The 288,358-nt window shown below is 36.1% G+C and overlaps 4 protein-coding genes and 1 non-coding gene across 11 annotated transcripts; 3 read left to right on the top strand and 2 right to left on the bottom strand.

Annotated features, from left to right (window-relative positions):
* Positions 1 to 64,896: 64,896 nt before the first annotated feature.
* Positions 64,897 to 93,605, bottom strand: C3H12orf50 (chromosome 3 C12orf50 homolog). Of its 2 annotated transcripts, XM_045191847.2 has the most exons (13): positions 91,212 to 91,238; positions 90,755 to 90,875; positions 79,392 to 79,550; positions 78,347 to 78,424; positions 78,152 to 78,265; positions 75,956 to 76,066; positions 73,455 to 73,562; positions 71,936 to 72,051; position 71,130; positions 70,412 to 70,516; positions 69,959 to 70,162; positions 68,024 to 68,116; positions 65,050 to 65,075 (listed from the first exon to the last, which is right to left on the bottom strand). In XM_045191847.2, the coding sequence occupies exons 1-13, from the start codon at positions 91,221 to 91,223 to the stop codon at positions 65,050 to 65,052; spliced, it is 1,248 nt and encodes a 415-aa protein (XP_045047782.2). In that variant the 5' UTR covers positions 91,224 to 91,238. The 2 variants fall into 2 exon arrangements, with proteins under 2 accessions (XP_045047821.2, XP_045047782.2); XM_045191886.2 differs by lacking the exons at position 71,130; positions 71,936 to 72,051 and adding an exon at positions 93,545 to 93,605 and having other exon boundaries at positions 64,897 to 65,075; positions 91,212 to 91,331.
* A 3,359-nt stretch (positions 93,606 to 96,964) lies between these two features.
* RLIG1 (RNA 5'-phosphate and 3'-OH ligase 1) lies at positions 96,965 to 109,666 on the top strand. The gene is made up of 7 exons (XM_024572525.4): positions 96,965 to 97,173; positions 100,221 to 100,338; positions 102,554 to 102,649; positions 103,370 to 103,486; positions 105,067 to 105,264; positions 106,260 to 106,429; positions 107,732 to 109,666. The coding sequence occupies exons 1-7, from the start codon at positions 97,084 to 97,086 to the stop codon at positions 107,918 to 107,920; spliced, it is 978 nt and encodes a 325-aa protein (XP_024428293.1). The 5' UTR covers positions 96,965 to 97,083; the 3' UTR covers positions 107,921 to 109,666.
* On the bottom strand, positions 108,695 to 203,232 carry CEP290 (centrosomal protein 290). 6 transcript variants are annotated; one of them, XM_045204460.3, is made up of 54 exons: positions 202,989 to 203,232; positions 202,328 to 202,457; positions 202,111 to 202,188; positions 201,032 to 201,101; positions 200,701 to 200,747; positions 199,449 to 199,592; positions 193,187 to 193,240; positions 192,304 to 192,456; positions 191,597 to 191,779; positions 190,857 to 190,946; positions 187,667 to 187,789; positions 186,619 to 186,742; positions 182,641 to 182,813; positions 181,762 to 181,924; positions 180,057 to 180,157; positions 179,897 to 179,984; positions 178,747 to 178,859; positions 176,876 to 176,960; positions 176,212 to 176,354; positions 173,497 to 173,661; positions 172,507 to 172,656; positions 170,742 to 170,857; positions 169,471 to 169,573; positions 169,151 to 169,381; positions 165,289 to 165,462; positions 161,041 to 161,152; positions 156,596 to 156,801; positions 155,245 to 155,396; positions 151,189 to 151,300; positions 150,126 to 150,581; positions 149,148 to 149,312; positions 148,467 to 148,574; positions 148,118 to 148,252; positions 146,936 to 147,202; positions 146,210 to 146,317; positions 145,366 to 145,565; positions 142,875 to 143,088; positions 141,781 to 141,918; positions 140,586 to 140,807; positions 140,125 to 140,247; positions 133,542 to 133,687; positions 133,014 to 133,169; positions 127,935 to 128,058; positions 126,859 to 127,470; positions 124,892 to 125,026; positions 122,759 to 122,845; positions 121,062 to 121,226; positions 120,396 to 120,518; positions 118,962 to 119,134; positions 115,927 to 116,068; positions 114,751 to 114,824; positions 114,083 to 114,177; positions 109,882 to 109,961; positions 108,695 to 108,925 (listed from the first exon to the last, which is right to left on the bottom strand). In XM_045204460.3, the coding sequence occupies exons 2-54, from the start codon at positions 202,427 to 202,429 to the stop codon at positions 108,695 to 108,697; spliced, it is 8,034 nt and encodes a 2,677-aa protein (XP_045060395.2). In that variant the 5' UTR covers positions 202,430 to 202,457; positions 202,989 to 203,232. The 6 variants fall into 6 exon arrangements, with proteins under 6 accessions (XP_045060395.2, XP_045060340.2, XP_045060353.2 ...); XM_045204405.3 differs by having other exon boundaries at positions 203,022 to 203,232; XM_045204418.3 differs by having other exon boundaries at positions 203,036 to 203,232.
* Positions 188,192 to 188,314, top strand: LOC112317122 (U6atac minor spliceosomal RNA). The gene has a single exon (XR_002976084.1). It is a non-coding gene; the product is annotated as a U6atac minor spliceosomal RNA (small nuclear RNA).
* Positions 203,233 to 203,368: 136 nt separating the features above from the next.
* Positions 203,369 to 271,631, top strand: TMTC3 (transmembrane O-mannosyltransferase targeting cadherins 3). Its single transcript, XM_024572434.3, has 14 exons — positions 203,369 to 203,621; positions 229,934 to 230,149; positions 234,231 to 234,449; positions 235,427 to 235,526; positions 237,353 to 237,468; positions 237,905 to 238,077; positions 242,027 to 242,279; positions 246,836 to 246,984; positions 248,868 to 248,988; positions 251,174 to 251,285; positions 262,517 to 262,620; positions 263,891 to 264,060; positions 267,848 to 268,074; positions 270,492 to 271,631. Exons 2-14 carry the CDS (start codon positions 229,961 to 229,963, stop codon positions 271,304 to 271,306), a joined length of 2,748 nt encoding a protein of 915 aa, XP_024428202.1. The 5' UTR covers positions 203,369 to 203,621; positions 229,934 to 229,960; the 3' UTR covers positions 271,307 to 271,631.
* Positions 271,632 to 288,358: the final 16,727 nt, after the last annotated feature.

The raw sequence follows: 288,358 nt of genomic DNA, 5'->3' as shown, positions 1-288,358 counted from the left end.
GTGTTTTATAAGTCCTTTATAAATTATGGATATTATCCCCTTATCAGACGTATCAGCGAATACGTTCTCCCATTCTGTGGGTTGTCTTTTCATTTTGTTGATGGCCCCCTTTGCTGTGCAAAAACTTGAACTTTCTTTTTTGCATCTCCTTGCATCTAGTTGTATCTTGGACTTAAGGATTCGCTATTGAAGTTCTCTTTATTAGACTTAGACAACAATATGTTTTCATATATTTATTAATGTTTACAAAACAACACTATCACTGATTGGACTGATCTCAAAAAGCTGAGTTTTAGGTTCACTTACAGATAATTTAAGGATTACAAAAAGGGGAAAAAATCAGTTGCCTTTTGGAAAAGATGACTGAGAAGTCAGAAAGGTGTGTAATGATTCGGGAGGGAGAGAGGCACCACATAATTGAACAGCTTAAGTGGACGTTATGTGTCCTTATTAAGTTTGGATTTAGTAACCAAAACTTTATTAATTAAATCACCCTATAGTGTCTTTAAAAAAATTAGTGTTCCTATATTTTTAATTTTTATTTTCTTATCTTTTACTACTTTAATTTTGACAAAAACGAGAAATTAATTGAAACATTTTTATTGATATTTAACTCAAATATTAACATTTGTGAGGTTAGAAATAAATGAATTGAAGAAATTTAATGTGTATTTATTAATGTAAAGCTATATATTATACCTTTAACTTAATATTATTATAGCTAACATAAAAATATGCATCTATGCTTACATGGTGACTTTGATAATTAGTTGACCAGTGTCTGTTGTTTGAGGAAATTTTCTTTACTCTTTTTTTTTAAACAATCAGATACTGGGTGTGGAATAATATTGGAAATCCCTAGCTGATGAGGTTCTGGGGAAGAAGAAAGGCAGATTTCATTTTACCCTCCAAAAAGAATGGCAGTTCCAAAACTTACTAACACTCGCTGTGAAGGAACTAGAGACAGCTATTTGTTGGTGGTTGGTAGGACTATTTAATAAGTTGAAGCCCAGGTACACAAGGTCTGTCTGGAAAAAGTCCAGCCATTATTAATATAACAAGAATGGTTTGCACAACATCGGCGTAACCTGGCAGCCAAGGAGAGTGGACTGGAATGTGCATGTGTGAACAATGATGACTTCACTGTGCTAGTCAGTGGGGGCAGTAGACGCCATTGAGTGAGCCTGTGTACTGTGTGGCCATCACATTCAAAATGCCTGAGTGAACAGAGCAATGAATCTGCATCAAATTCTGTGTTAAGCTTGAACATTCCTCCATGGAAACTATTTGGATGATTCAGAAGGCTTTCAGGGATGAGGCAATGAGTGCAGTGCAAATAAAAGTGTGGCACAAACACTTCAAAGATGGTCAAGAATCTGTTGAAAGTGATCCACGTTCTGGAAGGCCTGCAAAAGTCAGAACACCTGAGCATGCTGAACATGTACAGGCTGCAATCAATAAAGATCAGCCACCAGCAGTGTGAGAACTAGAAGCTGATCTGGGGATTCCAAAAACTACTATGTCTGAGATTTTGACACAGGATCTTGGCATGAAATGTGTTGTGGCAAAATTCATTCCACAGCTTTAGCTATCAGAGCAGAAGGAACATGGTGCAGCAGTTGCTAAGGACTTGACTCAAACTGCTACCAAAGAACCAGATTTCTTTAAGAAGGTTATAATGGAAGATGAATTGTGTGTCCATGGCTATGATCTTGGAAAGGAAGGCCCAGTCATCCCAATGGAAGTTGCCTGGTTCTCCATGCCCAAAGAGGGTGTGGCAAAATGACAGCAAAATCAAGACCATGTTAATGGTGGTTTTTGATTGGGAAGGTGTTGTGCATCATGAGTGTGCTCCTTCTGACCAAACAATTGTTAAGGTGTACTACTTCAGTGTTCTTCACTGGTTGAGACATGCAATACAATGAAATGACCATAGCTACGGGCAGCTGATGACTTGCAGTTTCATCACAACTGCACCCGCTCGTGCATCACATCTCATTCAGAGATTTTTGGCAGAGCATCAACTCACCCACATGACTCAGTCCCCCTACAGCCCATATTTGGTGCCCTGCAATTTCTGGCTTTTCTCAAAACTAAACTCACCTTTAAAAGGGAAGAAATTTCAGACTGTTGATGAGATTCAAAAATATAATCCTAGCAGTGGAATTGCTGGGTCAAAAGACAGTTCCATTTTTAGTTTTCTGAGGAAATTCCATACTGTTTGCCATAGTGGCTGCACCAGTCTGCATTCCCACAAACCTAATCAACAAAACAAGCAAGCAAGAAAAATATATAACCAGAGACACTGAAATTAAGAACAAATGGACAGTAACCATGGGGGAGGTGGGAGAGGATAATGGGGGGGAGGGTGAAAGGATTTCAGGAACAACTATAAAGGACACATGGACAAAACCAAGGGTGGGGGGTAGAATCAGGGGATGGAGGTGGGGATGGCTGGGGTGGAGGGGAGAGGTAGGGGGGAAAGGCAGAAAACTACTTGAACAACAGTAAAATTTAAAAAATAAAAGAAAGAAAAATAAATATATGACAGGGTAGCTGATGTTGATTGGGAGAACCGTATGAGGTCCCCAGATGCCTAATTTGAAGGGGACTGAGGTGTCATTGTACATATGTACAATATTTCCTGTATCTTGTATCTTCTTCAATATATGTCGCTATTTTTCATTGTACATGTATGGATACTTTCTGGAAAGATAAAAGTCATAAAAAATTTTTCAAGATCTCCTTGAAATATGATTTATTCAACAGAAAAGGATATAGGTAATTTGAAAAGAACCAGAAATTTCAGTGAAACTGGAAGTTCTCCAAAGAGATATTTTTCTATCTTCCAAGAAATAAATTAGCTATTTTCTAAGATCTCAATACATTTTCCTTTTTCTAAAGCCTTAAACAGAGGATGAATGGGGCAATATCACTGAAAGCCTCTTTGGGGATTTGGCTAATGATAATTCAGTCTGAGCTGGCGCTCTTCATTCTTATTATGTTACGTTTCTTTTCATGGCACCGCTTTGCACTATTGCAATGTACTATAGCTCCCTGTCTCCAGATAACCAATGGGAGCCTGGTTTCTCTTCATGATATGAGTGCCTTAGTGTCTTAGTATATATGGCATTTCCCTGGGGGAAAATTTAGGGCTACATCTAGCAGCAGTGAATGCTTAGTATATATAATACTAAAATAAGATAAATATTTGTCTCTGCATTTTTCCAAATAATACACATTTATTCAGGAGAAAACAGCTACCAGTCATGAGCATTAATAAAATAATACACACACACATGAACACAAATGCTGCTCCTCCTCTTACATGCAGGCACACACATAAACAAAATATATCTTCAGGCTTTAACAGGTGCCAAACCTGATATTCAGACCTGACATACATCAGAGGGTCATAAGGTTGGGCAAGTGACAAAGTTTTAGTGGTTTGAGAAGAGAAGGCATTGTCCATACAGAATAACAATTGTCAGTTAGATGTAGCTCCTGACCTACCTCTCATTTCATGGAGAGAAATTGCAACCATAAATAAACAATAAAAAAACTGTTCTCAGAAAAATGTGCATGACATTAGAGCCCAAAACTCACAGCTTTAGTACACTGAAGGAAACATAATTTTAAGGCCTTAGAGCAAGATCTTCCCTTCTCTCCAGCCCAGATTATAGAAGGATGTTCATGCTTCAGGAGTTCCAGAGAATGCCCTGTGGAGGAGGGATGAGGATTTGTTGTGAGAATACAGTGCAATACGCAATAACGATTTATGAGGAGTAATAGTAACAGACAACCCAAAAAAGCTTCTAGAGCTCAGAAAGGAGTCAAGCTGTATCACTTAGTAGACTATAGAACTTGGCATCTGAATACTCATGAGAACCTCCACAGAGTGTACTGGGGAAAAACATAATGACATATGGCTTGGAATATATATATATATATATATTCCATGTATATATAAAACACATATATATGGTGTGATGCTGTGTTAAAAAGTAAAATTGTGTGTATCTATAATGCAACATAAATAAAGAAGAGCATATAGAACCCATATGTAGACAAATATGGTAAATGGTAAGAGTGGTTAACACTGGATGACTTGATGTGTACACTTTTAATATTCCTTTTTTCTGCAATATTTTATCTGATATATCTCCCCAGGCAAGGGAAACAAAAAAAATAAATAAACTAATGGGATTACATCAAACTAAAATGTTTTGCGCAGCAAAGGAGGCCATCAACAAAATAAAAGACAACCCACAGAATGGGAGAATGTAATCACTGATACATCTTATAAAGGGTTAATATCCAAAATTTATGAAGAACTTAATGCAACTCAACACCAAAAAAAGCAAACAGTCCACTTTAAAAACTGGACAAAGGACCTGAAAAGACACTTCTCCAAAGAGGACATACAGATGGCCAATAGACATATGAAAAGATGCTCATCATCACTAATCATCAGAGAAATGCAAATTAAAATCTCAGTGAGAAATCATCTCACATGGGTCAGAATGGCTATCATCAATAAATCAACAAACAACAAGTGCTGGCGAGGATGTGAACAGGGAACCATTTTGTACTGTTGGTGGGAATGTAGACTGGTGCAGCCACTGCGGAAAGCAGTATGGTTTTACATCAAAAAATAATTCTTTCTATAATTTCTGTTTTCCAATTTTCCTGTGATTAAGAAGTATGCTTTATAATATGTAATGCTTTATATATGAAAAGTTAACAGTGTTAAGATGGTTTTTGTCTATAATTTAGTGATAAAAATAATGAAAAGAAATTGGTGCATCATCAAAATCCTTGGACAGACATCCAGGAACAATAGCTTTAGAAAATTTAAAGGTACCAAATTTTCTATTTAAATTAATGCTTTAATGCATAAGGTTCACTGTTATGTCCAATGTTGGCTCAAATTTATAAAATAACAGTACACAGTCTCTTATATTGTTAGAGTACCTATTTACCTACTAATTGAACTTATTTTTTAAAAGATAAAGCTGCTTATTCTTTCAAAAATAAAATTGTAAAAATTTCACTTTAATCATATTATTGCATAAGATTCTATAAACACTTCTCTAGCTGAATTTTGTAATTTATTTACTATCCAGATGCAATGAAGGAGAAAGTACAAGGTAAAAATGCTAGGCTTTATAAAAATATCGCTAACATAATATTCATTTCCCACTTAAGCAGCAGTGAAGAGGTACTGCTGAAGACATGTTTCCATACGGCATGCATAAACATCCTGGTTATGGATCCCTTACGTGCTTTCATGCTATAATAAGTTTGACGACTGGGGGAATGTTTCTATAGCATTTCTCACATTATTACATTTTTCCCTAGTATTTTAATTTTTCATTTTTACTTTAAAACATAGGAGGTAATTATTACATTGTTTTTTATTGTGTTCATCGGGGTGACATTTATCCCTCCTTTGCTCTCTTCCATCTCCCCCCACCCTTTTTCCCTCTGGCTGTCCCCGTATTGTTGTCTGTATATGTGTATATGTAGTATTCTTTTTGCTTAACCTGTTCACCTTTTTTTCATCCAGTCCCCCAACTCCCCTCTCCTTCTAATAGCTCCCAGTCTGTTCTATGTATCTATGCTTCTGTTTCTATTATGTTTATTGAATTATTTTGTTCATTAGATTCTACATATATGTGCAATTATATGGTATTTGTATTCCTCTGCTTGACTTTTTTCACTTAGCATAATATTTTCCAGGTCTATCCATGCTGCTGTGAAAGATAACATTTCCTTCTTTTTTATAGTTGAAGAGTATCCCACCGTGTAAATGTGCCACAGCTTTTTTATCCACTCATCTACTTACTGATGGACACTTGGGCTGCTTACAAATCTTGGCTATTGTAAAAAATGATGCAATGAGCATAGGGGTGCTTATGTTCTTTCAAATTAGTGTTTTGGGTTTGTTCAGATCTGTTCCCAGAAGTTGAATTGCTGAGTCAAAAGGTATTTTTAATTTTTTGAGGAAAAAAATACTGTTTCCACAGTGGCTGCACCAGTCTGCCTTATTACATTTTATGTCGCATACCACTCTTAACTGCTATCAAATGGTTGAATATCTTTGTACTATTCACCTTTTAACCTAGAAAACTAATATTTAAGCAGAACCAAAGATATATATTGCATATATGTTTGCATATATACATGCTATATGTATGCATATACACCTATGTACATATAGGATATTATGGGATTCATGCTAAAAAAATTAAATAAATTATGGCAGACTCACTACTAGACAGGAAGAGATGACTGAGAAAGGAAGCTGCTTGCCCAAGGAGAATCAATGTCAAATTCAGAAAAACAAGTAAGGGTTTTTTTTTATTCCTCACCTCACCTCCACTTTTTGATACAACCCTATTAACACAGTATTTCCCATTGTGTTTCTCAGAAGCTTAATTTCTGGAAATACTAGTATGAAAAAACCCATTTTGGTCAAAAAATACAGAAAATGTAAAGGGATTAAGAAGGAAAAATAAAACCTCATAGACACAGACAACAGTACGGTGATTCCCAGAGGAAAGGTGGGTGGGGGAAGGCAGAAGAGGCTAGAGTGGGGATAAATGGTGATGGAAGGAGACTTGACTTTGGGTAGTGCACACCCAATTCAATATATATATGAGGTATTATAGAATTGTACACTTGAAACCTATAGAATTTTATTAACCAATATTACCCCAATATATTTAGTTTAAAAATGGGGAAAACTACATAATAGCCTTCAGCAAGAATCTGCAAGGTACATTAGAATATTAAAGGCTCTGTCGAAGGCCATACCACCCTAAACACACCCAATCTCATCTGATCTCAGAAGCGAAGCAGCATCAGGCCTGGTTAGTACTTGGATGGGAGAATATTAAAGGCTCTGAGACATCCTGTGGTAAATAAATCTGTCCAATTTTTTCCAAGCCTATATTGCAATGAAAATGTTTTTAAAATAATATTCAATAGAGCCCACAGAAACACATTATCCAATCCCTATCTTTCACTGACCCACTTAGTTTTTAAACATTAAACTTATAAATGTTCTAATTTTCAGTGTTATACAGTATTTTTTTGAGTTTTTCTCACAGGCTTTTTAAAAATTCTTTTCATCTTTCCCATATTTCTTATTCCTCTGCTTGCTCTCACATCTTTATTTTACTAGTTTATTGTTTAATGCTTATTCAAAACACACTATCATATTTCTTGTATAATGTATACATTATACATTTGCATTATGTATATATATTATGTATGTATTATATTATACATTTAACATATTTTTAATTCCTCTTCCTTCTTTTCTTTGTTTCTAATTACCTCTTTAAACACTCTGATTATCTTCATGGACACTTCCATTTGTTTTAATTATTTTCCCTCCAACTTCTTTATTCTGCAAATCCCTACTCTGCATCCTGCCCCCACACGTACACGAGCACAGAGGACTGGGTATGCTCACTGCGTGCTACCTTAGCATGGCCATGTAGCCGCCCTTGCATCTATCTCTCAAACTACAAGCTCTGAGAGGCAGAGTCTACCATGGTGCTCAGAGTGTCTATACAATATTTAATTGTTGAATGAGTACGTGAATGAATGGATAATGCTGTTTACATGACTATTCTTCAAAGACTCTTGAACATATTTCTGCAAGTATATCATGAATATTTCATTGTTTGAATGCAGTTGCTGCTGTTGAGTAGGTCTGTGTTTTCCCTGATTGAATAGAAATTTGTTTTATGGAGACCATTGAATCCAGAGACAGGTAACAGCACTTAGTAGTTGGGTTTAACAAATTCTTTTCAAGTATTAACCTGAACCAATCAATTTTGAGAAGTAACTTTGTACTGATTAACATACTTAATCAGAACAGTGAAAACATCAAAACCTGTTTTCATGTAAAAAAAAATCTTTTGATTGTCAATAAAGAATACAAGACCCCCAAAATCCCAAACAAAAATAAATTTAAAATCATCTACATTTGAATGTGAATCAGGTGGTTATTAACTATATTTTATGCTTGGTTTATTTTAAACAACATATTAAACATGATATAAGGACCAAAATCTATTTACTGAAAGTAAGTTATACCTAATTGCAATACAGAACACTAGAATTTTAAACATGCAGAAGAATAATATAATGTAAAAAATCATGAAATGCATCACTTCACTCCAAAAAAATATTAAATATTTATTATGCTCTGGTAGGTTGATTCACTTGTGGAGTCAATAATTAATCACTCTGAAAGCTTCCAATCTTTTACAAATATCAAAAACTTAATAATTGCTTCACAAATCCTAAATAGACTAGAATCTACAGACTTAATATATCAAGGGAAATGGATATACATTTAAAAGATGGGAGCTTTAAAATAAATAAACTAAATCTCAAATGTTCATATTTTGAAATGTTTGCTTTTATAAAAGAGACCAGTGTGATGACAGGAAGATAAAAATAACACCATTTCTAGGCATAGATGGAGCATATGTATCAGCAAAAATGCCAACATAGCAAACTCACTGCCAATTTTTCTTTTGAAAATGTTAAATATGTGTTCAACTCACAATTAGTATGGATTGAGGAAGAAGAAGAAAATACATAAATTAAATTCACAAATTATCACTTCAGCCATTTGTATTAACCCTATTCTCCAACTAGATAAGAAATGTTAGAATTAACTACATTGAGTTTCAACTCCTTTATATGCTCATCCACCTATTGTAATAGCCATAACTTTTAGGATTATAATGATAATAATGATTAATATTGGTTTTATATTTATTGGGTATACCTGCTCTATACCGTGAACTGCATATATATTCAGTCTTATTTAAATTTTTAATGACTTATTAATAGATTTTATGATGACAAAACTTCACCATAGTGTAATAAGTGATGTATAAAACTTTAAACTGCATAATGTATGAAATAATGTTGTTATAAGTGTAATGAAATGATTGGGTTGAGCATGCACAATATTTGAGGGGACAGGGATTTTTGAGATGCAAAGATACAACCTCCTAGTCCCAACTGTAGCTTGGTATCACCCAATTGTTGGTCTTTAATTTTTGTGGATTTAATAGATTGTTTCCAGTATTTATTTTGCATTATATAAAAGTTATGTGTATATGCCCTGGCCAGTGTGGCTCAGTTGGTTGTAGCTTGTACTGTAAACTAAAATATCATGAGTTCACTTCTCTGTCAGGGCACATGCTCGGTTGCAGATTTGGTCCCCAGTTGGGGTGTGTACAAGAGACAACCAATCTGTTTCTCTCTCTCATCAATATTTCTCTCCCTCTCTATCCTTTCCTTCTCCTGTCTCTAAAATTAATAGGCATGTCCTTGGGTAAGGATTAAAAAAGGTTATATGTATATATTATGATATAAATGTACATTCTTCTTGCAGGAAATTCAGAAAGTACAAACAGGCAAAAAGAGGATAAAAAGTCACTCATAGTTCTGCCACACAAAGATGGCCACTTTTAAGACTTGGATGCTGTGTTAACTAACCTCCAAGATGGCCCCTATAATAGTTGCCCATTCTGGCCTAGGTATCTCCATGTGCCTTGAAAATGATGGTGAAGACTTCCAGGTCATAGGCAGCAGTTCCAGGAATTTTCCAGTACCCATTTTGTCAACCAGATATAGGGTGACTGTGCTGAGAAAATGCTAGCCACTTGGGAATTCATCCACTTTTCCTCTTCCCAAAATGGACTGACCTGTCATTCGCACACCTGGCTTTTGCTCCTATCCGGATATCATTATGGCTTCCTACACATGTAGTATGATTAATAGAAGTTTGATGGAGAAAAACCCAATACTAATTACATTATCGGAATTTTTATTATCACCAGGTGTTACAATTTTATCAAACCCATTTTAAGGAAATATCAAACTAAAATTTAAAGAAGTTAAGTAACTTGCCCAAAATGTTCAGCAACTAAGTAGAAATTGAGAATTAGTCCTAGGACTATTTTCTTTGAAAGTAGCAGAAATCAACACCATTTAATAAATCACAAAAAAATAAAAACTAGTTTATTATAAGGATCCAGGTATTGTCTCTTGACACTCAAAATCGGAATACAAAGAGGATTAACCTGGAACAAGGTGATGGGCTATTATACAGGACAAAGAAATGCCTAGTTATTTGCTTCTTTCTATATGTCTGTTTCATTCCGCTGTTGTTGCAAACCAGCTTTCTTTGCTTCCCTTCCTTGTCACAGAAATAATCAATAGCACCCAGATATTATTTCTTCCAGTTGAGAGGTCAGACAGAAAAAAATTAGAATCTTCAAAAAATTTACTGAGTATCTCTTACATTCCAGGTTCTTTCTGGGTGCTGCACACACAAAAATAAACAGGACACAATTCTTGCCTTGAGGAAGCTAGACTTTAGAGGAAAATAAATACCATGAATTAGCAGATAATGTCAACAAAATATGGAAAGTGCTAAAATAAAGGGTTTCCTTTTTTTGCATACTACCCACTACCTCATAGTTTACAAACTGATTATGGAATTTCCCAGTTTAAATTTCCAAAAACTTATCATACACTTTGAATAAAATTTAAACTCATTACAGTCTAAACTTTCTACAAGAAGTAGCCTTGCTTATGTTTCTAACTTAAGCTCCTACAATTTTATCCCTTGCTACTGTCACAAGTCACGCTCATTCCTACAACAGAAGACCTTTGCCATGGTCTGTATGGCTCAGTTGGCTGGAGTGTCCTCCCAAAACTGAAAGGTCACAGGCTCAATCCCAGTAAGGGCACATACCTAGCTTGCAGGTTCCATCCTCAGTCCTGGTGAAGGTGCGTGCAATACTGGTCCAATGCATCTGATCCCAGGTCCAAGCATGTATGGGAGGCGACCAATTGATGCTTCTCTCTCTCCCTTCCTTTCTCCCTTCCTCTCTAAAAGCAATGAAAAAAAATGTCCTCAGGTGAAGATTAAAAAAAAATAACTTTGCCTTCACTAATCCCTCTGAATAATGCCAACACTAGATCTTGGCTGATTTCTCCCTCTAATTCATTTCATATCAAACGTCACCTCCTCAGAGAGGCCTTCCATAAACAAGATATAAAAAAGCACCCCTTCTCTAGTTACTCTTTCTTACTGGGCCCTCTTTTGCTTTCTCATGGCACTTATCACTAACACGTGTGCCTGTTTTAATGTCTGGGACTCCAAAGGAGTCAGTTCTGTAAGAGTTCCTTCACCACTTGTTGCCTCAGAGTGTAGAACTGCTCCTGGCAAGTAGCCGTCTTTCCATACAATTCTTAATGGAATGGGTGATTTAATGCACCATATGTGGAACAGGCACAGAAGAGAAGCAGTTGGATAAACACAAAAATTCATGGAAGACTTCCTAGAAGAGACCTTTTTATTCAGTATTTTATTCTTTGCACTCAAAAATGTAGGTGCTTCCATTACTTTTCATAACATAGTTTCTAGACCTCAATAGTTTCACAAACCAAATGGCTACTTGACAAACTCCAGTTGTCTGTCTCTTAATTTACAACAAAATTGAATGTGGTAATCCCAAAAGAGTCTGTCTAGCACAGAGAACACTCAGATACATGCTTCTTAGAAAATGTCCCTTGCATTTCTAATAGTTCAAACTAGATCTTGGCTATTTCTTAAATTGCATAAACCAACAAAATACCTTAGGCTGAAATTCAGGTTATGGTGAATTAAAACAAACTGCTGCTAAGCCTCCTTCTGAATAGTGACAATTCACATCCATACCCAAATCCGGATGCTTGCCTTCATCCCATTACATTTCATCTTACCTGTCTCAGCTCTATTCCGACCTATTGAGATCATTTTTCCTCTTTCATTGTGGTATAATTGACATATAAATTACATTTGTTTTCAGTATACAACATAAGGATTTTCTATATGTATATATGACAAAACAGTTACTGCAATAACTTTGTTAACATCCATCATCACATATACTTTCATATTTTTTTGTACAATAAGAACTTTTAAGATCTCCTCTTCAGCAGCTTTCAAATTTATAATATAGTGTTGCTAACTATAGTCACAGGCTGCACCTTAGATCTTTAGGATTTATTTCTGTAGTTAGAAGTCTGTACCTTTTGACCACCTTCATCCATTTCCATTGCGATCATGTTCATTTTATCGCCCATCACATTTGTTACCTCACCTGGCTTCTTATCAGCAACAGATGCTAGTAGCATGGTTTCTCTGTCCAAATTATTGATTAAAATGTGGATGCTTAATCAATATTTTCTACTGCTAAACCTGCTAAACCAGCTCCAAATTGATCTTTGATCTGACCACAATATCTACTTTTCTACAATAATAATGAAATAGATTTTGTCATATTCTTTTCACATCACCAGCCTCAATTCTTTACTGAAGTTTCTATACTTTTCAAGGTAAAGTTTTTATAATTGATAAAAAAATATATAGAAACCCAACAAATGGCATATGTCTTAACAACATAAATGAGAACATATTTTAATACTAAAAAATATACTTTTATACTACTAACAATAAGAAATAATTTGAACTTTATTTTGACCCAAAATATGCTGATTTTTATTTCTAAATGTTAACATTTAAACTTTAGATGCTAATTATAAAGCATTCACACATTGTGCTGTACAAATAAATATAAAGTTTTTTTTAAGTTGAAAACACAATACAGAGGAAATTATTTCAATTAAAAAATACTAAAGGACACAAGGACAAAATCAAGGGGGAGGGTAGAGGTGGGGGAGAGAGGTGGGACTGGCTGGGGTGGGGTGGAGGGATGGGGAGAAAATACAGACAATTGTAACTGAATAAAAATAAATAAATAAAATTTTAAAAAAGACTAATTTGAACTACTTTTTATTAGTAAATGTTCAAATCTGAAATAAATCAATAATTATTGTAGAAAATATAGCTTACCAAAACTAACATAAAAGAAGTTAAAGGTATTAGCCAAAAGACATACATGTATAACCCATAGACACAGCCAACATTGTGGACATGATCAGAAGGAAAAGGGAGGCAAGAGCTGGGTGGAGGCAGGAAAAGGGGGGATGGGGAGATGGGGACATCTATAGTAGTGTCAACAATAAAAATAAAAAATTTTCCCCCAAAAAAGTAATTTAAAACTATCAGAGATACTCAACCTTCCAAAATAAGTGTTAATCCTAGATGACGCTGTAAGGAAAAATTACCATGTAATTTAATCTATCCAGGATAAGAAAAGAAGGAAAATTTTCTAAGTTTTTTCTCAGCTATATCAGAAATCAATTTCCTTTATGTAAACAAAGAACAACTATTTGAAATAAATAATGGAGGGACTTGCAGCCAAGATAGAAGCCTAGGTAGATATGCTTTGATTCCTCGCACACCCAAAAGAAGGACAACAACAAATTTAAAAACTAAAAACAATCAGAAGTTCCAGAAAATCAAACTATATGGAAGTCCAATAACCAAGGAGTTAAAAAGAAACATTCATTCAGACTGGTAGGAGGGGCAGAGATGGGCCACCAGGAGGAAAGGATGTATGGCAAGGCAGTAGTTGGAGGATGAGGTGAGCAAGGTGGTGGCTGGCAGTCCCACATTTGTATGCAGATAAACCAGGAGGACCAATGGGGGAGTGAGACAGACCACTCAACCCAGGTTTCCAGTACAGGAAACTAAAGCCTCAAAATTTCTGGTGGTATAAATCTGTGGGGGTTATGGCAGCGGGAAAAACTCCCAGCCTTACAGGAGAGTCCATTGGAGAGATCCACGGGGTCCTAGAATGTACACAAGCCCACCCACCTAAGAATTAGCACTAGAAGGGCCCAATTTGTGTGAGGGTAGCAAGGGAAGTCACTGCAAACAGGGCAAGAGACCAGCAAGAGGCATTTTTCCCTCTTGGACCCCTCCGCAAACACAGTGCCACAATGCAGTGAAGTGGGATGCCCCTCCCTGGTGAATACCTAAGGCTCCACCCCTTACAATGTAACAGGTGTGCTGAGACAAAGAAATATGGCCCAAATAAAAGAATAGATCAAAACTCCATAAAAAGAACAAAGTGATGAAGAGATAGCCAACCTATCAGATGCACAGTTCAAAACACTGGTAATCAGGATGCTCAGAGAAATAATTGAGTATGATCACAAAATAGAGGAAGAAGTGCAGGCTGTGCAAAGTAAAATAAAGAAAAATATATAAGGAACCAAACAGTGAAGAGAAGGAAACCAGGACTCAAATCAATGATTTGGAGCAGAAGGAAGAAATAAACATTGAACTGGAACAGAATGAAGAAACAAGAATTCAAAAAAAATGAGGAGAGCCTTAGGTACCTCTGGGACAACTTTAAACATTTCAACATCCAAATAATAAAGGTTCCAGAAGGAGAAGAGTAAGAGCAAGAAATTGAAAACTTATTTGAAAAAATAAGTGAAGGAGAACTTCCCTAATCAGGCAAAGGAAATAGACTTCCAGGAACTCCAGGAAGCTCAGAGAGTCCCAAACAAGTTGGACCCAAGGAGGAACACACAAAAACACATCAAAATTAGATTACCCAAGATTAAAGATCAGGAGAGAATCTTAAAAGCAGCCAAGAGAAAAGGAGAGAGTTACCTACAAAGGAGTTCCCATAAGACTATAAACTGATTTCTCAAAAGAAGCCTTGAAGGCAAGAATGGGCTGTAAAGAAGTATTCAAAGTCATAAAAGGAAAGGACCTACATCCAAGATTACTCTACCCAGCAAAGCGAACTTTTAGAATGGAAGGGCAGATAAAGTACTCCCCAGATAAGGTCAAGTTAAAAGAGTTCACCATGCCCTGTTTGGTGTAGCTCAGTGGATTGAGCATGGGCTGCGAATCAAATGATTGCTGGTTTGATTCCTGGTCAGGGCACATGCTGGGGCTGTGGGCTAGGTCCCCCAGTGGGGGACATGTGAGAGGCAACCACACTTTGATGTTTCTCTCCCTCTCTTTCTCCCTCCTTTCCCCTCTCTCTAAACAAATAAATTAATTCAAAAAAAAAAAAGAGTTAATCATCACCAAGCCAACAAAATCACAACTATCAACAACTGAACCTGAAAAAAAAAAAAAAACAACAACTTGAGCAAATAACTAGAACAGGATCACAGAAATTGAGATCACACAGAGGGTTATCAGCCTGGCAGGGACAGGAAAATGGAGGAAAAGGTACATGGAATAAGAAGCATAACTGGTAGGTACAAAACAGACAGAATAGTATAAGAAATGGAGAACCCAAAGAACTTATATATACAACCCATGGACATGAACTAATGGGGGGGAATGCTGGTGGGAGAGGGTTGCAGGGCAGAGCGGGAGAAAGGGGAGAAAAAATGGGATGGCTGTAATAGCATAATCAATAAAATATACTTTAAAAAAATAAAAATAGTGAAAGAAACAACTGCAATTAAAATACCAACAAACAATTATATACGTAGAAATAATCTTATCACAAAGGTTATGCTTACAGTAATAAATGCCCAAATGTCATTTGTTTACAAGAACAGATGGTTTTTCTTTCTATGTTCTCAGAGCATTGCTTGCTTATATTTTCCACGTTTTCTTTATTTTGGCACTCAAGTTGAAGGAGCATCAGCTATGAAGAACATGTTGGCCTATGGTAAAAGGAAAGACTGATGGTTCTTAAACATTCTATCAATGGGTAGCATATGTCAGAGCTGTCCATATGGTCAAAGCAAGTAATGAGGCCAAAACTGCTATCAATGGAATGAGAAATTGCAATCCTTCACAAGAATGAGTAGTGAATAAGTGGTACAACAACAACAAAATCTACTACATGAATTTGTTCATTGAAACCCTCATAACAAACCTAATTGAAAAAGAAATAAAAATATTCTTTTTTCTCAGTTATGAATATTGTTGCAATACAACTAGAAAAATTATTGAAAGTTTATTACTTTATAAACAAGTGGGATTTGTGCTATTTAAAGATAATTTAACAGTAGAAAAATATTAAAATTAATCTTATGAATGCATCTAGAAGAAAATATGATCAAGTCCATAGATAATAAAAACATATTTGAAAAAATTAACACATTTTTATTTAGAAAAAAACTTCATTAAAATAAAAACTGATGGATACTTCCTTACAACAATTTGCCGGCATTATACTGCATAGATACTGACTGCAGGCTTTTGAATTAAGAAATTAATATGGCAAACAGCATTATATGAGGTCTGTCCAGAGGAATCCAGCCATGTAATATGAAAAATAGAGATATTTATTGAAGACAATACAAGAAAGATTGTACATAGGACAATGACGCCTCAGTCCCCTTCAAAGTGCGCCTCTTGGGACCTCACACAGTTTTCCCAATTGCTATCAGCTGCCCAATCATATTTTCCTGAATCTCATCGATGATCTGAAATTTCTTCCTTTTCAAAAGCGATTTGGGTTTTGGGAAAAGCCAGAAGTCACAGGGCACCAAATCTTGGCTGTAGTGGGGCTGAGTTACTTGGGTGATCTGATGTTTCACCAAAAAACTCTGCACAAGACGTGATGCACATGCGAGCTCATTGTTGTGATGAAGCTGCCAATCACCAGCTGCCCATAGCTGCAGCCTTCTGAATCATCCAAATAGTTTCCATGGAGGAATGTTCAAGCTTAATGCATAATTTGATGCAGATTCATTGCTCTGTTCACTCAGGCATTTTGAATGTGATGGCCACACAGTACACATGCTCACTTAAATGGTGTCTACTGTCCCCACTGACTAGTACAGTAAAGTTGTCATTGTTCACATATGCACATTCCAACACACTCTCTTTGGCTCCAAGTTATATTAATGTCATGCAAACCATTCTTGTTATATTAACAATGGCTGGACATTTTCCGGACAGACCTTATATATCATTCTACTAAAAGTATTAGCCAATGCATTGAGATAAAAAAAGAAAATTAAAGATATTAAAAATTAAAAATAGAAAAGATTAAACTATAACTACTTGCAGCTATAATTATTGTATACCTGGAAACAGAAAAGAATCCACTATAAAAATTCTACAAAAACAAGAGAATTTAGTTTAGTACTTGGGTATTTAGAAAGCAATTGCCTCTATTATACACAAGGAATAGCTGTGAGGAAGCAAAACCAGAAAGGAAGCAAAGATTACAATTATAATAGCAGGAAATGGATAAAATACCTAGGAATAAACTTAATAAATATATATAAAACCTATGTGAGAAAAACTAAAGGGCCACAAAAGTAGACTTAAATAAATGGTAAGATTTTCCATACTTAAAATTAGGAAAACTCTACTTCATGGTGACATCTTAAAGGGTATATATTTAATATGATCCCAATAAAAAACACCCATACATTTTAATGATACTGTATAACTTAAAGTTTATATAGGAAAAACTAAAAAAACAAAATTAGCAAGTCTAAAAATAGGAGATCAACTAGGTATAAACAGTCCTATTGGATATTAATATATTATAAAGCCTCAAAATTTAAGACAGTGTGATAAAAGAATTCCAAAAATATACCCAAATGTGTACAGGAATTTAAGATATTAATGAATGTTGTTGGGTAATTGAGTAGTAACCTTGAGAAAGATAAAGTTGGATCTTTATCTCACACTGTATGCCTGAATAAACTCTAAATCAAAGATCAAAGACTTGAGAATAAAAATAAAACCAAGCAATATCTTTGTATATTTGGGATATGAAGAAATAGGGACTTTAAAATTTGGGGGCTGGGGGGTGGGTGGAGGTTGAAATAGCCAAGGTACATTAGGGAAATGAACCTAGATAGCTAAGCACACATATATACTTACATACACGCATAGACTTATTGGAAGGAATTGTTTACACGGTTGTGGGGTATGGGGGACTGGCTAGGTAAAACCAAAGTGAAAGGGAAGGCTGGAAGCTCTCGGGAAGGAGCCGAAGCAACAGTCCAAAGGTCCAAAGGAATTTCTCCTGCAAGACTCGTTTCCACTCTTAAGGCCTTTTGACTGATGGTGTCAGGCCCATACAGACTATTGAGGATAATCTCTGTTACTCAAAGTCAGTTGGTGACAGGCTGTGATTGCATCTACAAAATGCCTTCATAGCAACATCTAGATTAGTGTTTGACTGATAAACAGGAGACTGTAGCCTAAGCAAGCTGACAAAAACTGCCCATTACAAGGGGAAGAAATAATGTCCTGCTAGGAGGGCTGCTATGAGAAATATCATGAGGCACCTGATTAAAGTTCTTTTAAAAAATATTTTAATTTTGTTCCTTTCAATATGTCACAACTTATTCTTGGAAAAGTATGTCGGATAAAAACTCAAACAACTGAGCAAAATGTGGATAAAGAAACATACGTAAATGATTTCCACTTCAAGAAACAGACTAAGTGCATCCATTTGCCTTCCTTTCCTCTTCACTGGGTTAGCGTTACAAAAAAGGACCACTTAAAGAAACAAGTCCAAGAATGCATCGGGAAAACAAACAACTCTCTCAGCATGTTTTGTCCACAAACTCAGCACTCCTTGTGCCTCCTTTATCACTTCTCAAATATCCTCTAGATAAGGAGGTCTTTTTTAACTACCCTATTTTACATGCTGAACACCACCACCACCACTCTCTTACACTCCCTCTCTACTTCAGAGCAGATTTCTATTTACTATACTGACTACTGTTTCCACGCCTTGCGTGCTACATAGTGGCCACTCAAAACATACATGTTAAGTAAATCAATGAATGAATCGATGGTGTATAAGTAGTAAAATATCAACCCTAAGAACATTTGCCTTGGCGAGAAACAGGGATCACTGCTTTGGATCAATGAAGGTGGAATTGTGATCCTTGCACCCACTACAGGGATCAACAGACAGTAAGATTTACTTTATAAATATAATGTGAATGTTACATCCTTGTTTTCATATTTTAATTATTCTATAGACAAACTATATAAGACAATTATGAAATAAAATATAAATGTTATTAATATCAGCAATATAACAATAGAAGCCTTACTAATAGATATCAGAAAAAGAAATGGGGAAGAATTAATAATAACCTTATTGTGCGTAGTGGTAAAAAAAAACCCAAAGCATTGTGTGAAGCCAGTGCAATAAGAAGTGAAATATTGTATTAAATTATAAAGGTGACTTGTGGGAAAAGTGAAAATAATAACAATCTATACCTTGGAGAATAGCAAAGGCCAGGTTGGACTAAAAGAGGCAGATGCCTGAATACTGAGTAAATTTCCATATTTTGCAGAAAGAAGTTGAAAAGTTACTAATATGTATGTATATGTGCTATTTTATATATAAATTATATATACATATATATATAATTTAGATTTTCAAATGTTGCCATCGGAACCAAAAAAGAAATGGTTAAAAGAGTTCCCCTCTAGGGAAAGGGCCTGAAAAGAAGGAAGGGTACTTCTTATCCTTATAAACTCCATTTTAAAATTTAATTTTTAGCATAATTTCATTATTTTTAAAAACAGTAATAGCAAAGTGAATGAAGGAAAATTCTTTTAAGTGTAAAATAAAGCAATATGAAGTGTTCATCCTAGGGATAGTGAAATTAATTTGAACTACTCATTTTACTAGATGTTCTTTAGAGTTCGCAAATAAATTTTCATCATCAAAATAAATAAAAATAAACTTGTCTATGAGCTACTGAGATCATGTAATGCAGAAGGAAGTTCGGGAACATAAAACATAGAGCACCTCTCAGCATCTCACTAGTTTTTGTGGTGCTCACAGGCGTCAGAACCCTGAAGTAATACAAAGACTCCTGTGAAAATTTCCAGTGCTCTTGCTGACATTTTTTACTGTGACCTCTCTCTAACTCTGATCTTACAGTTGTTAAGTTATTTCAGTTTGATTTTGTACAAACAGGAATTCAGTCCGTGAAAACTGTGAATTTGTGGGTCAGGAAGCGACCGATCAATTGACTTCTAACATTTTGAAGTACAAAACACATTTTCTGGAATTTTAGAGAAAAATAATTTATTTTACTGGGTCTTATGATGTTCAATTTTCTTATGAACTTTAGAAGAGTTGATGGTATTCTCCCTTCCTAAAAGTTTTCTTTCTGACTTTGCATTTAAGCCTACCTCCTAAAACTCAGTATAACTGTAAATTTAGTGAATGATTCAACAGACATCAAAAATATTTTTAAAGCAGAGTAATTGAAATGAATAGGAAGCAGGAAATGAGTAGGAGGAGAGAAAAGTAGCAAAACTGTCTTATCTCTAGTCAAAACATATGATTAAGAATTAAGGAAATCACAAAATTGATACACCACTAAATGCAATGTGGTATCATAGAACAAATCCTGGAGCAGAAAAAAACACAAGAATTGACAAACAGGTGGAATCCTCATAGAGTCAGACATTTAGTTAATAGTAATGTAGCAACATCCACTTAGTTTTGACAAATGTACGATGGCCACGTGAATGGTAACATCAGGGAAACCAGGTAAAAGGTATGCAGAAACTGTCTGTACTACTGTCAATTCCTGGACTGCGGGTAGTGAGGCCTTGAAAAATTATTAGTGTGGCTTTGTGAAGAAAATACTTGATACAAGGGCAAAGTAATGAACCTGTCAAATCCAGTAGAAGCAAGGAACACAAGATGCCTTGACTTGGCCTGGCAATTACATCCGCTCCACTGTCTTAGTCCATTCAGTTTGCTGTAACAGAACATCATAGACCAGGTGGCTATAAACAACCAATTTATTTCTCACAGTTCTGAAGGCTGGGAAGTCCAAGATCAAGGCACCTACAAATTTGGTGTCTGGTAAGTTCCCAACACCTGGTTTATAGATAGATGGCTGTCTTCTGTTATGTCCTCCCATGGCAGAGACTAGGGGACTCTCTGGGGACCCTTTCCCAAAGGCCTTAATCTCATTCATGAGTGCTCCACCTTTATGACCCAATCACCCCCCAAAGGTTTCACTTCCAAATGCCATCACTTGGGAGCTTAGGTTTCAACATATGAATTTGTGAGGGGACACGGTTGGTCTATACCACCCACTTAATGGATACAGTAATAGCATAGAAAAACAAAAGCTCATCTATAGAAGCAGTCACTTATTTTTGTGTAGATGGTAAGCTTCATAAAGCTCTAGGTCTTGTTCATAGTTATATCCTTGGTATTAGGAACATAGTAGACATCTGGTTAACATTTGATAAATAAAGATAGATAACTTCTCATTAAATAATTGCCTTTGTGTTCATGGCATATTAAAATTCTAATATATCATAATGGAATTGACTAAATAGACCAGTCTGGTTCTGAGTCATACAGTCAGACCATGGAGTTAGTTATTATGTATTCTAATTATCTGTGAGTTCATATCTAAGTAGGGTGGTATTATTAGAGTTGTTAATAATAGCAATAAGACTACATGAAGGAAAACATTTTTCTACAATTCTTCAGTTGCTGCTTCCTCCATAGAAAGTCAGTAGCAAATACAGTCTATTTATCTTTAAAAAACTCTCCCTATTATAATAAAGAAATATTAATAGTTTCTAAATATAGAAGGACTTAGCTTTGTACTATACTAAAAGTTTATTACTTTAGGCTGAATATTAACACATTTCTGAAAAGTAGCTGTATGGATTATTACCCAAGATGATGTATCTATGACTTGACAAACTTTGCTAAGAAAGTTGACTCTGGGTTCTGAAAAACCATTTCTCTATTACAGTTCGACATTCCTACACTTAAAACTGTAGCATTTAATGTAAGAAATTTCTTGTATATTTAAGAAAATCATAGAAAATATCCAACTTTATAACGCTTAAAACAATTTAATTATTCATAAGATTTTGAACAGTGGAAACTATTTCAATGAGGTACAGACTATTTAAATGTTATAATGAAGTCATTCATTTGGAAGACTTTCATCTTACAATTAATTTTTCAGTTACCAAAATGTTAAATTAGTAATATGTTCCTTTATTTTTGTATAATTAATAATGTAGCTGAAATTTACAAAGCTCATTATCTCATGTGTATGTTCTTGCATGGTGTACTTTCTGACGGGACCAATAGTGCATATACATAGTTATGTGAGGAAAACCCAAGGAATATACTGCTCACTGAAGAGAAAAACTCTCTCTATGGTTTTTATTCTCTTGACTTAGAGCAAGTCATCTGTTACAATATTATCGTATTGTTGTCTGTGTACCTTATACTATAAACTATTTGAAAAAAAAGTGTTGCTATTATATTTACTTCCAAAGTTTGGATTAAAAAATGATTGGCACAAAAAAATTTCAATAAACATTTTATAAACATCTTTTCACATTTTTCCTCTAAGTAGAACAGTATCCTTTATCTAAAATAAATTCTATACCTGGTGAAATGCAATATTTTCAGTGTTGACTTGTATCAGATAACTAATTTTGATGTTCTTTGTCTTTATTCACTAAAAAATAATACTTAATCAGTTCATCCCTAGTTTTTCCTAAACGTACTAGAAGAAGTAGCTCTACTCAATCACTGAATAGCATAATTGCATCACATACATTTTACGGACCACAAGTTAAAGAACACAGTACCTCATTTTTTAAAAATCTGCAAGTGTATAATGTGGGATGTAAAGATATGTATAGATTTTGATGGAGAAAAGTGAGTATGGATTGCTTACCAGGTTTAAGAGATTTCAGCACTGACAAAAGGCAATAAGCATAATTCAAAAGCAGGATCCTTCTTTAATCCCGAAAATCAAAGCTCTTTCGAAATTAAGTATAAATACTGAATGGCAAAGAGTTTCCAGAGTTTTATGGGAAAAGTAGTAGAGAAAATTTTAGAATTATAGGCCTTTTATTGGTTTTGTAGGGATGCTGTAACAATTTGTCACAAATTGGGCTTAAAAAAACTAGAATTTACTCTCTCACACTTCAGGAGGCTAGAAGTTGAAAATCAATTGTCATTAGGCCCTGCTCCCACCTAGAGCTAAAGGAAAGAATACTTCCTTCCCTCTTCTTTATTGCTGGCAGTTGCCAGCAATCCTTGGCTGTATTTCTCCAATCGTTGCCCCTGTCACAGCCACCTTCTCCCTGAGTGCATCTGTGTCTGAGTGCATCTGTGTCTGATTGCCTCTTTCTCCGTGTCTCTTATATGGACATGAATGACTGGATTTAAGGGCCACCCTAATCCAATCTAGCATGATTTCATTTTAATTTACATTATACTTACACCTGCAAAGACCACATTTCCAAATGAGACAAGTTCACAGGTACTGAGGATTAGGACTTGAACATACACACCTTTTGGGAGGATGCAATTCAACTCATTATAGGCCCTGAAGGAAAGTAACATTGCAGACGTATTTCTTAAGAAAAAATGTAGTAACATATAGAAATAGACTAAGGTGTGAGAATCAGTCTGTCAGGGCTGCTCTTCAGCTATAAAACTCAGTGTGGGCATCAAGAGAGGAACTGCAAATAGTTGTTAGGTTAGGGGTCCCCACAGGGCGCAACTCCAGGGGTGTCGTTCACAGACACTGAATCATGAATGGTGCCCCCCGGAGTTGCACTTTGAAGCCTGTTCCTCAATTCCAAACCTTTTACAGGGTCAGAGAGGTAAACTAAAGGAGTAAATCAAGGCAACTGTAAGGTAATAATGGAGAGTGTTGGAGACTAGAGAAAATTCGAGTGTCCATGCAGGAAATACAGGCCCAGTGGTACTAAGCAATCCATTTTATTTCAATAAATGTGAAATTGGGTTTTAATATAAAATCCTCTGATATTTAAATAAAGAAAACAATTTTAAGTGTTTATACTGTGAGAACTAAAAGATTCATCTAGGAATACTTTAGGTGATTATTACCAATTTGCAATCTTTCTGATTTGGGCCAACTTGATTCAAATGTATCTCCCTCACATTACTGTACACCTGAAACTAATAAAGCTAATTGTGTGCCAACTGTACTTAAATTTAACAAAGATTTCCAGACCCATTGACCCAACACCTCTACTTCTAGGAATTAGTCTAAAAAGGTGAAAAGACTTATGTGTAAGGATATGTATAAAAATATTAATCATGATGTTATTTACAGTAACAAAAAAGGTAAGAATCTTAATGTCCAAACATAGAAGAATGTTTAAATAAATCCTGGTAGAGTTCTCCTCCCCTCAAAACGGTGGTCTTTTATACTAAAAATTCTGAAGGAATATTTCCCTTAAAAGGGAAACATTTTGAAGATTTTAACTCAAATGATGTTGGAAAACTATATACCTTCAACCTTAACATAAGCATATGCTAGTGGCTTCCTTTTTATTTCACTGTGAAATGGAAGTAATCAGTAGAGATTCCCTTTAGTGCTTACCAACAACTGCCAGCATCTGTTCCTTTTTCTCTGTTCTCTTTGTTTTCCCTCCTGTTACAATGGGTAAATGATCCATGCGCCTCTCTAAGGCCAACTCCTTTGCCTGTGTCATCAGCCTCATCCATCACGATCCCTTTCTACAACTCAAAGCCGTGGCCTCGCAGTGCACACTGGTACCTCTCTCTGTCCCCCCTCTCTCCTCACACAGCACACATTCTTAGGTCTTAGAGGTATTGATACCTAATATTCTCCACTCTCTCTCTTCTTATCCTCGCTTGAACACTTTCCATAAGGATTCATCTTCAAAACTCACTGAAAATGCTAATATCCAAGTTTAGCGATGACGTCTACTTTGACAAACTTTCTCTCAATTGTCAGACCTCATTTTATTCAATCTATCACTACATGTGACATATTTCATAGTTCATAGTTTAAACACATTCTCACTTGATTTCTGCAATACCACCTCCTTGATTATTTTCCCATCTCTCAGTCTATTTTGACAGTTTCTCCTTTCATGCCACAAAATGTTCAAGGGTATAAAAATAAATTTTTCAGTCACATCCATTACCTGCTTGAGGCTCATAAGTCCTACAGGTACAAAAGTTAAATACATATCTTAAATAAAGTATAGGTAGATAAATACCTACCTAATGGACTGAAAACTTCAATGGAAGCTGATTTGGAAAGAAAGGAAAAAGAACAGCTCATTACAGAAAAAGTGTGCAAGAGTGAAAAAGTCTGGCAAAATGGGTGAGATGCAGTAGCAAGGAATGGAATACAAAAGTGATTCCACATCAAATGTGAGGTGCTACCTAACTGTGATCTGAACCACCCCCTTCGGTACCATTCCCTTTACCCCACAGCCCCAGTGAGGAAGGAGAGCTCACGTGTAAGGGGGAATAAAAGTGCACCTAGAGGCTCAACAGTTCTGTCAATAAATAAACTGAGCAAGTCTCTAAATAAACTGAGCAAGTATCAAGCAGCAGAAGGAGTTTTCTTGCCAAAAAGCCACAGAGGTCAGGGAATTGGAGGAAACTGGTAACACCAAGGTAGCAATACAGGCAGCCACCATAGGAGAGGGGACAGCAGCTGTCCACAGAGCACAAGAAGACCTAGAGAGGTAGACACTAGAAAGAGGAGCAGCAGGGCAGAAAGCACCAGCTCTGACTCTCACGTGCGCCTTTACCAAAGGGCTCCTGGAGGGAAGAGTTAGGGAGAATGATGTGAGATAAAGCCTGGGCTTCTTGGTAGTCAGCAATCTGGAAGTCGGAACTAAAGTTTTTAAATGTTAAAAATGTTTTTTAAAACCTAAACAACTTCCCCATAATACATTTGGTTTTTAACCTCTTAAATATTCTTAATTTGTTTGAAAAAATTGAATCGATGAAAACAGAATTTCATTTAGACCAATAAAGGTTCTCCCTCCATTTCTGATGTTTGAACACTGAAATCTTTCCAGCCCCCCGTCTACCCCTCCCTTTCTTTCCCTCTACCTGGGCAAGAAGGTTCCCCTTCTCTTGGTGTCATGGGGGAAGTTCAAACCACACAAACTCAGAGCCACGCACAGAACTGTCACCACAGCCCTATCCCCTAAACACAGTAAAAACCAGAGCTGTCATCTACCCTCTTTCTCAAGCCACCCCAGACGAGTGTGAGTGCTTGCCCTGTTCTCCGCAGAAAGCCTCGCTATGTGAGTAATACACTGTTTCATACTCTCTCGGTGCATGTGTGGCATCTTCGGTCTCCACGTTAAAAAACAAAAACAAATTTGGGTGGGGGGACTGATCCCATGCTCATGTTTTGCGGGCAACCGCAAGCAGCGGTATTATGAGAGGGGATAAGAAAAAGGTATGTAAGACATGATATCTAGGAAGAACAGGGAAGTTACACAGAAAGTAAAAGGAAAAAAAGTGTTTTGCAGAAAGTGGAGTGTAACACTCAGTCTCATTATTTATCAAAGATATCTTCTTAAGTTGCACTTCACTGAATAGTATCATTAGTATTGTTATAAGTAAACCCTTAAAAATGTTTCTACTGAGCCATTATAGAAGCAGAAGACACCCCTCGGAATTCATAGGCTATTTTCACTCAGATGCCATCAAAGTTCATGATACATGTATTGAGTAAATATAATACATAACAAAATGGATGCATTGCAAAGACATTGTATTGTCTTAAGAACCACTTCCCTCTCATCTCCAGAACGTAATTATTTTCAACTGAGAACACTCTGGTATCTGGGAATGTTCACAGACTTTTGCATCATCGCAGTCTGTCCGTGCTGGCTGACAGTGTCAGGAATCTAGCTGTCTGCAGGGAAGATAGAGTGAGCAGGGGAAAAGCAAATCTGATTAAAGGCTCCTGCCTCAGGGAAGAGAGAAATCCATTGACAAATTCTTGGGGATCATCGATTTTTAGGTGAAAAAAAAAAGAAAAAGAAAAAACAAAGAGAACAAGAAGGCAAAAGAAAACTAAAGCCTGAAAACAGATGTTGAACATTGTTTGCATGTAGAAAGTGTTTTTTTATACTCAGAAAATCAACCTCTTGAGTCTAAAATGTCATTTGTTTTTCAATAAGTTCTTAGTTTCTCACAGACAAAGACCCAGCATTTTGCTTGCCACGAGCTACATTCTGAAATGTATTGACTATTTTAAAGTTATGACATGTCTTTGAGTATTATTTAAATGTTAAAATAGATGTCTGGATAAATAGCAGATTAAAAGCCACTCCTCAACCTTTGTAACTAAATTCAGCTTTGGTAAAACATCAGCTCCAGGGAAAAACAACTTTAAAAGTCCATTAACAACAATTTATTAGTTAAAAGCATATGTAAGTCTATGGCAGGGTGTTATACCATGTCTGCCACATAAAAAGAAAGTAAATTTTCATTCTTCACACCTGCAGAATCTGGAAACTAGTGGGCTTGTGTAAAGTGGCGTTTCACTAAATGTATTTATAAGACCTTACTTTAGTCGTGACTTGGGCTCTCAAGTATTTTATATTTAATTAGGGTAATACTAATATTGTATTAAATATAGCTCTCACCCACAATGCCATATTGATAAGAAATTACTTTCTAGATGTTTTCAGAGAGTAGGAAGAAGCAGGCACTTTACCAATGATGGACCAGGGCCTAACTTACTGTTTTACAAATAAACAGATGCTGAATAATAACACATAATAGTTAATAGATAAGATGCTAACAAGTCAAGATGAAGATGGTGAATTGGTTAAATGCTGTACTCCATTAACTCCCTTGAATGACCAATACATTATATTGTATTTTTGATAAATGTAGCTATTGGAACATCTCTAGAAAACTTCCCTCTGGATTTTTTCTTACTTAAAGAGAGACACATAAAGGCTTTGGGGGATTAGGCAAAAAGCTATTTTAGCTGTCTTTTTGTTTTCCCTGGCTTAGTACATCACTGTCCATAATTGTATCAGCAAAGCCAAATTGTAGTTGTGGGAACTAAGGACTAAGATTACAGGATTTTACAAAGGACTAAGACTACAAGTCTTTTCTGTCTCTGGACAACCTTAGAGAGGAATAGATGTTTGCTTGCCATTTCCATCGGCCTGACATGAGCAAGAAGAAAGAATGAAAGGAGAAGAGAGCAAACTTACAGAAAAGATCTGTTGTTCCAGAGGAAGGGTCTTCTTGATGATACGGAAGCATTTTGTCAGTAAGCTGTCCTGGGACCCTGAAAGAGAGGGACAGCAGATGGGACAGAATGACAGCGCAGTCTATGGGATGGGGTCATACCCCAGAGATTTCAGTGCATGGCCGTAAAACTTGACTGGTGATAGGGACATTTGTTGGTAGTCTCACCGGAAACCTTCCCTTCCTACCAAATTGTATAAAGACGTGAAATAGACCCAGTGAAATGGGCTTCCACCCTTGCGCCACTCTAAAAAATAAATGGCATTGCCTCCTCCTGGGGAAAGGGTTTAGTCCAGGCATGATCAACCCAGTGTATAAAGGAATATTCCCTTCAGCCCTGTTCCAGGAATTCTGGATCCAAACCTTTCTCTTTTGTCATATGGACATTAAAAAAAAAAAAAGGCATTCATAGTTTCGGTAGCTCTTGGCAATCATTTCAAGAGTGTGGGAAAACAATTACCGAGGAAATGTGAACCAGGTATAAGGCTGAGCCGAGAGAATGAAACTGGTCCGTGGTGATGCCTGAAACCTGCTCTTTCAACTTATATGACTTAATAAATTTCCATTGTTGATTAAGTGTATTTGAGGTTGGTTTTCTGGTTTTGCCACAGATGTATAGTGAGAGACTGGTAATATAATGATTTTAATCAAATTTATCAAAAAAAATCTTATTACTGTATTTTTCAGACTATAAGACACACCTAGGTTTTAGAGGAGGAAAATAGGGGGAAAAAGTTTGAAGCAAAAATGTGGTAAAATATTTAATAACATCCATTAAAGCAGAAATCCTTTTCTGCTTTGACCTCTTTCCACAATTACGGTAGATTCAGCAGGAGACTACGGTATGCTATCGTATCTTTCTACAACAAAGTACAGTAATGACAGAACTATCAGCACTGTGTCCTTCACAGTTATGGGGGCGCTGTAGCTGAGAACGTCAGTGGATGACGCACTGTTATGGGGGGATCTGCTGCTGGAGGGCCACAGGTTGTGCAACACTCTTGTATGGGGACAGCAGTTTTGCACAACCTGTGTGGCTCTGCAGCTGTTGCCAAACTACAGCTCCCATCATCCCAACCTGTCCAAGCATGATGGGATTTGTAGTTTTGCAACAGTTGTAGGGCCACACTGATCGGTGGCCCTGCAGTGGAATTTGCCTATGTTAATGTTAATGGGGGGAGACACACCAGTCACGTGATGGAGGCATGTATGGGCGCCACAGGCTTTCTTCTCCTAACGTGCCTGCACCGCCTGAACCCTCCTCCCTGGCACTATAGTATGCCCCAGCAGGGACTCCACTCCTGCCTCCCTTGCTTTGCACCACGGGGACACCCCCTCCTCCCAGCCCAGAGCCTGCAGCATCACCCCACTCCTGCCGCTGCTGGCTTCCTGCAGCAGTGACCCTTCTCCTGCCTCCTGTGACCCCGCTCCACCACCTCCCCCTGCCACCTCCCCTCAAGCGAGCCAGGTAAGCTACATTTGGACTATAAGATGCACTCCCATTTTCCTCCCAAATTGAGGGAGTGCATCTTATAGTCTGAAAAATGCGGTATTTATTTAACATTTATTTATTATATACACCAAATGCTGGGTTAAGTCCAGAAGATACATGATATCATAAACAAAATAAATGTAATCTTTGTCCTCCCAGAATTTAGGACCCAGTGAAATATGTACAGAATAGGCAAGATAACATGGTAAGTGCCATGAGGAGGGAAGCATAGAATGCCATGGGAACAATTAGAAGCCAAAACATAGTGGACATTTGTGTTTTCGAAGACTCTCACTTTAGTCTCCCTCACTAAAGCTCCTGGACTTTCTTTTGGGGAATTGCCTTTCTGGTAAGTATTGATGGTATGCTAAATTCAGATGCCTGACTCATAGTATAGAAATGAAAACATTCAAGTTCTTTCTTTTCACAGCCCAATTAATTCAGGGCATGAGTGTGTTAGCTTAGCTCAACTAATCAGCTGCTCTTTTCCAGAACATACATCTTGAGTCAGTATCACAAATATGGGAGAAACATTTGATTCATTTTTCACCCCCAATGAAGCAAAGCAAATGGTTCCTGCTACAAGATATTTGCCGTGCATCCTGCTTCCACAGCCTTCAGCGCTGTTTCCCTAATGGTCATTCTCGAGAACCCCGTAAATTCTATTGTGCTTATATTAGCCAAAATTAGTTGCTATTGCTGGTGATTGAAGAATCCCAACCTGTGCTTTAGTTGCCAGAGAAGACTCCTGGTGGAAATGAAAACTAGGTTGATGTTTTTTTTGTTGTATGTTCATAAATGCAGTTTATTTAAGAACTGGTATGCCTAAGATTAGTTCAGAGGGAGATAGGTAGTAAAATGTGAAATTGCAACTTTGAGAGCTTAAGCAAAAAAAGAAAGGAACAAAGGGCAACAGGACTCTACACAAAGTAAATTAGGAGATATATACAGAGTGCATGAAGAGCAAGGGCTACAAGAATAGTGAAATTGTAATGGTGTGATCTTAAGCTAACAGACTGTGAAAAAATTCAATTTAAAGAGCTCCCGAATCCAACCAAGGAGAAACAGTATATTACATAACAAGCAAAGTAAATGTTGCAGAAAGAAAGGAAAGAACAAAACCTAAGTCATTGGCTCTCATAATCCATGGTAAGAACAGTTTCTCAGCCTCGGCCAGGTAGCTCAGTTGATTAGAGCTTGATTAGAGCTTTGGCCGGAATCCCAGGTTGAGGGTTTGATCTCTGGTCAGAGCATATACATGAATTAACCAATAAATACATAAATAAGTGGAACAATAAATTGATGTTTTTCTCTCTGTGTCTCTCCCTTCCTCTCTCTCTAAACTCAATAATTTTTTAATTAAAAAAAAAAAGTTTTTCAGCCCTGGCCAGTGTGGCTCAGTTGGTGGGAGCATCTTCCCATAGAAAGGGTGAGGGTTCAATTCCCAATAAGGGCAAATACCCAGGTTGCAGGTTTGATCCCCAGTCTGGGTGCGTGTGGGAGCCACCTATTGATGCTTCTCTCTCTCTCTCTCTCTCTCTCTCTCTCTCTCTCTCTCTCTCTCTCTCTCTTTCTCTCTCTCTCCCCCTTCACTCCCCTTCCTCTCTCTCTAAAAGCAATGAAAAAAAAATATCCTCAGGTGAAGATAAAAAAAGTTTTTCAATCCATCTGTGAAGGACTTGTGATTAATTACAGTACTCTTTTTAGTCAACTAGCAAAAGCAGTACAGAACTACGGGAAACCGTTCCAAGTGTGGGAAATGTGGCCCATCCCTGACTTGGAAAAGCCAGTAGGGAGCGAGGTTCGGTAGGCAGTACCCACACGCACAGATAGGTTCTCCCGTGGGGAATCAGGCCTGCATTGTACCTAGACCGCTATGAGACTTGCTCTCGCTAAAACTCCCTCACCCTGAGTTGAGGCAGCAAACATTTACTGCGTAACTTTAAAGTAACTTCCTAAAATCTACGCTAAATCTTCTGAGGATGAGTGTAACCAGCTTAACCACTTTTCCCTTTACATTTGCAAATATTCTTCTTTTTTATGTAATTAGCAACATCCTCTTCTTTGTCTTCTGTAACCGCCTAAAGCAAACCTGTGCATACTAAATGAGGATCATCCTCAATGTAATGTGCCCAGAAAAGCAATAGAAGCCTGTCAAGGCAAGGGTCGTGGATCTCTCCTCTTGAGAGTCCCTTTTCCCCCACAGGACTCAGTAGTCCGTGTGTATTTGTCTATCGCCACCACAACACAGGATCCCGCGGCCCAGGATCCACGTCACAGAACCATGGCCATATCTTAGCTAAAGTGAATTTGTAATATATAGACACAGATTAATACTTACATAAAACTCCTCACAGAAAACGCCTAGCTTCTTTGGTGATCTTCACAACAAGTGTATTCTCCTATGGTATTGGGGCTGAATAGACTTGAAGTTTGGATCCAAAAGAGCAGATAGTAATGGTTTGATCCCAAACTTAAAATAATTATAATTGATTGGTTCTTCCAGGCCAGCCATCACAGTGACATTTTTAATGCCACTGGTATAATGTACAAAATAGTAGCTCCACCTATTGTCTCTCACCACCTCCGGTCAATTCTACTCAGTCAAGTCAAAACTATCTTGTTTTTGTATTGTATTAATTGAGTCACAGTTGTTCATCTGAGGAGTTAAAATTTTTCTGCCTCTGAATTCTAAAAGCAATTTATATTAAGAAGTCTTATAAAAGAGCCATGGGAAATGTCTTCAAATATAATCTTATTAAAAGTAACATGAATAAAACCGTTTTTGTTTGGAACTTTGAGGAAGAAGGTTTGTTTGTTTGTTTATTTGGTAGTGTTTCTAAATGTAAACTGCTTTGATATGTCCTAGTTTCTCTCATTCAAATCCCTAACCATTTACCGAGGATGTAATTTGCGCAAGGCATTTTGCCAGGTACTAAATGATGATAGTTCCCTAATGTGAATCATTGACTAGGTGAGAACAAACCGCATCAAAACAATTATAGGCCCTGGCTGGTATAGCTCAGTGGATTGAGCATGGGCCTGCGAAGCAAAGGGTCGTGGGTTTGATTCCCAATCAGGGCATATGCCTGGGTTGTGGGCAGGGTTCCCCAGTGAAGGGCGCGCAAGAGGCAACCACACATTGATGTTTCTCTCCCTCTCTTTCTCCCTCCCTTCCTGTCTGTCTAAAAGTAAATAAATAAAATCTTTTTGAAAAATAAATAAATAATTTTGGAAGCCTTTAGCAATGCAGATTCCCGGGTACCCATGCAGACAGACCATTCCGATTCAGCAGGCCCAGGGTAAGTGGGGAACATCTGTGTTTTTTAAAGTCTCCCAAAGTCATTTTACTACAGAGTCATTTTTAACAAAGTGCTATAAGTACATCAAAGATATAGATGATATAGTTCTCTCCTTCAAGAAGCTCACAAAAAGTACACCACATACTCTCAGAATCAGATTATGGAAAAACTGTGATAAATGTTATAAGAGAATTACAACTGAACCTCCAAGATTGTGATACTTTATATTATGGATTTTTATTGATTTCCTAAAACAGAGCTCTATGAAAGGAGTTCTTAATCTGTGGTTAAGGAAGTTCCAAAAGGTCCATGAATAGAAGAAGGAAGTTCATGGACTAAGGTCAGGAAAATAATTATATTTTTATTATTATTAAATTCTAACTGAAATATGTAATTTCCCACAATTGTCAATGTAAGCAAAAATCTACAGTAGTATTAACCACATCTGAAATCACAATAGAGATCCTAAACTATTATTTACTCTTATCACTACTTTAAAGTTACAGTAATCATTATTATAGAATGTACTACTAAAATCATAAATATTACTATACATAATATTTTGGCGTTTCACTAACTGCATGCCCATATAGACTTTTTCCTTTGCAATTATTCTGAGGTGTCAAAAAATGGTTAAGCCCTGGGTTGCAGACCAGGCCCCAGTTGAGGGGCATGTGAGAAGCAACCAACTGATCTTTTGCACATCGGTGTTTCTCTTCCTCCCTTCCCCTCTCTCTAAAAATAAATAAATAAAATCTTTAAAAAGGGCTAGGAATCTCTAACCTCTCTGATAGAAAACCATGGACTATTAAGGATAGAAAAGATGTTACAAGTTATTTAATCCATCTTCGTTTTATAATTGAAAAATGAAGTGAAACAAACACTGCAATTGACTTACTAATAGTCTCTGCCCTGATGAGAAGCAGCTGTGCAGTTTTTACAACAGACCTCAAATCAATGGTAACATCTGACTCCTTAAACAAACACTATCCCTTTCAGTGATGCTTCTGTTTAGAATGGGCATGGGCCCATTTCAGTAGAAAGGACTGCTAAAGTTTTCTAAGAAAATTCTGTTATTTATTAAGTAAGAGAAATGGGTACATTTCTCTCTTTTTAATCAAGGAGGTATGAAGAAAAGTCCCCTTATTTTTCTTGGCAACAATCTTTCAACTCTGATGGGAGCCTTCCTAAAGACAAACTCACACACATAAGGGGTAGGGCCCATAGAGAAGAGTAAAAAGGAATCTGATCCCCGAGCAAACCGAGACTGGTGCTGACCTGATTCCACCTTTGAATTCCCAGTTATGATCAAGTAGATTCTATATGGCTTTTCACTAATTATAAGGTGGTTTGAAATTGCTAACAAAATTGATTTTGCACGATTGCCCTTGCATTTCTACACTCAGCATAAACTGTGCACAAACCTTGTGCCAGATACTTCCTTAAGCAATTTATATTGAAGCCTATCTTTTTCACAATAGAAATCCTATTATTATTCCATTTCTACAGATGAGAAAATCAAGGTGCCGCGCAGTTAAGTCCCTTGCCCAGAATGGTCCAGTTAGTAATGAATGTAATTGAGATCTGAAAATGCCTGAAAACATGGGATCCACATTGGATATGTAGCTCCCTGCTGCCACCCAACACCACGCTATGTGAGAAGAAGGAAGTATTGTAATTGTCAGAAATGGCAACAATGATATAAGCTTTGTATTTCTCAAGGAACTTATTGTTATGTTCTGTGGAACCATGTGGAATAGTTACCATGCCTCTATTTTACTTATGTATTTAAATACCTGAGATGAGACAATAATTGAAAGTAAAAAAATGAAATAAAATCTTTCATCTACTTAAAATGTGATAACTGTTTTTTTTAAACATAGTTACAACATTTATATTCCCACAGAAATTGCTGTTTTGTGACTCATGACCACCTGAGTGTAAAACAATTAGAAAAATTTATTCTGGGAATTGAGGGGCTTCATTGACTTAAGGTTCATTTTGGTGTGAATTAGTAGCAAGGGAGAAAAAAACGAGTCAACACCAGGCAATGGCCAGCTCCAAATGTTGAAGTGGGGGGCCCTCGAGGTAGTGAACACAAGTGAATACATGAAGGGGTCTGGAAACTGAGCTGTGGGGAAACAGAAAATTGACTTGTGAGCCAAGGACAAGTCATCAGAGCTCAGTTCTGGACAATTTTAGCAACAATTGGTAATTAATGTGGCTTGATTTAAGTGGCTGTACAGGCAGACTAAAGTCAGCAGATAAGGCTCAGTGGTGCAATAATAATGTTTAATCATTTAATACCACTGTTTCAACCTTATTAAGTTACAAGAGTTGCATGTTATTGGTTAAAATAATATATTCCTAGATTCTGCACACAATGGGTATCAGATAGGAACAAATATTTGCATTTTAAATCTCCATAATGACAGGTCTTGAACTGTGGCAAAATTAAGACTACTGATATTAGACTAAGCAAACCAAATAAATGAGACAATGGTCATAACTATGGAAGGAGGAGATGCGATATAAATCAGCTTCATGGAGACTTGTGCATCACTCCTTTTAGCTTAGAAACATATACAGCCTTCATTCGTGAGACATTTATTCACTGTATAATACATGGTAGCCATTATACTACGTGTAGAAATTTGTGGTGAACAAGTTGTGACTTCTCTCCCAGAAGTGTTTAGTTGTTAGGAGAGATGCATAAGTCAATAGTCAATTATAATGCACTTTGATAAATTCAATGCTAGAGTTCAGTGTACAGTTTTAGGAGAGATACATAAGTCAATAGTCAATTATAATACACTGATAAATTCAATGCTAGACTTCAGTGTACAGTTTTACAATAGTAAATAAAAGAAGCTTACGACTTAAATTTAGGAAGCCATACCTTTGTTGAGAATTGACATGTAAATGTGGAATAAATGGATCATGTGCAAAGACTGGAAAAGCTCTTCCGTTGTAGGCAGAAGTAGGTAGGAGAAGGATGTGGAAAACTGATAATGAGGGGTCTCAGAGGATATGTAGAGTCACTGGAGAGATTCAGGGAAGGCAGTGACATAATCATACCTGTGTTTCAGAAAGAACAGTAACTGCAGATTAGAGAATAAATTAGAGTACAACCAATTTATAGTCAAGGAGATGAGTTAAGAGGGTAGAACAATAATTCATTCTTTGATGATAGTCACCTATTGTATTCACTTTCTTTAGCTCCATGATAGCATCACAAACTTAGTGGCTTAAAACAGCACACATCTGTTTCTGTGGATTGGGAATTTACACGTGGCTTTCCTGGTTAAGATCTGATATGGAGCATGTTAGCAATGACTAGTTCTCATTCGGAGACTAAGAAAGGGTCTACTTCCCTACTTTCGTGGGCTGGGTGACCTTCACTTCCTCATGGTTGTAGAACTAAGAGCATCAGCTTTGGCTGACACTTAGCCAGAGACCAGCCACCCTCAATTCCCAGAAGCTACCAGCAGTTTCTTGCCCTGTGGAGTTGCCCAACATGGCTTGGGTGGTAGAGGAATCTTAAGATCTGTCCACCACACCTGAATTAAAAAGTTATTAAAGACAGAAAGAAATAGGTAAGGTCCAGCTATATTAGATCATCTTGAAAAGATTACATTGTTTACATAATTACCATTACAATTTGTTAAACATAAAAACAAAGAACATTTGAATCTATCTTTTTGGAGGGGCCATTTGATCTTAGATGCAGTATAAAATAACTGTCTTCACTAACATGCATTTATTATGAATTAGGTCTTTGCTTCAAGTAGAGAAATAGACTTGAAAGGAAAATTACCCTCTATGGACAGTGAGTTTGAAGATGTTCTTTAATTACCAAGAAAAATGCCCAAAGAATGACATTCTTTCCCAGCAACATGAACAGCAGGCATTAGTCACAGTCTGGGCACGTGAGCAGATGTGTCCTGGAACTTTACTTGCAAGTGGTTAAAATGAAGCATGTCATTTCAACATGTCACAGTTATTTGACATTTCAGGAAAGAGATTAATTCTATTTCACCAAAACCTTAGGAAATTTTTCTAAATGATTTCCACCTTGTAACCTTGCTGTATGGATCTTTAAATTTGTTTTTCCTATACCATCCCAAGTGTGTTATTATTCAGAGAGATCAAAAGCCTGTTTAAATCATCCACAGAAATCCCATTAACTGTAGCAGTATCCTGGGCAGTTAATAGGACTCAATTAGCTATCTTTCATTTATCTTCAGTGCTGAAAGTTCAAGTTCTTGAGGGTCGATCTAACAATAGAGTACAGTGTTCCTCAACAGCCATACCAATCAAGTATTAATTTTATATGATTTCCCATATTATCATTGGAATATAGGAATGCAAAGTTGTTTCCTTAGTACTGGCACTGCTAGATGATGTCAGGTTGAATTTTAAATGCCTTCTTGATCACCAAGGTGCTTCATCAGACATGCAGCCTGAATTTGCTCACAGTGAACACCACCCCAGCAGGTAAGTTCAAAGTGGAGGCATCGTGCTGTCCACTGATGTGTTGGCACTTTGCAGAGCAGCTGTGGGATAGCCTCGTGCTCAGTTCCCTTAATAGAGTTTTGTTTTGTCCAGCTTGCTGATCCTTCAGGCAAGACGCATGGGTAAGGAAAGCAAGTCATGCTTTTAGTCTACAAGTGTGAATTAGATTCTAGGAAATAATACATGTAGCTAATAAAACCATAAAATGCTTTATATTATTAATCACAATACTAATAGTAATAAATGGAATAATATTATTGTATAATCCCAGCTAATACTAATGATAGCCAATATCTTGGTGTTACATATGGGCAAGTCAGGATGTTAAAATACTTAACTACCCTAAGCTTATTTTTATCCTCATCGTAGAAAGAAAACTGAACTTTGGACCTATTCATATATTTTAAGCAAAGTATCTCACTTGTAAGTGACTGAGACAAGATTCACACTCGGTTGTATTTTCCTTAAGTACTCAAAGATATACAGTATGACTAATTTCATTCCAAGGGTGTGATAAAAATAAATAAAACAGCAATATCAATCCACTTACAGGTTGAAATGAAAAAGAAAATTTTTTGTAGAAAACTATATTTAAGGATCAGTTCTTATCATCCATATCTCAAAGTATATTATGCTATTATAAAAATATGGCATTGATTTTTCTAGAAATTATTATTAACAGAAAAGTGCAATTACCCATTTCTTACTGCTGAGGAATGGGTCTGCTATTCTGTCACTTTAATTTGGTTATTTTCCTAAGGTGTATTATTTCCTTCCAATGCTTGAGATGAAATATCTCACAGGGTTTTTTTTTTTTAAAGTTTGGTTTATTGATTTAATTACACATCCTCCTCTTTATTTTCACCCCTAGAATAGCACACAAGGCTCTCTTTATTATTATCCATAGCAAATAATAGTTGTCAGTGAAACCATTATCTCCTAATCTCAAAGTGTAAGGCAACTCAGCTCATGAGTTTTTTCTCTTTTTCTCAGCTTGAATTCTGGACACATAATCATGCCATTACAAATGCTGCCTGTAGGAAATGAGGAAGCAGAGCCATTTGCATGCTCCTCCAACTGACATACCAGATGACAGCCAACTGCATAGCATTTAGCCAGTAAAATAAACAGAAACCACATTGAAGCTTTCATGCATGGAGGAGAATTGCAAGCATATGCTCACCATGCCTTTCTTAATCAAAAATACTCAGCTTCTTCTAGGTATTTTATGTATCACATCCCACCCAGAGCATAGCAGAGGGTTTGAGCCACAGGATAAATAGTGTAGAGAAACTACACGATGTTTGGGAGGTGGGGACAAACTCTTTGCAATAATGTCTCAGATTGAAAGTAAAGTCAATGCCTACCACATTATCCACAGCTTCTCCCCTAAAGCTTTCTTCTTCTCTCCCCTTTCTCTCCTTCACTCCTGGATCATCAAATGGTCCACAGCACATTGGAGAAATACTGTATACTTCTTAGAACCCATCATTCCTTCAATACAACCAATGAAAGTAGAACAGAGCTTTGTGGCGAAAGTAATTACACCATTTATTAAGTTACTATTTCTCACTATGCAAATCACATTTCTTGTACACAGGCATCTTCCTTTTAAGCTTTTGGCAATGATGGGAGCTTGAAGGAGATTGCTAGGTTAGAGGAAGAGGCAGGGGATTGCTTTTCCCTGCTCTCTGGGGGCTTCTGGTGGACTTCCCAACTGCTGTGGTTTCTCTGAGCATCACACCAGGAAGCCTTCTTCCCCCTGGAGTTTCTTTCCCCAGGGAGATAGAGGAAGGCTGGGAAGCTAGAGACCAAAAGAGAGGCATGCTCCTTTCCATGCCTTCCTGTGTGGTTACTCTGAGATTCCTGTCTGTCTCAGTCTCCTGGGAGCATCAACCCCAGAACACATCTTCACCCTAGCAGAGGACGATCCTTCCCACAGCAGCAACTGAATCCAGTTTTCAATTTTCCCAGCATTGCAGACCCAGCTTCACTGATACTAGCTCTTTCCTACTGGCACCCCCACTAAGTGTGGGTGACAGCCTCATGGGACCCCTCCTCTGAGCTCAGAGATGGCAGCACTCCTGAGCAGCAGCCCCCATTCTGAGAGGTGTGGCACACTAATCCTGCCTAGCCAAGGGCCAGGAGAAACATGACTGAATGACAAAGCATAAAACTCCCTCTGTAGAAAATGTAAAGAACGCAAGTCTGTGTGCAGGGTTCTAGTAGAGCAAATGGGAGTAACAGATCATGGCTCTAGAGTGGGAGGATTACTTCTCACATGCTCTCACTTGTGCATTAGTGGATTGTATTTTTTGAGCTTCTTAATATCACCGCTTTCACTAACTTTAACTTCTTTGTTTTTCCTAAGAGCTTATATGTTTTCAAAGGCCAAGACCGTAAACCTGCACAGATTAGGAAATCTGTATAGGCTTTTGTGTGCTCAGTACACTGACAGTGCTCACTGCGTCTGAAATGCCAATGACAAAGGAGTCCTACGGCCTCTGCCGTAGTTGCTGATTCCTGCGCTGTGAACCCCAAGTTGCCAGAAAGGCTCTACCTGCACGGTCTGTAGAGATAAACTTGTCCCTCAAAATAGAACGGTAACTTCATAACAACCTTAATCCTAAGTGCCAGCAGGGAGAAAATGTAAGTAGCAGCACAAAATGGCAAATTGCAGTTTCTACAGAGCAAAGGGGGGAAAGAGCCAAACAAAATTAAAAAGCAAAACAAACAAACAAAACCTCAAGAAACTCAGGAGAGTTACAGTATGATCGCTCCAGTAATGCTTTCTTGAAACAGCAGCCTCAGGGGCCTGCCTATTGGCGACACCAGAGAGTGGAGAGGAACTGAAGGGGTGAATAATACAACAAAAGCGCAGAAGTACTAGCCTTTTGAGGCTGTTTATTCTGCAGCAGTTTCATCCAGAGCAAACTGACCGCTTTTATAATGCCTCAAATTAAACAGCAGGTACCTACAGCCTCCAAGTAAGCAATAGCCAATGTTCAGACTTGGAACTTTGCAGAGGCAGGGCTGAAAGAGTTCTCAGGGTGGTTTCTCTCCCCTTTTTTTTTTCCATTTTTGTCTGCACATTCTAAAAAGTGATAGGAATAAAATTCCAGTTTCATGTCCTTCTGTTGTCGTAGATTCCATTGTCTTCCTTCCTGCACAAAGAAGGGCACTTTTCGTTTAAGTCATGGCCTAAGTTTTGGTTCAAACCACCCATGTATCTTGGAAATGTTTTACTCAAAACACTTTGCTTATCGCCCTCTTATTATTATTGATTCTTTAGAAATAATAAATCTTAAGAGATATTAGCATTAGTTCTGGAGAAGTTTCCAGAAGAAAATGTCCTGGACTCAATCACAGTCAAAATCTTAGTATTAGAAGGGAGCCAAAGGTCATCTAGCCCAAGACTCAGCCAACTTCCTGTAAATGGCCAAATACTGGGAATTTTAGGCTTCATGGGCCGCACGGCCTCTTTCATACTGCTCAACTCTGCCTTTGTAGCATGAAAGCAGTATCTGCAATGCATAAATGCATGTGTCTGGCTGTGCGCCAATAAAATTTTATTTACACATACAGGCAGTGGGCCACATTTGGCCCACGGGTCAAAGTTTATGACTCTTGGCTTGATTTAGACCGTTGAACCACGATATGGAAAAGAATGACAGAAAGAAGAAAATCCTTCAAGCTAGGGGGGAAAAAGAGGTTCTGAGCATCTGACCTCTATTTGATTGTTTACCTTTTTTTAGGTATTAGATTCCAATAGGTAGGAGAATAAATCCTAAGTATACAGCTTGATAAATTTTAAAATAGGAATGTACCCCCACAGACACCACCCAGATAACTATATAGAACATGTCAACATCCCTAGAAAGCTCTCTCCTCTCCCTCCAAATCAATTACCCAGAGAATAACCGCTATTTTAGTTTATTGATATAAATAAATGCTTCCTATTCTTAAATGTTATATAAATGAGTTGCCTGTTTATAATCTGTTGTGTGATGTTTCTGTTTCTCTACATTATGATCGAGGGATTACTTATCATTTTATACAATTCTTGCTCTAAAATGTGAAATTTCAAACATGTTTATTACAGCATTATTTACATCAATACTGAATACTTATGGCAGCACAATGGTTAGAGAAGCGCGGTGCACTTTGAGGGAAGGCCACTCTGCCAGTTACTCCACTCTCCAACTTGAGCTAGGTCACAGGTGACCCTCATTTAAAGGACCTAAGCTTTGTAGCGCTAAGGTTTTTAGTCGTTCACACAGCTATTCACTTTCTCAGAACATTATCCTTGAGGAGAATGTCAAGACTCTGAGAGGCAGTTGGGTTTATTAATTAAGAACGTGAACTTTGGATTTAGACGGCTCAGATTCAACTTCCAGCTCTTTTACATACTCGCTATTTGAACTTTGGTAAGGTGCTTAACCAATCTGTGCCTGTTTTTAATAACAGTACCTACCTGATAGGGCTGATGTAAGGATTAAATTAATTCATGCATGTAAAGCACTTAGAATAAAGCCTGACACATAGTAAGCTGCACTGCATAGAGATAGCAATTAACTCTGAAACACAAAGCCTTCCAGCGCATCTCTTTGGGGTAGTAATCAAGATTTTATTCTAGTCCCCATAGTAATAAAAAATTGCCTATAAAGGTTTAGTCAAAGGTTCCAAACTGGACTGATATAGACATAAAGAGAATAAAACACGAAGTAGAATATATCGTGTGATTTATAACTTTAACACGATATGCATGCACATAGCAAACATACTGGAAGGAATGAGTCAAGCTCTTAGCGGTTATCTCCCAGCTGAGAGATTATGAAAATCTTTAATTATCTCCTTTACATAGTTTCTTACAATTTCCAATAAAATAAGCAAATGTAACTTTTAATTTTAACCATAAGACTGTCCTCATATATAGCTTACTTAAAATAATGTATAAATCCTGTATTCAAGTGCTAGAACTTCGTATAGCAGAGGCATAGTATTAGGCAAGTCAAATGGCATATCTAAATTTAGGTTTGCTGGTATTTAAAAGAGGAGTAATAGCCTTACTTCAGCTGGTTATAGATATTAAAGGAGAAATCACATGAGGAAACCATTTTATAATGTAATGCACTATACAAATGTAAGAAATTTCATTGATTTATTAGGTTTAAAAAAGCATATAAGGTAATATTTCTAGAAACTCGAGGTGTTCATTTATACTTAGGACATTAGGGGAAAAGTGAACAAAACTTCCAGCTAGGAAGGTGATTTAAAAGCTTATTAAACCACTGTACTTTCACTTCCTTTGTGAATAATCACAGGAGACCAGTGGCTGGCTTGTACCTGCTCATATGAAAGAAAACCTGTATGAATACACCATGTTTGCTAAAAAGATTCCAGTACTACAAAAATTGATTGAAAGTCTGCCATGAGCCAGGCATTATGCTAGTTATTAAGGATATAAAAATGAGTAAGACAGATCATTATTCTAAAAAATTTCACAGTGCAGAAAATTTGGAGACAATTCCACGCATTTTTATTCTACCTTAATCTAGGATGGTATATCTTTTTTTTTTAAAGATTTATTTTTATTGACTTTCAGAGGGGAGAAAGAGAGGGAGAGAAACATCAATGTGTGGTTGCCTCTTGTGCACCCCCTACTGGGGACCTGGCCTGCAACCCAGGCATGTGCCCTGACTGGGAATTGAACCAGCAACCCTTTGGTTCACAGGCCAGCACTCAATCCACTGAGCCACATCAGCCAGGGCTAGGATGATATATCTTTTTAATCTTTGTGGAATATGTCTTAGTTGTTGTGGTTCCTATTGCTTTTCACAAATTAAAGATTGACTTTGATGTTGTTCATACATACACACACCCCTATTGATTTTGATTGTTAAACTTGGCAGACAGATCAAGAAGCAGGGTCTGTTCCTTTCATTATTGAGCACTTTTCAGCTCACATGGATACCAGTTTGTTTAATAAGATGGTGAGTCTGGGAAGTAATTCATAAGAGTGAATTGAATAAAGTTAATTTCTCAATTTCTTCTACTGTAACTTTATGAACTCTTAGAAGAATTGTCCTTTCTTTGCTCTTCAACTCATTTCCCCCAAAGCCAATGGTTGAGATTGCCACAGTGAAATTTAAGACTAGGAATTGGAGGAGAGATTAAAAATCAACTTTTCTGTGTCCGTTTTACTAGTCATCACATCGACTTTTGTCACAAACACACAGTAAACAGAAGAAGATGGGTCTCAGAAAAGTTTAGTCGAAGTGTGGCCAAAGAACTGCACTTCACTGACTGGGGAGGTAGCTTGAGTTAGACAAGAGAAAAAAACCTGTAGGTACAGAAACACGAGACTTAGGTCTTTGTCCAGTGCTCTCACCTTGACCCTCACTAGCTGTGTAAATTCATTAGTCTCAATTTTCTCCAGGACTCAATTTCCTCAGCAAAGAAGAAAGCTTAATAAACACAGGAGTGCTATAAAGCACAAAGGATCTTATACTCTTTCTTTGAGACTTATCCAAATCATTCTTTGGTAATGAACATAAAATACCTTGATCTACCTGTTTCCCTTACAATGCAGTTATAAAATTGTGAGGGAATTAAAAGAGTAAACTTGGATCCTTCCACCCCTCTCATTGGGGATACCATTGAGAAAAAGAAAAGAAGCAGGCAAAGCAGTAAATTTAAATTCCCTGTCATTTGGATATCTGGGTAAATATTGAATATGTACTAGAAAGAAAAGACTTTATCTCTGAAATGCCCTTACATCTCATAGATGTCCCTGATATCCCTGGCTAAGGATTAACTGCAGTGACTGAGACTTAGGATCTAGGAGGCATAGGTCCTTGAAGGATGTCATATGAACTACTCAATCCTACGGGCTATAAAATGAAAATGTTTCATAATCAGGCTACTCCCTACAGTATGACGAGCCTAGCAAAGCACACTTAGGGACTTCATCTGATCTCGCCCGGGGGGAGGAGGGGGAGCGGGGCATATCCGACATGGGATGGGAAGGAAGAACCTTGTGAACTTTGCTTGATGTCCCAGACCCCTCTCTGCTTCATCTAAGCTTTTTGATGGCCTTCATCCTCATTGTTGTGTAGCAAACATTGATACCACATAAGATCTCTGATTCCTGTGAATCTGACTTGGCAATCCAGAAATAGTTAAGAACTCTATCAATAGCAACCACAACAATCCTGCTAATGAGTTTCTACTCTGGTAAGTTGTGATTCTCTGTATCTGCTTGTCTGTCTTTCCAATTTGGGGGGACGTAGTTTGCTTTGTAACTTCACTTCTCTGAAGGATTCAAGGACAGTTGTTCAACTCTATTAGTTGTTAGGATGAAGCAGCAATTTCTAAGCTCTTTACATACCAGACTAGAAACCTGAAGCCAGTTTATATTAATTTTGACAATGATGGAACAAGGAAGCAGAATGTTAATGGTGGGATAGGTAACAATAAGAAGATACTTTATACCAGATTCACATTCTTGGTTATAATGGTCCATATTTCCCAGCAGAAAATAAGTAAATTACAGGATATTTCATTTAATATGTTTATGTAATTTAGTTGTCTTCTCAAATATTTTACCTTTATAAATTCTAATTGCAAGGAATTTTAAATATTGCTGTTTTAATTTAAATATTTAAATGCATTCAAAAGTATTAAAAATATATTTCCAAAGTAAACAGAGGTCCAGAAACTTATTACATTGGGAAAATGGTGCTTAAATTATTTTAGAAAATTCCACATATCATAACTTCCTTTCTAGCTAATTTGTACCACTGAAAGCACCCTATATTCTGTTGACTGGTTGGAAAATAGGGGGAGAACTATCACTCAATTCAATTCTTCACTGAAAAACAACAACAACAAAAACACCACGTTAGCTACAGAAATATTTGAGAAAGACATCTAGCAATGAAGGCAACACAAAGCAACTAGAATGAAAATGGAGTCACAAGAAAAAATTTAATGTAAATGTCACAGAGAAACATGAAAAAAATAATGAAGAGTAAGAATGAAGTGGCAGCATGGTAATTTTGGAAACAGCAACATTAATACTTTATGCAACCTATTCACTATTTGTTTGAAAATGATTAATGATTATGTGTATCATTTGACTTCTCTAATCCTTTTATCATACATGCAATATGAAAATAGTATTAGATATTCTACCCCTGTGAGTTATGAGCTTTTACATTGAGAAAATGCAAATTCCTCTGATACAACATTTATTGAACAGCACTTTATTTGTCCTCACATTTATCCCACTGAACCTGAGTTTGTTGGGGGTAGGTTCTGTGTGTCTTCTTCAGATTTCTAACCTTACCCTGTAGCGTAGTGCCTGCCATATAGTGAGTTTAATATGTACTCATTGGAAACAATAGGAAGAGAGGGAGAGAAGGAAGGAGAGGATAAGGAAAGTAAAAAAGGAAGAAGGGAGGGAGGGAATGAGGAAGGAAAAGAGAGAAGGAGGGAAGGAAAAATTAAAAAAGGATGGAAGAAAAGACAGAAAGATGGCTTTAGTGACCCAAGAAAGAGTAAGTAGAACAAAATTTATCAATACTTTAAGTCCTAGCCACAGCCCTTTGTCTAGAAGAGATAGGAGACTGTGGCTAAAAGGAGTAAAGTTTGATCTCACAGATGAATGAAGTAACGGTAAAAGGGGAACTTCAAGTGATGGCCAATAATGAGTTGTATTTATGGTACGTTGTGAGCATGTGTGCCTAATTGACCTTAAGGTCAATAGTTTTTTTTTAGTCCATTTACCCCATTGTCCTTCAGGGTGTCAGGGAAATAAATTCTAATGCATGCAGGGTAAACAGAGGCAGTCTGGCTTCCTCACCCAGGTGTCTGGGCAAATAAGGGAAGCAGTTTCCTATAACCTTGAGAATGGGCCTGATAAGTAATGTTCTCATAGCCTTGAGGCTGAGTCCGAGAAATGGTTCCCATAACATTAAGTGGACTCGCATACGCAGAATCATGCTATGTTATACACTATCTTGACTTTCTGCAGGCTTTATTTGTCTCTCGTGTTTAAGGGGATAGGGGCTTTCCACTGGACACATGCAGCTTGTAGCGAGTGTGGCTCGCCCGCCCACCCTTGAATAAAGGCATGTCAAGTATCCCCACAGCCCCACACATTTTCTTCCATCTGCCCAACTCTGCAGTGGGCCTGCCAGGCCATGACAGGCTGCAAGACAATGCATTAGTCCAGTGTCCCTATAAAAAGATATCAACATTTACATCATTCTCTATTCCACAGAGAAAATGAGGCAGCAATTTTGACACATAATAACGTTATTCTATGAGCATCATATTTTTAAATACCATTGTCAAGAAACATATCCTTATTGAATATAGTTCTATATCTGTAAACGGCAGTTCAAGAGAGGATAAAGTAGTACCTGAAACAGATATTCTGTTTCTTTCTCTCTCTATCTCTCTCTCATATACACACCCTTTTTACCTTATTTATCAAAATAACTAAATTTCTCCAATAGCTAATCACTCTCCCTCCAAATCTGAATCTAGCATGTTAGCTCCTGAGAGATCATTTATCCATATTACTACTATTAAAATAAATAAATGGTTCTTTTTTCCTTACCCTTTTTGGCAGATTCTAAACTTTTGCTAGTTTTACTTCACCCCTGCACTTTCTTCCTTTGTGCACTATTTATTTCTTGTTTTATTTCTTCCATCCTCCTCTGTTCCCTGAAGAAAAGAAGATTACCATCCCAGACTCAAGCACTCATGACTTTATAGGGCCCAAATGCTACAGCGGATTTAAGTAGGGCCTCAAGCAGCAATGTCACCTTTCTGAGGAGACATATACCAAAGCTGCAGCCTGGCCCTGGGGAGGAATATTGGATTTGAACTGGGGCAACCTGGGCTTCTCTCTTCTCTGTCCTAATGCAATTCATTGCTGCCAGTGTGACTTCATCAAAGGCATCCAGAGGAAAATACGCTCCAGAATGTCCCCTGCTCCATCTGTTTTTGTGCTTTTATTTCCAAATACTATGGAAGCCACCACACCACATAACATCTTCTCTGGATCTTCACAGACTAAAATAAATTATTTTTTCTTTACATAAAGTACCTTCAGTGAAAAGGTTGTGCTTTGTTTATTTTCATTTCTGAAGTCTCCTGCTGCTAGCGTCAGTGAGTCGGAGATAATGTGCTCAAATAAAACATCTTACTGTGAATGCTTCCTACATCCGTTTTGTATTTCTGTGATACTGCTGACCTCTAGCGTTCCAACACCAGTACTTTCTTTCACTTCATGTGTACTCGTTATTTTCAAAGTTCATGAGTTTGTCTCTTCTATCAGTGGAATCTGATTATAAATTCTAAGTTCAATAATAAACAATTACCTTTAAATATAAGAACTGAAACTGAGAATTAAGGTTTAGGAACTTTTTAAAATATTAAGTTTTAGAAGAGATATGAACAGTTGTATTAATTTTTTAAATTTGTATTGAATTTATTGGGGTGAATTTAGTTAATAAAATTATGTAGGTTTCAGGTGTGCAATTCTACAACACATCATCTGTATATTGTATTGTGTGTTCACTACCCCAAGTCAAGTCTCCCTTCATAACCATTTATCCCGGCTTTACCTTCTGAGGAATCTAATGAACAAAATAAACTCCCAAACAAAACAGAAATGGACTTGTGGTACAGAGAACCGACTGACAGCTGTCAGAGGGGAAAGGGTTTGTGGAGCTGGGTGATGAGGAGGAAGGGATTAGCAAAGAAAAAAACCTCATAGATGCCGACAACAGTATGGTGATAACCACAGGGAAAGGGCAGAGGGAGGTAGGAGCAGATAAAGGGAGGATAAACGGTGATAGAGACCTAAACATTTTTCATTGTTATCATAGGCATTCCCTTTGAGGCGTCTCAGACTGAACGTAGTCCAATACCAAATTCCACAGTCCTCTTAGAGTGTTCAGCCTTCCATTTGTTCATACTAAAAGCCTTGGAGTTAACATTGACTTCTTTACTTCTTTCACCCTACAAATCCATGGAAAATCCTGTGGGGTCTACTATTGAACACATCAGAATCCAGCCACTTCTCACACTCTAGCCACCATTACTGTGTCCCAAGTCACATGATAACCTTCTAACCAGTCTCCCTAAGGCTATGGAGTCCATTAGCTTTAGCAGCCGCCATGGTGGCTTCCAAGGCTCTCAAAGAAAGGACTGAAGTCTGGAGAAGCCAACAAATCCTTAGCTGACCTGCCTCCACACCCCACACCCCTAACCTCATCTTTCATAGCACTCCTCTCTTTGTGTCTCCCTCTGATCCAGCCACACTACACTCTTACCTGTTTCTTTTTTAGTTTAGTAATATATTTTATTGAGCCAAATATATCCAAAATATTTTTTACTTGAACATGTAACCATATAAAAATACTAATGAGTTTCTTAAACGGTTTTTAGTTTTCAATTACTGTTGACATATAGTTTTGTGTATAAACCATAGTGATTAGACATTTATATAACTTACAAAGTAATCACCCCAGTAAGTCTAGAACCCATCTGACACTATACATAGTTACTACAATATTACTGACGATATTCCTTACGTTGTACTTTATATCCCCATGACTATTTTTATAACTGACAGTTCATATGTCTTAATTTTTCACCCCTCCTCATGACACCATTTGGCAACCATCACTTTTTTCTCTGTATCTATGAGTTTGTTTTTGTTTTGTTTTGCTTGTTTGTCTATTTAGATTCCACAAATAAGCAAAATTATCTGGTATCTGTCATTTTCTGTCTGACTTATTTCACTTAGCACAATACCCTCTAGGTCCATCCATGTTGTTGCAAATGGCAATATTTCAGTCATTGAGTAACACTCAATTGCATATATATACCACTTCTTCTTTATTCATTTGTAAGTCGATGGATGCTTAGATTACTTTCATATCATGGCCAATGTAAACAATGCTTCATTGAACACAGGGGGTGCACACATCTTTTCAAATTAGTGCTTTGGATTTCTTCAGCTAAATACCCAGCAGTGGAAGTGCTGGGTCATATGGTGTTCTTTATTATTACTTTCCACAGTGGCTGCAACAATCTGCATCCCCACCAACTGTGCACAAGGGTTCCCTTTCCTCCGCATCCTCACTAACACTTGTTTATTGATTTCTTAATGATGGCCATTCTACAGATGTGAGGTGGTATCTCACTGTGGTTTTAATTTGCATTTCACTGATAATTACTTGTGTTGAGCATCTTTTCATATGTCTGTTGTCCACGAATATGTCTTCTTTGGAGAAATGTCTGTTCAGGCCCTCTGCCTATTTTTTTAGTCAAATTGTGTGTGGTTTTGTTGTTAAGCTCTAAGTTCCTTGTATATTTTGGATATTAACCCCTTATCAGATGTGTCATTGGCCAATACCTTCTCCCATTCAGTAAGCTGTCTTTTGGTTTTGGTTTTGGTTTTTTGATGATTTCTTTTACTGTGCAACAATTCTTCAGTTTGATGTAGTACCATTTGTTTATTTTTTTTCTTATGTTTTCCTTGCTCCAGGAGACGACATATCTAAAAAAAACAATTACTAAGAGTGATGTCAAAGAGTTTACTCCCTGTTTTCCTCTAGGATTTTTGTGGTTTGGGGTCTTATGCTTAAGTTTTTAATCCATTTTGAGATTATTTTTAAATAGTTGTAAAAAAGTTTCTCTCTTTTGTATGTGTCTGCCCAGTTTTCCCAACACCATTTATTGCAGAAACTATCTTTACCCCATTGTACATTCTTGCCTCCTTTGTCATAGATTAATTGACCACATATGCATGAGTTTATTTCTGGGTTCTATTCTCTTCTATTGGTGTATGTGTCTGTTTTTATTCCAGTACCAGGCTATTTGATTACTAAAGCTTTTTAGTACGGTTTGATATCACGTAGCATGATGCGTCCAACTTTGTTGTTCTTTCACAGTATTGCTTTTGCTATTTTGCGTCTTTTGTGACTCCATATAAATTTTAGGATTATTTGTTTTAGTCCTTAGAGAAATGTCATTGGTATTTATATAAGGATTGCATGGAGGTAGGTTGCCTTGGGTAATATAGACATTTTAGTGATATTAATTTTCCTATCACTGAGCATGGCCTATCCTATTTATTTATATTTTCAATTCCTTTATTCAATAAATTAGAGTTTTCTAAGTAAAAGGATTATTTTTTACCTTTTTGGTTAAATGTATCTCTAGGTATGCTATTGTTTTTGATACAATCAAATAACATTCTTATTTTCCTAATTTCACTATCTGATACTTTGTTATTGGTGTATAAAAATGTAAACAATTTCTGAATATTAATTTTGTATCCTGTTACTTTAGTAAATTCGTTTATCACTTTTATAGGTTTATAGTGGATTCTTTAGGGTTCTGTTAGGTAGCAAATAAGAATGAACAGCCTGAGGGGAAACAAAGGCAGGGTGCTCACCATTGCCGTCTAACAAAGAACTTAATACAGGAGGCTGGAAGCAAAGGAACACATGTCTCACCAATTAATTCAGCAGTCAGCTCAGTTTGATAAGATTGCCTGGTGTCCTGAGCATTACATTCAAAATAGCACAGGAGAAAGGGGAGTCCTTGAGACTGTACTGAGAAAGGGAGCTTCTCTAAGCTTCTGTAACAATCTCACTAAGATTGCCAGGTGTCCTGAACATCACAAACAGGAATAGCACAGGAGGAGGGTATGGGGAGTCCCTGAGATTCTATGCTGAGAAGGGGAGCCTCTGTAACAATGTCACTAAGACAAAGAGCCTTTACTAAACTGAGGGGGGAAACAAAAGCTTTGTAGCTGTACATTATTCCTAATATTTAGAATGGGGAGAAGAAGGGGTACCTCTAGAAGCCAGCTGAGGTGTATAATCCCCGAACCCCAATAGTCAGACAGTCGGATTAGCCAAGTACCCTCTTGTAGCTTTTTGCTCAAGTGAGTAAATAAACTTGCCGTCTTGTTACCACTATACACGTTTGTCTCTCTCTTGAATTGGTTCCTTGCAAGTGAGACAAGAACTGAGGTGAGGGCAGGGGGCCTCCTGACTCAGGTCTTTCTCTTCCCTCCATAACAGTTGTCTCTCTATATATAGTATCATGTCATCTGAAAATAATGAAAGTTTTACTTTTTCCTTTTCCATTAGAAGGCCTTTTATTTCTTTTTCTTGTCCAATTGCTGTGGCTAGGACTTTCAATACTATGCTGAATGCAGTTGGTAACAGTGGTTATACTTGCCTTATTCCTGATCTTAAAGGATGGGCTTTCAGGCTCTGGCTGGGTACCTCAATTGGTTAGAGTGTCATCCCGATATGTTGAGGCTCTGGGTTCAATCCCGGGTCAAGGCACATACGAGAATCCATCAATGAATGCATAAATAAGTAGAACAGCAAATCAATGTTCTTTCTCTCTCTCTCTCCCTCCTTCCCTCCTTTCTCTCTCTCTCTCTCTCTCTCAAATCAGTAAGTTAAGAAAAGGGAGAAAATAAATGTTTTCAGCTCTTCATCATTGAGTATGATGTTAGCTGTGGGTTTGTCATATATGCCTTTTGTTATGCTGAGGTATGTCTCCTCTATTCCCATTTTGCTGAGTGTTTTTGTCATAAAAGGGTGCTGATTTTTGTGAAATGCTTTTTCTGCCTCCATTGATATTACAACATGATTTTTATCCTTCATTTTGTTTATGTGGTATATCATATTAATTGATTTGCAGATACTGAAACAGCCTTGCATACTTGGGAATAAATCCCACTTGATCATGTGTATGATCTTTTTAATGTATCGTTGAATTTGGTTTGCTAGTATTTTGTTGAGGATTTTTGCATCTATTTTCACCAAGGATGTTGGCCTATGATTTTCTTTTTATGCGGTGTCTTTGTCTGGTTTAGGTAACAGGGTAATGCTGACCTCATAAAATGAATTTGAGAAACTTCCTTCCCTTAAAATGTTTTGTAACAGTTCAATAAAGATAGGTATTAATTCATTGAACAAAGGCTTCATCCTGCCCTTAGGCCCCTGACTTCCCTTTGTTAGAGTTTTTACTTTAGAAAACTTATAACTGTGATTTTTCCTCTACCCTTTTTAGATCAAACACTTTTAAAACTTTCTTGTCAGTTTCAGATTTAGGGATGTCTTTCCCATAGGCCTGAGAGCCAACGCTTTAAAATATAAACATCAAGAAACATAGTGCCTCTATCTCCCAGTCTTTGTGCGTTAATGAGAGTCTAACTTCCCTGTTTTACTTTGTAACGCCATTATCTCCTGTCTGTGTAGCTTTGAAATAATTTACCTTTCCTTTGAGTAACACCAATTAACAGGCACAGGTGGCCTTTGATTCCTCCACCAAAACTGCTCTTTAAAGTGTCCAACCCTTTGTTTGTAGACTTGATGAATTGTCTGGCTTGCCTATTACAGTAGTCTTAAGTAAGTTATTATTTGTTTAACTTTTTTTAATCCTTTTTAAAAAAATTTTTATTGTTATTCAATTACAGTTGTATGCCTTTTCTCCCCATCCCTCCTCCCCACCCCAGCTGAAACACCTCCCTCCCCCACCACAACCCTCCCCCTTGATTTTGTCCATGTGTCCTTTATAGTAGTTCCTCTAATCCCATCTCCCCACTATCCCCTCCCCACTCCCCCCTGGCTACTGTTAGATTGTTCTTAACTTCAATGTCTCTAGTTATATTTTGTTTGCTTTTTTCTTCTACTTATTATGTTCCAGTTAAAGGTGAGATCACATGGTATTTGTCCCTCACCATCTGGCTTATTTCACTTAGCATAATGCTCTCCAGTTCCATCCATGCTGTTGCAAAGGGTATAAGCTCCTTCTTTCTCTCTGCTGCATAGAATTCCATTGACCCAGCAATTCCACTGCTGGGATTATACCCTAAGAACCCTGAAACACCAATCCAAAAGAACCTATGCACCCCAATGTTCATAGCAGCACAATTTACAATAGCCAAGTACTGGAAGCAACCTAAGTGCCCATCAGCAAATGAGTGGATCCAAAAACTATGGTACATTTACACAATGGAATTCTTTGTTTAACTTTTGACAGCACCAAGTGGACTAATTCCAGGGTCTGAGTATCAACTGTTCCCTCACTCTGGAATGTGTCGACCCCTATGCATGACTTGCCCCTAACTTCCTTTAGACATTTGTTCAAAAAGCCACCTGACTCATGAGCTTTCCTACCCTACATAAAATATCAAATTCTACACTTTCCCTCATCTTCTATCTACTTTGACTTGCTTCATTCTTCTCCAAGAAGTTTAAACTTCACTTAGCTGTTGGGAATCTCCCTGCCTGGTTTCAGAAATTATAACCCCTTGTGGTGGCTGAGACTGAGTAAAAAGACCTTGGGACCAGAAGCCACTTAGGAGACAAAGCTTATCTCCCTGGCAGGGGTGCCCCCTCTGCCCCCTTTCACTTCACCCTGCTTGGCCCTGAGCAGATGACTGGTTAGCCAATGATGGGTAAGATTCCTCAAAGGAGGGATGACCTAAGACAGGCATGGTCATGAAGAGGCCCTCAGGGGAGGCCTTGGGGGGCATAGAAAAGGGGGTGATGGACCCTTGCCCCTCGATTTTGACAGAGCCTGAGTCCTCATTCTGTCTGCAAGAAGTCTCTTAATCTCTTGGCTGCCTTACTTTTCCTGCCTAATTTAAGCCTGAAACTGCTGGAGGTGGGTGTGGCCCTGTGCTGGAAAGGGTGGGTTCCCTAGGGCAATCAGACCTAAGAAAGATTACATAAAATCCTATGAAACCTACTTTGCTAATACCCGCAATTTAAATGATAAGGGTCCAAGCATGAAATGAGTTTGTTCCCCAAAGTTTTATGGCCCTTTAACTATCTGACCCTGACTCAGAATAAGCCCTCAGAGTTCTTTGAATGTGATCTATTATTTGATCATTTCTGCCTGACAATGATTGATGAGCTTTATGTATATACCCTGTATTCCCATGCAAATTAAACCCAATAAAAGCCCTTTGAGGAACAGGTTCTTGGCGCTTCTTTGAGAAATGGGCCACCTTTCCTCCCTCAAGCAGATCATGTCTTGGTAGACTTATTCTCATAAGAATAAGTCCTGCAGGCGGAGCCCCCCACACTTAGCATAATTCTTTCCATCCACGCTGTCGCAAAGGGTAGGAGCTGTGTCTTTCTCTCTGCTGCATGGTATTCCATTGTGTAAATGTACCATAGTTTTTGGATCCACTCATTTACTGGTGAGCACTTAGGTTGCTTCCAGCACTTGACTATTGTAAATTGTACCGCTATGAACATTGGGGTGCATAGGTTCTTTTGGATTGGTGTTTCAGGGTTCTTGGGGGTATAATCTCAGCAGTGGAATTGCTGGGTCAAAAGGCAGTTTCATGTTTAGTTTTCTGAGGAAATTCCATACTGTTTTCCACAGTGGCCGCAGCAGTCTGCATTCCCACCAACAGTGTACTAGGTTCCCTTTTCTCCACAACCTCGCCAGCTCTTATTGGTGGTGATTTGGTTACAATGGCCATTCTGACCTTTACTGAAGGTAAAAACTAGCAATATACAAACAAACAAACATACAGTATATATACTATATAGTTAGAGGGATATCTTCAATATCCTGAATGGAATTAGTTCATAATAAACACTCAATTAATATAAATTGAATTTAATTTCATTATTTTAAATTATGTCAATGTAACATGAAGAATATGTAGAGGCGTGCTGGAGTGAGCTATTTCCAGCTCAGGAAAGCCAATTGTGTGCATTTCTTCCTAATTCGGTGTTCATTTCTGCATATTCACTTTGGTAATTTTAAATCAGCAATGTTAGGAGTTTATACACAACAGAAATCACCAGTGCTATTTTTCCTCAGTTTTTCCAATTGTTAAACATTTATCAGCACTCCAGCAGATAAAGGTTGACAAAGTATGGAATCTGAATTTTGTGCACTTCTGAAAATGAAAAAGCCCTTAGTGTATGTAATAGCACATTAATAATTATATTGATATATTTTAGAGGGTCAAACCTACAAATTAGGTAACATAATTTTAGTCTGAACATTATATATATTCATGTATTATTCTTTCAATAATGAGTTACTATCACTTGATTATGCAGGCTCATAGAAGAAGCATAACATGAATAACCCACAAAATCAATTTAACTTTAAATGTACCATTTTGATGAAACAATTTATATTTTGAATACAAGTTTACTTAGTATAATATTATACAACTTTATATGCTTTAAACAAAACTTACTAGCTATGGAGAGAAAAGAGAAGCTTCTGAGTATCAGGAAAAAGCAAATTTGAAATTATTCCCCTGTGGAAAATCTCATGAAAATCATTTAGTTGACTTTATGCAGAGCTACTATGCCCTGGGCTAAAAATTACCTAGGGCTGCATGCCTGGGGATTATAAATTATTAAATCATAATTTAAAAAAGAAAAACCAAAAGCATTTCAAATTCTGCTACAACATGTGATTTATTGTTTAATCTTTAGTGGCATAAAGTATTAAATTTATTTTGTTTTTATTATGTTTTAAATATATTCCTCTTAAAATATTAGATACAGATTTGTTTCTGAATCAAGAATGTAACAAAGGGAAACATTTGTGCCTCCTCTGTCACCAGGAGATCTCATAAACAAGGAGCAAGTGAGCCTGAGAACTATCAATCTGTTCTCAAAAACAATTTCAACATAGACATATCCTAAGAGTACAGTTAAAAACAAGCTTTTTGGCTCCCACACGTAAGTCAAAGAAAAGAATATTTAGATCAAAATGTATAATAGTTGAACTGTGAGATAAGAAGTTATGTGCATCCAAGAATAATGAATCAAATAAGAGAAATGCACGAATCAAACAGCTCCCTAAGTGATGTGCTTAATTTCTTAGAAATATGCTCTTGTTTATTTGGAAGTACATTTGAGCGGTTCTATGTGACTTCAGAAGCGGAAGATGCGTACCTGCCTCTCTTCCTGAGTCCTTTCCTGCACCCAGATATTGACAAGCAGGGAAGTCATTTGCAGCTTATCAAACTTTTCATTTAGTGGTACGTTTCTAAACATGCTATGAATTCTATATACACTCAACAAATAGTTTTTGTAAATTTTAAAGTTTTGACTATGACATTCGAATGTTTGATTGATCTGAAATTTATTTTGTGTCTGAGATTAGAGATCCATTATCTTTTCTGGACACTCAATTTCCTAAAACATTTATTTAAGTGTCTCTTTTCTCCACTGATCTGCCATATATCAGATTTACAGTATTTAGGTTGGTTTTCTGATCTCTCTGTTCTCTTCCATTTCTGCCTCAAATAAAACAATGTCAATACTATGCTGTAACAAATATAAAATATAACTTTATAATATTAAATATCTTTATAAAAAGCCTTGAAGTCTGACAGGGCAACTCTCTACTTTGCTCTGTTAGTCGTGTCTCGGCTATTCTTGAGGCTTTGAAATTTCATACTAATTTTAGGATAAGTTTGCAAGTTTCATGAAAAGAACATGAACTCTGTTAGGATTTTGATTGGCATAATATTGAATAGATCTGTTTGCAGACAATTGATTTTTTTAATCTAATGTGTCTATGAGCATGGTATGGCATTTCATTTATTCAGGTGGTGTTAATATCTTTCATGAAAGTTTTATAGATTTCTGCATAAAAGTCTTGCCCATTTGCTTGTTTTATTGCTATACATCTTATAGTTTTGTTGTTTTTATAAATATATCTTTTTAGCCTACATATCTTATTCTAAGTATGTGTTAGTATATAAAAATACAACTGACTTTTGTATGTGTCCTATATCCCAAATTAACTAATCTCACTTGATAATTCTAATAATTTGTCTGCAAGTATTTGGTAATTTCTGTATAGACAATTATATCACTTAGGAATAGTGACTTCTTCCTTTAATTCCAATTGTTATAGGATTTATTGCTTTTTCTCATCTTATTATTCTAAGACCTCTAGGAAAGTGGTGAATTGAAGCAGTGGTAGTGGGTGTGCTTGTTTTGATCTTCAATTTAAAGGAAATGATTTAGCATTCATAGTTAAATACATTCATTGTAGACTTTTATAGACCTTCATCAGTTTAAAGAGATTTCTGTTATACCTTTGAATATGTTAGATTATTTAGCAAAAAGGATTAAGTTTGCTAACTGCTCACTTTAAAACAGTAAGACTATCCTTGATTATCCAGGTAGATTAATTTTGTCTGTCACCTTGCCTGAGCCATATATCCCAAATATTTAGTCAAATGTTATTCTGGATGTTTCTGTGAGGGTGTTTTTGAATGAGATTTGCATTTAAATCAGTGGAACTTTGAGTAAAGCCAATTGCCCTTCATAATGTGGGTGGGTTTCTCCAGTCGAAGGCCTGAATAAAATCAAAGGCTGACCTTCTCTCCAAGCAAGAGTGAATTCTCCAGACTACCTTCAAACTCCATCTTAAATATTAGCTCTTCCTGGTTTTCCAAATAACTGTCTTTGAAATCAAGCTGTAATTCTTTGAGTCTCTAGCCTGCTGGCCTCCTTCATCAGAATTTGGATTTGCCAAGCCTCAACAATCATGAATCAATCCTATCAAATCTTTCTCCTCTCTCTCTCTCTCTCTCTCTATTTCTCTCTCTAGATGAGAGAGAGAGATAAATATAGATACAGATGATATAGATATCTATATATTCATTTCATTTTTTTAACTCTAATGCAGAATTTGGTACTGAGAGTAGCCCTGTAGGACCATAACATTTTTTATTTGATTTAGTTTTTATTGTACTTTTTTTCCCATTATCATTTAGTCCCCTTACACCCCCCTCTCCCCAGTAATCACTACACCATTGCCCATGTCCATGAGTCCTTTTTCCTTTTTGCTCAATCCCTCCATACTCCTCTCTGCTTCTAGCTGTCATCCTGCTCTCCATCTATGACTCTCTCCCCATTTTCCTTGTTAGTTCAGTTTGTTCATTGGATTCCACATATGAGTGAAATCATACAGTTCTTGTCTTTATCTGACTGGCTTATTTCACTTAGCATGATGTTCTCCAGGTCCATCCATACTTGTTGCAAAGGGTAAATTTTCTCCTTTTTTTACAGTTGAGTAGAATTCCATTGTGTAAATGTCCCATAATTGTTCTATCTACTCATCTGTGATGGACACTTGGGCTGCTTCTATATCTTGGTGACTGTAATGCTGCAATGTACATAGCGGTGCTTATGTTCTTTCAAATCAGTATTTTGGGTTCCTTCAGATGTATTCCCAGAAGTGGGATCACTGGGTCAAAATGTAGTAGTGAGGAGAAATGCAGACAACTGTACTCAAACAACAATAAAAAAAAAATGCAGATCTGACTTACGGCCAAGATGGAGACACACTGTGCCTCCTCACACAACCAAATGAAGGACAACAACAAATTTAAAAACAAAAAATAACCAGAACTGACAGAAAAACTGAACTGTATGGTAGTCCAACAATAAAGGAGTTGAAGAAGAAACATTTATCCAGACCAGTAGGAGGGGTGGAGATGGGCATCTGGGCAGAGAGGACTCAGGGAAAGGCAGCAGCTGGTGGACCAGGCGAGGTGGTGGCTGGCAGATCTGGAGGTCCCACATGTGTGCAGATAAACCAGGAGGAACAACTGGAGAGCAAGACAGATTGAGCAACCCAGGGTTCTAGCTCAGGGAAATAAACCCTCAAACCACTGATTGAAAACACCTGTGAGGGTTGAGGCGGCAGCAGGAGAAACTCCCAGCCTCACAGGAGAGTTCATTGGAGAGACCCACAGGGTCCTAGAATGTACACAAACCCACCTACCTGGCAATCAGCACCAGAAGGGCCCACTTTGCTTGTGGGTAGCGGGGGAAGTGACTGAAGACCAGCAGAGAGCAGAGCAAGAGGCACTATTCCCTCTCGGACCTCTCCCCCACATACAGCATCACAACGCAGCAATGCTGGGTGCCCTGCCCTGGTGAACACCTAGGGTTCTGCCCCTTACTATGTAACAGGCATGCTGAGAGAAAAAAAAAATGGCCCAAATGAAAGAACATATCAAAGTTGCAGAAAAAATACAACTGAGCAACGAAGAGACAGTTCAAAACACTCGTAATCAGGATGCTCACAGAAATGGTTGAGCTCAGTCACAAAATGGAGGAACAAATGAAGGCTACTCAAAGTGAAATAAAGCAAAATATACAGGGAGCCAACAGTGACAGGAAGGAAACCCAGGACTCAAAACAATGGTTTGGAGCAGAAGGAAGAAATAAACATTCAGCCAGAACAGAATAAAGAAACAAGAATTCAAAAAAATGAGGAGATGCTTACAAACCTCCAGGACAACTTTAAATGTTCCAACATCCGAATCCCAGAGGTACCAGAAGGAGAAGAGGAAGAGCAAGAATCTGAAGATTTACTTGAAAAAGTAATGGAGAACTTTCCTAATCTGGCAAAGGATATAGACTTACAGGAAGTCCAGGAAGCTCAGAGAGTCCCAAAGAAGCTGGACCCAAGGAGGAACACACCAAGGCACATCATAATTACACTACCCAAGATTAAAAATAAGGAGAGAATCTTAGAAGCAGCAAGAGAAAAGGACACAGTTACCTACAAAGGAGTTCCCATAAGACTATCAGCTGATTTCTAAAAAGAAACCTTGCAGGCAAGGAGAGGCTGGGAAGAAGTATTCAAACTCACAAAACTCAAGGAGGACCTATATCCAAGATTACTGTATCCAGCAAAGCTATCATTTAGAATGGAAGGGCAGATAGAGTGCTCCCCAGATAAGATCAAGTTAAAGGAGTTCATCATCGCCAAGGCCTTATTTGAAATGTTAAAGGGACTTCATCTAAGAAAAAAAACATGAACTGTAAAATGACAACAAACTCACAAATATCAACAACCGAACCTAAAACAAAAACAAAAACAAACTAAGCAAACAACTAGAATAGGAACAGAATCACAGAAATGGAGATCACATGGAGGGTTATCAGTAGGGAATGGGAGGGGGAGGGGGGGAAAGGTACAGAGAATAAGTAGCATAAATGGTAGGTACAAAATAGACAGGGGGAGGTCAAGAATAGTATAGGAAATGTAGAAGCCAAAAAACTTCTATGTATGACCCATGGACATGATCTGAAAGTGGGGAATGCGGGTGAGAGGTATGTGCGGGGTAGAGGGGAATAAAGGGGGATAATGGGACAACTGTAATAGCATAATCAATAAAATATATTTTTTAAAAATACAGATCCATTTTCCAGTTTTTGATGTATTTCCATACTGCTTTCCATGGTGACTGCACCAATAGGCATTCCCACCAACGGTGCAAAAGTGTTCCCCTTTCTCCACATCCTCTGCCAGCACTTGTTTGTTGATTTATTGATGAAAGCCATTCTGACAGATGTGAAATGGTAGCTCATTGTGGTTTTAATTTGCATTTCTCGGATGATTAGTGACTTTGAGCTTTTTTTCATATGGTTAATGGCCATCTGTATTTGCCATTTGGATAAGTGTTTATTCAGGTCCTTTGCCCATTTTTTAATTGGTTTTCTTTTTTGTTATTGAGTTTTCTAATTTCTTCATAAAATGTGGGTATTAACTGCATATCAGATATATTGGTGAATATGTTCTCCCATTCTGTAGGTTGTTTTTATTTTGTTGATGATTTCCTTTGCTGTGCAAAAACTTTTTAGTTTGATGTTGTCCCATTTATTTACTTTTTTGTTTTGTTTCCCTTGTCTGGGGACATATATCCAATAAAATATTGCTATGAGCAATGTCCAAGATTTTGCTGCCTATGTTTTCATCTACATTTTTTATGGTTTAGGTCCAACATTTAAATCTTCAATTTATTTTGAATTTATTCTTGTGTGCGATGTAAAAAAAGTGGTCTAGTTTCTTATTTCTGTACCTGTCTGTCTGATCTTCCCAACACCATTTACTGAAAAAACTATCTGTATTCCATTGTATGTGCTTGCTTTCTCCGACTATAAAGTGTGAGTTTATTTCTGGGCTCTCAGTTTTGTTCCATTGATCTATGTGTCTGTTTTTATGCCAGTACCATGCTGTTTTGATTACTATGGCCTTATAGTATAGTTTCATATTAGGTAGTGTGGTTCCTCCAATTTTGTTCCTCTTTCTCAGGATCACTGTTGCTATGAGGGGCTCTTTATGGTTTCATAAACATTTTTGAAATATTTGCTCTAGTTCTATGAACTGCATCATCAGAATCTTGATAGGAATTGCATTGAATCTATAGATTGCTTTGGGTAGTATGGACATTTTAATGATATTAATTCTTCTTATCCATGAGCACGGTATGTCCTTCCACTTATTTGTTGTATCTTCTTTAGTTTCTTTCCTCAGTATCTTATAATTTTCTGAGTATAGGTCTTTTACATCCTTGATTAGGTTTATTCCTAGGTGTTTTATTCTTTATGTAACAATTATGAATGGGATTGTTTTGTTAATTTCCCTTTCTGTTAGTTCATTGCTGGCATATAAAAATGCAACTGATTTCTGGATATTAATTTTATATCCTGCTTTCTTGTTGAATTCAATGATCAGCTCTAGTAGTTTCTTGGTGGAATCTTTGGGATTCTCTATGTACAATATCAGGTCAATTGCAAATAATGAGAGTCTTACTTCTTCCTTTTCAATTTGGATGCCTTTTATTTCTTTTTCTTGTCTGATTGCCGTGCTAGGATTTCCAGTACTATGTAGAGTAAGAGTGGTGAAAGTAAACATCCCTGCCGTTCCTAATCTTAAGGGGAATGCTTGTAGTTTTTGCCCATTGATTATGATGCTGGCATTGAGTTTGTCATACATGGCCTTTATTATGTTTAGGTATGTTCTCTCCATTCCCACTTTGCTGAGAGTTTTTATCATTAATGGCTGGTGGATTTTATCAGATGATTTTCTGCATCTATTGATATGATCATGTGATTTTTATCCTTCATTTTGTTTATGTGGTGAATCACATTATTGATTTGTGAATGGTGTACCAATGTTGCGTTCCCAGAATAGATCACACTTGATCATGGTGTTGATTTTTCTGATGTATTGCTGTGTTCAGTTTGCTAATATTTTATTGAGGATTTTAACATCTATGTTCATCAGGGATATTGGCCTATAATTTTCTTTCTTTGTAGAATCTTTACCTGGTTTTGGAATTAGGATAACGCTGGCCTCAGAAAATGGGTTTAGAAGCCTTCCTTTCTGTTGAATTTTATGAAATAGTTTGAGATGGAGAAGTGTTAGTTCTTCTTGGAATGTTTGGTAAAATTCACCTGTGAAGTCATCCAGTCCAGGACTTTTGTGTGCTGGGAGCATTTTGATTACTGCTTCAACATTTCACTAGGTGTAATCTGTCTATTCAGACTCTCTGATTTTTCCTGATTGAGTTTTGGAAGATTGTATGTTTCTAGGAATTTATCCATTTTGTCTAGATTGTCCAGTTTGTCGGCATATGGTTGTTCATAATATTTTCTTACAAACCCTTGTATTTCTTTGGTGTCAGTGGGTATTTCTCCCCTTCTGATTTTACTTGGGTCCTCTATCTTTTTTTCTTGATGAATTGGTTAAGGTTTCTCAATCTTGTTTATCTTTTCAAAGAACCAGCTCTTGGATTTGCTGATCTTTTGTATCTTTTTTAGACTTTATTCATTTATTTCTGCTGTGATCTTTATTAATTAATTCATTCCTTCCACTCCCTTTTGGCTTTGTCATTCTTTTCCAAGTTCCTTTAAGTGTAAAGTTTGATTGTTTATTTGAGCTTTTCCTTGTTTTGTGTGTGTGTGTGTTTTAAGATAGGCCTGTAATGCTTGAATTTCCCCTTAGGATAGGTCTCCCTGTGTTCCACAGATTTTTTATTGTTGTTTCCTCATTTTCATTTGTTTCAAGGTATCTTTTGATTTCTTCCTTGATCTTGATTTTGACACATTCATCATTTAATAACATGTTATTTAGCTTCCATGTCTCTACATGTTTTCCAGTGTTCTTCTTGTGATTGATCTTTAATTGGGAGACAAAATGATTATATCCTCGTGTTTTTGAAAGTGGATAGACAGAGCACCTTTAGAAGCCAGAAACTAAGATTTATTAATCCACAAGCTGAAATCAATCTTATAAATTTTTTTAAAAGATTTTATTTATTTTTAGAGAGAGAGAAAGGGAAGGAGAAAGAGAGGGAGAGAAACATCAGTGTGTGGTTGCCTCACACACACCCCCTGCTGGGGATCTGGCCTGCAACCCAGACATGTGCCCTCACTGGTAATCAAGCCAGCAACCCTTTGGTTCACAGGTTGGTGCTCAATCCACTGAGCCACACCAGCCAGGCTAAAATGTTTTAAAATATTTCTAAAAACCCTGATATTCACCCCCCAATGACATTGAAAAAGAAGCTAACAAAACGACAAGATGAATGCAAATGTAAATAAAAAGTGTCCCAAGTCTCAGTGAAGTTCTGAGCTTTAATAAACTCAGAAATATAAAGGTCACAAAGTTACAAAAACATCATTTGAAAAATTACTTATATTGCCCTTATATTTGTTTTTAAGTTTGAATAAATTTTTAATTTTAAGTTTTTGTTTCATTCTGCAGATAAGATTTTTAAATTACATTAAACATGTTTATTCAAGATACAATTTTAAACAAGCACAAAAGAAATTAAAATAAGTTTTCAAATGGTATCTCCCTTTAAGCATTTATACTTCTGCAGTTATAAAAGCCTTAAAACCTTACAAAGACTTGGGACTCCAGGTTATTAATTCACTTTTTGTTTTTAGCAAGTTCTTTCTTCCAGTATGATCGTATAATTTTTGGTTTCATAGTAGGAAAGTGTTTATTTTTTAATTTTGAATATAGCACGTAGCAGATAGATTGTGTAGTTGCTAATTAAAAGACATTGTTCAGCCCTGGCTGGTGTGGCTCAGTGGATTGAGCACTGGCCTGTGAACCAAAGGGTGGCTGGTTCAATTCCCAGTCAGGGCACATGCTAGGATTGCTAGGCCATGTCTCCAGTAGAGGGCGCATGAGAGATGACTATACATTGATGTTTCTCTCCCTCTCTTTCTCCATCCCTTCCCTTTTCTCTAACAATAAATAAATAAAATCTTTTTAAAAAGTTGTTCAGTAACTGCTCTTCACGATAACCAATCTGTCTCTTTCTGCAACACATCAAAGTGTGTTTCTATTGGAATTCCTTTAACATACTCATCACAAAATTATAACCCTGGGACTTCATTGAATTTGTTTACACTTTATATCTGTTATTATTGCTGAAGGCCTAGCTTAAAACCTAGGTAAACAAAGAAAATGTGAGGTTTCTTCTGTAAAGAATATTGCAAAACAGAGATCAGGGGCATGATTTTATTTCTCAATCTGTGAAATCTAAGTTAGTTTACAATTAAAGAATGATTTTAATTGTCAAACTTTTAAATTTTATTAAAGGCTTGTGGCAATGCATCAAATGAATTTCAGACATATATAAATACACAGGCAGCTGTTTGTAATTTGCATTTTTATCAGTTGTGAAAGAGTACAATGTACTTCCTGCATCTTATTTTCAGAATTTGCATTAACATCTTTGGCTACCCATTATAAAGTGGGGAGTACTTGAATATCTCATTCTTTGAATTTTCATTTTTGATCGTAAATCAGATAATGTCTGGCACTTTCCTCTTTTCTCATTTCTCTCTTCTCTCAAACTCCAGGTTTACTTGCTCCCATTTCTTCTTGGCTCTAATAAAACACACAAAATATTTCAATTATTTTCTTTTACAGCATCTTCAGGGTATCAACATTTTTTTGTGTCCTTTGCTAATTACCATACATCTAAAGGCGAAACAAAAACTAAGCTATTGCTTTAATTCATAAATTTTCAAAATGCCATTCAAGCTAATTTCACTTCTTTCTGAAGCTTACTGTGTTTTGGATTTGGATGGGGGGATGCAAAGGGATGGGTATAATATTATTTATAAGGATGCACCACAGAGAACCCACAATGAACAGAATGAATGTTCCATCCTAGGGAGTCAGTTACCTCAATTCACACCAGCTATATCCCTATTGGAAAGGACATGTGGCCTCATAGAAGGCTGGCAATGAGAATGACATCTCTAATTGCTTTGGGCAACTTTCCTCAATTCCCCAAACACATTTTCCTCTCCTATTGCATTATCCACATAGCATCCAATGACATTTTCCCAAAAGGCTCCTCTTGCCCATTTATATTTCTGAGTCCTCGGCACTCAGATTTCTTAGAGGAATAGACTAGTGGCAGCTTGTGTTTTCTGCCTCCTGTTTCCAGCAGTCCATCTGTCCACTGGGAAATGCTGAAATCGCTCCTCTGTGTCTTAGCAGGAAGTACAGGGGAGGAAACACAAGCTAATCTTTCTGTCTCCTCTTCTGGTGATGAAAACAATTGGAAAGGGTAAGAGTTTTGGGGGTTAGAAATTTCCTAGTCAAAAGGTTGGGCAAATAAGAAAACTAGCTTTATTTTGTTATAACTGTTTTTGATTTTTGACTATAAGTCTCCTTTCTGCCTGACGTAAAAAAAAAACTTACTGGTCCTTTGCACATAAACTTCATCCAATTCAGTGATTTCTTAGTTAATTCACATTTATATTTTAGTCACATTCAGATTTGAAATTTTTCCTCAGGGTTTTTCTCCCTCTTGCACCCTTCTTGCAGCTTATCGCAAATTCTAAAGTGGGAACAGGGAAGCGTGGTTCTGCCGTGTGACAACTAGAAATAAAATACCATCTCAAAAATCTTGTGCCTCAGCAAGGTGTGGACCATGTGCTGGTGAATGGTGGCTCACAATCCACACCCCCCCCCAACCTGCGGATTGTTAAAAGGCAGATTCTGATTCCTCGGGTATGAGAAGGAGATTCTACATTTCTAGCAAGTTCCTAGTTGATGTCATTGCTGGTGGCCCTCAGATCATACGTCAAGTACAAAGGATTTCATTGCTGGATGATAGCAGAACAATCTGTGGTGATTCCAGCTGAGCCCTCCCCTGCAACAGAGCCTAACAAAAAGGTGTCTTCCGTATGCTACACCCTCGGTCCCTGCTGGGGGAGTTTGTATAGGCCTATTCGTCCTCTCCCAGGAACTCATTTTTATTGGAGCTCATGGCAATATGTGATGCCCTCCTGAGAAAACTTGGAGCTTGGGAATCTCAAGAGGCTGGCTCCTGCCCTCTCATGTTAGACATGCCTGCCCTCCCCACAGCCCCCCCACCAGATGACATTGAGAAACTCTCTCCAAAGGTTTCTCCCCTAGGCTGCATCTGGGAAGTGCAATGCAGATCCTCTCTATGCTCAGATCCTTACAAACTTCAAGGGGAATTTTATCACTGATCTTTCTAAACCTGGGGCCAGCCATAGCTGGAGGTGGTAGGAGAAAAGAAAGGGACGACTGGCTTCACACTATATCTGGTCTCTCACAGCCTCTCCATACCCTCCTCATCACTCTCCAGATTAAAAGGAAAAAAGTGGTTTTGTAGATCACATGCCCTGTCACCTCCTCTTTCCTGTGTCATATATGGATGGCACATGTTTTATGACCTGAAGTGACCCCTCCTTCTCCCAGATCCTCTGTAATTCATGGCTCATCAATGTGTGGTTTAACCAAGATTTCCATTGATTTTTTTACTTTCTCCCTCTCAAAAAAAATTAAGTGCCATAATATGTAAAAAAAAACCCCACAAAATTAAAAGAAAACACAGTCAATTAAATTGTGCTGCAACAGAATCTTCTTGAAGTATGATATGTTTTGAGAATAGAGAGGAAAAAAATTGACTCCAGTATACACACACATGTACACACACATAAGTCTGCATACGATGTCACAGTTGTACTTAGAAAAATTAGAGAAATACTGCTTTAGAAGATCTCAACTATTTACTTTAGAAAGGGGCTAGTTTCTCATCTAGATATGACCTGGTTCATTCTGGGAAGCTTTTGTATAAAAAATAATGGATGATTGTGCAAATTCTAAGCTACTGATTTAGGTAGGAACTCCCTATTTAGAACTTTGTCTGAAAGGTTCAAGTTTCTAAAAAGTAACTGAAACCATTGTACCCTGTGTGGTTTTCCAAACCTACTGAGTCAGGCCCAGGATAAGCTTGCAGAAGACCCAAAGCTTTTTAGCAAAAGGACCACCTGAGGTTAGTCTGCTACAAACCTCTACCCTGAGGAGATTCCTAGGATCTCCACACCCTCCTGAAGAACAGAGCACAACCAGAAGGAGACCAGAGTCATCACAAAGTCTGGCCTGAAAACTTCATCTTAGGGACCCCATAAGTCCTCTCCAACCAATATTTGTCTATGACAAAATAGAGTAGAGCTTTAATATTTTGTGTCAAGATATAGTTTTATATATGTGCTTTGTAGTTTAATGAAGAATGCAATTTAACATATATAATCTTGCTATGCTTGTAACTAATAGAGAAATATGTCAAGAGATTTCTGATAACACATAAAAGTAAGCAAAGCAAAGGAGAACACAATAAGACAAAGTAAAATTAATTGCTAGTAGAAAAAGATCTATTTAACTGCAATTAATTATGTTCTTAGATACCATGAAATTTTTTAAAATTTTCTAGAATATGTTCCTCGAGTATAAAAATTTATTCTTTATTTTTAGAATTGTATGATACATTAAAATCTTTAGTAAATATTTACCTGTATATATCTTTTTAGTTTTCGAATATGTTTTTGAAAAAGGGATTCTTTTTTGCCAGGCTGAACCATTATATGATGTTGATATATATTTATCTGAGAAAAAAAGAAGACTGAAGTTAAATATTGTATAACTTTAAAACCATATTCTAGGAGTATTTCAAATTTCTAAACATCTCAGAGGTGAAGTTATTCTCTAATTCATTTTACCATTACAAAGCTAAGCGATCAGGGACACAAGTGAGCTTATTAAGACTATTTAAGTTATCAGTGAACATGGTATATCTTAACTGGCTGTCCAGTTCCTCAGGTAAGGCTCTCTCCCATGTGACTAAGCTAGAGGAGAGAATGGCAGCTAGATGTGATAAAAATACTTCTTTGTCTTGTTTTACTATAATTTTACACACAATTCTGTTAATATTTGTAGGAAAGAGAGAAAGAGAAATGAGAGAGAGAGAAAAGAAAGAAGAAAGGAAGAAAGGAAGAAAGGAAGAAAGGAAGAAAGAAAGAAAGAAAGAAAGAAAGGGGAAAGAAGGAAGGAAGGAGAAGAGGAAAGGAAAGGAAAGGAAACAAAGGGAAAGAAAAGGAAAGAAAAAAGAAAAGAAAACAAAAAAGGAAAGAAAAGAAAAGATCGGTCTGGGAGGTACAGCCCTATTCCCTTTCCCCTCCTTGAAGTAGCTTCCACGACAGCAGATTGCCCTACCATCATGAACCCTCTGTTCCAGGAAACCAAAGCATTTATATACTTACTTGGTCCTTAAATATCTACTTTCCTCTGACAGCTCTATCTTTGAACTATCATCGAACAATGTTGTATTCGTGTTTTCAAGTAAGACTGTGCAACTATGATTCTCAAAGCCTGGTCCAAAATAATACTAAAAATGTATTCATTTTTTCCCATGTCGACATTTGCACTAATGACACATAGGTAATAATGAGTATAATGATGGCCACCTTAACACAAATATAGACGAGGGCACCCAACTATTCCAGTAGTCATTGCATTCTTCACAGACATCTACTCACAGAAAAATACAAAAAAATTAATAATATTTTAATAATAGTAAGAAATAAAATTAAAAATTTACCTAAGAATATTATTATTTTTATATATAAATCCACACATTATTTTATTTTAAAAACAAATAGAAGGAAAACAATTTAAATAAAGCCAATTTCAGTTTAAATTATAAAAGAAAGGTGCTAAGAGAGACATAAAGTTGTAACTTATATTTCACAAAGTATAAAACATTCAGAACTCCACTAACTAGACTGTAAACACAGGAAAACATAAACATGCACTCATAGGGAATTGAGTGGTCTTTTGTCAGGTTGAGAAAAGTTAGACACAACTTTGAAAGAGCAAAATTCATCTGAGACAGGGATTTTCTTCAAAAGAGATTTGGTTCCTTCCTCCCTCGTGGCCTTGTACTTCCTGACACATACTATGATTTTGCCTATTACAGGAAATGATTTAGAAGCAATCTGTACATGGTGGGGAGAGATGAGAGGTTATCAAAGATACTGAAGTTAACCCTCAACCTGATCCTTTCAGAAAATAATCATGACGTTCTTTAAAAAAAAAAGAAAAAGCCAGGCACTGGCCTGAAAGTGATAATTGAACAGTGCACTTAGTGGAACAAGAAAATGTCAGTCATTTGAAAACAATCCTCAGGAGTGAAGTAAAGCTACCAAAGTACAGGGAACAAAGTACAGTGCTCTGAGACACAAGGCTAAGAAGGTTCAATGTCAAGTCTTCTGCACCAATATATATTTTTTCCATATCCTTCAGATCACTCCTGCACGTGGAAGAAATCCTCTCACAAGTTTTCTAAGATGGTGGAGATGGAGTAGGTAGCAATGAAGATTCATGGGACCATCAGGAAATTCCATGGGAATGCAAACCACAGACATGGGTAAACCATATAAGAGCCTCACCTGGACAGAGATTGAGTTTGGGGTCCTTGTTAACCCTGACTTTATTGTTGAAGCCGTTTGTGGGCCTGCTGCAGTGAGGTGCGCTTAGTGAGACAGTCCTGACAGCATCCCTCTGAACACGGAGGTAAGATGCATTCTCGGCATTTCTGTCTTTATTATTGTGATGGTAACCCATTTTATTTTTTGGATTTGGTGTCTCTACCACTGTAAAATAAAGCGGGGAAAGAGTAAGGGATAAACCTAGCTGCTTTCATACCCATAAATAGCATTGTGCATATTGTGTTTAATAGCACAATGGAAAACAACGTGAGCTGAAAGAACAAACATTATTGTAGATGCGTTGACACCTAAAATAACATATTTCAGGTATTTATTTTTCAGGTATAAACTATTATGTGATATTTAACCTCTTTTCAAATTACAATTTAGGAATATCAAGCATATGGACACTACCTCTCCGCATTCCTTGGCCAGGACAGTTCTTCGGTTCATCATAAACCCATTTTCTTTTTTTCACACCTTTAAAATGAGGCTTCCTCACCGGCTGGACATCATTCACTTAGAGGAAATACAAATTTTTACAGTTTTTTTGAAAGACGCTTTCATCTGAACATTACTGTTGGTGATAATTACATATCTGTGCATTTACATGTCAAGCAAGAGGAAAAAAATAAATTCACCACCCTAATATTTTACTCTCTAGAACAAAGGATGATTTATTTTTAAGTATCAAAAAAACCCATCTTGCAAATAGATGAGAAAACTTTCAATCAGTAACAATCCTCAAAGAAAAATGCTTTTCTTCAAAGGAATGTGTGGACTCTTTTAAAAGAACATAAAATTACATCCCAAATATAATTATGTAACTATCTCTTTATAATATTATTTTAAGTAGTTTTAGAATTATTTTGAACATAAATCATGTTGTACATTTTTAGCCAAATCTACTACTCCTGAAGAAGTTGGATTAATGTAAAATACTTTTGAAGAATATTGCCTTATCCTTTTAAAATCTTATGAAGTTCTGTGTACAGAGAGTCTTGTGAAAAAAAAGAATTTCTAAGTGCTAAAATCACTAGATTATTCACTTTTTACTTGTATATTTTTTCATCAAAAATGCTGTATGCATGCTGAATTTTCCAGGAAATTTAAAGTGTATTTCTCCAGAGACTCTTAAAAGAACTTAGTAGACAGGGGCATTTTTAGTTAGTTCTCTGTACAGATCCTGCACATTCACAAGTAACTAATGCACAGCGAAAACGAACATCAAATGCACTGAGTTGGTCGCATTAGCTCTCTATGGTGAACTAACAAATGTCTTTGCCCTCACACTCAACCTTAACTTTAGCATCAACCTTCAACGAAACTTCGATTCACCATCTCCTGCTCAAATAGCATGCTCCACCCTTACTGCAGGTTCCCACTCCTAGGATTTAGAAACCGGATTTTTAACAAGTGTCCCTAAACTGAGCTTTTTGGGGATGAAGCATCATAGCTCCCTTAGTGCCTAGCTGGGATTCAAGAACATTATACAGCTTCAATAAATAAAATAAGAGAAGGAGGGAAGGAAACAGACAAGATTCGTGAGTCCTAAATGTATCGCAAAAAGTAGCTCAGAGTACTGAATAGCAAGCAGAAGCCAAATCAAGAAAAATAATCCAAAACATAATAAAAACCTGTCAATGTGTTAAATTTCACTATGTGTTAAATTAAAATGCACTACTTAAGGAATCTTCTGAGAAGGTAGCATACTATTAATTTTAATACCTAAATTAAAATAGTGGGAAAGTATATTGTTTACTAGGACCTACATCACAATTTATTGCCAAAGTTAGTAAAAAAAAATTTTCTTTAATTCTTAATCTTGAGTAATTTTTAAACCATTCTTTTTAAATTTCTTTTTAAAAATTCTATTTCAAGTAAGCAAAACAAATCCATGCTGAAACAAGTATGTCTAAGGCCCAGAAGAGCTCTCACTTGAAGAGGGTCCTCTCTGCGCTTCAAACTGACATTCTCAGTAGCATTTAGTACATGCGGTGTAGGTGCTAGTCGGGTAGTTAGGGAAAGCTTTGGATGAGGACTGTCCCTGTTATCTTTTAAAGCAAATTAAGAAAATAAAATGTCAGTGCTAGTAAGAGAGGGGTCTCAGTGGGCATTTCACTTTCCACACACCCTACGATGGGCATACTTCTTTTAAAATACACATATAAAAATACACATGTGCGCTAATTGTTAGAATGCATTGTTGAAATTCCCTAATGCTGCCCTGAGTCCCCAGAATTTGTCACTAAAAAAACATTAAAAATCCAGAAATACAGCCATTATCTTCAATATGTAAATTACATGTTTGTGGCAATATTTTTAATAGCTATGCAAAAGAAAATGTTGTCAATTTGACATAGAACATGCCAATTTAAGTTGAAGTTTCAAGAATATTTTAAATGTAACAACATTCACTTCGTTCTGTGCTGCAGAGCAGGGCCACCCAGTTTGGCTACCTTCCTTCAGTGGTGAAACAGTGCCAATCTGTTGGCTACCTTCCTTCAGCGGTGAAACAGCGCCAATCTGTGCTGTCTGAAATGGCAGCCCCCCGTCACATGTGGCTATTGAGCACTTGAAATGTGGCTAGTGCAACTCAAGAGCTGAATCTTTCTGTTCTGTTTAATTTTAATTAACTTAAACAGCCAAATGTGGTTAATGGCTACTATTATTATTTGGCTTTAGAGTCTTTGTTTTGTTTTGTTTTTGATGGATTGGGCAAAACTTTTCCAAGTACAAGAGAGAGGAAGAGAGACATACATATATTTTCCATAACAATCCCTTAATTTGATTACAAGTGACTTTTCCTATTCTTGAGCACATTTATTAGTGGGAAAAACAGTAGAGGAAGTTGGTTAATATTTAGACAGAGAATCTGTGAAGCCCTTCAATGACAGGACGCTGTAATGTTAGCCTGTGACTGGGAGAGCTGCCCACCAGAGAGGCACCGGTTGGGGGATTCCAAGCACACTAGGGGCATCTCAAATATGAGCATGAGTTTTATTATCACAGCTCTGGGTTATTCACAGACCATAGTCAGTAATAATTATTAAACGGGGAAGCCATGGAAGTCATCCTGAGATTAAAATGCTTCACAGTGTTCACAAGGCTTTGTAAGAAAATTTAATCATACAGAGTGTATAACGTTGGAAAAAGAAACTGTAAATGACTTGGTACAACCATCTAAGAATACCAATAACTTCAGAGCTAGCAACACTCCTAGAAATGATGCTGCCCAACAGGCTAATTTTTCAGGCTAATCAGATCGAGTGCCACGGTCAAACAAGTAGGACAGAACCAGGGCTGGAACCTTAGGGCTCATGACCCCTACTTAGTGTACTTAGTGTTATTTTTATTTATTACCTTGCCTATGATATGGTTTCCACAAAAATCAAGCTTTATGTTTAACATATCTGCTCAAATTACAGATTAATTCAAATTATAAATGGTCTATTACCTTTAGCATTTGAACATTTCGACCTGGGGATTTCTTTCTCTTCAGTTAGTGCTTTATTTTCATCTACTCCAAGAAATAGGGTCCTCTGTGGAATGTAACAGTCACCTCCTGCAACAACACCTTGCTGTCAGTGGCGGTGATGGCAGAAAGTTTCACAAAACTGCTTTTCAATACAGGCCACCCTCCTCTGCAACACCCGTTTTGTCCGCTTTTGTTTAAACACTTCTCAGTGACACCATTCTCGTGTCAATGTCATGTACGTTTAGACTAACTCATGTGCACATAGGTGTTTATGAATACACAGTATGAACACTTTCCTACTGCTGATTGCAAGAAAATTTACATAGTCAACACAATTAATTTTCCTTTAACATATAAGGATCTTTGCTTCCACCTTTTACCACCCTTTACAGATAAAGTAAATATAATTTACCTTCCATATAATGTCTTCAGATATATGAAAGCAGTTTTTGTGTTCCTTTAAGGTCTTCTGTTTTTTCAGAATAAATATACACAGTTGCATTAAATATTACCTATGTACTTAATTTCCAGATGCTTCAGCACGCAAGTCACCCTTTCTCAACATGCAATAAGTGTTACAAGTAACGTTTTTTAAAGGTGACACTCGAATGTAGGCTGCCCTGAACGGAAACCAGTGAAACTACTATAATAATATATGACATTTACGGAGTGTTCCTCCGCATGTCACACACTCCTCTAAGTACTTTAACTGACTTATCACATATACTCATCTTCTTATACTACTCCTAATAATTCAACATGAGTTTTACCTTAGCTGACAAACGTCACTGAACTATTTTGAGACATTGTGGCCCACAAAAAATATTTTTCCCCTACAATCTGTCTCATGGCAGGTCTTTCCCAACTTGAAGAAAACCTACCATATTGCCTTGATCTTTTGCTCCTTGCTTTTAATAAGTCATTTTTAAAAAATTAAATTTACTGGGGTGACACTGGCTAATAAGATTATATAGGTTTCGAGTGTACACTGCTGTGATACATCATCTGTGTACTGCATCACCTGTCCATCGCTCGGCCAATCTCCTTCTGTCATCATACATTTGACCCCTTTCACCCTTTACTAGTTCTCCAGCCTGTTCCCTCTGGGAACCACCATGCTCTTGTCCATGTTTATGAGTTTTTGTTCCTCTTTTGCTTTCAGTTTTACCTCCTACATATGAGTGAAATCATATGGTTCTTTCCTCTTTCTATCTGACTTATTTTACTTAGCATGATGTTCTCAAGACCCATCCATGTTGTCACAAATGGCAGTATTTCATCTTTTTCATGCCTGAGTAGTATTCCATTGTAAATGTACCACATTTTACCCAATCATCTGTTGAAGGACACTTTGACTGTGTCCACGTCTTGGCCATGGTGAATGATGTTGCAGTGGACATAGGGGTGCATATATCTTTGCAAATAGATGTTTTCAAATTTTGGGGGCAGATACCCAGAAGAAAGATTGCTTTGTCATATCTTAACTCTATTCATAATTTTTTGAGGATCCTCCACACTCTTTTCCAAAGTGGCTGTACCACTTTACTTTCCCACCAGCACTGAATGAGTATATCTTTTTCTCCATAACCTCTCCAACACTTGTTATTGCTTCTTTTGTTGATAATAGCCATTCTAATAGGTGTGAGGTCATTGCAGTTTTTATTTGCATGTCCCTAAAAGCGAGTGCAGTTGAGCATCTTTTTGTATATCCATTGGCCATTTGTGTGTCTTCCTATGAGAAGTGTCTGTTCAGGTCTTCTGCCCAGTTTTTAATTGGGTTGTTTATGTGTTTGGAGTTGAGTTGTATGAGTTCTTTACACGTTTTGGATATTCACCCCTTGTCAGAGTTGTTTGGGAGAAACATCTTCTCCCATTTGGTTGGTTGCCTTTTTGTTTTGATGGTGGTTTCTTTTGTACAAAAGCTGTTTAGTTTGATGTAGTCACATTTATTTATTTTTGCCTTTACTTCCCTGCCTTTGGGGTCAAATTTAAAAAACCTTTTCTAACACCAAGGTCCATAAGTTTAGAACTTATGTTTTCTTCTATGTAACTTATTGTTTCAGGACTTATATTTAGGTTTGTGATCCGTTTTGACTTAATTTTTAAATTCAAGATTTTGTTTTCCCAGTTTGAGTGTATTTGGTTAAACTTGGTTCATTGTTCCAGCACATTAGCTTCCAGTCACCTGTAAATTTTTTAAGTATGTTTCCATCCATCCAGTGATTTAATTGTCTAAACATAAAGTCAATTATTCCGCAAATACTAACACAGAACACATTGAGTGCCAGACCTTCTACTGCAGGGATTCATCTGCGGCAACTGACTGTGTACGGTTTCTGGCCTTAAGGAGCTTACACGCAGCCATCAATAAAAATTTCAAAAAGGTTTTGATGAAACAAAATTAGTTATAAAAGAAAATTCAGACTCACTTATTATATATAATGATATATTGAGAATCGACCAATAATAACATAACTCACCTCCATTTTCAAAGGCAGCAATGTCAGCCCTTGGTTTCCTATCCAATGATGCTTTTATCTCACTTTGCCTCTCAATTGAGCTAAGTTTTGTTGGAACTGTAAGGCCATCCCCTAGAAAAAAAATTTTAATTACCCAGGAACCATTAGATGCTTATGTAAGCTTATAATAGTAATAATAATAAAAAGCCTATAAGTTAATGCGAGTATTGTTTATATAGTGATATGATGAATAATAAATTTATAAATATATGAATTTTTAAACAAATTGTATAATTATCAGGAAAGTGTCAAGCAAATTGATTTCCCTTTTGTGGATAATTAACAATTACAAAAACTTAAGCAATCTAACATTATCTTGTGTGTATAATATAGATTATTTAATTTTTTATATAATGAATTTTTGTTATGATTCTTTGTTTATATCTATTCATTAGAACAAATTGAGTGGAAAGTATTAGTCTACTATTTGACTTAAAAATGCTAATTATACTGTGATAAATAACTCTCACCATTTTCCTTATACATCTCTAATTTTTCTTTTCTTTCTTTCTTTATTATTTTTTATTATTTTTCAGGTGCAGTTGTCCCACATTCTTCCCATTGCTCTCCCCTGCCCCGCCCCTGATCCCATAAAAGCAGTCAATTAAAAGCAGAATAAAAGAAATACAAAAATCTAAAGGAACGTGATTCTGGATTGGATTCTAAACCAGGGGAAAAACTTCATTTTGCTATAAAGGACATACGTGGCACAGAGGGTGGAATTTTTTTTAACTCTATAAGTAGTATTGTATCAGTGGTAATTTCCTGGTTTTGATGTTTATATTATAGTTACATAAGATTTATGTAGGAGAATCATGTCTGAAACTCCCAAACAGTTCAGCAATAATAACAAAGCATATATTTACAGAGAGAAAATGAAAAATCACATGTGTAAATGATAACATTTGGGGATATCTGGGTAAAATGTATTCACGAATTAACCGAAATTGCACTCTAAAATGGAAAGCCTTTTCAGGGGGGTGCTGATGAAAGGTGAAGGGGTTATGCAACGAGTGCACGTCCAGGACCCACGGATGCAGACAAGGAAGAGGGTACTGCCTGAGGGACAGGAAGGGGGCTTGGGGGAGGGGGGCAAAGGGAGGAAAGTGGGGGCAACTGTAATAGCATAAATGATAAAATACAATAAAAATTAATAATAACAAACATAATCATAAAGCAAAAGTGCATAGAATTGTCTTTATAATCTACCTCTTAAAATATTCATCACTAACTTGTTTTCTTTATATTTGTTTAATTATTGTTTTGGTTTTTTGTTTGTGTTGTCTGGGAACTGTGGGCACTCTTGTGCTTCCTGAGATGATTCCCACATCTGACGGTGTGTTGCTGCCACCTACTGCCACATGTTTGAATGGTTTGCCACAAACGGACTTGCAAGACAGACACTTTAATCTTTCTGCTGTGCTCACCTGGATCCTGGGAGACGTTCCCAACTTTGTTTTTTATTATTTTTTTTAAGGTAGGAAGGGATTTGAATCACTCCTAGTGCTGCAAAAATTGTTTTTCAACTCATCCTAGCAGCGAAAAAACTATATAAACTTATGGCATCTACAGATTTTCTCTGAGTTCCTGGTTTTACACCCAGAAAACAAACTTATTATCTTGGCAAGGGAAAAATGTTCACCGCCAGCAAAATCAGATTTACCAAAATATAAGATCCATGAAAGTCACAGACTTGGAATTACCCACCTGCATCACCCCTGAAATTGCCTGATACACAGCAGGCCCTCATTTAATGAAGAAATATGCCCTGGTTCTGCCTCTAACTTCATTCTGTGGACCTATCTCCTTTAGGGCATTCTAGGGCTAGGTTGTGCTTTCTGTTCATAAAGAAAAATCTCCACTTATTTCACCTGGAGATTTATTTCCATAGACACATAAAATGGTAAAAGCAAACTATTCACAGAATCACTGCATGGGGTATGCAGTGTCACCATGCGTTTGTGAAGTTTTCATTTTGTGACTCCTGGGAAAATGTAATGAATGATATTAATAGCAGCCTTTTATGTTAAATTTAGGTCATGTGATACATTTACTTCTTCTCACACTCAATTCTGATGTGTTACTTATCATTTAACTCTAACATTCCACTGCCAATCACACCAACTATCTCTAATACATCACCATTTAATTCCTTACCTTCTTGCAATTCGCTGCCATTTTCCAAAGGCTTTTCTAACTCTTTTTCTGCTATAGAGGATGTACTTTTTAAGGATGAAATATCTGGGGGAGTATGAAGTCTGTAGTATTCACCTAATTTCCCATAAGAAAAGTAATCGTTAGTATATCTGTCACATCAAATGTTAGAATGGTCACAAATGCCTGATTGCTTACCAGATTTATAACACATCTCCTTTATTGCTCTTTTTTCTTCAATTTCTTCAGGAGTCTTTGTCCACACACTAGAAGCGTCTATAGGATATATTTGTTGTAAGTTAAATTGTCCCAAAGCTAGATAATCTGAAAATTTATAAACCAAAATGCAAAAACCCAAACATTGTTCTTATGGATGGATTACTATTTTGTTTCTGTAATTTTTAAAATCAATAATTTGTATACTGGCAAATATTTCTTATTTCTATATTTCACATATTAGAAAGACCCAGTCAAAAGAAAAGAAATGACTGACTATGCATTATGTGTCTTAAGCTGGAGATATAGATTCGCATGTTGAGGTCACGTTTGTTTGTTTGGAGAGAGAGGTAGATACGGGAGACACAGAGCTGCAGCTACAGCAGACAAAAGCAAGAATACACGGCCCTACGTATTCCTGAGCACAGAAACTATGGTGGCCTGTGGCCCATAGAAGGACACATTCTGAGGCAAAGACAGAGTAAGAGTTTATTTCCAGCATGTTTGTCTTGTTTGAACATACACGTTGGCACCACAACACTCTGATAACATGGGAGGAACAGGATAGACAAGGAAGAAAAAAACTGGGTTTTAACCTTGTTCACACTTTTGCGAAGTTCACTTGGGATAATGCAGATGATAGGGCTTTATAAATCCCAAACTCTTTAAAGATTAAATGTGAGGCAGATAGACGTAATCACGCAGTAAACAGATGGACACACGTATATCAATGGTAAGTTATATACGAATAAAAGAGTTATTAATATCCCTACAAGTGACTATGTATTTAAACAGGAAATGTGTCTCCCAGTCATATAACAAAAACCCTTCCAATCCAAAAAATAAACATGTGTAGACATAAAACAAATTAGAACATAATAAATTTAATATACTTAATAAATTTAAAGCTATTCTTCATCAAATCTGCCTTATTTATTACATTATAAAACCCTAGTACAGTAAATATGTAGAAAACAGTATGAGGTGTTTGAACGTGCTTTGTAAATCAGAGAAAAAGTTTACTAACCATTTTGCTCACCTCCTTCCTCCTCTTCTTCCTCAAAGTTAGTTTTTAAAACTAAAGGATGGCGAATGGGTCGTGACAGATTCTCTTGAGGTTTCAGGGGTTCTTGACTGTGAGTCAGGGGTGGGGCTCCGTCCTGAATTTCCTTTTGTAGTGTACTATCTACAGAGAAAATGCAACATTTCAGTCTCATCAAAATATTCAATGATCACCCATTGTCCTGATTAACTGTACGTTTATGAAAAAGTTATTAAACTAACTTACAACACACCAACATTTTGCATATAAGGCATGGAAAATATGCTAATTCATAGGCTTTCGATAGTAATTATAACCATGACTTAGTATATCACACTTTTGGTATAAATGCAAACTGATCACAAGCAGTACTGCATTCTTATGTTAGATCTGCAGGATAAAAATATAACAACTGATCACGTTATAACAAATTAACAAAGTCAAGCTCATATAAGGGACAGCTTATGATGGCAGACTTTGTGTCCAAAAGAGGAAAAAAATCCATTGGTTCTAGATGTCTGTGGTTGGGGTGATTATTGGGAAGCAAGGAAAATCATACTTTCAGATTTCTCTATTGGGTAAACAGGAATTAGACTGGCCAAAGCCCTAGGTCATACTGAAGTATTCTGTAACCTTCAAAACTAACCAGGAAATAGAAGAAGTGGCTAGTGGACACATGTATCTTCTATCATTCCTAATTCAACTTCCTTTGCTTTCTCAGTCAATATTTACCTAATGTGGCTAATTATCAGAATCAACTAAAGAAATTTTTCAAATCATCTTTGGGTCTCTGCTTTCTAAACTTCTGGTTCAGTAGGTCGCGATTAAAGCCTAGCGATCTGACACTATGGTTTAAACGTCCCAGGTAATTACAAAGGCAGCCAAGTTCGGAAACCACTGCCCTAAATCGATGATCCCCTAACTGGTGTCCTGGGTCTTGGGAAGCCTTTCAGTGAATATTCCATCCCAACACTTTGAAAACAATCCACCCTATTCCAGATCCTCAATTTCCACTTCCATTTTCACCTTAAAATTGGTTTGTCTGAGAATAAGCCTGAGTTCACAATAGCCTTTCTCCTCTTTGCAAAATAAAAGCATACTTTCACTGATGCCAACCCTTACTGTAGCACGTTGCCCAAAGAGAAATCCTCCTTTAGTGATTAGTCAAACTACCATGAACCCACAGGGCTTTCTCCATTACCTTAACTTGTACGCATTGTTACCAGGAGGCAATCATCATGCGGCAGGCAAACTAATGCCCCCCCAAAGATATCCATAACCTGTGACTGCAGATAGAACCAAGACTGCTAACCAGACTGCCTTAAAGTTGGCAGATTATCCTGGACTATTTAGGTGGGCCCAAGGTAATCAAAAGGTCTTTAAAAGTGGAAGAGAGATGCAGAGGATGAGAGCCAAAAAGATGTGACAACGGCAGCTAGGTAAGAGCAATGCAGTGTTACAAAGACTTGACTATTCATTGCTGACTTTGAAGAAGGAAGAAGGGGGACATGAGCCAAGATGAATACCAAAGACCCGTATAAAATGGAAAAGGCAAGGAAACATTCTCTGTCACCGTTCCTGAAACAAATGCAGCACTGAAGACATCTTAATTTTCATCCAGAGAGACGTGCATCAAATTTCTAAACTATGAAACTACAAAATCATAAACTTGAGTTGTTGAAGCCACTTTGGTGGGTGGTAATTTGTATTGGCTACACCTGGTGAGAGCTATTGAGGTCCATGTTGGAAGTTCTGATTTCAAACGCATGGTAGTAGTTAAAATTTCTTGTTGAAAAATTTTGCTTCTTTCATTTCTGGACCATTGTTAAAGTACATGTCACTACTAAGGGAAAGTCTAATGACATCAATGAAAAGAGAGCACTAGTAAAAACTCTAAAGTAAAAACATGACTTCAAAGCTTCTTAGCTATTCTCAATATACAGGGTCTGGCAGAAGTAACTCCCACTTGAGTGTGGTTGGTAGGGTAATAATATGGGTGTAATAATTTATAATTTTAATCTGAACATTTCACCTAAAATGTTATATGGTGTGGTTGAGTGTGATATTATCATACTTCAAAACTGTATGCTTATGATTTTGTGATAGAAGGTTTTGTAAAGAGGGGCATTATTTGTGCCAGACCCTGTATATTCCCAAGACTTGGCATTAGCTGCAAAAAAAAGCTTCATTGAACATTCAAAACAGTAATGTTAGAGTCACATTTAACAGTTTCATCGAGCTATAATTCACATACCATACAATTCACCCATTTAAGTGTACAATTCAATGGTTTTGGGTATATTCACAGTTATGCAACTATCACCATGATCAATTTTAGGACATTTTTAGGATTACTCCCGAAATAGAAACTTATACCCATTAACAGTCACTCCTCATAAATTCCTAATGTTTCCAGCCCTACACAAGCAACTATACTTTCTGTTTCTATGGATTTGCCTCCTCTGGATATTTCACATAAATGGAAATGGGGTCTTTTGTACATGACTTATCCCACTTACCATAGTGTTATCAAGGTTTATCCATGCTGTCAAAGAATAGGCACTTTGGTTGTTTCTGCTGTTTTAAACCTCTATAAATAATGTTGGCATGAACACTTATGTATGAGTTTTTGTGAGGATATATGTTTTCACATCTCCTGGGTACATGAGGTCTGTCCAGAAAGAGTCCAGCCATTGTTAACGTAACAAGAACGGTTTGCACGGCTTCAACATAACCTGGTAGCCGAGGAGAATGGACTGGAATGTGCATGTGTGAACAATGATGACTTCACTGTACTAGTCAGTGAGGGCAGTGGAGGCCATTGAGTGAGCATGTGTACTGTGTGGCCGTAGTATTGAAAATGACTGAGCAAGTGGAGCAACAAACCAGCATGAAATTTTGTGTTAAGCTGGAACATTCCTCCATGGAAACTATTCAGATGATTCAGAAGGCCACAGCTATGGGCACCTGATGATTGGCAGCTTCATTACGACAACATGCCCACTCATGCATCACGTCTCCTGCAGATTTTTTTGGCAAAACATCAAATCACCCAGTGACTCAGCCCCCCTACAGCCCAGATTTGGAAGCCTGCAACTTCTGGCTTTTCCCAAATCTAAAATCACCCTTGAAAGAGAAGAGATTTCAGACTGTCAATGAGATTCAGGAAAATACAACAGAGCTGCTGATGGGGAATGGGAGAACTGTGTAAGATCCCAAGGTGCCTGCTTTGAAGGGACTGAGGCATCATTGTCTGGTGTACAATGTTTCTTGTATTTTATATCTTCTTCAATAAGTATCTCTAATTTTTATATTATATGGCTGGTTAACTTCTGGACTGACTTCCTGGCTAGGAGTGCAGTAGCTGGGACATGTGGTGACTCTGTGTTTAACCTTTTGAGCCAGACTGGTTTCCAAAGCAATTGGTGCAATTTTATATACCTATCTGTGATGTATGAAGATTCCAATTTATGCACATCCTTGTCAATCATTTTTGTCTTTTTGATTTAACCATCATAGTGGGCGAGAAGTGGTATCACACTGAGCTTTTAATGTACATTTATCTAATGGTTACAATTGGTAAGCATCTTTTTATGAGTTGATGGTCCATTAATATATCTTTGAGAAATGTCTCAAATGTTCAGATTCTTTGCCTACTTTTGCAATAGAATTATCTTCATATTATTGAGTTGTAAGATTTTGTTATATATTCTAAATATAAGTCCTTCATCAGATACTTGATTTGCAAATATTTTATCCCATTCTGTGGGCAGTCTTTTCACTTTGTTGATGGTGTTCTTAGAAACACAAAAGTTTCTAATTTTGATGAAATTCAATCTATTTGTTCTTTGGATATATATTCTTCTAGTGTCATGTATAAGAAGGTTTGTGTAACATAAAATTTCTTATAAGAATTTTATTTTAGCTCTGTATTTAAGTCTGTGATTTTTTTAAGTTAATTTTTTGTGGGATGTAAGGAATGAGTTCAAATTAATATTTCTTTAATGTGGCCACCCATTTCTCTCGGCACTATTGGTTGAAAATACTATTTTTTCCCCTAACAAATGGCCTATGCACCTGTGTTAAAAAACAATTGACCATAAATTGATTTATGTAAAGGTTTAATTCAGGTCTGCCAATTTCATCCCTTTGATCTACGTATCTATATTTTATGCAAGTATCATATGGTCTTGATTACTATAGCTTTGTAGTAATTTCTAGCTTTTGAAATCATTAAATGTGAGTTCTACAATGTTGTCCTTTATTTTCCATGTTGTTTTTACTATTCTAGGTCCCTTGAATTTCTATATACATTTCAGAATCAGCTTGTCAAATTCTGTATATGTCAATTGAGTTTTTAATAAATGTGGCATTGAATCTATAGATTAATTTGGGAATTATTACCATATTAATAATAAATCCAGCATATAAACTTTGGATATTATTTAATTTTTAAAGTTTCACTAATTACTTTCAACAATGTTTTGTAATTTTGAATATAATTTTTGCACTTCTTTAGTTAAATTAATTCATAAATATTTTATTTTATGCTATTGTAAGTAGGTTTTTTCACTTTATCTTCAGTTTGTTTATTGCTCATATATATAAATACAATCAATTATTTTATGTTAACCCTTTACCCTGCAACTTAAAGAATTTTCTAAGTAGGACTTCTGGCCAAGACGGAGGCATAGGTAAATACACTTTGCCTCTTCACACAACCAAAAGAAGAACAACAAATTTAAAAACAAAAATAACCAGAACTGCCAGAAAATCAAACTGTACAGAAGTCCGACAACCAAGGAGTTAAAGAGGAAACATTCACCCAGACTGGTAGGAGGGGTGGAGACAGGCAGCCAGAGGGAGAGGATGCATGGCAAGGTGGCAGTTGGCAGACCAGGTGGGCCCACGTTTGTGTGGATAATCCAGGAGGAACAACTGGGGAGCAAGACAAACCACACAACCCAGGGTTCCAGCATGGGGAAATAAAGCCCCCAAACCTCTGGCTGTAAAAACCTGTGGGGGTTGTGGCAGTGGGATAGATTCCCAGCCTCACAGGAGAGTTCATTGGAGAGAACTATAGGGTCCTAGAATTTACACAAATCTTCCCACCCAGGAATCAGCCCAGAAGGGCCCAATTTCCTCGTGGGTAGTGGGGGAAGTGACTAAAAGCTGGCTGAGAGTTGAACAAGAGGCACTGTTCCCTCTGCGACCCATCCCCCACATACAATGCCACAACGCAGCTAAGTGGGTTGCCATGCCCTAGCTCCGCCCCTTACAACTAACAGGCCAACAAAAAATATGGCCCAAATGAAAGAACAGAACAAAATTCCCCAAATTGAACTAAGTGATGAAGAGATAACCAACCTGTCAGATGCAGAGTTCAAAACACTGGTAATCAGGATGCTCACAGAAATGGTTGAGTATAGTCACAAAATAGAGACAAAAGTGAAGGCTATGCAGTGTGAAACAAAGAAAAATATACAGGGAACCAACAGTGAAGGGAAGGAAACCGGGACTCAAATCAATGATTTGGAGCAGAAGGAAGAAATAAACATTCAACCAGAACAGTATAAAGAAACAAGAATTCAAAAAAAAAATGAGATGCTTACAAACCTCCAGGACAACTTTAAATGTTCCAACATCAGAATCATAGAGGAGCCCCAAGGAGAAGCAGAAGAGCAAGAAATTGAACATTAATTTGAAAAACTAATGAAAGAGTACTTCCCCAATCTGGCAAAGGAAATAGACTCCGAGGAAGTACAGGAAGCTCAGAGAGTCCCAAAGAAGTTGTACCCAAGGAAGCACACACCAAGGCACATCATAATTACATTACCCAAATTAAAGATAAGGAGAGATACTCAAAAGCAGCAAGAGAAAAGGAGACAGTCACCTACAAAGGAGTTCCCATAAGGCTGTCAGCTGATTTCTCAAAAGAAACCTTGCAGGCAAGAAGGGGCTGGAAAGAAGTATTCAAAGTCATACTTCAAAGTCATACCATACTGAAAGGTAAGGGCCTACATCCAAGATGACTCTATACAGCAAAGCTATCATTTAGAATGGGAGGGCAGATAAAGTGCCCCCCAGATAAGATCAAGTTAAATGAGTTCATCATCGCCAAACCCTTATTATATGAAATGTTAAAGGAACTTATCTAATAAAAAGAAGATAAAAAATATGAACAGTAAAATAACAACAAACTCACAAACATCAACAACTGAACCTAAAAGCAAAAACAAAAACAAACTAAGCAAACAACTAGAACAGGAACAGAATCATAGAAATGGAGATCACATGGAGGATTACCAGGGGGAGGGGGAGTGGGGAGAATGGGGGAAAAGGTACAGGTAATAAGAAGTATAAATGGTAGGTACAAAATAGACAGGTGGAGGTTAAGAATAGCATGGGTAATGTGGAAGCCAAAGAACTTACATGTATGACCCATGGACATCATCTAAGGGGAGGGAGTGCTGGTGGGCAGGGGGGTGCAAGGCAGAGGGGAGTAAAGGGAAGAAAAAAATAGGACAACTCTAATAGCATAATCAATAAAATATATTTTTAAAAACAATAATAAAAATAATAATAATAAAAGGAAATGCTTAATATAAGAGATTACTTGAAAACACTAAATATGAGATTTTTCCATTTCTGATAACCCTACTTCATCTTTTAAAAATTGTAATTAAAATTTCAGTTAATACTGTCTCAGAAAGCAAGTCTGTGGAGTCTCAGACATAACTAACAAATGTTAGGAGTAGAGGACCAATATTTGAGTACCTGCCTTTACTTTTTTGCACTTTTAGAAGCTCTTTGGATCACAGATGAGAAGAGACACAGTGTCCAGTCAGGATGAAGAGTCACCCATTTAAACACAAATTGTTTCAAGAGTCAACATTGTTTGGGGTATTGCATTTACTCAACACCTCTTCTCCCCCAAAGAGGAAAGAACTGAGTTAAACAATGTTTCTCTCTTATAATCATTAACAATTGTCTTACTCTGTGTTAATCTCCCCCCATCCCCCCGCCACACACACCAAAAATTAGTCTTTTACTGATGCATATATTCTAGTCAAATTGTTTATTAACCTATTTAAAAGCCATTTATTAGACAATAATTTTTCAAGACTTAAAATAAAAAGGTCATGTACCCATCTTAAAATGGGCTGATGCAAAGTTTATTTACAGTGCCCACATAGCCACCCAAGGCATCTATAAGACGGTGACGCAGAATAAGGAGAACCAGATATCCCATTCAATTGTTCATTATAGAACAAGTGCTTCAGTCTGTCAGCTACTGTGTTTTGAACAAATTCTCCCCTAGCAAAATTTAGGGGTTCATTAAGCACAGTTATTCTGAGTAAACCAACTTCTAACATATATCATGGGAGAAAGATAAAGTACCTACCTACCATGCTTGCAGAGAAAATAGAAAATGTACTCAGAAATGCCTACCCGATTTTTATAATCAGTGCAAATACCAACTGATCTCTGTTTTCTTCACATAATTTAACTGAGCTTGGTAATTCCCAAGCACGACCATTTTGTTTAGCAGCTATTTGCTTTTAAACTTGGAGATGATAACCAGAGGGATTAGGCCTATTTCTAAAGTGTCTGGTTTATTTCTAAAATGTCTGGTTTAACAACACTTAAGTGAAGTCTCTTTCAAAAGAGTTCAAAATCTTTTTTAATTTTCTAGCTGATTGAAGTTTAAACTAAAAAAGTTTTATATCCTCAGAGAAAAAAAAATGGTAGGTCTCTTGATCATTGCATTCAGTGTTTACGGGTAATGTACAACGGCAAATCATCTAAGGAAAAATCGCTTTTGGCACGCGCCTCGTCCTGGAAGAGCACAGCGCATTGCTGTGGCTGGACTCGCCCACTTAACACGGCCCGCACAATGGGTCTCAATGCCTTGATCAGAGGCCTTAGAAATGATCATAGGCTGCCCTTTTTAATGTCTAAATTTTATCTTATTTTAACCTGACAGACAAAATTACTCATACATTGCACAATGCAATGTGAATCAATAGTTATGGTTTGCTACCAAAGAATTGTCATAATCCCACCTGATTTATCAATCACATGCATTTATTGAAACATGAAAAGGAAGACTTTGATAAATGTACAGACATCTCACCTGTGAATAAGGTGAATTTTCTCACCTTAGACATCTTTGTCTAAGGTGAGAAAATTCATGGTCCCAGTTTGGGTTGACATGGACCTCAGTGGATAGGTGTTCCTGGAAATGTTGTAGGAAATACTAGGTCTACAAAAGATCTAATTAGAATTTCTGAGATATTGAAATATTTCCAAAATGAATAAGTAACACGATAGTGCAACACATAATTTAACTGAGAGTGGTAATTCCTACAGTGTAGAAACTCAATATGCTTTCCTGAGCACAGAAATGTGTTTGGACAGAGGAAAACTACTTGCCTGCTTAACACAAATACATGGATAGCAAAAGTAAGTATACAGAAGTAAATACTATGATAATTTAATAAATAATAAAATAAGAATAAACTCTGTGCTTTGCAGATTCACAACTGGAAATCTATTTTTGCCAACTTCTGTACATACTGTTTGAAACTTTCTAGGGTACAATGGGCCGCTATGTGAAAGGTAATACTACATTCCTATTTTAGGTGCTTGGGATTCATCCGTGCACCAAAGATACATACCTGCTCTTATGGAACATTCATTCTAAAGAGAGAAGTCAGATGATGAACAATAGGTGTAGAAAACAAGGAAATTATACTGTATCTAAGAAAATTATAAGGGGTATGGAAAAAAGAAGGTACAGAAAGGCCAGGAAGATAAGAAATGTGTAGGTAGTAAGCACAAAGGCTGATTACATTTCAAAAGAGTGTTCAGAATACATCTCATTAAAAGAAAAGGTAAAGGAATTAGCCACGAAGGTATTGAGAGAAGTGGATTTTATGTAAGAGCCCTAAAGCACGAGCGTGCTAACACGCTCTAGGAAAAGCAAGGAAACTGGTGTGGCTCCAGCACAGTGAGCCAGAGGAAGAGTTGTGGGAGATAAATTCAGAGAGGTAACAGAGCACCAGATCACGCAGAGTTCTTTAAGCCCCCACAAAAATCCCTAAAGTACAGAATTCAGAGAGCTTCTAGGCTGGTGAACATATCCACATGCCAGGAAGGCGGCACACCACAAATCCATAGGAACAGAAGTTCCTGTGCTCCAGCCCTTCCACACCTTGCCTTACGTATCTCTTCACCTGACTGTTCACCTGTATCCTTTATAATATCTTTATTATTCAATAAAGTGGAAAACATGAGTAAGGGTTTCTGAGATCTGTGAGCCATTCTAGCAAATGATTCAATTCAATGAGAGAAATCATGGCAACCTCAAATTGTAGCCAAGTTAGTTGTGAGGAACCTAGGGACCTGCCACTTGGAACTGATATCTAAAGAAGGGGGCAGTCATTTGGGATTTAGCTTGTTAAGGCCTGTGGGGTCTTTCCAAATGTCAGAATAAAACTGAATTGGAGGATTGACCCATCTGGTGTCACAGAGAGTGTTTGGTGTGAGTTGTGAGTGTGGTAGTAGTGTAAGAGTAAAGGAGAATCACACAGGAGCATTTTGTTTTCCTAGACAAACTGACATAAAGAGGAATGAAGGACAGAATGGAATAAGCCCCAGTGAATTCAAAACAGGCAAGTGGACACGATGAGGCTGTGTTACAGGGTAAAATGAGTGTGTGCGGCTCCCTCTTGTCCCTGGTAGAAGAAAGGAGGTTGGAGGGAGTGGGGAATTAGCATCCTATGAACATAGCTTATTCCCTTTCACAGTGGAGGCAGAGTGCCGAGGGGAAGGGTTTGGTCCCAGTGCCTGAATCTAGCTTATACTGCACAAAGACACGGAAAAGCTTACTCGAAGAGTCAGGCTCGGCCAGACACTTGTTGATGAAATTGAGAATTCTAGAAAAGCCTTGTTATATTTGACCCCATGGCTGTCTGTTTAGTAGATGATGTAATAACATGTATCCCTACAAAACTTAGCCCAGAGAATGTCTTATAGTTGGTAGCCAAATAATTGTCAGTTACACATTCTACCCTTTCTCTGTCCAGCCACACAGCCTTTGTTTCCTGCTATCCTGAAAGAGCTGGTTTGACAGATAGTAATTTATCCACAGACCATTAGGAAGCAAACTAGATATATACACTAGATATAAATAATTTAGTAAAATGTTCCTCATGAAATAAAATCATGCTAAATGTATACAAATGGGGTCAAGTTAATTACTTAGTAGGTGCAAAACTTTCATGCCAGTAGATTACCTTTCTGTAGTCATCTGTCCGTCCCCCATTCGTCTCTCTACACATCCAATTTTACTGAGCAACTGGGCTCCACATACTGTGCAAAGCATTTTTAAGGGAACTAGTCATGATCCGCATCCTTATATGTTTACAGTTTAGTGAGGAAGAGAAACACTGATCAAGCTGTGATGAATATTATGAGGTCAGAATTTTCTGGAAGAATATAATAAGGGGACCTAATTCTTAGTTATCCAGTTGCCAAGGATTATCTGAAGCCAAATTTTCAAATCACAAGATCTGATATCCTGTAGGCTTATTTCTGGAACTACTATTCCATCAAGAAAAATACTCCATAGCAGGAGAGTGAAATGACTACAACATCAGGGAAACCTGACACCCCCTAATTTCTTAAGCAAGGTTCTCGACATTCACCATTTTAGGCTATGGTGTCTTCTGAATCTTCCCCACCCCCCCAAATGTAGTGTGAAGTTCAAGCACATAGTAGACTCTCAGTATCATGTAGTTGGATAGAATTGTGCCCTAGCTTTTGCAGGAGTGGGATCTCATTTTCTCTACCACTTTAATCTTAGGAAGAACCCCACATGTAGCTGCTCTTCTGGAAACAGAAGTGTGCAAAACAGTGCATGCCCTTGCTCTCCCTACCTATGAGATCGGTTTCTGCTCATTCCCAGGGGCAACTGTGAGGCTATGACCTCTGAGCTTGGCCCCAGTGTGTGATGCTTTGCAGGGACACAGTTTCCTTCTACCTAGTGAGGTATGTAGTCATCCTACTTCTCTGGTGAGTAAAATCCACTGTAGATACACAGAGTTAGAGAAAGTTTAACTTGCTCTTTGTTCACTTACTTTATCTTGTCAGCTATTCCATGGCTCATTCTAAACTTTATCTCGGGATTCTTGGTAGAATCCTCCCAAGTCATCCATTGGCTATTAAACCATATTAAACCATATTACTCACCACGCCATACTTTACTTAATATGTCATTCTATGCTGCTACTCCAAAACCAGATTATAATATGGTATGTTCATGTTATTCAAAATATACTCACTGCTACTTGGTGGCAAAAATAATCCATTGATATTTCGAGGTTTGCTGTGATAAAAGATACAACTGATCTTCACACAACCAAGAGGTTGAGTTTCCCAGAAGCATGAAATACTGCAGTTTTGCTAGACAAAGGAGGCAGGAGACATGTAATGATCAGATGTCATGATAAATACCATGTGCTACAACACAACACAAAGTGAAAAAATCTATTGTAATTAGTGACTCAGGATCCTGTGTGTGTTTCCTGGTTTTCAATGCTTTGAAGCTTTGCTATTTAAAAGATGCAATGATTATTCCTAAAACATACTCCTCTATTTTCCTGAGATTTTAAATTGAGCAAAGTGTAAAATGCCTAAAATTAAGTAGTAGAAAAAATGTTTTCTCTACTGTTTTATAATAGTTCCATGTTACTGAAGGGAGACCATTTTGACAAACACAATGATGTTGAGTAATTCTACCTGCATTTCCATGTGTCTAAATCTGCAAAGTGGATCTAAACATTTGCCCTCTCTCCATAATGAGCACACAGTGTCACTGCCAAGGGCCTTTTTACAGTGTCGGAATCGGCACTGGGAACCCTGAAAGAAAGAAGTAAACAGTGTAGAAAACTCAATACATTAACATTAATGTTCAACAACAATAAGGTGCTAATTAAAGAAAATATGAGGTCAAATTAGGTTTTAAAAATACCACAAATATAAGGCCACAAGTTTAAAATGTAACAAATTAGTATACTTTCAGTGAGAGATTTACAATATAATCTAATTAAATACTTCCTGTCCCAAGTCGTTGATCAAATGTTATTTTTTATTATCATTTCATCCATATGGTTCACTCAGGATAAAGATATGAGACCAGTGATACTTTTGATCCCAAGTCAATGACAGAACAACTTCCCTTTCAGAAGCCAGATTTTTTTTTCCAAGTCACATTCTACTTGTGGAGATGATCTGTATTACTCAATCTTTTTTATTAAATAATGTTTTCTTAATCTACAAAGATAATGTTGTGTGTTTATATAAGGAAAGTGAATGGAGCTTAAACTTTAGATTATTATGAAATTTTAAGTAATTATCACATTATGTTACATTAAATATGCTTTATGCTCTTGGTCTACAAAAATAAAACAATTCTCCTAACACATATATACACCAACATCTTTATACCAACAAAAGCAAAAGCAGATGTGAATTATTTTAATGGGCTGCTATAACATTTTTTATTCTTTGTCTTTTACGCATGGATCCAGAGTGGAAAAACTGTAGGTTTTTTAGGCAGAGAGGTAGGTAACATACAATAAAAACGGATCATTAAGTTCTTCCCCATTTTGACAGAGTCTCATGATCGTTTCTTATCTTTGACCACCCACTCATTCCTGTCTTCACACCCTACCCATTTTAAAAGATCATCTTTTAAAATAGTACAAGCTACTCATAGTACAAGGTAGTATGAAGAGGCTAGATGAACCAGTATTCGAACAGTCACAGTCAACACGTTACTCCCCACCATTAGGCCTCATTTCCTCACAGGCAAAAGGGGAATAATATGACCTCCTCACAGATGGCGGTAAAAATTATGTGAGATACAGAATCACGATTGCAATCGTTATTTCTATTTATTTAATTATTTATTGAACTTTCTACCCTAAAGTCACTGTGCTAAGTATTTGCAGAGACTAGCAGTGAAACAGACAAAACTCTCTGCCCACATAGAACATAAATTCTATTATTATTTTTCATCCCAGGGTTTAACCATAAGGTAACAGGCAAGAGAAGCAAATCTAATTCTAATGGTCAAAGAGATTGATTCCATTCTGGTTTCCCAGCAGAGATGAAACACCTTAAACCAGATCCATCCTGTCTTTCACTGGGTCCCTTCTGGCATTACCGTGAAGGTCCGAGCATTGAGTTCCTGCACTTATTTGGTTTCATTGTGATTCATTAATCCTGATCTCTTAGATTAACATTTTTTTCCATTTAAATTTATAAACCTAATTCATATCTGGCTAACTTGTTTATATTACTCCTTTCCATTTTTCTATGGTATTAAATATTTGTTGTTACTTAGATTTTTGACAGATGAAAATTAATAACCTGAGTGATGAATTTCAAATAAGGAATCAATTTGATTTTAAACTAAATTTGACAATGGCCTGGATTTATTTGAATTTATATGACTGAAGTCACATTAACCAAAACAGTATGATTTATCATATAATGTTTCATATTAGTAATTTGATATCTCAAAGAGTCATAATACAGGCAAAAGTGCTACATGAAGATGAAAAAAAGCCATCGGCATGTAGCTTGCATAAATAAGGGTGGTTTCAAACAAATATTTTAAATTATCACAGATTTCCCCAGAGATATTCAATATATCAAAAATACAAGATAAGCTTTTACTTCTGATTTTAAATACATAAGATATTTTATGGAAAATTAGTAAATTTTGATTCAGCAATAGAAATTATTGCCATATTGTCCTTCATTCTAAAAAGATTTAACATGCGAAATACTATAAATTGTATATTTACCTTTATGCATGTGGAATTAAAAAAGAAATAGCAGTCATTCCCAACTTCTGCCATTTTCAACTCTTGTGCTGCTAATCCAATGTTTTTTAATAAAAGTTGCAGAAACACAAATATAAGAACTATCAGTGTGTAAGGGGGAAAAAGGCTTTCTTTTCCACAGTCTTTCAGGCTATCAGGAGTATTCCTTTAAAGCTGACCTCCTGTTGACAGTATCTTACACAATAGGTAATTCTTAAAGAAATTTAAAGTAGAAGATACCTTCTCTAGCTTTCCAGAAATGTTGTAAGTGGTTGCTAGTAAGCACACAAACTCAAACTTCCAGAATTTTCCTCATTGTTACCAAATCCATTGTTTGCTCATCATAAATGACCTCATATGTAACTGTAGGTTAGTTTACCTTGGTCAATACTGTGCAGTACTTCTCTTAATCAATGCTAGCATATTAACCTACTAGTCATATCAAAAATGACTAGTAAAAATAAAATATTTTCATTCAATGTTCTGATTGAATATGAATATAACCTAGTTCATAATTTCATAACTTCAAAATATTAAGTATTTCATAATTAAATGGCTATTTTCTAAACCTTATTTCTACATATGGTTTGAAAACAAAGTTAAAATTTTAAGTAGGTAAATATATAATCTATGTTTCAAGATAAAAATCATTAAATTATGTACTCACTGCTATCCACTGATTTGGAAAAAAACATCATTCGGATTTCAATATTTCAATTGGAACTTGAAAACAAATTAGATTACTTGTTCATCTTGTAGTTACATGCCGTCCGTTCATTTTTCATCCATCATAAAACGAGGAAGAGCTTCTTCCTAAAGCAGAAAGCTTTCAGAGCGCTCGCAGATTTTGAGTACTTGTTGAAAGCCTAATGAGGTACTCCGATTTCCAGAAGGAGACATTTCAATCAGCAGTTGAGATCTTTCTTCATCTTAGAATCTTTACTGGAAGTACCAGAACCTAGCAGAAATTAATAAAAATATCCACAGTCAATGACTTAGAAGGTGTTATAGAGATGACAGACTGCACTAGATCTAAATGGACTTTTAAATTGCAATGTACTCTTAATTGGAAACTTAGATCAAGAGATATGGATTTCCATTTTTGTCTAAGTAACACAGATTAACTTGATATCAACTTTTTGAATAGAATGCTTTGGGGAAAAAATCTAGAAAATAAAACAAAAAATAATATTTAGAAAAAAAGTTGTTTGCCTATAACTATAAATAAGAGAATAGAATGAAGTAGGCAGTATTAAAAGTAAATGAAAAAGTAAAGAATGAATATTTGGCTGAACCCTTTAGTATATTAGTAGAAATTCATGGAAAAATCTAGTATCTTGCCTTTGTTTTTTTGTTTGTTTGTTTGTTTTGCCCTACTAACTCTACAACAAAGTATCCATCTTAGGCACATAGGTTCCTGGGAAAGCAACCCTAAGCAATATATGAAAATAGTCTTTAGGTTCAGGTAAACTCCTTCTCCACATATGAAGTTTTAGCTGCATTGGACTATTTCCAAATACTGTTACCAAACATCATTATTCCTTGATTATATGAAACTCCCTGATTAAAGCCATTGTTTGAAATCCAGGTTTTACGTTTGGAAAAGGAGGAAGTAATGTTTTTACCTCTTGCAGTATATCATGAACAACTACATTCTAATGAATAGCAAGAACAGGTCAAACTAAAATGGAGTTTTGTTTTGCTTTTGTTTTTTTGTCATTGTGAAGAACAGTAAATAAATCTATATATTTTGGTAATCTTTATAATACCTGGGCCTCTAAACTCTCTCTCATTTTCTTTTCTTTTTCTACCTTTTTTTCCCCCTTTTCCTTATTCATGTCTTTCCTGTTGTAAAATTCATTCTTGTCTTCCAGGGAAAGCTATGACCATACCATGTGTGTTTTTATTCCAAGTAATAAAGATGGGGAATTTGCCTCTGCAGCTGGGGATAAGCCCCAAAATTCTGTAAATATTTTGTGTTGGACATCACACTGTGTCTTTCATCTTAACCGCATGCTAGCACACTAAAACATCAGTCAGAGGAGAAAGTCTCTTCCAGAGTGAAATCAAATAACACCACTTTAAGTGTGGGGGCTGGTGGAAACCTGTAGATGGCTGTACAGGTTGATAAGGATCTGGCTACTACCCGTCTGCCTAAGAGTCTAGTTTATAACCCTGGATTGGTCTTTTGGCTCTCTCCTGACTTGGACTTCTTTTTCTGCCAGTGCCTTCGCTCCAGGCACTAATGAACAAAAGCACTGGAAATAAATAGTGGTTTCTTGAAGAATGGTTCGCCTTACTGCTACTATTCAAAAAAGCAAGTGGAATGTTTTTTAAGATAAGCCTTTCCCCAAATGACAGAATGTTAGACTTAGAAGATTCTGTGGCAGTTTGGGAAATGGCAGTTGATAGTTGTGAGGGTTATTTAATTGTTGTCCCCTTGAGACTGAAGAAACAAGCTGCTTTTTAGAATTCCTTTGGGGGAAAAAAAGGAACTAGCTCTTGACTATAAAGTGCTAAGAAGGTTTTGGTCCCGAGATCTTGCAGCCAGCATCAGGGGAAGCCCTCCTCCAACCATTTCAATGTTTTTTGCCATGTTGTGTTTTCCTATGAGAAAATCAAAATGACAAATCTCTTCTTTCCTCCCTCCCCTCTGAATCTAGCAATCAAAAAACTGAACAAATTATTAGGGATATTTCATTCTTTGGGAAGTCCCTTATATGTAGATACTCTAATGAGACATAGTTGTTTACTTTTCCAATGGCTGAGTCAGGAAAATGCTGAACAGTATAATACCTGCAGATAGGACAATAGAAACGAGACCTACGTCTTGCCAAAACACATAAAAAAAAAAAAATGGTTGTAGTTAAAACTCCCTTATTGAGAGACTGCTAGGTTCAATGAGATAAAAAGGCTATGACTAAATATTTAAATTTTAATTTTATTGTCATTGACTGTTTTATCACTAGCCTCCACTATTCTTTTGAGAAATAGTCAAAGCTGTTTTAGTTCTGCAGTTGATTGACTACAACTACTCAAGCCGTTTGGACTCTGTTGGATCTCATATTTAAGATAAATGAGATTCCAATGAAAAAACTTCAAATTGAAACCCGGTTATGGGTATTTGTGCGGTTTTTGATTACTTTAAGGCTAAACTTTGCACTCACTCCTTAAATAAAACCAGAACCGATTGCGACTGTACTATGGTTCCCAAAGCGGGGTAATCCAAATGGTTACTATTTTGTCCCAGGTGTTTTAATTACAGCGTTTCCCAACATTCTTACTGGGAAATCAGTTTTCATTCTACCTTGGGACGCTTCTGGATGCTTCTCAATTTCTACAGTGCTTCCCTAGGAACTTATTAAAAAGAACAGGTAATAGGTTTCATGAGAAGGGTGTTAAATCGCCATAGAAATAATTCGTTACTTATAACAATGTTATTTAATTATCATAGAGATCATCGTTGAAGGTAGTTAAGTACCATCTCCCTAGAAACGCATCTTTGTTTTTCAAAGGTCATTAGAACCCGGCAGAAGCCCGCGGGAAAGCACGTGAAGGTGTGTCGGCTTCCGCACTACAACTCCCAGAAGGCAGAGGGGCCAAGGCCGCTTCTGGGCGTACTGCGCAGCCTCACGCTCCGTGCTGTAGGACGTAGCGCTGCCGCCTTGCCTGAGCCTGCAAGTTTCGTGACTATAGTGCGACGGGTGACTCTTCTCTCTGCCAGGACCAGGCTGAGTTCTGAAGCCCGCTTTCCAGCCGCACTACCTGGCCTGCTCACCATGAAGCGCCTGGGCTCTGTGCAGCGCAAAATACCGTGTGTGTTTGTGACGGAAGTGAAAGAGGAGCTCTCCACCAAAAGGGAGCATCAGGTACAGGGGGTAGTCGCGTGTGGGCTTCCCGCGGCGCTGGCTCCGTTTCGACCTGGGGAGGGTGCGCGGGCGCGTCGGAGCCGCTGTGTAGCTTTTTGCAGGTGTCGCTGGGGAGGTGTATGGTAGGGGTCTCGTAGACCTGAGCTCCATCCAGGTTCTTGTATCTTCTCTGTTGCGAGGGAGGAAATCCACAGGAGGATTTTTCTGGTCAGGCGATTGAAACTTGTGTTCGCGTGGATATGAAAACCACATCTTAAATAATGCTCCTTTCTTCGCAGGTTACTGCTTTTGGGGAAAACCCCTTAAGTATTATATGTACATAATCACTGCATTTCAAGCCTTCTTTTCAAGGGAATGGTGACAAAAAAAATACAAAAGAAGGTGATGACAAAGTAGAGTTTCTGGAAGACTTGCTTTGCCTGTTCTAACTAGCCGAATTTGATCTCAGAACCCTTATACCAGTAATTGTAAGGTTTTCTATTCTCTTGGCACCGAGTTTTACACCTAGAGGGCCCTGGTAAACACTGGTGAATAAGGTTAGTAACCTGTGACCGGATAATTCTCTAATGTACAGCAAAGCCCTTTACAGTAGAGTCCCCAGTTATCAGTCGAGTGCTTCCGACTCATCCTCCAGAACCGGCAAGTATATTTGACGTCGACCTCCAGCCCCCTGACGTCATTCTCAGCTGCCTTCCCCGCCGCAGTTTGTAGGACCTGACACTTGGGCTCTGGATAAGTATTTGTTGAACAGAAGAGTGAACCCTTGGAGTCATTTCATACCAGTTTTCCATTTACCTTGATGCTTTTTTACTTATAATTTCTCTTTCTATTCTCCTTTCTACTGTCCCTGCTTCTCACCCTGCCTTAACGTTCTTGCCACCAGAATGACCATCGGTACACTTTTTCTTAGTTAAAACACAACAGTTACTACTAAATGTCTGTAGCAGTAGTTGTCAAGCTTCTGTTTTTTCAGCCCTGATGAACCTAATCCATATGAAACACTATCATCCTGAATAGCGGTTCACTCCAGCTGTGATTCTCAACTTTGTATGTTGGATGGGGAGTGTAGTTTGTAAACGTTCCCTCCACCAGGAAAAATAAGCTTTTCTCTTGTCCATCTGTAATTAAGAGTAGCTTATAGTATTGCTTGTAGCAGTGATTTTCAACCTGTGTGCTGCAATAAGTTTTAAAGCATGCGATACGTGTCTATTTAGTTAGGAGCACTGACCTCTTTTCCCTTAGATTGTCAAACAAAAAAAATGAGAAAAATGACAACAGCCAACCCAACAGTAGCTGTCTGGTGTGAATGCCCTGTCTTGAACCATAAATATATAGTTCATAAATATATAGATGCAACATATAACAGTTGCATCTTACTGGTCACGTTACGTAATAAGGTTGCGTCTGATTGGTTAACTCTTGGTACCAGAAATCCCTATATACAAGTGTAAGCACCTGATTTTTAAGAGTCACTTAGGAGCAAAAAGGATAGGTAATTACTTTTATTTTATTTTTTTGTAAATAATCAAAATTAGACAGGTTATTTTGTCAAATTGGCAAAAATACTTTTTGGTGTGCCACAGAACTTTAGTAATCAGTCTGCGTATGCCATTAAGTGAAAGGTTGAAGATCCTGTTCATCAGGCCCAGTCACTCTCAAGCACCAGTAGAGTGAGGTCTTGCTCTAGCAGAGTGTTTCATCCTGGGAGCGTACCAGGAACGATCCTGCTTCTGTATATTTACACATCTATGTACTCAACCTAGATCACCTACAGAATTTTTAATTTTTTGAATCAGACTTTCTCTGTGAAATCTTAGTTATCGCAGTGATTTTCCCTATCCAGAAATTTTTGAGGACCCTGTCACTATTAGTTTTTATACACACGTGCCTTGTTTTTCTCTTCATAGTCCGTCTATAATGGCAGTAGAGAAGGAGAACTTTGTGTGCTGCTCTTTATCTTACGTTGTCCTTTGGATGTGCCCATAGCAGAGAGTGGTAGATAATGTATCATGCAAGGGACATTTGTACTCACCAGGAGCTCCACAGACAGAGTGATCTCCTCTCTAGGATCTGTGATCAATTTAAACACACACTAATGGGCCAGACCTTGGTTCTGCCACCATAGGTTAAATTGATACTGATGTCACAAATTAGTAATAAATCCCCCAGTCGTTGAGTTTTATGTTAAAAGTATTGAGTCAGTACCAGAGTGAGGCTAATTTCCTAAGTTTACTCCACTCTGAAATAGTACTTCCACTTACTAGCCTTAAGCCTATGCACACACGTGTAATGTTGATATTTTGCAGTGTTTGTTTTTTCACATTACGTAAAGTGAACGTTACATCAAATAGTTTAGACTATAAAACGGTAGCATAAGCCGTTCTCAGAAATGAAAATACAGTACACGTGAAAAGTAGATAGGAACACTAGCAATGGTCTTTTCCTCCGTTGTTGATAGTCTTTTGGCTTGTCTTCCTGACAGTATGAAAATCATAACTTAAATATGCACCTTACTCCTCATAAAGCTGAAAGGCCCCTACTTGTTTTTCTCCTTTGCACTTTTCAGACCTAACATTGTATTATGCATTTTGTTTCTGTTGTCTCCCTTGTTAAAAAGAAAGTTTCACGAAAGATAGGTACTTTTTTTGTTTGTCTCTGTATTTCCCAGGCCAAGAGCAATGCTTAACCTTCAGGAGGCATTTAGCAAAGAATTGTCAAGTGGGTGACTGAACATACTAAACACCTATGGTAGGAAAGCAGCGCTGCATAGGACATGGTTCCGGGTGTTGAGCTCATTGTGGTGGGTAAAGAAACGTGAACAATCAATAATCTGTGGAAGAACAGGTATTGCTGTGAGAGCATGGATAGCAGGGAATGATTCCTGAGAACTTCATGGACAAAATAGTTTTAAATTGTCTCGAAGGGTAAACGGAAGATTGGCCCTTAGAGCTAGTGAAATCAAGAGCGTCCCAGGTGGGAATGTGTGCAAGGGCATACAGAGATGGTGTCTTTGTTAAACGAGTTTCTCTCTCTCTCTCTGTTTTAAGCCATTTAAAGTTTTGGCGACTGAAACCGTAAGTCACAAGGCATTAGATGCAGATATATACAGTGCAATTCCAACCGAAAAAGTGGATGGGACATGTTGTTATGTAACTACCTACAAAGGTAAAAGAAAACTACTACAAATATTATTTATTACTTAATACCCATTAAGGGCCATATAATACGATAATTGCATTGTACGTTATCTCTCATTTGTATAATAAGCTCTCCATTTCACACACACGGAAACTGAGGCTCAGAGGACTTAAATAATCTGTCCAAAACCATGTGGTTAATGAGTGGCTGAACTGCTAATAGAACCTAGGTTTGTCTGACTCTAAAGCTGACCCCAGTGCTGATTCCGTGTTTTCATTGCTGTTGACAATGTCTGTAACTTATTTTATTTTAAAGTACTTTAAAATTTAAAAAACTGAAGTACAAATTGTCCACCATGTTAAGGAAAATAACATATGGAAAAGAGAATCTTTTTAATTTCTTTTGGATGGTGAAATTACCTCTCAGTTCAAGCAAAAGAAATAGAACAGTTAAATACAAATTGGACATATTTCTGTATCAGGAAATCTCTTCTGAAATGCATTTTTTTCACTTTTAATTGTGATAAAATGTATATAACGTAAAATGTACCACCTGAACCATTTTTAAGTGTACAGTTCAGTGCTATGTACGGTTCACCTTGTTGTGCTGCTATTACTGCGTCTGTCACTGGAACTATTTTCATCTTCCAGAACTGAAACTACCTGTTAAACATCTCACCCTTTCCCCTCCCTCCTCCAGCCTTTGGCCTCCACCTTTCTACTTTGTGTGATTTTTGACTACTCTAGATAACTCCAGGACAAATAATAGAATCATATATAGTACTTGTCTTTTTGTGACTGGCTTATTTCACTTAGCATAATGTCCTCAAAGTTCATCTATATTTTATAGTATATGCCAGAATTTCCTTCTTTTTAAAGGCTTAATAATATCCCATTGTACGTACATACCACATCTTCTTCATCTACTCATCCATCCGTGTACACTTAGGCGGCTTCCACCTTTTGGCTATTGTGAACAATACTGCTATGAACGTGGTGTAAAAGTATCTTTTCCAGACCCTGCTTCCTAGTTCTTTTGGGTACATATCCAGAAGTAGAACTGTTGAATCATATAATTCCATTTTTTGTTTTTTGAGGAACTTCCATACTGTTTCCCATAAAATTGTGCACCATTTACATTCCTACCAACAGCGCACAAGTTTCTAATTTCTCTACATCCTCACCAGTGCTTATTTGTTTTTGATAGTAGCTGTCTTGAAGTAAGTGAAATGAATTTTTGTTTACTAGAAAAAGAATAAAGCTTCCATTCAACCAGAAATGACAATATAATTTTAATCAGGTTCTTCTGTATTTATGTTAAGAAACTTCAATGTGCATCATTTTAGGTGATTATATATAATGGTAGCAGTTGAATAAGGTTGGATTGCTAAAGGAAACTTAGCAAGGACAGTGCTTACAAATCCACAGTTTATTGCAGGTGAAGGATACATAACATAGCAAGGGTATTAAAAGTAAGGATTTCCAACACAGCCAAAAACTGTGTCACAGCGAAGGGTCGGGAGAGGTCAGGTGAAAGCTCCTGTTGCCCCCTGCGCTCCCACACACCAGGCCCTAGCAGGACACACACTCTCAAATCAGGAACCCCTGATGTGTGCCCAGAACACCTTTGAAACATGGAATCCAATAGAGTCTTGGCTGGGGATTTCTTTATTTTGCTGGTTACAAAGGCACCTTTCTGCTAGGTAACCAGCCTCAACCACAGAGCCCTCCAGAAGTCTCACTCTCGTTAATGAACGCAGGTACGCTGCCCTGAAACTTCCAGGCCCACGATTACAAAGTGTCACTGTTATCAGTGTTTTATGCCTTGAGCGGGGGTCCAGGTCTTGCAGAACAGCTTAGCCTAATTCCAAATCTTCTGAGTTTAACCCTCACAGTTAAAAGTTTAAGGGAAGGTGTGAATTACCTGGTTATATTTCCATTTAGTACAGAGGTAACTTCAGTTTCTCACAAAAGCTAGCTGTAATAAAATATGGTCTGTGAAAGGGTCACAAATTGCCTTTTTTCGTCATCCCCATCATTCTTTAATCAAAACTTGTCTTGTAAAATCAGATACCGCTAGGTAGAATCTCTCTTCTGGACTGCTTATTTTACTTTGTCCTCTAGGCTGGCTTCTCTTGAAGAAGATGACCCTAGTATTTATTGAAAAATTTTATTCTGAAATGTGTTTTAAAGTAAATTTCATTGTTTGCCTTTTAATATTTTTCCTTTCATTATTTTCTTAGGTCAGCCGTATCTGTGGGCTCGATTAGATAGAAAACCTAACAAACTAGCTGAGAAAAGATTTAAAAATTTTCGACATTCAAAACAAAACTCAAAAGGTTAGTAGGTGTTTTCTTTAGCTTTTCATGATTTAAATACCTGAAATTTGTGATTTATTTCTTGCTGTGGTGTTTCTACACATTATATCCTTTTGTACAATTTAAGTACTTTGGGAACAGAAAAAAATTAGAATTGAGTATCTTTATATGTAAAAGAATTGAAAAATATTCTAAAATGTTTTCCTAACATTTATGTGCCTCCTCATATAGTGAGTCAATTTAATTAAAACCTACAAATTACTACATATATTACAGTGAGCAACATATTTTGATTTTGTCTAAAAGACAACCATGTAATTTTATAAATCAGGCACAAATCTGAAATAATTATTATAATTTGTAATTATTAAATTAAAATGCGTCTCATATAAGCAGATACACACTCATTGCAGTCTACTCATTCATGTGTAAATGTAATCTATATGTATCTGTATTCATAGTGCTTAAAAATACATCACAAATCTACACATGGGAACATTGGCTGCTTCAGTTAAGACTGTTACCCTGTATTTGCAAATGCTGGCGTGTTCAGAATTGAAAACTTAGGGTGTTTGTATCCTGACCCTGAGAAGTATAGTCACATTGTGGTGATAATGACTGAAGAATACTTGTATGGTACCTGATATTACGGGTTTTATTAGCTGTTCCCACTTTGAGTTTGTTCAGTATTTTATATGTTTTTAAAGTATCGCCACAGAGAAGATTCTCTGACTCTTTCAGAATTTGTTTGGAATGTTGAGGAGGACTTCAAACCTGTTGCAGAGTGCTGGGTACCAGCGAAGGAAATCGAACAGTTGAATGGAAATCCAGTGCCTGATGAAAATGGACACATTCCTGGTACTGTGAAATCTCTTCTAAAATGCAATTTGGGTTTACTGGTATAAAGAACAAAAGACACATTTGATAACAGATTACCGAATTTAATTTTAATTTGGTTTTTCATAGTATTTGTATGGCTCTAAGTTTCTTTAACAGTGGAGTAACAAACATTTTCTACCAAAGATGCTTCATATCCAGAATGTTTTTCTCTCAGGTCTAGAATCACGTCTAAGATGGACAGTTTACTACCTATAGTCTGTGAAAATAAGGTGGTGAGTGGGAATAGTGTCTTTTCTGAAATATTAAGAAGCCTTTATCTTTCAGATTGGGGATAAGATTTTGTGTATATTTTTTTCAAGGATCCTAGAAGACTATTTCAATTAAGGGAGGTGAAAATAAGTATCTCACAGGTAGTTTTACTGTGGAAGACAAAATTTTTGCAAAAGTGTGCCAGATAGAAAGATAACCCAGATATAGGTTCAGGTTTACAGGCATGTCTTGAGTACCTAAAATTTGCAGAGAACTCTTAGGTTCTAGTAATACAAAATGAAGATCAGAACCCTTATCCTCAAAGGTCTTGTACACATGAGGGGAAGTCCACCAATAATAGTATGATTTAAGAATGAAAAGCAAAAGTACATAGGGTATAGTCAGAGAAAAGAGTAAGAATTCGTAGTTCCACCCGTGGTGTTTGTAGGAGGCTTCTAAGGGGAGTAACATCTGTACTGAAGCTTGAGAACCAGGAAGTTGTAGCTGAAATGAAGAGGGAAGGTCAGCTTGGGCAAACTCCCATATGGAGAGATCATGGAGTGCTTTGGAAATTTTATTTAACAATTTATTCTGGCTGGAATATTTGGGTGTATGACATTTGAGATTATAAAAATTGAGGCTGAGATGTGGAATGGACTCAGGTGTTAAAGGGTTTATATTCCATCTGTAGGAATTTGAAGTGTATCCTGAAGGTTATTAGGCAGGGATACAGCAGAAGGAAATTTAAATGTTTTTAATGGAACTATGATAAAAACGGAGGAGGGGTTCCCATTAATCTGGGTAATGAAGGCCAGAGATAATGATCGTCCAATGGCGTACATGTCGTAGAACAGTGAGGAAGTCTATTCTGACAACTGAAGTTAAGATGAGAATAGTAATAACATTTAATAAATGTGGAGTCGATAATTTTTTCAGTAAATACGGGAATACCATAAATCGTGTAACAGTTACTGCACATATCTATTGTCCTTGAAACTACAGAGAAGGGAGAGAGAAAACTTAATTAAAAATTTAAAAAAAAAAGATTTTAATTGTTTTAGAATGGTGCTAATTCTTACTGAAAAGGTGAATTTTCTAGTAAAAATACTGGGTGCTCTGTAGTGAATAATCAAGTTAATTTCTCAATAAAAAAATTAAACCTTAAAATTTTAAAAATGATTGATTGAAAACAGTAAAACTGTTACTTTTGCTGACTTTAAAAGCGGTATTTTTGTGTGATAAAACATGCAGAAAAAGAGAGAAAATTTACAACAAAAATAAAAATTATCTCAAGTCTCAGTGCACAGAAAAACAGTGCAATAACAACACGTTTCTCTTTAAAATGATAGGTTGGGTGCCAGTGGAAAAGAGCAACAAACAGCATTGCTGGCACTCCTCTGTGGTTGATTACGAACTGGGAACCGCCCTGGTGCTGAAGCAGCACCCTGATGACCCCGGGCTTTTGGAAGTTAGTGCAGTGCCTCTGTCCGGTCTGTTAGAGCAGACACTGGAGCTTATAGGAACAAACATTAATGGAAACCCGTATGGTGAGTAAACGTTTGTTCGATATAGTAATTCATTTATAAAGAGAACTTCCCAGGTTCAACCTCATACACACAGAAATGACAAATGAATTTGACTTAAGAAGCCTAGGATTATAGCCATTTTATAGCTATTTCTATTAATTTTATGTCCATGGAGAAATTTACCTAATCATTTTATGAGTCCAAAATATTCTTTTTTTAATCTCTTTTCTTTCCTATAACAACATTATAAAACTACATAAGAAAGGTGTTAACTCAAATGTAACTTTGCATTGCTTTTTAAAATTCAGGTGAACTGAATTGAATGAAAATTATAATGTGCTTTCCACAGCTAGGTAATTAGTGTAGGATTAATTGATTGCTAAGTGTAAAGTGACTACAGAATTGGCAATGAATAGCATATCAAGCTATGATGAATTGAGTACCAGTCCCAATGGCAGTATGGAGTACATTGCTGATGAGATTGATGAAGACAAGCCTAAGAACATTATAGCTTGAATGGCAAAATCCTGTGTAACGATCAGAAGCAGACTGGCAGGTGGAAAGAAGCTAAGATAGTAATTAGACAAGTTAACAGAAGTATGGCGTGGCTGTTTGGCAGACATTGAATAATAGTGAATGTGGCTCATGGGGGAGGTGGTCTTGTTCTGTAAAATGCCAGGGGAACTTTTAGTTTTGTGGATACCTCTACAACAGGCCATAGATGGTATCCTTAAATGAATGGGTGTGCCTCTGTTCCTTTGAAACTATTTACGAAAACAGACATGTAGCTGGATTTCACCCACAGGTCACAGTTTATGGAGCCCCGGTATAGAGTAGAAAAGGTAGTATTTAGATTTAATGGGATGTGGTGCCACTTTTGAATGAGAATACTTGTGTACCTCTGCAAAGAAACCAACTACATTGAAAGGGTTGTTTTTAAATTTTTACTTTTTTTGAGAGGTAGATTTTCTCATTCTTGAAACCTTTGACTAATGGCAAAATTTTAACCGCTTTAGGGTTAGGAAGCAAGAAGCATCCTTTACATCTTCTTATACCACATGGAGCATTTCAAATACATAATTTACCAACCTTGAAGTACAAAGATCTGTTGTCCTGGTTTGAAGGTTGCAGAGAGGGTAAAATTGAAGGAGTAGTGTGGCATTGCAATGATGGCTGTTTAATCAAGGTAATGGCAGAAAAGAGCTTGTGTGATTATGTCCTCTTATGTTCCTAAAACAAAGTAGGAGTGGCACTAAAATACTCTACAAATTGCAGTAATTCTGATTGTGTGATAAAGAAATTTATTTGTTCATCTCACATACTGCCTTTTTTTTATATGATAGTGTTTCCCAGTGTTTTTATTCTGTGGGTCATGAGTTCTTTTAGATGTGCTTCAGAATTAAAGTAATGAAAGCATCTGGAAAACCCTGCATACTACCTATTCCCTTCTTGACAATTCATGTTGCACATTAGTGTTCTCTCAAACGTTCTGTAACTACAGCATTTAGTCCTGTTTAATTCAGCACTCTCATCGTGTTAACTCAGCATTTCCCAAACTTACTTGGTATAGAATTGGTTGAGCTAAAAGAGTGCCAAGGGTCAGTTAACATAAACAGAATGAAATACTTTGTACTGTATGCCCTCTCTGTCTGTCTACGTGATTTCTCATAGGTTCTTGGAATTTGTCATGTTCAAAAACAGACCTAGTTATAACAACCCCCTGACTCCAACAATTCATTAAAGCCAAAAACTTAAGATACCATTTTTAACCCTGCTCTGCATTATTTCATACCTCCAGTTACCAGTTCTTAAAGGTTCTGATCTATTGACTGTATCTTTCTCCCCAGCTAATTAGCCATTAATTTAGGCCAAGATTCATGCAAGTTATTATGTCACCTTCTTCAATGTTAACTTTCAGTGTTATCTCTGCCCTATGCATTCTTTACAAATCAATGAGAATATTAACTTCCCTGCATAAAACTGTTTAATGACAGTAAGATTTTCCATGATCTGGCTCCTGCTTAACTTTCTGGAACTGCCTCCACCTCCATCTCCCAAGCACATCCACAGTGTGTATGTTCTAACCATACTTAAATAACTATAGGGAAAAAAAGAAACACCATTCTGTCACATGATACTCCCTTTGGGTAGACTATCCCCTCACCCACCGTTGGCTAGCTTCCTTTTTAGCAGCAGACTCCATTATTAAAATTTTTGGAGCCCTTGATTATGTTCCTGGCATGTTTCCACGTGCTAGAAATACAGAATGCACTGAACAGTGTCTCTGCCTTCATGAAGCTCACATTTTATAGAGATGATGGACAGTAAACAAGTATGTGTTATGTCAGGAGGAGAAGCAGCTATGAAAAGATAAAGGGTAAGATAAAGTGGAGCCTTAAATAGTGCCTAGCATAGGCAGGCACTCAAATATTTTTAAGCGAATGAAGATTGTACAGCCTAAAACTAATACCCTTTTTTCTTTTTTTAGGTCCATCGCCATCATCTTGGTTTATGCTGGCCAATTCCAGACACTTACTTGAATTCAAAACCAGTTATTGTTAACATGAACCTGAACAAACATGACTATGCTTTTGATACCAAGTGTTTATTTCATCATTTTTTAAAAATAGACAATCAGAAATTTAGTAGACTCAAAGATATAATACTTGATGTATAATCTGGAAATGTAATTTAAAACCAGCTTTATTGTTATATGTGAATCTTGAATATTCTGCCATTTTTAAAAGGTAAAGATATCTCAAGATTCCTCTATATTGTTCAGTGTCTGTAGTAGCAATATGTCTTGTAGCATTTGAAGAAATGAATGTCCCATATGGAAGTATATTTAAAGTCTTATTTAGAATCAGCAAGTGAATTTTAACTTCTGGACTTAAAACTGTAATAGTAAGCTCCTCACCTTGTACAAAGGGTTGGATTCTGTCTACTTGAAACTGGGTAGTAATTTAAAGAAAACAATGAAAACAACAAATTTGGATCATTTACTTTCAAAGTTAAATAGTTTATGCTGAATGTAATGTAATTTTGCTAGACATTTAACAAAACATAGGTATATATAAAATAGATATACATAAAATTTAAGTACCATAACACATACATAAATAGGTGAGTATATATAAGACCTCAATTTTAAACGTTAAAATTGTTAAAGTTTACTCTCATATTCTTTAAAAACTTAAAAGATAATGAATGTATGGATGTTAACCATAGCTCATTGCCTATTCCATAGTTGTAATGCTTTGAAAATCTTCAAATATATACTTTTCTAATGTTAGAAATTCCATATAATTTTATTTACTAAAAATTCAAATTTAGGTAAAGGTATAAGGTGTTGGAAAGGAAATCATGTAGGTTAGCGACTTGCTTGATTTCTGGATGGAATTTTAACTTACAAAATTAATAAATAATTGAAAACTGCAGGTATAGCTGTCCCTTAAAAAATGGGGAAATTAACAGGACTTTCCTCTTCGTCTTCCAACTGCTCAGAAGCAGCAATAGGACTAGTCAGTTGAATTCCAGATTGCTCAGAAAGTTTTTTTAACTTCTCTTCTAAAAGAATATTTTTTTTCACTTCTTCTTTGTAATTATACTTCAGATCTTCAATTTCTTCAAAAAATGAGGGATCAAAATTCTCCAGTTCTTTCTTCAGCTTTTTTATTTCCTCCTGATAGAAACATTATCTTTAAAAGCCATACATAGGTATATAATACACTCTTTAGGTTTGAACTAAAGAGATATTAACATGAAAGCCAAAGTAATCTGAATAGCCAAATACACTTATAAAAGACAGAAATATTTTCTTAAGATTTTGTTAGTAAGGTTTCATTGTGCAGTATAAGTAACTAGTTAACTATCAAATTATTTGTTATGTTCTAGTCTTTGACTAAAATTTATTAGCTCTTAAACTAGAGGGGGATTTAATCTTTTTCCAAAAGCATACTCTCAGATACTCACTGAGACCAGCAAAAAGACATGGCTATTCACAGCATTAAGGTTTTGGTTAAGATTCTTGGGCTTAGGCTTCATTTATATTGTCTTTACAAGTAATGTAATTTGTAATGAATTAATGGTCAATTTCATATAAATATATTTATGATCAGGGAGACTCTAGGGCTTCTGCCTGGCTAAGGGGTTAACGCATCTGGTGAAGAGACAGTTTGAGCTCTAATGGCCATTTTAGAATAGCCAGTGAGCACTTGTTAACTTTCATATTCTTTTGTTCTATTTACAGATTCTTAAAGAAAGAGATAAAGTATAGTAAATATCTTTTTTTAAGGGAAGGGAACTATTCCTGAAAAGAATTTCAAAAGGAAATAAAAGACACTGTTCACAATGTGACCAAAACATAATATTAAAACTGAGCTCTATATTTGTGGCAATTAAATAAATTTACTTTTTAATACTATTTATTTTGTCTCAAATTTTTTGGTAGTCTTCTATAATAAATAGTTTTAAACACAGCTGAATATAATGAACTCTGTAGTGTCAAGGTCAACTATAAGTATAAAGTGTAATCTCAGAAATTTCTGATACAAACTCAAAGACAGTGATCATAGTTTTCAACAGCCGTTTTCACAAAACATTTATAATACTATAATTAGATATGTTAAATATTCATACCTTCAAATGCTGCTTTTCTAGGTCTGAGGTTTTAAGCTGTATTTCTAGATCTTCTAGTTTTTCCTGTAGTTGATCAGGATCTGCCAAAAAAAAAAAAATAGAAAAATTAGATTCAGCTTTTTCCCCCACTCTAAGTTCAAGATAAAGAATTTGTTTTAGAGAATAAGGAGAAAACTTAATGAAACTAAGAGCCTGGAGAATACGTCATTTTGTGGCTGACACACTTTAGGCGGTGACTGCTATCTGCTACCTCTGTCAGGTATGGTAATTCCATAGCAGACTGAGAGAAAAGGCATCTGCCAGATACTAGAGGTACAGAGTGAAGTTAATTTTTTACATGGAAGAAATTTATTTTCCACAGAAAAATTCTAGAGCCTGGAAAATTTGTTGAGTACTGAAAGCACAGCAGGAAAGTACGTGAACTGTTAGATAAGGGACTACAACCCTAAGCCAGCCCAGTGCCCCTGCTACCCGGGAGCATTGGCTATTCCACGTATGTCACAACGTGTTGTGTAATTGTTACATGAAAAACGCATTGCGTGGGATGGATAACACAAAGGCAAGTAAGTGCTGATAGGTGGAAAATGTAAGCACACAAACAGCACAGGGACTTAGTTTTACGGATTTCCTTCCCAGAGTGAACGTCTCTCTTTAATTTTATAATGAGAACCAATGGGCAAATGGTATTTTTGCTTTACCCGCCATCTGCTAGAAACATACTTTTTAAATTAAACACTATAGTGTGCCACGTGGTGGTCATGTTGCAGCCACTGAAGGGTAAAATAAAAGTAATACAAAAGTTTAAGAAAATGGACAGCAAACACATTTTCATGAATGGGATTAAGTATAGTCTACTAAGGTGTCTTGAAATGGTCCTCTGAAGTGGAGACAAGAAATAATTTCCTCACCCTTTTATGGAAATAGTCAGCAGAACCCATCTATCTTCCTTTGGAAGGCAGAGCAAAATTGTACTTTTCAAAGCTTCCCTCACCTTTGCAGAAAGTGCTAATGATTTCTTACAGAACTGATTCTTAATCACTGGCATGCTATATTGAGTTGATTGCCTTAATCAGTGGGATGCTTTATATTACACAGATGTGGTAATGTGTAGCACTTTCCAAAAGTTAGCTTAATGACCACGTACATTAACAGTGCTTTAGAATTTCCAGAGCAATTTCTGTTTGATTTTGAGCCTTAACAATCTTTGAAATATGATAGGCACCTTATCTCTTCTGGAGATAAGGAATATAGGGGTTCAGAAATTCCCTCTCAGCAGGCTGAGGGTTAGAACTGCCAATTTCAACAGCATTAATGGGCCTTTGGTCTGCTGTGCCGAGTGCAGTACATCAAGCCAGATGCTGTGGGAGACACTGAGAGAGATTATGTGTACTTACAGTCAGAGGCAGTACAGCATAGTGAGCAACAGCAGAGAATGGAGAGGAGCTTCGGAGTTCCCTAGATTTAGGTTTCATCCTGCCTCTTGTCACTTCTAGTTGTGGTGACCTTGGGACCAGGTAAATTAACCTCTTCAAATATGTTTATCAGAAGTCAAAGGGAAATAACAGCACCCACCATACAGGGTTATAAGGATTATAAAATGGTCAAAAAGCACTTAGCATATGTGTAGTGTCTGGTACAACTCATACATGAGAGCTTTAATGCAAAGTAGCAACAGGACTATGGTAAGATATTGAAACAGCTATATAAAATAGTCAAAGATTGTTCAGATATAAATTGATATAATTCTCTGGCACAGAATTTGGCTTTTCTATCAAGCTTTTGGACATACAGTACAAATAACTGATTCTCATTTATAGTAGTTATGGTCTATAAAATCAATACAATGAATTAGTAAATATTGTATCATTGCTCTTAGAGGAAAAATATGCAGTTTAGATATATAAGTATACTTCTATCTAAACATATACATATATCTCAGGTTATAATCTTAAGTCCTGGAAATAACTCGTTCTGGTAGACTCTATTTTGTTTTACAAGCAGAAAACAAGGTTTAGAAGGGTCGAGTTACTTTACTGAGACTGCCCCAATAAGTGTCAGACATGGGATTTAAACCTCGTCCAACTGTCCCCAGAACCAGAGCTGCTTGCCCTGAACTGCACTGCCCCCTACTGTCTCCATCCTGTGGTCATCTCCGTTTGAAAATTGAAACGAGAACGCACTGCCTCACCGTGTTGGATCTCATCTGGGAAAGTGTGGGTCTGAGAAATTTTCACCCTCTGTGTATATTCATGAAAGTGCTGTGTGTGCTAATTATGGGGTTACAAGTAAAATTTAGTGAGTAGGTGAATTAACACACACAGAATCTGCAAATAGTGAGGATCATCTATTGTGGGTGTATACAAGGATGGTTCAAGAAATATCTAGCCATGTAATATGAAAAGGTACATTTATTGAAGAAGATACAAGATACAAGAAACATTGTATATAGGACAATGACGCCTCAGTCCCCTTCAAAGTAGGCACCTTGGGACCTCACACAGTTCTCCCAGTGTCTCTTCCACTGTTCAAAACACTCTGCAAAATCATTCATTGGAATTGCCATCAGCTGCCCTGTCATATTTTCCTGAATTTCACGGACATTCTGAAATCACTTCCTTTTCAAAGGTGATTTTAGTTTTGGGAAAAGCCAGAAGTCACAGGACATGAAATCTGAGCTGTACGGGGGATGAGTCACCTGGGTGATGTGATGTTTCACTAAAAAACTGCACAAGAGGTGATGCAGTAGACATGATGCATTAGCAGGTGTGCTGTCATGAAGCTGCCAATCACTACTTGCCCATACCTGCAGCCATTTCCATCGTATTGCATCTTTCAGCCAATGGAGAACACTGAGGTGGTACTCTCTGGTTTTGGCCTAGAGGGGTGTGCTATTGATGGACAACACCATCTCAATCAAAAAACACAGTTAACATGGTCTTCATCTTGCTGTGACTTTGCCATGCTTTCTTCAGGCATGGAGAACCAGGCTATTTCCACTGGGACGACTGGGCCTTCATTTCCGGATCACAGCCATAGACCCATGATTCGTCTCTGGTTATGACCTTTTTGAGGAAATCTGGTTCACTGGCAGCGGCTTGAGTCATCACTAGCAACTGCAGCACCATGTTCCTTCTGCTCTGGTAGCTGAAGCCGTGGGATGCAATTTGCCACAACATGTTTCATGCCAAGATCCTGCATCAGTATCTCAGACACAGTAGTTTCTGGAATCCCCAGACCAGCCTCTGGTTCTCACACTGCCAGTCGTAGAGCCCGTCCATACACATTCAACATTCTCAGGTGTTCTGCTGGTTGCAGGCCTTTCAGAACGTGGATCACTTTCAGCAGATTGTTGACCACTTTTGAAGCGTGTGTGCCACACTTTTATTTGCGCTGCACTCATTGCAACATCCCTGAAAGTCTTCTGAGTCATCCATATAGTTTCTGTGAATGAACGGTAAAGCCTAACACAGAATTTGGTGCGGACTTGTTGCTCTACTCGCTCATTTTGAGTGCAATGGCTACACAGTACACATGCTCACTCAACAGTGTCAACTGCCCCACTGACTAGTACAGTGAAGTTATTGTTCACACACACGCATTCCGATCTGCACTCCTTGGCTGCCAAGTTACATCAGTGTCGCGCAAACTGTGCTCGTTATAGTAACAATGGCTGGCCTGTTACCGGGCAGACCCTGTATGTGCATTTAGATTACGGATAGATGTATATATGCACATAAGCACATAGGAATAGGGGAATGACTAGTAATCACTTCTGAATGTGAATGGAAGGGGATAGAAGGATAGACATTCTTTTACTTTGTAAAAGAAAAAAAATACTTTTACCTGTTCATGTAGTTTTCAATTAACAAGGTTACAAAAACATTTAAAATAAAATGTAGAGGGTTTAAAAGGGACTATACTTAAAAACCGGAAGCAACAAGCTAACCTAGTATTCATTGCTCAGCACTGCATCCTGATTAAATCAGTAAACACCCATATAAAACACAAGGAGAAAAACACCGAGTACTTGCAAAGGGCTTGATGGTAATGATAACATTGCACGGAGGAAGAGACAGCTCCAAAAACTTACACTGGGGATTTGGCTTTATAGGAAGGCAATTATCAGAAGTTTGTGAACAACAAACAAGGGAAACCCTAATTAAACAACTTGGGTCACCTAAAATGTTATAAACTACATTACCGTGCATGGTGGTCTCGGCTCCACTTTGGTCTTTCTGTGTTTCTATCTGATGGATTAATTCTGCTTTTTCTTTTTCCAGCTGATTATTAGCTAATCTAGAGCACAATGATAATGTTATTAAAACAAAACAAACCAAAAACACTGCTCCACAAAATATATGGACATTTCCTATGAACTGTGAGGTACAGTGCTTAGGAGTCTCTGCTATTCATAAAGGCATCAATTTACTTTGCTGCAATGCTACCATTCTCAACGAGAGATCATGGGACCAAATTCTTCATGTTTTTCTTAAAATCAAACCTGTCATTTTTAAGAGTAGTTTTCCTATTGGAGGAGCCTCATGAGGGTAGGCTATAGAACCCTGGAAGTAAAGGTGTTTTTCCCTCTTTTGTTAATATTTGTCTCTGGAAAGTTAAAGTTTAATACATTTTATGCTACTAATAAAGTGTAAAAAACATTAAAAACTTGATAACCTATATTAAGATCTGGTTTACTGTTTTCAGTATCTGTTATGTAAAAGAATGATTTGAATTAGAAGGATAAAATAAGGCTGGTAAGCCTTTTAGATAGCTAGGTTGAAATATCCTACAGCTCTAGATATAGTAAACCTGCTTATATTAAAAGATAATAAAAAAGAAAAAATGTCGTCACAGGAAGAGAGAAGGTACCTAAGCACCTGAAGCTCCCGTTGAAGGCCTTCCTCTGTCTCAGCACCCTCGGGGACATGTTTGAGAATCTCAATCTTTGGACACCATGAAAAGTCAGAAGACAAAGTTTGACATGAAAATAATGAGATTTTATAAAGATACACATTTTCAATATACATACTATTAAAAGTTGGGTCTTCCAAAGCACACAAGCATACATTCATCATCTTCTGTTCACTAACATTCAATAATTATTAACTATTATATGCCAAGCACCATTCTAAGCATAGAAGACACAGATGTGAAAAAAAGCAGGCAAAATCCCCTCCTGCATGTTCCCATGGCCCTTACACTTTTAGTGAGGAAAAACGAACAACAGGGATGGGATGTGATGTGATGACAGTGCCACGTGGAAGGAGGGGCTATCAAACAAAATAAGCCATAGTGAGGGAAAGGACAGAGGGTGATGGAAGGTGCCATAGGCTTAGGGAAGGTCTAAAGTGCCTCCATTTAAACAGAGAAATAAAGTGGGTAAATATTCTAAACAAGGGAAGCAAGTGCAAGGCCCTGAAGCTTGAATCAATTTGATTTGTTCCAAGGACTGAAGGTCAGTATGCCAGAGCACTGTGAATGAAGGGAAAGTGAAGATGAGGTTGGGGAGGAAACAAGATGCCAGATTATGAAGGTCCTTAGAGAGGCTATGAAAAGAACTTTACAGTTTTTTTTGCAGGTAATGAGGAACTATCAGAAGACTCTAAGATGGGACTGCTATGATTTGCTTTAAGGATTGCTTGGAAACTATGTGGAGAATAGACAGGGAGAAGGTAAAAGAAGGCAAGACTGGGAGCAGGGAGACCAGTCAGGAGATTACCGCAATAGTTCAGGTGTGACAGAGTAGCTTGGACTGGACTGGCAGTACTGGAAGTGCTGACACGTTATCAGATTTAGGGTATATTTTGAAAATTGAGCTGATACGACTTAATGAAAAAGATGTGGGGTGAGAGAGAAAAAAAGGAGCTGATGTCCCCAGGATTTTGGCTTAAACAAACAGTCGAATGGGGGTGTCATTCACTTAGATGGGCCTCCCAGGGTAAGAATTAGTCAAGAGTTCATTTTTATCTGCATAGGACAATATGAAGGAATGGCTTGAGATATAATACATTATTTTTTCATGTAAATAAAAATTATGTTACTTGCCTGTTGCTCAAGGCCTTCGGTGTATTTCTTAATTTTTTGTTCCCTCTCCGTTGCTTGTCTTACAAGTTGTTTAAGATCAGTAAGGCTTTGGGTTTTTTTGGCAATATCAGTTTCCAATTCTTTCAATTTGGTTTCATACATTCTAAAAGAATAAAGGAAAATAACTGCCGCAGACACTGAAAATAGTTCATCCCATTGATTCAAGTCAGTTAAGTTATTGCACTAAAAATAACAAAGAATATCTTATTATACTGTTTCTGCTAGTCAAACCTTTTGCTACTTATTTATTCAGCATTATATGCCAGCAAGGACTAAGTCGCCCCAGCTAACAGAGGCCCAATTAAAAAGGGTTTAGGTGCTTCCCAAGTACAAACAAGGGTGGAGCCTAAACTATAAAATAGTAAAATCCCTTTTTCAGTTGCAAAACAAAACCTTGAAAGTAAAATTCGTCAGAGTATCAAATTCTGTATTATTGGATATTCTTAGGAACATAGTCAAAAATCACAAATTAAACCATTTCATAGACACACACACAAAGATTGAAAAAAGGAAGTATCCAGCTAAAACAAAACTAAAAGGGCACTGCCGGGAGAAGAAAGAGAAGGAGCAAAAGTGTGGGTGAGCGAAAGGGCCTATGATAGGGAGGGGTGAAGCTTGTAAAAACTGTATAGATGTGTAATCTTTAAAGAAATGATCAATAGTTCAAAAAAACATCCAGACTTCAATAGAAATCTTTAAAACATTGAGTGAAAATGGTTTTACAAGCACATCACAAGCACTATCTTAAAAGGAAACCATACTCATAATATTCAAACTTTTCCAGAGAAAAGGAGGAATCTTTTGGCAATGGAATCAGGTAAAGATAGTACAACAAAGGAAAATTATTATCTTAATACATTCAAAAAGCTTTCGATAAATCTTAGAAACTCAGATTAGAAGGCAATGTTCTTAACCTATCAACCCAAGTTGTGAAATATCAAAAGCCACTCCTTCATTTCATTCAATTCCCTGCTTAAATGCCACCCAGAGAGGCTTTGTCCGATTCCCCCAATCTAAAACAGTTCTGCATCACCCCAGCCTGTCTCGGCACACACCATAAAGGCTGATATGAATCCCAGCTAGAGACCTTACCAATTTTTTGGTGTATGTACAGAGGCTGGAGCCCAAGGATTAGAATGAGTCTTCTCTTGACCAAGTGGATTCTACTGGGACTTACGTTTTTCTCAAGAGGGTTGACCGAAGGCCTACTATATGCTTAATTACCTGTACAGTTCTCAGATTAAACACATATAAATAATCTAAATGATAAAGTCATCTTCAACTAAATATTATCACCCGTCTCAAGTGTTTATAAACTTTGTAAACCCTTTTCACCATAATCTTTTCTGCAGGCTCACAGAGCCGTTTTTAGAAAAGGAAGGACAGGGATTATCATTTCCATAGGTACAAAAACTAGAGCTCACAGAAAAACAATGTAATTTACTCATGGTCACAGTGAAATTGGGTATTTTTCCATGGAAACTACTTGGCTCTCTGAAGGAAACTAGGCAAAGTAGGCCTTTTACAAAAATGTAAAGCAGAGTCTGCCACGCAGCAAGTACTGAGTATATATGCGCTGAATGAATGCATCTTAAAGCAACGCGAAACTCTTTGAGGCCAATGTTATTACAGAAAAAAAATGAAGAACTAAGAAATCAACTGAGAGTGTTACTGGTTGTGAGTGACGGCTGGGGTCCAAGCAGACAAAAGAAATGCCTTCTCCCCTTTACGCTATCATGCATTATTTCATTTAACCCCTACACTAGCCCTCAGACAAAACTAAGAGGGCTAGTGTGAGGAAGAGTGGCTTCCGATTCCTCAGTATATTAGGACTGGAACCAAGGACCCTCCACCCGGACTGCCTGGCTATGTGGGCTGCTCTCCAATTACCTGCGTAACCTTCCTCTTTTCTCCTTATCCGGGGTTGTCAAGGGCCAAGTACAGTGCAGCAGGTCCACTGCAGGACGTGCTGGAGCCTCACAGGGCTAAGGCTCCCACCCCAGTTGTAGTAATGGTGACTGCCACCCCCCTCTCATCATGTCCATTCTAAACAGCAGGTAGACACTGAAAGGGGAGCTGGAGATGCATGGACAGAAAACTCTATGAATATGGCAACATAAAGATGAGTTTGCCTTTGAAATGGGGCCAGCAGATGCAAAGAACACAATGTAATAAAGGATGACTTTAATGGGAAAGAACATGGGCAGGATTTCCTTGGTCTCTGGCTTTTATTCTATTTTTAAGCAGCTGCTTACACTTGGAAATGAGAATGAGAGCAGAGCCTTTTACTGACTCATCGGAGTCATGAGGAAGCGCTGTGATGAGAGTGGCAATGAACGTATGAGTGTGCACTTGTGAGTCCCCATCGCCTCTTTCACAGCCACCAAGTTTGACAGTCAGGAATCAATCACACATACTAGTAGAAAAGGTTCACAAAGTGGAGAAAGCAAGTGCCAGAAAGCGAAGCCTAGTAAGACACTAAAGCTGCTGCTGAATTCGTCTGTTGGGGTTATCCGAAGAACAAGTTGCTGAGACCACACCACCAAAATGACAGCCCAGCCCATATCCAGTGTGCTACAGGAGGTAACAAAACAGCTCAACCGTGCCTGGCTTATCCTTGCGGTAGAAAATGCACACAACAAAAAAGATGAGTTGTAGCTGGACAAAGCCGTGCCCAGGAGAAGCTGGGCAGCATCGGTCAAGGCTCATGGCTGAGAGCAGCTTCATAATGTCCATCTAGCTCCAACACCCAGCTCCGCGCCCTGCTCTGTCCTATGCCCTGCCTCCCAAATTAGTTCAATACTTGAAAGAAGAGCAAGACTCTTTGGCAAAAAAAGACTCTAGGACAAAAAAAGAGTAAGCATCATGTTAAAACAAACTGCTGTTCATCAGGGAAGAACTAACTTAATAGGAATAGTGTCATATTCTTTTAAAACAATAATGGCAGAATTACAACTGATTAAACTTTGTGCAAGTTGCAAACTACTTGTTCATACCTTGTAACAACAATTGACTTCCAGCTCTTGCTGTCAGCACCTTCGAGCTGCGGGCCTCTACTTTCTGCCAGCTGTAATCTCTTCCCAGTCTCTTCTAGCTGAACTGTCATCTTCTCATTTAGTATCTCTAAATTATTCTTGGCTATCCGCAACTTCTCTGCAGCTTCAGTTTCCTACCATTAAAAGCTAATTAGTATATTATGACAAAACGTAATGCTGTTGTCAGAGATGCAATATATTCAAAATTTTTACTGTAAGTTCGAAATTTAAAATAATCTGGAGTTCAAATGCTGACTAAAATTCCAATAGAAATCCAATTCTACTCTAAAACAGCAATATAATCATAATAATTAGAACAACAGATCATTTAAATGAGGTTAGAAAAATATATTTACAAGTATTTTATTCCAGTCATTTCTTTAAATTTGTCATTATATTTGATTATTTTAAGTCTGTCATCTTTGTCTATAATATTTACATAATAATGGATAGTTTATGACTTTACAGATTTAAAACTTTTTTTAAAAAGATTTTATTTATTTATTTTTAGACAGAGGGGAAGGGAAGGAGAGAGAAATATCACTGTGTGGTTGCCTCTCATGCGCCCCCTACTGGGGACCTGGCCCACAACCCAGGCACGTGCCCTGACTAGGAATCGAACTGGTAACCCTTTGGTTTGCAGGCCCATGCTCAATCCACTGAGCTACACCAGCCAGGGCTGTCTTTACACATTTAAAAGATGTTTTGTTTTGATTCTCTACACTTGAGAGACCCACCTACAAGCAAAATCTATGTGTAAATACCACAGATTATTTTCACTAATAATCATCTACATTCAAAGCACAATATAACTCTGGCCTCAGAGTACATTCAGATAACTAATTAAAAATACTAATTTCAATATATTCACTAGATCATCCATAAAAATAATAATACTTAGTTGTCAGGACAAGGAATATATTTTGCTACTTAGAAAGGAATCTTACTGTTCATTTAACAAAACTGTTTCGTATACTCCTTACTGCACCGCAGGCATTGTCTATCACGCGTACAAACACTAACTCACGTACACCCTACAGCCGCTCTGTGAAACAGGTACACTAATTATCCGCAAGTTTATAAATGAGGAAAATGGGGATAGAGAGAGGTTAGTAGCTTCACCTAGTTACCACGGCTAATAAATGATGGAGCCCGGATATAAATCCCAGCCATGTAGCTTCTATATTATATTACACTGCCTCTTAATTTATTAATTTTTTATTTTTAATGTTTCTTATTGTGAAAGGATGGCTGGAATAAAAACATAATTCCTAAAAGTCTTAATAACTGCTTTGAATAAACATGTTCATCAACTTTTTCATTCCATTTTTCCAGGATGTATTAGTTCCTAGATGTATTATAAAAAGTAATTATAATCACTAGCGAAAGTTGTACTTTTTTAAGTTCTTTACGAAGCCGCTCATTTTCAGCAACTATCTTCTCTGTGCCTTTGGTCTTGGATTCATACTGCATGCTCAACTGTCGTCCGAGATGTACTTTAAGTTTTTCTAGCTCAGCCTAGCAACAAAAAAGTTGTACATTATTAAAACAATGAAATAAAGTAAAAGATGATCCTGTAAACTTATAAAGTTTAATTCAAAGTAGTTGTAGAGATCACATTTGATACAATTAGAATTAAAGTCTTCCTCTAATACTGGTCATCTGCAGCACAGCTTCCCAAGCTCGGCTACACACTAGAATGAACTGACGACTTGAAAAAACAAGTTGAAACACAATGCCTGTGGTAGAACCCACCCATGAGGGATCTAATCATCTCAGGATGGGGGCTTAGGGATCTGTACTTTTTAAAATAGATAAGGTCATTATTTAACGCTGCCAGAGGAAGAACCTCTGGTCTTGAAATAATAAAATGAACAAGTGGGGTTACTCTAACTATTCTTAGTCTTGTTTCCCATAGATTTTTTCTGTATGTATAAAATATCTACTGCAGCCATTACAGCCGTTTTGCATAACTGGAATATAATTAAAATTTTCTTAAAATGTTAATAACAATTATAATAGTAAAATATTCCATGCAAATAATCATATTTAAAATATTACCTTCAACTTTTCATTTTCCAGCTCAAGATTAGTCATTTTTTCACTGGTCAGTATTCCTGATGCTTTTTTCAACTGTTCATTTTCTCTTTGGACTTTTTCGACTACTTTTTTCATTAAACCAATGGTTTTCTCTAGTTCTGGGATTGTCTTTCCACTTCTACCAGACTAAAAAAAATATATTAACTTTTAATTAAATCAAATATTTAAAAAGATTTTATTTATTTATTTTTAGAGAGAGGGGAAGGGAAAGAGAAAGAGAGGGAGAGAAACACCAATATGTGGTTGCCTCTCGTATGCCCCCAACTGGGGACCTGGCCCACAACCCAGGCATGTGCCCCAACTGGGAATCGAACCGGTGACCCTTTGGTTCACAGGCCCGCGCTCAATCCACTGAGCTACACCAGCCTGGGCTAAATCAAATATTTTAGAAAGCATATTATAAAGTATCAATAACATAACAGGCTCATTATTATACTCACATTATTGATTCGTAAGATTTGAAGCCAAAGCATGTATTACTTAAATTTATCATTATATTAACTCTCTGAGAAAGGAATTATAATTCTCACTTTGCATACAAGAAAGTCAAGATTCACATAATTTGATACTCCTAAAGTCATATAGCTGTTAAGTAATAGCTTAAATACTCTACCCTTGATGTTTGCTCTCCCTTCCTTTCTCTCTAAAAGCAATGAAAAAATGTCCTCGGATGAGGATTAAGAAAAATAAAAACAGAATAGCCATTTATTAGAAATTCAGTTTCTCTCCAATATAAGAAGATACGTCTGAAAAAAACATAGTATAAAGTTATCAAAAGACATGGGTCAGTAATTAACATGTTTAACTGCTTACAATTTAATATAAAAAGTTTTTTAACAGTTGAATACAATAATCTTGCTTTTTTTAGCATTTGTCAGAATCCACACTGCAGTGAATAATCCTAAAATATGAACTTTTACATAATTTTAATATTGTACCCTCTCATAATTAGATTAAGAAAGGTTAAATTAACAAATAGATTTTTATTTATAAAATGAATGTTGCTAACTCTCAACAAGATATTTGTCCTGAATACTTTTCTAATTGAACTCACTATTTTTACCAAATCCATCATTACTTCATATTATTACTTTAAAATTTTTTTGTCCATTATGATTGCTACTTAACAAATTTGGCCTTGACCTCATAAACAACATTTACTCACTGTAAAATGAGTAACATTTACTCACTGTAAAATACATGGAAAGAATATATAAGAATACAAAAAAAAGGAAAATATATACAGAGCATTATATTAAAGAGTTGCCCTGGACATCATAAAATAATTACAAAATGTTAGAACCGGACCAAGGAGCACTAGTAGTTACTTCAAGCAACAGAAAGATGATCCCTGAAAGTTAAATGCTGTCCAGGTGTGGAGGGATATGCAACAACACCACCAAAAAGCGGTGATGTGGAGTACGAGTAGAATAAAATGCATGTAGCGTCGGTCACAGAGGATAAAATACATGAACTTGAAACACAGAGAAAAGCTTTATAATGTTTTACATTGTGGATGCAGCAGAGTACACACTGAAACTGTAGGCACTAACTAGTACCTATCACTACTGTTACGACATATCCAAACTTACTTTTTCATTGCCTGCTTATCACTTCTGAAACCAAAACAAATACATGGCATATTCTCCCATACTCACCCCTCTAACATGGCCAAGTTTCCGCTCAAGTTCTGCTTTTTCTTTTTTAAGAAACTCACACATTTCCTTCAAATCCCTTACTTGATTCTGTAAGATTAAAGCAAACATGTAACAGCTATAGTAACTGGAAAGAAAAGACAATTTATCTAACTGGCAACTCTGTAACTGGATGGCCAAACTAAACAAGGAGGATTTTTTTTTAAGATTTTATTTATTTTATTTTCAGACAGAGGGGAAGGGAGGGAGAAGGAGAGGGAGAGAAACATCAACATATAATTGCCTCTCATGTGCCCCCTACTGAGGACCTGGCCTGCAACCCAGGTATGTACCCTGACTGGGAATCGAATGGGTGACCCTTCGCTTTGCAGGCCAGCACTCAATCCATTGAGCCACAGCAGCCAGGTCTAAACAAGAAGGATTTTGAACTAAGACGTATGTTGAATTGAAGTATAAGGTCTGTCCAGAAGGTATCCAGCCATGTAATATGAAAAATAGAGACATTTATTGAAGAAGATGCAAGATACAAGAAACATTGTATGTAGGACAATGAACCTCAGTCCCCTTCAAAATAGGCACCCTGTGACCTCACAAAGTTTTTCCAATTGCCATCAGCTGCCCCATCATATTTTCTTGAATCTCATCAATGGTCTGAAACCTCTTCACTTTCAAAGACGACTTTAGTTTTGGGAAAAGCCAGAATGCACAGGGCACCAAATCTAGGCTTAGGGGGCTGAGTCACCTGAGTGATTTGATGTTTCGCCAAAAAACTCTGCACGAGATGTGATGCATGAGTGGGCATATTGTCGTAATGAAGCTGCCAATCACCAGCTGCCCATAGCTGTGGCCTTCTGAATCATCTGAATAGTTTCCTTGGAGGAATATTTAAGCTTAATGCAAAATCTGATGCAGATTCATTGTGCTACTCAGTAATTCTGAATGTGACGGCCACACAGGACACATGTTCACTCAATGGCATCTACCGCCCCCACTGACTAGTACAGCAAAGTCATCATTGTTCACACATGCACATTCCAGTCCACTCTCCTTGGCTGCCAGGTTACATCGATGTCCTACAAACCATTCTTGTTGTATTAACAATGGCTAGATGTTTTTTAGACATACCTCATATATAAAGAGTATTTTGTATATGAATTTCAAGAAATACTTTCCACATTTTTGCCTTACTGTAAAATATAAATTTGAGGTTAGGACTCTGGTTTTAATTATCCCATACATTATATATGGAGGTTCTTATGGTATGGAGAAAGAGACAACTGAACTTGGAACACTGGTTCTAACAGTGTAAAAAATCAAAACGAGAAGCAGAAAATAGCTTGTATGATTACTCGTAGAATTATCAGATTGCTAATAATCTAGGTTAAAAAAAAGAAATTAAACAATTAACCAGTCAAGAAAAAAGATTCCCACAAACAGGATAAGATTTGGAAAATCAAAGATAAACTTTTTACAAACATCAAAATAAATGAAATTTCTAAAGGAGACAATTATCCTAATACATTTTTAATTTAAAGCCTTTATTGTTTTAAAGATATCCTAATATTCTAAAGAGTGACAACTGTTAATGAAATATACCAACCACCCTCTTACCTCAGAACATTTGAACTTGCTATTTCTGTTATTTAGAACTTTTTCCAGTATTAGCAGGACCCACTTCTTTATCTGTCCCCTAGGTCGCTGCTAAAATGTCATTGTATTAAGGAAGCCTTTCCTTTACTACTGTATTGTAAGTAGCAATTCCTCATACCCTCACCTAACACAGACACGCCCCCTTCCCACAGACCATGCTTTTTCTCCTTGGCACTTAATATAAGCTGACGTACCATATATTAACTTGTTTATCAGCCTTCCTCACTAGAATGTAAGTTCAATGAGTACAAGGATTTATTGTCATTGTTATTTCCCAGCATCTAGGACACTACTTCACACAAAATAGGCTCTCAATAGATAATTGTTAAATGAAGAAATGTAGAAAGTATAACAGTACCATGGTATTTTTATGAATATGAGTTTTTAACTTCTTCATAAGCTAATATGGTAAGAATAACAATTAAATAGATAAAAAGGTTTTTAGGTATTAGATTTCTTAATTATAATAAAGAACACTAAATTCACCTTCAATCTTGGCAAATCTTTATTTGCTTGTTCAAGCTGAAATTTTAGTTCGATATTTTCAGATGACAACTTCAGATTTTCCCTCTGAAGCTCCTGTTCTCTTTGCCAATGATCATCTGACGCTATTTCTGAAGTCTTCAGGAAAATAAAGTTAGGGATATTTTTAAGATTTAACAAATAAAAGCTGTATAAGACATATTGAATAAGGAAACACTATGTTAAAATGGAACATTTTTCCTCAAAGGAATATGAGAAAATTGGAGAGCTCTGGAGAAAACAACCAAAAATAAATATGAATATAAAACTTATAGGAGAAAAATTAATAAAATATATTTTAATTAATATTGAAAGCAAAGGCAAGTAAGTATAACTTAATGCCCACACATATGTTTAAGTGTTTTTTTTAAGTCCAAAAATAAAGTATGATTGCTATCCACTATAGACTGTATTATATCCCACCCACACCCCACTCCCAAATTCAGTATGTTGAAATCCTAACGCCCAATACCTCAGAATGACCTTATTTGGAGACAGGGCCTTTTCAGAGATAACCAAGTTAAAATAAGGTCATTAGGGTTGCCCCTAATTCAATGACTGATGTTCTTATACAAAAAGGAAATCTGGACTCAGACATGGAAGAAAGAAAGGCAATGTGAAGGCACAGGGAGAAGATGGACAGGGAGCAATAATGAGAGAAGCCTGGAACAGATACTTCCCTCACAGCCTAGAGAAGGAATTAAGAGCCTGCTGATGCCTTGGTTTTAGACTTCTGGCTTCTAGAACTATGAGAAAAAAAAATTATGTTGTTTCAATCATCAAATCTGTGGTGCTTTGTTATGGTAGCCATAGCAGATAATACACACAAACCTACAAAAGAAGTGTCTCAATTCCTGCGGCAAAAGTAATCACTCTACCCTCGTAACACCACCGTATTTGCATTTCTCTTGGCATGAATTCATCTTGGTTTATTATTTATCTTCATTTTTACTTCTCATTCTAAACTACAGGTTATTTGAAAGAGAAATCTGTGCTTGATTTACTTTTTTCTGTAAAATGGAGAGTTTAAAATTCTCAATTACTTATTATCCAGCGGAAAAAAAAGAACCATTATGAACCTGAAAAGAGTAATTAAGAATTAACTTTCATCCACCTTCTCTTAACATTTAAATGTTTGATTGTAGTCAATGTTTTGAGGATGTAGGCAACTGAAATGGGAGGAAAGGATAAGGAAAAAAAACGCTGTTTGATTTTAATTGGGAACAAACTTGTCTTTATCAGTACTGTAATATAAATTAAACTGCCCCAAAGTAGTGTGTACATAGGAAGTTCATAAACTGTAGAGCTAGGCCTTTAGGGCTGCATTTAAATTCTGTTCTGCATCTTCTTGATCACCAGAGATGTTACTTATTCTCCACGCTTCCCATGTAAATTACGAATAATACTCTGCTAAATACTGTGTATATTAAATGTAGGTGAAGAGTCTAACACAACATAGATAGCAATAAGCTCACTTTTCTCATTACAAGAAAGTATTTTTATAATACATGGAAAAAACCACTAAAGGAACTTGTTATGCATGTCAGAAAGTCACACAGCATCATAACAAATTTTCACTGATATTCACCGTATAAAATTTTTCTTGCAATGAGATTTCACAGCATGGCACACTAGAAATTTCTAAGGTGAAACATACACTTCTAAAGTGCCTTATTTTTTGTTATTCTGTGATCTAATCTAATCACTTTAAGTGAGCACCAATGTCAGAACAGGGAATATTAAAATGAATTAGGAAATGAATAACCACTTATTTTGTCAGAACTAGGCAAATGCTAGGGTTTAAGGAGCTTATTAATAGTTAATATTTTTTACAAATTCTGCTTAATTTTTTTCCATTTGCACATATCTATACTACTTGCTATAAGAAAACTCAGCTAACACAGAAATAAAGAACTGTTGCGTCCTCAAACCTGGGGCCCGCCATTTCTCGGCTGGACTGGCACATCAGTCTCAGGGTTTGCCTGTGCAGCCTCCTCCACACACGGCTTCACTGCAGCGGCTGTGGCAGAATCATGCTCCTCCCGGGGAGATTCTTCTGGATCCACGATGTGACTTACATCTTCAGCTATGTGTCCTTTTCCTTTCTCATTCTTGCCTACTTCATTCTCTTCTTTGATTTTATATTCCTGCTTATTTTCACAATAGTCTTCATCAATTTTCTCAATTTCAGGATCGGGGTCATTTTCAAAACTGGAGTTAAAATCTGCCAAGGTACCATTATTTAGCCTAAATGTACTTGATTTATTGTTTGGTCTTGCCTCAGCTATGTTTGGCTCAGTAGGATCTATCACGTCTTCTGCTTTGTGTTTTCCTTGGTTATTGGAATACTGTAGAATATTTCTAGGTTCCTCGTGACATAAGTTGTCACTGGTGTCTATTACCTTCCCATTTTTAATTCTGAGCACCCTTAGGGGTTTTTTTTTGTTCCTGTGTAAAGTATTCTTTTTGTGAAAAGTGTTGTGCCCGTATTTACTAACACTGGTAGGAAGGGTGGAAAGCGTAGTTGTGCCACGTAACAGATTCTGCTTGAAGCAGAAGAAAAAGAAGAAACATGAAAAGAAAAGAAAAAAGAATAACAAACATGTACACACCAGGTGATTTAAAGTAAGATAAAACAAATAATTCTTCATTAATGATTCTTTATAAAGACAACTATAAACATATCACATATTTGATGGAAATGATGCCATAACATATTTTCCTATTTTATCTAATTGCATATTCTTGCCGCTCATATCAACTACATGTAAAATCTCTAGACTCATTTATAAGTTCTATGTGAAGCATAAGAATTTTAAGTTTACTGTTATTATATAAGAAGAATTAAAGAAGTTAAAATATATAGTAATTACTAAAAATAAAAGTTTAATTTATTGCATTAATATTAGGGATAGGGATCTACTTGTTTTGGCCAGATAAAGGTAAAAACTGATTTTACTTCTGAACTTTAATGTGAAAAAAATGAAAAGGAATGATGTACACTTACTGACGTCCTGGAATAGGTATCCTTTGAAGACTGCTTTTCTAAAGCATGCAGTTTTTCTTGGAGGTATCTATTTTGTAAACGTAAATCCTCTAGAACAGAATCTCGAGGAAGAGCTTGGTGGGTCCTATGAACAACAACCACAGACTCTTTACTGTTCAAATGCCAACTTTTCATTGTTTTATTACATTAAAATACAGGAAAGAAAGAATATATATATTTATTAACATATTTATCTTAATTCTAAAAAACTTACCGATTTTACAAAAATTAAATTAGGACATGACTATTTACATTATAAAATGATCCTCTACAGAGGATTCATTGCAGGCCTCCTTTAAACTATGTGTTAAAAAGTGTTGCTTGATTTTTAGAATTACATTAACATTTTTAAAGAACACGCATCAATTTATATGAAATTATATAAGAGAGTTGCATTAAATTACCCACTTTTAAAAACATATATAATAACTTCATAATATCCATGTGCTTATCGAGAAGCACAAGGATTTACAAAGGCTCTTACTGGAGCCAGACAATAACCTGTTACTTCACGTCTCCACTCATCCGTGTGCCCTACAAGGCCCTCCGTGACCGGCACAGCCGCACTTATTCAGCCTAACTGCCCAGTTGGCCTAGTTTACTAAGGCAAACAAACCCACTCGTACCACACATGAAAGAGGCACTCCTGCCTCTGTGTCTCTGCTAGGGTTCTGCTTTCTTGGAATGTCCTCCCTCCCTTTAACATCTAGATTTGATTCATAAAACTCAGAAATTTACACTTGCACTGGGAGAGAAGACAAGTTTAGTATCTTTTACAAAGTCTTATCATTCATTACTTCAGCCAACACAGAATCACATTATTAAGGAAAAAAGAACAATTAAACCTCTAAAAGTATTAGAAGGTTTCAAAACTAAAATATTTTGATTCCTGTAAAAACTGCAAAGGAGAATTAAAGCATTCGGTTTAGTTTTTGGTCTGAATATATATTTAGACTAAGGGGGAAAAAAGAGGGAGGAAGCCACTGCTAAGACCAGATAGTAACTATAAATAGATGTTAAAAAAAAAAGAATTCTTCAGTCCCAATCACAATTTCCTTCTCTATCAAGTGAAATTCTGAAGGATTTAAGAAACCATGGCTTAGCAGGGAAGCACTGGTATGTAAGTTCGCACTCATGAGTGCTCCTATAAAGGAGTTCCACTTTGCATGTACTCACTACGTTAACACAGACACAACAGTGCATGTTCATGAAGACACACCAGTGGTAGTTTCTGAAGATTAACAGGAAGAAAAACAAAACAGAATAAAAAGAACAGTAGGTATCCTCATATCCAAATGTCATAGGTAGGTACCAGGCTTTGATCATTTAACACAATTCCAGATCATTTGTAAACACTTAGAAGGGCAAGAAACAAATTAGGTAAACCTAATCTATGTTCATCTTGGAAGATATGAGGGAAATAGAAAATTATGAATAGTTTTACTTGCTGTAATTGGGACATAATTTTATTTTTCTTTGCATTAACATGACTATATTAGAAGACAAAGCTTGGAAAGAAACAGCAAAAGAAGAAAATCTCTATCTGTGAAATATGTCATGGGTACTCTAATAGGGATTGCATTGAATCTATAAATTGCTTTGGGTAGTATGGCCATTTTGATGATGTTAATTCTTCCAATCCATGAGCATGGTACATGCTTCCATTTGTTTGTGTCTTCCTTAATTTCTTTCTTCAGTGTTGTGTAGATTTCTGAGTACAGGTCTTTTACCTCCTTGGTTAGGTTTATTCCTAGGTACTTTATATTTCTTGTTGCTATAGCAAATGGAATTTTTTTTCCTGATTTCTGTTTCTTCAGTTTCATTGTTGGTGTACAGGAATGCCTTTTATTTCTGAGTATTGACTTTGTATCCAGCTGTTTTGCCAAATTCATGTATTAGGTTGAGTAGTTTTTTGGTGGAGTCTATAGGATTTTCCATGTACACTATCAGGTCGTCTGCAAACAGTGACAGTTTCATTTCCTCCTTTCCAATTTGGATGCCTTTTATTGCTTTTTCTTGTCTGATTGCTGTGGCTAGGACTTCCAATACTATGTTGAATAGGAGTGATTAGAGAGTGCATCCTTGTCTTGTTCCTGATCTTAGTGGGAAAGCTCTAAGCTTCTGTCCTTTGAGTGTGATGTTGGCTGTAGGTCTCTCATATATGGCCTTTATTATGTTGAGGAATGCTCCCTTTATTCCCACTTTGCTGAGTGTTTTTATCAGAAATGGGTGCTGTATCTTATCAAATGCTTTTTCCGCATCTATTGATATGATCATGTGATTTTTGTCTTTGCAGTTATTGATGTGATATAGAACAAACATTTCAGAAATTCATATGGAACCATAAACAACCCCGAGTAGCTGCAGCAATTTTGAGAAAGAAGAACAAAGCAGGAGGGATCACAATACCTGATATCAAACTGTATTACAAGGCCACGGTAATCAAAACAGCCTGGTACTGGCATAAAAACAGGCACATAGACCAATGGAACAGAACAGAGAGCCCAGAAATAAACTCAAGTCTTTACGGTCAATTAATATTTGACAAAGGAGGCAGGAGCATAAAATGGAGCAAAAACAGCCTCTTCAACAGATGGTATTGGGAGATCTGGACAGCTACGTGCAAAAAAATGAAACTCGATCACCAACTTACGCCATACACGAAAATAAACTCAAGATGGATAAAAGACTTAAAATATAAGTTGTAACACCATAAAAGTCCTTGAGGAAAACATTGGCAGGAAAATCTCAGACATTCCACGCAGCAACATCCTCACAGACACATCCCCTAAAGCAAGGGACATAAAGGAAAAAATAAACAAATGGGACCTCATCAAAATAAAAAGCTTCTGCATGGCTAAAGAAAACAGCACCAAATTACAAAGAGAACCAACAGTATCGGAAAACATATCTGCTAATGATACCTCAGACAAGGGCCTGATCTCCAAAATATATAAAGAACTCACACAACTCCACTCCAGGAAGACAAACAACCCAATTAAAAAATGGGAAAAGGACTTGAACAGACACTTCTCCAAGGAAGACATACAGAGGGCCCAGAGACATATGAAAAGATGCTCAGCATCACTAGCCATCAGAGAGATGCAAATTAAAACCACAATGAGGTACCATCTCACACCAGTCAGAGTGGCCAACATAAACAAATCCACAAACAAATGTTGGAGAGGATGTGGAGAAAAGGGAACCCTAGTGCACTGTTGGTGGGAATGCAGACTGGTGAGGCCACTGTGGAAAACAATATTGAATTTCCTCAGAAAACTAAAAATGGAACTGCCCTTTGACCCAGCAATTCCGCTGCTGGGATTATACCCTAAGAACACTGAAACACCAATCCAAAAGAACCTGTGCACCCCAATGTTCATAGCAGCACAATTTACAATAGCCAAGTACTGGAAGCAACCTAAGTGCCCATCAGCAAATGAGTGGATCCAAAAACTATGGTATATTTACACAATGGAATTCTACACAGCAGAGAGAAAGAAGGAACTTATACCCTTTGCAACAGCATGGATGAAACTGGAGAGCATTATGCTAAGTGAAATAAACCAGGCGGTGAGGGACAAATACCATATGATCTCACCTTTAACTGGAACATAATCAATAGAAGAAAAAAGCAAACAAAATATAACCAGAAACATTGAGGTTAAGAACAATCTAACAATAGCCGGGGTGGGGGGACAGTGGGAAGAGGGGATTACAGGAACTACTATAAAGGACACATGGACAAAACCAAGGGGGAGGGTGGAGGTGGGGGAGGGAGGTGGGTTCAGCTGGGGTGGGGTGGAGGGATGGGGAGAAAAGGCATACAACTGTAATTGAATAACAATAAAAATATTAAAAAAATAAAAAGAAGAAAATCTCAAAGGCTCTACTGAAAAAATGCACTTGAGGGTTCTGGGTCTAGGTACAATATAGTAAACACATCAAGTCTTCTCTCTCACCAATGCATGGAGCATCTACTTGAGGACTTTGAAAAGTAAATAGTCTCCAGATTAGGATAAAATGCCAGACTTTGAAGTATCAGCAAACAGGTGGTGAATTTACCTCTTCTTTTCCTCTGGTATTTATTGGCTTGAATGCAACATTGGTTGAAGTGAGTGTCAACACTGAGGGAGAGACCTCCAGGGAAGGGGAAGCTTTCAGGTTCTAGCATGGAGTACAAATATCCCTCATTCTTTCTTCTATCTATTCTTTCATGCCTCAGCCCTGAAGCAATCCTGTAGACAGTGGTGGCAGAGACAGCAATGGGAATCCATAGGTGGCTATATTTTTAGAGGGAAATCATCTTCTCCAATTAGTAGCAAGCTGTGATTGTAAGGCAGTAGGGCGAACACAGTCCCCCACCTCCCCTCATCCCCTTCTGCCCTGCTGTTGTGTGCTTGGCTGCAGATGTGCACAACTGCTGAAGTGCACAGGATGCACAGGGTACTAAAGTGCCAGCCTTGGTTCCAAGTACCTGAAGGAGGCCCTGGGGAAATAGAGAGTATCAGGGAGATCACAAGAAGGAAGAAGCTCAAACAACTATATAGTTGTTTATGAACTTCTGGGCTCACCCTCACGGATCTGATCCTGCTCAGAACACAAAGACTCTGAGAACCGAACTAACAGAGAGAAGACAGACCACGTGCAAGACTGTCCACTGGGAGGCAGGTGAGCAGGATGGGTCCCAATAGCACTGTAAAGGCTTTGAAACAGAACTGGTATTGGAATCACAGCCACAGAAAGCAAGTTGGAACTTGGGGTCTCAATCTACCCAGACCAGCTGCCTGCTAAAACAAAAATAACTACATTTTTCCATAGAGTTTAACTAAGATCCAGAAACTCAAAACATAATATTCAAAAGTTCAAGAATATAATCCAAAGTTATGTGACGTACAAAGAAACAAGATTGTCTCAACTCACAAGAAAAGACAATCAACAGAACCCAAGCTTAAAATAACATGTTTATTATGTCAGTTTCTATGGGTCAACCAGTTTCCTTCATTATAACTGATAGCACATTTCCATGTAATAGCTTACCTCATGTACGATATGTCATTTTCTAAGTCAAGATTTCTCTTTTTTAACTCTTCCAACTCTTTTTCAGACTCCAAAGCTCGTACTCCCATAACTTGATTAACAGTCATGCCAGTTGTTTTTAGTTTCCTCTGCAAAGTAAGTTTCTCTTTATCGGCCCTGCGAGATTTAATAGAGAAACATGAAACTATACCACTCACTGTTTGGCTTGTTCAGTTTCTTAAACCGCAGGTTACTCATTGCAAGACCAATGTATTAAAACCAGCTTATTCTGCATTGGCTATGAGCTAACTTATTTTAAAATGACAGGATCTCCATTTATAAATTGTTAAAATATATTTAAAAGACATTTTAAAGAAAGAAAATAAAAAGTAAATCATAGACAATAAGTTATAATTAAAACTAGAGAATTTCTTATATTATCAAGTATAATAAAACTGTGTAACTCCCAGGTCAATTAAAGACTTTACACATAAAGACTTTACATATTAATGGTTTAAAAACCATTAATTAGGTTTATATTAAACTCACTTGGCAAAAAGATCCTTCAAAGTATTCAACTGCTTTGTTAGAATATAGATTTCTCCCTCTTTCTCTTTTAACTTGTTTCGAATTCCTTCTATTTTGCTTTGCCATTTTTTACCTTCTTCCCACCTAATTAACTCTTCTCTAGCACTCTGTGAACAATAATAGAGGAAGAAAATTACCAATATTTTTTAACTTCATTTTAACAATTATCAATTACAGTTTACTACAAAAATGGTAAAACAATACTTCCTAGAAAATAAGTAAATCAGTCCTAACTTCCACAATTTTTAGGCATGCAAAGCTATGAGCAAAAATGACCTTCAGTTTAAGTATTCTGTATTTTCTAACTTGACAAACAAAATTCTAGGGAACAGTTTGGACCAATGCTAACTCCCTTAAGTCTTTACATGACGATTTGGATGTAGATGATCATGGCTACAGGAAGCTTGCAACAAAGAATACACAACGTATGTATAAATGGTCAACCCAATTCTGTCGTCCCACAGCAATAGCCTAGCATCAGGGCCCCTTCAAATGTTCAGTACACATTACTTTTCTTATCCAAGAAACATTTATTTATGCTAGTCATGTCCCAGGTACGTTAGGCACTAAGAATAGAAGCAATGAATAAACCAAAAAAAAAAATCTATCTTCCTGAATACTAGAGTCTAGTTTATGTTGGTTAGGTGGATGGATTAGGGAAAGAGAGCAAAATATAGACAAAAAAAACCCCAACAAAAGCAATATTGTGGTTATGTTAGTGTGATACTTGCTAAAAAGGGGGTGGGAGACAGGGAAGGAATTCGGGCCTTTTAGGGAGAGGTGTCGTGGCCTGTTACAACTGAAATATAGCGATCGGGAAAGTGGGGAACAGCCCAGGAACTGCGCAAGTTTCGGGTGTGCTACTGGACATGCACATCGTTAAAAATTCTGCTCACAAATGTCTGAACTACGAATTTACATCTTCATTCTACCAAGCAATTTTTAATGATTTTACTATGTACTAAATTTTCTAGGCTTACAACAGCTATATAAAAGGAAAATCTGTGGAAATCATTTTGTTGAAAATTGTATCGACAATTGTTTACCATTTTAGAAATGAAGTTATAAATGGAAATGCCATTGCGATGTATCAGTTGCCAATAGGACACGTTTTGTATCAGATTGCATTTGTTGCTCTGAATTCATATTACCACCACCTAAAGGTGAAATGACAAGACTACTTCATCATGTTTTCTAGTGTGCTCACGCCAGAGCATTTACATGTTGGAGTAGAGAATGTGTACGAGTACATTATTTTTATAAACTATTTTCCTTTTATATGTCTCCTTTATCTTTTATTTTGGAAATTCATAATGATAAATTTGAAATTATGCATGTAAGTACTAATTTATATTAACCGTGCATAACCTTTGGAATAGTAAAGGAGATATTATGAAACAACATTTTTACTATAAAAAAGAATGTTGGTTCCATATGAATTTTTGATTTCTTTTAGATCTGTGAAATATGCCATTAGTATTTTAATAGGAATTGTGTCAAATCTACAGATTGCTTTGGATAGTATGGACATTTTGATGATATTAATTCCTTCAATCCATGAACAGGGTATATGCTTCCATTTATTTTTATCTTCCTCCATTTCTTTCTTCAGTGTTCTATAGTTTTCTGAGTACAGGTCTTTTACCTCTTTGGTTAAATTTATTCCTATGTACTTTACTTTTTTGTTTCTTAGTTTCTCTTTATGATAGTTCATTCTTGGTGTATAAAAATGCCATCAGTTTCTGAGTATTGACTTTGTATCCTGCTACTTTGCTGAATTTACTTATAGGTCGATCAGTTTTTTGGTGGAGCCTACAGTGTTTTCTACGTACACTATCATGTTGTCTGCAAATAATGCCAGTTTTACTTCCTCCATTCCAATCTGGATGGCTTTTAAAATTTCTTCTTCTTGTCTGATCACTGTGGCTAGGACCTCCAGGACTATGTTGAATAAGAGTGGTGGAAGCGGACATCCCTGTCTTGTTCCTGAACTTAAGGGAAATGCTTTTAGTTTTTGACCATTGAATATGATGTTGGCAGTAAGTTTTTAATGTATGGCCTTTATTATGTTGTGATATGTTCTGTCTATTCCCACTTTAATGAGTGTTTTTATCATAAATGGGTGCTAGATTTTAGCCAATGCCTTTTCTGCTTCTATTGATATGATCATGTGATTTTTTGTCTTTTATTTTGTTTGTGATTAGCACATTTATTGATTTGTAAATATTGTACCATCCTTGATTCCTGTAATAAATCCCACTTGATCATGGTGTATGATCTTTTTTATGTATTTTTGGGTCTGGTTTTTGGGAGTTATTGTTGGTAGTATTTTGTTGAGGATTTTTGCATCTATGTTCATCAGCGATACTAGCCTGTAATTTTCTTTCTTTGTTGTTTCTTTACCTGGTTTTGGGATTAGGATAATACTGGCCTTGTTAAAAGAGTTTGGGAGTCTTCCCTATTCTTGAATTTCTTAGAATAGTTTCTGAAGGATCACACTGTTAGTTCTTCTCTGAATATTTGGTAAAATTTGCCTGTGAAGCCACCTGGTCCAGGGATTTTTTGTGTTGGTAGTTTTTTGATCACTGCTTCAATTTTGCTAATAGTTATTGGTCTATTCAGGTTTCCTCCTCTTGCTGATTCAGTTTTGGAAGATTATATGTTTCTAGGAATTTACTCATTTCACCCAGAAATTTATATGGAACCAACAATGACCCCCAATAGCCACAGCAAACTTGAGATAAAAGAACAAAGTTGTAGGGATCACAATACCTGATATCACACTACACTACAAGGCCACTGTAACTAAAACAGTCTGGTACTGGTATAAATACAGACACATAGATCTATAGAAAAGAATAGAGAGCCCAGAAATAAACCCATGTCTTTATGGTCAATTAATATTTGACAAACAGGGAACAAGCATACAATGGAGTAAAAATAGCCTCTTCAACAAATGGTGCTGGGAGAACTGGACTGGTATATGCAAAAAAAAAAATGAAACTAGACCACCAACTTAAATCATACACGAGAATAAGCTCAAAATAGATAAAAGACATAAATATAAATTGTGATACCATAAAAGTCCTAGAAGAAAACATAGGCAGTAAAATTTCAGATATCCTACATAGCAATATTTTTGATGATATATCTCCTAGGGCAAGGAAAATAAAGAAAAAAATAAACAAATGGGACTATATGAAATTTAAAAGCTTCTGCACAGCTAAAGAAACCATCATCAAAACAAAAAGAGCATTGACTGTATGGAAGAATATATTGGACAATGATACATCAGACAAGGGTTTGATCTCCAAAATATATAAAGAACTCACAGGACTTAACAGCAGGAAGACAAATAATCCAATTAAAAATGGGCAGAGGACCTGAATAAACACTTCTCCAAGGAGGACAAACAAATAACCCACAGACATATGAAAGGATGCTCAACATCACTGGGCATCAGAGAGATGCAAATTAAAACCACAATGAGATATCACCTCATACGTGTCAGAATGGCCATCATCAATAAATCAACAAACAACAAGTGCTAGAAAGGATGTGGAGAAAAGGGAACCCTAGTGCACTGTTGGTGGGAAAGCAGACTGGTATAGCCATTGTAGAAAACAGTATGGAATTTCCTTAAAAAACTAAAAATGGAACTACCTTTTGACCCAGTAGTTTCACTGCTGGGAATATACCCTAAGAAGCCCAAAACCTCAATGCAAAAGAACATATGAAGCCCCAAGCTCATTGCAGCAGTATTTACAATGGCCAAGTGTTAGAAGCAGCCTAAGTGCTCATCAGTAAATGAGTGGATCAAAAAACTGTGGTACATTTACACAATGGAATACTACGCAGCAGAAAAAAGAAGGAATTCCTACCCTTTTCAACAGCATCAATGGAGCTGGAGAGCATTATGCTAAGTGAAATAAGCCAGTCAGTAAAAGACAAATACCATATGATCTCACTTATAAGAGGAATCTAATGAACAAAATCAACTAATTAGCAAACAGAAGCAGAGACATGGAAACAGGGAACTGACAGCTGCCAGAGGAAACTGGGGGCTGGGGGAAACGGTAGAAGAAGGGGATGGGATTAATCAAAGAACATGTATGAGTGACCCATAGACATGGACAACAGTGTGGGGATGGACAGTGGAAGCGGGGAGAGGGCAAAGGGGGGAAATTGGGACAGCTGTAATGAAATAATCAGGAATAAAAATAATCAGGAAATAATCAGTCCATGCTTGGACTGAAAGAGTTAAAACCATAACCTTAAGTCAAAAAGCCAGTTATTTCAAATGCCCAACTAAGATATTGCCCTCTCAAAACTAACTTTTCGATACTGGCTTAGTTTTTAAACTTTTTTATTTAAGCTCACAAGTATTGAAAAATGTAAAAACTTCACTAAGTGTTTGATAGTCATTAACTTCTTTTTTTCTGAAATATCACAAGGAATTTTGTGTACCTCCAGAAATAGAAATATCAGTTGGAGGCATAAGGTAAGTAAATTTTTCTGCAGCATGTAGCACTTCCTAGGGACCGGGCAGTTTTATCCCCTCTGACATTCCCTTTTAAGTAAGACTTAGGAAAGAAAAGCCAAAATACCTTAAAAATGAACAATAACAACAACAACAACAAAGTACCAAAGGCAAATGCCACCAAGGATCTGTTCTGGACTGGGGGAGAAAAGGTGAAAAGAGAAGGCGGGAAGAGAAGTTCTGTGTTCGTATTTTCTGTGCCAACAGCCTCTTAGGCATAGGTTTCGGAATAATGTTATTGCATTTAAAATTTTTCATTTGTTCAACAAATACTGAGCAACTACTATGTGCCAGGGACTGTTCTGGGTGTTAAGGATGCAACAATAAACCAAACAGGCACAGTTTCTGCCATCAAAGCTTGCAGACAAAAAGATGAACACGTGACTAAGTAACTCCCTAGCCTGTCAGACAGTAGTAAGTGCTTTCGAGAAAAGTGAAGCAGCATAAGGAAAACAGGACTGCAAGGGATGGGGGTGGGTCTTGTTATAAAGATGGGCTTCAAACTTTGTTTTCAGAGAAAAAGGTGCTGAACTTTCAATATGAAAGGATTCTTTGATTATAAAAACATTCACAAATTAGAAATGCCCAGCACTGTGTAATCTGAAAGAACATTCTACCTAGATTCTTAGATATATGTTTAATATAAGTGTAACTTTCTGCATTCTCTCTCTTTCTAGTGAGTAATAATGTACATGGGGATGAACTTCTCGATGGCTTACAGAAGACTTTAACATATTATTTCACTGTCAACATAATCCTGAGACATTGTCAATGCAAATAGTATTATCTAATTTAAGGAGAAATAGCCTGAAACACAGAGGTTAGGAGTCCAGGAAAAGCCACAAAGCTATTGAGGTATTCTGATAAGAATCAGGTGAGGAACTGGTATCCAAGAATTAGTGTATACCTTTGCTCAAGTAGGGAGACGGAGAAGAGAGCTGTCTAGAAAAGTAAGGGCATTTTGATTTGCATTTTTCACCAACAAAGCTTCTGACAGCAAGTATGTTGTGGTTCCATGTATGTAAATCTAAGCATTTTAATCAAAATTATACTAACATTGATAAATTTTAATAGGAAAAATATTTTTGTAACATACTCGATTAAAACATTTAGTCCCATTACCTATTTATTTCTACACAGAATCATTAAAAATATGTAATTTTCTTTTTTCATGTTATTAAAATTATTTTATAGATATTGAATATTTTCTGGGTACACTTTTTATTACCATAGTTCCTCCACTGTGATTTTCTTCAGGGGCAAACATTACCACTAGCACAAATATTTGCCAGGTCAGAAATATCAAAATATTTTGATATTTTCAATGCTCCCAACAAGATATAAGTCTTAAGTTTGTCACTTGTACAAACTTAATTATATGTATCTTAGCAAATTAAAGTTTCTCTTTGGGTTGATTATTTCTATCAATAATTTTGTTTTGAAGTAGTTAACTATTTAACTTGTAAGGGAATTTTAAGCAATTTTTCTCAAGCTACAGAATCAATTTATTGAGTGGGTTGGTTATTTTACTATTACTACACATACTGAATATATTTCATGTCACATTGTTTACCCTGAAGTAACCAACAGTCCAGACCACTGAAGGATAAAAGAACACGTCTGAGCCAAAGTAGAAGACTAAAAATGCCCAGCTTTTTTTCCCCGAAGGACAAATCACCAAAGTATAAACAATTACACCGGAAGAAGCGATGAATACAGTGATAAAAAATGCAAAGTGTGAAGATATTTTGGAGGTATTATGTCAGGAAGGTGACATGGACATGATGTAGTAATTTACAAATGAGAGCTACATTATAGGCATCTCCCCAAGTCCCCTTGTAAATTCCTACAGAATGGAAACTTGTCTTAGACTTCTCTGCGTTATTCAGTGTCATTTACAGTGTGTGTTAGGTCTCAGATTAATACAGTATATTAGCCATTCATCAATTACCTATTTAACTCTGCCTCCCCACCTCAAACACATCGGTGTGTTTCTTCACATACCTTTTCTTTCACAGGCTTCATTTCTACCTCATCCGCTTTTCTTTCTAGTTGGCTTTCTAGCTTTTTAATTTTCTTTTGGAGTTCTTCAATTAAACTTTGTTTGTTATCAATCAGAGTTTTTCCCTGAAAAATAATATGCCTTTTTAACATCTTATAAGTAAAATGTATCAAACAAAACACACAACAAATATTTCAACTATAAAAATTTCCTGCAACCATAGTTCATCATCCTTTCTAAAAGACACTGAATATATAACAAGGCATCTGTTTCTGCACTGTCGTACACACACTACTCTAAAGTTACAAATACAGCGGGGGTCATGGAAAGGATTTGGCTAAATTAATCAAGGTGAGACCTAAGCTAATTCCAGCAAATATTATATATAAAGTTAAAAAGTTGCAATCAACTGTCACTATATATCATATATCAAAGGCATTTTTACAATTAAATATAAAATTACCTGTAATCCACTGGTTAGTCTTTTTATTTGCCTTTTCAGTTCATCATTCTCTTGATCAACTCCACCCTTCTCTCTAAGCATTTTATTATAGGCTTTTTGTGTTTTTTGTAGTTCATTAGTTAAGTCACTCAAGTTATCAGTTAGTGAATTTTCTCTGTTTTTACTTGTTTTAAGAGCTTCTTTCAACTTTAAAATATTTTCATTTAAATCTTCAATTTGTGACTAATGTAAGAAAAAGAAAGGTTTAATTCTTGAATCTTTAACAAGTATCAATGATAAAAACAATAAAATATGAAAGTATACCATTAAGACTGAAGAAGAAAGTTTAATTCTAAACTAAGAAGTCAGAAAAGGCTTTGAGAAAAAGGAGTTGAAGAATGAGGAATTCAGAGAAGACATTTCAGGCAAAGAGAAAGGTGTTGAAGAAGACTCAACAAAAGGTTATTCCTGAAAATATATTTATTACTTAATGGATTTTTATTGTCACCTATACTCATAGTCTTTCATTCATAGGTGCAATGGAAGATTTTTAAAATATGAGTAAAACCCAGTCCTTATACAGTTTAATGGTGGTGAAGTATATATACATATAAACCAAGAGTAAGTCAAAATTATAAACAAAACAACATATAAAAGATTTCTCATTTTACTCAGAATACAGTATATGAAACTTTGTGTAAAGAGATTTAGAAATCATTATGAAATATATATATTCTGGAAAAAATTTAAATTACCAAACCTAATGATCAAGTAAGAACATAATAACATATTGCCAAAAAGTAGTAAGTAACTTTAAAAACAAGGCTTCAGAGCCAGGTAGCTCTGTAGATTAAATGTCAAGGACTGAGTGATATCCATAAACTATTTCAGGGGTAAAAAAAGGAAAGCTAATTAACTCATATTATAACTAGCAAAAACTAGATAGAAAATTCTGATATGACAAAAGAAATAAACAAAAAATCTACATAGTTACACCTCACTTACTAATACAGAAGTAAAAATCATTTGTAAAATGTTTATTAAATATAATTCTATTAGGAAGAGTAGCTTAAAATGGCCTATTCACTGCTAATTCCAAGGTGATAACCAGGGCATAAGTACAATAAAGATACTTATTGTTAAAAAAAAAAAGTGGGTTCTCTTCCATTGGAGTTATCAGGAAGGTTTTTATATTAATGAATGTGTTGATATTCACCCTGAGCTCTTTAGTATGTCGGTCAACAATCTGTTGAACATTGAGATCCGCCTCTTTCTGAGAAGTCGCAGAAATAATACGTTCTTCAGCTGCTGCTGTCATTTCTGCCCGGAGTTCCAAAAGTGCTCGACTAAGTGCCTAAAAGTGTCAATAGATATACAATTTCTTTTGAAAATCTGATGTTTTATATCAGCGATATGTAATACTTCTTTCAACTATTTGCCTAAAATACCATGTGCTTAATCAAACATAATTCACAAACTACAAGACAACTTTTTCAAATGAATTTCCTTTACTAATAGAACTCAATTCTTTCCAAATTGAGTATGAGAGTCCAAAATCTTGACAATAACAATTTTGGGAACCCGGCATTAAATCAGGCAATTTGTATTATTGCCTGAATTGAAAACCAGGTAAGTTTTGTTTTCAAATATCCAAGTTTAGATATTTATTTGAATTACTCAATACATCCTCCATATGAAACTAACTGAATTTAACTACACTAGGAAAGTTACTAGATTAAAAAAGGCTTAAAATTTGTCAATAAATTTCATGAGCTAGCACAGAAAAACAACAGCAACTTCTGAAACAATTGAGTATATCGAATCTGATAAATTTAAAAAACTAATAAATCAGAAAATCCACTGACCTACTTTTTATAAAAGTATCTATGTGACCTTCTTTTTTAACTTTTCCTATTCACTGTTATATCTCCCCCTCTTAAGCCCAAAATTGCTTAAAATTATTTATTCAAAATTTTCAAAATAGTCTCGCAGTAGCATAAAATCCCAGTAGAAAAGGAAAGGAAATAATGGAATTAAGGTCCCCTCTTATTTCTATTTCCCACAGATAACACACCTCTCAGATTGATCACAACATAAAAAGGTAAACTGGGCTATTTCTGAATTTACAAACACCACCAATAAGGCTGGTTAAGACAATTTTCTTAAAAGACCCTGCTTAACAGAAATAAAATAAGGCTCATACTCTATTCCAACAGAGAGAGAAAAACTAATCATCTTTAACAAGTCTAATCTAAAAACAATCTACCACATGCATTTCCTGAATATTGGTAACTTTCTGTTGTTACTTACTTTCTGTTGTTTCTCTTTAAGGGCTAACTGGCTCTTTAACCTTTCCACTAGGTTTTTCATTGTCGTTGTTGGAGCTCTTGAATTTGCTTCTTTTTGAGCCTGAAGTTCGGATTTTAAACTCTGTGACTCATTTCGTGACTGGGCCAGAAGGCACCTTAAGTCCTCTAGTTCTGCTTTCACTTTTTTTATTTCATCTGCATGGTTTTCTTGGAGCCTAATATAAGCAAACATATGTATTTAATAGAGTGATTGCTGCAATTAAAACTTTGATTGACACAAATTTTATATAAAGAGCAAATACTTGGTCCTAAGTATTCTTACAACCTAAGTCTTGATTCAAATCCAAAAGATATACAATTCTTTATTCCACTTAACTACTCTTAAACTTAACATAAAATAGACTTTTTCTTTCTAGTTTCCGTCTACTATTTTGGTAATGACTGCATCAAGTACTTTTGTGGTCTAAACAAATGACACGGAAAATGAACAAATGGCACTTAAATACTACGTGCCCTGCAAGATGTGACTGTTTCCTCTTCTCAGGGTTTCCCAAAAATGGCACCGTTAACTATTTGACTGAATAAATCTTTGTTGGGGGGCAAGGAGTGAGTGGTCCTATGCATGAAAATGTTTAGCAGCATCCATCGCTTCTACACACGAGATGCCAGTAGCACTCCTAGTGGTCATGTCAGAAAAAGTGTCCAGACATTACCAAATGTCCACGGGGGCACCTCAGTCGACAACCACTGTCCTACACTGTCATGTCGCAAAGACAAAATGTAAACTCTCACAGAAATTATGTCATCATTAATTTGTTTATGGTTCCAAAACAAATGTAACACTAGTATCACATCCATAACTAACATCTTATATCTATAGATATGGAAGTAGACACAATCAGCAGACTTAATCCAGTTAATCCTATCATTCATTCATCATTAGTAGGTCCATATACTAAATTACATGCAGTCCACTTTGTACTCAACATTGCATAGTAAAGTTAACAATAGGTAGAGTCAAACTGACCAATGAGAATTGTATTACACTATAAAGAAGTGCTAAACACTGAGACTTGTTGCTTACAGCAAAAAAAAGTGTTACTTTAATCATTAAATTGGGGAAATATAAGGTTTTACTAAGAAAAATACGAAGATCTATACTGTATTTTTGGACCATAAGACGCACCTAGGTTTTAGAGGAGGAAAATAGGAAAAAAATTCCTATTTTGAGCAAAAAGTGTGGTAAAATATTTAATAACCTAATTTTGAGCAAAAAGTGTGGTAAAATATTTAATAACCTAATATTTTACCAATGTAAATGTAAGCTACATATGGACTATAAAACGCACCCCCCCCATTTTCCTCCCAAATTTACAGGGGAAAGTGTCTTATAGTCCTAAAAATACGGTAATTTCCTCAGACACATTAAAATATACATACTGGACAAAAAAAATAAACCTAACCATACATAACCCTAGGTGATCTGGTCATAAATTCTTAACTGAGGAAGCAGTTCATGGTGGGTAGTCACACCCCAGGCTTATAACTTCTTTAGTAAAAGGTGTATCTTTGCCTTAAGTGAGCCCTGCCCATTGTTTTTGTTCACCTAGGTTAACACACCTTTGAAATGCCCTTTTTCCGACTCCTGGGAGAGAGAGCACATAACCCTCGTCAATTATTCTGTAACCCAGTCCCTGACTTGCTTTCTCCCACCACCCTGTAATCTTCCTTGCCGTTCCTTCCTCAATCCAAATGCCAGACAGAAACCACAAACTGTCATCCTTGGAAGCATTTCTGTGTCTGCAGAGATCTTACTTCCAGGTGCATCTCTGTTTGACTTAAATTCCCATAAACTCTTATAAAATTTTCCTACAGGTTTGGATGTCCTTATGTCAATAATACCAATTTGCACACAGAAAACAAAAGTGTAATTATAGACTAAAATGACATAGTAAAGTACAAAACAACAACTCAATTATTTCAATGGCAAAAAAATTATATAAATAAGGTAATTTTAAAGATGATTATTTTCTACATTCAGACATTAGGTTCAAAAGCAGAAGCAATTTTATACTGTAAAACAAGACAGAGACTTTATCAAAAGTAACATCTCATGTATAAAAGTCAATAGAATGAGAAAAATTAGATACCAAGAATACCATACAATATTGCTAATTCTCTTCCAGAGAATAATCTCTTTAAAGAGGTTAAAAACAAGATTCTAGACAAAGACTCAGGGCACTTGAATCAGGCTGACTAGATTCAAATTGTGACTTCCCCATTTCCTCCCAGGGATGTTACCGAACCTTCCTGTGGCCTAGATTCCTATGTAAAAAATGGGGAGATTATAACCTCTGTCATAAGTAGTCCTGAAGATAAACAAGATAATATATATAAAGTTTTTAGAAAGCTGCACAACACAGAAAACAGGTTATCCTTATTCTATCATTATTGCTATTTGCTCATTGTTGTGATATATTTCTAAGGCTTACCGTAATTTGGTATTTTCAAATTCTTTGATTTTTAATTCAGTGATTTCTTTTTGTCTCTCTAAATCTTGAGACACCTTTTTTAGCTTGATCAAAAGTGAGGAGAGAGAGTCGTCTTGTTCTGCTACCGTCTGTTCCATCTCAGCAAGACGAATGAAATGCTTGTTGGTAGGAACTGGAGGAGGAGGCTGTTTTAGTAAGTCCTGCGAAATATGAATAAAGTGCTCTGAACATGTACAACTCCGTGTGATGCTTATTCCATAATTTAACCTGGTTCCTCAAATACTCAAAAATATTATCTAATCTAAAGTGTAATAGGCAATAAAAGCTTAAAGAAAACAGGAAATAGACATCCTATTGTTTGTATTCCCAATATCTAGCAGAGTCCCTACATGTAGTGAAAGAACAATTCAATCAACATGGACTGAATTAATGAGTGAGGCTCAAGGATGATACAGTTTGCCTGTTAGGAGGTGAAAGATAGATCATTTTACACATACAAAAGACACAGATCAAAAGAGCCAAGTATAAACTGCATTCAGAACCTGAAAATCAGTTACATTTAGGTAAACAAATAATGAGCAAAATTTGAAAAAAAAGACGAGGTCAGACATGGAAGGCTTTGAGTATATGGCTAAAGAATACAAACACGATTTTATAGGCAGCAGTGAGATACTAAAGGATGTGGGTCTAGGGAGAAGAATGATCAGAACTGTGTTTTTAGAAGATTATTCTAGCAACAAAACATAGGGTGGCTTCTATCTGCCCCCCCAAAAAAGGAACTAAATTTTCAATTATATGGTCTCAGAAATCTATCAAGAATAGAACAAAGTTCTTAGAGTCTTACCCAGGCCGTCTGTTTGAATTTATTGAGTGAACTATCAGCCTGAAGTTCTAATTTACGATGAAGAATCTGAAGGTCTTCTTCATGTTTCTTAACAATTTCTCTTTGCTCCTGTTTTACAGCAAATCAAGACTATATCTTAAATTATGATTTAAATAAATTTACAATCTAAAGATACTAAATATTTTTATCTTTAAACTTTCACAATCCCTGTGAGATAGGGAAGGAACAATATTGGCACATAAACATATTTACACCAATATGCATTTCCGCTAGTACATATTCAAGATGTCAAGTTCAGCCTTAGGTCATAATTTAATATTAATATTAGAATAATATGTATCCATCATCTTTTAACTTGCTTCTAGAAAAGTTTTTAAATGCTGCTTCCCCCCAAGGTTCTAGCAAATCTGATTTCACTTACTGCTAGTGTGACAAGATTTCATTCTAACTTATTGACTCAATCCTTACCTATAAACTGAGATGGTGTTTTTGAATATCATATGGTTTCACCATGACAGCTATTCCTAATTTAGTCAATCCATAAGAGAAAGATTCATTCAGAAACTGCCAATTTTACTGACAGATCTGTAATCCAATCAATGAAAGTAACAATTTCTAAATGGAATCTATTTGAAAGCAAGAAATGAACTGCCACTTCAGGGCAGAATAATATTTGCATTTCACTAAAAAATATAATAAATAAAAGAGCATAACATAATGAAATACCTCTCTGGCCTTTTCCAGAAGATGCTGATACTTCTTTAACACTTCTTCCTTTTGATTTAACCTTGCCTGCATGTTGGCAATGGTCTGCTGAGCAATTTTCAACGTGTGATGGGACTGTGGTTCCACTACTTTCCTGCCGAGTTCCGCTATAAGCTTTTCTCGTTCTGCAGTGGCAGGTAAACGAAGCCTCAGTTCATTGATTACTTTGTCTCTTGACAGGATATTTTGCTCTGCTAACCGTAAAGCAGATTCTTTTTCTTTTAGCTTCTGCAATGATCAGATCATAATAAATTATTGAAGTATATATTTTTTTAAATGTGCATCTGAATTTTAAATGAGTTATAAGTTTTAAAAAGTTTCCCTTTGTTGTTTACAACATACTTACAATAGCCAAAAGATACTAATAAGGTTAAACTGATTGTATTGCTATGTAATGGCTCAGTTATCTACATGCATCCCTTATTTGTAAAACTATATCGCATGTATTAGAAATTTCATTGTTATGATGAAAATGAAATTTAAGTTACTTTATTTAGATCTTGTAGTTTTAGAACTAGAAATGTGTGGTGGTGCTAAATTTAGAAAGAAAATGTAATGAATTGTTCCTTTTATTCCAGTCCATTGATTATCAGACCACTAGAAGAGCAATTTATAAGTCAGCAGTGTACAAAATTGGAACTTTAGTTGCCCAAGTCAATAAATCACTATTATAAAATATGTGGCTTATGAAAACAAAACAGAAAAAACTCAAATTAGCTGTATCTATTGTTCTTTATTGGCTATTAGAAGCATTATAGAATATAAAAGGAGAGTGGAATTAGCAACAGATTCATCATTCTACCCATCGTCCTCATTAAAAAATATTACAGGGTGAAGCAAAAGTAGGTTTACAGTTGTATGTGAAACACAGTTTATTCTTACGTTACTATTTATCATGGTATTATTTTCCATATGAACAACTGTGAACCTACTTTTGCCCCACACTATATTTAGAAAATTCCACAATAATATAATAAATATTATTATAATTGGAATATTATATTATTATAATTGGAATATTATATTATTATAATATTATATTATGTTATTATAATTGGAATAAACATTATTATATTGGAATATAATAAATTCCACAATAAAACCCAATAATACATTAATCAAAATGCAAATTTTTCTAATTACCTCTTCTAGTGATTTGCAAGTTGCCCGTGTTTCTAGAATTATTCGAACATTCTCCTTAATTTTTCTTAGAGCAATCTCAAGTTGATTAGGAAGGGGCAAACTTGGGTCTGGCATTGATCCTGGAACCTCTTCAAACTATTAAAAATAGCATTTTGAAAAAAAGTTGTAGCATTAAGGAAAATAATATTAATTTTTACAATTATATGACAAGACACGGTTAAACCCCACTTATATTTGAAATATAAAAGGAAACATAAATTAAAATTCCATCTGACTTTAGAAAACATTTCTGTTGGTTAACATTATGGGCCATGCTGCAGAGTAGCAAACAGTAGCAAATCACTCATACCTTTTGTGCTGCACTTAGTATTTCACTTTGCTGACGGTTAAAAATGTCAAGCTGCCGTTCTAGCTCAACTTCTCTTTGATCCCAGGCCATTTGCCTTTCTTCATGAAACTGATCAAAGACAGTGTGTGTCAGGCATACACAGAGACACTCACCAAGCATATAATAGCATTTTCACATGCATTTTCTTACTTAATTCTCACAACAACCCTTTGAGGTCACTATTATTCTACGGGAAAAGGAAGCAAACCCAGAGAGGTAAAGTAACCTGCTTATGGTCATAGAGATAGGCAGATATGGAGTTGGAATTTCAATACATTCATGTACGCATCCATCTATCCACCCAAAACACACTTAATGACACGTACTATGTACCAAGCGCTACTCTAGGAAATGTAAGTGTAACAGTGAACAAAGCCCAGTCCCTTTCACCATGGAGCTTATATATTTATCAATGAGAAGGAAAGATAAATGTACTTATATATTATTCCTTTTTTAAGTTTAAGATTACTATTTCAACATAAATAAATAAATATGCATTTTTATAATGATTTAGAAAATAAAAAATAGAATATTTTATACCAAAACAATGGAAGCTAAATTCAAGTAGGAGAAGTAGTCATTCATACAATGTTTTTGTTTAAAATATTGCAACAAAACATCAAAATAAATATAAAATGAAACCTTGTTCTGCTGTACAATTTCCTCCTCCAGACTGCTGATTGTATGCTCATATTCACAAATTATATTATTCAAATATTTTATTTCTTCTTTATCTTTGACTAATTCTCTATTTAGTTTAAGCTCTTGAAGACGGAGTTCTTCTATTTTCATATGCCAACTGATTACCTAAAGATTCATATTCATATATACAAATGTAAATGCTATATGAGGAAATAACATTTTTCTGCACAATCCTAATGACTTTAATTCAAATGAATGAACATTATATAATAAAATAATATATAAAACTATCCTTTGTTAAGCCACATGGCAGCTTATTTACAATTTCCATAGAATTTTCTAAAAGTATGTGGGAGCTTAACATAAAACATTCTTCAAATTATGTTTTGAGTGGGATAGTGCTAACATTCACCTTCATTTACTCATTTAATGTATTTATTGGGTCTTATTGTGAGTATGTAACTGAAAATTGGCTTTACTTTCAAAAATGAAAATCCTAAATATTTTAGCTTAGAAAATAAAATTTAGTTGCAAGACAATTATTTTTCATTTAATTATTTCAAATAAGGTAAAAACAAAATATTACTAAAAATAAACATGGGCCTACTACTTGTACATAATTTTATACAAATCATGATTCCAAAGAGTAGAATTCAAATGATCACCATATAATGTTTAAACATAATTACAAACTAGTATTTTATTTATATATATATATATATAGTTTTTTAGAGTATTTAAAATTATTCGATATTTTAAAATCTACATTTCTACTAAAACCATTGCTTACAAGAATCTCGTTTTATTCTTACAAATAGACATTTAATAAAGCAAAAACCCTAATTTATAAAATCTCAACTAATATATTATAATTGGAATTTTGGTCATATATTAAACATTTTATATATAGGCACATGTTAAGAACCTAAAATTATCTAACTCTTCTGGAAACACTGAAGTTAAAAATCAATGTTTTACCTTTTGGGCTCCCCTGGCATCCTTTAAAGTGCTTATTAACTCTTCCAGCCCCTTTAACTTTAATTCCAACTCCATTTTTTTGTTTTCCATATTTCTGTATTCTTGTTGAGAATTTTTCATTTCTTGCATTATCTTCAGTTTGTCATTCTGTAGCTGAATCATCGTTTTAGAGAACTTTTCCTGCTGTGCCAAGGGCAAAGCCCCACTAAACTGGCGTCGTAGAGACTGAATTGTTTGGCGCAAATGTTTTGCTCTGTTCCTCCCCTCCAAGCGGGCAAAATAGAGAGCCTGCTCCTTCTCATCCAGTTTCTGTTCTAAGCGCAAATTACAGGCCTCCATCTTCCGCAGTTTCAATGTAAGAGACTCCAACTTACCAAGCGCAGTAACCTCGCTAATTTGAAGTGAGACAATGTGTTGGTGCAACTTGGCAATTAGTGCCTTTTCATCCGACTGTGCCTAATATAAAAATTATATATATTGTAGTAAGTCTCAAGTTTTTCCAATGAAGCTGATCATGGATTCAATATCATAATTTACTAAATAAAATTTAAAATTGTGCTACCTGAGGTCCTACAAAAATCTAACCTTGCATTAATACAAATTACCAAAGAACTGTAAACAACAAAAAACAAAGAAAAAAAAAAAAACCCAAAACAGAAAATCCAAATCTGTCATCTGAATAAGTAACAGTTGGAATAATATTGTTTGTTTTTTTACCTTCCATATATAAATAACAGTAATGGTATAATACTAACACGGACAGTGTGTTTTTTTTATTCTAAAAAAGCATATGTGAGAATGTGTGAAAAGCTACATAAAGCTAGGAGAGAAAATACTGCTATGAAAGACTTAACATTTCTCCTCACTCTCTTAACTCTGACCAACATTCAGAGCAATGCATTTGTAGGCATTTAAATGCTTTTCTGTATTATAAATGGTAATTCAAATTAAATTGTATAGGAGGCTCAATTTGATATATTCGCTGATTAAAACCATAAAATCATCCCGACATCTAATGTGAATTTAGGCATAAAATCAATATAGACGGCAACACTGCACATACCTGATAGTCTATCAGTTGCACCCTGATGGACTCTACTTCTTTTTCCCTGGACTGTTGTTGTGCACTCAAAATTTCTACTTGCCTTTTGGCGATGTCAGAAATCTCTCGCAGTCTGGAAGTGATATTTCAGAAACAATTAGGTACATTTTCTAAGTAAATAAATACCAGGATTTCAAATTTTTAAACCCTTGGAAAAGGTTTTAGCATCTCTTCTTTGTATGAAATGTTAAAGCAAAGTTTCCTAAACTGTTCCATGAAACATAATTCCGTGAGAGCTTAACATGTGTTTTATGAAAAAACTCCATTCCCAACATCCCTCCCCCCTTGAAAATTCATAATATATAGTATCATATTAAATATTCTGAGAAGTTTTAAAGTAAAAAATTATCTGAAACTATACATATGAGGGGAGACCACCAAAAAACCAGAATTTATTTATAAAAAATTATGTATTTATTCTCACATGTTTAAACTTCAGTCACCTTCAAAGTACTTTCCATTTGATACAATACACCTATTGAGACATTTTTTCCACTGCTCAAAACAGTTTTTGAACTTGTTAATTCTGATGCCTTTTAGTGCTTCTGCTGTTTTTTGTTCCACCTCTTCCACATCGGTAAAACATTTCCCTCTGAGGACTTTCTTCATCCAGGGAAAGAAAACGAAAGTTGCTTGGGCTGCAGTTGGGTAAATAAGGGAGGTGGGGCACAGGGGTCATGATGTTTTTGGTCAAAAACTGTTGAATGTTCAATGTAGTGTGGGCCGGTGCGCTCTTAAATCACCTATCATGAAGGGCGAATGCATAGAAAGAGCCTTCAAAATATTCACTGAAGCCCAAAGAAGCCTCTCACAACAATGGCAGTTGCTACACTGATACAAAGGGGTTCCTAGAACACTTACCACGCAGGGGTAGCCTGTACTATAAGGGGCCTGCCCTCCACAACATAATTCTGGTTTTTGGGGGGGTCTTCCCTTGTACATATTATTTTCCAAATGCATGTGATCCAAGTACTCCTATCTCACATGTTTTTGAAAAGACATTTATCATAGTTTGGCATAGCTAGAATAAGGTATTAAGTAGCTTTATTTGTTATAATTCCACATTAATTGCTGGTGACAATATGGAAAAAGTGTTAGGCAGCAGCTAGGAATGAACAGCCAGAGGGGAAACAAAGGCAGGGCCCTCACCATTACAACTTAATAAAGAATTTAATACAGGAGGCTAGAAGCAAAGAGAAGTCCTGTCTCACCAATTAGCTCAGCAGTCCTGAGCTCAGTTTGGTAAGATCTGCTAGGTTCCTGAGCATCACAAGCAAAATAGCACAGGAGGAGGGGAGAGTCCTTCAGACTGTGCTGAGAAAAGGGGCTTCCGGAACAACCTTACTAAGATTGCCGGGTGATCTGAACATCACAAGTGGGAATTGCACAGGAGGAAGAGGGGGGCCCATGATGGGAGAGGGGGCCTCTGTAACAATTTCACTAGGACAAAGAGCTTTACTAACTGAGAAAGAAAGCCTTTGTATCTGGACATTATTCCTAAGATTTAGAAAGGGGAGAAGGGGAGGGAACCTAAAAGCTGACTGAGGTATAATAACCCCTGAACTCCAATAGTCAGTGTACTCAGATTAGCTAGGTACCCACTTGTAGCTCAAGTGTACAGAACAAACTCACTAACAGATCCACTAACAACTTTTTTTCCTCGATATGTGACGCATTCAGACTAGCTGGGTGTCTGCTTGCAGCTTTGTACTCGTATGTATTTCATAAATAAACTTGCTATCTCATTTCCACTATACGTGTTTGTCTCTCACTTGAGTTTGTGTCTCGCGAGTGAGACAAGAACCAAATTGGGGGAGAGACATCCTGACTCGGGTCTCTCTCTTCCTATCTGTAACAAAAGGGGAACCCTTTCGGACTGTTGATGGGAATGCAGACTGGTGCTGCCACGGGGGAAAGCAGTATGAAAATAACCTCAAAACATTAAAAACGGATACGCCTTTTGAACCAGAGATTCCACTTCTCTGAATTTATTCAAAGAAACCCAAAACACTAACTTGAAAGAACATAAACACCCCTATGTTCATTGCGGCATTATTTACAATTGCCCAAATATGGAAGCAGCCCAAGCATCCATCAGTAGATAAGGGGGTAAAATAACTATGGGATATTTACACAATGGAATACTACTCAGCTGTAAAAATGAAGAAATTTTACCATTTGTGACAGTATGGATGGACCTAGAGAATATTATGCTAAGTGAAATAAACTAATCAGAAAAAGACAAATGATTTCACTCATATATGGAATCTAATGAATAAAGTGAACTAACAAGCAAAATAGAGATAGATTCATGGACAGAGAGCAGGCTGACAGCTATGGGAGGAGTTAGGGGATAAAAGGATTAAGCAAAAAGGTAAAAGGACTTATGGACAACAGTGTGGTGACTGCGGGGTGCAGTGGGGTGTGAGGGGGCTAAATGGCAATAGAAAAAATACAATAAAATTAAAAGTGAGGTTTGGCCTAAAAAAAGATTACAGATATTTAAAATTCCTAGGTTCTCTAGGTAGATTAATGCATGTATTGATTTGCTTTATTTTAATTTACAAGTTATCAGAAATGTGAAGAAGATTATACATTTTCTAAATTTACAATAAAAGGGAGAAGCTTGATGATAATTTATTAAATTTCATTTTTTAAAGATTTTATTTATCTATTTTTAGAGAGGGAAAGGAAAGGAGAGAGGGAAAGAAATATCACTGTGTGGTTGCCTCTCCTGCGCCCCCTACTGGGGACCTGGCCCAAAACCCATGCATGTACCCTGACTGGGAATCAAACTGGCGACCCTGTGGTTCGCAGTCCGGCACTTGATCCACTGAGCCACACCAGCCAGGGAATTTATTAAATTTCTTATATGACTACTGTGTTGAGATAACACAGGTAAAGTAAAATGCATTTTACTCTGGGCTGGAATTATTTTATCTTAGTGTGACATATAAGTAAGGTTTCCTCATAATGATTACAAGCTCTCATTGACAGTAATATTAAGTTTTCATTAATTAAGATATAAAATGAATAACATAACTTAGCTCATTCAAAAGGTAAGGTCCATGAGGTGATAGGAAGAATAAAAAAGGAATCTTTCACAGTGAAAATGGCTGACATTCCCAAAATGATATCAAAGCTCCAATAAATGGCTATTAACTATGGGGAGGCCATAAAACTCTTTTCACTAATTATTTGCACTTGATAGATCAACTCAGGGATCCTCACACTTTTTTTTGGTTTTTTTTTGTTTGATTTATTGTGGTGACTTTGGTTTATAAAATTACAGGTTTCTACAATACATCGTCTGTATATTGAATTGTGTTTTCACCAGCCAAATTGGGATGCTCACACTTTTCTACAGAAGTAACACATAATTACAAAGAAGAGTGCCTATATAGCATACCTACCCGGCACACAGTACTTACACCTTACATATATGTTGTATTCTAAGCAAATAAACTGTTTCTACACATAACATGAAAATAACAATGTTACTTCAGAGTTATTAAGTATAATTGTATGAGTTAGTATATGTTTAGCATAGTATATATAGTAGATACCCAAAACTAACCAAAATTTGAATGTTTCATTGTATTTTTACATCAACCTTCTGAACAGGTAGAAGAGGCACTATTTCTGTTCTAATAAAGTAAAAAATAAAAAGCAAGTTTAAATAAATTAATGGCCCTCCCTTCTAAAAATATGTTAATATGTAGAAGAATTAGGCCTCAGAAGGTCTTGGTTCCCAGTCTGCTCTTTCTGCAACATTACCCTTGGACTCTGAAAATTTGTGAATCTTGAGAAGTGATTTCCTCTTCAACATTATTATTTATGCCCATTAAAAATCAATCTAATTAGATTATTTAAGCATGTTCTTTTGAAAAGAAACCAATATCAATTGCCACTAACAATATTTTCCCAGTACCACTGTATTTCTAGCTTTCTTAAAAACAAATTAAGAGTAGAAAGATACATCTAATCAAGTGACCAGAAAGTTTTACATGAACTTACTTTGACACTTCAACTTTGAGTTCCATTTCATTCTTCTCTAATTCTAGAATCCGTTGTCTATCAGCATCACTTACTGTCTTGCTCACACTATCAGCTAATTCATCTCTTAAAGTCTGTTCTACCTTCTGTGCTTCCAAGTTGATTTTGGTAAGCTAAAAAAAAAGTAACAAGAAATATTCAGATATATCAGCTTGTAAAGAGGCTTTTCTTTTTAATTTAGCTTTTAGCATAGCGCAGCCCTCTTTACATTGCATCACTCCACACACTGAATTGAGTGTGAAGGACAAAGAACAGACTGAAAAGGGTAAAGAGAGAAAGAGTCAGGAACAAATTATGCAAACTCTGGTTATATGCCAACTCGCCAGAAGTCATTTTTGTTAGGTAACTCACAATCAAATAATATCAGAATCTCTGATATTTCTCTTAGGATTTTATTTTTATTTACTTTTAGAGAGAGGATAAGGAAGGGAGAAAGAGAGGGAAAGAAACATCGATGTGAGAGAGAAACGCACAGGCTGCCTCTCACACATCTCCAACTGAGGATCTGGTCTGCAATCCAGGCATGTGCCCTGACTAGGAATCGAACCAGTGACCTTTACGTTTGCAGGCCGGTGCTCAATCCACTAAGCCACACCAGCCGGGGCAGAATTTCTGATATTCTTAATGTGCTAGGAATGCAGTATACTCATTATATTTTACTTCAGTTCTATCACCTGTAAATAAATCTAAATGAGTTAATAAAATCTTAGTATATATTTAGTGGCAGTTAAAACAAAACAAAATGATGCCATGCTTTGAAAATTATACTAATACTCAAGGTAAAACAAATGAATATTACAAGAATGCTACTTCATCATAAACTGTCAAATACTTGCAAACTGTATTTATTACCACCCACTTTAATAATTCTGACCATGTCAAAAAAAAGTCGAAAATCTCCGATAAGCATACGAAGTGCCTCAGAGCAGAGACTGCTGTTCACAGTATTTTGTTTCCTGCTCTAATTCCAGCCCCTCTACAGTGTCTAGAATGAAATAGGCACCACATAAATATTTGTTAAATGAATGGAAGGTAGTGGCAAGCAACTCCATCATTAAGCAAGTATTCTTTCTTTTGCAAATTAAATCTAATAATGTAATGCTGGTGAGAAATAAGAACTCATTCACAGAAATATTTGTTTTCTTTTTAAACATTAAAAAATACATATTTTATCCTTATCCATTACATAAAGCATGAGTACTATATTAATATGCTACTTCAGAGATACAAACAAACCTCGTACATAATACAATGTCTACCACAACTAATTCCTTATTTTTTTAATTACATAATAAAAATGGTAATATCAAACCTCAGCGAACTTGGTTTCCAATTCAAAATTACGTTCTTCCATTTGTTTTAATGAAGTCCTTATGTGTTCATACATTTTTTGGGAATGTTCAGCCCGCTGCCTTTCATTTAATTCCTTCATCTCCAGCATAGTGATTTTTTTTGAAATAGAAGCAATCTCAGTGTTGGTTATTGATTTCTTTGCCTTATCCATATTAGATTCATTTCCTATATACAAGAATATTTAAGTCAAACTTATGCTGTTCTTATAAAAATTATATTCCAGGTATTTTAGACTTTGTGTTCAAGAAAAAACACGAGCCCTCTGAATTATGGCAGGTCCGGACCCTAATCATGGCTCTAGACACAGCCCTTCCTGTTACACGCTGCCTTTCCCATGTAACCTCTGCATGCATCTGAGACGCACAGTCTCCATCAATCAAATGATAATAAAAACTACTCCTCCTGGGATTACTGACATACCAATGTAAAAATATAGTGGAAATGGTGTCACATACAGAGTTAAAAAAGGGTAAATAACTATATTTTGATAACAAAGTAGATAAATGATATAATAAGAAATTAAAAGAATAACACTATTTGGTGAATATAAGTGCAATGACTTCATTTTAAAGTGTCACAGAGTCAAGCAGAAATTAAAATATGAAGCCATATGATTTACAGATCTCACCGAGTATCTATCTTCTTTAACCATGAGTATTACATAGCTTTTGTAAATACCTAGTATCAAGTATTTTAATTTACTTTATTAGTTATCACAAAATAATCTCATATATGCATGATTATATGTGTGTATATATATGTACATATGTATGCTATATATACATAAACACACACACACACACATATAGTATGGCTTGTCTTTGGGCAAAGAAGTCTGTGGTTAAATAAAATAAGAAGATGGAGGTGCAGGAAAACATAGCTTGCCTCCTCACACAACCACATCAAAATTACAACAAAACTACAGAACAACCATCACTTAGAACCATCAGAAACTGAGCGGAATGGAAGTACGACAACTATGGAATTAAAGAAACTATATCCATTCAGACGTGGAGGAGAAGCAGAGACATAGAGATGTGGAACAGGCTGGACCCACACCCATGTGTGGTGACACAACAATCAGGAGGGATAACTCTGGAGAAAGGAGACCCAGCCCCAACACCAGGCTCCCTGCCCAGGGTTCCAGTCCTAGGAAAATAAGTTCCCACAACTTCTGGCTGCAAAAACCAGTGGGGTTTGAGTCAATGAAAGAAACTTCTGCAGTTTCAAGCAGTTCTTCTTAAAAAACCCACAAAAGGGCTTAATCAGACCCACTCCCACTGAGCCATGCTACCTAGACAGGGAGTCAGAGCAGCTCTACCCAATACACAGAAACCAACACAGGGAGGCTACCAAAATGGAGACAAAGAAACATGGCCCAAATGAAAGAACAGATCAAAACTCCAGAAAAAGAACTAAACAAAATGGAGATAAGCAATCCTTCAGATGAGGAGTTCAAAACACTGGTTATAAGGATGCTCAAGGAACTTAAGAGAGGACCTCGATAGCATTAAAAAAATCCAGTCAGAAATGAAGGATTCACTAATTGAAATAAAGAACAATTTACAGGGAAACAACAGTAAAGTGGATGAAGCTAAGAATGAAATAAATTGGAACATAAGGTAGCAAAACCAAACAATCAGAACAACAAGAAGAAAAATGAATTAAAAAAAGTGAGGATAGTGTAAGCAGCCTATGGGACAACTTAAGCATCCTAACATTTGCTTCATAGAGCTGCCTGAAGGAAAAGAGAAAAAAGAAGAAATTGAAAATCTATTTGAAAAAATAATGTAAGAAAACTTCCCTAATTTGGTGAAGGAAATAGACATGCAAGTCCAGGAAGCACAGAGAGTCCCACACAAGATGGATGCAAAGAGGCCCACTCTGAGACACATCATGACTAAAATGCAGAAAGTTAAAGATAAAGAGAGAATCTTAATGCAGCAAGAGAAAAGCAGTTAGTTACCTATGTGGGAGTTCCCATAAGACTGTCAGCTGATTTCTCTAAAGAAACTTTGTAGGTTTGAAGTTATTGGCAAGGAATATTCAGAATAATGAAAAGCAGAGATCTCCAGCCAAGATTGCTCTACCCAGCAGCACTATCATTTAGAATTGAAGGGCAGATAAAGAGCTTCCCAGACAAAAAATAAACTAAAGGAGTTCAGCATCACCAAACCCTTATTATATGAAATGTTAAAGGGACTTATTTAAGAAAAAGAAGATCAAAACTATGAATAAAATGGCAAAAATACATATCTATCAACTATTGAATATAAAAAATGAACTAAGCAAACATGAGGAACAGAGAAAAAATCATGGATAAGTTTTGATGGTTGCCAGGTGAGGGGTGGTGTAGGGAATGGGTAAAAAGGTAAGGGGATTAAGAAGTACAAATAGGTAGTTACAGAACAGCCATGGGGATGTAAAGTACAGTATAGGAAATAGAGTAGTCAAAGAATTATATGCATGACCCATGGACTTGGTTTCAGTGTCTCCCTCAGTTTTAAGAAGTATTTCATTTTGTTCTGCATGCATCTTTAAACATATGAGTTTAGAATAGCTACTGCAAACAACGATCAAATAATTAACAGTAACAGATGACTGAAAGAAGCTAAAAGTGTTAATCAGTCCATTATGGAATACAGACTCATTCAGTCAATCCTAAACACCATGAATAAAAGAAAAAAATTGCATTAAATATAAATATACAAGGAATATAAAACCCCTTCTCCATTCAATTCTGTGCTAAACTATGATAATGAAAAGAGGCGCATCACAAAAGGTACAACGATTAGCCATCTCTGTACTCTCGTATTTGGAATTTTCTTAGGGAGAGGGTAGTGCACACCACCCCAACACCAAAAACTCTTGGATGAAAAAAGCTAATATGAGACACTTTTAAACAAAGATATATGAAAAACAGAAAATAATGAAAGCTTAAAATCTTTCATGGCCATGTATGGGAGAAATTAAAGTATTTGAAAATTTAAAAATTTTGATAGGCGTTATTAAAAAGATACAGCATAATACTAATTTTATTTATCTTACGTGGTATCTTCTTTTATGTAGGAGCTACACTGATGTCAATTCACTTCAAATCTCTTAATGAATTAAAAATTACATTTTTAAAAGTAGCTTATTTTATTTTAAAGAATACATTTATTTATTATTAGAGAGAGAAGAAGGGAAGGAGAAAAAGAGGAAGAGAAACATTGATTACACGCCCCCAAATGAGGATCTGGCATGCAACCCAGACATGTGCCCTGACCAGGAATCGAACTGGTGATCTTTCAGTTTGAGGGACAACAACCAACCTAGTGAGTGAGTCACACCAGTTAGAGCTCTAACAGTAGCTTACTTTGGACTTCCCAATGTTAGGCCTCTCTAAACTACATATCTCAGTTACCAATGTAATAACACAGTTGTATTGAGCAACAGCAACTGTGAACAGCATTAGAGCTCTAAGGTCCAAAAGGAAACACATGAAAACACCTTGACCAAAGTAGCAAATTTATTTGAAAATTATAAAGCATAATGCTAGCAAGATAAAAAGTTTTAAATGCTATAAACTGAGAAAACCATTTGAAAAACTAATATGGAAAACCCTAGCAGGAGCAACAAAGATTTTAATACCCTCTGAGAAAATAATTTCTGTTAGATATACATGAAGATGTTCTTTGCAGCACTATAACAATAACAAAAATAAGAAAAGCTAGTGATTTAATCATTCAAACACAGAAAGATACTGCATAAATATTTATAAGTATGATGAATAAAACATAGCAATATTTTCATATCTACTCAGTAAATACAGTATATACTATGTTTACTATAATTTAAAGTACATACAATATTTAAGCATGTATAAGGTAATACAAAAAGTGATAATATAGTAGTGGAACCACGGGTAATATAAATTAAAAAAATTTTTGATGCTATATGGTCATCTGTTATATATATATATATATTCATATATACATAGAGAGAGACAGACAGACAGAGACAGACAGAGAGAGTCACCTTTTAATTTAAAAATGTCACATGATATAGTCCTGACATAACTTTATACATGGTGACAGAACTCATAATACTGTCACTAAACTGCAGGTATTTCAAAATTATCACAAGTCTTGATTGTTAAATAGTTCAAAACAGCTAATGCTTAGTTATAAATTTTTACCGTGATTTTAGTTGGAACAAATCTAATTTTATAACTGAAAACCAAATTTGGGTGGAGATTAGTACACGATATTATTCAACTGCCTGCTAAATTAAACTGTTAGACAAAGAATTCATTTTTATCAAAATACTTTCTTTTCATCCAGTATAGAAAAAGAACTTTAAATGAAAAATATTCACTATTAGAACTTAATCATTTTATATTATCATAACCATAGTACTTACCTAATTTAGTTTCTTGTTCCCAGGCTTGTTCAATAGTGTGAAGTTTTTCCTTGGTAATCTCTAGTTCTTTATTTATAGACTCTATTTGTTCTTTTAGAGATGCATTTTCACACTGAATTAAACAGAAACAGCACTGAGAAACTACATTACAATTCCGACTACCACCAAAAAAATAACATTGTCTTAACTTTATATATCTCCTGAAACTCACAATCCAGTTTCTTTTACAAAATTAGAAGTTTCCACACATGTAATACACATATAGGTATATGTACATATGATATAAAACATTATTTAAAAATAAAATCTTGTGTATCAAATATGTGGTCCTAGCTGCAGCCATACTCCTTTTGATCAAGAACTCACTGCTTCCTAACCTTCACATACTAGTGCTACTTCCCTCATTCACACAAATAGTTCCTGGGCATCCCTAGCATGCTATCAATGACGGGTGCTATATGTTAACAGTAAAAAGAAACAGAACAAATTCTGGCCTTCACAGGCCTTACCATTTGGTGTCCGTGGACACATATGTGTGGCAGGAGTTGGGGAGGGTGTATAGCACAGCAGATAGTAAACAGGTAAGTAAACAAAAGAAAATCATTAATAATCAAGATATGGAAAGAAACAGTATGGGCCCAGAGAACAATAAAAGGAGCCATATGGAGATAGAACAGTTAAAGAAGGTAATACCCAACCGAAGAGGTGGTATTTAAGTTGAAACCTAAGCTATGAGAAGGGGCCAGTCTTGACAAGAAAGCAGCCATGGAAAGAAATCATGTACTGGTAAACCCAGATGCTCTAAAGCAGGAAAGACTTGGAAGTGCTACAGGACATGAGCATGGTGAGAAAAAATAAAAGTGAAGAGTGGAATAAGAGAAAGTTGGAAAGATAACTAGGACCCAAACACACACACATACAAAACAAATAGGAAAAAAAAAAAAAAAACAAGAAAAGAAAGGAAAAGAAGAAAAAGGAACCATAATGGGGTTATACTAAGCAAGGCATGTTATGTCAAGATGAAGAACTGAATTTAACTTAATGCATAATGGGATATGATTTAAAGATTAAACAATTCCAGGATGTAACATAGAGAATAAAGGAATAAACAGGGAAATCAGAAAATACGATGATATTGTAAAGTCCAGATGAGTGACAATGCTGGATCACACTAGAGTAATAGCAGTAAAGATGAAAAAAGAGGACACATGTGAATTAATTATTTGGGGAAATAAAAATGACAGCAGCTTCCTGCTATCTTCTACTCCTTCAGTGAGCAGAGAATAACTCTAAGGTATCCGCCTTAACTAACTGAAGACAATATGGCATATATTGAAACAAGAATGACTATGAGAGAAATAGACATCAGGAGTGCATTTTGGACACGTTAAATTTGAGACCCCCCTGAAACGTGAGTTGTAAAGGTGGTAATTCCACACAGTAGACGACAGCTCTGAGAAGTCAGGCTGGGGACATACATGTAGGAGTTGGAACATAAGTACATTTTAAGCTGATTTATTCTTCTTTGAACAGATAAAACGCCTACTCTATGCCAGGTATTCTAAGCACTGTACTTCAATGGTAAACAAATTCCATCCTAGAAATTGCGTTTTAGTGGCGTAGTTAGAAAACAAGCCAATATATAACACAATGCATGTCAGGTAATAAGAGTTAATGAAGAATATCAAAACAGAAAAATGAGGTTTTTTAAAAGGGGATGTCATGATGAAAAGAAAAGCAGGGTAAGAGATTACTCTGGTGACATCCCCAACTATACAACCCAGTTCTAAATACTGTAAATACATAGGAGAAAAACAAACAAGGGCTGGGAGTATTTTAACTATGTTTCTACCCCCCCCCCCCTTTTTTTTTTTCTTTGAGTTCCAGACTCTTTCAAAGTGAAGTTCTGGTCTTGCTCCAGGTCCCACTTTCATCCCCCCTGCGCTGGTATTGCACCTCATTTATTACCATTCTCATCTGTAATCTTTAATCACACTCTTCCTATTGGCTCTAAGTTTTCTTTCCCTCTCTCTTCAAACGGCACTGGTCTCATTTAAAAAAAAAAAAGTGATAAAACAAAACAAATCCTCTTCTTCATTCTAATTCAATACACATTTATTTCTTTTTCTTCTATTACCAAATTTCTAGTTTTTCAATTGCCTTATCACCCATTCAGTTTTGTATGTCCTAATCACCAACCCTGCTCTTTAAAATTTGGAAATCCAATTTCAATAATCTTTATTCCCATGAAACTTTACTCTTAAAAGGCCTTTTTGGCCCTGGCTGGTGTGGCTCAGTGGATTGAGCACTGGCTGTGAACCAAAGGGTCGCTGGTTCAATTCCCAGTCAGGGCACATGCCTGGGCTGCAGGCCAGGCCCTCAGTGGGGGCCATGTGAGAGGCAACTGCACATTGATGTTTCTCTCCCTCCCTACCCCTCTCTCTAGAAATAAATAAATAATTTTTTTTTTAAAAAGGCCTTTTTGATTTCTTAGTCACCATATATGATGATCTCTGCATCATGGCTCCACACCATCAGTCCCTGTCTGAGGTCAACAGTAAGAGCGCTAAGTCTGCCAAACAGGAGGCACTAAACACACACATGAATTAAGCAGAGTTCCTGGTATCAAAGGCTTACATTCCCAGAGGGGAGGCAGACATAGAAACATATATAATATGATGTGATATAAACAGCAGAACTAGGCACAGGATGTAGAACTAATATAGACAGAGGGAGTTTGGTCTATGACGAAGGATGCTTCAGAAGAAAGGAGACTATCTATACAAAGTTTTGAAACATGAATAGAAATTCACTGAGCAGATGAACTGGGAGAGTGGAAGAGTTTTCTCAATAAAGGAAAGAGCATGTACAAAAGAATATATGTAAGAAAATACACTTGTATTTAAAGAGACAGTAGTTTGGTTTCTAACACATACCTTGTGCAACTCCTTAGAGCGTTAGAGGAGATGAAGTGAAGGAAGTGAAAGCTAATCAGAACAGGCACTTGACTTTTATTCTTTAAGTGACTGGCAGCTTTCAACAGGTTTTAAACAAGGGAATGACATGGTCAGATTCACATTTAGAATTATCATTCAGTGGCAGTAAGGTGGGCATAACACTGGACATAAAGATATGAGCAATGGCTACCACAATAAAGATAATAAACACAAAAGATAATTTTTCTTTAAAAATAGGGATAGATATGTTTTCAGAATTATAACTGAGATATGGAAAATAAAGGAGAGAAAGGGATATAATACAGATGAAAAATTTTTAAATTTTGAGAAAAAATAAAAATATTCTTTGGGAAAATAGGTAAAATAAATTTAAAATTTCTCATTTATGTTATCTACAGGTGATTTCTTACCTAATTTTCTAATGATAAAGAGAAGAGGATGAAGGACATGAAAATAGAAAAAATGAATTATTACCACATTTAAATATTCCAAATTTTCTATAAAATTAATATAATCATCTCTCTTTGGCAAAAAAGTAAAAAGTAAACTGATCGTGATTGCTTCCAGTTAGTATAAATCAATTGTGACTCAGATAATTCTGTAGGAGTCACTGAAGGCTATTGAGAACAATGTCTTCGATCATTGAGTGTGTCCCCCTAAGCAGTAAAAGCTTTGAGCCAATAGGATTCTATCTCATTCCACTCCATTAGAAGATCATAAAAGAAAATAAGCCAAAAGACAGAAAAACCTCCATTTCTGATATGGAAGATGAATAAACCAGGAGCTTGTTTTGCCTACCACAAAAAGGAATGGAGGTTAAGTGGCTACAAGAGTTAAGTGGCCAAAGGGTCTGGGCCATATTCGCTGTTTGAATTAAATTCATAGTACTTCATCCTACTCTTCTGTCTCTCTACCACGAGAAAGAATGGGAATTTGCTGAGATCACCCATGGTCTGGGAAGAGCCACTTACATCTCATCCACTCTTGGCTACAACCACCACAAGAAAACAGAAAAGCCAGGGACCATGACAGAATAATTTGCTCTGGGAACAGAGGTAAGAGAAAAAATGGGTACTAAATGATGCTTCCTCTTATGATTATAATTTTCTATCTGTTCCTTTTTCTTTTTGAATTTCCTGGTGGTAAGAGGTCTGATTCAGCTAAATCACACAAGTTGGCTATGGAGAATGACCTGGACGAAGTTGTCCAGAGGTCCTTTGGCACTTACAGGTAAGATATCATCAAGGAAAAACGGCTGATATCTCAAGGTTCAGTGACCACACAAACTTACCTCTAGATGTTCCAAGTTATTTGTTCTTTGAACAAGCACATTATCTTTTTGCAAGATGTCCCTGTACTTAACAGTCAGTTCGTTGTATTGTTTATTGGCCAATTCTAGTTCAGACAGAGAAACACTATTATCCATAACTTTTTGGAGAGCTGCAATCTTGAAAATGGCCATCTCCTGTGTGAATAAGAATACAATGAGTTAATGCATTTTTTTCTGATGAGGCACTAGCCACTTTTAAAAAAGATAATACAACCAAAAACAAAACAGATTTTAGAATAGTTTAAAAAAAATAAGAATTCTCAAGTAAGTAAAATATTGCAATAATAGTTTCTTTTATATAAAATGTTATTAGGAAAGTTTTATCATAATAAAAATATAAATATAGTGAATCCTTTAATAAATTCTGTCATAGTAAAATGAAATTCAGTTAATTTGAGCAGAATAAAAAAAAAGCAACAGGAAATACATCACTCAGAATGTATCTTTGGCTAGATTTTCTAAATTTCACAAGATTAAAAAAATAACTTCCCTTATGACACCAGGACGGCAAAATTATCATTGTCACAGGTAACCTTTGCAGCTTAGCTATTTCTGCTTATTATAGTTACAAAGACTAATTGTGTAATACAATAAAAATTTTTGTTCACAGAAAGAAAACGTTATTTAGGAAGAAAAAAGTTCTCTCATCCTAGATATCTGTAATAAACAATATCAAAACCTTGAAGTTAACTTGGCTCATGTTCTACTCATTAACTACAAAGCTATAAAGTCACAAGTCAAAGAGATAGTATTAACACCAACAAGAAAAGTCTGAGCTTTCAGTTCTCTTCAAAGGAAGCTGAGGTACTAGGGCAAGGAACAACCAATTTTATGAAGTGAAAAAGATAGAGAATTTATAGTTATAATTCATTCTGAAGTAGAGTAATGAGGAAAAAATACATGTAATGGTGCTTCAGATCTCATTTTGACAACTTCTCCATGTAAATAAGTACACAATAGTCTACAATACCCTCGGAATTCACTTTCACTTTTTCTTTGGGGAGGGTGAGAGAGTTTATGTTTCCTTTAAAAAAATCCCCACTTTTCTTTTTTCTTTTCCAATTGTTGCAACCCCCCCCCCCCCGAAAAACCGAGCAACCAGGTTTAAGAGGAAGAAAATTTTAGTCTTTTTTTCCTTTTTACCTCAAACATTGGCTGTATTTGCAATACTCTAAGAAAAGTATATTTTACAAAACCTAACACACATACACATATACAAAAAGAAAATTTCTTAAGTCTCAAAATTTCCTTATTATATGTTCAAGTAAAAAGTTTTTATTTTTCAATAGGTTTCTTGTTTTATCACGATTCAGCTTTAAGATTACAATGAAAATAGGTTATTAGCATAATAATTTCACCCATTACTGCATTTAAAAGGGGATGGTAAGGCACTGGAGTTCATTTCAGTTTTACTTCAAATTCTTATGTTTATATGACGTTATATAAATTTAGACAATTCAACTGAACATACACATGCTTAAAATAAGCTATGTAATAAAATCAGGTGTAAAGCAAGGTGCAGAAGAGTACACATAGCATGTAACTGTCTGTGTCTTTGTTAATATTTGCAAAAGGATGCGTTAGAAGGATGATCGGTTACCTCAGGGGGTAAAAGGGACTGAGGGATAGAAGATTTCTCTGAGTGTATCATCTTTTGAACACGCAAATACTTCTATATTTAAATTTGATTTGAAAAAGGAAAACAAGTAATCCCTGAAATTGAAAACAAATGAGCTTAAGTGTATATTAAATGTATAAATAACATACAAAGGGAATTATTTGAAGTTAGTGTAGAATATATCACCCCTTAATGAGGGAGTCTAAAGAAAATAAGAACTATGAAGAAATTTTAAACTACATCTGGTAGCATTGTTGTTGTCACTATTAATATCAATACAAGATTATTATTTTCAAATTAATGTATGAATATTGTAGGACAAAACAAGTCATTATTTTATTGTTAGATTTGTTATTTTAATAGATTTCCATGTAAGAAAACAGAAACACAAATGCAGAATCAAATGTTACTAAAAACTCCATACTATTTAGTTACCCCATAATGTTCAATTTGAATTGGTAATAACAATATGAACTCATGGCTTAAATATATACATATTTTCTAATGTGTCCACTGAAAGGAACCAGTACCAATGACAATCCAAGAGCAATGACACGTAGTGACCAATTTTTTAGTATCTAAATTCCTCTGTTGCATCACGATTCAGCTTTAAGATTACAACGAAAATAGGTTTATTAGCATAATAATTTCACCCATTACTGCATCTACCTAAGGGGATCTAAAGATCTAAAGATTTTAGATATAAAATCTTTAAAGAAGAAGAATTTGCAAAAATTATGATTTTCTAATTATATTATGTTCTCTACATTTATTAGCATATATTCTTTTATACAATAAAGAGCTTTCCCTTACTGACCCAGGCAATTTGGTTATCTTGAAGTATCATTCCTACTAGAAAGGAAAGATAATACAAAATCTTCATTTTTTTTCTTTTTAAGAACCAGTTTTCAAAATACAGAGTTGAACTCTGCTTCTACCTGTTCCTGCCCCTGACTCCACTCTTACTTTCTCTTCTGTAAGTATCCTAAGAGAATCAGGCACTTTTAAATACTCAGTGGGCTTTAACAGGCATTGTTTGGAGGCATTGTTCTTTTGTGTCAACTTTGGCAGTGAGAACCCTTTAAAGCTGTCTCTTGTGTCCTTTTGAAAAGAATCAATTAGTCTTTGAGCCAAGCTTCAAAGCTTGGTTTGTTTCCTGGGACAATAAAATATCCAAGATTTACTTTATTTATATTTTTTAATCCAGACATGGAATAAGCCATTTCTCTAAAGAGCCCTGGGTCTCTTTAATGGGGAAAGGAAAGAGAAAGAGAGGGAAAAAAACATGTGCGTGAGAAACATGGATCAGTTGCTACTCGCACCCCTCCCAAAAGGGACCTGGTCTGCAACCCAGGCATGGGCCCTGATTGGGAATTGAACCAGCGACCTTTCAGTCCACAGGCCAGGGCTCAATCCACTAAGCCACACCAGTGAGGGCAATTTTTGCAACTTCTAATGAAATAATTGAGTTAGGAAATAACAATCAGTAGGGAGTGCTAAAGTTATTAAGAGAATTGGAGGAATTGGTTATTTACATGGTTCCAACATTTCTCTAGTTAATTAAAATCATTTAGTAATAAATATATCTCCCTATTAACACAGTAATCAATCATGAAAGATGGGACCACTAGATACTCTTGAAGTGATGCAATATAAACCATTACTTATAAAGCAAAAACCATTACTTATGAAGTATTCTTGCCCAAAATCTTTAACCTGAATATAATCAAGGCTTGCAAGGTAACTCTAGTAAGTACAGTGGATAGAGGAACAAGTAAAATTATGCAAAAATAAAAAAATCATAAGTCATCAACATTTCTCAGATAGGAAAAAAACTAGGGTATTCTATCGTAAAAAGACTTGTGACATTATTATTCAAATACAATGTAGGGTTCTGGACTGGATCCTGGGACAACTGAGGAAATCTGAATATAGTCTGGGCATTAGATAAATATAAGGTATTCTTATCAGTTTTATTAGATATAATAAAGTTATCATCATTATGTAAAAAAAGGGGGTGTTGACTTTAGCGATACACACTAAAATATTTAGAAGTATCTGCAATTTAAATATTCCTACAAAAAACAGATACATTATGGAAGAAAGATAATAAATATTAACCATTCATCCAGGTGATAGGTGTCCATTACACTACACTTTCTTCATGTCAGAAAATTTTCAGAGACAAAGAAAAATCAAATATACCTTAAATCGTTGTAAACGTCCAATTTTTTCACCAACTTCAGCTTCCATTGATATCAATTCATTCTTCTGTTTCTCATTTTCTTTTCTAAGTTGGCGCTCCATTTCTACTAAAGTAGTGTATTGTCTTATGAGTGATTTTTCATTCACTTGCAAGACGGTGATTTTCCTACTATTTTCTGAAAGTGTTTTTTTCATTTCATCTGAATCCATCTGAAGAGTACTGAGCAAATTCTGCACAAAGGCACATTTATATTACTTGTTGATCTAGCTATCTTAGTTTGTATAATACTGTATATTGATTTTAAAAGGGTTTTACCTACATTATATTCTTTTACTTTTATAGTATCTTGTTGAATTTGACTCTCAAGTTTTTTCTTTTCCTCTTTCATTGTTTCAGATTCTGTTTTCCAGGTCTCCTTTTCACTAAAAAAAAAAAAAAAGACACGGTAAACCTATTAAAATATTTAACTGCAGAAAGAGATAATTTTAGATTATGGAAATTTAAAGGTTTAATAAAACAAGAGACATCACAGCTACACAGTACCTAATAGCATAAGAATGTCAAAATTCCATTCAAAAGAGATTTAGCCTGGAAGTTATACTTTTTATTTAATAAATGCAGGGTGAAACATTTATTTTATCGATCGTTTTAATTATTCCATGAATCATCACTCTACAATTGTGTCAATATAACAATTACTGCTGAATCTTACAAACATTAGTAAAAATTGAAAACCATTAGGAAAATAATCAATACCCCAAACTAATTCTGGACATCAAGTCTCAACTTTCTGACCCTACTCTTAAATTTGATTGTTAAATACTAGGAACATTTAGAATACAAACAAAACCAGAAATCATTAGACTTAAGGATGTGTCGGATACTGCTGCCCGACCGAGAGAGATTCCACAGTCATCTGCAACAGCTTGGCATAAATTAATTATGCTGTCACTTTCTCTGCCACTGAATGTTTAAGACTTGGACAACTCATTAGTCCAATTCTGGCTAGTAAGATCTAAATCACAGTCTGCCAACAGCCTCTGGAAAAAAATTTTATCCAAATATAAAAAGTTACATGGAAAGAAATGCCCCTCTTCTTTAATGCGTAAAATGGTTCCATCTCCCTTAAACTCCTATATCTATTTTATAACCACAGTAGGAGATAACATGACCTACCTATAGGTCATATTAGAACAGATAATACCCCTTATGTTTAATCACCCTTAGTGTTTACATCAGCTTTCATCAGGTATTCTAAACATTACTAAAAACATTATTCTATTGAGATAAATGGGATGGCAGAGATAAGGAGAAACACATGAATTCCCTATGACAATTTGAATAATTATGACGGTGATGATGAATATATTTACAAAGTGCTCATATCTGAGCATTTTCATATAACTCAGTTGTTTCTTATCTCCCCTATTACTACCACAGAATTTTATAGATACTAAATGAGACCAGAACATGGAGAGGAAGGGGAAGGGAAGGATGGTAAAACAAAGTATCTAAGCATTTTTATGTTATGTTCATCATTAACAAGAATATGCTGCAATTATGTTTATAAAGTTTTGCCAACACTTATACCTTAGATATTCTTTATATAATAAGCTTTGTTGATGACGAATTACTGCAAATTTTCTGTTATAGTCTTCAAGAGAACCTTCTAAATCCTTTAACTTATTTTCTTTATATTCTAGTTCCTAAAAAAATGGGTTTAGAAATGAAAAAAGCATCAGAATACATTTTAAATTTTAAGGTAGAAATTCATATTCTGACAAAGCATCAGAATACATTTTAAATTTTAAGGTAGAAATTCATATTCTGACAAGGTTATAGAAAAATATATAAAGGAAAAGAGTCACCATAAGCAGCAAAGATCTTAGTTTAAAGGCATATGGAATGAGGCGGTATGTGTAAAAGAGGAGTAAACAGGTAAAGCTAATTTTATCATACACGACAGTTATAGTAACCACCAAAATGATCAGATACAGTAGTTGCAAACTTACCTCTAGTCATTCAGCCCCACATACCCTTTCGTGAACATATACAACACATGCCTCCACCTGAATTAACCTTTCCATTAATTCTTTCCAAAGATAAAGAAACTGAGACTTAGAAAGACTGAACAACTTACTCAACAGTCATACTCCTTAGCACTATCCTTGGCAACTATCTTGGCAACCATTTGCTAAGCACACAGGCCGAGGCTTTACACGTGCCAGGTACTTTAAATCGGCGCAGATGCAACACTGGCGGTCAGGTAGTCTGACTCCAAAGGCCTTGCGACTTCCCTCACTCTGTGCTGCCTTGAGGATTGAGAGTCCAGGTACTTGTCTTACCATTGTGAGCAGGTTTTCAGATTCCTAGTCAGTGCTCTCTCTCTATTCTACCATAGTGCTTCTCATGTTTTTTTTAAAATAAAGGTAAGACCATGAATCTAATCTGAAGCAACATAACACTATACTGTCAGTACTTGTTGATAGCGTCCCTATATTGTAAAAGAATGGGAGAAAGTGTAAAGAGTGATAAAATTATGAATTTAAAAGTAATGTATAACACTAATTATGAAGTGATGTTCTAATGACTAGTTGAGGTTTTACCTCTTTGATGGAGACAACATACAAAATCCCATATTCAAAAAAAAAGATTAATGTAATTCCAAATATAAAAACAGGAATTTATAATCTTAACTCAAGTATATTCAGAAACAGATTATCTAGGAAAGGGAAACAAGTGCTCCTCATCAAAATCATATTTTCATTTATTCTGAACACATTTTTGTAATTATACTGTCAGGTATGTAATTTGACGGGTTTCACGCTTCACATGAAATAACGGAAACCGTCTTTATTAGGCCATTCAGAATGACCATGATACAGATGGCAAAACCGAGAAGCAAACACAGGGCGAGCATTCTAATTTGCTGGTGGATTAACCGACATGTTTAGAGGATAAAGTTAAAAAACAACAACAACAAAGGAACAATTTAATCATTACACTAAAAAGCAGTGTCAGACTTTGTTCACTTGAATTGCTTTGCTAGCTACCAATAAATTAAAGTGCTTGCTTCATTCCTACCTTATAGTAGCTGCACATTACTCTACCCATCAACCGTATGTTTCATACAAATAACACCTATGTGAACAAGATGTGTCAGCATGCTTCTCATGCAGGTAAATGGAATAAACTGACTTTATTCATAACATTCCATCTAAAATCAAAATCCATTTACATGTATCTGTTAATATAGTTAAGAAATCAAAAATTAGATTAAGACTAAATTTAAGAACATACTACGTACATACAATAAACCAAGTGTTTTGGTTATTCACATGTAAAATTTCAGCACCTGTAAAATATGTATTAAATATTCATTCAGAGAATTAATAATATTGGCACTCGATGGTGCTATCCCATCAGGCAAGTCCACTCCTTTAAAAATAACATTCGATCCTTCTGATTGCCGTAAAAGGCTGATTTCGTTTTCAAGATGATCTATCTGAAAAACAAACAGTTCAGGAATCAGAATCACATCTCTTACACCCAAAAAAAGGCAGATTTAAAAGCTGTAACTTACATTCCACTGGATATTTTTACTGTTTTACACTTTTATTTATTTATTTATTTATTTTTTAAAGGAGAAAGAGGGGAGAAAAAGAGGGAGAAAAACATAGATGTGAGAGAGAAACATCAATCAGTTGCCTCTCATACACGCCCTGACCAGGGACCGTACCTGCAACCCAGGCATGTACCCTGACTAGGAATTGAACCAGAGACCTTTTGTTTTGCGGGACAACGCCCAAACAACTGAGCCACATCAGTAAGGGCACCTAATTAATATTTTTAAAAAGCAGATATATGAACATCCTGTCAGGAATTAATTAAACCATAATTTATTTTCTACTTAGAAATGCCTTTGTATACACTTAGAATTTTTGTATTATTTTATATCATAAGGCACTTCTTTTTATTTTTTTAAAGACTTTATTTGTTTATTTTTAGAGGGAGGGCAGGGGAGAAAGAGAAAGAAACATCAGCGTGTGGTTGCCTTTCACATACCTCCACCTGGGGACCTGGCCTGCAACCCAGGCAGGTGCCCTGGCTGGAAATCCAAACAGTGACCTTTTGGTTCATAAGCCGGAACTCTACCCACTGAGCCACATCAGCCAGGGCTATTTTTCAACTTAACTTTATGTTTAAGAAAAATTCAAACCGGTGTTTTCTTAACATTGAAAGAATTTAAGGGACACTCACATGAAGTAGTCATTTAAAAAAAAAGGGTTCATATCATATCTCTGTCCAATGCTTAGCATTTTCTTTTATTTGATAAAATTCTCACCTTTAGATTTGCTTTTGCCAACTGCTGAGAATAATTTATAACCTCATTCCGAGTTTCCCTGAGCTCCTGTCTTAATTCTTCATTCCTCCCAGTAAGTTGATCAACTTGGGCTTTCAAATGGAGGTTGGCATCAAAGATTCCTTCTGCATTCTTTGATTCTATAGCCTAACAGATTTAGATATATTGAAGAAATGTGAAGAAAAACACTAAAATCATAGTTAAAAATTTTAAATAAAATTCACCTTTAAGCATTTTACTATTTCCATTTAATAACAAAATATGCCAAATGTATTCCTTATTTATTAATTTAAATGTATAAAACTATATTAACTTATATTAGTATTACAAGCATAGTAATTACTTCATTATAACAATTAACAAACATCTAGCTAAATTTAGCGGACTGGTAGACTAGTAAAACAACCAGACAGAAATAAGATGACTGGGGTTCAAATCTTAACCAATCTCTTACTAGCTGGGCAAGTGACTTAAATTCTTTATACTTGAGTTTCCTTACCTCTAAAGAAGAGGAAATAGTATTGCCTGTCAACTTTACAAGTATTTATATAATCAAAATTAGATACATATGAAAATACTTTGAAGCTATGCAGCACCTGAATTTAAAGCATGAGCAAAGGAATGAAACAGCGATTACATTAAATTAAGTAAATTTTTCATTGCTTCCTCTCCACATTTAAGCATGCATGGTAACAAATGCAAAGTATGATAACGTGATACCATCTAAGAGTGCTGGATAGGAAAAAATAATGTCAAATATTAACATATCAAGTGGCTTCACTGGCCCTAATTCTCCAATAATCATACACCCACATACACATCTACATAATACATGTATAAAAATATATTTGGACTTTAAAAGAGCTATATGGAATAACCTGTTAATGCAAAGTAAAATTTCAGAAATGAAGGTAGAATGCAGAGTGGTAAGATGAGTAAAACTAAATATAATCTCATACTCAGAAAGGTGATCAAGGATTTAAGTCGGGGCAGCAGATTTATAAAAGTAAGCCTTTATCCTAAGGAGATCAGAGCAGGCCATATGCAGTAATAAGTCATACTAGCTCAAAAGGGGACACCGGGAAGCCAGAAGTAGGTAGAAAGGGATATTCTGATGGACAACAAAGTAGTCTGGTCAGTTGTCTCGCTAAGAAATAGCACCATGTTGTCTACATGGTCCTAACAGTCCTGCCCTCCCAAATTAACAAGTGAATACAAACACAACCACTTAAAGGTTCTAGAAAATAAACAAAAAGCAGCAGATTTTGGAGGGGACCTGGAACTTTAAAAACAGGACCAGTCAGGAGTGATTTGCCATTTTTAAGGCTTTACTCTGTTTTGATTACAGTGGCCTTGCAATACATTTTGATATCAGGTACTGTGATCCCTCCTACTTTGCTCTTCTTTCTCAAAATTGCTGCAGCTATTCCGGGTTGTTTATGGTTCCATATACATTTTTGAACTGTTTGTTCTATATCTGTGAAATATGCCATTGGTACTTTAATAGGTATTGCATTGAATCTATAAATTGCTTTAGGTAGTATAGACATTTTGATGATGTTAATTCTTCTGATTCATGAACACAGTATATGTTTCCATTTGTTTGTGTCTCCCTTAATTTCTTTCTTTGCGACAGCATGGATGGAACTGGAAAGTATTATGCTAAATGAAATAAGCCAGGTGATGAAAGACAAGTACCGTATGATCTCACCATTAACTGAGATCATACGGAACCTAATCAACAAAACAAACAAGCAAGCAAAGTATAGCCAAAGACACTGAAATTGAGAACAAGCTGACAGTGATTAGAGGAGAGAGGGGAGGAGATAATGGGGGAAAAGGGTGAAGGGTTTACAGAAACAATTACAAAGGACATATGGACAATAGTGGGGGGGAGGAATGGCGGGGGGAAGGGAAGGTAGAAAACTGTACTTGAACAACAATAAAAAAAAAGAAAAAAGGCTTTACTCTGAGGGCAGCCTGCAGTTTCAGTGACCTGTCAACTTTCTGGCCTAGAAAACCAGAGGGCAGGGCCAGCCCTAAGCAGCAGGAAAGTGAGAAGGGAATCCTAGAAAGAAAAACGCTAGCAAAAGGGATTTCCAAACTCTGTATAAAACCTCTGCCAGGTCTCAAGCTGACCATTGAAGTAGAAGAAGGGAAATAGAAGACAGAGGAAAATATCAGTGAACTTAAAGAAAAATCAATAGCAATTATACAACTGGGAGAAGAAAATATAAATAATTAGGGGAAAAAATGAACAGAGCTTCAGGGACCTGTGGAAAATATCAAAAGAACTAAAATGTTTGTTTCACTGGAGTTCCAGAGAGAATGGCACAGACAGAAAAAAACAATTAAAGAAAATACTGGTGGAAAACTTCCCAATTGTGGTGAACAGCATATGTAAAGAGACTTAAGAGGCCTAGCAAACCCCAAACAAGATACATACACACGTACACAAATGTGCACACACATGCACACACACACATCACAGTCAAACTGGTAAAAAACAAGTGTAAAGAGAAAGTTTTGGAAGCAGGCTGAGGAAAAATACACATTACATAAAAAATACAGGGAACAGCTCAAATGACAGCAAATGTCTCATCAGAAACTGAAGACACCAGCAGATAGTGAACAACATTACTAAAGTGATGAAACGACAGAATGAAACCATTAATACAAAAAAAAAACCAAACTTACATTAACCAGTCTTTCAAGGCTAGGAATAATTAGAGATGTTTCTCCTCCTTTAACATCAGGATCTTTCTGCATTTCCTGAATAGCTTGCAGTATTTCTTTCATACCTTCTTCAAGTCGTTTGTTTTCTTCAACTAATTCTTTTACTAAAATGACATATTTTTCTCATTGAATAGATCTTTTTCATAATTTATACTACTCTATATAGATGACAAATAATTCACACATAGTAAAAATAATCCATTTATAAAGTGCAAATGCAAATAAATATATTTAAAAAGTTCAACAATAAATACCAAGTGTGAACAGTTGAGCTGAAGATATACCTATTGAAATCATATGCATATACATATACCTCATGGCCCAAAGAAATAAATCATAAGCACACTTTACCTTCACTATATGTTAAACTTTTTAAAAAATTGTTTACTTTCATTAGAGAACAAAATAGAATACACTCATTTATCATCACAAAAATATGCAGACTAAGAACATTTCCAAATATGAATATAACAAGACAAAACAAATGGAAGAAAGAGATTAACATGTATACTTTATGGAGGTAATTAAGGCTAAAATAGATTAGAAAACAAGAGTGTATTTCAGACCCATGATTTTCAGTATAAGATAAATAAGTATAGAAAAATAAGAGATCATAGTAACTTACATTTATTCTGAAATTTGGCTATTATTGTTTTACTTCTTTCTAAATCTCTTTCTTTTTCAATTAGTTCTCTTGAAAGAAATTCACTCTGAACAAAACATAAGGAAAATAAAATAAAATTTATTTACAAAATATCACAATAGTTTAATTTTGAAGTTTCAAGGAAGTTTGATCAACTGAGGTTTAATACACCGAATATAAGCTATAGATGTAATAGCAGTCATAAAAATAAAATAAAATCTCAAAGGTAAAACAGATGGTGATCCCACCCTACTTTCTCCCTCCCCCACACTTCTGGCAAAAAGCAAACAGATATAATGTAGGGTTTTTTTCTTTAGTGCCACAAACATCTCTTTTACTGTTCACACTTATCTTTTCTGCCTGGCTTCTATAATATTCAAGTTCTATTTCTGCATTTCTTCTTTGTGCTTCCTTGATCGATAAATCTTGTGCTATGACTTGATGCTAAAGAAATATTTACTGAATTAGGCAAGTGAATGAGTTCATATCAAGTGGACTGCATTTTTAGATTTTTAAAAAATAGAATGTGCTTAAATTAATGTTAATGGGCAAACATTAAAAAAATCTTACTATATCCCTGACAGACGTCGCTCAGTTGGTTGGGCATTGTCCTGCAGAGCAAAAGGTTTTGGTTCGATTCCTGGTCAGGGCACATGCCTGGGTTGCTGCCCCGTCCCTAGTCAGGGTACATGCGAGAGGCAACCAATAGATGTTTCTCTCACACACTGATGTTTCTCTCCTTCTCTTTCTCCCTCCCTTCCCCGCTCCTTAAAAATAAATAAAGAAATAATCTTTAAAAAAATCTTATTATAATTACTTATAGAACTTTGTTAGAGAAGTAATTTTTTAAAAAAAGAGGTAATAAAAAAAGCAATCCCAGGAATGTAATTTGGAGGAAAGCTCACCTGAGATCTAAGAACTACTAGTTCTCTCCACAGATGTTCTATACCATTTTCAAGTGGATCTATCTGAGAAAATTTTGACTGTGCAGTAATAGATACAGGTTCTGGAGGATTAACTTCAAGTTTACTTTTCAAAATCGCTGCCTGTAAGGGTACTTCACTTTTTCTTATATCTTCTTTCAAACTGCTATCAGCATATTTTACTTGGGTATGAACCTGTTCATCTTCTGATGTTACTACTTGTGATTTATCCATGTCAACTTTATCATCATGAATTTGTGGACAAAATACTGGAGATTTTTGTCTAAGTGATAACTTCTGCATTAAGTCTGATGCTGTTGACAAGGCTCGTAAAGTTGAAGTGCTTTTTAGTGTAAAACTTCTCTTCCCAGGTACGTGATGGCTTCTTGACACTTTCTTCAGAGAGTCATCAGAAAGAGAGTATAGGAGTTCATTTACTTCTTCATGACTCTCGCTACTAAAGGTATTGACTAATGATTCTAGATTTCCTAAAGATTGTAGACATGGTGCTTTAAAAATCTCCCTTATTGTAATAGCTTCTGGAAGCGTATTATCTTTCACTTGTGTAGATGAAGAATGTCTGTTTAAAGAGACAAAAGGATCCACTTCACTTGCTACACTATGATGAACTTCAGATAACACTCTTGATAACCGTCCTACGGTCATATCCTCTTCTGACTCTCTCTGATATGCTTTGGGGATACTGAACGATGCTCTCCTACGCAGATCGTCTATTTTATCTGAACTCCTAATCTGTATGCAGGGTAAATAACATCTCATTAATCAATCTTTGAACCAACAAACTGTTTAAATAAAAAAACATTTTTCTTTTATTTAACTTTAAGAAAATGCCCAAAATGAGATAATGGGGCAAAATTGAAAGGACTGACCTTTTTCTTTATTCCCTTTGCCATAGCAAATACTGTTTACCTTTGAATGTGCTGCACTGACGCTATCAAGGCCTGTGAAATCAGATTTGCCTTCCCCCATTCTATTTGCTTGAGAAAAGTTTTCTGTTAGGTTCAGGTCCTCAACTGTTAGTCCTACATATAAAAGAGACAACAAATCAGACATAAAAATAACTCTCTTATTATTTCAATACTTTCATTCTTAAAAAGTAGAATCAAGTTTTAACTCAAAAAAAGGTAGAATGATTATTTCCAAAGTCCTGGATCCCCATGTAGCCTATACAACCTTCTGATTTAACTTACTTTTAATAAAGTGTTAATATGAGAAACTAATATACTTCATTGTCTCTATCACTCCTTATCCCTTCTATATATAAAAGTATTAATAAGTACTAAAATTGTTAAAGATACATAGAAAGAAACTACACAAGAAACATGAATGAGAAAACTAGTTAATACAATAAATTACATTAATTACATAATGTAATGTAATTAAAACTTCATCAGTGTAATAAGTACACTAATGAAATTTTGCCCTTCTAGAAATTTTTTTGATGTATTATAGAAACCAAAATGCTAAAAAATTAAATAAATAGACAAAAAACTCTGTTGTTTATAGTTACTAATAGACTTAGACCAAGTTAAAAACAAATTTCTTCTCTATGGTCTTCAATAGGTATCAAAAACTTAACCAACTGTTCTCTCTATATCATGTAAGCTAAACAAACAAAAAATGTTAATTTTTATTCTACAAAACATTATGTAGTAAAGAACAACGTACAAAGAAAAGTTTTCAATGCATAACTCTCTTAAAGGAAATGTAAGTATTATCAGTAACATATATTAACAAAAATTGCTAAGTTTTATCATTACTAATCACAACTTATTTGGATTGTCTACAAATTAATAGAGACTTGACTGTAAATTTTCAAAAGTCCATGATTTTGAAAGGTTTTTTTTGTTGTTCTTGTTGTTTTTTACCAGTTTCAGATTGAGGACTGGACCCAATGACACTCATTTACATAATCTTTATTAGGCCATTATTTTCACTTATTAGCCTTGTAGGAGAACCACAGTAACATAGAGATAATATTTCTAACACACAGAAAATTTCAGATCCAGACAATTCATTTTCAAATGACTCTTTAAAGGTTTGGAATAACTAAGTATACCTGAAGCTGCAGTTCTTTTTCCTTTTTCTTGAGCCATTTGGCGAATTTTTTTTTTCAGATCAAGTCGTTCTTCCTCTAAACTTTCAATCTACGAAGTATAAACTATTAGTATTTTTCTTTAGTTCAACCAGAAAAATAGCCAATTGACTACTAAACTTGCCTCTTTCAAAAGAATCTGGTTTTCGGCTCTGTACTGTTGCTGTTTTAAACTTTTTCTATTTCTAAATTCAGTTAAATCAATCATCGTCTTCGGTTCAAGGCCTAAAGTAGAAAGTAGTATGATTAAAACCTTATTCACATTCAAATGAATGACAAAAACTTCATACAGCAACTAGTTATCATCAAGCAACTGGTTATAATTAAATCAGCATCACTACAGAATAGGGCACATTTTGTGCAGGAATTTTCCTAATGCTTGAGCCGTAACCATAATGGAAATCCTAACAGTTTGAACAGTAACTCTCAAGTTCAAATTTTATCACAATTATTCATGGAAACCCTGAAAAAAACTATTTGGGGTCAGTCTTTGCCATGTTTGGCTGTCCGAGAGGTACTGCAAATGTTGCAAGTAAGGACAGAAGCTCTGGCAAACAGACTTGGATTCAATTCCCACTTTCAACTATTAACTAACTAAGTCATAGGGGAAATATTGTGTGTACATATTTTATTTGGCTTGTTGTCCGGGATATAATGAAATGAACCCAAATAAAGAACTTAGTGCAGTGCCTGGCACATAGTAGCCATTGTTTAATATCAGTATCAAGAGTATTGGCTGCTCTGCCTGTGGAATGGCCACTGCCTGTCTCCGTGCTTCACTAATAAACTCTCTTTTCACTTGCAACTGTAAAAAATAAATAAATAAAATATCATGACTAGTGCGCCTGTCTCCTACCTTCTTATTATAATACTTAAGCAGCTGCGCTCTGAAAACCGGATATCAAAAGTGTCTCAAGTAACTATAACCAAATTTTGCAGCCTTTACAACATAGGAAACCTGGTGTTTCTGACAGCTAGCTAGAAGGCTCAGTTGTCTTTAGGACCTTCTAGATGGAAGTGGGCTGTGACCTGGTAGGGGAAGTTATCCAACAGAAGTTTAACTTGAGGTCCTGGCATGACTCTGGGTCCTAGTCAGACACTTGTCTACAAATAAATAATCCACAACATATTGATTTCTCCCTCCTCTAGAGAACAGTTTTTACAGATGATAATGTTAACTCTAAGAAAGCATTAACTGGTATTTACCTAGTAAAATAAAATCATTATTTAGACCTTTATTTTCATTTTAAAGTAGCAATTTAGATTGAACTGCGCAACATTAAAACCAGTAATATTCACTAATAAACTATTTATTGAAATCAATATAAAAGCCCCTCAAGCTTTACTTACTAATTACTTCTTAGAATCAATAGTAACCTTAAAATAGTTAACCAAAGAAAAGCTTAAGCAGTCTAAATTATAAAAATGAAGTACTTAAAAGTCTTAAAAAGGTTTAAATAGTATTTCTAAATGTCCTCATGAAATCTTCTGAAACGAGAGCAAAAACGACATGTTGAAAAAAGTAAAGGGTTACTTTCTACTATGTGGTATTAACTTAGCAGACTTTCATTTTTAAATGAGCAATCGCTACTGAGGAGACCCTGACCCGTGTAAAGCAGTGCTCCAGGCCCGCCCGTGCCCCACCCCCACCAAATGCCAGGCCCACTTCAACCAGATTAGCTCCACTTTCATTTGTTTTAAATATTTTAATAGGAGAATTTATTTTTTTAAAAGCATAATAACAAATAATAACAAACTATCAAAAAGAAAAACTGACAATGACTTGACAATTAGGATTAAGCAAAATACATATCTTAAAGACCACTCACCCACACGCTCTCTAAGTGCCTCATTTTCATCCAGGAAGTCATTGATCTTCATCTCAAGTTTATTGATTTCCTTTGTCAATGCTTCAATCTCTCGATCTCTTATTTTAATTTGGTTTTTACAATTCTTTATTTCAATAACAGCATCTTCTAAACCGTATACTCCCTAAAAATATCCCATGTAATTTAAATATAACATGATTTATTTGAATAAATTATCAAATTCATGAATTTATTTTCTTTTAAGTCTGAGGGTAAGTACACATATACCTAGGGTTTCCATCACTAAACTCTGTTTTTTATTGTGCTTTTAAAAAACAAGTCCATTAATAATGACGATGGAAAATAAAAGACTTGAAATTTCCCAGTACAGCATCCTAATGGCACAATGACTCACAATATTACATGTAAATCACTTTACCGAACATACAATAGGAACAGTAAGGGTCAATCAGCGATACCATCAGAATACGTAAATCATTAGATGACTAATTTAGTGGTAATCAGATTTAAAAACATAGAAAGTACAAAGTAAGACTGCAATGGCATGGTAGGCAACAGAGCTGTTCCTGTTAACAACTTTTATCAAGCCAGTGGAGCAACATCTACATGGTAGCACAGTAACACAGATTGCCAAGAATCTAATCCTGCTGCCTCACGAAAGCTGATTATCTGGGCAAGTGATTTAAAAACAATTCTCTTGCCAAAAAGTAAATGCTACCCAAAAGTTTGAATTATTTCATATAAATTAATTAGGATACCTTTTATCATAAGATACTTCCGGAATGTTTTAAATGGTACACAGTAAATGGCACAGAACGGCCTAACAGTGGGTGGCAAGAATAATTCTAAACCCCTTGATTGACAAGAAAAAATACATACAGATTCATAATCTTTTAATCGCTTCAGAGTCTCCACTAGTTCTTTATCCTTTTCCTTAGCATCAGCCTCAGCCAGTTCAGCTGTTCTCTCCGCCTCTTTAGTTTTCTCTTCTAAAATTTGAACTTTAGACTGAATTTTCATATAATGGGTCTGTTGAGAAAGTGTTGAAGCGCCTAGAAGGTAAAAATAAAATCGTTAATAAGTAGAATTGAATAGTTATTCCTTTAAATCATTGATTTCAATATGGAGTGCAGGAAAAGTCGTATATGACTGAAAATATACCACTTTAATATTATAATTTTATATTTGTAAAATAAAGTTATAATTTTGTTTTATTAAAAAAACAAACTAAAAAAGTAAAGTTCAATAAAATCTTCTTAGCTGAACGAGTATGGATTATAAAACATGGCAAAACACTGCAAGCATATGTTCCTAGTATGCAACCTCTCTTTCGTCCACTGAAATAGAACAATGGGTTTTTAGCTGGACATATGAGCACTTGAAGTCAACACTAAATTTCTACTCACACTCCAGCAGCTATGCAGTCATGTGACTAATGGGATATAGACAGAAAAAACATGTGCATATCTCAAGTTTGTTTTTAAAGAAAAGAAGTGTATCTTTTATCCCTCTTCCCTCCCTCCTGGCAACTGGAATACACATATTGAGGCTGGAATGCAAACAGTCTTCTTAGAACATGATTTGGAAACCACATGTCAAAATAGGCAGAATAACAAGATACAGGGTGCTTAATATCTGATATCTGTGCAGCTATCACACTAATCCTTAACTAGTTGCCTCAATTTTGTTTATATCATGAAAGATATATTTTTATCCTGTTTAAACCACTATCAAATCTGATACCTCTCACCTATAACTAAACTTAAACCTAGTAGCTAAAAAAATCCCTACTTAGTATCTTACCAAAATGTTGCTAGACCAAAATATAGTATTCCTATCACTGTAAAATTTATTGACTGAAGTCATTCTTATACTCATCCATAATAACCATCTACTGATTTATGGGGCATATACTTACCTACAGGCATTGGACTAGTGCAGGAGATCACATCTGCGTAAGAAATGAGCCCTGCTCTCTGGAGCGAGCAGCCTAGCTGGAGAATGACAGACTGAATTGTCCCCAAACCTATTTTCCCTTTCTTCCACATGACCCTCCACAATATCTACCTGCCTGTCCTTCAGGAGGTGCCCTTTGCCTCTTGCCCCCTCTTCCTCCATCTCGCTGTTTGGAATTTGGATGTGCATGTAAAGCTCCATTTTGGATGAGGCAGATGAAGATAACACCCTCGTGCAATGGTCTAATTCCACTGCACAAGTGAGAAATACATTTCCATCTTGACTGTGCCACCATTTTTCAGATTTGTTTCTGACAGCTAAACCTAATCCTAACAAGTGAAGAGGGAAACACCATTAGCTGTCATATCTCCAAGTTAAATTCAAGATATGAAGCACACTCCAGGCCACATATCTGTGGGCTTTAGGGGTCAGGTGCTATAACTGATTGAGGTGCTGTTAAATAAGACCTTTTCCTTATTCAATAGCAGAGATCAACCATCACTTTTTCTCCTGGTGGCTGGAATACATAACACCCATAAGAGTAGTCATCCTTTTAAAGCAGTTTAAACTTCTGTCAAAGTACGATTCTAATACATACATAATACATACACATACAGAAATATGTACATCACGTGGGCCTTGATGCTGCTCAACAATCACACTACATCTCCTTCGTTGGTTCATTCTCCCAGATGACTGTTTCGTACTTTCACGTCCATACTCTCTCCTCACACTGCTGACACACATTCCCTATCTCCACTTTCACCTGACACCCGTGCTTCCTGTTCTCTGAGAAAACAGAAGCCATCAGTAAATAAGTCTACAAGTTCTCACTACCAGGACATCTACCCAGCCACCTGCCTCTGTACACACTCCACCTTCCGCGCTCTTACATGGACGAAATCTCTGTGCTCCTGAGGCCAACTGCTCCTCTGGAGACTCTATTACCATCCCGTCACCTTCTCAAGGGATACTGCCCTAGAAGGTTCTTCTCTCCCTCCCCTACTTCACTAATTCATTGTTTCTTCTTTAATGGATCTTTCCCATTAACCTAGAAGCATGATTATTTCTTCCATTTTAAAGAAAAAATACTTTCATCACCCCTTTTCCTGTCAAGGAAATGCTCTATTTTTCTCATTTCCTTCATAGAGACACTTCTTAGGAGTCTAAATTTGTTCTCTTTCATCTTGAAAAATGACCACTGCTAAACCCAATGGTCAATTTTCAGTGCTCATATTGACTTACCAACAGCAATGAATACAACCCTGAACATAACTGTTTATTCCCTTCCTTGATGACATTGCTCATGTGGTTTTCAGAACTCCACATGCTCCTGGTTTTCCTCCCATCTCTCTGGCCAATCCTTTTCATTCTCCTTTGGTTATTCCTTTTCATCTCCCCGGCCTCTAAAGTAAAAGTACTCCAGGCCTCAGTCTTTAGATTTCTCTTCTTAACCAATATTTTCTCCCTCGATCTCAACCAGCCGTGTGATTTCAACTACCATTTTTATGCACACGGTTCCCAATGTACATCTTTAGCCTAGATTGTTCCCTTGAACCTCAGACTTTTATACATAAGAGTGTACTAACACTTCCACTCAAAAATCTAATAAGCATCTTAAATTTGGCATGCCTTGTTTAACTAAGTGCCTGCTCATCACTGAACCTGCCCTTTCCAGAACCTTCCCTAGTGTTCAGACTAAACGTCCTGATAACTCCCTCACATCCTGCATATGATCTGTTGGCAAATTTTATTTCTATCACCTTCGAAATACAACAGAACTGAACACATCTAATAACCCCACTGCTCTGAGCTACTGTCACCTCTCCAAAGGTTATTACTATTAGTAATATTATTGCAATAGTCTTATAATAATAGTCTGCTTCTGTCCTTACCACTCCTATACTTTATAACAGACACAGCCTAACTCAAATTACATCACTCTTGCCTTAAGAAACCTTCTTTGGTGTCCCTTCTCTGTTAAAATAAAAGCCAAAGTCCTAATTAACTGTAAGGCACCGTATGCCATGGCTCCTGGTTACCCTTCCAATCTCCTCACTAACTACTGCCCCGCTGGCTCAAACACGTGTGGCACACTCCTGCTTGTGCCTCTGCACTCACTCTCACTGCTTGGGGCATCTGCATGGCTCACTCCCTCACCTTCTTTAAGTCTTTGTTCAGGTATCTCCTCAAGGAGGTTTTTGCTTCACTATTTAAATTACAGCCACACCACCAACCACAACCACGTACACACACATACATTCACCTGCTAGTTTCCCTTTGTGCCTATTTTTCTCTTCAGCAATTATAGTAAATGTCATAAACTTACTATGAATAGTTTGCATTAATATGTTCTCATATAACTATAGTACGTAGTGCTGTGGAAGTATAAGACCACTGATGTTTTAAGGCTTACATTCAGAGCATTTGAGGTGTTAGACAAAGTAGTATGACCCAGGGTGGGAAAAACATGATAGGACGTTAGATTGGGTAAGGTTAATTCGAATGGTGACAAGCCACAGTACTGCTGAAAACTATAGGGAATACTGTGACATTGATCAAAATTTTACATTATTTGTTCATTATAAAAAGGGGGTTAAGTAAGTACAAACAATTATATCACCATTTTTCATTTCTTTCATACAGTCAACTTAGTAATAAAGGTTAATGTAATTTTCATCAGAGTAAAGTTATAGAAAACATCTCTATCATTTACAAATTAAAGACTAGTAAGATATGTAAAGTAGTTAATATCCTATATAATTTTTTGAAAATATAATAAAATTCAAATAGAGGAAACCCACAATACAGCTTTGACATGATATGACTTTATGTTAATAAAAATATTTTAAAATGTAGCAATATATAAACTAACTATATACTTATAAAATATTAAATTACCTTTGTTTCTTTGGAGCTCATTTTTCAAATCTTCAATAATAAAAGTACTTTTTTCCATTTCTTTTGTATATTGTTCTACTTGCTCAGTGAGCATCTTAATATGACTATCTCGTTCTTGTATACCCTATAAAATATTTTTGAATATTATATATTATCTTTTCATGAATATTAACATACATTCTAAGAGTAAGAAAAATGTAGGTCTTATTTTTTTAACAGAACTTAGAATATATTTTTTTGTGGTCAAAACTATGTCTTTTACTATTTTATACATTTCAAGTGCGCTCTACAATGCTCAGTGCACTGCTGTCACCCTAACACTTAGAGGAAAATTTAATGGTTAATGCTCCACCACATAGGAATTCTAGAATTTCTAACATTTGTGGCTTCTTAGGACTCTTTTCTTGTTACTTTTCCTCATCATCCATCCAATTCCATTCATTCACCATTTTGTATGTTTGTGTCTAGCCCTGTGCATTCTCACTTCCTCAACTTAGCCTTCCCCCCTACAGTACTTCATTCAAAATTACTGTTCCTTGAAATTGTTCTTATTCACCAAATACTTCCAAAATTTTCTTATTTCTTCTGAACTATGAATACAGAGCACTGATAATGAAAGTGCAACTTCTTTCTATATAAATATATTTGTACTAAAAATGAAATCCTTATAAACACGAGTTATAACCACATTTTAGCTTACTTCAGTGTGTTCCTGCAGTGTTACTTACACAGTGTTTAGGATATTTTAGCACTAAAGTACAATATGATAAACTTTAATAACAGAATATTAAGACATTTTTAGATTTCTAAAAGTTTTTAATAGCTTAATATTATTCCCAACTCAAAATTTAATTATCATTTTTTTTTTGGTGAGATTGGATAGTGTAAGAAACTTCAAGAGACTTTATTATACAATCCAATAGCGCAAGTCACTAGATGGCACAGTCACTATTAGGCACAGGTGACATAATAAGGAAGACATAGTGTAAGGTTTCATTGCCAACATTAATAAAGCTGGTTGATAAAGCAAATTTTCAGAAGGATTTACCTGCTGCAGAGCCATGACATTACTTTTATCGGCATCAAGCTGGGCATTTTTCAGTTTCTCCCTCAGGTTATGTAACATTTGCTGATATTCAATAATTTCATCATCTTTAGAAGACAAAATTAACTAGAAATAAACAAAACAATCTGTTACATGAAAGAAAAATTAATAAACCATTCCTTATTTATGATAAATTAATAAATACTATCGAGGGATTTCAAAAAAAGTACAGGAAATAAAATTCTTTGAAGTGAGAAAGTGTTGGCAACTATTGAATAACCATTGTTCCTTTCATGTGTACAATCTGAAATCCAAATAAGAAATAATTCAAAAATTGACAATGTAATTTCAGCCCTTTAGGAATTGAATTTCTAAAAATTCTCAAGCTTTCAAAGCCCACTCCTAAAACAAGAAGTTATTAATACCTCCATGTAATTACAAGTTTTATACAACAAATCTTTATGAAGAAAATATTAAAATGCCTCTGAGAAACATAAAATATAGTAAATGAGTGAAGAGTATCTTGTAGTGTTATGTGACAGGAGAGGTGAGCCCTCCCCCTGACAAGGATGGAAGTGTTCCTCGGGCCTGACAACACGCGTAGGGTTAATGCATTGCCACCTACTTCATGGCATCCAACTACTGTATTTTAATACTGTATTGCATATTTGAAAAGAGCTATGGGAGTGGATCTTGAAAGTTCTCATCACAAAAAAAAATGAAACTATGTATGGTGATGAATATTAACTGAACGTACTGTGGTGTGCTCATTTCGCTATGTATACAAATATCAAACCATTACACTGTACACCTGAAACGAATGTATGTTACGTCAATTATACCTCAGCGTTTTAAAAAAAGGTATCTTGTGTTCTTTGCTAGGACTAAATATCAACATCGATCTATAAATTAATTTATAAATTGAATAGATTTATACCCAATAAAATAACTAAGGTATTTTTTAAAACTTCTTCTAAAATACACATTAAAAGTGCATTTATAAGGGCCCTGGCTGGTGTGGCTCACTGGATTGAGCATGGGTCTGCAAACTGAAAGGTCACCAGTTCAATTCCCAGTCAGGGCACATGCCTGGGCTGAGGGCCAGATCCATGGATGGGTGCGTGTGAGAGGCAACTGATCAGTATGTCTGTCACACAATGATGTTTCTCTCCCTCTCCTTCTCCCTCCCTTCCCTTCTCTCTAAAAAATAAATAAAATATTTAAAAAAAAATACTTCTATAAAGAAAAGTCTAAGAATAGAAAATGAGAACAACTTTTTCAAATATTTAAGCATAGTAATAATGAAAACAAGTATACATGGTTAAAAGAATAGATCAATCAGTACAAAAAGAACAGCTCTAAAATAAATTCAATAGGAGTTTTGTATGTAATAAATATGGAACTGAACTTAAGGAGAAAAATGATAAAATATTCAATAAGTTATGTTTGGACAACAGACTAGCTCCAGTGCATCCATATCTCATGCATCACACCAAAATGAGTTATATATGCTTCAAAGATCTGAATGTAAACAATGAAGCCAGAAGACACTAGAAGAAAATATGAAAAAATAATTGTATATACAGAATCCTTTCTAATTATGATATAAAGACCAAAAGTAATTTTAAAATACAATAAATTTAACTAAATAACATATAAAAAGATACCTCATAGCAAAAAATACCATAAAGCCAAAAGACAAGTGACAAACTAAAAGAATATATTTGCAATATATATCACAATTATACTTGTAGCAATTTATTCTACAGATAAGCATTTTCAAAATAATGAATATACAAAGATATTCATTAAAACATTGTTTCTAGCAGCAAAAAATGGAAACCTCTTAAACATCACACAATAGGGAATCAATTAAATAAGTAACATATCTACAATGCTCTTCGAAAGATAGTTAGCAAAAACAAAGTGCAAAAAAATACACGTGCTACCATCTTTTCTCCCCAAATTAAATATGATTAGAACAACTTTTTTCCCCAGGGAATAGTAAGGTATGGCTTACGGGTCAGATTTGGTCTGCTCTCTGTTTTTCTAAAAATTTGCAGGAAAAGAACCTTGCTCATTCATTTATGTATTGTCTATGATTGCTTTCATGCTACAATAGCAGGATTGAGGAATTATAACAGAAGCAAATGTTCTAAAATATTTACTCCCCACCTTTTACAGAAAGTTTCCTGACCTCTAATTGATTCTGAGGGTCTCATTTCCAGGGCTTCTGCCTTTGTTTAAATTTTTTTTTAAAGATTTTATTTATTTATTTTTAGATAGATGGGAAGGGAGGGAGAGAAAGAAGGAAAGAAGCATCAATGTGTGGTTGCCTCTCACTTGCCCCCTACTGGGGACCTGGCCCACAACCCAGGCATGTGGCCTGATTGGGAACTGAACCGGCGACCCTTTGGTTTGCAGGCCGGTGCTCAATCCACTGAGCCACACCAACCAGGGCTGTTTAAAATATAAATTATCTGAGCTTTGTTACCAGATGATAAGAAATCCCAAATAACCAATAAGATTTATGTAAACCCTGTTAGAAACACTGTTTATAGAGGTAATAGCTTTTATAACTAAAATTGTTTATGCAGAATAATTTCAGACTTTTTTCAAAATATGCAAGCATTACAATCCTAACTTCTGATATGGTAAGGCTGGAGATACGGCTGTGGTTGGAGAATGGAGAGGAGGAAGAGACTTTTGAAAAGACATCTCAATTGATTCTGAAAGATCCCTTTCTTTACTCCCATTGCCAGAGAATGTCAAAAGCTTGATTCATCTGATGTGAAAGGAGAGTGAGAAAAACTGACTCTAAACTAAAATGTAACCTGGAACTACATAATTAATTTATAAAAGGTAACTATGATTTATGTGAAAATATTTAAATTTACTTAGAATTATCTATTTTAGATGACAAATGCATTATATTTTGGATTCAGACTCCTATCAAAAAGTTTAGTTTCAAGTTAACTCATTGACATAAGAGAGCTCATTCAATAACAAATAAGCTAGAGGGTTATGTAGGACAGTTCTTAAGAGTTTTCCTAGCTAAGACATTTAGTACACCTTTCTAAATGCCTCATAAAAATGTCATTAACTATTGCAAGGCCTTTAAAGAAAACTAAGAGTAAAAAATTGAAATCTAAACAGCAAATGAAAAAGCCATTGTATCAGTTGAATAAGGCACCTTCCATTCTTCTACTTTTGCATTGACAGCTACCATGATGGGATCATCTTCTTCATTTTTTGCTCTTAGAAGATCTGTAAGCTCCTTCACCTAAAAGGCAACAATTATTTCAAGACTTGTTGCACATTAGTGCAATATATACATATGTATTATATATGAAAATTTATAAATACATTATACACATAATAAGCATATACATACACATATATAAACATACAAGTGTGTATGTGTTACTGAAGCAGTTCTGTAGTTAGAAGTGACATTTAATGGTTTCTACATCTTTACAGTTGTGTAATTGTTTTTCATTACTAGAGAATTATATTTTTAAGCATTGTTATGTTTCTGAAATAAGTTTAACCCCATGTAAGTGTGAACGATATATTGGTTTCTTTGATATTTATAGCATATTTAAGGTGTAAAATTAAACTTTATGCTCCATAGGACTTCAAGAGTCTTTGGTAGAAAATTCCCATAATTATCAGCTTTGCAGGACTATCTACACATTCATTCAGGTATCACCTGTATACCCTACATGGCAAGAATTATGAGGTATATTTAATGGGATTAGAGAAAACACATATGAAGAAATAGATCAGCAAGACAACATGTTACAGTATAAAATGACATACTATAGCATATGACAAAAATTCACAAAAAGATAAAGTACTATCTACTTTCAAATAATTAGTAATGAGGCAATTTGACGTCTGTAAAAATGTTAGTCCAACAGAAATTCTTACTTGAAGCCGATAATGATCATTTTCTTTTTTTAATTGGTCCATTATAGTATCTGTCTGATGCACAATAGCTTTCATTCTATTATATTCATCAGTCATCTTCTCCATTTCCTGTACAGACTCTTCTAGATTTTTTCTCATTTCTTGGTTCTGAACTTCAATTTTCTCATTAGCTTCTGTTAAAGTCTACGAAAGTTAAAGACATTAAAGAAAGTTAAAAAAATTAAGAAACTGAAAGTTAAACTAAATGAAAATTAAATGGAGTCCTAAGTATCTGTTGGAGAAAAGAGAATTCTTTACAGATCTTTAGCATCAACAGCTGTTGTCCTGATACACCAAAATTGTGCATTTGATTCCTGGTCAGGGCACACACAAGAATAAACCGATGAATGCATAAATAAGCGGAACAACAAATCAATGCCTCTCTTTCTCTTTCATCAATAAATAAAAATTTTTTAAAAAGTAAATATCAAGAAAGCTTTATCTAAGGATCTTAGTTCTTCTTAAACAATGCCCAAGAAGCATATAAAACAATAAATTTGCAAGAAGATCTGCAACTTCAAAGATGCAATTTATTTCATATTTTACTAGTAAATAGTTATAAATTTACACTAAAGACTTTAAATGTAGGGCTAAATAGTAGGTCAAATTATAATGAAATTAAAGTTTTATAAGAATCATTGTTTTTAAGTGACTTCTATCCATTTTACCTGAATTTCATCCAGATATTGAACAAGCTCATAGTTTTTTTTAGACAACTGTGAGCGATAGTCACTGTCCTCTCCTCTTCTTGATAAAAGAGTTTCTTTTTGCGAGTCTATTTGTTTCTGATAGTCAGTAACATCTTGACGAAGTTGTTCATTCTGAAGACAGACCAAACACAATATTCTATTTAAAAACTCTCCAAAAAATTTTTTTGTACTCTAAATAGTGATCTCAAAACGTATCTTTAAAATCCCAAGATTTCACCATCCTTAAAGCCTCACCTTTTTCTTTAGACGTTTGTTCTCCAGGAAAGGACAGGAAAGGGTAATTAGAAATGAGAAAGGCAATATAAAATTAAAAATAATAATTAGAAATTAAAATGAAAATGTAGGAGGATGAGATATTATTTTGGGTAAACAAATAAAGCAAGAATATTAATTATTAACCAAAAAAAGAACATCTTGATTTTGTTAAAAGGATAAGAACTACCAGGATAAACAAGGTACAAACATTATTTGGCTCTGAAAAACCAAATAATAATTAGAACTGACAAGATCTCATGAACAAAAATTTTAAAAGAGTAATGGATAAAATAAGAGAAGACAGAAATCCAGTCATAAATTCTATTAACAAACTAGCAAAGAATAGCTAATAAAAGAGAGAGCTAGATTTATCCACATAGACCTAAGAGATGAACGTAGTATTTAATGGCATTGCCCCTAGATTTATTTTCTACTTCCCTGAGACAAAGTCATATCATAAAATCAGCCAGCCTGAAAACATCATTTACTTAGATGATTCCAATTCCAGTTACCATATAAATTTATGAAAACTTCCTTTAAAAGTATATTTGTTGAACCACCGCAACTACTAAAATTTTTTACCAACCTCTCTTCTTAATTTGCTGTTTTCATTTTCTGCTTCTTCATTTCGAAGAGCCAACTAGAAAAGTAAGTAATAAATATATAAATAAAATTTAGCAGTAATTCAATATAACATCAGGTTTTCATCTAATCAATTTAAATTTTAAATCTTCTCCAATAAAGTAGAGAATATTTAATTACTAAGGACTTCATATCAACCTAAGACATAAATAATAGGACAAAAATTTTGAAAACTGAGAATTAGGAAGGATAAAACAGGTTAAGTTTTTTTTAAAAATCTAAAAACAAACCGTTGAAAAACTCTAAGCAAAGAACACAGAAAATAAAAACATTGTCCCCTTCCCCTGACCAAATCCTAATAATGAGTAGTGTTCTGTCCAAGGTCTTTATCATTTCACAGTTGTTCTATCTCAGGACTAGAATACTGATTACTTTTAGTGAACATTAAATTAGTTATAAGGCACTACCTAATAGTTTTAAAAAATATTAAATCAGACTGGCCTAGGTTTATATACATTGTCCAACAATTTCCAGTAAAATGTGAACAAGTCATTTAACATCTCTAAAATTCAGTTTTCTTATCTCATATGTTTATGTAAAAATTAAGTATGATGTATATAAAGTCCTCAGCACAATGCTCATGCACGGAATAGAAAAAAAATTTGTATTGTTTTCTTTACCACATATACATAATTTCACTTGTTGAAAAACTACAGACCACGTCAGAGCACCACCACTCTGCCCCTGCAGAGCTGATCCTCCACGGAGGGTAGAGATTGACAGTCAGTGGTCATGGCCAGTCCTTACAGGTGACTGGCCTGGATAAATTCCTCCCATTGACCTGCCAATAGCAACCAAGGCTCCAATACAAGAGGAGGGTGTACTCAGCCCACACGAAGAGTGCACCTTGAGTACCCAGCTTGGGTGATAGGGGTGGCTGTGCCACTGGACCCTACAGGACACCTAGTACATTAGACCACACTACCAAGACACAGAGTAAAAGCAGCTCTACCTAATACACAGAAACAAATACAGGGGGGGCTGCCAAAGTGGAGACAAAGAAACATGGCCCAAATGAAAGAATAGATCAAAACTCCAGAAAAAGAACTAAACAAAATGTGGATAAGCAATCCTTCCAGATGAAGAGTTCAAAACACTGTTTAAAGGATGCTCAAGGAACTCAGTGATGACCTCAGCAGCATAAAAAAGAACCAGTCAGAAATGAAGGATACACTAATTGAAATAAAGAACAATTTACAGGGAAACAACAGTAGAGTGGATGAAGCTAAGAATCAAATCAATTATTTGGAATATAAAGAAGAAAAAAACAACCAATCAGAACAACAAGAAAAAAGAATCCAAAAAATGAGGATACTGTAAGCAGCCTCTGGGACAACGTCAAACACTCCAACATTTGCATCATAGGGGTGCCAGAAGGAGAATAGAAAGAGCAAGAAATTGGAAATCTATTTGAAAAATTAATGAAAGAAAACTTCCCTAATTTGGTAAAGGAAATAGACATGCAAGGCCAGGAAGCACAGAGAGAGTCCCACACAAGATGGAGGCAAAAGGCCCACTCCAAGACACATCATAATTAGAATGCCAAAGGTTAAAGAGAGAATCTTAATGCAGCAAGAGAAAAGCAGTTAGTTACCTACAAAGGAGTTCCCATATAACTGTTAGCTGATTTCTCAAAAGAAACTTTGCAGGCAAGAAGGGATTGGCAAAAAATATTTGAAGTCATGAAAAGCAGACACCTACAGCCAAGACTGCTGTCAAAGCTATCATTTAGAATTGAAGGGCAGATAAAGAGCTTCCCAGACAAGAGAAAGCTAAAGGAGTTCATCATCATCAAATCACTATTATAGGAAATGTTAAAGGGACTTATTTAAGAAAAAGAAGATCAAAACTATGAACAACAAAATGGCAAAAATGCATATCAACAATGGATTCTTAAAAACTAAGAAAATGAAGAACAGAGACAGAATCATGGATACTGAGAGCATTTTGATGGTTGCCAGACGGGAGGGGGGTGTGGGGAAATAGTGATTTGGTGAGGGGATTAATTAGAAGTACAAAAAGGTAGTTACAAAACAGCCATGGGGATGTAAAGTACAGTATAGGAAATGGAGAAGCCAAAGAACTTATATGCATGACTCATGGGCGTGAACAATGGTGTGAGGATCACCTGAGGGAATAGAACGTGCTGAGTGGAGGGGAGCGAAGGGAAAAAATGTGAGACAACTGTAATAGCATAATCAAAAAATATAGTTAAAAAATAATTTCACTTGTAATTCTTTTATTTAGTTTCCCCTAACAGGCACATATCATAATCATTATTATAGATATCTTTCACCTGTTGTCCTTTCCCAATCCTCTTATGACCTTTTACTTTCGTTCTTCCTGCCAATTATCATATAGCTAAAATTCTATGATAATTAATCAATTACAATATGTAACCCTTGACTTAACCTTAGCATTGGGTAGGGAGACTATGACGGATATTATTGTATCAATAGAGAAAATATGAGTATGGACCATATGTTAAATAACAATATTGAGTTCATATTATATTTCTTTAGTATGCTGATTACATAGTGATTATGTTAGAGAATACCGCACTTTTCAGGCGAAACATACTGAAATTCTTAAGTATGAAGTATCATGATATCTGTATTTGAATATAATGTATCATAAGATCCACAACCAATCCTCAATGGCTCGGCAATAAGAATGAGGGACAGAGAGGGAGAAAGAGAGAGAGAGAGAAATATGTCTGTTTGTGCAAAGATACACAGAATGATAAAGCAAACATGGCACAATGGTAACAATTGTCGAACTTATATTAATAGTATGTGGTGTTATGTTTCTCACAATCTTTATGATGATGTGGAAGTTTTCAAAATTAAAGTTTAAAGAAAGTTCATAATAATATGCAATATGCTATACAAATCTTAAAAGTTACCTATTATTATTATTATTGTTATTTTTATTATTGTATGGGAGCTAAGAAAATCTTGTTGTTTTGAATTTAAAAAATTTATCAGAGAGATGTAAAGAACTTAACACTCAAGCACTTACCACTACTGATAACTGTTTTTTCCATAGATTTTGAACATCATACTCTTGACATTTGTCCTTTCTTGAGGACAAATGTTCCTCAAACATTCTCTGTTCCTTGAAACATCTCTTCCTATTTTATTAGATATTTCTATGTGTCAGACATCTATCTAACAAGAATTTCTGTGGCTTTAATATCTAGGCAAAATCCTTCTCATCTATCCAGTACCTCTTGTGAATTCTATATCCACAGGTATCCCTTTTGAATATGTACATAGAGTACATGTATAAAACTGAAATAATAATCGCAAACCTAAACTCCTCGTGTCCCTTCTAAGTGAATGAATGACACTATCCACTTAACTAGTGGCCCCACTCAGAAAATTAGGTGCATTCCTCTTCCCCAACAACCAATCATTCAACATATCCAATTACATCTCCATCTCTCAAATGTGTCTATGTCCCTACCCCCCCAGTCATTACTTTAATTAGTCCAACATTATGCTTGCCTGAAATGCCTCCTAACTACTCTTTGCCCCCTTCAATCCACTCTCTACAGAGTAAAGGCATAGAATTGATCATGATAGCCCTAAGTTCAAAATTCTTCATCGGCTTCTTTGAGAAAAAAGACCAAATTCCTCAGGAACAGGCTTTTGCTTCTCTCTCCAGAAGATCCTGCATGTTAAAACTGGAAGGCAGGATGTAGTACAGTGGTTAAGAGCACAGACTCTTAATTACGTTTGGATTCAAACCTTGGCTTTACCACTTATTAATTGTGTAACTGTGGGCAATTACCTTACTGTGTCTCAGTTTGTTCATCTGTAGCATGGAGGAAATGTCACCTATTTCATATAAGTATCAAGTTGGTCCAAAGGTTGTGGGTTATTGTTAAGCCAATTATCATATAAGTATCTGATGAAGAACAATCAATTAATGCATATAAAGTGTCTGGCCTGTAGTAAGGACTTTTATGTTATTTTTATCTATACTTCAGCCAAAATAAATAATTGCAGTTTCCTAACTACATCATGCTCTCTTACTGCTAGGTCTTAGCAAATACTGTATCGTCTACTCAGAATGCCCTTTTCATACTAGCTGTTATGGCTCAGTGGATTGAGTGCTGGCCTGTGAACCAAAAGGTCGCTGGTTTGATTCCCAGTCAAGGCACATGCCTAAGCTGTAGGCCAGGGCCCCAGTTGGGGTCATGCTAAAGGCAATTGATCATTATTTATCTCCCTCTCTTTCTCCTCCCCTCCCTCTCCTTCTAAAAATAAATAAATAAAATCTTTTTAAAAAACCAAAAATAGAATGCCCTTTTCTTAACCATCATGTATACACCCCATTCCCTTTTCCAGGTAACTTACTTCAGGTCTCAGTTTAAAGATCACTTTCTGAAACTCAAGACTGATTTAGGTATTACTCCCCAGAGCATCCCAAAATATTCTTTCATATATTTGTACCCCTAGAGTATTATCTCCATGTTACAATTGTTACTGATGGTAAGTATCACTGAGAAATGGAATATAGTTAGATGCCCACTATATCTCTCGCATTTAGTAAATTATCCAGCATCCTGTAAAATACTCAGTAAAACTGAATGACTGGTTACAGATAAAGAAGTTGTCAAAGCAACTCATAACCATATTCCACTTAAAGGAACCTAGCAGCTGCAAAAGTACACAGGTCATATATTCAAGTTTTCTGTGTTTGTGCCTATGAATAAAGATAATAATCTAAGATATGAACGAACAGGTAGTGCTGAGTAGCTGAGGGTGTGTGGTATGAATAGTATAAAGGTGACTAATATATGGGCTAGCTAGACAGGAAACCACACATACAGAGACCCCCCGAAGTAGCTGCATTACTGTATAGCACAGGTTGAATCCTTTATGATTATTCAGAAATCTACAGGTCTGTTGTTTTACTGAGTCAACAAAACAGATAATGCTCTAAAACACAGGTGGCAAACACTAGGCCTGCGGGCCAAATCCAGCCCTCCACCTTGTTTTATCCAGCCCGGCACCTTGTCTCTACCCAGTGACAGCACTGAGCTCTCCCTTAACTGTTAAGTAGTTACATTTATACCGTCCTAAAATTACATTCGGCCCTTTGAAGGCAGCCTCCAGTCTGATGTGACCCCTGGTGAAAATGAGTTTGACACCCCTGCTCTAAGAGCTTAATCTTAACCCTTAGGTGGGATTAATCCATACTTGTTCTACTGTATAACTCTTCCAAATTACACAGATAAATCAAGAATGGGAATGCTTTTTCTTACAAATCAATCTATGATGGATTCTCTTTAAACAGAAACCCTAAAAATCGTTGTTTACTTAAAGTTTAAAACCATCTATTTCTAAGAGAACAATAGATAACATAAGATTATTAGGATGTAATACAACATTGACCTTCTAAGGAACAAAAAGGTAGAAAAAGCTTCTGGGTATCAGGGACAGGACAGTTACCACAACTGGGCACTGAACTCTGTACTAAGTTTACTGACGGCTGAGACAAAATAAAAAACACATTATTTTCTGACAGGAAATACAAATTTATCTATAAAAAATTGTTCCTCAAACAAAATTTAAGTGACGTTGCATGATTTTATAAATCACAAAGACTAATACGAGGTAATAGCAAAATATGCTTGTATAAAAGATGAAATGCCATGATTTTAAATATTCATTGATTTACAAAATACTGACATCAACACAACTTCTTAAGAACCCACATATTTCATAAAGTGAAGTACACCTGAAAACAAGAAATCTGATTATTATTAAATACATCATTAAAAGATTAATTTCTAAGTCTATTATAAATACAAAAAATACCTTTCCCCCCAAATAAACTATGGCAAATTAAAAAAATCAAATTTTTGAATGCCTGTTAATTTCTTCATACCAGTTTTCCAGAACAAGTCATCAATGTAAGCAGACAATTCTAGTCTTGAGAAAAATGTACTTCTGAATATAAAGAATTAATCTCCACATCACATTCACTTGAAGAACCTGATCTATTATATTTTAAAGATGTGATGAGAACACAAATTGTGATATCAAACCTTAGAGATGAGCACACAGCAATTTTCACATATAAATACAAACATAAAAATTGGTATTGTTATCAATAATTATAAAAAGCATAAGCAGGTGTTTTTTTTCAGGTAACTTGACCAGTTAAAATTCATTGAAAAAAATGTGCCTCACTTGTTCATTAACTTTCTTCTCTTTCTCCAACTCCTTTTCCATGTCCTCCAATTCTCTATCTTTTTGTTCCAATTGCTTTTCCAGTTGGCGAATTTCATCACGTAAAAACCGGGTGTCACGTCCACCTGTAGACTGCAGCGCCATCTTGAAGTAATAAACCAAAAGTATAAAACATTATATTTGGAGAGTCAAATGAATCAACAACAAACAAATAATTACCTTGACTTTAAATATGTACTATAATCAGCATCAGATGTTCAAAATCATGCTAGCTTAAAAAACATTTTTTTAAAAAGTTTAACTTATTTAGGCTTTAGTTCACAGGCTGACAACCCCCTAAGCTCTTCCAGAGCCACCCAGAGCTATGAAGAATTGACCAGCAATTATTCAAGCTCTATTATAGCGTCTGAGCCAGACTAAAGTGCGAAGTCACAGAACACAGATGATGAACTATGAAAGTTCCCCTGAGCATCAGAGCTCCGAAACCAGGTTCCAAACCACCTGAGCCTCCATCCCAGTTACTGAATCCTGGTGCTCTTACCCTGCCCTTAACCTCATATCACAGACTATTTAGACCAGTGTTATTAAGAGGACTTTCTAGGATAACGGAAATGTTCTCTACATTCTCCAGTATAGTAGCTATTATCCACATGTGGCTATTGAGCACTTGAAATGTGGCTAGTGAAACTGAAGAGCTGAATGTTTAGTTTTAATTATAATGAATTTAAATGTCAATAGCTCCAAGTCATTAGTGCTACTGTATTGAACAGCCTACCTGCAAACTGAAGTCTTCTATACACATCCATTCTTTTCCCCTTCTTCCTTTTAAAGTCTGATCCTTCTACATCACATTCCTTCTTACAGTCTCAGGAATCTCTATGTATTCAGTTTCGTAATAATACATTTATATTTTGGCTCTTGGCTTTCTCAAAAGCTGTTTCTTCTACCATACCCTCTGTCACTATTCCTCAAATTCCCACGTGCCTCACTCCGCCTGTTATTGGTAACCCTTTGTATATCCTTCTAGACTGTAGGCTAAGATTCTTGAATCTTTTTATCTTGTTCATAATTGGATACTCAATTCTTAATAGAATTTAAGGTACACGATGGGCATATAAAATATATACTGGACAACTAATCATGAATACAATATCATTCGTGTGGTTTCCAGCCAATGATAATTCAAAATGAAAATAATAATTCCAAATAATAAAATTGACAATTACACCCTAGAGGATAGAAAAGGACATACCTCCAGTTCATTTTCCAGTTTCATTACTTTAGTTTTTAATTGATTTTCTATTTGAAAAAAAAAAAAAAGATGTTTCAATTGGTCAGATTTATCAAGCTTTTAAATAAATTTCAATAAAATAATAAAATTAATTCTTTTTAAAAATTCCATCATCATTATAATAATATAAGAGGAAAAATACTATTCTATACCAGACCCATAAGTAGGAGTTAGCTTTCAAAATAAATTGCATATACAAATTTTATAGACTATATGAAAGTTAATTCTCTATTGCTTAGTAAATAAATGGAATCCACTATCTAATATCACAAACTTTTTCCAAGATATTTACCAAATTTTGCTTGTTCTTCTCCAGCTTTATCAACTTCTTCCAAAGCTAGCTCTACTTCTTGAGCTTTCATCTAAACATTAAAAAAAGTGACTTTAATATGTCTTTACATTAGAATATAAGAACTGAAAATAAGAATTTTATTTGTTCCCCCAATACTTAGTGTCTGCAGTGCCTGTCACATGGAGATAATCAGTAAATAAGATTCATGATTTTCTTTCCTAAGGTGATAATTTCTAGATTTTAACAGTTTAAACACCTTTGTTTCCTCTTTTTCCTTCAAGTCTTATATCCAGTATTGCAACTTGTCCCTTTGGAATGTTTTCCACTGCCTCTTTTTTCTATTGTTACATTGTCTCTTTTTTCTATTCTAACTGTCATTACTCTAGTCCATAATTTTATGTCTAATCTCCTTCATAATGTTCTATCTAAACAGCTTCAATTCTCTTCGATTTGTCATATTTTCATACCTAATTTAGCCTTCCTAAGGCATATTTTTGTATCTATCAATTGTGACTCAAAAATCTTCAATGAATCCTCATTGCTGACAGCATACAATTTAAGTCTTCAACAAGGCTAGCAAACCATAGATACCCACCATTTATTTCCCCTGCAAGCTGCTAAAACTTTCTACACTTGTCTCCTCAAATGTAAAAGAATATGCACATTTTCAATCTCCATCTCTAGTCTCTCCTTAACATTTTTCTACTACCTTCCTTTTACCTAAAACTCATCAGTCTTTGAGGTCTTCTCACACTTAACTCTCTCCCCCTTCAAACTAATCCTACAAATAGTCATCTGCATTTTTCATTTCTACCTCAGGATTATGCTAACATAATTAACGCAGGACCTCCCTATGTTATTTTTAAGCATATTCATTCTGTTTCCCCTACACATTCTTTTAGGAACTTTAGAGCAAAAACTAGCAATGTTTTACACACTAAAATTCTCAGTCACATTTGACGATACCTCATTTCTTTGTGATTTAGATATTACTTTCACAGAGATTAACTTATTTAAATAACAGACCCTTACATTTCTTTAATAGTCAAAACTGTTTTTGAAATCTACTACATACAAACCTTCATTAGTGACTGAGTAATTCTGAAAAGGTGTATCACATTTTCTTGACTTTCATTTTTCAGCTCATTTACTTCCACCTAAGTAAACAGAAAAGCAACTAGTTTATAACCCTTAAGCAAAATATAAAAATGCTTCCGGTTATACCACTCAGTGATTCAAGGAGGACTTAATCATATTTGTATGTATATATCTATGTATTATTTATCAATTAAGCACCTTGGATAGGGAAACCAATAAATTATCTGCCAATTCTTCTTGACGAGGTAGGTCATCTGGGTCAACTTTTATTATTTCTTTCCAGTTTATATTAGGTGGCATCTTGAATTCTTTAACAATGCTTTACCTTCTGTAACAAAACAGGTGGGTATTAGCATTTTCAAGATAAACAGCGTTATTGTTTTTACAGTAGTTTACACTTTTTATAGATTACACTGTAACTATGGTGTTAACAAAGAGCTATGGCTCCTTAACTATGTAACAGATTAGTGGGTAAAACAGCCTTCATCAAAATTATACCAGCTGGCACAAATCATCAGTTATTGTACCGTCTAAATAAACTATGACGGCTCCCTTGCTAAAACTAATCTAGGCCAGAACTAAGATTTTGAGTCATCTTCTCCACGCTCTTGACCACCAAAACGCGCGCGAACATCTAAAGTACCAAGCGCGGGGGTGCCTAGAAGGCTGTAACTGACGCCTGATTCTGAGAATCGGGAACTGGGGGTGTGGCTGGAAGAGGGCAGAAATAAACAACTGAAATGAGTGCATTTGGGTCGGAGTAAACAGGGCTGAAGCAAGAAGGCAGATGGATTGGGGACCAAAAACTAAGGGGCGAGGAAGCTGGGCTATTGCACACGGGCCCTGAGGCTTAAAGAACCTGCGTGGGAAGAGATTCGCTGCTCCTGCTCACCAGCATCCACCCACCAAGCCTTGCAAACGGCGGAGGCTTCTTATCTACCGCATCCACCGCGGGCCCGGCAGCAGCGCTTGACGGCTCCCCAGCGCCGTTCCAACCGCACAGCGGATCCCGCCCACCGGTTCCGAGCGATCAGTAGCGGCGGCGGCGGCTGCTGCTAGGCGACCATTCCCCACCCAGCCGCGGCCAGAACAAGGTCCCGGATGCAAAAGGAGCCTACATTTCACGACTGTGGGGGCTGCTTTACGTTTATATTTCCCCAGCCCGGTGCCTGGACTCTGTTTTAAGGACGGGGAGGAGGCGTAGGATTAGGACTCCGAATCCCAGGGTACTGCTCTTCTTGGAGGCTGTGCATCCTGGGAACTGAAGTCTCTGAGAAGTGGAGTAGGCCTTCCCGACGTGCAATGCGGGAGGCTGCGACCGTACCGCGGCGGCAAGACGTCTACCCAAGGCGGGAGACGCAGCAGCTACTTAGGCGCGTCTGCGCTCGTGGCCTGAATGAGGTGGATCATGACTGCCCCTTCTGTGGTGTTGCTGGTTGGCCTGCTTTTTCTGAGGTTTCCCTAAGCCATCGCCTGGTGGAACCACTCCCAGGTGAGGTCAGACGGTCGTTCTGCGGGGGGATGGGGGGGGGGAATTGAGGGGTGCGGTCCCGGCTTAGGGAAGCTCCTACCATTGGGGAGTAAAGGCCAGGTCAGAGTCTGGAAGATGGGAAGACCTCACCTTCTCAGGCGTTTGCAAGCTATGGTCCGGGTGATGCTCAGTGTAAAAGGGAGGGGAAAAAAGTTTAGCCTTTTTTAGGTTCAGAATCTGCCTCTGTACAGTGGGGGGCTGCGCAACCGAGATCCTGATCTGGGCGCGAGGGAAGAACTGAGAAGACGCCGCATCCTTCGACCCCGCCCGCCTTACCTGTAGCGCCCTGATCTTTGCGGCTTGAAGGACTTGAAGGTTGAGGAGAGGAGTTAGCATAGAGTGAAGCTCTCGAGTGGATGGGTCAGAGCTTGTCTGGCCACTGCTAGAGGTGGAGAGAGAAGGGGCCTCGGTATTCACCGTTCCTGTTGCTGTCACTTACTTGGTTACCTTGGGCGGCGTTCTATGAAAACGCCTTCTCAGGTGTTTACAACTCTTACTTGTGCAAGTTTTGCTCATCCCTCTGCTTTCAGCTTTTCTGGAGTATGATAGACCACTAGGTAACTTTCTCAAGAAGGTATATAGGCTTTGAACTCTAAATGGCATTTTCAACTGTTTGGACTATTGCCTCTCATCTTTCTTCTTAAGCACTTTTTCTTTTTACTATAATTTTTTTAGTAAATTATAATTTTTTTATTTAGAAAATAAATTTTTTATTGAAAGCAAGTAATAGATTATTTCCAAAACACGTGGTTGGGCAATAGCTCAGTAGAAATAAGTTAGTAAAAAATCAAAACAAATACTGATTTTTAAGAGATGTTTAAAGACATCCATCGGCTTTGTAGGAATGATAGTTTTTATCTCATCCTGAAATATGTTATGCCAAATACTTATTAATTATCTGTTTTTTTAAACCATGCTCTCCATTATATCTGCAGAACTCATAAGTGGAAATTTGTAACTTTTGACCAGTCTGCCTTTTTTTTTTTTAGATTTCACATATAATTAAGAGCATACAATATCTGTCTTTATTTGACTTATTTCACCTTGCTTAATACCCTTAGGGTCCATTCATGCAAATGACAAGTTTCCTTATTTTTTATGGCTAACTAGTTATCTAATAGTCTTATTGTATATACTTTTTTTCGTTTTTGTTTTTGAGAAAGAGGGGAAGGGAAGAGTAAGAGAGAAGAAAAAGAAACATCAATTTGTTGTTCCACCTATTTATGCATTCAGTGGGTGATGCTTGCATGCACCCTGACTGTGGTTGGAACCCACAACATTGGTGGTCAGGACAGTGCTTATCAGGACAAGGCTGTCACCATGTGAGCTACAACAGTCTGCAACAAATACGAGGGTGCAGACAGCTCTTAGAGAGTGATGTCATTTCCTTCTGCTGTATACCCAGAGGTGGAATTAGGGATAATATGGTAGTTCTGTTTTTAATTTTTCAGGGAACCTCCGTACTGTTTTCCATATTGGCTGCGCCAATTTCCATTCCCACCAACAGCACACTTCCTCCCAACACTTACCTCCTGTTTTTGGTGACAGTCATTCTAATAAGTGTAAAGTGATAGCTCATTGTGGTTTTGATTTGCGATTCCCTGATGATTGGTGATGAACAGCTTTTCATTTACCTGTAGGCCACATGTGTTTTGGGAAAAAATTCCTCTGCCCATTTTTATCAGATTATTTGTTGTGCGTGGGGGGGTTTTTTCCTCTTCCTTCCTTCCTTCCTTTTGCTGTTGAGTGTGTGAGTTCTTTATATAGTTTGGGTATTAGCCCATTATCAGATATTATATTTGTAAATTTTTCTCCTATTTTATAGGTTTTGTTTTCATTTTGTTGATGGTTTCTCTTTGCTGTGCAGAAGCTTTTTAGTTGGATATAGACCCACTTATTTTGGCTTTTGTTGCCTTTGCTTTTGGTTTTAAATCAAAAAATCATTGCCAAGACTGACATCAAGGGGTTAATACATATTTTCTTCTAGGAGTCGTATGATTCAGGATTTATGTTCAAGTCTTTAATTCATTTTGAGTTAATTATTGTAAGTAGTGTAAGATAGTGGTCCAGTTTGCATTCTTCTGCATGTGGCTCTCCAATTTTCCCAATACCATTTATTAAAGAGACTGTCTTCTCATTGTATGTTCTTGGTCCTTTTGTTTATTTTTGGGCTCTCTATTCAGTTTGATTGATCTGTGTGTATGTTTTTATACCAATACCATCTTGATCTGTTTACTATAACTTTGTCATTAAATCTTGATAGCAGTCCATGAAATAGGAGCATACATTTTCCTCGTTTTCAACTAAGTTAAGAAAGTGAGGCTTGGAGCAGTTAAGTACTCTGCTCCGACTTAAATAATGTACTTGAATACAGATCCTTCTGGCTGGAAGACCTGCTTGTAACTGCTACACTGCCTCATCAGGCATGCCGTGAACCCATATTCATAAAGTACGCGTACTTCGACCTTGCAGTGTATATTAAATATTTTACATTCTGATACATAGTTTTGTTTACTCAGGAAGTTGAATTAAATATTCTTCATGCTCAGTGATTTTAATTCATAATATAACAGAGAAAATAGGTATAAAATGTGTTTCTTGAGCACATATTATGTCATATGTGCTCAAGTAGAAATCGTATTTCTACTGCCGCACCTTATTTTTGTTTTTCAAATTTATTGTAACTATTATTTACTATTTATTCTTTTACTAGTTTTGTTTTGTCTTTATTATTAGCCTTTTCTATCCTCTACTTCCCTCACACTGTTGTTCATATTTATATTCCCAACAACTCAAGGTCCCTAATCTACTGATAAGCTTTATTCTCAATTTTCAAAAGTGAAAACAGGTTCAAAGAAGCTAAGCAATTTCCTAATAATTAAGGAAGCTAAGATTGCAACCCAGAGCGCATTTACAGTCCTGACTAAAATGTAAAATCTTGCTTATATTTTATTTTACCCATTCTAAAAATATTTTTGAGCTTGAAATGAGTTAGCTATGGACTATCAGGGGTGTCCAACCTTTTGGCATCTCTGGGCCACACTGGGAGAAGAAGTGTCTTGGGCCACACATTAAATACATCATGACAGGTAATCACAAAAGAATCTCATAATGTTTTAAGTAAATATACAACTTTGTAAATTTACGATTGGGCCACATTCATAGCCATCCTGGGCTGCAGGTTGGACACTTCTGGCTAGATCCTAATACATTGTAGTATATTTGTAACCAACTCTGAGTCAAGAAATTTAACTCAAATTCTAGTTCAGTCACTTACTATAATTTTGAGGAAAATTGCTATAACTCACCATTATTTTTCATTAAATTTTCTGCATTTGTCAATTTTCACCAAAAGAAGGGATTTATGTGACAGTTTTTTAAGTGGCTTAATTACAGGAACACTTGCCTGGACCTGCCCTCTTCTCTCTGTAAGCAGTTTTATCTGACCAAAACCTCTTCACAAGAAAGACTTGCCTTTTGTAATTGCTACTACCTCTGTTCTCTGTATCAGCCCATGTTCCTTAGATGTTACTCCTTTGCCTTTTGCTGCCTTATCAAGACGATGAGTTATAGCTTACTTTTCCAGCTTCTAAAATAATGCAAGGCCATGAGAAATTTAGTATTCACTGTGTGTAGTAAATGTTTTGTTTTGCCTTGTTCTCATGGAGAGGAATCAGGGTGCAGCAAGCCAGGACTTGTCTTCTCTCAACTTGAAGAAACTGGAAAGATTGGTAGGAATTAGTGTGAATGCAGACTTTGCAAACTTAGCTGGCCAAAGTTTTATGAACTATAAAATAGCAATAAGATATAGTTGATTATCCTTATCAAAAAAGGTATGCTCATGAAGTTGTTGAACTGAGAGGACTTTCCTTTTCAGGCTAAATTTTCCCAGATTTATATAAAATTTTCTACAGGTTTATTATTTTTCTACAATCATACTGTTGTATTATTAGAGAAAGTGAACAATCAGTACAGTTTTGTTGAAGGAATTATGTTGTTTTATATGTCTATAATGTAGCTCACGAGTGGTCTTCATTTGTAGTTGAATTTTCTGCACATAGAGTGGCATCCTGTTTTTGTAAGCAGACATAAATCAATCATTTCATTCACTCAGACCATATGCACCTGTGTCAATATGCTTGTGTGCCTAGAAAAAGAACTTAAAGTTCCCTGCCTTAGTCTGTTCATGCTGCTTTTAACACAGTACTCGACATTAGGTGGTTTATAAACTACAGGAATTTATTTCTCACAGTCTTAAAGTCTGGTTTAAGTCCAAAATCAAAGCAGCAGCAGATTCAGTGGTGAGGTCCTACTTCCTCGTTCGTGCTTGGGCGTGGGGGGGTGGGGGGGGGATCTTTTCTCTGTGTCCTGGCAAGGCAGAAGAGGCAAAGGATCTCTTTTATAAGGACATTAATTCTACTTATAAGAGCCTTACCCTCATGTTGTAATCACCTCCTAAAGGCCCCACCTCCAAATACCATAGTATTAGGCATTAGGATTTAACCTAAATTTGGGGGTGGGGTACACCAACATCTAGTCTATAGCATTCCCACCACTAACGTTTAACAGTAATGCCTTATATTATTATAGTAATGGCCTCTAGTGCATCATGCCTCCTTCTGCCTCTGCCCTGTAACACTCTCTCTTTCCCTCTAACCTCTGCCTAAGATGACTCCACAGCTGAGCTTATGACTTGCATGAGAACTAGCTCTCCCTCCCTTGGAGAATCTTCGAAAATTCTATTATTTTGGCCTATTTATAACATCCCCCACATTGATTCTGGGTTTACCTTGCTTGATTGATAGTTAAAAAATGCAGTAAGCAGAGTTGAAAAGAGCTTGCGCGCTGACCTTGCCTTCCTGCTTTCCTGGAATCACCATGTAAAGAAGTTCAGGCTAACCTACTAGAGGATGTGTCCACAAGTAGCCGAAACTAGCTTTCTAAGCTGACACTCCCTACCCTTTAGGTGTCTAGCCTTAATCAAGTAAGATATCCTTACGCACGAATGACCCCAGGCACAAGCAGCGTAAGAAATGTGTGTGTGTATATGTATCAGATAAAGACATTGATATGAAATAATGGAGTTACAGATTTATGGGTCTCATAACTCTAAAATTTGTAGAGTAGGCTAGAAACTCTCCAGGAGGACCTCATGCTACAGTTACAAGGTGGAATTTTTTCTCAGGGTAGAAAATTTCAGTTTTGCTCTTAGGGTGATTCAGCAGATTAGATGAGGTCCATCCACATTATAGAATATATAATCTCCTTTACTTAAAATCATCTGATTGTAGATATTAACCACATCTACAAAAGGCCTTCATAGGAAATCCTAGGTTAGTGTTAGAATGCTAGTACTACTACTATAGCCTAATCAAGTTGACATATCTAACTAGCCATAGTAGTTAGATATGAATAGTTAGATAGTTAGTAGTCATCGTGAATAGTAAACATTTTTTAAGGCTATTCACTCAGTAATGATTAGCACCTCATCGATAAAACCCACTTGGTACTTATTTTTTGTTTTTTAATCCCCACCAAAGGATGGGCCTATTGATTTTAGAGAGAAGGGAAGGTGGGGAGCAGGGAGAAACATTGATCATTAAGCGCCCCCTGCCTGGGGACTGAAACCTCAACCTAGGCATGTGCTATGACTGGGAATCAAACCTACAACCCTTTGGTTTATGGAATGATGCTCCAACCAACTGAGCCACACTAGCCAGGGCCACTTGGTATTTCTTAAACCCCTCATCTGTACCAAGTTTATAAAGGGCCAAGATAATTTTAAAAGATTACCCAAGGAAGCTTATTAATGAGAGGAAGGGAGAGAGCTAGTTCTAGTGCATGCTTGTGAGCTCAGTTGTGGATTCATCTGAAGTTCTGCCCCCAAAAAGCCACCTGTTGGAGTAGAAGTTGGAGGTGGGGTGGGGTTGCAAACCCTGATGAAGGAAGATGAAATAGAGATAAAAGGGTGGCAGTTGGGCACAGATAACCAGGTTCTAGGTGATCACGAACAATGAATTGAACCAAGCGCACAGAGAGTTTGTAGCAGAAAGAGAGAGAGCAGATTTATTAAGCAATAGTACACTCCACAGAACATGAGAGAGGGCCAACCCCAAGCAGAGATTGACCCTCAGTAGCTGGAGGGATTCTTTTCTTATAGGGCAGATACTTCCTGGCTAGTTTCGGTGGGCTTTTATTGTGCATTCACAAGTGATTATATTACTTTAAAACTAGTGCGCATGCGGTCTCCCATGAGTTTCCTTGATTGCCCACTGGGGGCGAGGGTCCCACAATGCTAATTTATTATAATGCTACTGTAATGAAGCAGGAGTCATGTAGCATGTTCTGCACAGATGTAGTCATGATTCACCATATTTCAGCACTTTTCCAGAAGCGGGAACAACCAAGCCAGGGTCTCTGTGTCCTTTGTCCCAGCCCTTGGGTGCCTCTGGAGTTTTCTCATTCCTGAGGAACCGGTCTTAGAACAGGGAATATCTGTTCTGTATCGGTGTCCTTTGTCTTAGTCCGGGCCCTCCGGAGCTTCCACACTCCTGACTATCTTCTCAAAAGGAACTTTGGGTGATACCCCAACACTGTGGGATTTTTGTCCCCAAAGAATCTTCTAACACCTATGAGAGTCCCATTGGTAGTTAAGTGGTTAAGCAAGCTCTTTTGCTTTTCTTTCTTTTTTTCTCTCTCTATTCTGCTTTACTTCTATAGTGCTCACAAATTATTTTTAACACAAATGTAAGGTACTATCTCTGGGTTAAAGAAAAAGAGAGAGAGAGAAGAAGAAACCACATTCCCTATTCCATGACAACAGGCTTCTCTTTTACAGTGAGCCCAAGCCTGGGGTAAAGGACAATCCCCAAAGTTAAATGAAGTTTAAAGGTTTGATTATTATGTTGGGATTGAACATTCCAATTACTGAATGAAACTTTTACAATTGAAAGTGACTGCATAACTTTTTATTAACCAACTATATTCAGAAATCATGATATTTGTCCAAGTTTCTTAAAGTAACATTTTTATAACCTTGTGTTTTTTAAGTCTTTAGATTCAACCTAAAAATATTATTTATAAAGTATCATGTCACTTTTTTAAAGCAACAACTCCGACCAAAAGAACAAGATGGGCACACAGAGAAGCAACCATGTGAGGACACAGGGAGAGTACAGCCATCTCCTCCTAGCCAAGGAGACCGGCCTCAGAAAAACCAACTTGCCAACAACTTGATGTTAAACTCTAGCCTCTGTCAGAGATGCATTTCCGTTATATTTAAGCCAGCCAGTCTGTAGTATTTTGTTAATAATACGCCATATATTCCTGTTAGTAAGTTGTAATTTCCCTGAGTGAGTTTTTGGTGGTGTATGACTTATCTCTGTTGTACTGAAAATATGAGACCTGATGATTTGACGAGCCTTACTCTTACTCCAACTTGCTTTTGCGTTTGTAATATGATGCCCAAACTGAGTGCTTGGGTGTTCTTTTCTTGTGAGTGTGATGTGCTTCGCTTAGTTTCATTTTTCTTTTCTCTAGACATTTTGAATACCTTCGCTAAAACTGAAATGAGAATCTCAATAAATGATATTTTCTTAAAAAAGGAGGTAAATGCTCTTAATCAGCTACATCTAAAACTTGGTTAAATTGCCTTAATTTAAAACTATATTTATAGTTCTAATGTATTCATTTTTACTCAGTGAATAAATGCCAGGCCTAACATGCAAAATCTTCTCAATACTTCAACTTTTAGAAAGCTGTTATATTAAAATGAAAAACAAAAAACAAAAAACAAAAAAAGAGAACAACAAAAGAAAACAAAGCCAGTAGATTAAGTTTAACACTTTTACAACTCAAGTTCTATAAAAATCTAATACTATTTGTAAACTTGGCTACATTCTTTTATTTTTTAGAGAATTTATATGAGTCAAACCGACAACATAATGCTGCTGAGGAAGCAAGAACTCAAATGTTCCGGAGAATAACTGTTTTGCAGACTTTTTTATACATTTGAAATTGAGGGAGGAGGAAATGGAAGGAACATTACTTGGACGTGAGAGAAAACAAAGTGGGATTGGATTACAAGATAGTTAACAAGGTCATGTGAGCCTTTAAGGGCAGTATTTCAGAGGGGTGTTAACCTGGAGGCACTGAAACAATGGACAGGGCTTGCTTAAAGCAAAGGTAAACCTTTTCACTAAAAAATTACATGCCTGGGGCATTACTACCCACCATGACCTGCCCATTTAGGAATTTATGATCAGATCACCCAGTGAAGTTACTTTCCATAGAACCCCATTTTTTTGTCCACAGTCCCCCTTTTTGTTCATAAGTCAATCCAAAGGATGCATTGATGACCTTTTTACCAGAGAGCGAGGTCTCACAGTGCTAGAAAGGCTTATTCCTAGGAAGTCTCAGTATCCACATTGTCTTGTTAACCAGTGGGGATGTTGCAATACTATAACCGTGGGGTCTAAGTTGAGGTCAGATCTTCCCAAAAATGGGAATAGCAGAGAAATGGAAGGCAGTCAGGTATCACGGACTTTATTGTGAAAAAGACACTCTGGATTGTGTCTATCCTGTGAACTATTATGTCCTAAGTTTGTCTATCTGTGTCATTTTTCTAGTACTACATTTATATAAGCTATAAAAAGATCATGATTGATACAGAGACATCTGATAGGTCACTGGGGAGTAGTAGGTAGAGGCTGTAGGAGGAGGTTGCCTAAGGCAATGGTAAATACCCTAGGACGGGATTGGCTGAGAAGCTGAATGCCTCCAGAGCCCATGGAATTATGGGCGAGAAAATTGGAAATAAAAGAAGTACTCTGGCTTTCTGACTCTTGGCCTCGGGCTCTTCTTCCTCCAGGATGCCTGGATGGTGGTGCCGCAGCTGCCTGCATTTCCCAGCTCATGGTATTTTGTATGGGAAGGAATTCCAGGCACAGCCTAGGATCAGGCTGTCCTGGCAGAGGGAAGCAGGGTTATTCTTTGGGTGTTATGGAGAGAACAGGTTTTGAGGCAGAAGCCTGCCATTCTTCCAAAATTGTGTAGCTTTTGTATATTACATTGTTTTAGTTTTTAAACTAACCCTGTAGAAATAAGATAACTAAAAACTAACAGGAGGAAATGATAGTAGAACCCAGATGTTAAGAGTTTAGCCTTAATTGATAGGTTTAAGACAGTCAGGGTTGTCTAACCTTTTGTTTCTGGGCCACTGGAAGAAGAGTTGTCTTGGGCCACACATTCAATACACAAACACTAACAAAAACTGATGAGCAAAAAAAAGATTTTAAGTAAATTTACAATTTTGTATTGGGCGGCATTCATAACCATCCTTGGCTGCATGTGCAGCTTGGGCAGTGGGGTTGGATACCCCACTGGGTTGGAGTGATTAAAGCTGTGACTTGACAGGCTTAAGTAACTGCTTTTGAATAAAGACTCCTTTCCTTTATCACCAAACCTTTGCCTCTGGAATTTTGCCTGCAGGGTGGTGCCAGGCAGCAGGACCCCGATAACCATTCAGTAACATTATCAGTTTTCTTATACTTGTTCAGTAATCATAAACATTTGGATTATATAGAAAAACTCAAAGAAGAAGTGTAACTATTATGTCTAATATCGTTAGCAGGCAGATAAAGACAAAATGGATTCTGTATTCAACATCAGTCCACAAGTACACAGTCCTTGTTAATGTCTCGGGATAGCTGTCTCCTTCTGATGTCAGTAGCTTCTCATCCTAGAAGAGTGTTTGATGACTGTTGTAGGTCAAGGTGAGTGTCTAGATGTCCATTTGTGGTTAGGTGCCTTTTTTTGATGAGAAATGTGAATCAATTATTTAACCCCTTTAAGTATATTTGCACATGAATTAGTTAACACCTGATAAGTTAACACCTGGTAAGGAGGTTGGAGGGAGTCTTTTATTTGATGTCTTTTCTAGTAGACCAGAGAATTTCAGCCAGTGTGCTACAAGAGGCACTATGGCGTGCCTGAAGAATTTTTAAAACATGTAATACTTATACTTAACTATCGAGTCAGGGGCAAAGACCTCTTTTCCCTTAGGTTGTCAGATTAAAAAATATCAACAGCCAACACAGTGATAGCTGTCCAGTGTGAATGAACCAAAATTATACCTAATTTTTCATCAGAATGGCAAAAATACATATTTTGGGGTGTGCTGCAGAATTTTCCTAATTCGTTTATGTGTGCAATGAGGTAAAAGGGTTGAGAATTGCTGCAGTAGACAAACTCCTGGTCATAAGCCGTGGTCCTTGAAGTCTCCGTGTCTCTCGGGAGCACACTATGAAATGAATCAGTTACTGATTTATCCATTTCTTTTACCTGGTGAATGAGTCCTTGACAGTAAGGCAAAATGCCTCCTCCGAATAAGATTGGTTCACATGCCCTTTCATCCAGATGTGTAGGGTGACTGGTGACTATTTCTTAAGGAGAAAGGCTGTGTTTACAGGAAGGGGTAGATCTCAGATTGAGGAGCACTATAGGGAGAGCTTTTGGCCGAGGGAAATTAAAAGCTCCTGAAAATTTAACTAGTTTAGTTTCAGTTGTACCATTTGTATGGGGGTGATAGGCACAATGAAATTGCTATATAGAATAAGCAAAAATGTTACAAATTCATTGCGTTATTTGCCCAGTGAAATGAGTCCCTCAGTTGTAAGTCAGAGGGAATTTCCCGACTGGGGATTAATTCTTCCACTAAAAACTTACCTACCTTTAAGGCTGTTGATTTCCTGCAAGGGGGTGCCTTAACACATATTTGTGTCCTTGAGATGGTGTCGTTTGGATAAAATCCAATTGCCATACTTCAAATGGACCTAAAGGGAGTGACAGTGGACTGGGATCCATGGACTTATTTTCCAGGGTTTTATTTGGGACAGATAGAACATTTGCTATGTATTTTATGAGCTAATAGAATGTCCTGGAATTTTGATAATTGCTGGGCTTTTGATAACTGTCTTGGTAGCTATATGGTATCTAATAATATTGCAGCCTGTTTTCCATTCTTTATAGACTGCCCTCCGGAAGTTAAGAAGCTTCTCTTTCCTTCCATGGCATTCCAAAGTCATGAGGGACACCAAAGGGATGATGACTATCAGAGTAAATACTGCTATTTGATCTTTGGCCAACTGACAAGCTTTGGTTAGGGTAATTAATTTAGTTTGCTGAGCAGGTCTTACATCAGGTAAATAACATGCTCCAGTTACATCTGCCATGGAAGTTGCTGCATGTCTAGCTTGGTAATGTCCGTTTGTCTTTGAGATAACATCCATCTATAAACCAAATTAAGTCAGCACTATTAATTGGAGATTCCTGTAATCATTGCTAGGAACAAGAAAGTGGTCATAAATAAAGGGAAATTGTGGGTGCCTTCATCCTATAAGAGGGCAGAAAGTTGGTGGGTTAATAAGGCTGTTACATCACACTAAAATAAGAGATGCAGAAAGGTGAGTATTTCATAAAAAGCCAGTCAGCTGACTGAGTAGTGCTGAGTATGGTAAGAGTTTAGCAAAGATGTGACAGGATAAGGATCGTAAGTGATTGAAGGAGAACCCATAACTGTACTTTATGTTTGTTTGTATTTCATGGCTATAGCAGAGATGGCCCCCCTACAGGGGAAGCTCTTTCTCTAATTGCTGGCTATAATTTTCTTGATGATCTGGACATCTCGACATCCTGGAGGTCTTCGATGATCTCCATGTTTCTGCATTAGAACTCCTAAAGCATTGATGTTCATCTATGAAAAGGAAAGGAATTTTATCGTTAGTGTCCCAGAGAGGGAACTTTAGAAAGTTTTTCCTTTAAAGATTCTAGCTTATTTCTCTTCAGGGTTCCATTGGATTGAATCAGGTCCATTTGATTTTAATAAGGCATAGAGTGGTTGAGCCATTAATGAAAAATGTGGAACCCAGTTATAAAAGTATCCAGTCAGCCCTCTGAAACCTCTAAGTTACTTAGTTCTTGGAAGGAGAAAGAGTAAGATTCCTCTAAGTCTCTTAGGGCTAATTATTAGCTCGTCTTTAGATAAAAAAGATGGCCAAGGTATTTTACTTGGGGCAAACAGAATTAAAGCTTGTCCTTGTTAAATTGTGTTCTTTTGGGAGTCTAGTAATGTCCTAGAACATAAAAGAACATAAAAAGTAAATCTATATTGGAGTGTAATCTTGAGGAAAATAAACATCACTTAAATCAGCTCTTAGTATCTGAGAAATTGGTGGGACTCTCTGTATATTCCTGAGGTATTACAGTCCAGGTAAATTGGCAAAATTCCCAGGTGAAGTTAAAGACATATTGACCGTCATAGGTTTCTTCACTGGAAAGATAAGAGAATTGTCGGGGCTTGTACATGGATAGAAGGAGGGCTTATAATTCCATGTACAAGCCCCGACACTTAGATAGAATCTTGTATAATGAGCTTGTTTCCAGGTCTCTCATGTCAGATCTTAAAGGATATTGGCAAATATTAGGTGGAGGCAAAGTATTGTCAATAGTTATTTTGATAGAAGTGACTGACTTGATCTTACCAATATCTGTACTGGAAAGAGCCCAGAGCACCATAGAACATTCTTCAGCAAACGTTCAATTTTAAGATTAGTTTTCTCTTGAGGAGGTTCCTTTAAATCATGATTTTCTCAATTGTTTCAGCATCTAATTTATTTAGTTCTAAATACATTCCACTTTTATGAGAAAAGGATATGTAAGCATCAGGGGTTTCAAGAAAGTCTCTCCTTATTGGGTGGATTGGGTCAGATTTGACTAGCAAAAATACATTGCCCCAGTTGAAAGAGAAAAGGTTCTGATTTAAAAATGAACATTGGTTGATTGGATATCCCTGTCATATGTACTGAAGTTTTACTCTTGAGGGCAAGGACGACTAATTGGGTAGGGTTAACAATAGATAAAGAAGCCCCGGTGTCTAGTTTCCCCATTTACAATGTAACAAAACACAGGTCCATCTGCCTGTCTCTTTGAAAGTCAATACAGGAGAGACAGGTGCTGATGTAAAGGAACGAGGTTTATTCAGATGCCAGTCATTTGGAAGATGGGAGACTGACTCTTCTCAAAGTCCATCTCAACATACCGATGCAGGCAAAGGTTTTTATATGGAGGGAGAGGGAAAGGAGAACGAAGCAATCAAGGGGAAGAGATTGAAATGTTCTCTGTGTGCAGATGAGCACAGTCTATTCCGATAAGGCAAATGGATGGTCCAGTGTGTATCATCCTGGCTTTATGATTGGAGGTCAGCAAATCTCCCGGAGCTGAGACTCCTGGAGGTCTGTATCTTTTGAAGTTAGTTACTGGATTCTTATACAAGCACATTGTTTATTTACAAGCTACCTGTTAGTAACAGTCAGCATATATAAAAACAGTATCAAAAGAATAGTGGGGTGGATTACGGTTTCCCAATGTTACAATGGTAATTTCAGTTTCTCCTAAAGCATTGGTAAGGAGAAGAGGAAATAAATGTCTTCTCACAGTCTTCAGAGAGAGCAGCCCTATGCTTGCTCCTGTCTTCTTTCTTTTTCTAAATCCCATTGCAGTTCTTTGCAATCCTTTTTAAGATGACCTGGCTTTTTATAGTAAAAGCAGACTCCCCTTTTCGCCTTATTGAAAAGGTCTTCCAGGAAGTCTGACCTGATTGCTTAGTTGTTGGAGCTGTAAATTTATAATTTTAGTAGCTTTATCCTTTTCTTCCTTTTGAATAGTATACATAATTGACCAGCCAGAGTTGCTAGTTTATCCCCTTTTGTGGTCAGCCCGTTAATTCATGTTGTTTAATCAGAGTTATAGTCGCCTCATATAATCCTTCCCGAAATGCCAAATTGAGCATTGGATCATTTTGATAATACTTAGAACTGGCGATAATCCTGAATATTGTTTGAAAGTTTTTTTCCAAAATGTTTTAAGCAAGTATGGTTTCATGAGGTTTTTGTCTACATTGCTAGATATTTTTCCCCCAGTCTGTTTCTCTTTATTTTAAAAAATTCTCCTTAGTTTTCCAGCAGACCTCTCCTAGCCATTCTGCTGCTTTGCTATCAGAAACCAATAGGTGCATTAGTTAGAGCACATCAGAATAACCAAGATCGTATATTTTAGCTATTAAGTCATATTTTTCTGTGAACCCAACAGGGTCTTGGAAAATCTTGAGTTAGATTCCTTAATTCTGCTTTAATCCAAGCAGGGTAAATTATTGCTGGTTCCCCTTGACCTGAGATTGGCTTTTCTTTAAAGGGGGCTGCCAGAATTTCTGGTTCTTCTAGCCTATCCTGATCTGGCTTTCTTGGGGTTTCCCCTAAGTCAGTAGACGGTGGCAGTAGAGAGGAGAGGAGGAGGAGAAAGGGAGGGCGAACCCTGAAAAAGGAGCTTAGAAAGTAGTGGGATGGTGGAGAAAGGGAGAAAGTGGGGTATTGGCGTTGAGCAGTTTTGGAAGCCTTCTTCAATTCCAAGATAGTCTCTAGAAGTTTCTTATTTGTTTTCCAAAGAGACGAAATTTTATCTGAGAGTTCAGAGATAGTATTTAAAATTTTCTTGATAACTTCCTTAGGAGAAGAAAGTTCGTCTCCTCCTTTTAGAGGCTTCTGTGTTCCAATCAAGATGAGCATTCCATTCATTCAGTTCAATTTTAGAACATGCTTTTTCCAACTGAGCACACAAAAGTAATTTAGAGGTATCAAAAGAGCCCCATTTCAGCCATCTTAAACTGATCTCACTTTTAGTTAAGTCTCCCCATTTCTGTAGACACTCACAAGTTGAGGTTCCATGCTCATTGTACATAAAACTTGTGCCAGTACTAAAGGAATGCTGGCTGGTGTGGGGCTCGGTGGTCCCAGAGGTATGATTTCCCATGTTAATTTTAATTTTTCTTTTGAGCCAATTATAAAAGCCTAAATTAAAAGAAGTCACATAAAAGCAGTTCAAATAAAGTCAGGAACCACTTCCTAGAGCCAGTGGGTACCAGATTCTGAGAAAAGACGCACCTGAGCTCACCAGATGGGAACGTGGGAGCTGATGAAGTACAGTGGGCCCCTGCTGCTACCTAGCACCAGGCCCAGGTTTGAGAGGTGGTCCTGGGTGGGCTCCGATTCCTGCCCCACTACTTCAAGTAAATGTCAACATAAGAATGTGCAGCCCATAGAGATATTTTATAAAAATTTATTTGTGCCAGGAACTGGACACAAATAAGGAAGGAAGACCTCAACAGACTTACATAAATGCTTCAAGGAATAACAGTTTGCAGCTTCTTTTTATGGGTTTGAGATTGAGGAGGGAATGTAAGGAAGTGGGAGAAAGCACAAGTTGGAAATAGATTACAAAATAGTTAAGATTAGATTATGCGCTTTCTTGAGGGTGATTATAGTTTATTGCCAAGATTTGTTCAGGCAGATGCACAGATACAATGGACAGGGCTTGCTTATGGCAAAGATAATCCTTTTAGTACAAAGCTGTGTGCCTAGGGCTGACTATCCAGCTTGACCCACCTATTTAGGAATTTATGATCAGTAACCCTGTGAGGTGACTTTCCACATAGAACTCCTTTTTCATCTACACAATTGTTTTTGTTCTCGTGAATTTATAGCCTTCTTTTTTTTTAATTAATACTTTTTGTGTCATTTTAGCATGTTTGAGAAGGAGCTGAGGCAAATATCTGTTGAGTCTCTCCAATCTTTAAACAAGCACCATCAACTTCCTTTTTGTTTTTCTGTTTTTGATAAGCGTATAACTATGAGTTAATACCATTTAGAGATGGTAAATCATTTCTGGATTCCAGAGAAGCCCTTACAGAGCTTTCCCTCTCAGGGCATGCATGGGCCTTGCCCTCCCCTCCCCTCCCCCCAGGCTTGTTACCATTGCACTTCTCTCTCCTAAACGCCAAGCTCCAAGGGCCTTTCTTTTGCCTCTGTAGCTTGTTTCCTGAGCCTACTCAATCCAGCTGGCAAACTTCTACTACCTCTGTACCTTTGTAAAGAAACTCTCTCTCTCTCTCTCTCTTTTTAAAAAGACTTTATTTATTTATTTTTAGACAGAGGAGAAGGGAGGGAGAAAGAGGGAGAGAAACATCAATGTGTGATTGCTTCTCATGCACCCCCTACTGAGGACCTGGCCCGAAACCCAGGCATGTGCCCTGACTGGGAATTGCACCAGCAACCTTTTGGTTCACAGGCCAGCGCTCAGTCCACTGAGCCACACCAGCCAAGGCAAACTTTCTCTTTTTATATTAAATTTATTGAGGTGACATTGGTTCATAGAGTCATATTGGTATACATTTCTGTGATACATGAGCTGTATATTGTATTGTGTGCTCACCACCCAAAGTCAAATTATCTTCCATCACCATATATTTTACCCTTTACCCTTTACTAACCCCAACCTCCTTTCATCTGGTAACCATCGTGCTGTTGGGAAATGCAAATCAAAACTATGAGTTGCTGTTGCCAAACAGCAGTTGGGGTCCTGCCTCCCAGCATCACCCTCTGGGCAAAACTCTGGAGGCAAAGGTTTGATGATATAGGAGTCTCTTTACTCAAAAGCTTCACAATTTTGGAGTAACAGCTTTCCACATGCATTAGTCACCTAAGCATATCAATTAAGGCTAAAATTTAACTCTTTCGTTACAGCTTTAATCATTTAAGCCTGTCAATTAAGGCTAAACTCTTTAATTCCTGAGTTCCCCTTTCATTTCCCTTGTTAGTATTCACAAACTAAAACAGTATAAGATAAATAAAGCTACACAATTTTGGAAGAATGACAAGCTTCTGCCTCAGAGCCAGTCCCCTCTAGAACACCCAAAGAATAACCCTGCCACCCTACACCAGGCCAGCCAGATTCTAGGCTGGGCCTGGAGTTTCTTCTCCTATCCAAAATACTGCCCTTTGGAAATGCCGGTAGATGAGGCAAGGTCATCCAGGCATCCTCCAGGAAGACAGCCAGTCACTGTCCTGTTATTTTAAACCTTCTGGCCCAGAATTCCATGTGCTCCTGAGGTGTTCAGCTTCTCAGCCAATCCCCTCCTAGGCTGTTTACCATTGCCTCCAGCACCCTCCTTCTAGGACCCCTCCCTACTCCTTCCCGGTGATCTGATCAGGTCTCTTTGTGTCAGTACCACCTCACACCGGTTAGAATGGCTATTATCAACAAGAGAGGCTATAATGGGTGTTAGAGAGGTTGTAGAGAAAAAGGAACCTTATTCACTGTTGGTGGAAATATGCACTGGTATAGCCACTATGGAAAACAGTATGGTGATTCCTCAAAAAATTAAGACTAGAGTTACCATATGACCCAGCAATCCCTCTTCTGGGTATCTACATGAAATATTTGAATACATTTATTCATAACGATACATGCACCCCGGTGTTCACTGAAGCATATCCGCAGTGGCGAAGACAGGAAAACAACCAAAGCGTACTTCAGTAGAGTGTTGGATAAAGAAGATGTGGTCCAAATATACAATGGAAAACTTTCTCTTATAAAAATAGAGAGAGAGACAAGCCCTGAAATAATTTTTGTTTTAATTGAAAACTGTATCTCTTCAAGAAGTACAGTTAATTTCCTTTCATGATTTAATGAATTGGGTTTTGCCCTTCTTTAAAAAGTCTAATATGTCCTAAGGTTTTACTCTCTGATTCTAAAGATACTTTAGTATTTCCTCATATATATGAATTGTCAATGTAAGAAACATCCAAAACTGTAGAGAATTTTTGTAAGTTTATCTGAGCTAAACTGACGACATGCTGGGAAACAACATTTCAAATGCTCCAGAGAATGACAGTTTTGCAGTTTCTTTTATATATTTGTAATTAAGGAGGAAATGTAAAGATTTACATGAAAGAAAGCAGGGTACAGAATAGCAAACAGTATTATATGCTCCTTGAGGGTGGTTATGCCTCCAAGGGATCTGAAAAAGACATTTCAAAAGTGAGTTAACCTAGATGCACAAAAATAACAGACAGGACTGGCTTAAAGTGAAGATAAACCATCTACAGGCCTGGAGGTGACTACCCACTATGGCCTTCCCAGCTAGGCAATCATGATCACATCACCCTGTGAGGTTACTTTTGTTCGCTGAACTTGTACGTATCCCCATTTTCACACATAGAATCTTACATACGATTTTAAATTTTTGCCTACAAAAAAATTTTTTTTTCCAGTTCTGTAAATCAGAATTTCAAAATGGGTTTCGCTACACTAGCATTGAGACAGATGTCAATAGGGCTGTGGTCCTTTTAGAGGCTCCATTGAAAACGCATTCCTTTGTCTTTTCTAGCTTCTAGAGGCTGCCCTCATTTCTTGCCTTGTGGCCCCCAGCCAGTCATCATATCACTCTGACCTCTGCTTTTAGACTCCTCTTAACTCTTTCACTGGTGCCATTAACTTGCCATTGAACTGGTTTACCCAGATAATCCAGGATAATTTCCTCATCTCAAATTCCTCAATTTAATCACACCTGTGAAATCTCATTTTCCATAAGGTAATATGTTCACAGGATAATGGGATTTGGATATGGACAATTCTGGTAGCCATTATTTGGATTTCCACAAGTAAGAATACTGAATAATACTACTGGCACTGCTCCAGCTGGAAAAGTGTGTTATCAACTTGTTTTTTAAGAATACCGTTCTACTTTACTTTTATCGTAGGGAAGATCTTCAGTATCTTAAGTATCTACCAATTCTTATAGTTCTTTATACCATTCTTTCAATGAATCCTTTTTAAGCAATGACTTAATTATATATTGTTATGTTTAAAGCCCATTCTCTAAAAAGTGTTGTAATCAGAAAAAGAAAAACCATGACGTAGATCTAGATTATAAATTCATATGCCCCAAAGGTCAAGTAGATAGCATAGATCAATCAAGTCAATCTCAGTGAAAGATAATGGGATTGTTCTTAATTGTCTAGTCTAGCGCTAGCATAACCACGTTTGAGACAAATATTTCTTAAAACCTTTTGATCAAACTAAACAAGGATGCAGGCTACAAGTGTGGGTCCCTGATGTAGGTAATAGTTGACCTTTAGGTCTATAAAATAATAAAACATACGTTTTATTCTACATTTCAGAAAATCCATGATCATTAGTGGTCTGTTCAGGTACTTGATTTTTTTTTTCTTTTTAGGTTTTTTTATTGTCTTTTTCCTTACCATTTATCCCTATTATACCCTCTTACACCTCCATCCACCACAATCACCACACTTTTGTTCATCTCCATGAGTCCTTCTTCCTTTTTGCTCCGTTCTTGCATCCCCCTAACCTCCCTGCCAGGGCTGTCAGCCTGTTCTCTATTGAGTCTGTCTCTGTTTCGCTTGTTAATTCAGTTCGTTCATTAGATTCCACATATGAGTGAAATCATATGGTATTTGTCTTTCTCTGCCTGGCTTATTTCACTTAGCATAGTGTTCTCCATGTCCATCCACTATTAGAAAGGGTACAATTTTCTTTTTTATTTTTACAGCCAAGTAGTGTTCCATTGAGTAAATGTACCATAGTTGTTTTATCCACTCATCTACTGATGGACACTTGGGCTGCTTCCAAATCTTGACAATTGTAAATAACACTGCAGTGAACATAGGGGTGCTTATATTCTTTCAAATTAGTGTTTCATACTTCCTTGGATAAATTCCCAGAAGTGGAATAGCTGGGTCATAAGGCAGATCCATTTTTAATTTTTTGAGATATTTCCATACTGCTTTCTACAGTGGCTGTACCAATCTGTATTCCCACCAACAGTGCAAAAGGGTTCCCTTCTCTCCACGTCCTCGCCAGCACTTGCTGTTTGTTGATTTATTGATGATAGCCATTCTGACAGGGGTGAGGTCATATATCATCGTGGTTTTAATTTGCGTTCATCTGATGATTAGTGACATTGAGCATCTTTTCATATGTCTATTTGCCATCTGTATGTCCTCTTTGGACTATTCAAATCCTTTCCCATTTTTTAATTGGGTTGTTGGGGTTTTTGGTGTTTCGTTTTGTAAGTTCTTTATAAATTTTGTATATTAACCCCTTATCAGATGAATTGGCAAATATGTTCCCCATTCTGTGGGTTGTCTTTTTATTTTGTTGTTGGTCTCCTTTGCTGTGCAAAAACTTTTTGATTTGATGTAGTCCCATTTGTTTTTTTCTTTTGTTTCCCTTGCCTGGGGAGATATATCCAATAAAATACTGCTGTGAGCAATGTCTGAGATTTTGCTGCCTGTGTTTTCTTCTAGGATGTTTATGGTTTCAGGTCTAACATTTAAGTCTTTGATCCATTTTTAACTTACTTCTGTGTGCTAAGAAGATGGTCTAGTTTGATTTTTCTACATGTATCTGTCCAATTTTCCCAAGACCATTTATTGAATAAACTATCTTTAGCCCATTGTATGTGCTTGCTTCCTCTGTTTAGTATTAATTGACCATAAAGGTGTGGGTTTATTTCTGTGCTCTCTATTCTGTTCCATTGAACTGTCTGTTTTTATGCCAGTACCATGATGTTTTGATTGCTGTGACCTTATAGTTTGATATTAGGTAACATGATTCCTCCAACTTTGTTCTTCTTTCTCAAGGTCACTGTTTTTATTTGGGGCCTTTTTTGGTTCCATTTAATTTTTTTAAATATTGGTTCTAGTTCTGTGAAATACATCATTGGAATCCTGATAGGAATTGCATTGAATCTGTGGACTATTTTGGGTATTATAAGCATTTTAATGATGTTAATTCTTCCTATCCATGAACACAGTATGTGCTTCCATTTATTTGTATCTTCAATTTCTATCTTCAGTGTCTTACAATTTTCTGTGTACAGGTCTTTTACATCCTTGGTTATATTTATTTTGAGGTATTTTATTCTTTTTGAATCAGTTGTAAATGGGATTGTTTTCTTAATATCCCTTCTGATAGTTCATTATTAGCGTATAAAAATGCAACTGATTTCTGGATATTAATTGTGTATCCTGCTACTCTTACTGATTCATTTATTAGTTGTAGTATTTTCTAGATGGAATCTTTAGGGTTCTCTATGTACAGTATCATGCCATTTGTAAATGATGAAAGTTTTACCTGTTCCTTTCCAATGTGGAAGCCTTTTATTTTTACTTCTTGTCTGATTGCTATGGGTAGGATTTCTCATGCTGTGTGCAATAGGAGAGGTCAAAGTGGACATCCCTGTGTTGTTCCTGATCTTAAGGAGAACACTTGAAGTTTTTGCCCTTTGAGTATGAAGTTACAAGTGGTGTTGTCATACATGGCCTTTATTATGTGTAGGTATGTTCCCTCTATTCCCACATTGCTGAGAGTTTTTATCATACATGGGTGCTGGATTTTATAAAAAATTTTTTTGCATCTATTGATGTGATCATGTGTTTTTTATCCTTCATTTTATTTATGTGGTGAATCACATTTATTGATTTGTGAATGTTGTACCAACCTTGCATTCCCAGTATAAATTCCATTTGATTATGGTGTGTACTCTCTTTGATATATTGCTATATTTGGTAGGCTAATATTTTGTTGAGGATTTTAACATCTGTGTTTATCAGGGATTATTGCCTACAATTTTCTTTTTTTGTAGTGTTTTTATCTTGTTTTGTAATTAGGATAATTCTGGCCTTATAAAATGAGCTTGGGAGTCTTCACACCTCTTGAATTTTTTGGAGTGGTTTGAGAAGAACAGGAGTTAGTTCGTCTTAGAATGTTTCGTAAAATTCACCCGTGAAGTCATATGGTCCAGGGCTTTTGTTTGTTGGGAGTTTTTGGAATACTTCTTCATTTTCACTAGTTGCAATCTGTCTATTCAGATTCTCTGAGTCTTCCTGACTAACTTTTGGAAAATTGGATGTTTATAGGAATTTATCCATTTTTGTTCAGGTTGTCCAATTTGTTGGCATATAGTTGTTCAGAATATTTTCTTATAGTCCATTGTATTTCTTTGTTATCAGTTGTCATTTCTTCTCCTTCATTTCTGATTTTATTTGGGTCTCTCTCTCTCTCAATGAGTCTGGTTAAAGGTTTGTCAGTCGTGTTTATCTTTAGCTCTTGGACTCATCGAGGGTTTTTTAGACTCTATTTCATTTTTCCCTGTTGTGATCTTTATTGTAATTCCCTTCCTTGTACTCATTTTGGGCTTTGTTTATCAAGTTTCTTTAAGTGTAAAGCTTATTTATTTGAGCTATTTCTTGTTTATTGAGATAGGCCTGTAATGCTCTGAATTTCTGTCTTAGGATTGGTTTCTGTGTATCCCACAGATTTTGGTTGGCTGTGTTCTAATTTTCATTTGTTTCAAGGTATCTTTTGATTTCTTCCTGATGTCATTGTTGACCCATTAATTCAGAGGTGTCAAACTCTGAATTGAAAATTCACTGGGGGCCACTTTAGCCTTGCAGCTGCCTTCAAAGGGCCAATTGCCTTCAAAGGGTAATTTTAAGACGGTATAAATGTAACTACTCCTTAACAGTTAAGCAAGAGCTCAGCACTGCCCCTGGGTAGAAACAAGCTGCCGAGCAGGATAAAACAGGATGGAGGGCTGGATTCGGCCTGCAGGCCTTGTGTTTGCCACCTGTGCATTAATTGTTTAATAATGTGTTATTTACCTTCCATGTCTTCGTGTATTTTTTAGTTTTCTTCTTTTGATTGATTTTTAGTTTCATAGCATTGTGGTCAGAGAATACGCTTGATATGATTTCAGTCTTCTTAAATGTATTGAGATCGTTTTCATATAACACTTTTTATGTTCTAACGTGTTATATCCTAGAAAACGTTCCATGTGCACTTGAAAGGAATGTGTATCTGCTGCTTTGGGGTGAAATGCTCTGAAGATAATCAATTTACCCTGGCGGAGATCTCAGCTGATCTGAGAGATACAAGCAAACTCTTTAAAATAGCGTTACATGTATTGGGTGCATAGGTTCAAGGTCATGAGTAGCTAGCTGTATGTTTGTACATGATTAATGTTGAAGCCATCAGTTTGATTATAACATGTGTTTCATAAGGGTGTGTGATATTCAGTAGTAAATTGTATCTGAAATATACTGTGTACTAGTAAGTCAGTGTTGGTGTAGTTTTTTTGTGTTTGTTTTTTTGAATTTCTAAGCCTGTATTGTGGGGTTTTTTTATTTTCCATTGAAAATGACTTGAAAAAATATATCTATTCAATAAACCATGAGATGTTGAGTAACTTCAACGAATACTACTGAAGTCTTATGATGTGAGTGATAGAGTCAAATGTGAGAATGAAAATGATTTAAAAGGTGAAGATTATGTGGAAGTTCACTGAGAAGATTCATATACCGAGCAAGTTATTTCCAGTGAAGAAAGTGAAAATGAATTAGACATGAATGAAGAGGGGTTTTTTTGTTTTTTGGTTTTGGGGGGGGGTTTTGGGGAAGGATAAATAATCAAGATGGAGGAAATGTCCAATAAGAAGACAAATTAGAAAAAAGCCACAGAATGTTTTGTGTCAATTTTTGTTAGTTCAGCCAAACACAAAAAGTGCCAAGATGGAAACTTGAAACTTTGAACTGCTTTATTACAAATAATACTTAGATCTAATCTTACTATATACAAATAAATACATCGATTATATCTTGAACCAGTTTTCCTGAGAAATGGATGCTTAATTAATAGACAAAACCAAATTGAAAGCATTTTTAGGCCTCATGTATAGCTGGTTTACATCAGAGAAATTGGCTGAATTTGCAGAATTTATGGGCTATAGATGTTACTGGGTGCTTTCTCCACATTTGAGCACATACTATTAATGAATGTATGTCTCAGATACACATGACCTATGCTGTAATTTCTTTGACCACAATCTCTTAGTGCTAAATCTGTTTGATCTAGTGTGTCATTTAAGGCTGTTATTTCCTTGTTGATTTTCTTTCTGAAGATCTACCCACTGAAGTCAGTGGGGAGTTAAAATTCCCCACTATGACTGTATTTCTATTGATCTTTCACTTTATGTCCATCAAGATTTGCTTTACGTATTTAGGTGCTCCTATGTTAGGTGCATAAATGTATACTAGGGTTTTATATCTTCTTTTTCCCTTTATCTTCTTGTAGTGTCCTTTTTTGTCTCTTACTATAGCTTTGGTTTTAAAGTCTCTTTGGTCAGATATAAATATTGCTACCCCAACTTTTTTTTTCTTTTCCATTTGCATGAAATATATTTTTCCATCCCCTTTTAGTTTTTGTGTATCTTTTGTTCTGACATGGATCTCTTGAGACAGCATATAGATGGGTCTTGTTATCTTATCCATTCAGCAACTCTGTGCCTTTAGATTGGAGCATTTTAGTCATTTACATTATTGCCATTTATTTTCTTAACTACTTTTCTCGGGGTCTTTTTTTTTCTCCTCTTCCTCCTCCTCCCCCTCCTAGCAAGCCCTTTAACTTTTGTTGCAATACTGTCTCCATGATGTGGATGTTGTTATGCTTCATGTTGTCCCAAAGGTCCCTTAAATGCTCCTCATTTTTTAATTTGTTTTTCTTTTTCATGCTTTACTTGGGTATTTTTTTCTATCTTATCTTCCAAATTGCTGATTCCATCCTCTGCTTCATCTAACTTACTGTTTATTCCTTCTAGTCTATGATTTATTTCAATATTACATTCTTACTGACTGGTCATTTGTATGGTTTCTATGTCTTTTTTCATACTGTTGAGCATCCTTATAATTATTCTAAATTCTATCTGATAAATTGCATGCCTCCATTTTATTTAGTTCTGTTTTAGGAGAATTCTCTTGTTCTTTCATTTGGGGCCAGTATCTTTGTTTTCCCATTTTGGCTGCCTCTTTGTGTTCGTTTCTGTGTATTAGGTATTTCTGGAAAGACTCAAGTGCTGACCTATGTGAGATGCTGTCTGTGACTGGCCCTGGGCAACCTGTTTGGAGCGATCAGCAATCCTCATCTTCTGGCCCCCTCTGCTGGGCCTGGGTGTGTGCAGAAAGAACCAGGCTCTTCACCAAGGTCAGCTTTTACAGCAGTGAGCCTGGGCAAGGACCATACAAGTTTCAAAACTCCCAGATATCTGCCTCCTCCTGCAGACTTTCTGTTAGGCTTAACCAGTGAAATTGCCTCCAGCTTTACTCCTCAGCAGCAGGACTTAAGCTTTACAGGGTGGGGCAGAGTAACTCCTGTGGATGGGGCTAATGCTTCCCCTCAGACTGGTGCCACTTGGAGGGGAGAGTTCTGCCCAAGAAAGATGGCTTCTGTAGTATATGGAGTGACCCAACACAGGGATCCTGGCAGCTGATCCTTCAGCTCTCACCAGAGCCACCAACCCCAGACTCTCCTTAATGTGTCTCTAGTCCACTCTGCCCTCCCTCAGCTGGAGCCCAGGGTAAGTGGCTGCAAATGAAATTTTATGTGTTGGCACTTTAAGAGGATGGCTGCATCTCTAGCTGTCTCCTGCTGGCAGACAGAAACCCCGCTGCTTTTTCACAGCCAATGTTATTTGAGTTCCTTTCCCACTTCTGGTGTTACAGGCTGGGGAGCACAGCTTGGTGTTTAGACCCCACACTTTTCAGGGGGAACCCCTCAGCTGCTGAAATATCCCTCCAGGACTTCAGCTACTGCCCCTGGGACCCGAGCCAGCCCGCTTGCCCGTGACTCCATGCTCCTTACCAGACTCGTTTTGGTGAAGTGGTTTATTCCATAAATCCGTGGTTATAAGGCCTCTCTGCAGCTACTGTTCAGTGTGTTATTCAGGATGATTTTTCTATAATTTAGTTGTAATTCCAGTTTGGTCCTGGGAGGAGGTTAATGTAACTTCCACCTGCTCTGCCTCCATCTTGGATCAAGTATTTTGTTTTCTCACAAAGATTAAATTAATTTAGTTTCTCACAAAGGTTAGATCACATCCTGTGAGTTTTTTAAAGTTATCTTGTCTGTGTCTGTGTGTGTGTGTGTATCTCCATTTCCCAGTTAATCTGTTATGTGATAATAATTGGTAAGTTCACTATGTAGTTAGCTAGAAAGATAGGTCTAAAGATTAAATGGTGAAATAAAGGACTGTCATAGAGGTTTGAAAACACATGTGAAGGAGCAATCAGTTCTGTGTTGTGTTAGGAATATGGAGAGGTAACCAGCTAATTTTTTTTTTTTCAGCTAATGATTTTTAAGATGGGTGACATTTGAGCTGAGCTTTGAAAATTTAATTTTCTGGGATAATTAGCATTCAGTCTTTATTTTACTTAATACCCTTCTATTAAAATTGTACTTATTTTGAAAAAAAAGAAACATGTTGCTTATTTCATTTTATCTTCATGATTCCCGCCCCCTCCCCCTAGATTTTGTGTACAAGTGCTTTGGAAAAGATGGCTGATATTAGCCTCAAGGAAGTAACCTTAATAGTAGCTGTGGTTACTGCCTGCTATTGGAACAGCCTCTTCTGCGGGTTTGTTTTTGATGATGTTTCAGCAATACTGGATAATAAAGACCTACATCCGTCTACACCTTTAAAAACTTTATTTCAGAATGACTTCTGGGGAACCCCTATGTCTGAGGTAAGTAATTACCTTCATAATTACTTTCATGTTACTTACAGGAATCTCAGATTTTAAAATATTCTGGCAGTTCGTTACTCCTAATTTTTTTTATCAGCATTGTGATAAATTTTATGAGACATAACATGTTTTTAAAAAAATTGGTAGGAAGTTGAAGATATGACTATATTTTTTAAAGCAGTACTTTTCCCTTGGTTGTGTACCTTGGTTTAATCTTCTTAAAAAATATATATATATGTATGTATGTATATATATATACACACACACACATATATACACATATACAAACACACACACACACATATATATGTCTGAAAAGCAAATGTGTTAGGAGAACAATATGTGTAATTAATACAAGTCTGTTTCTGACTTACTGACTTTTTTTCCCTTTCTTGTGAGTGAGGCAAAAGAGATGAGTACTTGTGATAAATTTAACCATTTAAAAATACATATAACTTTAAAATAAATTAGACTTTTGTAAACATAGTGACTACATATACTGCCAATTTTCCTGTAGAAAAAAAAGTGATAATATTAACAATTTTAAATGTGTCATATCTCTTACCTAATAATTAATTTGATTTTATATTCAGAACCCAAAAGGTTATTTCATTTTTGTGAGGGTAATTTTACTTTCCCAGATTAAATCCTTGCCGGTTTGGGGTCATACAGATTGGATTCTAATTTTAGTCCTTTTATATAATAGCCATGTGCAACAGGCACTAATACAACTTTTAGATGACAGATCAGTTTCCTAATCTATAAAACAATAATACCTTGAGTATAAATATATGAATTAATATATTTACAGTACCTGGCACATAGTTATTGAGACATAATATATAACATTCTTTTATAGTTATAGTTTGTCAGTCGTCATTGGTGGCTTATTTCTTCATTCTTCAAATTTGGAAGCTTCACAGGCCTGGGGATGGGATCTTTATTTCCCTACTCATGAACACATAATAAGTATTATTTCTCGATAAATAATCAGACCATTTTCTTGCAACCCTCCTGTCCTCACCCAACTCTAGCCTTGAGAAAAATAAATCTTTTGATAACAAGGAAAAATTTGTTTTATTGTAATGTACACTCTTTTCTAGACAATTGATTTCCCCTTGTACCTTACCGTTTATCCCCAGAGACCCTTAGAAATGTGTCCAATTCCCTATCTGATAGCAGTTCCTCTTGTGATTTAATCATAACATTGAGATTTTGACCTGAAAGTTTAGCTGGTCAGATTAAAGGGCTCATGAAAACTATCATACCATGGTATTTGTGATTTTTCTCAGCTTCACAGATGAAAATTTGTGAAGATTTTGTTCAGAGCACCTATGAGAACACGCTAAGCAGCAATAAACTCAGGTGGAATATATGAACAAATTAGAATAACAATTTATAGTGAGGAGTGCTGCTTCCTCCTATTTTTTTTGTTTTAATCCTTACCCAAGGACATGCTTATTGGTTTTTAGAGAGAGGGGGAAAGAAATATTGATTGGCTGTCTCCTGTACAAACCTCGACAGAGGACCAAACCTGCAACCTAGGTATGTGCCCTGACTGTGAATTGAACCTAAGACTTTTTGGCCTGCAGGATGGTGCTCCAACCGAGCTACACTGACCAGGACAACTTCCTCATATTTTCCGATAGGCATGTTCTCTCCCAGTAGGGAAATGTGCCACTACTTGGTATATAAGTGTCATAAGGTTTCTTGACAAGCCTGGAATTAGCACTTTCATAGGACCTAACGGTTGATTTTATCAAGTAATGATAGCCTCGAAGCTCGCAAAGGCACAGATCTTTGTGATGATATTTGTGCAAATGTAGATCTTGCAGACACATTTTGGACTTAGGACATTCTCCTTGATCTATATGGATACTACCACATTAGGGAATCTTTAGTCTCCTCTGGTCCTCCCATTGTTTAGAATAATTTCTTTCGTAAGCCCGTTCTTTAGATGTGTAATACTCTGTTTATTGATGTTTTCTTGTATTTCGACCCTGGCTGCACATAGAATCTGCCTGGGGCACTTTAAAAAAATAAATTACCAAGGCTCTACCCAAGCCTACTAATTACAATTATCTCGTATTAGGATGCTGGCATCAATATTTTTCATTCTGTTTTGTCTGTGTGTTCTCTTTCTTGTTTTTGTGGGATTTGGTGGGGGCGGGGGGCGGGAAGAACATGTGTAAGTTATCCAGGTGATTGGTACAGCCCTGGTTGAGAACCACCGACCTATAACAAGCCACACTCTTCTGGCATTTGGCCTATGAAATACTGGGTTAGGGAACTTCTGCAGATATCCCGTCACTATGTTTTGCTTCCATATATGGAGAGTCACATTAACAGGGAACTGTGAGCTTATTTTCTCTTTATACTTGTGCTTACGTTTCTGTTGTCAACCAATACCATGAGTAATTATTTCTTTAATATACGTGAATGTAATAATGATCTGAATTGTCTTGTTTTAATGGAACTAGCTGTTTTACTATATTTCCACAGAGTAAATTTGATATCTAAGCTGATGAATATCAACGACAGTGGAATCTTAAATGGATTATTGACAAATTATGTAAATAATTAGTTATATTAATAATTAATCTATATTTTAGTTTTTATTACCTATGGCATATATATACCTAATAGACCTAATAAAACAATTGTTTATTCTGCAATTAAAAATGCCTATACCCTATCACTTTCTTACTTCATCTTTTCAACTTGCAAATACGTTCTCACAGAACCACGATAGTATTTTAGGCATTCACAGTGTTTCTAGAGTCTGTTTTTGCTTTCTGGTAGAAATCATGGCAATTCAGTATGATTTGTGCTTTAAAAACAATGTTGTATGCCTAAGCTGAAACGAAAGGATGTATAGGAATTCACCAAACAGGAAAGAACATTCTAGGTAGACCTCACTCCTGCTATGTGTATTGTTAATACAAACAGATATTAAAATGTTCCTGATTTCAGAGTGTGTGTTGCTTATGCTTCCCTGTGTTCTGTAGTAGGGATGAACAGGCTGAAGTCTGCCCAACTCTGGTAAGCAGTAGGAGAGCAAAGAGGCTGAGTGTGCATTCCTTGTATAGAATTACAAGAAATTGCCTTGGCCAGGTGACTCATTTGGTTGAAGCATCATCCTGTACACCAAAAGGTTGCAGGTTCAGTTCCCAGTTAGGGCACATACCAAGGTTGTGAGTTCGATCCCTGGTCAGGGTGTGTATGGGGGGAGCATCTAATCAATGTCTCTCTCCCCCCTCCCCAAAATCAGTAAACGTATCCTCCAGTGAGGATTTTTAAAAATGTTCTAAAATTATAAGAAATAACTAAGATTATATTTTATATATTTTTCATTTGTGTGTTTTATTCTTAAACCTGATTTGATTTTTGTCTTAGAGTAAAACTATTTCTGGTTAAATGTAACTTCTAGTTTATAAAAAAAATTAGTACTTCATATAAAATTTAATTTATTGTTAATGGAGACTATCATAGCAAAGGTGTCTGTTCTCCTATTCTAAGAAAGTTTTTGCTCTTGTATTACTCTGTGTAGTATTTGGAGATTTTCAGTTTAATGTATTCAGGTTTATACCTCATGGACATCTTTTTCATAAAACAACTAGACAGTACTTTTTGAGCCATTATTCTTTAAACTGCAGTGGTAAGCATTCCATTCTTGTATTTCCTTCTAAAAGTCTAGCCAGCAGTTATATGAATGCTTGCGTAGATAATAGATTGGGGAGCAGGCTTTGGAGATAATCCTGTGCTCAAACTTGATTAGTACCACTGTTTTTCTACTTTTTAAAAGATCTTTGGATTAAAGAGGATTTTATGTTTTTCCTCTACTGTTACTTCTGTGACCACTATATATCAGAGCGGAAATTGCCTCATTTGGGGATTAAGGAAATAGGAATCACAAATTATCTTTTATCTTTGTGTTATTCGAGGGACATTTCATTATTTTATTGTTATTTTTCAGCCAAATGTGATACTTTCGTTAATAAATGCGATGATTAGTTTATATACCTCCCTCCAAAGACCAAACAAAGTACTTTAGTAATCAATGGTTGTTTTTTCCTTTTAGGAGAGAAGCCATAAGTCTTATCGCCCCTTAACAGTGTTGACATTTCGCTTAAATTATCTGTTTAGTGAACTGAAACCTATGTCATATCATCTCCTGAATACGATTTTTCATGCTGTGGTCAGCGTGCTATTTCTTAAAGTCTGCAAACTTTTTCTGGACAACAGAAGCAGTGTGATTGCTTCTTTACTCTTTGCAGTACACCCAATACATACTGAAGCAGTAAGTAAAACTGTAAATTAAAGTTTGTTTTGTTATTTTTTTATAAAACCTACACAATGACTATCATAGTATATGTATTTAAGAATAATATTTAACCATGATTTTATTATAAACTCTTAAATTACTGTAATAAGTCCAGACACCCCGGTGCACAGAATCTTAACTTTCTGTTATGTAAAATTTTAAAATTTAAAATATTTTTTGAAATATAAACATCTATTATCAAGAACATGAGATAAAATCGCTCAAAATTAGTAATGTAATGAATACAGTTTTACTATTTGCTTATGTTTAAAGTGTGGGGGTGTGTGTTGCAGGAGAGTTGAGTTGTGTCTCCCACTGTCTTGAACCTTTTGGTGTCTAGCATTTTTCCACACATTTACCAAGATAGGTTGTTTCAAATTTTACAGTGAGTTCAGAATACTTGAAAGGGAGAGGTTTTGTGTTTTATATTTAAATTTTTAGAATTTTTAGGACTATTTAAAGCTTATTATTTAAACTCTAATTTGCAGGTTTATTATAAGATAAACAATGAATTTCTGATACTTTTGTGTTTTAAGAACACTAGTATTTTAAGAAAATGTTTAAGAAGTACTTAGCTTTTTTCTTTTTTTTCATTTTTGGATTAAGAACTACATTACATATTGAACTATAATTATGTAAGATGTTACCATTGGGGGAAGCTGGGTAAGGGATACATGGGATCTCTCTACTATTTTTGTAACTTCCTGTCTGTCCATAATTATGTCATAATAGTATTAACTAAAAGAACTTTAAAGAGTCACTAATAAATTTATTTTTATGGAAGATACACAAATTCACCACATGAGGGCACTCAAAGAATGTCTGAGAAAGAAATGTGCACTTGAAAAGTTACGGGAGTTTAGTTTCTCATTAAAGCGCTGTTGCTATTCTGTACAGTTAAAATTTTCAAGATGTTCCTCATTAATATGATGTCCCCTCCTGTCCATTTCTAGGTAACGGGTGTGGTAGGAAGAGCAGAACTTTTGTCATCTATCTTTTTTCTAGCTGCATTTTTGTCATATACCAAATCAAAAGGACGGAATAATTCCATAGGTAAATGTCTTAACATTTAATTTTTTTTCAATAGCTGTAAAACTTAATCAGGCAATTTTTATCTACTTTAGTGCTGCTTCTCAAAAATATGCCATTATGTATTGTACTACTTTAGCATGTGTGGACATACAAAAGTATGCAACATTGTTAATATTAAAATTTCTCGCATGTAGTTTATATTTCATCGTGATTAACAGATTCTCTATGATACATAATCTATTTTTTTAATTGCCCTAGGATATAGGAGTTGTAGGGTCATTCTTAGTTCCATCTGCTATTACCTGTAAATGATACAATTACCAATATTTCAGTTGTCTTTCTATAAATGAGTAACACCTCTGAAGGCTGTGAATTATATTATTAGTCAAAGTTAAAAGCCTGTTAGAGTATGGCTTTTATTATGTTTTGATCATAGTTCAGCTATTTATTGAGTCCCTATCATGTGGCCTACCCTGGTCAGTTTGCACCTTTTAAATCATATTAGCATTTTTTTTTAAACTGGAAAACAAATGGAGGTCACATTTTCCGATAAGAAAACTGAAGCTCAGAACAGTTGCCCAAAGTCACAAAGCAAGCTGGGAGTAGATCCAGAATTACACACACAAGTCATTGTTCTTTAATTAATTACTACTAAGTAGTACCATTTAGTTCAAGTTGATAAAGTAGGTTTTTCATTTAAATAGAACTTATGAATATTCTGTTGTGAAATTTTAAAAGAATAGTATTGATTTAAATGCTCATTTAAGTTTCAGTTTCAGTTTTTCAGTTTTTAGTCTTTTTTTTAAGTAAGAATGGTAGTTTACTTTGCCTAGTAGTTTTCAGTTTCAGGTTTTTAATAAATTAGGTATATTGATATCTGTGTGTTAATTTTAGGTATTTGTCTTTATTTCAAATTGATAGTTCATTACTCATGACATTCAAGCTTGTGAGTTTAAGTTTCTCTTCTGCAAATTGGCCACCCTACATTTGTTTCAAAAGTTAGTATTTGGTTAGACAATCTTGCACAAAAATTTTTTTAGCTTACATTATACATCTTAATGTTTTGTTTTTAATATGCAAGCATAAATTACTTAAATTATTTAAATACATTTTATAGAGTTTTTTTGGTTTTTTCTAATGTAGTTTTTAAAATTTTTATTCTTATTCAATTACAGTTGTCTGCATTTTCTCCCCATCCCTCCACCCCACCCCAGCCAACCCCACCTCCCTCCCCCGCCTCGACCCTCCCCCTTGATTTTGTCCATGTGTCCTTTATAGTAGCTCCTGTAAACCCCTCTCCCCACTATCCCCTCCCTACTCCCCTCTGGTTATTGTTAGGAGAGCATTGTGCTAAGTGAAATAAGCCAGGTGGTGAGGGACAAATACCATATGATCTCACCTTTACCTGGAACATAATCAACAAAAGAAAAAAGCAAACAAAATATAACCAGAGACATTGAAGTTAATATTTTATTTATTTATTTTTAGAGAGAGGGGAAGGAAGGGAGAGCAAGAGAGAGACATCAATGCTGGTTACCTCTCGAGCGCCCCCTACTGGGGACCTGGCCCACAACCCAGGCTTGTGCCCTGACTGGGAATCGAACTGGTGACCCTTTGGTTCACAGTCTGACACTCAATCCACTGAGCCACACCAGCCAGAACTACTTAAATACATTTTAAAATATATAAAGTATAAGTCACTGGGAAATAGCATAAATGTGAATATATTAGAGAATCACAAGTAAAGTTCTTTAGTAATGTCTAATAGTTGTCTAACTTAAAATATCCTTTTGTGGTGTTAAAAATTATTTTGTGTAGTTCTATATTTTTCTTTTCTTAAATTGTAGTGTGGACTGCAATTGCATTGACAGTGTTTTTAGTGGCTGTTGCAACATTGTGTAAAGAACAAGGAATAACAGTTGTGGGAATTTGCTGTGTGTATGAAGTATTTATTGCCCAGAGGGTAAGAATAAATATAAATTTTTTGATGTATCATTTATCCTGTTTGAATCTGATTATAATAAACTTATTTTCAAAATGTATAATTATGTAAGTCAGTCTGATTGCCAATAATAATACCAAAATTTTGCAAGAAACACGCATGCTTTATCTCATGCTCACTGCAAATTACTTAACATTTTAGAATACCTTCCGCTTTTTAAAAGCTCCTTTTTAAGTTTCAGTAATGGAATTGTTAGCCAAGTTGGAATATTTTACGATATAAATTATTGGCTAAGGTTACTGGGTTCAGTTTTATTCATTATAAGTTACACAAATTGTTCCATATTGATTTTATAATTATAGTCAATTTGTATCAACTCTCGCATTTAAAAAGTACTACATTGTTGAAAACATTGTAGTATATGGTTATTTATTTTAAACTTTTTTTTCTTTTCCAGTATACTTTGCCCTTATTATGTACTACTGTTGGACAATTTCTCCGTGGAAAGGGTAGTATTCCATTTTCTATGCTGCAGACGTTAATAAAACTCATTGTTTTGATGTTCAGTACACTATTACTTGTTGTGGTTAGAGTCCAGGTTATTCAGTCCCAACTTCCAGTATTCACCAGGTATGAATTTCTGTTTTGTTTTTTATTACTGTTTTTCAATCCTTTTTAAATTAACTTTGGATTTTAAATGATTGTAAATGTTACAAAAAGTCTTTACTTTATATTGAGGTTTTTTAACAGCTTGATTGAGTTATAATTAATATTTTTAAGAGCCTGCATATACTAAAAATGTACAAATTAATAAATTTTGAGATATGTATACACTCATGAAACCACCATAGTCAAGATATTAGGACCCTCAAATTGGTTAAGCATTAAGTCTTCTGTACACTTAGTGATTTTTTTCTACTCATTCCATTAATTATTGAGAAAAGGATGTTGAAATCTCAGACTGTAATTATAGAATTCTCTCTTTCCTTTAAGTAGAATCGTTTTTTGGGGTTTTTTTTGCTTTTGTGTTAAAAAGCTCTATTAATATGTGCATAAACATTTTGGATTGTAATTTCCTCCTGGTGAATTGATCTGTGTATCATTATTAAATGAACTTCTGTATCCCAAATAATAGTCTTTACTCTGAAATTTGCATTGTCTATACTAATTTAGCCACTGAAACCATATTAATGTAGTTGGTGTTATGCAGTTTTTCTTTTTCCATCCTGTCACATTTTATCTGTCTATATTTTTATATTTAAAGTGTTTTTTTTGTAAACTTCATACAATTGGGTCTTTATTTTCTGTTTGGTCATATTATGTGTCTTTTTTTTAATATATTTTATTGATTATGCTATTACAGTTGTCCCATTTCCCCCCCTTTATTCCCCTCTGCCGTGCACACCCCCTCCCACCTGTATTCCCCCCATTTAGTTCATGTCCACAGGTCATACATACAAGTTCTTTGACTTCTACATTTCCTATGCTATTCTTAACCTCCCCCTGTCTATCTTCTACCTACCATTTATGCTATTTCTCTGTATCTTTCCCCCTCTCCCCCCACCCACTCCCCCACTGATAACCCTGCAGGTGATCTCCATTTCTGTGATTCTGTTCCTGTTGTAGTTGTTTGCTTAGTTTGTTTTTGTTTTTGTTTTTGTCTTAGGTTCAGTTGTTGATGTTTGTGTTGTCATTTTATTGTTCATATTTTTTTTTTCTTAAATAAGTCCCTTTAACATTTCATATAAGGGTTTGGTGATGATGAACTCATTTAACTTCATCTTATCTGGGAAGCACTTTATCTGCCCTTCCTTCTAAATGATAGCTTTCCTGGATCTTGGATGTAGGTCCTTGCCTTTCATGACTTTGAATACTTCTTTCCAGCCCCTTCATGCTTGCAAGGTTTCTTTTAAAAAATCAGCTGATAGTCTTATAAAAATTCCTTTGTAGGTAACTGTCTCCTTTTCTCTTGCTACTTTTAAGATTCTCTCCTTATCTTTAATCTTGGCTAATATAATTATGATGTGCCTGGGTGTGTTCCTCCTTGGGTCCAACTTCTTTGGGACTCTCTGAGCTTCCTGAACTTCCTGGAAATTATTTCCTTTGCCAGATTGGGGGAGTTTTCCTTCATTAATTTTTCAAATAAGTTTTCAATTTCTTGCTCTTCCTCTTCTCCTTCTGCTGCCTCTGTGATTTGGATGTTGGAACGTTTAAAGATGTCCTGGAGGTTTGTAAGCATCTCCTCATTTTTTTTAATTCTCGTTTCTTCATTCTTTTCTGGTTGGATGTTTCTTTCTTCCTTCTGGTCCACACCATTGATTTGAATCCCGGTTTCCTTCCTGTCACTGTTGGTTCTCTGTACATTTTCCTTTATTTCACTTAGCATAGCCTTCATTTTTTCATCTAATTTGCAACCAAATTCAACCAATTCTTTGAGCATCCTAATTACCAGTGTTTTGAACTGTGCATCTGATAGGTTGGCTATCTCTTCATTGCTTAGTTGAATTATTTCTGGGGCTTTGATCTGTTCTTTCATTTGGGCCTTTCTTCTTTTTGTCTTGGCGCGTCTGTTACTTAAAGGGGCGGAGCCTTAGGTGTTCACCAGGGCAGGGTAATGCTCCTGGCTGCACGTGGGGGAGGGGCCGCGAGGGAGCAATGGTGCTTGCTCCACTCTCTGCCAGATTTCAGTCACTCCCTCCGCTACCCACAATCAAATTGGGCCCCTCTGGTGCTGGTTCCCAAGTGAGTGGGCTTGTGCACATTCTAGGCCCCTGTGGGTCTCTCCAATGAACTCTCCTGTGAGGCTGGGAGTTCCTCCTGCTGCTGCCTCAACCCCCACAGGTGTTTTCAATCAGAGGTTTGAGGCTTTATTTCCCGGCGCTGGAGCCCTGGGTTGTGCGGTCTGCTTCGCTCCCCTGCAGGCCCTCCCGATTTATCTGTGCGTGAATGTGGGGCCGTGGGGTCTGCTAGTGGTCGCACCGCCTGCCCTGTTTGTCCCACAATCCGTCAGTCTCTGGGTCCGGCCGCATTGCCATGAGTCCCATCCACCCCAGCTGCCCATCTCTGCCCCTCCTACTGGTCTGAACGAAGGTTTCTTCTTTATCTCCTTGGTTGTTGGACTTCCATGTGGTTCGATTTTCTGTCAGTTCTGGTTGTTCTTTGTTTTTAAATTGTTGTTGTCTTTCTTTTGGTTTTGCGAGGAGGCACAGCGTGTCTATCTATGCCACCATCTTGGTTTTTCGAAGTTATTTTGAAATGTATTTTAAAACAATGATTTGACTTAGTTTTCAGGAAATGGACTAAAGTAATGAAATGTACATTAAATACATCATAACCTTGGAAAGTGTAAACTAGGATATAAGCTTATATTAATATATACTAGGAGGAAAAGTAGAAACATAGGAGGGGGGACCAAAAATATTATCTTCTTGAGGGTGGGAATTATCTTCTGGAGGGCGGGCCCCATGTAGCACAGGCTTCCCCCGCCAGGTGAGTGTTCTAGGAGCCCATCTGTGTCAGTGCACTAACTGGCGTTGTTGTGAGAGGCTGTGTTGGCTTCAGGGAATTTGTTTTGGAGACTCTTTCACCATGTTTGCCCCTTTCATGATGGGTGATTGACAAGCGCACCTGCCCATACTGTGCTGAGTGTTCAGCAGTTTTTGATGATAAAGGCATGATACCTGTGCCCCACCCCACCCCCATTCACCTCATCTTACCTGGATAAAAAAAGTCCTCAAAGTGGATCATTTTGCCGATATGGAAGAGGTGAAACAAAAAAAGGCCGAAGCACTAAAAGGCATCAAAATCAGCGAGTTCAAAAATGTTTTGAGCAGTGGAAAAAATGTCTGTATAGTTGTATTGCATCAAATAGAGAGTACTTTGAAGGTGGTTGAAGTTTAAACATGTAAAGATAAATACACAGTTTTTTAAAAATTCCATTTTGGGGGGTTCCCCCTTGTATAACATATTACATAGGTCTATATAGTTAGTATTCTGTGCTGAAAATTTGGTTTTTAGCTTCCTAGAAGTCTATACAAAGAAGAAAAGCTCATAAGTGAAATAGTTTTCTCTGTGACAAGAGAAACACACAGTAATTTTTTTCTAGGAAGCATAATTTTTATTGGCATTTAGTGCTGAAAGAAAGTTCTCATTTAGAAAAACATTGGTTAGTGTTCTTAGGAGGATTCATACATAACGTACAACATTGATTCTTACCCAACTTTTCTTACTACTTTTAATCAGAAGGTCATAATTTAATGAAAGCATTTCAGCAGAGTGTCATAATATTGTAGCAGGCATTACTGGATTATTCTTATAAAAAGCTAGAAACAGATAACCTGCTTGCCCTTCAATCAGCTTTTCATAACTACTGCTTCTCTCATCTAGACATTTCATAAAGATTAGACACTTTAAACTCTGGCAGGAATCCGAGGTGTTCATAAAAAATATGTCTTCTGTTTAATGACAAAAATATAAAATATTGCTTTTATTATTATGTCATTCAGTACTTTAGTTATATTCTAAGTTTATGTTAAGAAAGTATTTTAGTTTAAATAATTTTTTTTCATTCTTTACACAGGTTTGACAACCCAGCTGCTGTAAGCCCAACTCCAACAAGACAGCTAACTTTTAACTACCTCCTTCCTGTGAATGCTTGGCTTTTGTTAAATCCCTCAGAGCTCTGCTGTGATTGGACCATGGGAACAATACCACTTATAGAGTCATTTCTAGACATTCGAAATGTTGCCACATTTACTTTCTTTTGTTTTTTGGGGGCTTTGGGAGTATTCGGTCTCAGATACCCTGGTAATTCCTCCAAAACTGTTTTAATGGTAAGAAGCTTTCTTCATTTTTCAGATGATATTACTTTCCATTGATCCATTAAGAGACTGCTTTTAATTCATCAAAAACATCTTTTTAGAAGCAAAATATTTTTTCAACATCACTAATTTATGCACTTACTTTAGGTTATTCCTAAAATTACATATCAGAATTTGTAATGCACCCATAATTTGACATATATTCAGCATGTAAAATAAAAACTGATTATGAAATTTCTTAATTTGTTAGAAACTCTGAAATCATGAGGTATCTCTTTTGGCATCATTTTATTCTATTTTTTACCTTTTTACCCAACTTGTTTATACACTTTTTGAAGAACTGGACCATATTGTGTACTTTTGGGGGGGATACAGAGAAGAGTGTCGTCAGAGATACGCAGCTGGAAATACCTAGCTCTTTCATTCTCGTTAGCAAGATTTTCACTACTCCCCAAAATACTCCTCACTGTGGTCAAAGAACTCTGAAAGTCATGCTGTTTTTCTGAAGTCTCTCTCTTTGTAAATTTCAGACTGTGCCCTCCCTCCGTTCTTACTCATAATAGTTCAGACGCCCTTCTTTTAAATTATTGAAGACAATAACAATCTTTAATATTTTCTTGAATAATTACTATATGCCAGAAAGTATTTTTCATAATTTCCAAATATATTTTTCCATTGGCAGCCACTAGTTTATTAAATTTTTTTTATTACAACCTATTGCCAGTCAGCCTTTAGGCACTAAGTATATGGTGACAAAAAGAAATAAAGGGTCCTCATTTCCAGGGAAATTTCATTCTAGAGAAATTTGAGATAAAAAGAAGAAGACTGACAGAATATAGGGTTTAGGGGAAAGATTGAATTTACTATTATCTTTGGACCTAATGAATTTAGATACCTTTGTAACATACTAGTATAGTGACAATCATGAATATCTCTTTGTCCCTGGAGTTCAGAGAAGCCTAAGCTACAGATAAAAATTTGATTGGTTGGTATAGAGATAGTAATTGAAACCAGAACATGGATAAGAAGGCCTGTGGAGACGTTACAGAGCAGGCTTTCTCAATGGGGTTTTTTCACATTTCTCAAAGATGGAAACTAGCTAGTACAATTCTAGATGCATAAAAGTTCATTCATACATATAATGAATGCCTTAGAGTATTTGGTCTTTAGTCTCTCAGAAAATGGTTGAAGGGGCTGCCTAGAGTGAAAGCGAAGAAGCCTACAACTAGGTCTTGAAAAACTCCCATTATTTAGATATGTAGAGGGAATGAACCTAAATAGGAGCTAGAACAAATGGACAGAATAACAGGAAAGTGTTCAAGAAAGACAGAATGGTTAACACCAACAGGTGCTGTTAAGTAGAAAAGTTGGATTTGACCTCTTTTAGGTATAATAATTAGTGAATTTATTTTTGTCAAGTGATTTGATTAGGAGATGAGGGAGTGAAGATAGCCAGTGTCGATAACTTGCTGGGTTAGCTTTGAATATTTCAGAGGATAAGACAAGCTTGAAATTACTACCTGACTTAGTAAGAAAAGACCGCTGGTCAGGCGGCGACTGCCAGCATAACAAACTGCCGATCATATTTGTGTAGGGATTGGGAGAACCATAGAGACCTGGAACTGGTGGACCTTCAGAGGTGGGAGTGGGTTGATATTGGAGGTAGGCAGTTGATGGGCACTTGGAATCACTTTCATTGGAAGACTCAGTTGGCTGACTTCTAGGAGTAAGGCAATGAAGGGTTGGCTTACAAAAACATATTCATTGAGTTGAAATGTTGATTAAGTATAGTTAAACTCAGCTACTTGTTACCATGGCTGCAAAAGTCTTTTCTTCAGAGTGTGGAAACTTGTTTTTTACCCAAGGGACCTAATGAATGGTTAAGGTAGCTTAAAGATACATTGTTAAAAGAGTATTTCCTAGGTTGGAGAGGCAAGAGCATGTTTAAGTATAGGCTGCAGTTGATGAGAAAGTCACTGAGTAAGTGAAAGAAGCGATGATGATTATAGTGAGATTTGTGAGGAGCAGGAGGATATAGACCTCAGGTTTGGACTGCGATAGATTCATGGAGACACCTTTTGTTTCAAAAAGGATGGAAATGAGCATGAATGTGGATGTTGGTATGTTTAGTAACAGGGGACTGAAGGAATTTTTGTTTTATAGCTTTAATTTTCTAAGTTTGGAAGTGACATGAGTCAAAAGTTTAAATAAAGTAGTCAAAATGCAAGATAGTCCAGGAAACTTGGAGTGAACCTACCAAAGAAACTTAGGAATCCTGAGCAGTCTTAAAGATCAGTTTGAAGTCAGGGATCATGAATTTGTGATACTAGCTTCTAGTAGTGTTTGTTGCTCGGATAAATGCAAACAAAGCACATATATGGTAGGTACTATCTACAGCTGAGGTTTGGCTAAAAGAAAGATTTAAAAAAAGAGGGATAGGTGAATTTAAAACTTTTACAAATAAAAGAATAATGTGTAATGTAAGCTGAACAGAAAATAGAGGATGTGCCCTGACTGGTGTGGCTCAGTGGGTTAGGTGGCGTCCCGTGGACCAAAAGGTTGCTGTTTCAGTTCCTGGTCACCACACATGCCTGGGTTGCAGGCCAGGTCCCGGAGGCAACCAGTCGATGTTTCTCTCCCTCTCCTGCTCCCTCCCTTCCCCTCTCTCTAAAAGTAAATAAATAAAATCTTAAAGAAGAAGAAAACAGAGGACCAGAGGATAGTGTCAATGAAATAAATGTTCATTTAGATAAATTTTATTTTATGTGTATGAAAGGAGCGGGCAGGACCTTAGTTATAACTGCTTTGAATGAAGTCTTAAACATGCTGTTTTTTATGGTGATATTTTCTGAAGATCTCTAGAAGGGATAAGTAGATCAAAGTAGTACCTACCAAATACCAGATATCAAGTTAAGCATTTATTAAATAAAATGACACAGTATCTCAACAATGTCATGTAAGTAGTTAATTTTACTTATAAAGAGTCATGAATGGGGTTGATTAGTTTACCTTATGTTACATAGGAAGTAAGAAGTGAAATTCATCTTCAAACTTGGTTCTTTCCACTATCATGCTTCCTTTCAAAGAGAGTTTACATCGCTGGTGGAGGAAGGAAATTATGTCAGGTAGAGTGAACTAGGTTGGCGTGCATTAATAGAGAGCATATTGGAACTTCTGAGTTAGTAATTAGTGGAGCCATTCCTTATCTAAGAACCAATAGATTTGGGAGAAGATTACTTTTCTTCTTAGTGTAGCTAATATATCAGTCCATGATGCATCTTTGGATCAATTTAATACTTATAATTCTTTCAAATTAAATTGCTTTAGGGCAGCCATGAATTAATAGGGAGTATTTTTTTAAAAGAAGACTGTGTATCTAGTAACATCTCTGTCCCACAGCTGGGTGATTGTTTTTATCAAGCACTTCCGGGAAATATAAAGTGAACTATGTACTTTTAATGTTTTACCTTTTTGATTAGAAAGAAAACTAAACTTTTAGATACGTAAATTGGTATGATACTGAACAATATAATGGTAGTGGTTTTCTTAACACTCAGTATTACCTCACTAGAGATCGTTAATTTGTGATTCACAGAGAAAGTATTCTTTTTAATATATATAGATGTCTTCATCTATATTTTCGTAATAAAGAACAGACATTCTTGACTCTTAGACTTAGGAAGCTGAAGGAACAACTTACTCTGTTAGGTACTGTAAAACAAAGTAACAAGATATGGTAGCATATGTCTAGAAACAGGTGTTCTAATGGCAGCTTACTTATTTTCTTCCTCAAGTTTTTCTTGAGGAAAAACTAGTTATTTGTGTCATACTTTTTATAATGGCTCTATAACCTGGAAACTATATACCATCCCATTTTCAAAATGAACAAAAAAACACTGTATTTTTGAGATGTTTTATTTCAGTTAGAATTTTAGAAATTCTTGTTAGAATTTCTTACAAGTCTCAGAATAATAGGCTAAAAGATTATGGATTTAAACAGAAGCAATTTTGTTCTTAAACACATACTAAGCCTCTGTTAAATGTATGTGATTCATCAGAATATTATGCAAAGTAATGCTGAGGTATAGAATAGCAATCTGTTGTCTTGTTTGAAACACACTTTATCAATTTCCAGTGTGATGTGGTTATGTAAAATAGTAACATAAAAACTGGCACATTTAGCTATTTTATCAACCTTTGTGGTTTTGTTTTCTTAAAACCTATTAACATCTTTCTCAGTTTATCACATGCACACTAGTTACATGTACAAAAATTATCAATGTCTTATTTTAGATACATTTTTTAAAAAAGACTTTTATTTAATTGGATGAAACTTAATTATAAATTCTAACATTCCAGAAGACTTCATCTCTCACATTGTTGACATACATTTTTATTTGTTATTATCCCTAAGTTGCCTTCATGTTTAAATAATAATCTCTATAATATTTAGTTATAATGTTGTAATATTAATAACATTTCCAAATTATATGACAAAATATTTGGATTTCACTCTTGAGTGTTCTTATATTTTTTAATTTAATGAAGTATCTTCTTTTTGTTTGTAGGCACTTTGTTTAATGGCATTACCATTTATTCCTGCATCGAACCTTTTTTTTCCAGTTGGATTTGTTGTTGCTGAGCGAGTATTATATGTTCCTAGCATGGGGTTCTGTATTTTGGTAGCCCATGGATGGCGCAAGATATCAAAAAAAAGGTGAATTTAAATATAAGTTTATACAATGCTTACTAACTATAGAATCAAATGTGATACATTTAAGTATTTAAGTGGTTATTTAATTTGGTTTTATAAATCATACATGTACACCTCTCTGTTTTTCACTTTATTGTCTCATTTTTATGTTTTCCTAACCTGTAATTCAGGTTAGGAAAGCTGCATTGCATTTACTGCATCTTAAGTTCTTCATGTTTGTATAATTTTATTTTATAACCTGAGACATAAACTTTGAGTCAGACCCAAATGAAAATAAGGATATTATTGAGACTAAAGTTAAAAATAACCATTGTCACTCCATACACAATGAACTAAGATGTAGTCTTCTTAAGTGAGTTCTAATGAGTTCATAATATATATGAAATATACAGAGTGGGGCAAAATGGGTTTGCAGTTGTTTGGATGGGAAATAATACAAGGGTAAACTCTTTTGCATACTCACAACTGTGAGTACTATCGTTTCTTGCTACTGTTGCTATCTTCATCGTAACCACCGTGTCCTAATTGCCTTAAACTGACAGTAAAGGAACAGAATAGTCAAACTGAATGTATTCAAGAAATGGTCACTGTCTCTCCTTTCTTTCTCACTTCCAGTCACCCTTCAACACATAGAATTCTGACTCTTCTCTATATTGCCTACTAATGTAGATAACAAATTGCCTCCTGGTAGCTAAATTTAGTTGAGGCTTTTATTTAAAATTTATTTCTCAGGCACTTGTAAAAGGTCTCTCTCGGTTCTGTTTCCCATCTGTTTATTTCTCTCTCTTGTCTGATTTCTTCTTGCTGTGCCTGCTCTTTAAATATTTATTATTTCTCAGAGTTTTACTCATAGCCATTTTTATCACACTACATATTTTCCCTGGATGATCTCATCTATGTCTACAGTTTTCACTACTGTCTGCCAAAGCTTTCCCCTTAGCATTGACCCATATATCCTCATACAATCAGTACCTGTTTTTAGTGCCTACCCTGTGCCTGATGCCCTGAGAGACCGTTTAGATTTGTTTTCTCATTTGATCTTGACACTCCTTAACTCTGTTTTTGTACATGTTAAAATAGAAGATCATACAGGTTACCTAAAACGTTATGCAAGATCACATAGCTAGTAAATAGCCATCTTGGTTCAAATGTACATTTAACTATGTGCTGTGTCCATGTTTTTTCTGACCCATGCACTCTTACCCTGGTTAAGTGTGTCTGTCAAAACAAAAGAAATTGAACTGTGTTACCAGGGCAAAAACACAGACTTAGAGAACATCAGTACTAAATAAGATCGTAGGGATTATTGAAGTATAATCATGTTTTTATATATAAGGAATTGAGTCTCAAATAATTAGCCTAAAGTGTAATTTGCATTTATTTAATAAAGAGTGAAGTTTACTCTGACTTTTATAAACAGTTCTAGCTTTGTTTAAAATTTAAAATTATTCCAAGAATGTCATGATAATCTGTGGTATGTGATTGTAAGCAGAAATGTCTTTAAATGTAGCCAGTGATAAGATTCACCCTTTTTAAACACAGGTAAGAATATTCAAGTTGTAGGTAATGGTACAAAGGATTCTAATTAAAGCCATAATTTAATTTGATTTTTATTAATTTTTGTTTTTAAATCTAAGCAAAGCTTGTGAAGTAGAAGTAAACATTGGAATATTTAATGTGACTGAAGTGGAAGGTGGTATTCATATATTTAAGTTTTTGACGTTGTTCTCTCTGAAGTTGGATGATTATTGGAATGATCCCTACATTTTAGAATGAGTTCAGAAAGGACAATGGGGTTTTTTTAAACATATTTCTTCTGTTCTAAAAGATAAAATGCTTTTGGTGATATAGACAATGTTTTTGCTTTATTTTTCCCTCTTAAACAGTGTATTTAAAAAGTTATCCTGGGTTTGTCTGTCTTTGGTGATATTCACTCATGCCTTAAAAACACTCCACAGAAATTGGGATTGGGAGTCTGAGTATACGTTGTTTATGTCAGCCTTGAAGGTAAAGTATTACCAGGATGACAGGAAAGTATGTCATCGATTACTTTTTATAGCCATGTCTACGATGCTTTTAACTGTATTTTTAATTAGACATTTGACTATCGGTATTAAGTACTTCACCAAAAAATTAATAAAAATAATTTGTTCTTTGTGTAATAGATACCTTAACTAGTGCTTCAAACTGACTTGTATGTCCACAACACATATAATAATTTCCTACATGCTGTACAGTTGCTAGAAATGTAAATGATAAAATGTTTAAATAGGAATACTGTATTTCATAGTTTCTTACTGTACAAATTTTTTAATCTTTCAACATCTCTGAAGTTATAATAAATCTTACAGTGAAAGGCATCTTACAATTAATTACTGACCTTTTTTCTTAATAGTACATAAAATAACGGAGAGTCTTAATAATTGCTGGTACGTTAGAGCCAATGAAGTAAAATAATGGCAAAAAATGACAACCTACTATGTGAGAGGTAGCCAACCAACAGTTATAATACTATAGGAAAATAGGAGCTGGCAGAATGGATTGATATAGCATTTCTATTAAATGGACAATATAAATAGGAGTAAGGTCTTTTTAAAAATCATAAAATTTGTTTTCTATAAGTAAAAGTTACAGGCAGAGATTTTTCTTTTTTTTAGATGCTCCCTTACCAACACCTCTCTTAATATCTCGAAATTCTTAACTTCCTTTTGGCTGTTTCAGTGTTCTCCATTGCCTAGCTTTATTGGATCACTGCCTGTTCCAGTAGTCTGTGTGACTTCTTGATTTGACATCTATTTAAGATTAGATGGCTTTCCTCTTGTATCACTCAGTAACTCCACTGTTTCCCCTACTTCAGAAGTCTGCAAATCAATGAGACTTCATTACCATTATTATTAATTCATCTTTCTGGATTACCAGGGGCGCCCCCTAATTTCCAGGAATTTTGCTTGGCCTTGCTTCCAGGACAATGCTTGAAACCACAGCCCCAATCACTGTAGCTAGCTCCATGGCTAGGTACCATCCTCTGCCTGCAGGAACACCATATCCATGTCGTCTGTGAATTCTGAAAGCACAGATCAGCTTAGAGCTTTATTCTCAGGGTTCTTATAACCATGGTAAGACTTCATAAGTAGCTTTATGTGGAACCTAAAAATATGTCGTTAGTGCAATGTTTAAACACATTCTCATGTTCAAATACCTTTTTTCCCAAAAGAATACAAGTAGTAGAAAAGAGTTTTCAAACAGCACTATGCTTTGATCAAATAAAATTTTCAGTAAAATTCTGATATATAAAATAGATGAAATTAAACTGCTGTGGTATTAATACGTTGAAAGGAGGGAGAGGGTAAATTAGATGAAGTTGTTTTCATTTGGCTTCTTCCTCAACTCCGGGAATGTCTTAGTGGAACACTCTATTCCAATAGTGCACTAAACAAATATCTCTGTTAATTGGAGTCCTTTTTTTTTTTTCCTGGGAGAAAATCCTAATGATGTCTTCTCCTGTTTCATTGAGATATAATTGACATAAATTTTTATTAATTTACGGTATATAATATAATGATTTGGTATATGTATATATTATGAAAGATTACCACAATAAGTTTATTTAACACCTTATATATCTACAGATTATTTTTTTTCTTGTGATGAAAACAAAATTATTTTTTTCTTGTGATGAGAACCTTTAAGATCTACCAGTTTTCAAATGTACAATACATTGTTGTTAACTGAAGTCACCGTGCTGCATATTGCATCCCCAGAACTTGCTAAGTTTGTAACTGGAAGTATGTGCCTTTTGACCCCCTTCACCCATTTATGGACATCTCCATGGAACACTGAGTTCCTGATAGTATATCAAACAAATATCTGTGTTAGTTGGAGTCATATTTTTTAATTTGGCCTGTCCTGGCACTTTAAAAATTTTTTTTTATTATATTTTTCCATTACCATTTATCTCCCTGATATCCCCCTCCTCCCACAATCACCACACTGTTGTCCACGCCATGAGTCCTTTCCCCTTTTTGCTCCATCCCTCCACCCCCTAGCCCCACCCCCACAGCTGTCATCCTGTTCTCTATGAGTCTGTCTCTATTTTGCTTGTTTGTTCAGTTTTTTAATTAGATTCCACATATGAGTGATAGAGTGATATTTTCTAATTGTACTAATTTCTATCTGTATTTGTATATTTAAGGTAAATAAAAATAATGCCAAATTATGGAATAATGTGGGTCATGCTCTGGAAAATGAAAAGAACTTTGAGAGAGCTTTGAAATACTTCCTACAGGCTACTCATGTTCAGCCAGGTAAGCATTATTAATTAGTAAAACTATTTTAATAGTTTATTTTCTTTTTAAAATCTTGATTATATTTGAGGAAAATAAGGTAGAATTTACTTCCAAGCTTCATTTCAGTGATTTGAATACTACCAGCGTTCCATGCTGGCTTATTTTGAATTAATTATGTCAGAAATACTTATATATGACATTTAAGGCCTCAAGACTCCACCAAAAAACTACCAGATCTAGTATATGAATTCAACAAAGCAGCAGAATATAAAGTTAATATTCAGACATTGATGGCATTTTTATACACCACTAATGAACTATCAGAGAAATTAGAAAAACAATCTCATTTACTGTTGGAACAACAACAACAAAAATAAGGTACCTAGGAATAAATTTAAGCAAGGAGGTAAAAGACTGATACTCAGAGAATTATAGAACAATGAAGAAAGAAATTCAGGAAGATACAAACAAATAAGTGGAAACATATACCATGTTCAAGGATGGGAAGAATTAACATCATTAAAATGCCCATACTACCCAAAGCAATTTATAGATTCAACACAATCACTATTAAAATACCAATGACATATTTCACAGGTCTAGAACAAATATTCCATAAATTTATATGGAGCCAACAAAGACCCCAAATAGCCTCAGGTTGAGAAAGAACAACAACAGAAAGATATTTAAGGAGTTGTTTTATATTGTTTATTGGGATGACATTGGTTAATTAAGTTATAGGCTTCAAGTGTACATTTCTGTAACATATCATCTCTATGTTGCATTGTGTATTTACCACCCAAATTCAAATCTCCTTCTGTCACCACTTATTTAACACCTTTTATCCTTTACTACCTTTCCCCTTCCTCTTTCCCTCTGGCAGCCACTATATTGTTGTCTGTGTAAATGAGTTTTTATTTGTTTGTCTTGTTCATTTGTTGCTTTCATTTTTTTTACATGCTTATTGGACAGTAACGCTACTCCAAGACAAGGATGGTTTGTTGCTTTCAGTTTTATATACCGCATATGCATGAAATCCTATGGTTCTTGGCTTTTTCCATCTGAGTTATTTTGCTTAGCATGATATTCTCAAGATCCATAACATAAGTGTTGTTGCACGTGGCAGTATTTCATCTTACAGCGGAGTAGTATTCCACTGTATACATGTACCACATCTTTATCAAATCATCTATTGAAGGATGTTTTGGTTATTTCCATGTTTTGTCCACCGTGAATAATGCTGCAGTGCACGTAGGGGTACATACCTCTTTACAAATAAATGTTTTCAAATTTTTCGGGAGGATACCCAAAAGAGGGCTTCTTGGGTCATATGGTTATTCTGGCCTTAATTTTTTGAGGACCCTCCATACTGTTTTCCATAGTAGCTGTACTAGTTTACATTCCCAACACCAGTGAATGAGGGTTCCTTTTTCTCCACAAACTTGCAGCATAGGTATAGAATAAAAAGTTCCTCAACATAAAAGAGGCCATGTATGACAAATCCTCAGCTAATATACTCAGTGGTGAGAAACAAAAGCTTTCCCTGTAAGACCAGGAGCAAGACAAGGAAATTCATACTTACTTACCACTTCCTTCAACACAGTACTGAACATCCAGGCAGAGCAGTCAGGCAAGAAGAAGAAATAAGAGGCATCCAAATCAGGAATGATGAGATAATATTGTCACTTTCCGCAGATGACATGATTTTTTATATAGCAAACCTTAAAGACTCCACTAAAAAACTACTAGAAACAAAAACAAATACAATAAAGTGACAGGATAGAAAGTCAATGTCCAAAATTCATTGCTGTCCTAGATATACTACCTATGAAATTTCAGGGAAAGAAAAAAAAATCCTTTTACAATTACAACAAAAAAGAAAATCCCTCAGAACAGACTTACAAAAGAATTTGAAGGAGCTATACAATGAAAACTATGAGACATTGTTAAAAGAAATTGAAGAAGACATAAAGAAATGGAATTTTTTTAGTGGAGTTGTTGGTTGGCACCAATGAGCAATTTCGTAGGAGTGATAGTAGAGGAGGAATAATTGCAAACAATTGGTAATGAAAAGTTTTTGAAAGGGTATTGATAAGAACTGGTGGTGCTCATTATGGGGTCCAAGGAGGGTAGTAGGATTATAGATTTTTTTTTAATTATATGTTTTTAATTATGGTATTACAATTGTCCAAATTTATCTCCCTTTGCCCCTCTCCAACCATCACCCCCAAATTCCTCAAGCAATCCCCACACCATGGCTCATGTCTGTGACTTCTGCGTATAAATTCTTTGGCTACTCCATTTTCTGTCCTGTACTTTACAGCACTGTAGCTCTCATGTAATTACCTTAATCCCCTCACCTCTTCCCCGACTCCTCCACATCCACCTCCCATCTGGCAACAATTGAAACGCTCTCCATAGCCATGATTCTGTCTCTGTTCTTCTTGTTTGCTTAGTTCATTTTTAGATCAATTGTTGATGGAGTTGTATTTTTTGCCATTTTATTACTCATAGTTTTGATCTTATTTTCTTAAATAAGTCCCTGTAACATTTCTTTTTTTAAATTTAATTTATTTCATTTTTTATTCAGTTACAATTGTCTGCATTTTCTCCCCATCCTTCACCCCACCCCAGCCAGTTCCACCTCCCTCCCCTGCCTCTACCCTCCCCCTTGATTTTGTCCTTGTGTCTTTTATAGTAGCTCCTTTAGACCCTTCTGCCCACAATCCCCTCCCCTCTCCCCTCTGGCTATTGTTACATTGTTCTTAATTTCAATGTCTCTGGTTATATTTTGTTAGCTTTTTTCTTTTGTTGATTATGTTCCAGTTAAAGGTGAGATCGTACAGTATTTGTCCCTCACAGCCTGGCTTATTTCACTTAGCATAATGCTCTCCAGTTCCATCCATGCCATTGCAAAGGGTATAAGCTCCTTCTTTCTCTATGCTGCGTAGAATTCCATTGTGTAAATGTACCATAGTTTTAGATCTACTCATTTGCTGATGGGCACTTAGGTTGCTTCCAGTACTTGGCTATTGTAAATTGTGCTGCTATGAACATTTCATATAATAATGGTTTGGTGATGATGAACTCCTTTAGTTCTTTCTTGCCTGGAAAGCTCTTTATCTGCCCTTCTGTTCTAAATGATAGCTTTGCTGGGTAGGGCAATCTTGGCTGTGGGTCCCTGCTTTTCATGACTTTGAATATTTCTTGCCCAACCCCATCTAGCCTGCAAAGTTTCTTTTGAGAAATCAGCTGACAGTGTTATGGAAACTCCCAGGTAGGGAACTAACTGCTTTTCTCTTGCTGCTATTAAGATTTTATCTTTAACCTTTGGCATTTTAATTATGATGTGTCTTGGAGTGGGCCTCTGCATCCATCTTGTGTGGGACTCTCTGTGCTTTCTGGACTTGCATGTCTATTTCCTTCAACAAATTAAGGAAGTTTTCTTTCATTAATTTTTCAAATAGATTCTCAATTTCTTGCTATTTCTCTCTTCCTTCTGGCACCCCTAATATGCGAATGTTGGAGTGCTTGACATTGTCCCAGAGGCTGCTTACACTGTCCCCTTTTTTTTGGATTCTTTTTTCCTCTTGTTCTGATTAGTTGTTTTTTTGCTTCCTGATGTTCCAAGTCATTGATTTGATTCTTGGCTTCATCCACTCGACTGTTGTCTCCCTGTAAATTGTTCTTTAATGTTTCCTTTGTTTCTGACTGGGTCTTTTTTATGCTGCTGAGGTCGTCACAGAGTTCCTTGAGCATCCTTATAACCAGTCTTTTGAACTCTGCATCTGATAGATTGCTTATCTCCATTTTGTTTAGTTCTTTTTCTGGAGTTTTGATCTGTTCTTTCATTTGGGCCATGTTTCTTTGTCTCCATTTTGGCAGACTCCCTGTGTTTGTTTCTATGTATTAAGTAGAGCTGCTATGACTCTGTGTGTTGGTAGTGTGGCCTAATGTAGTAGGTGTCCTACAGGGCCCAGTGGCACAACTTCCTTTATCACCAAAGTTGGGTACTTGGGGTGAGCCGTTCATATGGGCTGAGTACACCCTCCTCTTGCTTTGAGCCTTGGTTGCTGTCGCTAGGTCAATGGGAAGGATTTACCCAGGCCAGTCAGCTGTAGGGTCTGGCTGTGACCATTGACCACTAACCTCCGCCCTCTGAGGAGGATCAGCTGTGTAGGGATAGGGAGCTGGTGTTCTGACATGGTCTGTAGTTGTCCACCGGGTGTGCAGGCTCTGAGGTTTCCTGGGTCATGACGGCCAAGGTCAGCCCCCTACTGTGTTCTGCCCAGGGCCACCTTGACTGAGACATAAAGCAACCTCAGATGGCTGTTACTTGTGCTGGGCTTAGAGATTCCTAGGTGAAGCCAAGCTGTGAATGTAGGCCAGCTGCTGTTAATTGCCTGTCGTAGGGCCCCTTCACTGTTGCTTGAGAGGATTTAGGAAATTGTGAAGCATGAGTCAAGACCAGCAATTCATATAGAGAAGTCATGGTTATCAGACTGGATGGACTGTAAGTTGGGTGGGACAGAGTCTCAGGGGATGTCCAGGGCAGGGCAAACAGTGTTAGCCAGGTTGATGGAGTCTTATATATGGTACCTGCCTGCCAGCTCTGTGGCTTCATGGTGGGGAGGGCTCAGAAAAGAGACAGTGGCCTCTGCTCGCATTTCTGTCTGGGAGAAAGTTATCCCCCAGCGCCCGCCTTAATCCCAGAAGCTTCAGTTCCTCCCTGTATGCCACTTGTGTCTTTCAAGCTGCTACCCTGGTGGTAGAGCTCAGAGGCAGTGAGTCTGAGTAAGTCCATGGGTTCTTTAAGCGGAACTGCTTGAGACTGCAGAAGTTTCTTCCACCGACTCCATCCCTGCTGGTTTTTGAAGCCAGAAGTTATGGGGACTTATTTTTCTGTCACTGGAACCCTGGGCTGGGGGGCCTGGTGTGGGGCTGGGAATCCTCACTCCCAGATTTTTATCCACCACATGTGGGTGCGGGACTAGCCCGTTCCACATCTCCTCTCCTTTATCTCCTTTAGTTTGGATGAATGTGGTTTCTTTAATTTCATAGTTGTCAGACTTCTATTCAACTCAATTTCTGACGGTTCTGAGTGATGGTTCTGTATTGTAGTTGTAATTTTGATGTGGTTGTGTAAGGAGGCAAGCGTGTTTACTGATGCCACCATTTTGACCAGTAGTTGTCCTTCAATTTGTTTTTTATTTTAAAGTGGGAGAAACAAGCATATGTGCCACTAGCCCATTGAATCTAGGAGAAGTAATAATTCAGGATGAGGGCATGAATTACTGGGTCAGTGTTCTCAAACGCATGAGAAGAGATAAACAGGATCTGGGGCACAGGTTGAGGACCTCCTTCCGTCGTAAAACCAGTAGTTAACCAGTGCTAACAGTGAAGCAGGGTACACAGGTATGGATGTGGGCAGGTGAATAGATGGCATGCGGAATGTTTCTGAAAGTTCCCCTTCATTTGCTTTTTTCTCAGTAAAATAGGGAACAAAATCATCAAGAGAGTGAGGAAAGAGTGGGAAATGTTGGAGATCTAATAATGGGAGACGGTGTAGCCATCCTGGACCACATACAGCCCATGGGCCACGATACCCCTGGAAGCAGTTTTCTATGTTAGTACTTCACAAACTTTAATGTGCTTAAGAATCACTTGGAGATCTTGTTATGTATGGTACTTGTCCTGATACATAGAAGTTCTACATCTCTAATCGTTTCACACAGGATGCTTAGCCCATACGTCACACTTTAAGAAACAAAGACCCTGGAAATTGTGGTGTGACAGTCAAGCAGCTCTCACACCCTACTTAGGTTAGGAATACTTAAAATTAAACCAGTTGATGTGGTTTGTGTTTGTCGCCTACTACTTTACAGCTGCCGTGGTACGAGCAGGGAGAGTTAACAAGATTAGGGTTTTGTCGTGTATTGCTAAACTTGGATAAAAGGGTGATTGTATTAATGGGACATAGAATCTAAGATGGTTAAGAAGGAATGTGAGGGAGAGTGAGGTAATGGAAAAAAGAAAGATGATAGGATCAGTATTTATAGACCTAAAAAATTGTTGATGTCCGAATAGAGTCTACCTAGAGTATGAACATTTTTCAGTGGGAATGCTGTTCAAGTGTGCAGAACTGTATTTCAGGATATGTACCAAACGTGACCCCCACATGTCAAATGCCATCCTTACTTTCCATTTAGAATGATGACCAAAAAGTATCCCCAACACACACATTTCTAAATGTCCTTAGAGGGGTAGGGCGTGGTGGGCACTGTCCTTTATTTTTCTAGTATACGTGACTATGGCCGATAAAGTGACTATTTAAAGGAAAATGGGGGTGAAAATCATTGGAAGAAAAGACATCAAAGCCACATAGAAGATTCATCTGTGTGGAGTTTGAAATCATTAAGAATTTTGACAACCGTAATGTTGGAAAGAATGACAAGAGGCTAGGAGTTGTGACCCAAACGTGATGGGATAGTGGATAATATAGTCCAATGACCTGAAATTTAGAGATGATTGATTTTAAGGAGTAGACACAGGATAAAAGAACACAGACACCACTTGGAAGAGCCACAGTATAAACCTTGTCCCCGAGGCAAAGCCAAATTTCAGTTAGGGAAAGGTGAAGAGACATTTGTAGAAATAGAACTAACTGGTAGTCTAGCTATCCAACTGTGCCTCCCCTGACTCTTCATATAGTTTAGTTCTCAAAATATAAGGTACGTATCTTGGGTTTCCTCACCTCTTTGCTTCTTTTTTTTTTTTCTTTTTTTTTTTTAGATTTTAATTTATTTATTTTTAGACAGAGGGAAGGGAGGGAGAAAGAGAGGGAGAGAAATATCAGTGTGTGGTTGCTTCTCTTGTGCCCCCCAACCAAGGACCTGGCCTATAACCCAGGCATGTGTCCTGCCTGGCAATCGAACCAGCCACCCTTAGTTTCACAGGCTGGCACTCAATCCACTGAGCGACACCAGCCAGGGCACCTCTTTGCTGCTTTGAGCCTAGAATTCCTCGCTTCTCCCATCTTTCCCATCCACCTTGGACCATATCCTACCCATCTTTTACAACCTATGTCACAAGGCTTCTTTTCTTTAAAAAAAACCCTCTGGTATTTCTAGTTAGAAACAAATATTTCTCATCTTTAAAACTTTTTACAACTTCTTCTGCATCTTATGATATTTGTAATTTTCTATATCGTACTACATCATATTTGTTTATCACAGTCATATTTATGTTTAGTACAGCCTTACAGTCAACAGTCACTACTGTGGTAGTTTCAATTTATTGCTTTGTGAAGTATTTTACATTCCTTCTAGGAGATTTTGAAAAGCAAAGTTGTCTTGATGTCAGACACGCAGGGTCTTCAAGACTTAAAAGATGTTCCTTAAGCCCCTTCAGCATTATCTTTCCCATTTCTAAATTGGAGGTTTTAATGTTTTTCTCATTGCATTGTTGTAAAGACTAGATTAAATAGCATATATTACACATTCAGTTTTGTCTAGTGAATAGTGTTGCCCCTATCACAGATGTTATGGAAACCGACATCCATATCACAGGATGTTGCCAAGTATAGGCACTCAATTTTAAAGTAGTTTTTCTTTCGTTGTCAGTTGTTACATTTTGCTGTTTATGAGATATTTGCTGAACCTGTCTCCTTTAGTATGACTTCCCTACCATACTTTCAAAATTGCTGTTTCTAATAAGCCATGGACTAGGAAAACCAGTAAACCAATTTCTTACAATTTATTATGAAAAAGTACATGAACTCAAACATCAAATTTCACATTCAGAAGCTTCTCTGAATTATTCTTTGTTTTTCAGCTATGTTCTTCATAGATAGATTTGACAAATGAAATGACACATAGGGAGGGGAGCAAGGAGTCCTTTTTTGTACCGGTCACATATGCAGATACAGACTTGTAAGTCTGGAGATAAGGGGAGTGGTCAACGCTAGAGATCGAAATTGGGAGTAACAAACATAAAGATGCTATTTAAAACCCTGGAACAGTATAGCATCCATAACGTAGGAGTCCGTATTACTGTAAAGTTAACTTTTAAAACATCAGCCTGAAGCCCTTTTTCACTTAGCCAGAATAAGAATGTAAACTGTACCATAATCTTTGACTGTGCAATACGCGTATCATGTTAAATGGACAGCTGAATGCTTTTTGTTTGGTTGGTGGTTACAGGTGTTTAAAAAAAACCCAACCCAGCAAAGATAAAATTTTTGCAGTTAGAATTACAGTTTCCATAACACCTTTACAAGACAAGGATAGATTTTTCTTAAGGAACCCCAGAATTCTCCAAGGTTTGTTTTTGCCATAAAGTCAATGATTTTGTTTTTATAAGTCCAAATCTTTGAAGCTGTTTATATTAGAATCATGGACCTGTTATTCAACTTGGATGCAATCAAGATGGAAATAACTGACTTTTAAAGAGTTGTTAGGAGTTTCCAGATGTTTATAAATTTACCTTTTTAAATGCATTGACAGATAATTTTTGGATAGGAAATATTGGAAAGCAACATATAAGATCTGTCCAGAAGGTATCCAGCCATGTAATATGAAAAATAGAGACATTTATTGAAGAAGACACAAGCAAGACACAAGAAACATTGTACATAGGACAATGACACCTCAGTCCCTTTCAAAGTAGGCACCTTGGGACCTCACACAGTTCTCTCAATTGCCATCAGCTACCCTGTTATATTTTCCTAAATATCATCAATGGTCTAAAGTCTCTTCCCATTCAAAGGTGATTTTAGTTTTGGAAAAAGCCAGAAGAGGCAAGATACCAAATCTAGGCTGTAAGTGGGATGAGTCCCATGGGTGAGTTAATATTTTGCCAAAAAACTGCAGAAGATGTGATGCATGAGCAGGTGCATTGTCATGGTGAAGCTGCCAATCACCAGCTGCCCATAGCTACTGCCTTCTGAGTCATCTGAATAGCTTCCATAGAGGAATATTGAAGCTTAATGCAAAATTTGATGCAGACTCATTGCTCTACTTGCTCAGTCATTTTGAAATGTGATGACCACACAGTCCACATGCTCACTCAATGGCATCTACCACCCCACTGACTAGTACAGTGAAGTTGTCTTTGTTCATGCTTGTGTGTTCCAGCCCACTCTCCTTGGCTGCCAGCTTACATCGATGTTGTGCAAACTGTTCTCCTTATATTAATAATGGCTGGACTCTTTCTGGACAGACCTCTATATGCCCGGTTGTCAGTGTAGGAATACTCAACTTCACTGTTGGTGGCTGAAGAATTATTGGGCACAGAATTACCTGATACTTGCCAGTCCTCGTTGACATTGAATGAGACAGACTGCTAATGAAATCATGCTCCTATTGTCTTAAAAAGCACACTCCTAATAGCAAGATTGTTCTCTGAAGTTCTATAGCTTTTTAGTCATTTAAATGTCATTGATTTTTACATCTTGCTTGCTTTTCTCACCTTTTTTTTTCAAATTTAATTTTGCCTTACCAGTAATGCTATTTCCTCCTTTGCAGTCCTAAAACTTTGTAACTTATGTCTGTCATTTTATAAGCTGTATTAGGTAATCCTCATGATGTAGTGTCTGAAATCTTCACTGATGACAATATCTCCTTCCATCATTCCAAGATCCTGGTTCCACCAGGTTGCTATCTGCGTAGATTTTCATCCAAATAAAAGGTTACCACCTTTTTAAAGATTGGTTGGAACTGATTTCAGTAACATTTTAATTACTTATTTGACATAATTACACTCTTATTTATCTGAACTTTTTAAGCTTTTCAGGTTTTATATATTCTTAGCTTTTCCTAACTAAATTTCTGATCTCTGTAGTAAATGGTATAAATTTATCTGATGTTTTTTTAAAAATTGACTTGGTAGTGCAGTGAATTGCTACCTTGGCTCTAGATCCAAATTGCCTTTTTAAACTTTTTAATAACATTTTTGCAGATGCTATTCCTAAAGATTCTATTTTGGTAGAGCTGGCTGGGCCTAAGGCATCAATTTTTAAGAGCAGCCAGGATTGAAAATGGTTAACCTAAGCTCTTTTTGTTTGTTTGTTTGTTTGTTTGACCCTCCCCTCTCCGAGACTCTCCCCCATTGGATTTAGCAACATGTCTAAAAACAGAAATCACCCTCCTTTCCCCGGTCTTGTCCCCTAATTCTCTGATTAAACCTGCACTGCCTCTGTCAGTTTTGGTGCAGTGCACACAATTGCCAGCCTGAAACGTTCTGTGGCAGGATCTTGGGACTGTTGCTCTCTTCCCAGGGGAATACCTAAGATATATATATGCTCGACCCCTATGTGTCCTGGAGGTTGCAGGCAGAGGCCTGATCCACAATTGCAAAATCATCGGTGTCTCAGGCAGGTGGTAATCATAATTTGAAACCTTGTCATGTCTGTCAGAGATTCATGTTGGCTGAAATTTGTCTGATTTAAGATTTTCTCCCTTCTCTTTCTACCTTTATTCCAGACCTTTGAAATATATACTGGAAAATGTATCTTAAGCCCTCATATCTTTTTATTTTAATTGTATATTTTTCCATATCTGGAAATGAGACAAAATGTTGATATTAACACAACCTTTTAAAAAGTTTTAAATAAATTATATAGGAATTTATCATCATTTAAGAGAAATAGGCTATTAAGAAGTATTAATAGTCCTGACATCCCATTTATACTTGCATTCCAACCACATTTCCAAAAATTTTAGAAAATAAAATCACAAAGTTTTTTATATCTCCTTGCTCCTGTCCCTCCAATGTGCATATTTATTAGATATAACACTGGAAATGGTTCTAGGAATTACGATGATCCCTCTTGTAGATTGGTTTTACTTTAGAGTCAAGCCATACTTTCTGAGTATATTCCAAAGCTATGAGCTTAAGGAAATGGAAGCAAGCCTTAATATAGTGTATTAAAATATAGTCAAGAAAAATGATGCAGACTTCTTCATTGCTTCTATTTCTTTTCTCTCATGTCTTAATTTGTTAAGGGACTATTCAAATAGTTTTTTCCATGTTATGTGTGTATTTTATGTTTTTATAGTACTTTATTCAATAATTTGCTACTGTGACATTGATCATATATTATACCAAGTTGTATTAGAAGAACTTTGAGGAAGAATGCCTGCTTTTGCATTTTTCACCATGTTTTTGTTGCTAGAAACATGTCCTCTTAGTAGTTTATACTGAATTCTATTTAGTATATTTGTCAACAAATAGTTCTTTAAAAATTTTAGATGATATTGGTGCCCACATGAATGTAGGAAGAACTTATAAAAATTTAAATAGAACCAAGGAAGCTGAAGAATCTTACATGACGGCTAAGTCATTGATGCCACAAGTAAGTTGTCATAATTTATTCCTTCTGTGTCATGTCTACTGAATATCCATATTGAATAAAATTATCTAGGTGGAAAAGTCCTTACCTTGTCTTCAATTTATAGAGATATAAAAGTAAGATGTTCGATGAACCATTTCTTCAGTATCAGTTTTATAAGGATTACATTTTTCTAGCTGAATTAAATATTTTGTATAGTCTGTAAAAACTAAATTCATAAAGTTACGAGTTTTTTTATATTGTTGGTTATGTTATTGATGAGTTAAATTACTTTAAATGAAGAGAATTGTACCTTTGTAAATTAAGCACTAAATTCAGCATTATTCCTATCAAAAAATAAATAAATAATACAAAGTGGATACATCTCTGTTGCTATGGTGTGTCCATTAGTTGTTATAATGACCCAAGTACGAGATTCACTTGATATCACTATATGTCTTCAAAGTTGGAAAATCTGACCCTGCCCTTGACTAGCTTAGCAGCATCATTGGAAAAGATAGTTTTCCCTGGGCTACAGTTTTCTCAGTGGTAGTGTATATTCTACTATTGTAATAATAGTAATAGAAATATGAAAATGGATAGTTTGATAAATTTGAAAACAAAGTTGGACTACCTGATATCTTAAGAATTCATTTCTTATACTCTAGAGTTAAATTGTACTCAATATAGATTTTTATCAGTATTCTGTTCATTGAAAATTTGGGTCCGTATGTATTATATGTAATAACCTTTATTTAATCTGAATAGTCAATTAGTAAGATAATTTTATTTCCTAACTCCACCAGAAAAATGAGGTTTTAGTATAACTATGAAATAAAATTAACTACCTTATTCCGGAAATACTGTCACCACCGGAAATATTTTGCTGACAATGTGAAAGTTGACATGGTTTAACAAATACACTAGACAGAGAAATGGGGAGTTCTGAGTTCTATTTCTGATCTGATGTAAACATACTGAGACTTTAGCCTCCAAAGGTACTGATTATGTGACTTCATAAAATGATACATATAAATAAAAAGCTGATCATATTCTGTTGAGCTGGCATGAGTGAAAAAATATAACCTTTAATGCAAGAAAATACTTTACTTACGTGTTATGACTACAAATGTTCACATTTTTATGATTCATTTTAATATAAACTAGCAGTAAAACTAACAACATTATCTTTTTATGCTTTGTGTATGTTTTAAATAAACTACTAGGCCTACTTACTTTTCACTTTCATTTGGTAATGAAATATCAATTATGAAATGCCTTTTCTTCTGAACAGATTATTCCTGGTAAAAAATACGCAGCCAGAATTGCCCCTAACCACCTAAATGTTTATATTAATCTGGCCAACCTGATCCGGGCGAACGAGTCCCGACTGGAAGAAGCAGATCAGCTTTATCGACAAGCTATAAGCATGAGACCCGACTTCAAGCAGGCTTATATCAGCAGGTGCTGTAGCTCACTTGACGCTATTGTTACAGGAGACTGAAGCTACATCTGCATGTTACATTTTGACTATTTTGACTAAATTAGTTTTTTCCCCTCAGTAATCTTACTTGCAACTGACAACATAGAAACATACCCTATTTTAGACTAGCAATCAAATTTAGTTGATTTGATTTGAAATTGACAAGGGCACTCATAATTTATTAGCAAATTTTAGGTTTTATATGAAAGAAAAGTTAAAAGAAGTTACTTAGTTTTATTTGCTTATCACTAAATTCATTTTATTTAAAACACCTAAAACTTACATATTATAGTAAGTAATTCTAATATCCAACTGTCAGGAGCTTTCTTAAATAAATACTGAGAATTCGCTGGTCATTGATGCCTTTACCACAAAGAAACTTTTTAGTTGTCAGTAAAAATAGATTTTTGACAATTAGGGGAGAGGGGAGGGAGATAACGGGAAAGCAGCGGAAGGGTCTAGTAGAGAAACATGCATAAACGACCCGTGGACAACAGGGTGGGGGTTTGACTGCGGGAGCTGAGGGTGCAGTAGAGCAACGGGAAAAACTGGGACAACTGTAGTTGAGCAACAATTAAGAAAATGGATTATTATAAATGCAATCTATTGTATATAGAACTTGATATGTGTATTTTCCCATATTAGTGTTATCGTTTGTGTTATACCTGAGGAAAATAATGTGTTAAACTTTGTTTTGTAGCTCAGCCCAGAAACCTAATAATCATAATTTATGACATTGTTTCTATAAGGAAAATGCATTCAGAATTTAATAAGTTTTTAGTGATGATCCCATCACTAGTTGGAGGCCATCTTTGTTCAGCTTTATGTAGTACTTTTTGAAATTCACTAGGTTTAGTGGGGCTGCATCTGTAAATAAAACCTGTCATGTGTTAATACATGAAGAATTATTCAACAGTCTCTGCATAAAGGGATAACATTTTGGACAGATACTCATTCTAGAAGTTCCCTAATCAAGAATATTAATAGTTGTTCATTTGATTTCATTCCTATTCTGATCATTTAGGAAAGAATAGTAATATAATAAAAGTACTCTAGCATCATTACATAAATTGATTTGCATATATATATAATTAATTAAAGTGATGTTTTAAACTCTCTAACAGGAAATAGAACCATAATAGAAAGATTTCTAAAATAGTTTTGAAGTCGTAATCCACAGTTCCAGAAGAGTTTCTCAAAGATATCAGCAGGTGGCACTAGTGCCCTGTCCACCCTACCTGATCAGGGGTTTTTTTAACTTTTTTTTTTCCCAATGAATGGTCATTTTATAAGAATACACTGAAAATAAAATTAATATAAGAAGAGTTAAAATTTTTCCAATGTTCTGCCTTTTGTATAGTAAGATTTCTAACAGATTAAAATATTGGAATTTCTCCATCACAACCTTTTTTATTTTCTTTCTTCAAATGCTATTACCTGGTCTCCTGACAAATTGGTTTCCCACTTTGGTTGCTGTCATTTTTCTGAAGTAGTATATTCTGCCATCTTTCAAGATATATTCAAAGAATATATTTTTTCTGTCTCCCTTTCTTGAATGTCTCCCCACACCTTAATCTCTAAAGTCAGGCATGTTTTTCCTTCTTTAATAACATTTGAAAACACATCAAGCCAAATTTGCTAAATTATGATAGTTTTTTTAAAAAATAAACCTATTGGGGTAATGTTGGTTAATAACATTATATAAATTTCAGCTGTACAAAATTATAATTCACAAGATTATAATCTGACATCCTGGTACTCTACTGTGTTTCCCCCACCCAAAGTTTAGTTTCCTTCCTCCACCATGTATTTGGCTCCCCTTACCCACTGTGCCCTCCCCACCCCGACCTCTTTCCCCTCTGCTACCAGCACTCTGTTGTTTGTATCTGAGTGTGTTTTTGTTCATTTTATTAGTTTGTTACTTTTTGTTTTAATTCCACATGAGTGAAATCATACATTTTTTGTTCTTTTCCATCTGACTTATTTCATTTAGCATAATACTCTCAAGATTCATCCATGTTGTCACAAATGGCAATGTTTGTTCCTTTTTATGGATGAGTAATATTCCATTATATATATACACATATATATGTTACATATGTATCAGATCACATCACATCTTTATCAGTCACCTGTCAATGGACACTTAGGTTGTTTTCATGTGTTCGCTATTGTAAATAATGGTGCAGTGAACATAGGGATATAGATAGCTTTATGATGATAAGTATGTTCATATTTTTAGGGTAAAAACTCACAAGAGGAATTGCTGGATCATATAGTAGCTTCTTTCTTAATTTTTTGAGAAACCTGTATTCTGTTTTCCAACGTGGCTGCACCGATTTAAATTCCCACAAGCAGTGTCGTGAGGGTTCCCTTTCCTCCACACCTTCTTCAACACTTGTTATTTCTTATCTTTGTTATGATACCCATTCTGACAGGTATGAGGTCGTATATTGTTGGGGTTTTGACTTGTCTTTCCCTAGTAACTGGTGATATTGAACAGCTTTTCATGCACCTGTTGGCCATTTGTGTGTCTTCCTTGGAAAAGTGTCTGTTCAGGTCCTCTGCCCATTTATTAAACAGATTTTTTGTTGTTGTTGAGTTGTGCGAGTTCTTTATGTATTTTGGATATTAGCCTCTGTTGGGAGACAGTGTTTGCTAGTAACTTCTCCCATCCAGTTGGTTGCCTTTTTTTGGAGATGTTTTTAGTTTCTTTTGCCGTGCAGGAGCTTTCTAGTTTGATTCCTTTAATTTTGCTTTTATTTCTCTTGAGTTTAGGGTTAAGTGTACGAAAACCCCTCTGACACCAAGGTTCTAAGTTTGGCACCTATGTTTTTGTCTATGTGTTTTATTCTTTCAGGTGTTACATTCAAATCTTAAATCCATTTTGGGTCATTTTTTGTGTATGGTGTGAGATAATAGTCTAGTTTCCTTCTTTTGCACGTAGCTCCAATTTTCCCAACACCATTTATTGAAGAGATGTTTCCTCTCTTCTTATATATTCTTGGCTCCTTTGTTGAAAGTTAGTTATCCATATAGGTGTGGGTTTATTTCCAGGCTCTCAGTTCTGTTTCATTGTTCTGTGTGTTTGTTTTTCTGCCAGTACTATGCTGTTTTATTTGGTTTTTCAATTTTACTATTTTACTTCACCTACCATTATAGCATAAGCTATTCCTCCATGTAATTACAACTCTTTATAATGTTTTCTTTTTAATGGTTATGTGATCATCCCGTAGCAGGTAGATGTATCATCGTGTAATGGTTTTGAGAAGCATAGCGTGGAGTTTGGTGCCTGAATGTGACCATTCAATTCCTCTTCCTCCCCATAGAAAATAGACACAGAGACAATAAAGAGGCAGACAGGATGCAGAGTACCAAACCCAAACTGTGGGTATCAGTCATGGATCCTGGCAGAATGCTGAGTGTTATCTGGGGGAAAGGTTGACAGAAAAAGTTAGAGAAAAAAATAAAATGTTCTTGGTTTCGACTTTGTAAGGATGGCTCTCTGGAGCCCACGATCACTATGCTTTTGGTTGCTATAGCTTTGGGGTATAGTTTATTACAGTTTATGATACCTTTTGCTCTGTTCTTTTTTTCTCAGTATTGCTTTGGCTACATGGTTATTTTTGAAAGAAAACTTTAAGAACCTCAGGTAAAAGGAAAAAAGAAAGCTGTGAAATATGGAAAAGCTTAAAACCTGTGAAAAATAATATCTATAAACTGGCATGGTAATGTTGTAAGTAAAGCTTGTGCTTGATTTTTCCACAGAGGAGAATTGCTTTTAAAAATGAATAAACCTTTCAAAGCGAAAGAAGCATATCTTAAAGCACTAGAGTTGGACAGAAATAATGCAGATCTTTGGTACAACTTGGCGATTGTTCATATTGAACTTAAAGAACCAAATGAAGCTCTAAAAATTTTCAATCATGCTTTACAACTAAATCCAAAGCATAAGCTAGCGTTATTCAATTCCGCTATCTTAATGCAGGAATCAGGTATGTTTCCCAAAATATTTCTATATTTAAACACCTATAATTTGAAATATAATAAAACCTTAACTTAAAATATATTACTTGTAACAGACATTGTATGAATGGGTAGTTTATATCGAAACTGTATCAGAGCTCCGGCTGGGCGGCTTAGTTGGTCAGAGCTTCGTCCCCATAGACCACGTTTGTGATGCAATCCCTGGTCAGGGCACACACGAGAGTCAACCAATGAGTATATCCATAAGTGGAACAACAAATCAACGTTTCTCTCTGTCTCTCCCTTCCTGTCTCTCTCTAAAAGTCAAGAAATTAAAAAAAAAAAAAAAAAACAGATGAGAAGGGATTAGCAAAAAAACATACACGCACAACACGTAGACACAGACAACAGCGTGGTGACGGCCAAAGGGAAGGGGGTGCGGGCTGGTGGAGGCGGACAAAGGGAGGCAGGTGAGGACATCTCTGATAGTGTCAACTATAAAAATAAAGAAAGAGTGTTTGTAAAAACCTGTATAAATGATTTATAAGTAGAATTTTTAACATACTTAAATTTCTCAAGTAATATGCACTAACATATAAGATAATATTAATTGTTCTCATATGTTAAGACTGATTTTTCAGGCAATCTATTAAGCGGTGTCTTATTCTATTCTGTCATTTTATGCACAGAAATATCTCCTATATAAATATGTTATTCAAATAATCTGAACTTGTATAATTTTTTACATAATTATTTCTAGGGAGTCATAAGCTTTGTATGTTTTAGAAAAAATATTATTCTATCTTCCCTGGATTTCTAAGACCAAATACTTTTGATGTTGTTTTGTGTTGAATTTTTATTGTTTTCTGAGGTATTATTATAATTTCCTATAACTTCTATGATAAGCAAAACTAAATTATTAATTATAATAAATCAGGGTTTTTGATATATAGGGATTTTTATTACTACTCAGAAGACTGGGTATATGATTTATAGTATTTTATGTTTGGAAAATCTTTATATTAGATTCACTTTTTTAGTTAATTCTTAAATTTTTTTAAACTTTTGCAAAAAATGAACAGATCATAAGATCATATTATTTTATTTATTTTTATTTATTTATAGAGAGAACAGAAAGAAGGGAGAAAGGGAAGGTAGGAAACATCAGTGTGTGGTTACCTCTCATGCACCCCTTATTGGGGACCTGGTGCTCAATCCAGACATGTACCCTGACTGGGAATAGAACCAGCATCCCTTTGGTTCACACGTAGAGCTAGAAGACCTTTGAGATGTCTTTTGCCAGTCTTGTATCTAGTAGATTGGAGAGTGTGGACCTAATAGATATAATAAATGCCCCAACACTATATGGCCAGTTTAGTAATTGGTCCAAGATAGGAACTTAAGCCTACTGATTTATTTTCAAGTTTTCTTTATCATATTGTCAAATAAAATAATATAAGGAGGCCTTATGCCTGGTATTCAAAAAAGTATAAATTTAGAGAGCAGCTAATATTTTATGAAGTTAGCCAACCTTAGTAATCATGAAAGGGCCCATTATCCAACATAAGATTGTATCTTAAGGTATATAGTTATAGAATTTGAATTTTTTTTGTTTTTACTTCCAATAAAGTAATCAAAATAAACATTTGTTTACTAACTCCTTATTTGTATTTATAAGCTTTATATTTAAGGTGTATTTTACCTTTGAAACATTCTAAAGAATTTGAAGTAGCACATAAAAATCTTATTTAGCCCTGGCCAAGTAGCACAGTTGGTCACAGCATCATTCTGATACGCCAAGCTTGTGGGTTCAGTCCCCAGTCGGGGCACAGATAAGAAACAACCAGTGAATGAATAATAAGTGGAAAGTGGAACCATACATCAATGTTTCTCTCTCTCTCCTTTTCTTTCTCTAAAATCAATAAATAAAATTTTAAAAATGTATCTTATTTAGTAAGACAAGCATTTTGTTCATCCAATAATAGTTAATATTTACTAAACATTGTTACACATATTGCATATAACTCTAAGAAAATTCATAAGTTAACCTAGAGAAGTTAAATCACTTATTCAATGTATAAAGTCATATTGTTAACAGAATTAAGATTGAATACATGTTTGTTGGCAAATCTCATGCCTCTTAATTCTCTATCCTTCCTCTACTACTTCCAGTTAGCTTCTAAACTGTAAGGACATATTTTGCCCCCTTGTTTTTGAGGCACTCTTACTGCTTTAAAGGAAAGGAAATGAGTTATAATTTCAGTGTTTCGAACACACTGTTTACTATGAAGACTAGGGTTTTGCTGTCTGCTGTTTGACTTAGTACAGCAAGTAGTTGTTTTGATGCTGTCATTTTATTATATTTTAAATAGATAAAATATGAAAGTGGTTTTTCCTCAGATTTAACTTATTTGCTAACAATATGATTTTTTTTAATTATTCATAGGTGAGGTTAAACTCAGACCTGAAGCTAGAAAACGACTTCTAAGCTATATAAATCAAGAGCCACAAGATGCTAATGGTTATTTCAATCTGGGAATGCTTTGCATGGATGACAAAAAGGACAGTGAAGCAGAGATGTGGATGAAGAAAGCCATAAAATTACAAGCTGACTTCAGAAGTGCTTTATTTAATCTGGCTCTGCTGTATTCTCAGACTGCAAGGGAATTAAGGGCTTTGCCGGTTTTAGAAGAGTTACTCAGATACTATCCTGATCATATTAAGGGTCTCATTTTAAAAGGAGATATTCTGATGAATCAAAAGAAAGATGTACATGGAGCAAAAAAATGTTTTGAAAAGATTTTGGAGCTGGATCCAAACAATGTGCAAGGAAAACACAATCTTTGTGTTGTTTATTTTGAAGAAAAGGACTTACTAAAAGCTGAAACATGCCTGATTGAAACATTGGCGTTAGCACCACATGAAGAATATATCCGACGCCATTTGAATATAGTCAGAGATAAAATTTCCTCAGCTACTTTAATAGAACAACCAATATTCCCAGCCAGTAGGACTTTAGGTGTACAAAGAGACAAAAGTCGAACTGAAAATGTTAAAGATTCAAGAAGTGAACCCAGACCCACAGAGATAATAAAAACAAGTGATAATAAAAGTCAGTCCAAATCCAACAAACAATTAGGAGAAAATACAGGCAAAGAGACCCCTCACAAAACAACAAAAGAAGTCAAAGAAATTGAGAAGAAAAGAGTTGCTGCTTTAAAAAGACTAGAGGAGATTGAACGTATTTTAAATGGTGAATAGCGTTAGTCTTTATTATGTGACGGTGGTTTCAAAGAACTACCTGTATCCTGTGATTGCTTATGGGAGCTTTGAAAATACCAGAGATTCATAACAACCTCTACATAGGATCAAAATAAGATTTTTATTAAAAACCTGCCTTACCCCAGGGTATGTATTATGTAAGATACGGCAGTAATTTTATGAGTTTTGGTGAATGTGGCAGAAATACTAAATTATACCTGGCCAATTTGTATCTTTTGTAATAGAAGGGAGATTCTCTCAGCAAAAGAACCTTGCCTGCTCTCAATTAAAAATAGTCTGGGGCCTGAATGATAATCCCTAGGGGGCAAATGCAACATTTGCTGTTTCATTCTGTGAATTCCCATTTATTAGCTGACTTCATTTTTCCTTCACCTGTTGGAATCTGGCTATAGACTAGAAGCATTTACTGAACACTTTATTTTCAGTGAGTGACCTTCTGTTTAACCAACAGACTTTGCATACAAAAGAATACAGGCTTTATTTGGTTCTTTTGTTGATATTAGAAGGAATATTGGATGAAACATGTTAAAATAAGTCATGTGATGTGTGAGCCTAAAAATATATTTTCGTAATTTTGCTTGTCTTTCACTCTAAATTGCAGTTTTTAATCAGGTAAAATTTTAAATATATATAAATACAACACATTTCTAATGGTGCTCATATATACTGTATTATTTTTTTAACGTACTGAGAATTCCACAGCATGAACCACATAATCATGATTATCTTTGACTTCCCAAACTACTCACGTTTCTTAGGGTCAAAGTCATATTAAAAAGCCTCAATAACTATAACTTTTATTTAAACTTTTGAGTTAAAATGTAGTTTCTTTTACCATAGTGTTGTCTCCAGTGTTATTTGAACTTTAATTTTGTTTCACACACCTCAAGCAACCTTAAGCAACTAAACTGAGTTCTGTTTAACGGAAGGCAAACAATGTGACAAAGTTTATTTTTTAAACACTAAGTTCTTAATATCTTGTTATGTTGTATATTTTATTAAATATTTATTTTGACTACTGAGCTTGCATAAGATTTTTAAAGCTGTTTTAATTGTATTAAGTGTGGAAAACAAATTGCTGTTGCATTTTCCTGCGTATGCATGTATTATGGTTTAACCGAAATTCCATCATTTTTGGCCTGCTGTCCGGCTATAAAAGATAATTAGCCATAATATTGAATTAATAAATTGGTCAGTTGGTTTTAGCACATTTGAACCTGAAAACTGTTATACTAAAGAGTAGATACAAATCATATTTATTAATTTAAATCTAATATTTTTCTTGACTTAAAATGCATTTCAAATGAATTTCATAATACTTAGTAAACTTGATTTTAACTTAAAATATTAAAGCAAACATTTTGGGATAGTAACAAATTCCTAATTATGTAGAATTTCAAAAACTATTTCTGTTTCTTTTGAGATAACTAATATCTAGTTATTTGTGTTTCAAACCATATCTCTCTAAATTTTTTAAAGAAATGTTTTATAAATAGGTCACAAGAAATGTGGTCTGTATTAAGGACTCGTACGAGGTTCCCTGAGGCTCTCTTACAGATTATTTTTTAGGTAATTTACAGCAAGCACTAATACTAACGTAGTTCATTCTTGATGTAGGAGGTTATGTCAATCATTATAGCAGTACCTAATTTCAGTTCTTAAATTCTGGCTCTGTGACTCCAGACGTACAGTGGAGAATGCCTCATATACTGTGACTTGAAAATGAAATCTATGTTATTCTTATGTTCTTTCCACATGTCTTGAGAAAAAAAATTCCTAGTGTGATGTTTCGTTACTGTAGCAAGTGAGTACAGTTCAGAAAAGTAGAAGGAAAATCGTCATGACAATAGGCCATAATAAAAGCTTTGAGTAATATTTTAGTAAAGTTAGATAACTCTTCAAAAGATAAAAGATACATTAATGTTATCCAGATTTTTGTATAGAAAAAAGAATTTCCTCCCTATTAACACTTAGAAGAGTGCCTACCATTATAGGAAGTGCTTACATATTTGAATTTTAAATAATTTATTTAAATCAAAACCAGGCTGAGTAATGAGTAATCTTTCCAAATCAGTGTTGCTCAACCCTCCCTTTGTGTTAGAATCACCCTAATATGCACCCTGTCCACAACAGTTAGATCTGAACTTTTTATGGTGGCACTATTAAGGGTTTCTAAATTCTCCACCTGATTCTAATTTGTGGTCCGGGTTAACCACCACTGCTCTAAACTCAAGAAAACTCTCTTCTCTCTCCCATATTAACTTTTGAAGTAAGTAATATAACCCAATTAAGTTTTGATGTTTTTACAGTTTTATGAAGGAATATGCTCTTCTGATAACTAGTATAGTCCTCACGTAACAACATCAATAACTTCTTGGAAACTGCTACTTTCAGTGAAACAATGTATGATGAAACCAGTTTACCACAGGCTAACTGATTAAAAAAAAAAAAAGAGTTACTTTCCTACAGCATATTTCTGGTCACAAAAACCTCACCAAACTTCTAACTACCCAAAACACTTCTAATAATAAACATTGAATAAATATGTTAGATACACATTTAAGAACGATTAATGAAAAACAAGTAATAGAATTAATTTCCAACCCTTTTATTTCAGTTCAAGGTCAAGGGAGGCCAGAGCTGCTCCTAAGCAACTCAGAGCACAAGGCAGGCACCCATCCTGGACCAGATGCCCTCCCATCCCCGGGCTTACACACCCGCACTCACTCAGACTGGGACAGTACAGACAGACACTCCAGTTAAACTAGCTCGCACGTCTTCGGATATAGGAGGAAATCGAGTACCTGGAGCAAACCCACGCAGAGAGTTGTCCCAGCTGGGAATCAGTTTTCCCCCCTCATCAACATCGTATCATTAAAAAGGACATTGAACAAAATGTTTCTTGAAGATTTGTATTTATTCCATTTTAAGTTCCATCAAGCTTACTTACATGTCAGATGATTATTTCTTCTCTTTAAACTCATAATAGAAATTTATCCAAACTGTTCAGGTGAGAAAAAGGTCATGGGACTGCCTTTTTGGGAAAATAGAGGGTAGGGACATTTAGGCCAGTTCACTAACCTGTGGCTCAGAGTTGTGAGCATATGTAAGTTTGGAGAAGAACACTTACCATAGGATTGTGTGCTGGTGAAGGATGTGGTTTTAGTTCTCACTGTTTTACAAAGGAATCTATTGATACTTCCCTGGAGCTCTAGGAAAGCTTTGACAATCCCCAAGAGGCAATTAATTATGTTAGTTACTCTTTCACTGCTTCTCAGAAGGAAGAATTAAGTTTTTGATTTATTGCTCCTACATGCGTTCCTTACAAACATTCAGAATTGGGAAGCTTATCTTACAATTATTTCAGTAAGTAATTTTATGAGGTTGGTGTCTTGGAGCACAAAACAAATATTTTACAATTGTGAGTTTACTTTTATGTAAATATTTGGTATGTGAATTACACAATTTTAATAAAACCATGGCTTTCATTACATCTAATTTGAGCTTTGAACTTCATGTTACAGAATGCTTCTTTAAAGATAATTCAGTGAAAAATACTATGAAAATATATAGATTTGTATGTTGATTTGTACTTCAGAAATCCACATATTTGTCGTATTTATTTTTTTAAAAAACTCCTAATTATCTGCATGACTAAATGGTATTTAAAATGAACCCCTCCAAAATGTCTGGTACCTTTGTCCAAATTTTATCTCTTAGAAACTGTCAGTTATCTATGTTAAGAGTTCATAAGAAAGTAGTTTAAAATTGTGTGCATTTTATATTACTTTGGTGTCTGTGTGTACCATATTTCTCAATATTCACTATTAAATTGATTCTTTTTAAAATCTTAACCTGAACTGCCTTTTACTGTTAAAATTAAAAAAGACAATAGGGTATCAGATTTTTGCCCTTTCAAAAAGACAAGCTGGCAGGTAGTTTTATTAGCAGTCATCTAAGAAAGGCATGCGTCAAATTCGTTCCTGATAGTGATACGGTTTTAACCCTGAGTGACAGAAACTAAATTAAAAAAATGAGACAGTTAAACTCAAGTGTGAAATACTATACACATACACAATTAGAAGTCAGTGGAGTCAAATAATGAAGAGTTTAAGCTATGGATCTGCCTGCATTCAAATCCTAGTGCCACCCTTACCAGTGTAACTTAAAGAAACTTGTTTAACCTATATGTTCTTTATCTGCAAATTGGGGAAAATACTTAAGTTATTAAGATATATAATATACTATATAGATATAGATCATGATAAGCTGGCTGGCATCTTTGTAACTTAGTAGTACATGCCATGTACATTAAATAGCCTTTACTGAACAATTGAATTGACAAGGACCATAATTAACATCTCTTAGCGAATTGGGATTTTTAAAAGCCATGATTTATTTGATGTGACTAGCTTAATTGTTGGTATGTGGTCCAGGAATGAAACTTTACAGCTGTAACCAGTAGTGTCCCTCTATCCAGTCCGGTCTTTATTGTATTTGATTGTATCGTAAATGTCAGACTAGGAAAGCTAAAGAAGCAAAATGGTTTTAGTTTTGCTATAGACTGGTTTTATTAATGGACAACTTTCCTAACAAGCATTTATTAACTGTTACCAGCTGTTAATATCTATTTCAGGAATGTGGCAGAAATTGTTTACGTACAGAAATTTCATTTAGTTCCCTGCTATTTCTAAATTGATTTGTTTAAATTCAGTAAAAGGAAATATATATTATACATTTGTATTAAATATATTAACATATTTAAATCGCGTAGGCCAGTGCTTGACACATAGTAAACAGTAGATGTTAGCTGCTGATGTAATCACAGGGCTTAGGCTTGCATTTGGTGCCTGTGGTTTGATTTATACACACGTTAGCAAAGACAATGTCACTCATGGCCATGATATGGAGCATGTTACCAGAACTCTAATGTGCAGTACAGGGGAACCCTTAAATTAGAAATTGTAGCTAGAGATTTTAATGAAACCCTCTAATCAAGCAGAGAAAAAAGGTCTCTATAAGTTTGAACTATTAAATTTATAGAGAATTTCATACTTGATGTACAGAGAATATTCTTTATTTCCTAGCATATATAGAATATTTTCAGAAGTACATTACCCAGATGCTCGTCAACATGTAAATGGATAAACAAATAGTGACACAGTTGAACAATGAAATACTATTTGCAATTACACAGAAAAAACATACAACTACATACATGAATCTCTGAAAGAATCCATACACACACACAAATGTACATTATGTATGATTTCATTTATATGACATTCCAGAACAAATATATTGATAGTGGATGCCTAGAACTACAGGGTAGGGCAGGAGCAAAGGAGTCCAGGGGGATACTTTGGAAAGCTTAAAAGAACATTATTGGAACGCTTAGTTTCACAGTTCTGGAAACCAGAAGTTTGAAATCAAGGCGTTAGCAGGGTTGATTCCTTTTGGAAGGACCTCAGGAGAATCTGTTCCGTAACTGGCTCCTAGTTCTGGCAGGTGTTAGCAGTCCTTCATTTTCTTTGACTTCTAGATGTATCCCTTTAATCTCTGCCTCCATTCACAGGGCCTTCTGTGTGTGTGTGTGTCTCCTCCTCTTCAATATTGGATTAAGCACCCATTCTACTCTATAGTTTGGCCTCATTTTAACTCATTGTGTCTGCAGTGACCCTATTTGCATATAAGGTTACGTTCTAAGTTCAGGAATTAGGACTTCAACATATTTTCAAGGGGACATAATTCAAGCCCTAATAGTGGCCATGGTCAGTTTCTAGAGGACAGGAAATCCAAGGGTGATTTCTGGATTTAAAGACTGATTCTTCATGATATCTTTTTGTTTACTACTCTCTGATATAGAGTTAATGGAAATAGACTGAAAATATTATCAAGAGTTTAAAGAACTTTTAGAGAAATCCCAAGCCTTAGAAACCAGAAACTAGTGTTGTCAAACCTTAAAATAACCCTCAGGCCCCATAACCTGAGCTTAAACAAAATACACCGGTCAAGAGATGATTGGATAAAGATCAGGTACATTATATATATATATTCACACACATACATACATATACACATACACACACACACACACACTGAGTACTACCCAGCCATAGAAGAGATGAAGTACTGCCATTTGCAACAACATGGGTGGATCTTGAGAGTGTCATGCTAAGCAAAATAAGTCAGAAAAAGACAAGAACCATATGATTTCACTCATGTGATATGAAAGCAATAAGGGAAAAAACAAGAAACAAAATCTCGAAGACCACAGTACAAGGGTCATGAAAGGAAAAGGGTCCAGGAGGGCAGTAGAGTAAAGAAGATCAAGTACATGTTGACGGAAGAAGATTTCACTCTGGTTAACACACAACACAATATACAGATGATGTATTGTGGACTGTACATTTGAACCCTATGTAATTTTACTAACTAATGTCACCCCAATACATTTAATAAAATACAGGAGGCATCTCAGATATGGTCATGGGAAACAGGTTAACCCAACTGGGGTTTGAATTGTCAAAGCAAACCCACACAAACCATAGATCTTACTTTGCATTGAACCACTAATTTAAAGAATACATGCAAACACCAAAGGCAGCTAAAATTCGTAAGTTTCAGGTTTTCCTACAGTAAGAAAAATGGTGGATCAGAAATATTCTAACTAAAGTATTTTGTAAATAGTATCTGTACGCAAGGAATGCTGGTGGAAGTCATTCTATTGTCATTATCCCCACTAGGGAAAAAATGGTTTACTAACTTGCCATTAACCATTTCTCAACAATGAGAAAAAACCTTCTAGAGAGCAGAGCGAGGACAGCTAGTCTGGTTACCAAGGATCTACATTTAATGTCTAGGTTGAGGAATCCTTGTCACACAAGGTAAGAGTTATGTGCCAGAGATTTCTTTATGATGTTTCCCTTCCCCCATGGCAGCCTAGAAAAAAATGTGTGTGCGATGTTTGGGGTTTCATTAAACTTTTTATTAGTTCTCTGGGCCGAGTAGATTAGAGATGGATATGACTGAGACCTGGGCACTGAACGAATATTTTGGGCTTCGAGTTCTATGCTGTAAATGAATGAAACTTTGAAAGTTCTCGCCTTGGGTGTGTTTCATGTGGGACGTGGCAAAAGTTTATGATGTAGATAGAGGTACTTTTGAAGGTGATTGGATGGCAAGATGGGGTAGACAAATGAGTGTATATTTTTTAGGTTATCTGTTTGTGACATCAGTCCACCCTATCTCTAGTGCCGTTTGGAGATCCATTCAGAGATGCCACTCTGGAAGGAAACATGTGATCCACACTGACAGAAATAAGTTCATATCATCCCCATGGATGTAGTCATGTATAACCAAGTTCAGGAATTTGTATGTGACATGATCAGAATTAGTAAGATGCTAGAACTAGAATCTCTTGCTCTTTTCCATTGTATGTATAGAGATGATCAAAGTCTAGTTACAGCAGCCCTCTCCAAAGCAGGGAGGGCATGGATCTGGCAGGAAAGGAGCATGGCAAACGATCAGAAACAGCAGAAAGACTTTGGGTCCCAATGACATTGTTTGGTCCCCCGTCAGGATACAATAGAAGCCAAAAACTGGATTTTTTTTTTTTTTTACATACCAGAAGCAATTACTTTCTTGTTCATAAACACTTTTAGATTGGGTTGTTTTGACACATGAAATTAAATAAAACCAACTGACACGTTTTAAACATTTAAATAAATTTTCAATGCTTTGTAATCCAAGAAAAACTTTTTTCAAAGCAACATGTTTTTTGGGAGTTAGTCTGACATTGATCAAAGACAGACTGGAACTGAGAAAATTTCACAACAGGAGGGAATATCAAGAATTTTTTTCACATTTTCTGGGTTTTGTATCCTCTTTCAGAAATCTGCAAAAAAAATGCCTGACTAAAGTGCTTTTCAAAGTCCTACACGGTCTTCTCCTTGTCTATCTCCCACCTTTCTCCTCCACCTTTTTCTCTCCAGTTAAACCAGCCTCCTTACTGAGTTCCCACCTCAGGGGCCTTCCACTTCCTGCTCTCTCTGCTTCCAACACTCTTCTTCCAGGTGTCCACATGGGTTCCTGGACTCATTTAGATTTCTTCTCAACAACTTTGAACAATAAATGCTGTTCGAAGTTGTATAAAATGTATAATGGTAAAAATGTAAAATGGTAAAGAGCTGTGAAAGAAGTAACAATTAATGATGGGCCGGAACATAATAATAAGTGAAAAACTAGCTCTTGAAAGAGAATGAGAATTAATTAAAAATGAAAAGAGAAAATAAATGTATCACCAAGGAGTCTATGTCTCCCAGTCCGCTGTTAGGACATTGCCTTCTTAGAACAGACGGACCTAGGGTCGGCGCAGACAAGGGTAACTGTGGCAAGTTGTGGTAGGAAGGGTAACTGGTAGGAAGTAAAGGGGTTATGTTCTTTTAACAATTCTTTGCTCTGCATAGTGTCCTTTCTGGTGGGATTTTATTTTTTATCATTATTTCTCTGTCCTTAGTTATCTTTCTTCCAAGATGGCTATCCGAGTATATGGGATCACATTTAAGAATACTCTTGAAAGGACTTTGAAAATCTGAAATAGACAATTTGACCTAGGTCAAGGTCAGAGGACAGAGTCTGTGAGGTAGACATTTTCTCAGTGCTTTAAATCAGCTATTTTCAGTAGGTGTGCCGCAACAATTTTTAAAACACACAATACCTGACCATTCAGTCAGAGGGGCACTGACCTCTTTTCTTTAGATTGTCAAATTAAAAAAGAAATGACAACAGCAAACACAACAATAGCTGGCCAGTGACAATGAATCAAAATTATACCTATTTTTGTCAGATAGGCAAAAAAAGATTTTTTTTTGGTGTGCTTCAGAATTTTAGTAATTAGTTTATGTGTGCTATGAGATGAAGAAGGTGCAAAATTGCTGCTTTACAGAAAAGCTGGAATGGTGAGACGTATTTGGAAACATAGTACGAGTTTCCATGCAGAGGCAAGTGGGAAAGAGCAGGAAGTCCTACTCCTGCCTTTACATAGAAAAAGGCAAAGAAGCTCTTGAGACACATGTAGTTTAGGAGAAGCAGTCCTTACAGGGGTGTCCAACCTTTTGGCCTCTCTGGGCCACACTGGAGGAAGAGGTGTCTTGGCCAAGCATTAAATACAGAAACACTAACGAAAACTGATGAGCAAAAAATGGTTTTAAGTAAATTTATGATTTTGTGTTCGGCTGCATTCATAGCCATCCTGGGCTGCATGTGGCTCAAGGGACGTGGGATGGACAACCCTGCGAGTTTTAAAGTATGCAGACACATTTGGATGCTAGATTTTTTCCTTTGCGGTCAGTCACTGTTAGTCCTAGGTAGTATGGTTTGAATCAAGGACGAACAGGAGCCAGACATAACTTCAAATGACTCAGCAAGAAGGAACTCAGGCCACTTTGTGCTGCTTTGACAAGTTTACCAAATTAAATGTTTGATGAAAGCAGAGCAGTTGAGTCAATTAAAGACACAGTTAGTTGTTGAACAGAGGGACGTGAAGTCACTTATCTGTAGAGCCTTATCTATTATTACTTTCTCAAGGCTCGGAAGATCTGGAACATGGGATGCGTGTGCTGTTGCTAACATTCAGAACTGTGCAACCAGTATTTCCTTGTATTTTTGTAAATAGCATTACTGAAGTTGCATTAGCGTTTGTGCACGTGAGTGAGCACGTATGAGATCCTAAATAGCCTGACTAATGCCAGTAGTACTGAAGATCTATTTAGTCATAAACAATTTATAATGGGCCATAAGTCCTTTAAATATATAGACTTCAGAAACCTAAGCGATCAGATGGAATTTAAATAATTCTGTTTTTGTAATCTATGATACCCATACTTTTTACTCAGAAAGTTGTTTGCTAAATATATTCAAATTAAGAAAATATTTAAGTAATAATAGTTCTTGTTTCTTGACAAACTGTATTAGGAGTCTAAGTACATTTTCTCATTTGAGTCTCACATCTAAAGGGATTGAATTATAATCTACATCTTAAAAATGATAAAATTAAGATTTAGAGAGGTTAAGTAAAATATCCAAAGAAACAGCTAATGGAAAGTTCAGGATTTGAGCTCAGATGTATCTGACTATAGAATTGGTTCATTCCATGTTTCTTTATTGGTGAATATTCATTTTTAAAACATTTATTTGCATAATATTAGCTCTCATATGGAGCACTGACTTTAGCTTGTTAGATATATTTCATAGACATGCAAATGAATAATTACAATAATATGTGGAATATATATATTTAAACAGTTGATCCCAAGAGGCTTATGCTATGAAAGGCATGAGGAAAGTGAGCCTGCCTGAGGAAGCATTTTATGGTCACTCACATGCCCGTTGGGTGCAATGACAGGTAGAGCAGTATATATTATTTACATTAATTTCTCTTTCTTCTCTGAAACATGCAATTTAATTCAACTAATTGCAACATGACTAGAGTGGAACTCCAATGTACAGCAAACATGCAAAAAAAAAAGTGTTGAATTTATCCCTTTTGCACTGAAGAGTCATTTTTTTTAGCACAATGACCAAAGTTTGTATGATGGAGTAGGAGCTGCTTTTGACACGTGATGTCATTTACTCCTCAGATTATGTAAAGAGACATTAGATCCATCTTGTAGGTGAAGCACACAGGGGTCAAAGAACTGGCACTTGCCCAAGTGTGCATCCAAACAATGAACTATTCTCCTACAAGTGGCAGTTTATGTCTGAATAAGTAAACTTATAAATCAGCTGAGTGTCTTCTCCAGTTAGAGTTCCCTAGCAATAGTTATTTTGGTAGGATGAGTAAAGGCCCCCAAAAGATATCCATGTCCAAATCCCTGGAATCTGCCAATAAATTACCTTGTGTGGCAAAAAGATTTTATAGATGTAATTAACATAAGGGTCTTTAGATGGGAGATTGTCCTAGATTATCTTGGTAGACCCAATAGGATCACAGGGGTCCTAATAAGAGGGGCTCAGGAGAGTCGGGAGCAAAATGAACGCTGACAATGGAAGCAGAGGTTGCTGTGGTGTGTCTTGAAATGAAGAGATCAGGAGCCAAGACCCTGGGCAGCCTTTGGGAGCCTGGAAAAGGCAAAGATTCTCCCCAGGAGCCGCCAGAAGGAATATAGCTTAGAAACACCTTTATTTTAGACCTTCGGCCTTCAGTAATGTGAGAGAATATTTTGCTTTAAACCACTACATCTGTGGGAGTTTATTACAGCAGCAGTAGAAAACACACAGTGATTTTATCTTCTACACGTTGAGAATGGAGTTCAAAATTCAGATCTGTTTCTTTCCAAGAGTCCGTGCCTTTTCAAACAGGATGCTTTTTCCCTGCTTATATTATCTTCTTACAGTTCTGTGTAAATATTCACAAATCCAAATATTCAATCTCTTTAAAAATCTATCAGCAAACATGTTTTATGTTTTATGTCATTAGTATAATATAATTCAGGAGGATATATATATCCAACATGATTTACCCGAGAACAGGATTCCAGTCTTTTAAGATATACTCAGGAGTGTTATCATAAAAATATGAATACCTTTTCCTTTGAGACTGAAATTGATAAACTCAACATTAAAGTGGATGAAAGTAGAAATAAACTAGATTTAATGATGTGTCGTGTTTCTAAAAGTATGCTGCTATTGGACAAAGAGGTCTTCAGAACCAAATGAAAAGTAAAGAATATTTGGAAAACTTTGGTCTTGATAAAGGGGCCAAAGCCCCAGAAAGATGGGATCATAGGCTTAATTAATCAGAGCCCCTGCTGATTTGCTCCAGCAGGTACCTGCAGATTTTAGCTGCTTGAGGCATATTAGAAGGCACTCACCAGATATTTTTGAGTGGTTGAATAAAATTTTTCTATGGGATGTTTATAAATTCTTAAAATTAAAAAAGATCCAATATTATGTATGACATTGGTGCAAAAATTGATACACTAACTAGTGAAGAGAATAAAAAAATCAAGAACCCTGTTCTAACATAACAGTAATGACACTATCCATCTGCTAATGCTTATTGTAGGCCAAGCACTGTGCTAAGTGCTCTAAATGCATTAGCTTATGGAATATATTTATTGCTATTTTAACCTTCACTTTTAAGGAAGCTAAGGCTTGAAGAGTCAAAGTGGTAAAACCAGGTTTTCTATGATGCCAAATCCCATGGTTTATCTGCTCTGCGATGCTAACTTTAATGATGTAAAATGTGATAATTGTGGCATTTAGTTTCATAAGGAAAAATTAATTTTAAGTATATGATATTGGGATGACTGTTTAAGGCTTTTGTCACATCATTTATCAAAATTAGTTTCAGACATAAACAAAACTAGTCTCCTAATATTTAAAGTACTCTTACAAATATAAAGAAAAGAATAGTTCCTTCAGTAAAAAATGAATAAACAAAATACTCCCAAAGTGCAAATGGTCAACAAGTACATAAAAAATGTTTAACCTCAGAAGTAATCAATAGATACAAAAAAAAATTACAAATGAAGTCTTCTTCCAAATCGAGCAGGCAAGGGTTTACCAAATATTGAACACACGGGAGGAACAAGCATTTGCCTGGAAACTAACAGAAATATAAATGGCTATAGCCTTCTAGATGGAATAGTTGGAAAATGGGGTTAGAAGGTTTAAAATAGGCATGCCATTTGATCCACCAATTCTATTTCTGTGATTTTCTCCTAAAAATATGAAGAACATTACCCGAGCATTATGTATAATATTGAAAACAATGTGAATTTACTGGAGAGATGTTTACATACAGCATTAGGTGGAAAAAAGCCAATCACAGAAAGCTATGTGTAGTAAAACTCATTACAATGTGTAATTACTTTAAATAAACCCTCTCCATCGCATGTGTCTATTTCTGTCCATCGCAGTCCATGGGGGAAAGGACTTGATCTTAGCTTCCAGAGAGTTAGCAGTGACGTGTTCCTGAGTGAATGAGATTGTAAGTGGTTTTTATTTTTCATGACTTGACTTACCTGTATTTTATACTTTAACACATAGATATTTCTCTGATAAAAATAAAGGAAAAACTAAAATTGATAAAAGAATGAGATTTCAATCACTCCCCACAACTTCAAATCAGATCATTTACCCAAATCGAATCAGATCACCCAGCTTGAAAAACTTCTCCTGACTCATTTACTGCATAACAAACCCAAACACTTTGTTTTGGCATCTAGAGTCGTTTCCCATCTGGTCTTTATTTACAATATTTACTTTGTTATCCACCTCTGCATCTCAAGGGTCCTGTGAATACTTTTGGAAAATACCAAGCCCTTTTGTCCTCTGCTAAAGAACTTCTAATCTTATTTCTCTGAAAAATATCATCTCTTCCGTGAAGGCTTTTCATTTCCCTAAGATTTAGTGCTTCTCAGCTAGCTCTCATAGCATATTTTTAAATGATTTGCCTGTTGTCTTCCAGCACTTGCCACTGCATATCACATGCTTGCAAACACTCCAGGTGCATACAAGTAACATACACGCAGCTCTGCGTTCCCTGGCTCCTAGGGGTCAAAGGAGTTGGCGATAGATGTTGCTGCAGAATATATGGAATAAAGCAGAGATTTGTAAAAAAAATCACCGTAAGCCAATATGTGATCATCACACATGGAATTAAGTGTTCTTCACATGTAATTAGAGTTTATATGATATAACCAGTAACTTCAGCGAAGTTTGAAGTGACAGTATAAGTTCTTCTAAAAGTAATAGCTCCTAGGAGCCTATAATACTGACAAATTTAACAAGCATAAAAAGCAGATGGACAAATGGACTGGTGAACAGATAGACAGACTGAATAAATAGATAATAGTGGGCCATTATCCTTGATTATGCATTAACAGAAGCATGGTCACATACTATTCTGAAATTACATTAAAATAGTCTCTCAAATTCTTTTCCTCGATAACTTTTGAGTGTTCAAGGGGCAGCAGTTTGTTTTCAAATAGCATGCTAGTCAGATCAGGTGGCAGTGGCTGCCTACCGTCTTTCGCTGGTTCATCCCCATTCAGCAGAAAGGAGGAGTATGATCAATGGCCGTGGGTGTGGGATAAGGGATTGATTGGCAGTATATGCCATCCCGGGACACCTCAGCCTCCGAAACACTTCCTAATGGGAATTTAAGAGCTGTGGGACTGTATAAACTTTCTTCTCTTGCTTTTTCATTCCTTGATTCCTGTATTTTCTTGCAGTGTCTATGTTCTTGGATAACATCCCAAAAAGATGTTTTTCTTCATAGTCAAGTTCTATATAAACTCACATTGATAAATTAAAACACTTTTAGTCTTCAGAACCTTCAACATAAATAAAAAGATAGGATTAACATGATACATTTTAATGAGTCAGTAGGTAAAATCACTTAAAGCAACTCAGTTTGTTCCAGTGGCTGAGAAAGCAATGTTTCCTGGTAGTTTGGCCACCAGCTTGTACTAACGAGCCATTTTAAGAATAAGAAATTTCGGGAGTTATTCTGGCTGGGGTGTGCAAAAACAAGATGTCATGCTAACTCTCGTTAAAAGTTCCTCCATAACAAATTCAAAGGTATACAATATTATTAACTATGTCTTGGCAGTTCATTTTCTTCTTTTATAAACAGTCGAGGAAGCATCTCTGGTTTATTTAATTCCCAGAAAAGAAGAATCGGAACAATTTAGCCTGCTTAATATCAAAACCTACCTGACCGCACGGAGAATCAGGAGGAGTTTCCCAGAACACTTTATTTTAGTCACATCATCCCGTACACAAACTCTGTGACTGCTCATAAAACAGAATTTTTAAAAAAGCCTTAATGCAAACTTTATAACATTAATTTATTCTATTATTTATCCTTTTTCAAATGTATTTTTCAATCACAGTTTCCATTCGACATTATTTTCTATTAGTTTCAGGTGTATAGCATAGTGGTTAGACAATCACATACTTTTTTACAAAGTGATCCACCCAGTATTTCAAGTGTCTACCTGGCACCACACACAGTTATTACAATGTTATTGACTGTATTCCCTGTGCTGTACTTACATCCCTGGGACTATTTTGTAGCTACTAACTTGTGTTTCTTAATCCCTTCACCTTTTGCACCCAGCCCCTCAAGCCTTCTCCCTTCTGGCAGCCTTTAAAGCTCTTTCTCTAATTCTTGTTTCTACCCCCCTTTAGGAACTTCCAGGAATTAATCCCTTGTTCTTTGCTCTTCTCCCTTAATATTTACCTTTTTCAGAAACTCCTTCATCCTTGTAGTATGATTTACCACCTTTGCATGGATTAATTGCTTAATATTTACCTTAAGTTATAAACTTTAGATAATTGTCTGTAGATCAACCACGTTCATATCTAAACTCTTATCTTTTTCCCAGAAAATGATATTTAAAAAAATATATGCATCTACTCATTCTCTATCGTATCATTACTTATGATTTCCCACTGGGTCTTTTAGCAGGACCTATAGAATTCATATAAGTGATCAAACTCTAGTCATTTCCTGCATTCGTCCCACCACTGCCTAAACTTCTCTTAGTTTGCTTGCTATTCTTTTCAGGACCTGAAGGATTAGGCACTCACTGCGCAGGTAAATTTTAATTGGCAAGTAGTAAATATGAGACGATGAGAATTTTGATTTTGAAATACTGCTCTGTTAGAGAAGTGTAGACAACAGATAGTTGGAACATACCCTAAAGGCAATTTTAATTCTTCAGTGAATTTAGGAATGAGGGAGGAAAGGAAGGTGTGGGTCATAACTACACGTTAGCTTCTGAATACGACTTTCTACGTTCTCTCTTCCAGAGAACGATCTTATGTAAAATGGCCCAAAACTGAAGAAAAGGAGGAAGAAAGTATAACACACTGGTGCCCGTGCAACTTGGTGTGTGCTATTCAAAAAATATATTCTGGCTAAATGAATAGTTAATGGGTTGGATTAATGGTGACAATTGTAGTCATCACGGAGGGCTGTTAGGGATACATCTTTTCTCCAAGTGGGGCTTCCTCAGCACATCTTCGTTTTCGTCATGCACGTGGCAACCATTTTTACTTCTGGGTATGGCTGCCCATCTCCTGTCTTCCCCGACTAATCACGTTTCACTCCTAGCAGTCTCCTTCGTCATTTTAACAATCGCGCCTCTTGACAGTTTTCATGCGGTAATTCTACGTCATCGCACGTGTGCTTATCTCGACCCCCCAGAGAATAAACTTAGTGTCGGAGACTGGGTTTCCCGAGTCATTTGAAAACCCTGAACAGAATGCTCTATGCAGTGGTGACCGAAAACCGCTCGGTGCTTTATTCTGAAGTTCTAATCAAATGCGTTAACAATGATTATGTTATAGAAAATACCCACTTTCTTCCGTTGTAAGGACTTCATTCTGAGCATGTTGGGTTGTTTTGTTTGTATTTAATCCACATTTTTCACTTTAGGAAAGTTGTCTTTAGTTTCCAGGAAGCAAAAATTCCCAGAAGATTAATCTTTTAGTCCTTTGTTTCCGCTTCATAACCTCTTCCCGTGTGGTACATTTCCACATGTGGATGCATTTTCTCCAACATCTATCTGTGAATCTTCATATTTGGTTTTCTTCATACACATAAGTCCTAGACTTGAAATATGTGTGGTACATGTTGCAAACAGCTCAATGAAATCACTTCTTACAGCCTTGATGAGAGTATCTCATCATCTGGGACTGAGCTGTAGCTGGTATAGACTCTGAGACCTGGAAGAAGAAATTAATTTGGTGGTTTGCTCGTGACAAGAGATATCGAGTATCACTTTTTAGATGACATAGGTTTTACTTTTTGGTATCATGAAAGTACTTTACTTTGAATTTTTTACATTTTTTCCAGTTTTATTGAGATATAATTGACATGTGATGTTGCATTATTTTAAAGTGTACCACATAATGTTTTCATAGATGCATGTACTGCAAAACAATTGTCACAGTAAGTTTAGTTAACATCCATCACTTTACATAGGGCAATTATTTTCTTACGGTGAGAACTTT

The sequence above is a fragment of the Desmodus rotundus genome, chromosome 3 (assembly GCF_022682495.2).
Source record: "Desmodus rotundus isolate HL8 chromosome 3, HLdesRot8A.1, whole genome shotgun sequence".
Lineage (NCBI taxonomy): Eukaryota > Metazoa > Chordata > Mammalia > Chiroptera > Phyllostomidae > Desmodus > Desmodus rotundus.
Note: the sequence above shows the minus strand (reverse complement) of the source record. Positions and strands in the feature narration are given on the sequence as shown.

Excerpts from the sequence above, each read along its gene's own strand:
- C3H12orf50 (XM_045191847.2), bottom strand. Across the intron at positions 78,266-78,346 it reads GGAGATGTGTTATAAATCTG|GTGAATACTACAGACTTCAT; the intron begins GTAAGCAATCAG and ends ATGGGAAATTAG. Across the intron at positions 72,052-73,454 it reads GAAATGTTCAAATGCTAAAG|ATAACAGGGACAGTCCTCAT; the intron begins GTAATAGACCAT and ends TTGCTTTAAAAG.
- RLIG1 (XM_024572525.4), top strand. The coding sequence starts at position 97,084 with ATGAAGCGCCTGGGCTCTGTGCAGCGCAAAATACCGTGTGTGTTTGTG. Across the intron at positions 105,265-106,259 it reads CATTAATGGAAACCCGTATG|GGTTAGGAAGCAAGAAGCAT; the intron begins GTGAGTAAACGT and ends TAACCGCTTTAG. Across the intron at positions 106,430-107,731 it reads ATGATGGCTGTTTAATCAAG|GTCCATCGCCATCATCTTGG; the intron begins GTAATGGCAGAA and ends TTCTTTTTTTAG.
- CEP290 (XM_045204460.3), bottom strand. The coding sequence starts at position 202,429 with ATGCCACCTAATATAAACTGGAAAGAAATAATAAAAGTTGACCCAGAT. Across the intron at positions 193,241-199,448 it reads AGAAGAAAGTTAATGAACAA|TTGGCTCTTCGAAATGAAGA; the intron begins GTGAGGCACATT and ends TTACTTTTCTAG. Across the intron at positions 150,582-151,188 it reads TGCAACTGATAGACTATCAG|GCACAGTCGGATGAAAAGGC; the intron begins GTATGTGCAGTG and ends TTTTTATATTAG.
- TMTC3 (XM_024572434.3), top strand. The coding sequence starts at position 229,961 with ATGGCTGATATTAGCCTCAAGGAAGTAACCTTAATAGTAGCTGTGGTT. Across the intron at positions 251,286-262,516 it reads GGCTACTCATGTTCAGCCAG|ATGATATTGGTGCCCACATG; the intron begins GTAAGCATTATT and ends TAAAAATTTTAG. Across the intron at positions 262,621-263,890 it reads CTAAGTCATTGATGCCACAA|ATTATTCCTGGTAAAAAATA; the intron begins GTAAGTTGTCAT and ends TCTTCTGAACAG.